This window comes from Mytilus edulis, chromosome 9 (assembly GCF_963676685.1).
Source record: "Mytilus edulis chromosome 9, xbMytEdul2.2, whole genome shotgun sequence".
Taxonomy (NCBI): Eukaryota; Metazoa; Mollusca; class Bivalvia; order Mytilida; family Mytilidae; genus Mytilus; species Mytilus edulis.
In genome coordinates, this window is record NC_092352.1 from 47,835,534 (window position 1) to 48,123,891 (window position 288,358).

Here is a 288,358-nt window from a genome sequence, read left to right on the forward strand (position 1 = left end):
ACAAATATTTTACCCCTGAGCGATAGCGAGGGGTAAAATATCGGCATAAAGGGACAACCCGTGGTAAAATCTAGATATATTCAAGCCCACATGAATTATTTCGATTCTGATAGGACACATACGGCAATTCTTTTGGATCGAAGCGCTCTAGGTGTAGGCAAATATTTGCCGTTCCCATAAATAAACGCACTAATAAACTAGCGTAAAAGAACGGAGCAAACTGCATTAGTGACATGCTTAAACTATTTAAAATAATGTTTTTAGACAGTTTTGGATGAATTTGAATGATAATTTATTTATATGTCTTATATGATGTACAATAAAGGGCTTTTGCCACATTTTAGCATCATTTGTGTTTGTTTCCTTGTGGTGATTTTCGGATTCACAAGCGTGTATTTTCCCGTAAAATGCTTACATTCTAACGTCATTGTTCTATGACGTCGGGTATCTCATTCATAAAAAAGCATAGGACGTGGGAGTACAATCGGAACAGCACTGGCAATAAATTCATATTTTACCACGGGTGTGTACTCAAAGCGTTTGAAGGACGTCATGTTAGAATCTATATTCTATTCTATTCTATAATCCGGAGATACAAACCGGTATGGCTTTCGAATCTTACCTTCAAATTATCATTTCCGGTAAAAACAAATAAGCATGTTTTCTAAACATTTACTGTTTTCACGATTTAGCAGATTTCTTCGAGGTTCATCTACCTTAGAACAGGTGACTTATTTCAATAATCTTCATTATTTGGGGTTCGTATGGATAGTAAACCCGGCAATTGTAACAAACACCTGTGGTCAGAGCGTTCGTTAGTTTCCCAGAATTTGTAATATTTTTGTATGTTGTCTTGTAGTTGTTTATTATTGTATTATATATCTGACGACCTGATCATAACCTTGACATGGCCATTCTAGTAGATACATCAGGCCAGGCACTTGTGTCATAGCGTGTGTCATAGATGTATCTGTATGGGTACCTCATACATGTAGTTACCAATACTGTCTTTTATACAATCGGATGAAGGCCCCGTCCCTTTATATTTGACGGTTCTTATTTAGAGCAGATTTAAAGCTCTCTACACTTGTTGCATGCACAATTGTGTCTTCCACATGGTTCCAGATTTTTTTTGGTTGGAAATACATACCATATTATTGCATTTGATAGAGTTATTAAAGTGTATTTGTTTCTTTTTTATAAATAGTTATAAATAATGTTTCATTAGTTTCTTTTCATCATCTTCTTTGATTTCAAAAAGTCCTCAATGCTAAAGAATACATGTCCTTTCGACAGTGGATACAAAATAATTAAAACAATTTAAAGGACACTGCATGGTTTTCATCAATGAGCAGAACTCATACATGTACCATACAGACAGCTATAATGTATAATGGTTTATATAACATGTATAAGATATTGTTACAGCTACCAACAACATTGTCATCAACAACCAATGGCAATAAATAAAAAAACTCTTGATTTAAAATCCAGACAGACACTTAAAGAAAATAGAAGAGGTTAAATATACTTTTGAGGGCTAAACTTGGCGAGTGGTTTATAAGCGCAACATAAGAACAAACAAAAAAATCGGCTGATGTCATCAAGTAAATACATGTACTACACATTTAAACAACTTACATGTGTACCAACAGATTGATGGAACTGGTTGATGCAACTTGAAATAGTTGACATTTTAAGAATTGTGACTTTGACAAAATGATAGAGTGGGCCATTACATGGAAACAAACCCCTGTCCGTTCAAATAGAAGGGACAACACCACACATCTTTTGTCTTTAAAGTGATTTTTTTGCTGAAGATGGAAATATCATTAATAAACATCCAAAAAAAAATAAAGATCACACTTTTAAAAAGAATATACATTGTAACATACAATGTACATGTACATGTATGTTAAATGGTCTGTAAAAAGCTATCTAAATGAATATACAATATTTTTTTTAAAATATTTTATTTCACATATACTAAATGTACATGTACATGAAAGTGCTGTATATGTGTAATAAAAGCTTAAATTTTCCCCATTTTTATACTTAATTCATGGGCATTATGTTTTTTCGGTCTGTGAATCCGTTGGTTGTCCCTCCGTCCATCTGTACCACATTATGTTAAAGTTTTTGGTTAAAGTTTTTGGTCAAGGTAGTTTTTGATGAAGTTGAAATCCAATCAAGTTGATACTTAGAACACATGTTCCTATGATCATGATGATATGATATTTCTAATTTTAATGCCTTGGAGTTTTGACCCCAATTTCACTGTCCACCATGTCCACTGAACATAAAAATGACAGTGCAAGTGGTGTATCTGTGTACTATGGACTCATTCTTGTTTACACATACTTAAAATTTATATTTAATTATTTGTATTTTGCAGTGTGTCAGAAGCCAGTCAAACAGTTATGTACTATCTGAAAAGCTAGAGGTAACTATACTTCAACAAAAAATGACATTTCTTTTTGATACTTGTATTTTATTTGGGCACAAATACTATACATTTTATATGCATTTCCGGCACAATTTCTGTGCAAAATGTATGCTGAAATATGGAAATTTTAAAATAATTATTCATACAAAAAAGAAGATGTGGTATGATTGCCACAAGAGACCAAATGACACAGAAATTAACAACTATAAGTCACTGTACACCCTTCAACAATGAGCAAAGCCGATCGTATAGTCAGATATTATACATGTACTGAAATATATAATGTTAACAAAAGGCAATTTAAGTTAAATATCTGCTACGTTAGTGTATTAAGCATGTTTTAAGTACAATCTATCTGAAACCAAATGATATCATTACAGTCTGGATACTGTAATACATTTATTTTTGTTTAGAATCTATTCATGTATATATATATATAGCCCAATGAATAAAAAATACAATTTATTTTTCAAATGTTTTTTAATGTAAATAGAAACCTACTTTTTTATATTTAGAAATTTAAAAACACTGAGACAGTGAAAGATTCTCATCATGAAAAATTTAAAGCAGAAGAAAAAGACAAGGTAAGTGAAATTAAAGTCAAATTTTAGATTTGAATAAACAGTCAAAAATTTGTTCTGCATGAACAGCCAATATGATGTTCTGATTTTTGTCTTGCCTGCAGTAAAAGTGGCAGTATACAAGGATTACTATCCGGCTGTGGCAGCACAAATTATTTGTATAAAGCTTCATATTAGAAGGTAGAAGACCTAGATGCTTCTGAAAGGTTTCAATCTTTAAAAACGATATTAGACTATGTGATAGTTGTTGGAAGTTTGATGACTTTTAGACTTTCAACATAAATGAATGATCAGTAAAACAGGTGATAAATTTCAGCATGTGCACTCTTGTTATTTATTAACCAATGTTAATTAACTGTTTAGTGTCTCTTGTGTACAGTAGGTCATTTGTAGCTAGATACAATTTCTTACATGTACAAGACTTGTGCCTTTACAATGTACATAATTGTAATTGACCAACGATAATTTTTGCATTAATGATAGTTATTTACACGAGAGGAGTTTTTGTTATGTGTTATGCATTCATGAAAATTTTCTCATCAGACACACTTACATGAGCCCTCTTTCATGTATATTTCCAAATTTCTTTAATTTTAATGAAAGTATTCTTTTTCATTGCTGTTTTGCTGTTTCAAAAATATATTTTATGCTGAATTTAAAAAAATAAACCCAACATAGCAGCACTTTTTTGTGAAAAATATTATTGATATTGAATAAATACAAAATCACATGCATTTTTCATATTTGTGTCAAAGTGTCATTATAAATATTTTGTCAAAATGCCATCAAAAGTGAGACAAATTAATTTTAGTTAAATAGGTGTTTGGAACCACCTTAATGGTTTATAATTTTTTCTTAGGTAGAAGTTGATAAAGGAAAGGACGATGAAAATACATCTGCTGTTCCAAATACATCATCAAATGAAGAAAAAGTCAGTACTCAGAAAACAGTAAAGTCTACTAGTAGAAAAAAGTTAAATGTCTTATTTTCTGAGGAGGAACAGGATAAATTTGTCAGTCTATTTAATGACGCTCATGCAGAACAATTGGCTCTAATTAAAAAATGTGGAAGTTCAAAAGCAAAGAAAATCATCAATTTTCGAGAGGAAAATGGAGACTTTTCCGAACTGTCAGATGTACTTAAAGTTCTTGGAATGGGAGAAAAGAGTCTTATTGATATATGCCAAACATTTCAAGAGCAGATTGCTGGTGGTCCTGTGATCAAAGATGATAGTGAATTAGACGATGCAGAAGGTCAGACAACGAAAAGGACAACAAGTCATATTCATCCACGATTGTCCCCTGAATTACGTGAGGTACATACCGTATTTATTCTATTTAAAGCCCCCCTTCTAATTAACGCCCCCTACCGAAAATAGTGTGTTCAGAACTTTTGACTTCTAATAAACGCCCCCATTTTGTAGTTAAAAAAATAAAATTGAAACTTAACCATTACAATATTGCAAAGACATCCACCCGGTCACTCAGAAACAAGAAACGAAAAATCAATAACGCCCATTTTTTAATCCACTCCGATAATACAGTGTGTACAAGTTCCAAAAATAGATTTATCAGTTTCACAGTATACTATTTTAAAAGTTCAATGTTGTAAACAGGCATGCATTTCTAAACTAATATTGAATAAATTCATTCGAAAATTTTAACAAATTATTAGATGAGGTCACATTACCGATAAATGCTATTTATAGATTATGGAGACAATAAGAAACACATGTATGTTACTATAGTCTGTTTCAACAAAATTCAGGTAAAGGTCAATGAAGTAAGGTACGAAATTCGTTTCTCTAATTGACGCCCCCTTTCGGAAATTTCATATTCTGCTCACCTGGTTCATTTAAGCCATATAAAATTTAAAAAAAATGTGGTATATAAATATGTGAAACAGTAATATGCTGCTGTTCAAAAGCCATAAATTGATTGAGAGATAACAAATCTGGGTAACAAACTAAAACTGAGAGAAACACATCAACCATTTGTGGAAAATAATGAAAAACAACAGTAACACTGAAACATAACAAAAAACCAATTGACAATGCAACACACAGAAACTAACTGTATAATTGCCAATCCGTATGATCAAATGACATACAAGTTAACAACTATACAGTGTTCTAGCTACAAAGTTTAGACAGGTAACTGTAAGGCAATTAAAAACAATTTTAAAACTATTGCCATAATTTTATGTCTATCAAACCATGTAGTAAACTTAATAAAAAAATCTTATCCTCTGAAACCATATAATGATTTTTGACCAGACCTTGTCTGAGTGTCATAGTCAGATAAATAAATATAATTTAGTCGAACAGATTTTTGGTTCCCAAGCAACCAACATAGATGTTATGTATGGAAAAAGAACATACATGTAAGGGTACACAACAAGTCAATGTCTAAAAAGTTAACCATGTTTATTAAATGTAGGAAATCTGACAATTTTAAAATGCTCAAATTTATAATATTTACTGATTTTCCTCTCTCGGTTTAAACATGCCATTGTATATTTTGTGAAAAAAATGACCAAAAGGACACAGAAATTAACTTTCGATTTCCGTATGGTCTTCAACCATGAGCAAAGCCCATAAATCATATAGTCATACATACATGCATGTTTGTCCTATTTCCTTTTAGAACTTACAGAGTGTAGTGACATTAGATGTATCATTTGAACATGTGACCATTGCCAAGATAAATAGATATCTAGAGGTAGAAGAATGGAGACAGATCGATTTGTTTGATACTTGTGTGCAGAAACTGGATCATGTCGTGTTGTATGAAAGGGTGAGTAGGAAAGGGTTAGATATTTCTGTGAAGTATATGGTTTAACCTACAGTACGCCCAGAGAGTATGTAATCGCGAACTCTAATCACCGATTTCCGAGTGTAGGGGTGTGACACCGCGATTCACGGATTATACTCCCAATTTCCTCCAAAGATTCTCTCCCAACACTGCATGGCTGTTAATTGGTTTATTGCCCATCGGATGTACTGAAAATTAATGACGCGTGACAACATCATCGGATTAGCCAGATTTATTACCTTTGTACATTTAATAGATCTTGATTGCACCTGTGTGCTTTAAAATACGTTATTTAAATGTCCTTTCATTGTCAGATAAAAGTGTGACATTTTTATTTAAAACAAGATAATTATTCTTGTATGTATATGCCCATGTCATTGTCATATGACATACATGTACAACGTACAAACGTATAAAAATACAAATAAAACACTTATTTTGTATTTTCATTATAGTCCGATCAGGTCATAATTTTTGTTTTTTCAACAAAGACGATTTTACCACAATTAGAACCTTTTATGACCTACTCAGTGAGCAATATTCGGTTCATTAATAGTTCAATATTATATAATTAATATCAACTGACTTAAAACAAAATGATGTTTTTACGGTAATATGTCCAATCTAAATTAAACCCAAGAGTTAATTTATCGGATCAACAAGTGAACTCTGTTACTTTCAATTTATTTTGAAATGTAAAATACTATGTTTCACTACAATGTACCTCGGTAGATTATAAAATATTTGAATTTAAAAAAGAAACTGTAAAGTGACAAATAGTTTTGTATGCAATGTGGCAGCCCTATATTCATAAATACTGAGATACATTCGCCGCCCAGACACAACACAATAATCACAACCTTTAAATATTTAATTATATGGAGAAAAAAAATCATGTGTTTTTTATCCGTTATGATCTGTTATTGATCTTTAATTATTTAAAATAAAATTGGATTGGCGCAATCCGTATTTTACTGCTCGTTAAAAGTCCTCGGCGAAATATAAAAAGTAGTATTTCAACAATTATAAAATAAAATATTTAAATGAAATTATATCGTGTTCTACAAGAAAGAAATATGTAAAAAAAAAATGTGGATCAGATTTTTACAATCGGCAAATTTTCACAGAGGAGGATCTCTACCAACGCCCATTAGGAACTGAACAACATGCATCATGTTTTCATCTACCATTAATATATAGTGTTGACTATGGACGTATAAATAATGTCCGGTTGTATGTCCTCTGTTGACTGAGAAACGTAAAATAAAAGGCTGATGTTGGTTAATTCAGAACAGGAATACAATTTAGAATCAGGTTAATTAATTGTAAAAGTACCTTCTAGAGCCTCAATCTTAACGCACACAAATTATGTCTATCATTTCAAAGCAAGTTTAAACCTTGAATGAATTTTCCCACGGTTATCCAGAAAGGTCACCTGAGTTTACTGTTACATGATACTATTTCCCGCCAAATAAAAATCTCGTGGACAAAATTGATGTCACTATTTTAGCATTCAATATTGTCATGATTGTGAGCAAAGTCAAGTTCAAGTTCAACTACGCACTGTTGATCACTGAGATGGGTATCGTCTTTCCACGGCAATTAATTGCTTTAAAAATATTTAAAGATCACTGTTCTAAATACAACACAAAAGTTTACATTCATTTTGCGTAAATGAATATTATGCAACGACGAGTTGATGCAGCTATAGAAGTATTCCTGTTGTAGCTGAAATGTATTATTTATCCCAAAGTAATGCTAACAAATCGTGAAGAGAAAATGCCGTAGACTTATTAAGCATAAGGAATGGTGAAAAGTATTTTCTTTTTTTCTTGCATATACAAGTTTTAAGACACGTAATTTTCTTTCTTTCTCACATTTTATACCTTCAGCGTTAATTTCCGTGTATTTTCACGCAAGTATGTCTCTTTTCGTAAGTTATATAAATTACCGATAGAAAAAAACCCGGTCATAATCAAGTATAGATTTTTTTTTATAAAACAACAACCTTTTGCTTTTTAAAACTTTTATTTTGTAATCGTAAAATGGAAATGGCGTAGACTTATTAGCATAACAGATAGTGAATAATATTTTCTTTTTTAATTGTATAAAAAACTTTGAGACGTGTCACTTTTCTTTAAACTACCCTAATTTATTCAGCGTTAGTCTCCGTTTATTGTTACACAATTATATCTCTTTAAGTAAATTAAATATTTATTTACTGATAAAAAACGGAAGTCAAAATCAAATATAGTTGTTTTTAAAAATTGATTTAAATGTACAGAGTAATTAAAAGAATAAACAACAACGTTTTTATTTTTATTTTAATCTTTCATTTGTTTCAAGCAATCAGATATAAACTGATAATCAATAGACAGGAAATACAATTGTTTAATTACATTAGAAATCTCGCATACATTGACTGTCGCGTGCCGGCATAGATCAGAAGGATTAGGGCAATTAATTACCTGGTGTGACACCGCGTCACTCCAGACTGGGAGAGATGTCGCTAATACAATAAACAAAAGGTAACGGATTTACGCGGAAGTCGGAGGGAATACTCCCAAATTTCTCCGAGAATTTAGTGAGTGATGTCGGAGTTTCCTGGTGTCACACCAGGAAAAAACTCGGTGTATGGAGTTTGGGATGGCTTTCGCGAAAATTGTACTGTACATATAGGTGTATCTTTTTATCCTTTCTTTCTCTGTATTTTAAGCCTGTTCCATAGAATTAAATGTGGGAGGGTATGATGGGCTGTTATTGAGATGGGAACCAGAGCGAGGTTTGACTGTACCTTCCTACTCTTTGATATCCATTTGAGTGGAACAGTCCTTACAAATTGTATGTTAGGGCTATTCCATAAAACTGAATGTTTGAGGGTATGAAAGAATGATAAATTTTTGGACATCATATATGGTTACTGTTTATTTGATGTATGCAAAATTACGAAAAAAAGTTTATTGGATGTGGTTGAAGTGGGACAGAAAAGGGGGGGGAGTTGTAAGTTCCTTTCAACCTGTTGAAATTCATTTTAATGGAACAGACCTTACAAATTGAAAAGGTTAAAATTGAAGAAATTGCGAAATCAGTACAGCAATTTTTCCAAAACAATATGCCTCTCTTGTAACTCACATTTTAATAAAGTTCCAGTAAAAGGCTGTCTTCAACAATGACTTCAACTTGTATCCTATAGAAAGCTATATTGAAAGATCAAGTTTATAAAATAAAAAATCTTATGGGCTTACTTATTATTAGGGTGTTTAATGAATTTGACTATCCATAAGTGTCTGATAATGTCAGCATCTTATAGAAGAAACCCTAATTATCAAACATACAGTTTTTGATTTTTTTTTGTTTGGTCATGTTTTTTTATATATACCTACATCATGTAATAAAAACTCTCACCATGATGTAGACTTTTTGCCCTACGGTTGTGTAAAGCAAACATCAATCAGCCAATCTAATAAAAACTGCAGAAATATGAAACAAGATCTCGATACATTAGTAAATGATACATTTTATTTTATTCAGATTCAAGCAGCCTTAGATGAAATCCCAGAAGGTGATATCTACCTGAAAGAAGATAAACTTTATCGTTATAAAACCCTAAAAGTTGTTCCTATCTTGACTAACTTAAGGATTTTAGAATATGTGATCGTAAATGGCTTAAATGCAAAGAATGGTAGGAATGTCGTACATCTAATGAAACCCAAAACTATGGATAAGATATTCCAGCTTCAGGTGGGAAATGAAAGAATATGTGCAAAACCATTCGTTTTGGACATGTACAGAAGGAAATTAACTGGAAAAAATAAATCGCTAAATGACGTAACTATTTCAAGAGAACATATGGATGAATATTTAGCTAAAAAAGATATTGACAAGGACAAACTGAACAAAAGTTTGCTTCTAGGACTTGCATTTTATAAACTAATTATGGGTCAGCATATTTATACATTATAAAAAAAAAATATTTGATATCACATCAAATGTTGTTACTTTTTTATTCTTGTTTTATACCATAAACATGCAGATGAAAAGTATTTAATGTTAAACATTTTGTTTTTGTCCTACCACTACTGTATGTTACCACTATATAAACCATGCAGATCTATCAAGTTGATAAAGTAATTGATTTGAAGTTAGTGTAAGGCTCATGGTCAACCCAACTTGGCCCTTAACTATTTGATAGATTGGCTCATCAAAGCAGTTTCAATTTATTTTCCTTCATTTTACTGTAACACACCTATCTGAAGTCCATTTATCTATGCAAGAATATACATACAAGAGATAACAGTTTGACAGAAATCTATTCTAAGTTTTTGTCTATCCTCAACTTTTTTCACAGAAAGCTCGACATAGGGTTAGTGATCCAGCAAGGGCTACAGCAGCAGCGTTGGCTAACTTCTTAAAAGCTTTATATTTTAGAAGCTGGAAGCTAAGACCTGGATGCTTTATACTTTGTATAAAGATGCCTTATGTTATGAAGCTTCTGTCTGTCACAAGCCCATTGTTCTTGACCTCATTTTCATGGTTCAGTGACTACTTAAAAAAAAAGTTAAAATGTTTTATAATGATAGTTTTTCTCATATTATGAGTAATTGGATAACTATATTTGGTATTTGCATACCTTGCAAGGTCCTCATGCCCATCAGACAGTTTTCACTTGACCTCGACCTCATATTCATGGATCAGTGAACAAGGTTAAGTTTTGGTGGTCAAGTAATAGGTCTAGTATATTCGATGTATGAAGGGACACTAAGATGTACATGCCCAACTTGCAGGTCTCATCTGACCGTGACCTCATTTTCATGGTTCAGTAGTTATACTTATTTTTCGTATTTTGGTCTGTTTTTCTTATACTGTATGCAAAAGTTCTACTATATTTGGTGTATGGAATTATTTTATGATGAACAGTCTCGCAGGTTTTATTTGACCTAGACCTCATTTTCACAGTCCATTGCTTAGTGTTAAGTTTTTGTGGTTTGGTCTGTTTTTCTTAAACTCTAAGCAATATGTCAACTATATTTGTTGTATGGAATTATTGTAAGCTGTACTTGTCTGCCTGGCATGGTTCATCTGACCTTGACCTCATTTTCATGGTTCATGTGTCAATGAATTTTCTTAGTTACATGTAAGTCTCTTTCTTAGAAACTATAAGCAATAGTTCAACTATATTTGGTTTATTGAATGATTGTAAGGTGTACATGTATTTCTTGTTTGGTTTATATGACCTTGGCCTCATTTTGTTGGATGATGTTAAAATAATGTGATAGATGTAGTAAAGCTTTATATTTAGGACTATCAACATAATATCAATAAATAGTGAAGAAGGTAAGACATTCCAAGCAAGTGCACTCTTGTTATATGATGCTATGATGCAGCTGATAAGTGGCACCCACATTAATCAATACCCTGAGTGAGCCTCCATTGCTCTCTCACTCCTCCGGTATCCATATGTGTGTCAATGTATTTTCATATTCAATTTCCAAGAATCAATGTTAGGAAGCTTTAATTCAGATTTTGACAGATTAAAAATATTTTTTATTCTCTTATGTTTGCCTCCAAATCTATATACACTAAAATATAGTTCCCCATACATTGTACATTCTTTAGCAAAACTTTTTGAAATTTTGGATCCTCAATGCTCTTCAACTTTGTACTTGTTTGGCTTTATAAATATTTTGATATGAGCGTCAATGATGAGTCTTATGTAGACAAAACGCGCGTCTGGCGTACTAAATTATAATCTTGGTACCTTTGATAACTATTTACACCACTGGGTCCATGCCACTGCTGGTGGACGTTCCGTCCCCGCGGGTATCACCAGCCTAGTAGTCAACACTTCGGTGTTGACATAAATATCAATAATGTAGTCATTTTTTTAAATTTCCTGTTTATAATACTTCGAATTTTTAAGAAAAACTAAGGATTTTCTTATCCCAGGCATAGATTGCCTTAGACGTATTTAGCACAACTTTTTGGAATTTTGAATCCTCAATGCTCTTCAACTTTGTACTTGTTTGGCTGTATAAATATTTTGATATGAGCGTCACCGATGAGTCTTATGTAGACGAAACGCGCGTCTGGCGTACTAAATTATAATCCTGGTACCTTTGATAACTATTTGTAACATTTCAAAATTAGATGTGAAAAATATGAGTAATATCATTATTGTTTGTCTTTAGGTTAGTCAATTGAATGCACTTAAACAAAACCATTATGTAATGGACAATTGTCATATTCAACAAGCAATTGAAGACAAAGGCTGAGGTAAAATCGGAAAGATTCCTTCTATATGCTAACTTTAATTGACAAAATTACCTAATATTTGCCTTACATAACGTAACAGACACTTATAACATACACAGTAAACAATACAATACACATATTATACTAGAAGTCTACTTGAACATCATCAACTCAGTCGTCAGTTATTTTTAATTGCATGATTAATAACTTTTTCTTAATTTACCATCGTCCTGAAAATGAAAATCTGCCACTGGATACTAAGCAACCAACAATCAATCAATCAATTAAATTCTCCATAATGAATTATCAAATTATTAAGAAACTTAAGTTCCAACTCCTTTCAGAAATGTTTATCTTAGATAAATGTGATATATCTTTTGGTCCCATTTAGCTCTTTACATTTTCATATATTTTAGTTTAAGTGTACCGGATGAAGGTATATTCAAGAAAGCACTCCAGAGGCATGGAATTTATCATAATATAATATAATAATTTTGTTTTCAATACCTTAATCTTGATCTAAGTAGTATATAAGATATAAGACACAGAAATGAAATAGATTTTTTTATTATTAAACTATAACTTTTGATCGATACAAAAAGTAAAATCACCAAAATACTGAACTGAAATTAAAAAAAAGGAATGTTCCTAATAAAATAGCAATATCAAAAGCACAAACACAATAAACAAACTGATAAAAACTGTCAAAATCCTGACTTGGTACACGATACAACAGCAAGTTATTCTCTGAAGTATGTCGCAATGATGAAATATTTTAAAACTTTTATTAATCCTTAATCAGCAACAAATAAACCTGATCAGGTAAAGCAATCACCTAGTTATAGAAACTAATTGACATAAAAGGAATATTTGACCTCACGAAAAATGATATCACTATGCTCCGAAATTTTAGGACTGCATGTCTATGGTGCTTTAAGAAACTTATATGCACGTGATTGAAAATTTGAATAATCGAAATATTAATGCTTTTCTACCTTATGAATATATTATATTAGATGTATTTGCCAAAACGATTTTGGAATTATTGATCCGCAATGCTCTCCAACTTTGTAATTTATTCAGCATTTTTAACTTTCTAGATTTGAGTGACACTTAATAAGTCATTTGAAGACAAACGCGCGTCTTTTTACAAAATTTCAATATTGGTATCTATGATGAATTAATTTGTACTGACGTGGAATAGCCTTTTTCCTGCATGCTTTTATTTACTATTCATAGAAAGAAACTGCAATAATAACACGCACGATCAGATCTACAAAAGGTGACCATAACCGACTTTGTTGATCTACACCTCAATAACAATTCATGATCAATTGTAGCGTTTTATACAATTATCTTAAAATTCATGATAGAAAAAAGTAAAATATCAAAATTACCCAACTCGGAGGAAAATTCAAAACGGAAAGTCCATATTTGAAAGGCAAAATCAAAAGCTCAAACACATCAAACTATTCTTTAACATATGTCTCAATGATGGAAGATTGAGGATTGATAGTTCTTATTAATCCTCAATCAGCAAAAGATAAACCTGATCAGGTAAAGCAATCAATTGCTGCACGAGTGTCCTTACAATCAACGGTATATTGCATTGCTGGGTCTTCCACGTGCTCCACGAAACCTCTTCCTAAATTATTAACAGCTTTTGTTATCAGTAATCAAAGCCGGGCTTAAAAGTTATTGTGAAACTGCCTATTCTAGAGGTGGCGTGGATCAGATGTGGATACTAAAATATTCCGAAGATCTTTTAGAGTACATACAATCTAAGACACTTTCATCTTGCAATAGTATTAAAACATTTGACATTTCTTCACTTCACACAAGTATTCCCAATTCCAAAATAAAAGCAAATTGAAAGAGTTGGTATTGCTTTGTTTCATAATAAAGAAAGGCGAACGTAGATACACGAGTCTTGTCTTGGGGAGGTACCAATCCTACTTTGCAAAGAATCACTCTGATCGAAACAAAACATTCTCTAAAACTGACATTATCAAGATGCTTGACATATTTGTTACGTTTGGAGGACGCGTTTTTTCAACTGATTGTCCGCATTCCAATGGAAACAAACTGTGCGCTCTTCTTGTAGACCCTTTTCTTTATTATTATGAGGTTGACTTCATAAAGGAACTTCTTAGGAAGAAAAATAATAAGTTAGCTTTACTTTCCGCTATATAGATAATGTTCTCTCACTAAATTATTTAACATTTGGAGACTATGTTGAACGCATCTATCCCATCGAACTAAAGATAAAGGATATAACAGATACAGTGAAGTTTAACTCATATATTGACTTACATCTAGAAATTGACAGTGAGGGTTGGTTGAAAACAGACCTTTACTACAAAAGAGATGATTTCAGCTTCCCAATAGTAAATTTCCATTTCTAAGTAGCATCATTCCAACAGAGCCTGCATACGGATTAGATATCTCCAAATTGATACGCTAGTCCCGTGCTTGTATTTATTATCATGATTTCCTTGATAGAGGTTTGCTGCTCACAAGGACGCTATTAAACCAAGAGTTCCGAATGGTGAAGTTGAAACCATCCCTTCGTAAATTTTACGGACGCCATCACGAGTTGGTTGACCGTTATGGAATAACCGTTTCACAGATGATATCGGACACGTTCCTTATGTCGTAACTGCAATCCCCTTCCCTTTTCATGAATGTTATCCAATCTTAAGTTTGTTCCCTTGGATGGTTGGATGTAAAATATTTTGGAAAAAGTAGTTACAGAGAAGGTGAACATATCGATCTTAGTTGTTACTCGGAACGATTATATCATGCAGGTCATACAGTAACTGATTCAAACCTTATAAAGAACGAAAAATGAAATAAAGGTAAATTAAAAAAATATATCAATACAAACTTAAAGACAAGTTTGGACAAGCAAACAATCAAATGAAGGCAACAGAAGTATACCGGTGTTCAAAAGTCATAAATCGATTGAGAGAAAACGAATCCAGATAACAAACCAAAACCGAGGAAAACACATGAACTATAATAGGAAAACATAAGGAACAACAGGAACACCGAAGTGCAACAAAAACAAGCGTCAACGCACGTAGAAACGAACTATTTGATAACTACTGCTGTGTTCCTGAGTTGGTACAGGGCATTCTAAGAAAAGTGGTAGATTGAACCTGGTCAAACAGTGAAAAACAGAAAATTGTCTATATAAAAAAATGTTGATTATTTTGAGAAACTAAAACTTTCTAAGTCAACGTAAAAAATATGACATTTGTAAGAAAGCTATTTCTTTATTAACTATATCATTTTACATCTGTTAAAATACAGATAACATTTCATTTGACAAAGCCATCATGTTTGAGTTGCATCGTTTTCACATAAAATTATGTGAGTGCACGTTGAAAATTTGTGAAGATATTTATACAGTTCATGATTTTACTTTCTTGTAGAATCATTTGATAACATACACTTCAAATAGTGACTACAATGGATACAGTCTATTTACTCGGAACAAACTCCAGGTCTGCTCTTATGAGTGGTCCTTCTCCGTTGTTACAACCAACTGCAAATAAGAAATGGAAGATGTGTTCTAACAATGAAACCCTTTTAATTTTTCGTAATTCCGATTCAATTGGTTTTTATTCACAAACAAGTAAACTATTTTAACGTTTTACTATTAATTGTAATAAAAGATGCAATATTTTCATAAATGTGTTTGTGCTATTCTTTTTAAATTATGTGATATACCCCATCGAACTTGAAATAAAGGATACAACATATAAAGTTAAGGCTGATCAATATTGTGACTTAATTCTAGAAATTGTCAAAGAGGTTCAGCTGAAAACAAAACGATAAAAGAGATGATAACAGGTTTCCAATTGTGAATTTTCCATTCTATGTAGCAACATTCCTGCAGCAGAGCCTGCATCCGGAGTACATTGTATATATCTCCTTGTTAATACGATATGTGTGTTTCTATTCTGATTTCCTTGACAGGGGGTTGCTGCTCAGAAAGAAGCTTTTAATCCAAGAGTTAGAGTTAGTGAAGTTGAAATGATCCCTTCGTAAATTTACGGACGCAATCACGATTTGGTTGACCATTATGAAATATCTTTTACAGATGACGACGGATATGTTGCCATGTCGTAATTACAATCTCGTCCACTTTCCTCGGAATGTGACCTACCAAATAAAACATATCATCGGGTACTTACACCACGAGTGCCACATGTGGAACATGATCTGCTTGCCTGAGATCACCCGCCGTTTTAAAGTAGACTTTGTATCGCTTAGACTTTGTTTTTTGTTCTTTTGTGTATTATTGTTTGTCTATTTTTCTTTTCATTTATATCCATGGCGGTGTAAATTCATTTTCGACTTATGAGTATCAATGTCCATTCGATATCCTTTGCCTCTCTAATCAACCATATATATAACAGATAATTATCTATAAACACTATACCTATTTGGTCTAAAACACTGATATCAGCCTGACCATCTTGGAATTTTACAGCATAATTAACTATACATTGACTTCCTGGATCTCTATACTGACACATTTGCCCCAGGTCTATGAAATAAAAAAAAACATATTTGAAGAAAAAAGAGAAACACAGTCTTATCATACACTACATTCTGTGCAAAACCATTTAGTAATTTAATCATTTAAAACTCTCATGTAAAACTGCCTTTGTGCTTAAAAAATAAATGTTTAGTGAGCGATAGTCTACTTATATTAAATATCTTTTAAAAATATGAATTGACCAGCTGTTAAATGACCAGTAGCATACATAAAAAAAACTAGTACAGATTTGAACATAATCCATAGCTTGCTTGCTTCATAAACAATCAGGTGTTCCTAAGCTGGTTTGGCGTCCTTTCAGTTTTATTTTTGGATTAATTGCTCTTCAAAATGTGATAATAATTTAGGTTGCGATCAATCAAAACTCCAAACTGCGCATTTTATACATTGTACATCAAATCAAATCTTTGGCAATCATTCCACATCTGCGTATTTTATTATGTTGTACAATCTTGCATTTATATTTCTGTTTTTTTTTTATGTTTTTCATTTATGGCATTGTGAAAATAATGTTTGCTTCTGTATACGAGCAATATAGTTTAAAAGCGCTGGATAAATTCAATAAATCAGATGTCCATTTTAGACTAATAAATAAACAATATTAATGAAATGTAAATAAGTGCTTACCTCCATTCAAGGTAGAAACTTTTGTGATATTAGAACACTTTCGCTCCCTTTTGCATCGCATAGATTTGGTTAGAGCGCCACAAGTTGCACAACTTCTGTATTGTTCGCAAACATCATTACAACCCTGTATAAATAAATAGATAAAAGGAGATGTGTAAATAAATAAAAGGAAAAAGGCATACTTCTATATTGTATATCTATTAAAAAGAGTAGTTTATAGATAACTTCTGAATAATCCAAAAAATTGTTGGTGGCCAGGGTTTTAAGTGATGCGAAAGAGTTGCAATTTTTAAAATTCAGCACTCAAAGACAGATTGTGGCGAAGATAAGAGAGATTACAAGTTTAAACATGTATTTTGTGGTTATTGACACATCAAGGAGTAGGTTAGTAAATTCAAATAAAGACGATAACTAGACCTGTCATTTATTTAAAGTAATATGAAAACCTACCATGCATTCCTCACATGTCGGACCGCCATAACCAGACTGACATTCACAATAACCACAATTACACTGGCCTTTTCTGTTGCAAATGGACTGTAAATTAATAATAGATAAAATAGCAGCGCTTTGAAATCAACAATACTGTATTTATTTGGGTATCATAATAAAGACATGCATATGGATAATAGTCCGAATTTGGGCTTCCAACTGACTGTGCACCACTAATAATGCCTGTACCAAATCAGAAATATGACAGTTGTTATTCATTCGTTTGAAGTGGTTGAACTTTCGAGATTGACATTTGATTAGGGATTTTCCGTTTTGAATTTTCCTCGTAGTATAGTATTTTTGTAATTTGAATTTTTAGTGTAGACAAAAGGCGCGTTCAGTGTTCCATATCAAAAGCCTGATAACTATAATGAGTTTTGGTACTACAAATACCATTAATCAAGCTTGTTGGATAACGCTACAATCAATAAATTGTTTTCTATTTCTTTTTTGCATATGATCTGAAAGCATTTATTCTATTTGAGTTTTGTAATTATGGAGAAAAATATAAACGACTCAATGTCAAATTCTGGACATTTCGAATCCAGAACTTGACAGAGGAAAACCATGTGACAAACTAAAATAACTACACGTGGTTTACTCACTCCGTTTGGTGCTATACATTGGTCATCACTTCTACATTTCTGTGAAGTCATACATTCTGAAAAATTACAATGTCTTAATAATGACTTATTCTTGAGTCGTATCCTTGCCAAGGACCTTGTAATTGGCATGGTTTATTTCGTATATATTTACAAGAAATAAGCTATTTTTCGTCTCAAATTTTACATTAAAACGTGGAAAAAAGCTGAAATACGGTCACTTTAAAATTAACAAAATAATAAAAATAAGTTTAACAAAAAGGAAGAAAAAAAGTTGAAATTAACTTTACAAATTATGTAGCATTAGTTTTTTTACGTTAACTGTACCTGTTCGTTTTTCTATCCGTACTTCAGGTGCTGTATAGTCTTTTGAAAGATATAATACTTCAAAATTGAGGAGGCAGCCATCTTGTCCCACAAAGTAGCAAATTTTCGCATCTTCCTTTCCTGTAACGCCAAAAAATGTCGTTAAGAAAGAAGAATGATGTTATAGCCTAATCAATATTTAGATGAAGAACAGATAAACACGAACCGGTCCTTTGAAATATCGATTACTCGCACGTATATGTGTTTCATGAAACTGTGGCATTCATGTTTATCCTTTCTCCTACAGATCACACGAGGTACCCATCTTGCAGTCTTGTTAATCAAAACTGTGTGTCTGTAAAACGGATTCATTTAAATGATCACATATTAAAATTCACACAAATGCATATAATGATATTCAGGTTAACTTTCTATTTGATTGCAAGTTCTCTGACCAAACTGTCACAACTGTTGTTGGTATATATATACATATACTCTTTGTATCTAAAATTATTAGTTGTGCTTTTTAGAAGTCCCTTTTCGTTTGGTTTTATTATGTTTTATGAACGTCACCCCTTTTTGGATAACCTTGAAGCTAGGTATTTTTGGATAACCGTGAAGCTAGGTATTTTTGGATAACCTTGAAGCTAGGTATTTTTGTTCATACTTTTTCTTTAACTGTTTTGTTTTACCTGATGAATTTTATGGAATGATTCACTAACATAATTGCTTATATAACGTAACAAGTCTAACCTGAAAGTTTTTGTACAATAGAATATTCCGGAAGTTCTCCTTTACAGACTGTACGACACATCGATCTTGGCATAATATGTCCAACCTCAGCTAGACACTCGGCACATTGTTTAAATCGCCGACAACTTGGAACACACGTCTAAAAAATAATAATAGTTTGTGAAATTAACTTGATACATTGATTATAAAGTTATGATTAAATGAAAAGGCACACTACTGCCACTATGGTTCATACCTTAATAGAACATAAGTACATAACTTATTTTTTTGCCACGAGCATCACTGAAGAGACATGTATTGTCGAAATGCGCATCTGGTGCAAGAAAATTGGTACCGTTAATTTTATTAAAATCATTTTGGGAGGAACAAAAATAATCAGATGAACGTATCTCTTTTGATTTACGACTTGGCCATTTATGAAACTTTTATAGGTGAATTTAAGCGTAAACAGAAAATGACCTTGTATTGCCTACACATCCACTTGTTCTAACATGTATTGTCTTGGACTATTATACTAATTATAAGTATAATAGTTGCAGTTATTATACTGCTTAAATTTTACTCACCGGACAATCTTCACAAGTTAAACCACTGTAGCCTCGATTACATCTACACTTCCCACAAATACAGAATCCTTTTTCATTACAAATGCTCTGTTCAAAATAAAAATATAAATTTATACAGGCCCTACATTTCTGTATGAAGAGTACGGTATACCATTCATTATAAATTGTGGATTTTTTTCGTTTCCGTTCCAACATTAATTCTAAGTTATGGACATGCAAAATACTTTGCATGTTTAACGTACTTTTTCATTCCATCAATAATATAGAAGTCATAGGTTTTGTTTAAAAATTCTAAATAATTTAAAAGCAGTCGACATATTTCCTTCGCGAACATACACCTTATCGCTAATCCCAGCTGACCCGGCTGCATGAACTTTTGACGCATACAACGATCCTTTTTCCATTGTGGATATTTTGTTTTATGACGTCAAAAATTTACGGGAACCTGTGTGATATCCAGTAATGGCGGACAAATAGCGATAAGGTGTATTGAATCAATCTATACAATAAACTTACTCCGCCCGTGGCAAGGCACGTAGCATTTGTTGTTGGGCAGCCACAGTTATTACCAGTGTAACCCTCCTTACAGTCACATTCTCCGCATTTACACTCTCCTTGACTGCGTCCTTTAATTGAAATATGATGCAAAAATTGTTATGTCTCAGGAGTGATTATTAACTATGGTATAACATACCAATACACAATTCAATTTATTTGAAACTTATAACTTATATTTTGTACATAACGAACACAACATAAAAGATTTATTATCAATGGGAATGACATTTAACAATGAAATCAATGGGAATAAGATCTTACAATAATATCAATGGAAATCACATCCACCAATAATATCAATGGACATTACGTCCACCAATAATATCAATGGACATTAAGTCTACTAATTATATCAATGGACATTACGTCTACCAATAATATCAATGAACATCACGTCTAACAAAAATATAAATGGACATTACGTCTACTAAAAATATCAATGAACATTACGTCTACCAATAATATCAATGGACATTACGTCTACCAATAATATCAATGGACACTACGTCTACCAATAATATCATTGGACATTACGTCTTCTAATAATATCAATGGACATTACGTCTACCAATAATATCAATGGACATAACGTCTACTAATAATATCAATGGATATTACGTCTTCTAATAATATCAATGGACATTACGTCTACCAATAATATCAATATACATTACGTCTACTAATAATATCAATGGAAATCACATCCATCAATAATATCAATGGACATTATGTCTACCAATAATATCAATGGACATAACGTCTACTAATAATATCAATGGACATTACGTCTACCAATAATATCAATGGACATTACGTCTACCAATAATATCAATGGACATTACGTCTACTTATAAAAGCAATGGACATTACGTCTACCAATAATATCAATGGACATTACGTCTTCTAATAATATCAATGGAAATCACATCCGCCAATGATATCAAAGGACATTATGTCTACCAATAATATCAATGGACATTACGTATACTTATAATATCAATTGACATTACGTCTACTAATAATATCAATGGAAATCACATCCACCAATAATATCAATGGACATTATGTCTACCAATAATATCAATGGACATAACGTCTACCATCTACCAATAATATCAATGGACATTACGTCTACCAATAATATCAATGGACATTACGTCTACCAATAATATCAATGGACATTACGTCTACCAATAATATCAATGGACATTACGTCTACCAATAATATCAATGGACAATACGTCTATTTTAATATATCAATGGACATTACGTCTACCAATAATATCAATGGACATTACGTCTACCAATAATATCAATGGAGATTACATCTTCTAATAATATCAATGAAAATCACATCCACCAATAATATCAATGGACATTATGTCTACCAATAATATCAATGGACATTACGTATACTTATAATATCAATTGACATCACGCCTACCAATAACATCAATGGACATTATGTCTACTAATAATATCAATGGACGTTACGTCTACCAATAATATCAATGGATATTATGTCTACCAATAATATCAATGGACATTACGTATACTTATAATATCAATGAACATCACGCCTACCAATAACATCAATGAACATTACGTCTACTAATAATATCAATGAACGTTACGTCTACCAATAATATCAATGGACATTACGTCTACTAATAATATCAATAGGAATAACATCTCTCAATTATATCAATGGACGTTAGATCTTCTAATTGCATCAATGAAAATCACATCTACAAATGATATAATTGGAAATCACACTCACCATAATATCAATGAAAATAACATCTACTAATGATATCAATTGACATTATCTCTACCAATAATATCAATAGAAATCATATCCACCAATAATATCATTTACTAATAATATCAATTGACATTATATCTACATGTACCAATATTATCAATGGAAATTATATCTACCAATATCATTATTGGACATAACACCTATCAATAATATCAATGGAAATTAAATCTATTAATAATATCAATGGACATCACAATTACCGGCAATATCAATGTAGATTACATCTACTAATATTATAATCAATGGAAATAACATCTACAGAATTTACAAAACTGAATACTAACCGCCGCATAAAAAGCCATTATGTCGTGGACATGTCTGATCAGAACAATCACAAAACTTGCCAAAATACATATTATTCTGAAAACAAAAAATTAAATACTAGTAACTAATCTGTTAAAAACTCAAAATCTGCAAGTCGTATTAATGCCAATATAAATGAAACTACTTCATTCGAATTACTCTGACAACTCAATAATATTACAAAATCCATAGCAAACAATAAATAATAACTGTAAGAAACGAAGGTTATGTTTTAATCAAACAAACAGACTTTTATTTAGCTTAAAACAGTTATCTATAACAACAACTTTGATTCTTCCCTTTTTTCCTTATTCTTTTGGATATACATACCTTCGACAGCGTCGTTTGAGTATCGTGTAGAACTTGATTTTTTTTTATAATTGGTGGTACCTTATAAACGGTCAGGTATTTATTAAGTTCGACTTTCTTGTTATTTTACAATTATAGCCTTTGTATGAGGTCGATACAAGGATATATTGACCTGAAAGAAGTATATTGACTTAGGACGAAGTCCGAGGTCCATATTTGTATCAAAATCTTCATTTGATTTTGTTGGAATTTTATAGATATCATATTGTCTCCTAGACAATAACAACATATTAGTTGTTATTTCATTTTCTTTTTCTTTTTTACATCTTATATATTTGAAGATTTTTATTCTTCAAATAATCGATCTTAGATATTTTTTTAATAAAACTTTTAGCAATATCATGAAATTCATTACATGACGTCACAAAGTATATCGGTTTTTAGATATTCTAAAAATAACCGTGCAATATGCTTTTTGCTGTCCGTTTTCTCTCTACCTTCGAAAATATAGTTTAACATGTGACTATCCCTGAACGAATCAAATTAGTTAAGATATACGAATTAATAATATTACTTTATTTTTTTCAATTAATCTAAATATAACGACTTTAGTGATGTAAAAATATACTTATCGGTTTTTTCAAACAGATAAAAAAAAACTGTAGGAAGTAACATTCTAGAATATATTGGGAAATACTGTGGATTCATTATTAGTCTTTGGATACCAATTTTCGTGGGTGTAAACAAATTGGCAGATAAAGGCAACAGTAGTATGCTGCTGTTGGAAAGTCATAAATCGAAAACCACGAAATCAAATATACACGTGAATGCAAATTTTGCTCTATCCACGAAAATTGATACCAACGAAATTAAACGAATCGACAGTATATTAGGAAATATCATATTATGTTGATATTACCCCTGAAGTGTAATTAAACATTAGTGTGTACCAGAATTTTGACAATTACTTACTGTTAAGAAGGTTTCATACATTTGGAAGATATGTCACATCACCAGATCAAACCACAATGTAGACGGTTGTACACCATTTTTTATACAGTTCTATTATGTCTGTTTGGTTTGCTCACACATTGTTGTCAATATAATGAAATTATATGCGACTGTCATACAAGTGAGAGGTTTAGCTGCCTATAAAACCAGGTTTAATTTACAATTTTCTACATCAGAAAATGCCTGTACCAAGTCAGGAATAACAGTTGTTTTCTATTTGTTTATTGTGTTCACAATTTTGATTTTGGCATTTCATAATGGACTCTCTACTTTGAATTTTTCTTAGAGTTCGGTATTTTTACTTGTTTCTAGTACCCAGCAGCTCAGTTGTAAAAGTATGTGATGTTTTAACATAGGTTTACCTAGAATACTTACACATCTACATAATCCACAAACACACTGTCCTTTACCAGAACAAACTGTATTTGCTCCACCATTTCTACCATTTCTATAAGGACTATATGATATAAAGCGGCGTTAATTAGTACAGAGAAGATTAGGAGAAAGGGTTTTCAGTTTAATAGCTGCATCCGAATGATTTACCAGTTCACTAACGTGTTTCTTCGGTTTTAGTTTGTAACCCGGATTTGTTTTCTCTTAATCAATTTATGACTTTTGTACAACGGTATACTACCGTTGCCTTTATTTAGTGTTAAAATCTCAAACATAGCCAGTAGTCTGATGCTTATGGTTATAGTAAGTCAAGCGATGTTGCTTTAAGATTGATAAATTGATAAATAAAATACAGATATGGGACCAATACAGTTAGGTTGATAGGGGCCATTTTATTATTCAGTCATATTGGTTGATTGTGTGTTACTTGTTAACACAAATTTTGTATGCATGCATAGTTACAATTTTCGTTGAACCTTATGATTAATTTTTTGTTCACTTTACCTCGTTTTTTTATTTGGAAAAATTAAACAATAATCTATAAATATATATGAAATAAGTCTATGTACAAACTAAGACCTGGTGTTCAAATATAAAAAGACTTGACGAGTAAAACAAAATAAAGCTACAGTGTAAAACCTTCATTTTTTATGTCTAAAATCTACATACAATTGTGTTCTTACCTACGACACAAATTCTCAGACTCAGATTCTGAAAATGGACATTCCATGTTGACGTTTAGAATTTCCTCTTCCTCTGGGGGTGGGGCCTCCACAACTGTAGCTTGTATTACACAATTTCCGTCACCAACATTTCGTTTAGTATTATATGAACACTTCTTATCGAACTTGATAAAAAAAATAAGAATGTCACTTGTTAAGATACACTTAAAAAAATATATGCATCATTTTACAATATTTTATCCACCATTTTTGACATAAGAAAGTGTCTGTACCAAGTCAGGAATTTGACAGTTGTTAAACATTCGTTTGGTGTGTTGGAGCAATTTGATTTTTGCATTTGATTAAGGACTTTCCGTTTTGAATTTTCATCGGATTTTGGTATTTTTGTTATTTTACTTTTTATTGCATAACGTTTCAGTTATAAATAATTTACAGTAAAAACTGTTTTTTTTCCCTGGTAATAGCTATCTGAAAATTACCAGTAACTGATAAAAACACATAATGACATTCTTTCCTTATGCAGCTTCATACAATGATACAGAAAATGCATTTTAGTCTTCAACAGTGATTTTGATTATGAACATCATCTAAAAAATCTGAACCTGAAAAACGTTTAAGTAACAAGTTTACAAAGTGTTATTTTCATTTTCTACCAACCGGTAAATAACGCTGCATGTATAGACAGTTAGTCCCGGTACATATTCGTTAATGAAACATGAAACATGAAAACGCCTATTTCTACATATACAATATGTATTCAATGGCGTTGTACATAAATGACATATAAAATACAAAAATACTATACAAAAATACAATATGTATGTACTATACCAAAAATTGAAAATATACACTGTGATACACAAGAAAAAAGTCAGAAAAGTTCAAAATAATTTTCGAAATATAATGTTTTCAACCGACATTTAAAAGTATCCAATAGTTTAAAAGTATCCAATAGTTACAGGGATCTCCATGGCCTGTTTAACGATGGCGCCCCGCCATCGTTCAAATGTCTTGCGCCATCGTCAAATGACTTGCTCCATCGTTAAATTGTCTTCCGCCATCGTTAAATTGTCTCCGCCATCGTTCAAAACTTCATCGTATTTTGTAGCCCGACGCCATTTTTTTTATCAATTATAATCAAATGCATGTAATTGCATAACCTTTAGGCTTTTTATGTTATAATCCAATACAGTTCTAACGCCTGGGGGATATCCGGATTAAGATCGCTAATCACTTGTACCCGAGCTTGTACAGGTAGATCAACAAACCAGACAGGAGAATACTATCTGAGGATAGACGATCCATTTGTCGAATTAATCAAATAAGTTTCAGCAAATGATTATGATAATTTAGATTAAATAAATAAATTAATAATCCAGTTACAAAGAAAACAGTTTAACAAGTCGAACACGTGCTTTATTTTGACTTACGCAATCAGCATCCCCCTTTTTTAAGAAGTACAAAATAAGACGCAAAACAGTAAATATTATTTCATCACAAATAACTCGAGTACTGCTGTAACGATAATTTAGAATGACTTTAAAAGTTAAAAAAAAAATATTTCCCGTAAAGAAATATCGTATCGTAATTCCGAATTCATTTCGTATATTACAATCAAATTGATACATCCGCGTTTCCGGTTTCTATTCAGACTCGAAAGATGAATGTTGCTCAGCATCAATTTGTCAGATAGAGTCATTAAAAACCTTTTCATTTGCTTTACAAATCTCTTTAACCTTTTACATAACCCGTACGAATCGTTTAGGTGTTGCTGCAAATCAGCCATACCGGTAATGGGTTCTGAATTTGACAGTGTCCATGAAAAATAAGCTCCACATCATATGATTTTTAACCCCCATAATAATTACCAAAAATACAAGAAATCTACATGGGGACCTTCATAACAGCTTTTGGTCATTCTCATGGGGGACCATGAAGACTTGGCATTTGAATGGTTAAAAACGGCAATAAATGAACATATTGATCATGTTGATACTTCTAATTCTATAATGAAAAGTCAAATAAATATAATTTAAATAAGCAATGAATTAGCATGTTCACCATTCCTTGTATGGAGGGATAAAATACTTCCGATCGCGCTACACTGTACAGCGTAGACACGGTTTGTAATGGTGAAAGTTCCTCCATGGTTCAATTTTCATCCATGGAGATCCCTGAGTTAATAGGTTCAGGAATTACTTAGAAACTAAAGTTGTGTAGACCTAAGATGGATTTGGCTATTCCAGAAATCCAGAAAAACGCTTCGAAAATACCAAACTAAGAAAGTGTTCTTTGTATTTTTATCAATTTTTAATTTGTTCTAAAGGATACCAAACACTATTCAGAAAAAATACAAAACAAACTATGTGATTCAATGGTGGTGTCGTGCGTAAGTTAATCATAGAAAACCTCAGGATGTGTTACTTACATTTCTGTTGTTGATGAATTTACATTGACAAACATATCTAATATCAACTTTAACTATTTTCTTGGCTTTTCCTATCTTCACCAATATATTGTATCGTCTAAAACCAAAAATGTGAGATTTAACACTTTGTCTTCATTGCCATCAATATGTTCAAGTTAACGCATAAACATAAGAAGATGAGGTATACTAAATATGATGGCCAATGAGACAACTATCTACAATAAACAACCTTGAAGTTGATGAAGGCAGACAAAGTCCACTGTACGGGCTTCAAAAATGAGAAAAAATCATTATATGTAGTTATTTATAAAACTTTTCGCCAGTCACAAAACAATTCAAACGAGAAAACAAATATGATGAAAGCAACCAACGATAACCGCTGAAGTACAGGCTTAGCTATATATAAAATGATAGTACTCAAACGGTCTATGATTAAAGCAAAATTCTTTTTAAGACATTGAATAGTTCCTTATAAAACATGAAATTGGTAATGCTATGCATAACAAAGGAAGGGTTACGAGTCATTTTCAATGCTTCACATGTTTGTTGGTTTTAAACTGCTGTCAACAAAGTGTTAATGTATCATAATCTGATGAACAACACATTTAAAAAATCTCAAAGTTGAAAATTAACTGACAACGACATGGCTGGAAATAAAATGACAAAAAGAAATGCAAAAAAAAAAGAGCTTGTAATACCCATCAGATTTACGAAGTGATCATCAAAAATGTTCAACTTGGATATCTTGGCTTAACAGCTTACTTTTATGCAGCAACCCTCTACCAAGGGAATTATGATAGGAAATACAAGCCCTGAAATATCGTATCAACTGGGAGATAGTAAAAGATACATATTTATCATTTATAATATTTCTAAGTAAAAAATAACTGTTACATACCCTCTTTGTTTATCAATGCAGTTTTTCAGTCTAGTTGTCAGTTCAAACGTCACCTAAAATAGATGTAATATGTCAATGCGTATTGGAAGCTAATAACAATCATAATGAGTCTATTGTAGACGAAACGTGCTTCTGGTGTAAATACAAAATGTAATCCTGGTATTTATGAAGAGTTTATTTACAACCACTAGGTCGATGCCACTGCTGGTAGAGTTTTAATTTCCCGAGGGTATCAACAGCCAAGTAGTCAGCATTTCAGTGCTGACATGAATTATCATTGATATGGTCATATTTATAAATTAACTGTTTAAAAAACATTTGAAATTTTGAAATGCTACGGTTTTTCTACCTCAGGAATAGATTTCATCAAACATTTAATTTTAGCAGAGCATGCCTTCAGGCCACTTCTGAATCCTTTAAATATGTCAGCTGATGTCGCTGATGATGGCAATTGGTTCCAGTTTCTGATGATCCTTGGGAAAAAATATTGGCCGAAGACGTCTGTTGTAGCCCTTTCTTGGTACAAGCGGTTTTTACCAGATGGTCCGGCTATCGTTTGGCGTCAGATATTGGTACTGATCTTTGTTTATTAGATAATGTTGAATTTTGAACAGCATTCATAACCTATTTTGTTTCCTCTGGTCTTGAAGGCTTTCCCATTTTAATGATGTTACCAGTTTTGTTACACAGCCAGGTGTGCGGTCTGTGTGGTTATTGTTTACGAATCTTGATGTTCTTTTCTGTACTTGTTTGATTGCTTTTATTTTAGCCTGTTTTGTAGGGTCCCATACCGTGCAAGCATTTTCAACTGAAGGTCTTAGTATTGTTTAATTTGCTGCTGCTTTAACCGGTTTAGCGAAATCTTTTAGGTTACGTCGTATGAAGCCTAGTGTTTTGTTTCCTTTACCCAATTTCATTGTCAATATGTCTGTCCAAGGTTAGATTATCGCTGAGTGTTACTCCCAGGTATTTGTTTTATTTCTATTCTATATAAACTACAGCCAGACTCTCATTTACGTAATAATTGAACAAACCTTTTCGCCCCTCTTTTGTTTTCTGCAGACAAACTTATTTCCTTTCCTTCTCCTGCAAAATGACAGATTTTGTTAACCACAATAGTTTATCTGCAATGCAATGTTTCAAATAAAGCCCATAAATGTCAATAGTACTACTAAGACTTCTAACAATAAATCATATCATGTGTCAAATTATGATAAAGTGTTGCAAAAGATAAATTCTTTCTCAATTATAACCTGGAAAATTCATTTTTTGTTCAGATTAATTCTAATTTTCGATATAACCCTGAATGTATCATTTCTTAACATTTGTTTATTTGTTTGTTTGTTTTCTTCGTTTCTAAAAATTCACAAAATATCAAAATGTTTACATAACATTGCCTAGCTACCCAAGAGATATTACGTTTCCAAAAAAGTTGAACAAATCAGACCCATGATCTAGACAAGTCATACAAGTGGGTAGCAGTACCTTCATGACAAATAACGGTAAAAAATCTTGCAAAACATGTTAACGGTAACTGTTGGTGCATATCGATAAAATGTACACTTTCTTTCATACGATAATAAAATCGACTGATTATGACGAATCATGTTGATTTGTTTACAAAAATAACGGTAACAATAATTATTTGAGTTCTCTGACGAATATGTTGACGAAACACGGTAACATTTTAACCAATTTGACGCTAACGATTGTCGAAAAGGGTATTCCTACCATCATACAATTGACTTAACAATATATACGTGCTTACCCATTTTTACAGTCTGACTCAATTGTTAACTCTACTGGCTTCTTATTAGATCTCCAACCTCCTACCAGCACATTTTCCTGAGAAAAAAAATTAAGAGATTTTTCTTTGAATGCTTCTTATATTAATAACAGTAAGATTTAATTGTGTTTGATAAAAAGAAATTAAAAAAATCAATATTTTATGTTAGCAACTTTCACCGAACAGCTTATAACAATGAAAGACCAGACAAAAAGTGTTATAAACTCAATCAAACAAACCGACATCGTAATTAAATACAAGTCAATTAACGATAAAAAAAAATTATGACAGGATTGAACCATCGACAACCACTAAAACACAGCATCATTTCCCCCCTTTCAGATAGGCACATACAGACTTGGCGGGGTTACATATGTTTGTGAGTGTTCATTCTATTCTCCCCTTGGAATGAAACTTTAAACGTACCTTCTTTCTTCTTGTGTTTCGTGGCACTAAAACTGTTAAAGGAAACGATACGGATGCATCTGAAACAAGACGATGGTTATCATTTAAGTATCTCTTCCAAGTATTGAAAGTTGCAGAAAAGCCCATTATCTCGTATTTTTGACAATATATATCTGTGGACATTGAACTCCTCTGTTTTAGCAGGATGTACGACAAAGGTACTTATCAGTTCTTTTAGATATTCGAGTGGGTGCCTTACTCTATTAACATCTTATGTCTACACACTTAGGTACCATTGGAGTGCTTTACAGTACGAAAATGTCGTTAAACCAACTGTAATGTACAGCCTAAGCACTTTTTCATATTAAAATTAATTCGCTCAATGTATGTACTTATTAAAAACCCGTCAAATCATACCTTAAAATTACAGCTCAAAACAAAGAGATCGTCTACAAGCCCTTAACGCAATAGTAGTGGTTTAAACAAATATAAAAAAAGAATGAATTCTTAAAACGGTCAGCTAGAGGTGTCAGACCACCAATTACTCCCTCCAATTTAGAACGTATGTAAAAGTAGTCCTACTTTGACACAAAATAGTGCTTTTGATGTCATTGTTTACTAAAACTATTCAACAAATTTGCAGAAATGAAACTTTTGGTGAAAGGGAAATATATTTAGACCATTTTGAGCCAAAATTCACTTGTCTATGAGTTTGCATTAAAAATTCAGGATTAATGCGCTACATAGTACACTAATTTAAGATTTCCAGAAAACCGTGAGTTATTTTGGTAGTACCTGTCTTTTCAAAATCAGAAATTTGTTACAAGACTTTAAACATTGGTTGAAAATTGGCATGTAGGAAGGTGATACATGTACAATTCAGGATATACCTGGTTTCCTTGAAGTTAAACTTAAGGTAAAATATTTAGAGAGCTGTGAAAATTGCAAAATTTGGTTGAACAGATAGGGATTTTTAATTGGTGGTCTGACACCTAGAAAAAAGAAAAATACCAAATGTTTTTGGGGTTCTTTTTTCGTTCTATTTCATTTGCTGACTTTTTTTATAAAGTTCATTTCGAAAGACCGTTATTTTGTAATTTTGAATAAAGAAAGGCACCTCCCAGTCTGATTAAAACAAGGCCTCATGATGCATGCTTGGAAGCAAAAAAATACAATTTAAAAAACTGTAATCGACGGCCGGTGCAGGCTTGTAATTTGTATAAATAATATGTAACGAATACTCCAATACTTACTTTGACGCAGATTGATGGTCGCTTTTGAAATGCTTACTAAGTTTTCTTCAATTTTATTTTTCTGCAAACAAATTTTAAGATAATATAGAGTACCATCAAATCAGTAACAATTCTATCCTTGTTTGCTACAATATCAATTAAATACTATAAAATAAAAACTTGTCTTTCTATAACAAACTAGCATACAATATAATTATTTAATAGTTGAACCCATAAAGATGACGGGATTTCCTATTTTAAGGAGTATATTTTCTGTATAATTAAAAACAAGGAATGATGGTTATTCAGTTCCATTTTATTTGTAAATTCATTTCGATTGCAAAAACTGTCACTATTGGTATACCATTTTCAGTTTGGATAACTATTTGAGAAAACAGAATGATTAAGAAAAACAAGATAGAACATGTATGAATACTAATAAAATAATCTGATATAATTATAGAATAGATATCGCAAATGAAAAGAAACTGCCTAGAAATATCATAAATGAGTGTTTTTAATAAAAATGTTTACGAGCAAATAAAAAAATAAACATTGTATTATGCTTCAATTCAGAATCTTTCCAAATATTCCTATATCAAATTTTACTTTAAAATTTTGTATATTTACCTGCAAATTTGGAGTTTCATTTGTAGTAAACAGCTCTTTCTTTGGACAAGATTTTCGAAACTTTCGAACATTCTGGCATCGTTCCCATTCGCCTCCTTGAAAATCCTATATATGAATTCAAAGTTGTGTGAGTTCATTTATATTGTTTTTGCATGGTAACTATTAATGCTTGGAGGTTTTTCTTTCTTTAGAGAGAAAATAATATGCAAATAATAAAATTGTAAACAATTAAACATACATTATTTTGACAAGACTCTCGTTTGTTATAAAGGTAAGAGATTTATGCATTTAATGCATATACTCTTTTATTCATACTTCTACAATATATGTACCGTTTGTTATTTCACAGGGATATTTTATGCGTGGAACTCCTCTTTAACAATATTTGTTAGATATCATATTTGATGGTCTCGTTTATAACTCGTTTGCCAATTTTTCTCGACTTGATGCGATTTAGTGCTTGTCAATTTGTACAGTTAATTGTCTGTTTTTTTTTAAACAGCTGGTTGACTTTGAGGTATGTGCTTTGCTCATTGTTGAAGGCCACACGGTGACCTCATTCTTAATTTTTGTGTCATTTTGCTCTCTAGTGGAGCGATGTCTCATCTGAAATAATAGCACATTTTTTTTTATATTTTAGAAGTCTTGTGGGTTAGTTTAAATTTTGTGTGCCGTAGGATAAATGTCTCACTAAAGTAATTGCGACAGGTGCCTATCTCATTTACATAAACGTGATGGGATATACTTACTGGGGATGCACACCATGCACATTTAGGGTTTAGTAAGAAGCAATCAGTACAGGAAAGGGCATTGCATTCATTCACATCAGCTTGTACTGAAACAAAACAGGAGGTATTGTTAGAGCTAATGTCCTCGTAGAGTAAGACTTTCGTTGGCTTGCCGTTGCTTTGTTTGTATAAACTGTAAACAATATCAACAGGCATAGTATATATTATATCTAAATTTTATTGAATTTTACAGTTACAATTGTACAATATATAAACAAAGCAAGCAGCGTCTTACTCTACTTGCATTGGGAAATTAGCTCGAACACTCTTTTAATGCTGTTCATCAGATTTTCGTTTTCAAAACAGTTTGAAAAACTAACAGTATTGAAGAAATATAAGAACTATTTTTAAACTTTCTTATTTGCCTTTTCAATAGAAAACCCTTCACCAAAAATGTATATTCAAATGATAACAAGAAAGAGGTTAAAATCAATGAGTTGTTGAAACTATTAAAGTGACATTTGAATATAAAAAAAGTTTAAAGATATCTAAAAAAACAAAACTGAATGATATTCGTCGCTACGCTTCGCTGTTGACATTAATTCTAATATATTTATGAAAACTTTAAAAGTTTTATGAAAAAAAAAACTAATGAATATAGATCTAAGTATTTGAAAAGCTAACGTGGCGTTACATCCAATATAACTTTGATTTTTGTTATCTTGCTATCTTTGAACGAATTATTGAACAAACCACTCAATCAATCAAGAGTTCAAATTATACCAAATATGGCATTTTCCTCTAAACCTTTTAATTTCAAGTTTGATAGTATAAAAAGGTCACAATTAATTCATTTTACAGTATAGAAAATTGTTCATAAGACTTGATAGATGAAGATTTATCAATTCTTTTTCTCCTGCAAAGAATATATTTTATTTGCACCAAGAACCTATGCTAGTACCAAAACCCTGTGACAAATTGTCTTCTTGTATTAGTTCAAGAAAAGGCAAAACTGTTTTTAAAAATAAATGAGAAAAATGAGGGGGATAGGACCTTTATCGGGACTCCGGGAACGGGTGTTTTTAAGCTCGGGATTTCGGGATTGACCCTTTCGTGATCCGGGAATTCTTTTTTCGAATTTCGGGATGTCGAGATTTTAATTTATAAACGTTTTTGTCCTTTGACGTTTTGACTTTTTGTCCTGAGACTTTCTGTCCTACATTCGTATCTTGATATAGTAAACGAAAATCTGTCCAAAAAGTGTTCAATTGAGATAGTACAAAAAATCAGCAGATGAAGAATTCACTGATTTTACAGTTGAAACATTAAATTAAGATGAGGATAGACATTTATAATCTTTAAAAAATTGTATAGGCTTTTCATAAATTATGCTGTTTTCAAGTCCCCTCTTTATTTCATAAATAGCAAGTGTTACATAAATCTTATAATATATATATATATATAGCATGTATGAAATTCAAATTCAGTAGTTTTCTTTTTTAAATAATGTACTTTTGGTTATCAGTGAAATTATATATGTAGGTCTTACCTGAGATTGCAACGGAAATAAACAAAAATATTTGTATAAAACCCATATAACGATACTCCATGATATTGTATTTTCCTGTGTATATTTCCCTGACCTTTGGTCACTATTTTTCTATTTTGACTGATTGTAAATTCTGTTATTTATTTGTTTTGGCACACAAAGTGAAATCAAGAGTAAACATAATTGACACTAAATACTCTACACATATTTGCGTTGACAAAATTGGAAAATCTAAATTTGGTGCTAAAATCAATTTTACTACCTGTTTGTCAAGGTCAAATATTTGAACAAAAGAGAATAAACATACTACGTAATATGTCTGATCATGGAATAGAAATTTTATTGAATTTTATCAAAGTAATATATAAAATTTCAAATAGCATCGATCTATAATCTCAAATTAAAGGGTGAAATGAAAAATCGGGAAAAAATACTCCTTTGTTTTTATTGAACGAAGCCTTTTGTATATATATGCATTGGCAGAAGATGACCCTATTTTCTTTTTTTTGTTTTTGTTTCTGATTATGTATAATTCTTGGTACATCTGCCTGATTTTCAAAAAATTTTCGAAAATGTGCAATATGCCCTAAAATTGAAAAATAATCTGTTATATATTTAGAATGCCGTTAAATGTTTCGAAACTGTATAAAATTTTTTGGGACAAAGTTTTAAAACATAAATCGGAATTAAAGCAGACGTGAAGTATACCGTCGTCATTGAAAACACAAACATTGTAAGGCACATCTACAAGAGAGGCGAAACATACCATGGGACATTGAGAGAAAAAAAAATGTGTAGAAAAACTATCCAAATTAATGTTTTGCTCCATCTTTCACACGCAATAAAACAGCAACAACGATTAGATGTAAATGTAAATATTGAAATTTTAAACATTAATTCTGTGAATGCATAGTTTACAGAAGTCTGATATAACGTTGAAATTTTATATCCAGTTTTATATTGAATTGATTGATAGTAGCTTGATTTTAAACTTTTGTAATGTCATGAATGAGATGAAAACTCAGTGGTTATACGTCAATGCGACAGAAACCCAACGACAAAAATAAGAAAAGGACTTTGAGTGGCTGGTGCCAATACATCAGGTAAAAGTGTTAAGACTAGTTTCGGGCTGAGTTGAAATACTGCTTATAGTTTAGGAGTCCATGTTGTACTAGTTACATACATGCAAAGAAGGCGTCTTTCGTGTAAATGGTCGGCCTAGTTTTTTTTTGTCATGTTCAACACTGACATCATAGATTTTCCACTTTAAATGATAAAGAAGTAAGTATACATATAAATATAAGTATACAGCTTGCATACCTGTTTGCTCTTATGAATTTTTTTTTATAAAGCGTAATACAAACACAAAAATCGGAGGGCATTTAAAACTAAGTTGTCACATTATCATGATAAGCCATAAAGAATATAAAACTGGGGGTTAAGACTCGTATTTGTGCAGTGTCCTCGAAGCTGTGTCAAACTGGAAGTCAAACCCAAAGTGTGACACCTTCTCAAAGACAAAACTATATAACAAAAAAGAAAAGACAAAGCTAAGAAATGATAGTCAAATCTATCTAAGGTCCGGATATTCACCGTCAATAGATCTACATATTATATTTACACGTCACGTTTTTATTGCATGCCGTTGTGTTAAATCTGTTGACACTTAAAAAGACATTTCAGGTAAAATTGTGTATTTTCAGGTTATATCTTCAAATCAGATTTCAATTATGTTGCAGGAAATTGACGGCAAATCATACCAACGAAGCATTATTCCTTTCTGTGATCTCTGTAATGATAATTTACATGTCATTCAAAATCCCGATGTTTAATTTTTGTTCTTAGAAATTTTGAAAATGACGTTGAATCAGTAGACTGTACTTTATCAACATGTAAAGAGTAAACAGTTTTATCATTGTTTACTATTTGATCAATAGTAGAAGAGGATCCAGAGGGATGGGCACCCGGACCCAGCCCGTGTGAAATTTGGTTGAATATAAAGGTAATCAACAGTGGAGGATCCAGAAATTTTCATAAGTGGGGGCCCACTGACTGCCTAAAGGGGGGGGGGGGGCGCTCCAGTCACGCTTCAGTGGTTCCCTATATAAGCAACCAAATGTTTTCCCAAAATGGGGGGCCCGGCCCCCTGCCCCCCCCCTAAATCCGTCTCTGATCAATGAAGCATTTAACTGTAGCGGGATCCATCTTATGGCAACCAATACCCCCCCCCCCCCCCCCCCCCGACCCTTTTTATAAAAAGTTCTGGATTCATCACTAAATAGTATATTGGGACCATTGAGCGGATATCATGTATGTACAACTTGAGGGTCTGAATGGGAGTCCTTCATTTCTGTGTTATATATAGTTTTTTTAGTCCAAATAGTTATAACGTCTTGAAAGGCTATGCTATGATATTTTTTTTGACGCCTTACATCGACAGGAAGGCGTCAAATCAAAAATTAAGAATAGCCTTCCGAGATGTCATAATTATTTTAGTCCGCTTGTCTGGCAAAACAGTCTTGGACGTCAGAGTAATCTCGGACTATACAATTTGGACTAGTTTTTTTATGTCTTTTCTCATAGATTTTTATATTTATTTTGCACATTATTTTCTATTCTTAAAATATTTTGGTCGTTTTGTTTAGGCACCCCGTATTCTCTTTCAATATGACTAATATTATTTTTTTGTTATTTTTCTGTACATTAATCATGCATAACTATTCTGTAAACTCCATCAGGCCATGCAGTATTGTTAAACTTTTTTGTAACTTTATTTTTGGTTGAATAATCGGCCAAAATTACAGAGATTCAATTCGACGATTTATGTTGTTGTATTAAATTGTATGCATTCAGTTAACTTCGTGAAATGAAGTAAAAATATAACAGTGACTCAGTTCATTTATGATTAAAAATTACAATTAAAACAAAACTTAAAGCATACGGACAAAACTTTAAGCATACGGTTAATAAATGCAAAAAAAAAAACTTACGACTCCGCCCCGCCCCTGTCTATTGATCTTTTATTAAGCTTATTTTTTTTGGCTTTTCCGGTAATAGTTTTTTTTTTGTATATATGTGGTTTTTCTCCTCGTAGTTTACACAAATGTGTCATTTTAGTTTTGTAAAAGATAAAGCTGAAAAAATTATCTGACAGAACAGAACAGTAAACAGTGAAATAAATCCAAGGAAAATTTAAAACAATGTTCCACTCCCTTATCAAATGACAAGTCAAAAGCTCAAACGAATAGGGAACTACTGTCATAGTTCTGACTTGGTACAAAAGTTTATGTATGCATGAATAAAATAGTATTATAAATGAAATTGTGTTTCATTATCAAGAGCTTGACATTTTTGGAACACTATAGCGCTGAATTTAAAATCTTCCTCCTTTTCTTTCTCTGAATACGAGAATATTTATTACGACTTTGCTGTATACAAACTATATTTACTTAGAACTAGGGTTAAAGCGATCGATAATAATAATGAAAATTCCAGTTCAATAGAGGTGCAGTATTTGGATTTATAATTTGATAAGTTTCAGCGTAAATCAGGCCGTTGTTTATTTTCTTTTGGACTGTACCATGTCTTAAAGGGGGGGGGGTCTCTGAATGATGGGGCCAGGTCATTTTATAGCATTCAATTGCTCATTGTTCAAGGCGATACAGTGCCCCATGATTGTTTGCAGCATCGTCCTTTAGTATATGGCGGATAATTGCCTCATTGTCAATCATGCATACCACGATTCTTTGTTAACAAATATATTTTTTATCATGTTCAAACTTTTTTTCTCTCTCAACAGAATGAAGACATCTGCATGGCTTATTGTTATCTCCCTTTTGATGTCTATCGTACATGAAGTTATGGCGGGAAGCTGTGTACGGTCGTCTGGTTCGATCAGTGGATGTAAAGATATTGGCGGGAAATGTGAAAATATAGGAGGCGTTTGTTTTCAAGGCTTGGATGAGACTTGTTGCTGCTCAGAAGCATTAGAGGAATGTGAAGCCGGTCAACCTTTAGGAGGAAGATTCGAACCAAGAGAAGACAACCCTAATTACCAAGAACAAAATGAGTTGAACAATAAAAGAGTTGAATTGAAAAAGAAAGAAAGTGAATTGAAAAAGAAAGAAAATGAATTGAACAAGAAAAGAGATGAATTGAACAAAAAAGGAGGAGCAATGAATAATAAAAGAGATGATGTACAGAAGAAAAGAGATAAATTGGAAAAGAAAAGCAATGAAACCAATAAAAAAGATGAACTTTAAAGTAATATAAACAATATTTACAGAGTTTATATGCCTTTCACTTAAATTTCAGGTTATGATGTTCTGATCATGACCAAATTCACTGACTACATGATATAGTTTTAAACATGTTATCATCACACTATATTAAAAGATATTATAATTTTAATTCTTTTTTACGTCTGAGATTTAGTAAACCAAATCACACTTTCTGCTAGTAAATTCGAGCACTCTGTATCTTTTGGTGACTCACGACGTTATTTTAACTACAGTAACTGCTCTACGTAGACTAATTTTTGGCAATACAATAAACTAAAAACAAGAATGTATCCCAAATACACGGATGCCCCATCCGCATTTTCATTTTCTATGTTCAATGGACTGTGAAAATGGGATAAATCTCTAATTTGGCATTAAAATAAGAAAGATCATATCATAGGGAATTACCATGTTTACAAAGTTTCAAGTTGATCGGACTTCAACTTCATCAAAAACTACCTCCAACAAAAACTAACCAAAACTTTAACCTGAAACGGGACGGACGGACGGACGAACGAACAGGCGGGCGGACGCACAGACCAGAAAACATAATGCCCATAAATGGGACATAAAAATATTGCTGACATCAATCAACGACACAAACTGAAATACAGGCTCCTAACTTCGAGCAAACTTTCGAAAAAGAGTAGGCTAATGCCGCTACAAGGCAGCACTCGCACCCGCAAAGTGGAAAGGGATGAATATAAATTGCAAAAACTTGTTCCCAATCCACTATAAATAAATCTGTTTAAACTAACTTCGAGCAGGCACATGCAGACTGTTGCGTAGTTTTTGTGAGCACTCAAGTTCTTTATATTTGTTTTCGTGAAAATAGTCACAGCTATGTGTCTGGGTCGATGAATAGATCAATTTTTCTATTTCAAAAGAAGTAGATATCGAATTTCATGTAAGTTCCATTCTGACAATAGAATTCAGATAACACTTACATAATATTATAAAATATTACAAATACGAATGAACAGCTCCTATAATAGTCGTAACGAAACGATCTAGGACGGTCACAGGCACTTGGAGAATGGACCCCCCCCCCCCCCCCCATTTTCCACATACATGTATATCGTATATATATATATATATATATATATATATATATATATATATATATATATATATATATATATATATATATATATATATATATATTTATTTGTTTAATTTTTTTAAGTTTATATATTCTCCATAATGTTTTAACTTATTCAATATGCTCCTGATCTTATACGATTTTTACATTAACAGAAGTCAATATTATATGATGAAGCCCTATCCTTATTTTTCAACGATAAACGCCTCTCCCCCAGAAAAAAATAGAAACTTGGGAGTCAATTACCAAAAGAGCACATGATCCAAGTCAAACTTAAAAGATGTTTGAAGAATATTTTAATTTATAACTAATTTATATGGGTAGTTGTCAATCAATGAACACTCGTCGTCCTACATTATGTCCACACTTATATTTTGTCAAACTTCTCTCCGACTGCTTATGATGTCTTTACACTAAATCATTTTGAGATGCTCTGGTTGATATAACTGTCTCAGATGACATTGTTGAGCTGTCAGATGAAGTTGAGTTTGAATTAGATTTCATTTACTGCGATTTCTCTTAGATGGCTACTTTATAATTTTGGTCTTTCTGAGAGATGTGTATGTGCGTATTTCAGATTGGATAAATCGAACTCTGCCCGACTGATTATAAAAGTTTGTTATTATAGTTTGCTATAACACAACTATCAATGACTAAGGGAGGGTTAAGCGCCGACAAACATATTGATGTGCCAGCCGTTCGTTGGATGTTGTCTGCCATCTTTTATTGTTTAAAACAAATCCTACGTCATTTTGTCATGACAGGAAACTTTTATAGCTAACCAATATGATATAATATTGTATTGTTTAAGCTCACTGGGGAAAACCGTGACCTGTTGTTGCTATGTCCTTCGGTCTTTAGTGGACAGTGTATCATTGCCAATCAAACCCCTTATCAGACGAGTGACTGGATATGGGAGACTAAACTTTGCTGTGAAATATTTTAATTCAGCAGAATCTTGATAATTGATACTATATTTAATGTTTTCGTCCTGCATATATGCATGAAATATTTGCCAAATGGATATTTATCAAACAACCATCCATAATATAATCCCAAATCAAAGCAACCTGATCTTGTCAAGGGTTGTGTCGTCTGTTGAGGAACACATATACAGAGTTCATCTTTTGATGAACATGTCTTTATAGACAGATACCAGTTTTCAGCAATCGAGTAAGGTTCTCATAGGAACAATATTATAAATAAACTGAACTCGTGTATACATTTTGCCCTTAGAAGCCAGCTGAAGATGGACTCCCGGAGCGTCATTTTCTCGCTGAGTTAAGGATCTATTGGTGACCTTGGGCTGTTGTCTAGACCATTTGGTCGGGTTGCTGATCTTTGACGCACCTGCCGTATCATTCTCTATTCTATTCTAATATCTGACAGCGTAACAAAAAGGTGCATATGTAGGATCATAAGAAACAGATGCACCTTATATAATGGGATTACCTTGAATAAATCTGACGTTTATATAAAAAACAACAATAAAATAATTAATCGCGCTAATTGAGCATGACGCTTCTCGAGGGTAGAACAGAAGATGCAATTGTCTTATACCTCTTCAATTTAATAAGGTTAGACTTTTGCCGACCAAACTGTTACTTACTTAATCAGGATCACCTTTATCGCATGCAGCCAAGGTCATTATGTTTTTATTCCTTTCCAGGGTCACAACTGTGTTTTTTCCAATGGTAAGCAATAAAAAATACAAAATCAACCAATGGTATCTTATCTAATATTATGATAGTCTTGGTAATAAATTTGTTCTTTTCTCTAATCTTTCTCACTCTCTGTTAATTGATTTGAAAGGACTTACATGAACAATGGCTTCGAATGTACCTTGGCCCTGGTCAACTGCTGATAGTAATGCCACGAACAAATACCAAAAAGCGGTAAGCGCACTTTACGAGTATGATGAAAGAAAAAATGGTTTAAATATTTTAGTATGCAACAAAAAATTAAAATGAACAATTTTTATGAACTAAGTATAATATTAATAGGAAACTAAATTGTATAACACTTACAAAACGTATACAAATTTGAAGATAGTATAACAGGGGTTTTCGTCGTTCCTGTTATATTTAGAATTCGGGGGGAAAGTCGTCACTGGATAAAGTCAACAAGTTTAGCTTTACGATGGTTTATGTATAAAACTTCTTCAATAATGCAATACATTAATTACAATAAAAGTTCGGTTTAAAAAGTTCAACGGTAATATTCCGAAAAGACAAAACAAATGGTTATTCCAATATTACTTCCATGTTCCAATAAATGTTCTATACTAAACACAATGAATGTCACTGTAAATGCACGGCGTGGCAACTGTAAATGCACGGCGTCCGTACAGCTTGACCGCTGGTATCCAACTGCTCATTTACATAGAAACAATATAAAATGAATCGCGTAATCTTACGCAATCATAACTATACGTAATAATGAAATTTGTCACGTAATGCTATAAACGAATAACACAATTAAAAACATATATATGATAACAAGAAATGGACAATGCTAGGATTAAATGGATTAACGTCTTAACGTGTAAGTTATAAATTTTGAGAACAATAGTCGCTTGCTTTTTAGATAAAGTTTGAATTGTTACGAAATAAAACAAAGAGGAAATTATCGGTGTCACAAATTCCCTCCGACTGAAATAAAACTCCGTCCCAGAGTCTAATAAAAATATTGTCTTCTTCTTCCACGGGATGGATCATGGTTTACATTTCGTCCTTTGCTTTGAATCGGACTTGACATCGTCGGATTTTGAATTTTGCAGTCACAAGAGTCATTTCTTAAAGCGTTTATTTCCGTTTCTAATTTCCTGCAACTAGTGGTTAAATCTTTTATCTTCTTTTGGTTTGCTAGTTCTGATACGTCCAGGCCTGATATTTTGATGTACAGCGTTCTAATTGTTCTCTCCAATTTATCGTTTTCAAGACTCCGAATTTCTATTTCTCGCGATAGTTCTGTGCTTTTTTGAGATTGTTTTCTGGAGGTTCGATTTTAATGTTATGTTCTCTTGCTTAAGAAAAGTCGATTTCCTGTCTGAGCGATTTTCTGTTTTCTTTCAATTGTTCTTTTATCAAATCAACGACTGATTCAAGTTTTACTTTGTCTTTCAAAATTTGGGTTTGACTCGTTTGAAGTAAATTTACCTGGAAATATAGAATCGAATTTGTCTGTGTTGCCTTACGAATTTCTGCATCGTCCAAAGTGAAGGAAGGAAAAATCTCACAAGTTTTGCCCTGTATAAATGAAGAAAGTCTTTCGAAATCTCTTTTTCTTTGATTTCATTCTGATTTCTGCACATTGTTTATAAAAATGTCCGGGTTGTCCACAGCGTAAACATCTCACTGTTTTAACGAAATTTGAATTGGGGACACGAAGAAAATTCGAACGTTCTGGATAATAACAGTTTTCTACGAAAACAGGCTGATTGTTCATATTGCACTTCTTTCTAAGATAAGATGGAGACCTCGAAGTAAATCTTTGTCTCAATTTGTTATCCATTGTACAGTGGTATAGCGTAGGTATGATCTTGTGTACAGTTTGTCTAATAAGTTTGAAACCAAGCAAACTGACCCGGGTACCTCCAAGAATTCGGGGGGAAAGTCACTGGATAAAGTCAACAAAACTAAGTTTAGCTTTACGATAGTTTATATATAATAACTTCTTCAATTACGCAATACATTAATTACAATAAAAGTTTGGTTTTAAAAGTTCAACGGTAATGTTCCGAAAAGACAAAACAAATGGTTATTCCAATAAATGTTCTATACTAAACACAATGAGTTTCATTGTAAATGCACGGCGTCCGTACAGCTTGGCCGCTGGTATCCAACTGCTCATTTACATAGAAACAATATAAAATGAATTACGTAATCTTACGCAATCATAACTACATGTAATAATGATATTTGTCAAGTAATGCTATAAACGAATAATACAATTAAAAACATATATATGATAACAAGAAATGGACAACCCTAGGAATAAATGGATTAACTTCTTAACGTGTAAGTTCGAAATTTGGAGAACAATAGTCGCTTGCTTTTTAGATAAAGTTTGAATTGTTACGAAATAAAACAAAGAGGAAAATATCGGTGTCACAAATTCCCTCCGACTGAAATAAGACTATGTCCCAGAGTCTAATAAAAATATTGTCTTCTTCTTCCACGGGATGGATCATGGTTTACATTTAGTCCTTTGCTTTGAATCGGCCTTGACATCGTCGGATTTTGAATTTTGCAGTCACAAGAATCATTTCTTAAAGCGTTTATTTCCGTTTCTAATTTCCTGCAACTAGTGGTTAAATCTTTTATCTTCTTTTGGTTTGCTAGTTCTGATACGTCCAGGCCTGATATTTTGATGTACAGCGTTCTAATTGTTCTCTCCAATTTATCGTTTTCAAGATTCCGAATTTCTATTTCTCGCGATAGTTCTGTGCTTTTTTGAAATTGTTTTCTGGAGCTTTGATTTTAATGTTCTGTTCTCTTGCTTAAGAAAAGTCGATTTCCTGTCTGAGCGATTTTCTGTTTTCTTTCAATTGTTCTTTTATCAAATCAACGACTGATTCAAGTTTCACTTTTTCTTTCAAAATTTGGGTTTGACTCGTTTGAAGTAAATTTAACTGGAAATATAGAATCGAATTTGTCTGTGTTGCCTTACGAATTTCTGCATCGTCCAAAGTGAAGAAAGGAAAATTCTCACAAGTTTTACGCTGTATAAATGAAGAAAGTCTTTCGAAATCTCTTTTTCTTTGATTTTATTCTGATTTCTGCACATTGTTTAAAAAATGTCCGGGTTGTCCACTACGGGGCGCCGAATGGGACTCTTGTGATTTTGTACTCGAAATTCAATTTTGTACGGACAAAAGTGAGTTTTGTTCAACAAAAATGAGTTCAGTTTAACAAAATTTGTAGCATACTACAAATTTAAAATTTGTCATGCAAAATTATCTTTCAGTCGACAAAAGTTACTTTTGTCATGACAAAATTCATTTTTGTAATACAGACTTTACTTTTGTTACCTAATTTGTGAGCACCTAATTGGGCGACAAAAGTCAATTTTGTATGCAAATTTGTTTAGTTTGGATTCTGTGAACTAATTTGCATACAAAATTGACTTTTATGAGACAAAATTGACATTTGTGAGACAAAATTGACATTTGCGAGACAAAATTGACTTTTGTGAGACAAAATTGACACTCACAAAATTGAGTTTTGTCTCACAAAATTGACACTCACAAAATTGAGTTTTGTCTCACAAAATTGAGTTTTGTCTCACAAAATTGAGTTTTGTCTCACAAAATTGAGTTTTGTCTCACAAAAGTCAGTTTTGTATGCAAATTTGTTTAGTTTGGATTCTGTGAACTAATTTGCATACAAAATCGACTTTTGTGACACAAAATTGACATCTGTGAAACAAAATTGACAAAATTGAATTTTGTCTCACAAAATTGAATTTTGTCTCACAAAATTGAGTTTTGTCTCACAAATGTCAATTTTGTCTCACAAAAGTCAATTTTGTCTCACAAATGTCAATTTTGTCTCACAAATGTCAATTTTGTCATCACAAAATTGAGTTTTGTCGTCACAAAATTGACTTTTGTGAGACAAAATTAACTTTTGTGAGACAAAATTGACTTTTGTGAGACAAAATTGACTTTTGTGAGACAAAATTGACTTTTGTGAGACAAAATTGACTTTTGTGAGACAAAATTGACTTTTGTGAGACAAAACTCATTTTTGTGAGACAAAACTCAATTTAGTGAGACAAAACTCAATTTTGTGAGACAAAACCCAATTTAGTGAGACAAAATTCAATTTTGTCAATTTTGTCTCACAAAAGTCAATTTTGTATGCAAATTAGTTCACAGAATCCAAACTAAACAAATTTGCATACAAAATTGACTTTTGTCTCACAAAATTTAATTTTGTCTCACACAATTGACTTTTGTGTTTTAATTTACATATCAGGTAACAAAAGTCAAATTTGTATGCAAATAAGTTTATATTTGCATACCTTTTTAACAAAATTGACTTTTGTCATGACAAAAATAAATTTTGTCTACAAAAATGAATTTTGTCATCACAAAAATGAATTTTGTCATCACAAAATTGAAGTTCTCATAAAACAAGTCTGTATCACATAGTTTTGTAATACAAAAATAATTTTGTTATGACAGAATTGAATTTTGTACAAAACCACAAGAGTCCCATTCGGCGCCCCGTATCCACAGCGTAAACATTCACTGTTTTAACGATATTTGAATGGGGACACGAAGAAAATTCGAACGTTCTGGATAATAACCGTTTTCTACGAAAACAGGCTGATTGTTCATATTGCACTTCTTTCTAAGATAAGATGGAGACCTCTAAATAAATCTTTGTCTCAATTTGTAATCCATTGTACAGTGGTAGAGCGTAGGTATGATCTTGTGTACAGTTTGTCTGATAAGTTTGAAACCAAGCAAACTGTCCCGGGTACCTCCAACAATTTATAACAGGGGTTTTCGTCGTTCCTGTTATATTTAGAATTCGGGGGGAAAGTCACTGGATAAAGTCAACAAAAGTAAGTTTAGCTTTACGATGGTTTATATATAATAATTTCTTCAATAACGCAAAACATTAATTACAATAAAAGTTCGGTTTCAAAAGTTCAACGGTAATATTCCGAAAAGAAAAAACAAATGGTTATTCCAATAAATGTTCTATACTAAACACAATGAATGTCATTGCAAATGCACGGCGCCCGTACAGCTTGGCCGCTGGTATACAACTGCTCATTTACATAGAAACAATATAAAATGAATTACGTAATCTTACGCAATCGTAACTCCATGTAATGATGAAATTTGTCACGTAATGCTATAAACGAATAATACAATTAAAAACATATATATGATAACAAGAAATGGACAATGCTAGGAATAAATGGATTAACTTCTTAACGTGTAAGTTAGAAATTTGGAGAACAATAGTCGCTTGCTTTTTAGATAAAGTTTGAATTGTTACGAAATAAAACAAAGAGGAAAATATCGGTGTCACAAATTCCCTCCGACTGAAATAAGACTCTGTCCCAGAGTCTAATAAAAATATTGTCTTCTTCTTCCACGGGATGGATCATGGTTTACATTTCGTCCTTTCTTTGAATCGGCCTTGGCATCGTCGGATTTTGAATTTTGCAGTCACAAGAGTCATTTCTTAAAGCGTTTATTTCCGTTTCTAATTTCCTGCAACTAGTGGTTAAATCTGTTATCTTCTTTTGGTTTGCTAGTTCTGATACGTCCAAGCCTGATATTTTGATGTACAGCGTTCTAATTTTTCTCTCCAATTTATCGTTTTCAAGATTCCGAATTTCTATTTCTCGCAATAGTTCTGTGCTTTTTTGAAATTGTTTTCTGGAGCTTTGCTTTCAATGTTCTGTTCTCTTGCTTAAGAAAATCGATTTCCTGTCTGAGCGATTTTCTGTTTTCTTTCAATTGTTCTTTTATCAAATCAACGACTGATTCAAGTTTCTCTTTTTCTTTCAAAAATTTGGGTTTGACTCGTTTGAAGTAAATTTACCTAGAAATATAGAATCGAATTTGTCCGTGTAGCCTTACAAATTCCTGCATCGTCCAAAGTGAAGAAAGGAAAATTCTCACAAGTTTTACGCTGTATAAATGAAGAAAGTCTTTCGAAATCTCTTTTTCTTTGATTTTATTCTGATTTCTGCACATTGTTTATAAAAATGTCCTGGTTGTCCACAGCGGAAAAATCTCACTGTTTTAACGATATTTGAATTGGGGACACGAAGAAAATCCGAACGTTCTGGATAATAACCGTTTTCTACGAAAAAAAGGCTGAATGTTCATATTGCACTTCTTTCTAAGATAAGATGGAGACCTCTAAATAAATCTTTGTCTCAATTTGTAATCCATTGTACAGTGGTAGAGCGTAGGTATGATCTTGTGTACAGTTTGTCTGATAAGTTTGAAACCAAGCAAACTGTCCCGGGTACCTCCAACAATTTATAACAGGGGTTTTCGTCGTTCCTGTTATATTTAGAATTCGGGGGGAAAGTCACTGGATAAAGTCAACAAAAGTAAGTTTAGCTTTACGATGGTTTATATATAATAATTTCTTCAATAACGCAAAACATTAATTACAATAAAAGTTCGGTTTCAAAAGTTCAACGGTAATATTCCGAAAAGAAAAAACAAATGGTTATTCCAATAAATGTTCTATACTAAACACAATGAATGTCATTGCAAATGCACGGCGCCCGTACAGCTTGGCCGCTGGTATACAACTGCTCATTTACATAGAAACAATATAAAATGAATTACGTAATCTTACGCAATCATAACTCCATGTAATGATGAAATTTGTCACGTAATGCTATAAACGAATAATACAATTAAAAACATATATATGATAACAAGAAATGGACAATGCTAGGAAGAAATGGATTAACTTCTTAACGTGTAAGTTAGAAATTTGGAGAACAATAGTCGCTTGCTTTTTAGATAAAGTTTGAATTGTTACGAAATAAAACAAAGAGGAAAATATCGGTGTCACAAATTCCCTCCGACTGAAATAAGACTCTGTCCCAGAGTCTAATAAAAATATTGTCTTCTTCTTCCACGGGATGGATCATGGTTTACATTTCGTCCTTTCTTTGAATCGGCCTTGGCATCGTCGGATTTTGAATTTTGCAGTCACAAGAGTCATTTCTTAAAGCGTTTATTTCCGTTTCTAATTTCCTGCAACTAGTGGTTAAATCTGTTATCTTCTTTTGGTTTGCTAGTTCTGATACGTCCAAGCCTGATATTTTGATGTACAGCGTTCTAATTGTTCTCTCCAATTATCGTTTTCAAGATTCCGAATTTCTATTTCTCGCGATAGTTCTGTGCTTTTTTGAAATTGTTTTCTGGAGCTTCGATTTTAATGTTCTGTTCTCTTGCTTAAGAAAAATCGATTTCCTGTCTGAGCGATTTTCTGTTTTCTTTCAATTGTTCTTTTATCAAATCAACGACTGATTCGAGTTTCTCTTTTTCTTTCAATTGTTCTTTTATCAAATCAACGACCGATTCAAGTTTCTCTTTTTCTTTCAAAATTTGGGTTTGACTCGTTTGAAGTAAATTTACCTGGAAATATAGAATCGAATTTGTCCGTGTAGCCTTGCGAATTTCTGCATCGTCCAAAGTGAAGAAAGGAAAATTCTCACAAGTTTTACGCTGTATAAATGAAGAAAGTCTTTCGAAATCTCTTTTTCTTTGATTTTATTCTGATTTCTGCACATTGTTTATAAAAATGTCCGGGTTGTCCACAGCGTAAACATTTCACTGTTTTAACGATATTTGAATTGGGGACACGAAGAAAATCCGAACGTTCTGGATAATAACCGTTTTCTACGAAAAAAGGCTGATTGTTCATATTGCACTTCTTTCTAAGATAATATAAGATGGATACCTCGAAGTAAATCTTTGTCTCAATTTGTAATCCATTGTACAGTGGTATGATCTTGTGTACAGTTTGTCTGATAAGTTTGAAACCAAGCAAACTGTCCCGGGTACCTCCAAGAATTCGGGGGGAAAGTCACTGGATAAAGTCAAAAAAACTAAGTTTAGCTTTTCGATGGTTTATATATAATAACTTCTTCAATAACGCAATACATAAATTACAATAAAAGTTTGGTTTTTAAAGTTCAACGGTAATTTTCCGAAAAGACAAAACAAATGGTTATTCCAATGATTGTTCTATACTAAACACAATGAATGTCATTGTAAATGCACGGCGTCCGTACAGCTTGGCCGCTGGTATCCAACTGCTCATTTACATAGAAACAATATAAAATGAATTACGTAATCTTACGCAATCATAACTACATGTAATAATGAAATTTGTCACGTAATGCTATAAACGAATAATACAATTAAAAACATACATATAATAACAAAAAAATGAATGAATGAATGAATAAATATTTTATTTTCAAGAAGCATATACATGCTATGGCAAACGAATATATATACAATATATGACAAACAAAAGACAGCAGAGAACAGTAGTTACAGAGTATACAATAATATTATGATAATATATGTGATCTAATTTTCCAAGCTGCATTTAAATAGTTACATAGTTTTACTGTCAGAGATTTAGAATGAACTTGTAATAAATTATCTAATTTGTGCCGATTTGGCCAAGAACAGTAGAATAAAGGTAAAAATTCAATACGCACAGATCTATACGCTGGACATGATAAAACAAAATGATACTCGTCCTCTATAACGGGCGCACCACGTTTGCGCGCATTTGAGGATTTAAATGTTTTACGTTTGCGCGCAGCTTTTGATTACATTTGCGCGCATTCATTTAACAGGTAAACTCAGGTAAAAATATAAATAAAAATTAAATTTAATTTTAATTGACTATATGTTTTTTTTAATTTTCATAATAAATATGACTATCACTTTTTAATTTTGAAAGTATTTCTTAATTCAAATTATATATTGTTCATATTGAATTCTAAAATAAATTATAAAGTTATCATTATGAACTCCGTAGTATAGCTTTAAAAGACATACATGTAACGTTATTGCAAATATTTCAGAGTGAAAAGTGTTTCAACGAATAGTGATCGTTTTTAAAATTAGTAAAAAATTTAAGTTGGTTAGTAAATTAGACCAAGACACAAACATGGAGTTTCGGCACGTACCGAAATGTAAAGTAATGAATTTATCAATACTTTTACCTTTAAGATTGGCTATCTTTTAGAATTTTAACATTTTTATCTGTATATATTTCTACGATTTAGTGCTTGTGCATAACAAAACGGACTCACCTCGAAATTCCACTTCCAAATCATCGTTGGTGAGCAGGGGACTAAGGGGACTAACGGAATGAGTACTTATACTTGTAAATAATTGAACAAATTATAAATAAATTAAAAACCAATTGTTCAGAGAACAATTGAAAGTCTTTCCACACCAAAGAAATTTGGATAAGAAGGTAGTTTCTTCATACTGATGCGATAAATAATGGTTTAATTATCTTTTTGAGTGATATAAGGGGGATAATATGCTACTTCCGGTGAAATGAATGTCACATCCGGTCTCATATGATAGCTTCTTTCACACTGATTCCACAAATATATAGTTTCTACATACTTTTGTATGTAGAATGGGAGATAATTGGCCACTTCCGGTTTGTTGGAAGTTATTTTTAGTCCAGTAATCTGTTCATGTATCTATATGACAAAATATATGGATTCTGAGTACTTTTATGTGAAAAAATTGCAAACAAAGCTACTTCCGGTTTTCTCAAGGTCACTTCCGGTAGCCATTTTTTAAGGTCATTTGTCTCTTAACCTTTTGTATAAGGTCAAATGATTTTATAATGAACTTAATTGAAGTTATAATCAAATAACCTCATATCAAGACATTTCAGGGGCAACAACTCCTTTAAGATGCCATGTAATAGTATAAGACTAAATGTAGCATATCTTCATTACAGTTAAGCTGACATTTTGCACTTGTTCTTTAACATGTATCTTTCAAAGTGTCGGAGAAAATGCAAAAACAAGCAAAAGTCACAATTGAGAACTTGACCTTGACCTTTGACCTTGACCTCATTTTCTAAGTTAGGACCTAGGGGACTCAAATAAAAACATTCCAGGGTTATACGGTTAACTGTTTATGAGTTATATAAACATACCGACAAATTTATTTTGTAAAGGTAGATAACTCCTATAAAATTTCATCGAATCGCTTCGATCAAAATACGCCAAAAATTCCTGAGGATGTAACGAGCAATGTGTAAAAGAAATTTTGTCGATATCTTTTTTTGTTACGGAGGAGATACACTCTGATTATAAACAGTGAATAGGGAGATAACTCTTACAAAGAAAAAGGTTCGGCTTAGCAGGGTGAAATTTAAAAGCGCATAAACTATACGATACAATATGCAAAATATCTAAGCGACATATTGCGAAACAAATGTTTATCGCAAGAACAAAATTTGGCGGAAGAAAAAAAAAAAAATAATAATAATCAGAACAAAAACAATAAGTCTTTCCACAGAAAAGTGGAAAGACTTAATAAGTAGTATAGTATTTTACCTGAGTTTACCTGTCAAAAAACTGCGCGCAATTGTAATCAAAAACTGCGCGCAAACGTAATGATTTTTGCGCGCAAATGTAATGGTAATGCGCGCAAACGTAATGCACCGTCTAAAACATTTATATTGCAACATATACAAATTCTGTTTTCTCTTTGAGTATTTAGATAACGACCAACTTCAACATTTAATCTAAGTGTGCCGCTACGTAGTTTTGTTAATATAGATACATTACAATGAAAATCTAAGTATTTTTCAAAACCAAATACTAGTTTATATCGTTTATAAATACAAAGTTTGTTACATTCTTCTGAAGCTGTATTCCAGCTTTGTAAAAATTGATCTTTAATACGTGTTTTTATACAATCAAATGATAATTTACTAGTATCTTGTGAAATCCATAAATCATAAAATCCAAGGTTACATAACAATTTCTTTACGTTAGACGCCCAATTAATTTTACCATTATTTGCATCTTCGTACAAAAGTTTATAAACTTCATATACAATATGAGGTTTATTAGTTACAATATGAATCCAATATTTCAGGATTTTATATTTTCTCAAAAAATGCAATGGCAAGTGACCAAGTTTACCATATAAAAAAATTGTAGGGACTTTTTTACCAAGTTTCAAAATAAATCTACAAAATCTATTATATATATAAGCTCTATATCACAAAAAAAGATCAAAGGAAAAATGCACAAAATAGCGATAATTTATAAATATCGTTGATATGTTTGCTGTTAACATTAAAATCTATTTGCTATAGTTTCCACCAAAACGCATTAATAGTGAAAACGTAGTCTATAAGGAGTTGGCTCCAGATTTCGGTCATTATTTGTAAATACTCTTTTTTGGCTGATAGTTTCAAACGATCTAATAGTTTCCCCCAAGAAAAACCCACAACATGAAAAAAGACAGATTCCTTAGAGGTGTTGACTGACGATTTCTGTCATGCTAACTGATTTATATATATTGTATACTGTCAGATGACCTGTTTGCCATTTTAAAAAATGTCTTCCCTTCTATGATAGCTTTCAATTGTGAAATATGGGTAAAACAGTAATTGAGGGCAATAACTCCTATTAAGAGTCGAACTAATCGATTACAGTTGTATGCTAACCGGGAACATCTATTCAGTGGATTAAACCATTTTACGATTCTTAAATTAACCCACTTCAACCCAGTATATAGATTTGTTTATACTTTCTTCATCTTAATATTTGAAAATAGTATAAAAGTGTATAACAAAATCTTTGATTGCAATGACGACTGTACGTTGAATAAAAATTACCCGCTGCATTGCAAATACTATGTTTGATGGAAATGCAATAACGTATTGATATTTCGAACATACTCTTCGTTAACATACATATATATCATAAATTGGAAATTTTACTTTTTAAAATTACTTTTTATACTTGAAAAGAACATTAAGTGTTTAGTAACAGAGAACAGGTATGCAATACAGATAAATATGTTACTACCTATGATAAAGTGATTGCAGAAGAAGTTCTATAATACATAAGATTGCCATGGTAACTAATTTTAAGTTTGGATGCTTCGAGTTGTTTCATTGCACACAGGGGTTGCGTAGGATAGTAAATAACTTGTATTATTTGTGACATTCATTCCGAATAAAACAAAGGAATTTTCTACCTTCTGCTGTGATAGACACTACTTCTACAGAACTACATGTTATAGTCTTGCCAAGAAAATTAGTTCTTTCTCTCTCTGTAGCGTAGCTTGGAACAATCCTGATTTTTGCTGAGTTGCTGTTCCGCTAGATAAAGTAAGATTTTATTACTTTTTTTCCTTGTAATTTTTCGGTTTTCTAATATAGTTTGATCACTATTCTTAAATGGCATTACTTATGTTTCACTCTATCATTTTTTTAATTGTATCAATTCCGTTAAGGGTGTAACTTGAAGTTTAACGATTGAGCTCGTTTTGCATAACCCTTTTTTTGTTTATAGCAGTATGATTTTATAAATTAAATTATAAAATATTTACTCTTCTAAACTTTGAAACGAAAATTGCTGTTTTACCCGTTAAAATGCATATAATTGGTTCAGCCTTTGTTTTCAATCAAATTCTTATTTCTTCTTTGATAAATGTCATGCAGTTTTCATTTATTAATAAACGATTTGTTATTTTGGCTGAAATCTGTTTTATATTTATACGCAAACCATCGAAGGAAAAGATTGCAAATGTGCATTATGCCTGCGATTCTGCTTGAAGGGCATGCTTACGGTGAAAGCAACCCACACATTGCACATAAATCAATTAATTTATATATATACAAAGTTTTGATTCGTGTTTCCAAAAGAACAATATAGCTGGAATGTTCCATATCATTATAAAGTATGTATGTCTTGTACAAAATAATTCCTAAAGAAATTAAATTATTGATTTTTTTTTGGTGTTTAACGTCACTTTAAACACTCTTGGCTATATCGTGGTCTCAAGTTTTGATAAGTTGAAGAAGCTGGAGTGCCCGGAGTGATCCATTTACCTAGTTAGAAAACTGACAATACAAAGTCAATACAAATCCTAAATAGGTTAGTGGGTCTCTCCAGGCACTCAAGCTTCTCCCACCATCCACATATACATATACATAGGCACTTGTTTCTTTCCATGGGAAGATGGACTAAGTCTATCGATTTATATCATACGGATAGTCGAACTTCATTCGAATATACACAAGTGCCGGGCCTGTGCACAGATACCAGACTTATAATTTTGAACAGACTCATCATGTACGCTCGAAACATGAAAGTCAAAATGGCAAAAATAAAGTACCATGTTGAAGAGCATAAGGGACAAAATATTTCGAAAGGTTTTGCAAAGATACCAGGCTTCTCTCCCGCCTTAAATATCAATAAATCTATATATATCTTTATTTTAAGCCTGGAATCCTGACTGACGCAAAGAGGAGGTTCGGCCAGGTTCCCAGGCTACTGTTAAATGAGAAGGCCTTTTATCAAAATATAAAACAATCTTAAAATATATAAATTAGTCTATTTTTGCATGCATTCATATGATTAATTGTTTTCGTCCCTTTGAATACCATCATTTACTATTCTGTAGGTAAATCACGTACAACTCTGGGTTTTGGTATTGAGTATAAGTACGAGTTCGCTTTGAAAATCTTCAAGTCAATCTCATAATTTCCTTATATTAATGTACCTAATCTGAACGTATGTTGCTTAATTGATTCTTTATTTAATTTTCATTTCAACAAAGTTTCCACCATTTTTATTTCGCACGTGTCTGAAAAAAACATAAAAGTGTGATTGTTAATTAACTGTTTAATTACATTTTTCATTTTGTTTACTATTCTAACAATAACATCTGTATTTATTTATAAACATAAGTAAAGGTCGATGAGGTAAAGTTAATACTAAATTTCCTGATATGTTTTATGGTAGCAGACTACCGTTGAGAGCGCGTGCCAGGCTTACGTCGTGTGCTCTACATACATACTTAGGTGATCGACTAATATAATTATTTAGTTTATTTTGATAAGTAATATAGTATCATGTCTGCTGATGCATTACAATGTTTTCGGACAACACAAAGTACTTAATCAAAAGATACAACAATAATCATTGTTGACAGGGATATATACAAGGTTGTGTAAGCATACAATGCTGATATTTGTAACGTACAAAAAAGCAGTATTACTAGAACTAGGCTCTGTCTCGATGAGACTCATGTATACCTTTTCTATCATTTTTGAAAAGGAAAGCAGAATATATAATTCTTCATTTAACATCTTCATCTTTTTAATTCTTAATTACATAGTTTGATATATTTTAAAAACAATTTGCTTGAGTTTGAATTTTGGGCATCTTTTGGGTTTTTAGATTTATCTTAAAAGTAGATCTTAAAAGTAGACTATTTACATTTTTAGTTTGATTTTTGATAAATCTAAACAGACATTAACGCAAGTAACTAAAGGAATGAGGCAGGCGTTTTTGAATTAAAAAAAATCTTGCTTGATAACGAAGCCAATTTAAGCTTAATCTGCTCTATCGAAAAATTAGATAAATAAAAAACATAACATGATATATAAAAAAATGTCAAAAATTACTTAATCAAAAAGGATCAATGTTCTAAGTCGTACACCTTTCTGTTATATATTAAAACGAGTATACTGTGGATCCATTATCATTCGTAGGATAACATTTTCGCGGCTTTCGTGGGTACAGGCGAACCACGAAATTAAAAGTTCAACGGATAACAATTTTTTAGGCTAGTATGCAGACTTTGTCAAACCATGAAATTTAGAAATATCCACGATCATGCAAGTTTTCATTAATCCAAGAAAATTGGTATACTCACGAAAAGAAATAAATTCATAGTATACGCCAAGAATTACAATTCCTCGACCCCCCACAGCCCCACCCCTTTTACACGTTTCTTATACTATGCACATTAGATTTCCAAATTTTTATTATCAGTTTGCGTTTCTTCTTAGAAGTATATGTTAATAGCATTTTCGCTTTTATCTCGTTAGCATAAGTATTTCTTTTATTAACATAATTGACGGATAAATGTGCACAAGGGAACAAATGAATGTCTCGTGATGATGTTTACTTATCATAAATAAAAGCAAACAACAATAAAATAAACAAAGATAAAAGTAAAAAATACGCACTCAAAAATAGAATATTCCCTTTAATGATATAGTGAAATGCTACATATATATCTTTCCTCTGTCATTATGTAATCTAATTTCATGGCTAATTAAAATGATTAGAAACAGCTTTAGTAGATTGAGATATATATAAATAATTGTTTACTTTTCTGCTTTCTCTCTTCTTTGATTTATCCAATTAAATATCATGTCAACTTCTAAGAGGAAGATCCCCCATACATCACGAGGGGCCACCATAGTAATGTATAAATGATTGTCAGTTCTGTGTGAACGTCACATTCCGAGGAAGCAGTCGGAGGGTAAACAAGTAGTGCACACGTTAATAGGTATGTCTTGTGTGGGTTTATGTAGTTTATTTTGGTTCCATCAAAAAATATCAAAAAAGTAAAAATAGAAAATGCAAATTAAAATTAAAATTGAAAAAAAAAATGTGTAGGAGACTTTGTTGTAATAGGAATTTGCAAGTTATTTACTGCGCATGACATGACTACTATAGTGATGCAAATGCACCTGCTTAATTATGATGGAAACAAAACAACAACTTAAAATATGTATTGATATAATTCTAGGCATAAAACTTACCAAAATACATACCATTTTTTGCGATTATAAAATTCGACGATGATATTTAGGTTACTAATATGTCAAACTGAACCTACGATTTTTTTTAAATCAGTGTTTGATCTTTTGTATGCCTGTAAAATACGTTGCGCATGCAGTTTTTATTAATTACTACAGCGGATGATAAGGAGACGTGTCTATACTTGCAATGTCGATATCTTTTCGTTACACATTGTTCCCTACAAACTGAACTTCCACATCTTAGCGTAGTTCTTGAACGCATTGAGTTATTTTTGGGATTCCTAACTCGTACTTTACATTTTACACATCTTATTTAAAACCAGAATAGATTTTTTTTGAAAACCATAACATAATGGTTTTTTGTGCATCACACATTCTTAACATTTTCTAAGGATGTTATTTTTTTTGGTTGATGTAATATGGATAGGTCATACCAATATTATTCATTCATATCATAACAGTTAAAATTCATTGATTTTGCTGTTTTTCTACACTGTCTGCAAATATAAATAATGAAGGATGAACACGAAAAACGTCAAAATGGCAAATAATGTTTAATTTTCCAAAAGTTCCGTTCCCTTTCCTTTAACATTTATCTATTTCATTTGCTACCCCATGATGTTTGCATGTATCAAATACAGGTACTAGTAATATCATCATCAAAATATATGGTCGCCCTTTCTACATTTACCAATTGCGCACCATGATTTGACTTTGGAAATGTTACCTTTAATGCGGGGTTCACACATTGCCGATTATTGCTCCCGTTTGAGATCAGACAGCGATACGACACGAAAAGTGAAAAAGTCGGATTAGTATCCTCAATTATCTGGAATGTCCTATTATTGTCTGAACGCAGTCGTTTTAGTTCGTAACAGATTCCTACTGGTCGGGAAGGGTCCGAATAGTTCGGCAAAGCACCCCGACAGTTAGGTGCGTCCCGTAACATTCGGGGAAACTCAGCCGATTTTGTCTAGTCGGATTACAATCGTGCTTATGTCGTGACAGATTCTGCTGTATCGGATCGAATTCCTAACAATGTTCTGTGTATTCGGGACGGTGTCCTGTGGAACGGGAATGATCTGGAGAAGTCCCGACAATAACAGAATACAATACGACTGAGACCAGACAAAGCCGTTTGCAATGCGATAGAGCGGACCGTGATAGGATTACGTTCCGACAGTACCTGATCATCCCGATTATGCCGACAGTTTTCGAACGGATAACTTCCGTCAGCGTCGGTTCACTGTCTTGTCACTATCTGATCTCTGTCGGATTACATTCGGTAGAATCGGGACGCAGTCGTGACAGACTCGGTCGAATTTTACCTGGCGAAAGATACAAATCGAATTTCCATCCACGATTCACAGGATCTTGATCAGACTTTTGAAAAATTTTAATCGGGAATGGTCCTGTCAAGGACGGCAGTAAAAATCGTGAATGTGTGACCCAAGCTTAATATAAGTGTCCTGTTCTAACACCGAATTTTAACCAGTTTTCAACGTACTGACCTTGACACATTATGCACGATGAATGCTATTGGAGTAAACTTATCTTTGATATCACAGGCGGCTTTTCAATATTGCATTAACTCTATTTTCCCGTATTTTCTGCTGTTTCAAAAGGCGGGTTCTAAAATCTTTTGAAATGGGTTCGGTTAGATTTCACCTGTAAAAGATGTGATCTAGCCTTGTGTTAGTCGATTTATACATGATTTTGAAAACGATCCAAAAAAAGAGAGAATTCAAACCTTTGTTCACTTTTATGGGTCAATTATGTCACCCCCGATGTGTAAGTCTTTCGATCTTACTCTTCTGATACAGGAATTTTTCCGACTCTTCATTTACTTATAAAGAAATTCTATGAATTCCTTGTTACTTAATTAAATGTTTACGTCAAGATTGAAAGTGAAGATTCTTTTATGTGTGACCGTACATTTTAGATCTTAGAATGTTATGCAATATCTCCAACTGTTATGCAATATTCTAACTGTTCCTTTATATTTTCGGTAGAGTCATCATCAATCATTCGTTCATTGATTCAGAAGTTAATACACAAGGAATCTATTTATACATACAATTTCCATAAATAAATAGCTTATTAGACTTTTTTCTTCGTTATTTTAGCATTTGACTTCAATTAGCAGACGAGGAAATTAGCATCACTTTGTATTACCGTCGAACCAAAATCATATAGATTAAGCTTGATCTTATTAATCTTGTTAAGTGATCAGTTAATTACTAGTGACCAGTGAAGTAGATAATATGTTTGAACTGGAATGTATATATTTAATGGTATACAGGTTTATCATATGCAGACATTCTTTCTACTATGATGGTTTACTTAATATGATGCTTAATTTCTACAATAGATAATAAGCAATTGCAGTTGAAGTTCCTTAAACTCCTAAATGTTTGTCTTTGTCAAAAAAAAAATTAACGAGCAAATTTATATATCTCAACTTGTACGATTCGCTCGTGTATGTAACAATGTTTTAGATTTTAACGAGAGAAATTTATGTATTACTGAAAAATTATTACACCAGGGTTTTCGATATCACAAACTAGTCAAAACATTTACTAAATTTTATCATCGGTATAAAGACATCATTCGTAAATAAAGCTCAACATGAAGACTTCTGATACGTTCAGGTGTTTCACATCCAATTTTTTATGGAAATATTCTTTTTAAAGCACAAAGGTGTCAGTATTCACCTCAGAAACTTACAAAACCTCTGAATAGACTTATTAAGAAGGGATATAATTACGATACTGTTGTCAAGTCATTAAAGATTGCATATTTTGGCGTTAATATTGAGTCACTGATAAGGTCTTTGCATCGGAACTAAACACATTTATTCTAAAAACAGTTATTGGCATGACACGGGTTATGTTCTTCTCATATATGTTATGATGGTATGATACTAAACCCCTAACGGGAAGAATTGTGCCTGATGTTCATATGATGAAATCATAATCTTTCAGTCAGTTTAATTGAAGTCTGGAGCTGGCATGTCAGTTAACTGCTAGTAGTCTGTTGTTATTTATGTATTATTGTCATTTTGTTTATTTTCTTTGGTTACATCTTCTGACATCAGACTCGGACTTCTCTTGAACTGAATTTTAATGTGCGTATTGTTATGCGTTTACTTTTCTACATTGATTAGAGGTATAGGGGGAGGGTTGAGATCTCACAAACATGTTTAACCCCGCCGCATTTTTGCGCCTGTCCCAAGTCAGGAGTCTCTGGCCTTTGTTAGTCTTGTATTATTTTAATTTTAGTTTCTTGTGTACAATTTGGAAATTAGTATGGCGTTCATTATCACTGGACTAGTATATATTTGTTTAGGGGCCAGCTGAGGGACGCCTCCGGGTGGGTGAATTTCTCGCTACATTGAAGACCTGTTGGTGACCCTCTGCTGTTGTTTTTTATTTGGTCGGGTTGTTGTCTCTTTGACACATTCCCCATTTCCATTCTCAATTTTATTTTATACTTTACCTTGCTGACAATTTTCTTGCGATCCCTCGTACTGACCAAGTGACCTGGGTCAGTTCAAAAATTGAGAGCAGAAGAAAGAATATTGTTACAAATATTTTCTTTCTACTATGATGGTTTACTTAATATGATGCTTAATTTCTACAATAGATAATAAGCAATTGCAGTTGAAGTTCCTTAAACTCCTAAATGTTTGTCTTTGTCAAAAAAAAATTAACGAGCAAATTTAAAATTACCATTAAACCTGGGCCCATTCCACCAAAAGTACATTATAAAGATAAGACGATTGGTATAATTGCCAATGAGACAACTCTGCACTAAAAGAAGTTGTCAACTAAAGTCACAATACGATCTTCGACCATGATCAAAACCCCATACCACTTAAGGGCCATGACCATATCATAACCGTTAACATTTTAACTTGAAAATGAACATCGACTGGGTTTTGCGCATTTTAATTTTGTTTTCAATCAATCAATTTAGTTCTCCTGTACGGGACTCCGTTTTATACATTAAATTTGTTTTAAATAATAAGGCGAAACGAGTACTACAGCAATAGAACAAACTATACTTATTCATTACAAAAGATGAGTGCAGATTAATCTTGCAATGATATTATTTTTAAACACCAGAATGACAACATCATGAACATGGCGAGACACATTTTATAGTCTTCAACTAGAACCGTATTTGAACATTACAAAAATACACAAGTCATATTTTAAGCAATATGAAATTATTTTGAAGATGAAAAAACCCACAAAACAACAGATGACTCAACCACTTTTGCTATTAATTTCTTTTTAAATGATTTTCATCTTCTAAGAGTAAGAACATCCTATGCATCATGCAATTTGTTGTATTATAATCAGTATTTTGTGCTAGTAATTGTATTTGGATGTTTGCCATAATATAAGGACAAAAAATTAACACCACAACTCAAAATGAAAATGAAGTGCTTTTGGTTCTTTGCGGTAGAAGCGAAACGGAAATCTCCCGTTTACTGAAGATTAATATTTTATAAACGGATAGAATTGTTCAATTTATAAGATCTTATAATATCAAAACAAGCAAACTTTTTGATGGTTTTTATTCATTAAATATTCTAGTTCATTTGTTAACTATTTCAGTCATCTTCGATCTTAACCAACATATCATACAATTTTTTAGAACACTGCTTGTTGACTGAAAGCCGTGCAATTTTTGTGAGATATTGTTTCATCCTAACAGCTGCTCTTACTAAGGTGAACCGGTTTGGACTTTAGTTTAGCATGTTTCTTTGACAAATGGGCAACAATGTTGACCTCTAGATGACTTTTTTGGATAAACTTATGTCTTAGGATGCGTTGTTACATAACTGATGTTTAGCTTACAACTGCCAAAATTTATATATTTTCATACATAAACTTTTCTTGATTTTTTTTTAATAAATCTTGTATAACGTTTCACTTGTGTATCTGACGTGTCTGTTCATTTGAAGAAAACAAGTTTGCATACTTTTGTTATTTAACAATTTTTACTAAGTTGAACCTGACAAAAAAGGTTAGGAACTAGGAATAGTGTACGGGCACATGTGCCTTTAATTATCCGAATACTTAATTAATTATACATCGGTAAAACCTGTAATGCTTAGTGTATCTGCTGAGTGGGATATAGGTATGATAATATCACAAACGACATTAACTGTCTGCATATACAATATAACAAAGTTACAACGAGCTTCTTCTATAGTATAGTACAACACTGTGTCAGATGAAATTAGGTTCATTTTGGATCGAGCGCAAGTCTTTATTTGGTGATCTCGTTTGATAGGATTAATCGTGATTTAAGGCTTGAAAAGCTAAAAATGATCTATGAGGGGTGACACTGGGGTGCTTATTTCCTAAATCCCACTTTTTTGTAATTTCCCCCAACTTTGTACTTTTTTGTTTCTCCTTTTTCCTTTACACCACCTAATCTTAATACCCCCTTTATTTCACATTCTCACTTTTTTACCACTACATCCCCACGCAAAAGCCTTAACCCTTTATTCGGCAAATGGTAGCACAAAGTTACATGTTCTTACGATTTTCAATTTGAAGCAGAATTTTACAAAATCGAAAATCGCAGAGAATTAATACAATCAGATGTTTAAAATAGCGACCCACTATGATCATCGACAATTTCTAATTAGATTCTGTCTGTCCCTCCCAATTTATATTTGCTTGCTAAGTACATTGACTAGTATTGTTTCCTTTGTAATTTTAGCATTTTGTATTCGTTCTGAGTCATTGAAAACTAACAGGTACCCGGTTTTTTGTTGAAGAATTATACCGTATACACTGATTATATTGTTTTTTTGTGACTTACATTCATCGACAGTACACTTTTGTTTTCATAAAGAGTTATTTGGACCCCTGAAAACATGAGCCCATGCAACAAAAGAACCTTGCAATTTATAGCCTGTATTTGGAAATAAAACATTTATTCGTCTTCTTATCTCAAAATGTTTCAATAGAGACCACACTCCTTATTATGCTAGTAGATTCATTTCCTCTTTTTAAAACAATGTGTTATACATTTTATTATTCAAATTTGTGATGTTTTCTTTTAGACTTTATGCACAGGGGCTTGTTACAATTGCCGGGTTTACTATCCATACGAACCCCTAAAAAAACACAAGGGAGGAAGCTCATTTGCGACAATGCTTCAAATTATTGCTGTAAAATTTTTCTAAGACTTTCACTTACTTTGTGACCTGGATAAATCTGTTCCCACTTGAATTATCTCTTCAATGACATATATTTATTACCTTAAGTAACCTCTATAACTATTGTAATCCTTAAAACAAACTCGACATTTCTGAAATAGAACGAATCGAGGCCCTAGATTTGAAAATGAAAGTACTAAAGCGACACCTACCGGAAAATATATTTTCGGCACTCTCGGGTGGTACCATAAATGTTATGTTTTTCGGAAGTCTTCTGTATTTTAGATTTCAATAATGTAAAAATTGGCGGGAATTATTAGGTACACACTGTCTTTCATCTTCATATTGTGGTAAACTCCCGAGAGAGCCAAAAATATATTTTCCGGTAGGTGTCGCTTTTGTACTTTCATTTTCAAATCTAGGGCCTCGATTCGTTCTATTTCAGAAATGTCGAGTTTGTTTTAAGGATTACAATAGTTATAGAGGTTACTTAAGGTAATAAATATATGTCATTGAAGAGATAATTCAAGTGGGAACAGATTTATCCAGGTCACAAAGTAAGTGAAAGTCTTAGAAAAGTTTTACAGCAATAATTTGAAGCATTGTCGCAAATGAGCTTCCTCCCTTGTGTTTTTTTAGGGGTTCGTATGGATAGTAAACCCGGCAATTGTAACAAGCCCCTGTGCTTTATGTGTGCATCTTAATCACTTTTACTTTTTACTTCTATTTTTTGTAAAAAAACATCCAGTTTGTTTCTGTCCATGATTACAAAAAAGTAAAAACCATACATTTTAGTGTACGTTTATTTGTAAAAAGCTCTTCAAAATCTCGATCTCTCGACTTATTTTCATGGGCCCTTGACGTTATATATCGTGGGCGACAGTCAAGATTTTACAAGCGCTCGTGAAAACTTTTGTATTGAACGTAGGTCGTTGAACTTACCACTGTGCTTCTTACTCATGTTACAGTTCAAAGCTCTTCATTATTTCGTAAGATAAATTGAGGTAGTAAAGTTAAACAATCTATCTGTGTGAACACATTACATGGTTTGATGATGACGTATTGAGGAGCCTCTATATCATATCAAGTGAACTGATAGAGTATTATTTTCAGCTACAAATTTCTTTGATGATCTTTTTATCGAAAGTGATAAAATTAATATTTTATAAGCTTTCATGTTTTAAAAAATAATTGAAGAGTGTTAACGTTTCGATTCTTTTAAACTCTTGGCGTGTAGTCTTTAAAGATAAACTATGAATTATCAGATATACACAATGAGTTGCATCTGTTCAAATTATGATGGAGGGTCTCAATGTCTATGTTCAAATTGAAGGTATGGATTGATTTTTAAAACTTTTTTTTTTTCTTCAAGTGTATATTTCCGTTCTGACAATCCTTTCTGCAGATGCTAAAGATGTTTTAAAAATTTCTCTTGGAATTTACTATTTTGTTTTTTGGTTTCATTATTCTGTTTATTGTACAATTATAATTGCAACCATATAGTCGGGTTTTCCTTTCAAATTACAAGCGGAATCGATATCGGTACTTATGACATAATAAGCCACAACTCATCCTGTGAAGGCAGTTTCGATCCCCTCTGTAGATCAGCCTCTTCTGTTACAGGTATGGTTGAGATTTAACTTGAAAAATCCGCTGTGGAAAAATCACATAAAAGTCTATTTTTTTCTCGTTTGACTTGCTTTACATTTGTCATTTTGGGGCATTTTAAAGCTTAATATGCTGTATGGATTTTGTTCATTGTTGAAGGCCTTTAGTTGTCAAATCCAATGTCATTTGGTCTCTTGTGGAGGGTTGTTTCATTGGCTATCATACTTCATCTTCCTATTCTTATTGATACCTTTTTGTCTTGCAAATACTCATTTTGTTATTGTTGTGGCTCTAATGGAAATATGTCTCTTAAACTATGTAGATACGTATAGCATGGTATCCCTTGACCTTGTGAGAGCCGTGGTGGAGTGATTAGTTCATCGGACTACTATCACAAAAGTTCCTGGTTTGATTCCCGGTTCCGGATGAAAATTTCAGACTGAATTTTTGGCCCTCCTTTGACACCTTTTGCGAGTATCGTCTTTAGGAAACGATGATAGTCCGTCGGAAGGGGGACGATAAATGGCTGACCCGTGTTAAGAAAGAGTCATATTTCTTGCACGTAAAATACACCCTTGTAGATTTCGAAAAATAGCTGGCTAATGCCACTACAAGGCAGCACTCGCACTCGCACTCGCAAAGTGGAAAGGGATTAATATAAGTTTCAAAACTTGTTTCGCAATCCACTATACATAAATATGTTTAAACTAAACTAAACGTAACATTTAAGGCGGTTGTCACCAATTGGGCTAGTATACCGAGCGGTGGCTTTTTTTGTCCAGGCGTTGTACATTCGATCCCCGATGGCACATTCTCTTCCTACAAACATAATTGAATTAGAAACATTTTGAAAACTTTTTAAAGAAATAGTTACTACAATATATAATTCTCCACTATGCAACAGGGATCCCAAGATTGCAAACGAGCCAGATCCTGTAGCAAGTTGATTCCGAATCGTAAACTTAAAAAAAAAAGGAATTCGTTTGACTGCATGATAGTTCGTGGCATTTTTTTCCAAATATAAAATTACCTTTAGACCCTCTATCATAATAGCTACTAGGCTATCAACAATGCTGCATAGGGAATCTGAATCCTACTTGTCTATTATAACAATATTTATTTTGTTTTAAAGATGTTAATTCTTTTTATTAATATTAAAAGAGAAATGATGAAAGAGATTTTTTTTATGTCTAAAATAAAACTTTTGGCTGAATATAAAAGCATCAACACTTCCGTAAGCGATTATTTTGTCTTAATCATGCGAGGATTAATACCTTGTCTAAATTAATTGATAGTAATTGAAATATTTATTAACAATGTGGATAGGGAAATATTGAAAGAAATATATTAACGGAAGTTTAAGTGCTTAAAATTGATTAAAGTCATATGCATGGAAAATATGGATTATTTAAGCTTTTTGCGATGCAACTCTCGTTACTGCTTGCGTGAGTTTGTGAGTATTTTAACATAGTTTGCACATTTCATCTTTTTTTATTAAAAAACATCTTCATTAAAAGATAGAGCTGTGAATATAAATATACTTATCGATAGTACATCTTCGTTTATTTTTTGTTCACAACACGTTTTTCTTCTTAAATTTTCAAAATCAAGGTATGTTAAGGTCTAGTGAAACACACATTTTTTTGTGTTTACTTTTAATCTTTAAGTTTATCTAACCAATCATTAAAAAAACAAAATTGAAAACATCTAAAAACGTTCCATACTTTTCCCGTATACCCATGCATATTTATACCCACTTCGGCTATAATTCACTAGGAAAGACAATATATATCTGACATGATTAATAGCAGAATGTTCTAATGGATTTTATTGACAATGCTACGCTTCATTAGTAACGTACACGTATGCCACAGTTCCTCAACGTTTTGCCTTTATATTTAGAGAAAGAGGCTAGGCCCATTTTCTAAAAAAAATGTCGACTCATATCATATATGACATGCGATACAGTTTTAAAATGATTACCTCGGCAATTTAGATATGAAATAAAAATATACTGTTATGTGCTACTTTAAGAGTTGATTGAACGAAAATATCAGATATTTATCAAAAATTTATTAACTATTTTTATGCCCAAAATACGATAGTAGAGGGGCATTATGTTTTCTGGTCTGTACGTCCGTTCGTCCGTTCGTCCCGCTTCAGGTTAACGTTTTTGGTCAAGGTAGTTTTTGATGAAGTTGAAGTCCAATCAACTTGAAACTTAGTACACATGTTCCTTATGATATGATCTTTCTAATTTTTTAATGCCAAATAAGAGTTTTGACCCCAATTTCACGGTCCACTGAACATGGAAAATGATTGTGCGAGTGGGACACATTCTTGTTAAGGTCTTTTTTTAACGTTTTTGTTTCAAAATATTAACACAAGCAGATTTTTTGAAACCTATTTAAAGATCTTCTGTACGTTTGTATGCTATTACTTTGGGTCACAATCCTGTAGTTATTATAAATTTTGATTAAATTTTCCTGGTTTCACCTAAAAAAAAAAACTTGAAAAAACACACCTTTTTTTGCTGTTATATGTCACGTGATATCAGCGGGAAAACCAAGAAATGGATCCACATATCATGCTTGAATTAATTAATGGAAAAATAACATTAGATCAAATCACTTCATCAAATTGGTTTATCTTGTAAATGAGATAAACCATAATATTTATTATGAATTTAGAATGTAATACTAACAGAAGACTGATAACGGGTGAAAAAGCATAAGATTTCTTTCAAACCAATAAATAAACACAAAGAAGTAAGATTGCGGAAAGTAATACTTCATTAATCATTGAGTATTGAATACCTCTTCAAAAGAGATAAAAGAGATAAGTTTATCATTAAGATTGCACATTAAAATGAGTTATTACTCAATCGCTCGACATACGGTATCGATAAAAGTTCGAACATATGTAGTGCATTTTCAAAAGTGCACAAGAACTAGAATAAGGAAGAGTTCAAAGACGGGAGGTAACCCGTTGCTAATGTTTTTGACGACTTGTTAAAGCATTGATGCTATATTTATGAGAAATTAATGCCAAAGACATGATACAAGCCGGTGTAGGAATGGCGCTATGTCTTTATAATCAACGTTCGTCTGCTTTATGGATATCACATAAAGAAAGGTGTTACTTCGCATTTTTGCTTTTTGGGTTAGAGATTAATACATAATAAAGATATACAAAAAATGTAAATAATGGATCACTTATATAATGCTATAACACACCTTTTCTAAATTTCAAAAGATAATTAATATATGGGTTAACACTCTTTAATTCTTCTTGTTTACAAGTTTGTGTTATGTACCTGAATGATTTATGTAAGATCTCATATTTATTATGTCAGTTTGCATATTCTGTATTTCATACAGCATTGAACTATACATAATATACACCAGCTTGTGAGGGTGTTTGCCTTTTTGATATCTTATTTCTTATTCAAATCAAGTGTTTGAACAAAGCCTTTTTGTACTCAGTTATAACTAGACATGAAACGTTTATATCAGCTTGCTGAGTGATACACGTGAGAAAGTTTTGTTTCCGAAAAGCCAACAAAAGTCATATACACAAAAACAGATCGCCACCGTAAAAATAACAAGGGTTTTTATGACTTTCTGGTATTTCCATGTGAAATCTTAAACTATAAGGATGACTAAGACAATTTACAGGCCTCGGTGGCTGAGTCATATAAGTAGTTCTTATACAGCACTGTATCACTAGCCCATCAACACTGTTATATAGTGAGTTTGACAGAACGTAACAGGTTCGTTGGCCGGATTTCAATCTTAATTAACTATTACGATTGGGTTTTTCCCCGTTAAAGAGTTGTGGTTCTCTCTAAGCACAAGACTTCCTCCACCATGATATGTTGTCATGTCGCCACAATATAACAGCTAATCTATCTATGAGGGGGAGGACAGGGGGGTACCCTTCTCCCTTCTCCCACCCCTCTTCTCCTTTCTCCTACCCCCGTTCTCCTTTCTCCCATTAGAATAAGACATCTCCTTTTGAGATATTTTTTCTAGAAATATTAGAAATTTTTTTAAAAGGAGAGATATTTTATTTTTTCTCCTTTCTCCAACTTTTTCTCCTTTCTCCCAGCCTTTCTCTCCTTTCTCCTACCCCCTTTCTCCTTTCTCCCACCCCCTTTCTCCTTTCTCCTACCCCCTTTCTCCCTGTCTCCCTTACCCCTGTCCTCCCCCTCATCTATAATACTAAAATAACGAGGTCCAATTTTCAACCGTCATCGGGTAAAAACGACAAATCAAAGAATTCAACTTTATATATAGCTAATATAGGACAATGGTGTAGATTAAAAATTACACCACTCCAGACCCTTTTGTTTTCCACATAATTAATATTGCCAATAATTAACATGTTCCGGGTCGAATCCGATACCGATACCAATAGTATATTCACCTGTTACCTATTATCTTATCTGTACGTTCCGCATCTGACAGGCGCACCACCAAACGGTGTATTTAGGATTTTGCTATATACACGGGTCATAATCACAGGGCTGACACTACTAAATTCAATCATTGTATTTGTTAGCAGACATCATGTAAAACAGCGAATCAAAGGATTCAACTTTATTTATAACTTATATAGAACAATGCTGTTGATTAAATACTCCATAATATTACCAATAATTAATAAGTTCCAGGTCGACGGGTTAAATCAAACAGAAAGATTTGAAAGTAGAGAAAACTGTGTATCTCATAATCGGCATGACTTTATCAGATGGCAATACCAATACCAAAATAAGGCTTACACATAGTTATATACTTTAATTCAGTCACGGACCCGCGATATCACGGGTGTGTTCTAGTAGTACTGAAAATGTCGCTAAACAGTAACAATCAATATTTAATCAAAACAATTTACAAAATCTTTATCATCTTTTTTATCCAGTTGGACAACACCACTTTTCTTCCTTTTCTTTAATATCCTTCCCTGGAAAGTACACTTAATTGAAGGAATTTGTTTTGAACTCTGAAATATAACTCTAACTCTGAAATGGTCTCCAGTCTTATAAGTATCTTAAAAAAGAAGATATTATAGTGATAGGATAATTCAAATATCATGTAGCAAATTGCCTTTCCATATAACTAAATTGAGACATGGCTTGTTTGAAGTAAGACAAGACACTTGTTTGAAGTAAAACATGACATTTGTTTAAAGTAAAACATGACACTTGTTTAAAGTAAAACATGACACTTGCTGAAAGTAAGACACGACACTTGTTTGAAGTAAAATATGACACTTGTTTAAAGTAAAACATGGCCCTTTTTTCTTTTAAAGTAAAACATGGCCCTTTTTTTTCTAAAAGTAAAACATGGCCCTTTTTTTCTTTTAAAGTAAAACATGGCCCTTGTTTAACGTAGGACAAGACACTTGTTTAAAGTAAAAGTTGTGTTGCTTCTTTTAATCGACGGTGAACCGAACAAACATTTGCAGAGCTACAGAAATGATGTAGACACGTGGTATGCCAAGGACAACACTACAATAACGATGTATAATCACTTAGTTATGTAAGCATTCTCTTTGGAATCCCTTCAAACGTACTGTCAGCAAATTTGGCTGTCTCTGCAAGGGGTTGATGATCATATCAGTGAGTGATGACTTCTTGAACTGACAAGAAAGAAAACAAACCAAGAAAACCACAAGACGAAAAGGTTGCTTATATATGCCATACTCTTATTATGACACTGACGTTATTAAAATATCATAGATAATGATTTAAATTGATAAATTGTTCTGTGTATATTTTTTTAAAACCTGGACTAGAGCTAATCTGTCATTTATGTTAGAGGAAAAAGTACGAAAGTATTGCCAAATTCGAAAATACTAAAAATATTGTAAATTTACCAATTATAATTCCTTAGGTACTCGCAAACCATTGTTGTTGAGTTAGATATAATGAAATGATCCGATTTCACAGTGGCGTTTTAATCATAAAAAACATTGTTACGTAGTTTTATTTTGTTTGTATGCTTTCCTCCCTAAAGATTGATCCATAGAAGAAGAATATGAGTATACTGATGCATAATAAAAGTGTCAAAATTACAAAATAATGTCATCTTTCTTGATATGATCTATATTTTTGAGAGCTTGATCTACTTGTTACGCTGTCATTAAATTCGTTATTTATTGTGCTGAAGATGTTTAACTTAAAATTTTCAAAAACAATGCATATAACAAAACACAACGGTTACATTCATGGGTTACAAAAATGCATGAATCTCCTTTGAATACTACTACAACTGTACAATAGGAAATATAACCTACACTGTAGGATCAATTGTACAGTAGGACACCTTCGACCAACTGCGCTCAGTTCTAACTGTTTGTCAATGAATCACTATACTTACTCAGCCTCGAGATTTATTTCATGACGATAGCTACTGTTAAAGCATAATGATTGTTAACTTTCAGCCACTATCGTATGTTTTAAAGTTTGGCTCTCGAAGAAAAATCGCAAAAACTTAAATCTGCTGCCAAATTACTTTTTTCTTCAAAATGAAGAATGATTTTCAGGTGATAAGATAAAAATGGCGTAAGGTTAATGAAAAAATATGAATACACGCAAGTTATCTGATACGAAATTGATAAGCATGAAGAATTCATTACTTGTAATTTTAAACGTATTTGAATAACGACTTCAATATTCATCTAATCAACTCCTTCTGGGTGTTTCAGGGAAAACATAGTTACAACAAATCAGCAGTAGTGGTGAACTAACTGATTCTGTTTATGATGTAACACCTTATCATCCCAATAGCGTCCATGTAATCAGTGACAATAAAGTCATAAATAATCAACATGCAATTTCAAAACAAATTACTCCCTTTTTTTATTTTGTGATGATCCAATGAACAGAAACTCGACATTTTGAATAACAGCAAGAAACTCGATATTTTGAATAACAGCAAGAAACTCGATATTTTGAATAACAGCAAGAAACTCGATATTTTTAATAAAAGCAATGATACACATGTATCTGTGTGATATTGGTTTGTTTGAAATGTTGTTTCTGTTAAGATAAATAAAAGATAAGTCTTGTGAAAAACTGGCACAGGTGAAGAATGTTTTCTTGAAGCTGCTAACAATACATAGTCAAAACAAACAGAACTCAAGTTGTATGATGACAAGTAACTTACGTACAGCGCATTGTTTTATAAATGTATATACATTGAAGTCTTAAGGTAAACTTGAGGTCATATGTCTACAAGTCCATACGAATATATCATTCTAGAGCATATAATAAAGAATCAAACAGAAAGTCGTCAAACTAATATGAATTAATCAAAAGATCACCGATGTACTTTGGTATTGTCTTAAAGCGCCGGTACACCTTCTTTCTGTAACATTATAAACAAAAAATCTGTATTTCTATTTTTTTCATTTTACTCTGTTTATGTGTGTTGCAAATTCAGGATATTTGTCAAATTTAATTGCAGTAAGATTTCGTTTTACCATTCCTGTTTATTCTATTTAATCGAAAAGATCGTTTAAAGTTTCTTGCTTGCGCCTGTCCCAAAGTCAGGAACCTGTAATTTAGACTAAAGTGATTATTGATTATTACTGTTTTGTATAGTTTGTTCCTGTGTTGTTCTGTTACACAACTGTCCCAAGTTAGGAGAGGGTTGGCTCCTACAAACATGTTTATCAACGCCACATTCTATATGTGCCTGTCCCCGGTCAGGTGCCTGGAGTTTAGTAATTGTCATTGGTTCATGTCTGTCATATTTGCTTTTCGTAAATTGTTAAATTTAAGTCGTTAGTTTTTCCCAATCTAGTTGTTTCCTAGTTTTTATGTTGGGGCTTTTTATAGCCAAATATACAGTATAGGTTGAGTGCCGCATAGTTGCCTGTAATTGCTTGCATATACCTCATTTAAACTTTGGTGGATAGTTATCTCATTGGTCATCATAGCACATCTCCCTATTTCTATAATGTATCATAGTTCACTTTTCCTTGTGGTACAATTTTTTTTTACATTATAGTGGCCTACGTTCATTTACAAACATTTAAAATATAAACAACTGTTTATTTTGAGGTCATGGTATATGAGGATTAAGTCATTTTCAAATGAAACATTTCTTACTTTTCTGTTTCTTAATTCATTTTAAAATCATAAAACACAAATGAATAATGTTATCTTTTTTTTAATTTCAGTACAAAATGCCGACAGCCCAAGGCCTTGCTCCAGAAATCAGGGATTGCGACGATGGGTCCATCATTGTACAATACAAGCCATCCAAAAGTGGGACCCATGAAGTACAGATGTCATACGAGGGGTCTGCAACCGAGGGTAAGTAGTACTCGTCAAAAAAACATTTTCTCAGACTTAGTGGCACTGGGCTGTATTCTGGTAGATACAGCCGATAGTAGTATACCCCTGTTAGAAAGTCAAAAACCGATTAAGAGAAAACAAAAACACTAAAACTGAGAGAAACACATCAAATATAATAGGAAAACAACGAAACAACAGAAACACTCAAGTGCAACATAAAACCGAACGACAATGCAACACATACACAGCAACGAACTATAAGATAACAATTGCCATTTTATTGACTTGGAAGGATTGCTGTCTCTTTGACACATTCCCCGTTTCAATTCTCTATTTTATTGTAAACAAAGAAGTATAACACAAATACTGAATTTTAAGGTAATTAAAAAAGGGAGTGCATTATTTAAACTGAAAAAATCAAATGTTATCTATCAACCAACTGAAAGAGTGAAAATCAACTGTGATTATATGTCAGAAGGGTAAATACCTCGTCGGAATCAGACTAGATATATTATGTAATATATAAATTCTAATTAAAAACAGTTGCAAAACATTGCAAGGACGTAACATGATAAGAATTATAGCATAGAATTTTATAAACCACCTTTTTTAATATAAAAAAAAATGCATACATTATCAAACTGTTTAATCGCAATAGAACTATAATATTCAAATTTTATGAAATATTTTCAGTAAACAGAAATTTTTGGGATATCAGATTGAGTATAAAAGGCGCATCCGTTTTGAAATACTGGTTTTATCTTTACTGAGAATTTATATTTATGAAATGACTCTTTGCTAACCTCTGGGTTAGAACAATTAAACATTATTGTTAATCTCAGCAGTCATTACTACTTCCATCTATACTTAATTTGGGATGACTTAAATCTGATAAAATCACAACTGAGAGTATGAGGTTCTTTCAAATGAAGTAAAAATTAAAGAAAAACATTAGAAGTTCACAATTATGATGGCAGAATACACATACAGTCGTTTCACATTTCCATCATCACTCTAATGCATGCCAAAAAATTTGCAGAAAGTGCTGTTTGAAGTAACTTAAATTATATGCACCAGAATTAAACTAATTACTGATAGCTTGTCTGTTTTAATTAGTGTTGAAATGTTATCTTTAAGAGTACAAATTACTGCTTACCTAATCCATACTTAATTGATTTAATATTTGAAAGGTCACTTTGTAAATATTATAAGCAAAATATAAAAAAACAAGAATGTGTCCAAAGTACACGGATGTCCCACTCAATCATTTTCCATGTTCCTTGGATCGTGAAATAGGGTAAACATCTAATTTGGCTTTAAAATTAGAAAGATCATATCATAAGCAACAAGTGTACTAAGTTTCAAGTTGATTAGACTTCAGCTTCATCAAAAACTACCTTGACCAAAAACCTTCACCTGAAACTCCCACTTTCATTTTCTATGTTAAATGGACCGTGAAATTGGGGTCAAAAGTCTTATTTGGCTTTAAAATTAGAAAGATCATATCATAAGCAACAAGTGTACTAAGTTTCAAGTTGATTGGACTTCAGCTTCATCAAAAACTACCTTGACCAAAAACTTTAACCTGAAACTCCCACTTTCATTATCTATGTTCAATGGACCGTGAAATTGGAGTCAAAAGTCTAATTTGGCTTTAAAATTAGAAAGATCATATCATAAGCAACAAGTGCACTAAGTTTCAAGTTGATTGGACTTCAGCTTTATCAAAAACTACCTTGACCAAAAACTTTAATCTGAAGCGGGACGAACGAACGAACGGACGGACGAACGAACGGAGGGAGCCACATACCAGAAAACATAATGCCCCTCTACTATCGTAGGTGGGGCATACATATGGGTTGTTTATCCTTATATATCAACCAATAAGGATGAATGAACGAAAAAAAAGAGGCTACACCCCAATAAAACAGCAACCAAACGGTATGTAGCGGCTCACAAAGTCTGCAATATTAGTCCTGCGTCTATATAAAAATTCGTATGTTAATCTCTAAATTGCTCTGAGAATAAAAAAGAGTGATGTTCAGATCCTGTTTTCTCTAGTGCTTGGCATAATGAAGAGTTAGTCATTTTTGAGCATGGTACAATTTGGTAATTATCACAGTTCTTTATATATTTTAATGGAAAGACGGAAAGGTTTAAATTGTGATATATTTTTATGTCAGAAAACCCGCATCCTTAGTATAAGGGGGAGGCGGAAATTACCAAAAATCGATAACAATATAATCATACACTCTTATTACATCTTCTTATTTTTATAACAAAACAAAACATAGGGAAAAAATGCAGAGCAACACGAAACCCACCAAAAGATCATAGGTAATCCCAGGTGTCCTGAAGGATTAGCATATCCTGCTCTACATTTGGCAGCCGTTATGTAGATCATCCAAGTACACATTCAGTGATATGGTTGATGGATTCATAGTTTTTTCATGATAGTCGACATTTGCCTGGGAACATTTACATTTACTGTATATTATTACTATAAACGTTTAATTATTTGTCAATATTTGACAAACTAGTTGTTGTCATTTTATTCTTTTGAATACTCGGACATTTTATTGCTATCATAATTTATGCTTGTTATACAAAAACATATTTTTTTCTCTACATAATGGGTGATTTAATTAACAGTTTTTACAACATAAAGATGTTTGTAGTATACTAACAAATTGCGAAGATAACAATTCCATTATAATCAATTTTGAAACGTTCACTACAAAAAGTATTATAAGCACCGTATGCTTGTTTCAAGTACTTTTCAAATATACTTATAAATACATGAAAGCTGCCCTCTTTCTCGTAAATTACACAAAAGTGCAAACAAATGATATCTGAATGCTAAAATATACATTTGTTTTATGTTTAAGTGTTGTAAGTTCTTATATATACGATAAGCCGTTCTTATATATAGATATACGAAGATGTGGTATGAGTGTCAATTAGACAACTCTCTTTCCAAGACAACAATTATATTTCGACAAACTTATTTGTTTTATAATTTCCCGTTTACGTTGAGTAACTAACAAATAACATATGTTCCAACTCCTTCAGTTAACATAAACCTTAGTTGGAAGTCGGCTATTTGTTGTGTGTCACTTTTTGACATTTTGCTGGAAACGTTTCTACGTTGTTAGATTGCGGCATTACTTTCTATATCCTACAAAGAAATCATTTTTATGCCCTAGTTATGGGCATTATGTTTTTCTGGTCTGTTCGTCCGTTCGTTCGTTCGTTTGTCCGTCCGTATGTCCCGTTTCAGGTTAAAGTTTTTGGTCAAGGTAGTTTTGATATAGTTGAAGTGATATCAGCTTGAAACTCAGTACACATGTTCCCTTTGATATGATCTTTCTGATCTTAATGCCAAATTAGAGTTTATATCCCAATTTCACTGTCCACTGAACATAGAAAATGATAGTGCGAGTATGGCATCTGTGTACTTTACACAAATTCTTGTTAAATGCTCTTTTACCTAGAACATCAATATTAAGCAATACGCTTCCCTATCTTCAAACTGCTGAAAGGTTAACGAGTTGGTACATTTTAAGCAACATATAATTTAACAAAAGTTCAAATAATGCTGGTACGAATATCTCAATCTGACATTTTGCAATATTATACTGACAGCGGAATTCATATTTTCAACAAACTATGGAATTCAACTATTATAAACGACGTTTTTCCGTCACTGGTTCACGCACGTACTATTTTCAAATTTCAAAGTCGTTATTCATACAATTGAGCAGTACTTGAGAACAAAGCTATGCTCAACATTAGAAAGATAAGAGGTAACACAGGCATCATTCATCAATATGAAGCATCTTTTGAATCACTGAAAAAAACTCGGATGAGTCAATTTGCAGACATTTTCATATGAAAGTTACGCCTAATTAAACCTAGTTAACTATCTCAGACAATATGGTGCATATTTCTTCTTTGAGAATTCTTCTTTGGAACAACAAATATGCATAGTTAGGAGAACAACACGCCAACCTGTCATATAGAATTACAGAGGCAATGTATTTTCGTATAATTATTCATCTACCTACACTTCCCGTTGATATAAATAAAACGATTACAAGAGTAATAAAGTATCTTAGCACGTATCTCAAAATCTATTAAGTATAATAGGAGATATATACTGGTCGAGGACCAGTTATAGTCTTTTACCAGCTGCCGTCAAATGGCCTTTTGTCTAATAAATGTTGTCATAAAATATCTTTGATATGGTCATATTGATAAATTAACTGTTTACAAACTTTTGAGTTGTTTGAAATATAAAGGGTTTTCTACTATCGGAGGAATATATAAGATAAGCCGTATATGTTAAAACCGTTTGAAATTTTGAGTCCCTCAAATGCTCTTTAACTTCGTCATTTATTTGGTTTTATACAATTTTTCATTTGAGCGTTACTGATGAGTCTTAAATAGACGAAACACAAGTACGATGTACAAACTTACCAGCCTGGTATCTTTGGTGAATTTTTTCAAATGTTTTTTTAACGTTTTTTAGTAGGGTAATTTAAAGTCTGTTCATACAAGCTTACATGTCTTCCAAGGTTCTGCCTCCTTAATAATAATTACATAATGATTAGTGCAAGTACGCAGAAAACAATAAACATGAAAGTAGAACGTTGCCAAGGAAATCAAAACTTGTTGTTACATAATACTACTGGAAGGGTTATTGTTTTCCGTTCATTTCCAACTTAACTATAAAAACAAAACTAGAACAATAGAGATTATATTTTAAAATTGTTTTGGGTAAGTGTTGATGGACCTATAAATGTGTTTCATCATAATTCACTAGAGCTGTTACTTAAATTGTCATGCTTTAACGTTTATCTTAAATATCACATTGTAGTCTTAACTAGCTGTAACTGTTGATTAGTTGAACAATTTCCATAACTTTATCATGTTTATGTCGATAGTCAAGATGACATGATAACATAAATATTTCATGACATCAGCCAAATTGAAAGAAAGTTACAAGAGATTTAGCAATAAGCTTGGCGGATTCTGAGGAAAAGAGAACAACAAGGAACGATTATTAATTTTGAAAAGTGGTTGATATCACAAAAACAAGAATCTAAAAATAAGAAAAAAGTTTCAAAATTTTTCTATTTATCAAATTTCTTGTTGCGAGGATTATGAACTGAATTAAATGGTTTTGCAGCATGTCAATTTATAAAAATAAAAGAATGATGAAGCAATGCGATATATTTTTATATTCGTATGAGTGCAATGGCCGACAAATAGTTGTTCTGTCTTACAGAAAAAATGCTTCCAGCGGTAACAATACTCTAGATTTTTTCTATTTTGAATAATTAAAAGACACCTCTATTTCATGATAACTAGTTTGCAAAGTGTTACTTGCTTCTGGTTTGAAATAAACTATTAAACTTAGTCTTTAGTTTTCTATGTTGTGTTATGTGTACTATTAATTGTCTGTTTGTCTTTTTCATTCTTAGCCATGGCGTTGTCATTTTTTTAAATCTATTTTGACTGTCCCTCTGGTATCTTTCGCCCCTCTTTTGCAAACAATAATTTAAATGTAATTAAAAGTTAATTAACAATATATATATATATATATATATTAGAAGTTCAGATATGCCATACTATACATTTACGGCTACTCTCAGTTTGTCTCCTTTACTTTTAATCTATCAGGAGTATTACTTATCCTTATGTAAAGTCTATACTCATCGGATTTTGTCTAATGCTTAGTCCGTTTCTGTGTATGTTACATTTTAATGTTGTAACGTTGTTCTCCTCTTATATTTAATGCGTTTCCCTCAGTTTTAGTTTGTTACCCCAATTTTGTTTTTTGTCAATAGATTTACGAGTTTTGAACAGCGGTATACTACTGTTGCCTTTACTATACAATTTGGGAAGATAACATGGCATTTCAGTTATTTACATAGTTTTTTTTTATGTAAATGATCAATTAAATCCATCACAAGTAAAGAGTACGATGCGACATGTCGGATAAACATAACCACATGTCAATATATGTTACACTTCAGTGATGTATGGTAAAACACATCTATAGGTACATCATCACATACCCAAAGCATTTATCTGATATGATCCGTTGTGATGCAAAAAATGCACATTTCAGAAAGTGATGGAAATTTTCCCAATAAAGAAAGGTTTGACCTTGTTCTTTCTCTAGGAATGTCTAGAATTACTATATTTTCTTAAATTGATTAAGTATGTAAAAATATAGTTGCCTTCACATTCATATCAAACAGGTTATCATAAATCAGTAATGTTTACATTATCTGAAACTGTTTTACACTTACATTTTTTTAGTTTGAATTCATTAATTTTTTCGAATAACGTTTTAATTATACGTTGTTTCCTTGGTTATACAACAAAAAGACAAAATAATGATGTTTCCTGTGTGAAGCTACTGTTAAAAAGAAAAGCAAGGCTATTTGTGCATGAACTTGCATAATCAGAATATGATCAACAGATGTTATACATGTTTGAAAAAGATCAATCGGTTCTTAGAATGACGTCATAATTAATTAATCAGAAATTATGTAATGTGTTTTTACAAATATCTGTTGGTATAATTCAACACATTTTTCAATAATAAACAAAGGATAAGTACACATGTATGCGATGTTTAAGCAATATAAATCTGTAAATCAGAAAAAAAATCATATGCCCATTTTTAATTTTAAAAAAGATTTTATTGTTATCAAATCTCAAACAACGTATATGCCTGTAACAGGTCAGGAATTTGACAGTTGTTATCCATTTGTTTGATGTGTTTGTGATTTGGAATTTGACATTTGTTTAGGGACTTATCGTTGTGATTTTCCTGGAGTTTGTTATTTTTTAAAAACTTTTTATATGAATTTGACAGGTCTTTTCTATTCGTTTGATGTGGTTGTGCTTTTAATTGTTTGCAAGAAAGGCTGTTTCATAACAATATTGTGAAGTAGAATCTAAACTGAATATTCGTTTTACATTCTATGAAAATAAATGCTTCTTTTTATAAAAAAAATACTTTTCGTTTAGAGATGTATTATTGGCGTAAGACAAACATGCCGAACTCCAAGGAAAATTCTCTTATGAAATGGCGAATTCAAAGCAAAATGCTCAATACAAATTAAAACAACTAGAACTGTCATACTACTGACTTTGTACAGTAAATGTTGAAGGGATGAACAAATGGAAAAAGGACAACATATAAAGCCAATCCTCGACAAAGAATCTGACATATGTAATCGGGAAAACATTCTGTAAATTAAATTGATATAGATTTGTATCAACAAAATTTGAAAAAAGACCAAATTCCATACCAGTACTACCTGTTGGGCGTAAGTAACCATAGTTTAAATAAAAGTTCACCAACAGGTACCCTTAATTACACAGAATCCATGAAAACTTTTCGCCTATAACAATACAAGAATATAGCTGTAATCATACAACTTATCAAAGATACTACTAGGCTTGTAATTTGTTGCCCAACACGCACTTTCATTTATATGTACGTAAGTCTTATCAACGACACTCGGATCAAAACATTTAAAAGTCTAAATCAAATGCAGAATTAAAAAGCATTGTAATAACATGAACGGTACCAATTATTCTGCACCAGATGCGCATTTCGACAATACATGTCTCTTCAGTGATGCTCGTGGCCAAAATATTTGAAATCCAAAGCTTATATAAAAGATGAAGAGCTATAATAAAAATGGTCCAAAAAGTATACCCAAATCCTAAAAGAAATCAGAGCTTTGCATGAGGGAGATACATTCCTTAATTTATAATAATTTCTAACATTTCGTAACAGCAAATTTTAATAACACAAACAAATCCGTATTTTCATGCCAGTACCGAAGTACTGGCTACTGGGCTGGTGATACCCTCGGGGACTAACAGTCCACCAGCAGAGGCATCGACCCAGTGGTAGTTATAACATTAACGGTACCAATTTTTCTGCACCAGATGCGCATTTCGACAATACATGTCTCTTCAGTGTGCTCGTGGCCAAAATATTTGAAATCCAAAGCTTATATAAAAGATGAAGAGCTATAATCCAAAAGGTCCAAAAAGTATACCTAAATCCTAAACGAAATCAGAGCTTTACATGAGGGAGATACATTCCTTAATTTATAATAATTTCTAACATTTCGTAACAGCAAATTTTAATAACACAAACAAATCCGTATTTTCATGCCAGTACCGAAGTACTGGCTACTGGGCTGGTGATACCCTCGGGGACTAACAGTCCACCACCAGAGGCATCGACCCAGTGGTAGTTATAACATTAACGGTACCAATTTTTCTGCACCAGATGCGCATTTCGACAATACATGTCTCTTCAGTGTGCTCGTGGCCAAAATATTTGAAATCCAAAGCTAATATAAAAGATGAAGAGCTATAATCCAAAAGGTCCAAAAAGTATACCTAAATCCTAAACGAAATCAGAGCTTTGCATGAGGGAGATACATTCCTTAATTTATAATAATTTCTAACATTTCGTAACAGCAAATTTTAATAACACAAACAAATCCGTATTTTCATGCCAGTACCGAAGTACTGGCTACTGGGCTGGTGATACCCTCGGGGACTAACAGTCCACCAGCAGAGGCATCGACCCAGTGGTAGTTATAACATTAACGGTACCAATTTTTCTGCACCAGATGCGCATTTCGACAATACATGTCTCTTCAGTGTGCTCGTGGCCAAAATATTTGAAATCCAAAGCTTATATAAAAGATGAAGAGCTATAATCCAAAAGGTCCAAAAAGTATACCTAAATCCTAAACGAAATCAGAGCTTTGCATGAGGGAGATACATTCCTTAATTTATAATAATTTCTAACATTTTGTAACAGCAAATTTTAATAACACAAACAAATCCGTATTTTCATGCCAGAACCGAAGTACTGGCTACTGGGCTGGTGATACCCTCGGGGACTAACAGTCCACCAGCAGACCCAGTAGTAGTTATAACATTAACGGTACCAATTTTTCTGCACCAGATGCGCATTTCGACAATACATGTCTCTTCAGTGATGCTCGTGGCCAAAATATTTGAAAACCAAAGCTTATATAAAAGATGAAGAGCTATAATCCAAAAGGTCCAAAAAATATAGCCAAATCCTAAAAGAAATCAGAGCTTTGCATGAAGGAGTACATTCCTTAATTTATAATAATTTCTAATATTTTGTAACAGCAAATTTTAATAACTCAAAAAAACCCGTATTTTCATGCCAGTACCGAAGTACTGGCTACTGGGCTGGTGATACCCTCGGGGACTAACAGTCCACCAGCAGAGGCATCGACCCAGTGGTAGTTATATCATTAACGGTACTAATTTTCTGCACCATCTGTAAAATGAAAATTCTCAAAATAACGTTTTAAATTATTACTCTAATTATGTTATTAATGCATCTTCTTATACTTTCTTAGGGTCAACAAGAGTTTAACAAACACTTACTTCAAGTAGGACTTTTAAACTCTTAAAAAACTCCTGAAAAGATTCATTAAATTCACATTCACTAGACATTCACTAAGGAAGTTTGTTTAAATTGAGAAATGAAATAAGTCTTTGAACCATTCATGCGATTTTGTTAAGACGACCAACGAGATATCTTTTCAAAATCGCACAAAATGTAATAACCCTTCAGTCTTACAAATTCATTATAATTGGGCTACATTTTTTTCACATTTTGAAAATATCTTATATTTAACTAATGTTTCATAAACTATAGTCAATGAAAGTTTAGCATCTCGACATTAAATGTTCGCTTAAAAGTGAATATAACGAACGCTATAAAAAGTAACAATCATTCCCTTTTAAATTGCTTTACATTAAAATATATCGGTGAACATTCATTTCCAAAAGAAAATATAATAGAATGATTTCAATGCGCCAGAAACGTCTTTCTTCATTTATCTTCACCAGAGACACTCAAACCCGAAGAGTGAACGTAACTGACGCATAAGTATTGCGTTCGCGAGGAGTAAATAAAGGGACATAACAAAGATAAGTTTAAACAGGGTTTTCACGAGGGAGATGGAACCATACTTTTGCATCAATCTAAATCCATTAGCGGAAACCATAAATTCGATATGTTTTATGCGATTATCAAAATTTCTCAGATAATAAATGTTATATTCTATTTATTGACTTATGCTTCCCTTACAATAAACACAACCAGTCATACTGGTAATAATACTTGTAAAGTATACAAACAAACTCCCCACTCCCCATGATAATGCCTGCATTAAGCACTGTCGACAATATTGTTTACGTTAAATTTTTGCTGATGTTTTCCTGAAAATTAGTTCTAATTGAGATATTGACATGGTGATGACTGCTGTACTCCTATTTTGACAATTTTACCTATTATATAGATAAAGGAAGATGTGGTATGAGTGCCAATGAGACAACTCTCCATCCAAATAACAATTTATAAAAGTAACCCATTATATGTCAATGTTCGGCCTTCAACACGGAGCCTTGGCTCGCACCGAACAACAAGCTATAAAGGACCCAAAAATTACTAGTGTAAAACCATTTATGTCTGTTTTGTCACCGCATCGTTGTTAATATAATGGAATTTGATGCGACTGTCAACTAAGTGAGAGGTTTAGCGCTGTAAAACCAGGTTCAATCCACCATTTTCTACATTTGAAATACCTGTACTAAGTCAGGAATATGACAGTTGTTGTCCATTCGATTGATGTGTTTTTTGATTTGATTTTGCCATTTGATTAGGGACTTTCCGTTTTGATTTTCTTCGGAGTTCAGTATTTTTGTAGTTTTACTTTTTAAGTTAAAACATATGAAGCGAATTACGTTCGTTTTTGGTCTAAGTCACGTAAAGCAGCAACTGCAAATACTAGCGGTATGTGTCACATGTGAAAATTTAAAAAACGGAAATAATTGCAGGTAAAACCAAATTTACCACTGCAAGGACTATATGCTTACCTCTCAAGGAGAATACATATCAACCCTGTTTTTCAATTATTATTTTTCTTCCTGTAACTAATTGGTCGATAAATTGCACATTATTAAAGTCATTAAATCAAAGTATCAGTCATAACATCCATAATCTATACGTATAATACCAGTTGCTTATATGTGAATGCACAATGACAGACCTCATTGTTCTTTAAGGTTGACTGTTATTTAAGTTATGTTAACTTATCTGGGATTATATCCTAAGATATTGTAAAAGAATACTCACAATGAATATTCATCAGTCATTTTCTCTCATAAAAAAGTATGCAATCAAACCAAGATTAACACTTATAATTAACACGCTGTTTCTTTTTTGTTGGAATTAACTATAGCGTGTCAACATTATGTCAGGAAGTTTTTCGCCATATGTTATGTTTGTTTCCGCATAATCCAAGCTACAATGATGTCTTCATTCAACTATTTTTTTTTAGCTAGGAAGCCACAATTAGCATTTTTGTTTCAAGTAAAGACGATGCTAAAAATGTTTGACTTTCATCATCATGATCATTGCCTTTTGTTTTTGTAAAATAACGCACATGCAATACTAACAGTTTCCAGAGCAATGAATTATAAAGTCTAGCTTTGATGTGTGAAATTGTTGTTTAGATAGGAAGCTGTTAAATGCATCCACAATCTCTGTTATATTTCAATACCTGCCCCTGTCTGAATTTAACTAGGAAGTTGGTAACGTACTGATGTGTAATAGTCTTGTCTCTTTACAAAGTTTCTTTAGCACATTGATGTCAGACGGTGCTACATGTTTCGATGTTCTACGATCTTCTCAGATTTCAAAATAGCACCACTAGTTTGAGAGGGATTCCTTCAAGTTGAATTGTTTTCTTTTGTTAAGGTTCTTAATGCATATATTCTATTAGTCCTTTGACCTTTCTTGTCGCTTTTATATATTGAAAGAAGATGTGGTATGCTTGCTAATGAGACAACTCTATACAAGAGACAAATTGAAACAGAAATTAACAACTATATCTCATCGATGGTGGTTAAAATCGTCAAAATTACAAAGCTTGTTATTTCTTACGTTAGACTCCTCTGTGCTTCATTAATATTTGATATTTGACCGAGAGGAATTCTCATCTAACTTTTAAAACAATATTTCGTGTAAAAAAATAGATTACAAAATGTTTAAAATTCAAATAGTGATATGATCTTATCTTTGTTATTCAGGAAGTCCATTTTCATGCGTTGTCGACGAAATTGGCGGCGCGTACGTCACCGCCTTTGGTGCTGGTCTCGTTGGTGGCATGAGTGGACAAACGCAAAGTTTTACAATCACAGCCAAAAAAGGAACACTTGGTACGTATTAATTCAAAAGATTCGACTATACTGGTAAATGACAGATATATACGTTTTGTTTTTACAAACCTGACGGACATGCATATGTTTTAAGAAAGATCTAAATATGTGTACAATCTTATAAGCTCTAACCTAAAAATGGTTAAGAGTTTACTCGTTTATTATTTTATATCAATACGCTTTGGTTGAAATCTAATTTATTCTTTCAGTGAAAATATGCTATGCTGATATTATTTTAAAATAATGACTCTATGATAACGTTTTATATATGTTTGTAGGCGACATTGATATCAAAATTGATGGGCCAACAAAAACTGAATATAAAAGACAGGACAGTGGAGATCGGTGTGACGTCAAATTTATGCCAATGACCCCAGGGGCATACAATATTGATATCAAATATAAAGGAAAAGTAATTAAAGGATCACCTTTTGTATCCAAAGTCTCAGGTAAGTCAAGTCGGCCATGATCTGTCTATTTGTATTCATTCTTCTAATGCACATCACACTTTGGATTTTTCAGTGTACACTAATTACCATCTTCTTAGCCAATTTTTAGTAAAAACTTATTATATAATTCTTCTTCTAAATTGATTTGCTTTCTCTCATGTAATGTGATTCGAAATTTAACTATGACGTTAATATTCCATTATTTTCATAAAAAGGCAACCATGTGAAATGACGTCTGACCGAGATAATCAACGCATTTTTTGTTTGATGAAAAATAACTTTTATTCGACTTTATTTGGATTCTGTTGCATTGTTCTCATTTGCAATTACACTTTATCTTATAATTTATAATCTATCTAATTTAGTATACATATCGTCGACATCTTTTTTCTGTATGAAAAGCGTTTTCTGTTCGAATAAAAATGGAGTATAACTTGATGCCGCAATAGATATCTTTATGCAACATTCGTTGAAGTATTAACCGTTTTACAATGCAGGAACAATATATTCAAATATATGAGAGACATTTATTTATATACCGACTGGAATCTTATGATATTTATAAATAGTATTTTCAACATAAAAAAGATTTTTTCTAAATGATAAGAAAAAAAAAACCAGTATGCTATATTACATGAGTAAAAAACTGTCAGCTAAAATCAAATGACTTGTTAACTTTCAGTTCTGTTTATGATCCTGGACGATATCGTATCTCTAAGAATATCATGATCAGAGAGGGTTTGACTGGCACCTTAAAAAAATGAGATTATTAATGAATTATCAGATTTTTTCTGCCATGTAAACATTACGCGTTACAGATACCATCTGTCTATTGACGGAAGAAATGATGTATTAAGATTGATTGATTGTTGTTTGCTTTACGCCGCATTAGCACAAAAAGGCTATATTGCGGCGAGAGCTACTTCGAATATTTTTACAATTCAGGAATTAAAAAAGAGTACAACTAAAATGAACATTTACTCATGAAATTTATAACTTATTATTTTTCATTGCTTATCGCAAGCATTTTAATGTCATGCCATTAAGTATCTATATTGTTTGTATCAAAGCCAAATATGTGGCATACTATTGAAGAAAGGTTCAGTTTCAAATATTCCTGTATAACTCTTAACCGGCTTTTATGTGTTTTTCTGTGATTTGATCACTATTTGTCCTAATTCCAGCTTCAAACTAATCACACTGTCTCCTTAAATGTTTTTCTAATAAGTAGATATACCTACCATTTTAAGTTTTATCAGTTTTTTGATTGGCTATTTATGCGCTCTTTACTAGTCAGCGGCATAACTTTACCTACTGCTCATTATTTTTGCTTCACAATTTGTTGTTTTAAGGAATTTTGTTACAATATAATTAAATAGTTTTATTTGACTATTTTGTTATCAACTATTTCTAAAGATTTCATGTCAATATTTTCCCTACTCATGTCTTATGCCGTTGTATTGACCTGCACCTTTTCATATCTTAATGTTTCTGTTTGATCCACATGTTCCACATGTTTGTTTATGCATTCTTATTCCTATTTTCCTTTGCCAATATATTAGCAATAACCATACCAACAAATGTAACTGTGTCCGAATTAACCAGTATTACAACTTCAAACCATTTCCTATAATTTGATATTGTAATCGATCCTTTTGTTTTCCATCAGTTTGTACAGGTGGTCTTTATCATAATGGTGTACTTCTAAGACCCGGTGAGTTATACTAACATCCACTAAGATCAGGCTGGATGCAAAAATTTGTTTTCCAATTTATCTTCTTTTCCATCTATAACAGAGGCTTAGATATGAAGTATCTCATGCCGAGAATTGATAACTTGAAAATGTAAAGTATCAAAAATTTATTTTCGTATTTTATATGCTATTCTGGTGTTATTACGTATAAGAATAGTGTAATTGAGTTTTCTATCTTAACATGGTGTATAGCTCTTTTTTTTAAACTTTAATTTCAGTTTAATAACAATTTAGCATTGCGCGCGTACTGATTGTTGTCTTGAAGTGAGGTCTTTTATTCCAAGGTAATCTACTGGCCTTTGAGACTATTTATAACAATACGTGGAATAAAGTGTCATTTTTATCATCCTTTGTTTAAATTCTGAATTTACAAATGATTGATAAGCATACTTTATTCTGGAGATATTTTATGTTTTTCATGTTTCAAATGTCCACCATTTGCTACATAAGGAAATGCCTTTAGCAAGTCAGGAATATGACAGTTGTTTTCAATTCGTTTTGTGTATTTGAGCTGTTGATTTTTCCATTTGATAAGGGACTTTCCGTTTTGAATTTTCCTTGGAGTTCGGTATTTTTGTTGTTCTACTTTTTATGTAACATACAAGTTGAGGTTATTTTTTTATATTTGAAATTTTTTCAAATCTATGTGTTCATTTTGTCATTCATAAAGTCTTAGAATTGTGGAAAAAAACCTGTAGTCTATGGTCCACAGATATTCATTTCAAGGGTCTTTGTATTGCGGTAATGCTTTTATCCATCTTACTAGGCACAACTTGTCATCCAGCCTCTGATAGAATAACCATACATAACTTATAATACTCACAACTGTATCGTTATTATTCGATTATGACAATAGTCTTGTGTGGACAAAATACACTTCTGGCGTATTAAAATTTTGAACTTGTTGCCTTTTGTTGGCTGTTGTTCGTGTGATTCTTTGTCAATTGTGTTCTCCAATTTATTTATATTGTAGTCCTGTGTTGTCATTTTGATGTTATATTTCACATGGCCATAAAAGTGCGAGGTTTGGCATGCCACAAAACCAGGTTCAACCCACCATTTTTTCCTTTAAAAATGCCCTGTACCAAGTCAGGAATATGGTCATTGTTATATTATAGTTCGTTTCTGTGTGTATTACATTATAACGTTGTGTCGTTTGTTTTCTCTTATTTTTGAGTGTAAATTCACATTGCGATAAGACGTGTCACGGTACTTGTCTATCCCAAATTCATGTATTTGGTTTTGATGTTATATATACATGTTATATTTGTTATTCTCGTGGGATTTTGTCTATATGTGTTACATTTTAGTGTTATGTCGTTGTTCTCCTCTTATATTTAATGCGTTTCCCTCGGTTTAAGTTTGTTATCCCGATTTTGTTTTTTGTCCATGGATTTATGAGTTTTGAACAGCGGTATACTACTGTTGCCTTTATTAATCCAATATAGTTGATATACTCAGATGAATATTTTATATTTTCATAAATATTGCCTATTTAATCATTTATTTCATTTTATTATCCATTTGAGTTCTACAAATAATCAAAAATAAATGATTCAAAAATCAAATTTTTGAATACCGTCTATTAGTATCTTTGTAAGTCTATTTACGAATTCGGGTACTTAAGTTTTTGCTCAAGTAGTTAATAGTTATCCATTAGGTCTAACAAAAACTTTATTCGCAAGGCAACAAATAAGTTATGGCTTAAGTAAACTAAATAAAAACCCTATATAATAACTATGTTTAAAAAAAAATATGGGGAAACTGTTAGCGTTCTGATACGACTAGTTTAAAAAGGGATATAACATTAGCTGCTTGTATGAAATTTAGATTTTTCATAATTAATTTTGAAAAATTTATGGAACTCAAATGAACTATCTATGCAATATTTACATTTTATTTTCTATATCTTTTCTATAGATATATATTTAAATATATGCGCATGTCGATTTCTTTACTGTGTTTGGTAGGACAGGTTTTTCTTAGTTATGATAACATACAATTTTTAGACTGATTATTAGCGGCGGGGTTTTTTGTTTGTTTTAATGTTCATATCTTATATGACTTTTCAATGTAAAGAATTAAATAATGAATTAAATGAATAATTTTTGAAGAACAAAGTAAAGAATATTCGACTATTTTTCATTTTTTTATTTTGTTGGTGAGACAAGTCAATGTGTCATTTGTAAAACATGTATTCTGATCTGATTTTCTATTTTCGTTTTCAGGTATGATTCATGTAATAATGAGGGGCGTAAAAGGGGAAGGGGTATCTGCACGGAAGAACGCGAAATAAAATTGCCATTTCACGATGAACGAACAATTAAACCCTTTACCACCCTCCACAAAACCAATAGAAATTTCCTTGTGCAAAATATCATACAATCATTCATAACGTAGTTAAATGTAAAACAAATTCTGGCCATTTCTCTTGTATATTTTTCTCTTATAAGAATAGCAAAGTATCGCATTTCGTAGTTTATATTCGATTTTTAGATTGGAAGGTCTTATGATAAGCAACCAACAATCAATCATGTATTTACGAAGATTTCCCTTACTCTTGCAAAATGTTCGCGAAAGCATGAAATACACATATTCAAAGGATGGTCGCATTTCTAACTTCATACATATATAACAGTTACAGCCCTATCAAAGTGAATTAATAATATTTGTTGTAATTTGTTTTATAGGTGAAGGCCGTAAGAGATCACAAATTTCCTTAGGAAATGCTAGTGAATATGCTTTGAATGTGATGGAACCAGATATAGTCGATCTAGTAGGTTCAATTAAAGGTCCAAAGGGAAATTTCGAACCTTGTATCCTGAAGAAATCTAAAGATGGACATTTATGTGAGTATAGCCAGCTTTGCAGATTACAATCTTCAGAATTTAATTCTAAATCTTTATACATATATACTCTAGTGGAATTTAAATGATGTGCTCAAAGTAAATTTTATTTTATCATAAATTTATTAACCTTAACAGAATATTCACATTGTTTACTATACTTGCAAATCATCTGTCTAGTGGAAACGCATTTTATCTTTCTTTGTTTTCCCTCCTTTTTTTAATTCTTCTATTCTGTTATTTTAAGATAGACCCTCACCCTCTTCTACATTCTAAATAATTTACTTAAAGTTTGTCATTGTTGTTTTGTCAGGTATATCATCGTTTTCTCCAAAAGAAGCTGGTGATTATCGTGTCCAGGTCTATAGAGATGAAAAAAACATCAAAGGAAGTCCATTCCCAGTGGCTGTAAAAGATAACGAACTCGCTCATGCAAGCAAGGTCAAGATCAGCGGGGCAATAGAAAAGGCGATAGCAAATGAGTCAAATGTTTTAAACATCGATGTGGCAGATGCAGGCAAGTACACATATGTTGGATCATCTAGTGGGTAAAACTATTCGGTAAAAAAAATCTTATATCATTGGTTTGTTTGTTATATCAAATACTATAACTGACTTGAAATATGATCTTATTGTGTGTATTATTAGAATAACTGACCAAACTTTCGGACATTTTTTACAAAAACTTGTAAAAAATATTTGCACTAAACTGTATGATATGATTGAATTAATCTGTTTTTATAGGATACGGTGGAATCACAGTGGTGATTGAAGGTCCTCACAGGTCAGAAATGGATTACGAAGAAACCGGAAACCGCGCATTCAAGTGCACTTACAGTCCACATGAACCAGGAATATACATCCTCAACGTTAGATTTGCTGACGAACACATTAAAGGTAAAGATGGAAGCCAAAGAAAGTTAAAAAATATGTATTTACCTTGTTTTGATTCTCTCGAAACAAATGTGAGACACAAATACATATGATTTTAGTATTTTGCTGTAACTAATTGTATTATCCAACTTAATCTGTAAAAGGAGATGAAGTTTTAGCATGTTTTTTCCTTCTTTTGAAACTTCCACGGCGTTGTCAGTTTATTTTTGACTTATGAGTTTGATGGTCCGTTTGGTATCTTTTGACTTTCTTTTCGAAGTAATGAATTTTATTGATGTTTATTTTAATTTAGACTTCAAGTTAACATACATTGTTTACTGTCGGGGACCAATTGCCGACATCTGTCATTTTATGCAACCGTATCGTAGATATTGTATACTAATGTTAATTTCCGCACTTATGTGTCTTTATTTGTTAGTTTCAGTACCGTTTGATTCAATTGAGGCTAGAAAATAGCGCGTTTTCATTTTTTTAAACGTTTCATGGAAAGCTACGGTTAATGTAGACTTGCTATGATTCCCTTTCTTTTATTTCTTTCTTACTAATTTATATGTTTACTGATAAGTGCCAGTCTACTGATTGCCCTTGGAGAAAGGCTTCATCCTGCAGATGTCAGTATAATTGTATTCTCCTAGTTATAGCAGTAAAACTGTCAAAGGGGCAAAATTGAAAAAAAACATAATTAGGAAGGGACATGTAGCAAGTTTACGGTTAATGATGCACAAGATGTTAGGAAACTTAACGATTTAAGACAAGAAAATATCTAACTGTTCTACAAAGTTCTATTAAGTACGAATTTCTTTGCTTTGCTACATAAATCATTATTAGCGAAATATTCAAACTTCAAGTAATCTCATCATGTTTAAAAGTATACCAACTATATACATTTTATAAGGAAGTCCATTCTTGTTGAACGTTGGCGGTGAACCCTCTGGTCGTCTCAGAGAAAAAATCGAAAAAGAAATGGTCCAAGCAGAGCCGGTAAAGAAAGGAACTAAATGTGAATTCCTATTGAAAATTCCAGGTAAGAATTTATGAAGTAAAATTCAATAGCTTTAATGATAAAAGTACATAGTATATAGAAATATATTAACAAATATACATAATATTCCACTTAACAATTCATGCTTTGTTGACAGTACTTTTATAATGGTTTCGTATATACTGTATTTTGTATATATTAATCACTATTTCTATAATTTTGCTCAGATTTTTGTATAACTACCGAAGCTGTCTGTAAAGCATATTTAGTGACCAATGAAAATATTTTACTTGATACTGTGGATTCATTATTTTTTGTTTGATACCAATTATCGTGGATTTCGTGGGAACAAGGGAACCACGATTTTAAACGAATTAAAAAAAATCCATAGGGTTGTATGAAGACTTAAGCAAAACCACGAAGTTAAAAATCCACGAAAGTGTAAGTTTTCCTCATTCCACGAAAATTGATATCCACGAATATAAATGAATCCACAAAAAACTATCTCACATGGACCCTTCGAACCACTGTTCTGTAAAAATGCCATACAATAATTTAACAAATCTGCTGGTCATAGTTGATAAGGTACTTTTCCAACAGTGTGGAATTTTAACAAATTATTATATGAAAACGGACAAATAAAAAGCAACACACCATATTTCAATTATTCTTACCTACAAAAAGTGACCTACAAATTTTTGAATTATTTTAACAACATTTGTGCATCTATATCAACATCAACTTATCCACCATATACGGTGGTTTAATTTGATAATATTTCATGTAGACTAACTAATACATTTTAGGAACAAATCCATTCGACATGGAAGCATCAGTAACCGATCCATCTGGAACAACTGAATTGTGTGAAATTATGGATGAAGATGACTTCCACTACAGATTGAACTTCACACCACACAAAGAAGGACTGCATACGCTTAGTATCAAGCACAAAGCTCTTCATATTTCAGGTACTTTTTATTTCAGTCGAGACCATGTTAACTACCACAAATTTGATTTTTGTGTGCAATCTTTTTTAAAATGCAATTTTTAGAAAAAAAACAATTTTTGACTTGAAAATTGATTTAATCTAATTTTCCTTCCTTCTTTCATTTGTTTTAATTGAAACTACTTTTCAATGTTAAGTTACTGACTTAATTCATCATTCTCAGTAATGATAGAGTTGTCCAAAATGCTCTTTGTTTTTTTCTGGTTATTACCTGACAAAAATGTTCTTGATTTGCAGTATGCCAAATAGAATGGAACATCTGAAAACGTGTACAACTTATTCATTATTTTTAAGTTCGGATAAAAATTATAAGATCATTACTTCCGAAAATTCTTTTCTTTCTTATTTGATTTGTATAAATATTTTAAATATAACATTATTTTTGTTTGCAGGCTCTCCATTCCAGTATTCTGTTGGGCAGCTTTCCTCTGGGGGATACCACAAAGTACAAGTAGGCGGACCTGGAGTAGAGAAAGGAGAAGTTAAAAAAGAAAGTAAGTCAAAATTATGGTTTCTTTTGTGTTTTTTTTTATTATGCTGTCTCTATAACCTTTACATCAAATCTCCTTTTATTTACGCGTTTTATTTGATTGTGATAAATAACACGAAGCAAGGAATAGTTTTAGCCTTTATTAAAAATGTTAGCACTCTATGAGAGAGATTGGGAAAATTTCGTTTGTAGATAACGCAATGCTGTGACGCTTCATGTTTTGATTAATGGTTAAACTATAAGCCTGCTTTAACGGATTTATGATTGTTATGAATATCAGAGAATTTAGAAAGAGAATAATCATCAGATTAAAAATAAATACTATTTTTGACATTATAGAGTAAGAATATTACAAACAAATTTGAGCTGAGATGGATTTTGCTTTTATTTTTCGACGCCTCTAAGTCTTATCGCTTTTCACGTGTTTGGTATTTATACATTCTTCTCTTTCAAATATGTGGCGTACGTTGAACCCCTCTGATGAATGTAAAACCAGAAAAGCGCCTCGGACACATACACATTTTTTGATGTACACAGTAAGATGAGAGTGACCACACATAGATAATTTCACAGAATTTGAGATGCAATACTTTGTATCTTTTTAAAGAATTTATAATAGTCATTTAGCATGCAATAAAAAAAAGTGACTTAGTGCTAAATTATATGTATTACCATTCACAGATCACTTTAACATCTACACAAGAGAAGCAGGTGCAGGTCAATTGGCATGTGCTATTGAAGGTCCTTCAACTCCAAAAATGTTTTTGGAGCAGAGACCCAATGGATTTTTAGGTTTATCATATAAAGTTGAAAAACCAGGTACGTCATGTTTGATTTATTGTCTAGTAAATGGTTGAGAGATGTTCAAACATCGGATAAACAAAGATTTTTTTAGAAAAAGAAAAGAAAAGTAACACTTTATCTTTGATTTTTATCACTTTCTCATTGTAAAGTGTGTTATTTTATTGATATCATCATGTTGAGTATATACTAATATTGGTCAGATTAATATTGTTAGTATTAAAAATCATCAGTATTCCAGCTATTAGATTCGTTTTCTCGGACTGACAATTTTTTTTTAATTAATATTTTTGTTTTTTTACCCAACAATCTATTATAATGCACCGTAATTAATTCACTAGTAAACAAACTTTAATCTAATTATCTGAAATAGTCATTTTGGTAAAAAAAAGTTCCCAAAAGAATGAGCAAAAACAATTATTTAGTCATTTTCAATCTTTCAGTCTTTCATCATCACGCTTATGATATGCTGTTATTTCAAAACTAAACTGACAATTCGCTTGCAGTGAATTAAGATCTGTTCAGTTTATGTTCAGACTGTTTAGTAGTTTTGTTTTTCTGGAACACATTTAAAACATAACTAATTGTCTGCAAGGTACTCAATAGTACCGAATTGAAAGGAAGCAAATTTTCTGAACTGTTCTGTTATTAACTGTGTCGATTTGTCTGAAAATTGACTGAAACATTGAACAAGACTCAATAATTCAATGTGCAGTATATTCAGATGTTGATCTAAAATGACAGTTAAAGACCAAAATTCATTTACTAGTACACGCAGCTTGTTCAACAAAGAATCATTTTTCATTATATCAGTAATACTTACTTCATTACACAATAAGATAACAAAGGTAGATCTTAATATTTTCAATTTAAAAGAAGTACTATTTATGTACAAATATTTACAGGTTTAGTCGCCAATAGTGAAAATATACTTGATAAAAAAGGAAATTAATATTCAATTTATTCCCTCAACTAAATGCTTTTTTTTAAAGGAATGTATGGTATACACATTAAATTCAATGACGAGCACATACCAAATTCACCTTACATGGTCAACATAGCTCCAGACAGTGGCTTGGCAAGAACTGTTACCGTCCACGCTTTGAAAGACAGAGGACTCGCGGTATGATGTGAAAAGGTTTAAAAGGAAGAAACCGTAACCAAAATCCATAGAATGTTGTTCCTTTTTAATATTTGTCTTTTATACTAAGTACAATGTATTGACTTCTTCCGTTAACGCTTATTTTGGTCGCCATCTTAGTCTTGCAACTAGGTCCTTCTTTCTAGATTTCATTATTGGACGCAACAAACTTGGTATATTTTACTTAATGGGTTACCTTAAAAAGATAGTTGATAAACATATGATTGAATAAAGAAGCTATATCTTGATCAGTGTTCTTTATTACAGAAAAGTGCAAATTTGAAATTTATTATTAAACTGTATCCATGGCTATAGCCCGATAGTTACTAGTATCAATTCTCATTTGCCCCATTGCTTTTACATCTTAGAGTGAACATTAAATGCCGAATTTAACACTACTGAATCTGCTTTAATTCTAGATCTAGAAATGGACATTTACAATACCTTGTAATAAATGAGCATTTAACTTGTACGTCTGTGTAATTGCATGAACAATGAAACCAAAATAATCATTTATATCATAAATTCAGGTCGACAAGGCATCCACATTTACAGTTTCATACAATGGTGCAAAGGGTCGTTTACACGCATACTTACGAACCCCATCTGGCGGTCATGAGGACTGTTTCGTACAAGAAATGGATGACGGAATATACGCAATTAGATATATTCCAAAGGAAAATGGGGTTCACTATATTGACATAAAACTAGATGATCACCATATTCCTGACAGTCCTTTTGCCGTCATGGTGGGTTCAGCTGCAGCTGATCCAGCTATGGTCTGTGCCAATGGTGAAGGTCTTGAACATGGAAAGACTGGTAAGTAAACATATTTCCTTGGAATAAATAAGTATTGTATATCATAGTTTGATCTGATTGTTGAAGTCAAATCACTTTCACATGTGGTATGTTTTTGAGTCAGTTAAAGTAAATTCAATGTAAGCACCGATACAAACAATGTTTTAGGATTTTTTCTACGGTCACCGTGTTAAATTTTAAGAATAAGTTTATCCAAAGAATCAATGAGTTAACATAGGTCTTATCTTAATTGACGGGTTCTATAAAGAACATCCTTGTAAAATTGAAAGATGAAATGTCCCGATTTTAATAAGCATTCTACACAGGTTTAGCCAAATTTCCCAACCAAATATTTTTATCTATGAAATAATTCAGTAAAATGTTTTGAAACATCTATGGTCACGAAATCACTGACTTGGTATTTTACCAGGTATACATATATAAAACGTCACTACAGACACGGGCATGGCGAACACGTTTTAAAAGGAAGGGATCGAAAGAACATAACCGTTCAAAAAGATCAGGTTTACATACTCAAAGAGCAAATTCAGCATATATTCAGAAATTTGAGACCAGTTTAAAATCATAAGACTTTAGATAGATATAATAATCACAAAATGAAAAATATTCCACGCAAAGATATACTAATAAATTGACAATGTAAGTGAGAAAATTGTCATTTTTAAATAGGTTTAGTATTTTCAGTGTTAGTAACCGTAGATTTACTTTCAGAAAGATGGTCAAAAATACAGAATTATAATATATGTTAAATATTTTACTTAACTACTGAATATCTCAAAAGTGGAAAAATATATATATGTGAAAGTGAAATTGGCTTCCATCGGGCAATGGTTATCTCGCGATAATTGCAAATTCAATTTATCGCCAAAATACCATTTCCTTGCCTCTCAGAAAAAACAGAATTTCTTCAATATATATGCTTAAATTTGTATTTATATCTTAAGATATCGTAAATTTCTACGCTTTTGTATTTTACCAATGCGCTAAAGAATTTAAATACTGAAAAAAATGTAAGAGACAACTTCTTATCAGAATAGTTCAATGATACATGTATATCCATACAGCTATTTAAATATAATAGGTATCATCTCTCTAGAAAAATCATTTGTTTATCTTGACAAGATCATATTTCCTCTATTGCAATGAAAAAACAAAACCATTTGGCCGAATGATAACAATCTATCATAAAGTAAAAAGACAAATAATAGAAGTAAAAACGAATCTTATTAATTCAGCTATCACGATTGAATACGAGAGACCATTTGCATGCATCAATCGATTATGTATCTGTTGTAAACTATAAACTGCAATACTGATTTCAGTGTGCATGAAAAGGTTTTACTGGAATTACCATATTTGGTATGCTGTATAACAAAAGTTTGAGAGGCCAAAACGTTAGAACGTTCTAGAGCATCTAACAGTACAGAGTACTTGAACCGTCAACACTATATTAGGTCAATTTAGGCTGATCAAATTGTAATCAAACTTTAACGTAAAAGTTAGGGCTAGGGGTAGGTTTAGGGACTATTATATTTATATATTTAAATTCAAAATGTAAGCTTTGAGGAGGAGATCACCAATGATGAAAACAATAATGCTTTTAAATTATGATTATTGCATGACTATTTTTTGTATAGCAAAACTTAAAAAACTGTTTCAAATATATTTGTGTCAATGATGACGTCAATATTTAGACTCTTATTCAAATAATGCATGGTGACATGAAATATAGACAGAAACGGGGAAACCAATATGCAGAAGAAATGTAAGTAACTGTTTTTTTTACCGGAAAATCAATGTACTCATGTTACGATGTTGAGTAGCAGCTAGTTTGTACTCATATGCAACAGTTCAATGTGAAAAACGTTGTTTTTTAAGGTTATATTTAAATAACAACAAAATATGTATTTAGTATATGCCTCGTATTAATGAAATGCATAGTTCTTCAAAATATATGTTCAAATAAAAATGTATATAATCTAAAGGTATGGTGTAGTTAGCACCACAACAGTTCTTCATATTCTATTGTATTTGTTCATTCCCTGAAAAGTGTTTAACTATAATATCTTCATCAATTCATAATTACCTTTTGAACCTTGTTTGCAATATAATTTGTCAACATCATTACTGACTTTGTACTGTTCTGTAATATAGGTGCAAAGAACAAATTTACGGTCAGAACGGCTGGAGCAGGATCAGGTTACCTGGCTCTCACTATTGACGGTCCATCCAAGGTAGCCCTAAGCTGTAAAGAAGTGGACGATGGTTATGAGTTCAGCTACACTCCATTTTCTCCAGGAAAATACCTCATTTCTATTAAATATGGAAATATTAATATAGCCGGAAGTCCATATATTACTGAAATCACAGGTAAACTATTTTTGTTATTTCTAAGTAGTATTATTGCATTTAATGTAGATTTTAATCAATTCCTTAAAGAAATGACAACCTAGACTTTTTAGGGAGGGATTGTGATGAATTTACCTCGAAACAATTGTTTTGATATCTTACATAAGCTGAACTATTTATCTTTTAAGTAAACACCAGTGAGAAATATAAGTAGGTGTTTCTGATTGTTTATTTTTTGTCCAGCATGTGACAATTTGTCGAGGGATACAGATATAGCAAACATAAGTTCCATTGTTGTCGGCATTAATGTTTAGTCTGAGCTCAAAGTTATTATAGATATCAATTTATTCGAACTTTTTAAAAATACAATGAAACTGAAAGAAGCTTTTATATATGAGCAGAAGACGTACTTGTTTATCCATTTTTCGTATTTTCATGAGAAACGATAGACATTTTTGCGGTTATCATTCAGATAACTTCTAAAGTTAAAGATGTAGACATAAAACAATTTTGTAATAACATTGAATGTTTTAAAACATAAAAATAAGCTTCTCCACTATTTTAATGATTCTTTGTCAATCACCATCAAAGTTTAAGACTGACATATGTAAAAGGAAGTAGGACACAGGATGCGGTTGAACCGTTTACAATTTGTTTCCTAATGTTCATTTATTGTCAATATGAAAAGATATCAATTTTGGTTTTATATATGAATATATTTTTAGTAGTACACATAACTGTAGTACTTTTACCAAAAACCCTTAAATCATAGATTGAAAAAACATTCTTCAACTTTTGCAGAATATTAAATGAAATAAAAATAAAAGAATAAGCATCGGTCAAGCCAAAGCCCGGAAGACAGTATACCAAAACATAAATGCTCCACGCATGGTCATAATGCAATAGTTGATTGTAATATTAATTAGATTTAAATCTTTATTTTCTTTTGGTGGATCAATGAAAAATCCTTACGAGGAAGAGGGAAAAGAGGAGGGGCAAGGTACGGTACTAGCAATGCACCGGATTTTGGCATACTGTGCAAGTGATGCACTGATATTTTGGAATATTTGATGCAAAAAACACCTTTAACTGATCATAAGCTATTCAGTTTGGCTTTTTTGGTTTGTAAATATGACAGGTTTTTTGCTTAAATCTTCCTCATCAATTATCCATTATTCAATCCTAGTCCGTTGAGGTTTATTTTTAATAGAAAAGGACATTTCGGGCAATTTGCATATTTTACTTCCTCGTATGAGAACTAAATCTGGTGTAGTGGTTTTATGGTTTACATGCTAGGCGCATTGTAGTCAGATAAAGACGTACATAGTCATTCATATATATTCGTCTCCAGACAGATAACTTGATGACTTAAAAACCAAATATCTGTGTACAGACGATTTTGGGGTTGACATTTTTTTGGGGGAAATTTTCCAATGCAACATCAATTATTTATCAATTAAAGATGTTGCCGGATAATTCACATGTACATAAATGAAATTATGTTGATGGATATGCAGAGATGCAAATATGTATTAACATTCTTTGAATAAACCATGTATGTTAAAATCAAGTATATTGAAAAATCATAAGGTCATCGAAAAACAGGTCAGAAAAAAAATTGAGGAAATTGTTTTCGGTGAAAGAAATGGATTTGTTAAAATGATGATGGTATACACAAGGAAATTTAAGTATTGTGTATTTTCAATATAAAACATATTATTGCCAATTATTGTATTTTTCCTCAGCTGCTCCTGGTAAGGTACACAAATTTCTATTGCTGTACAAAATAAAACAATAATTTGAAACTCTGGTTTGACAGAACGGATTGTATCACAAGTAATTGTTTGGAAATGTTCATGTCTTCTCTGAAAAATACGAATATTGCTTTTAATTATTAAAGTTTGCAGTAAAATATTATAATAATTATTTTACCTTGAAATCTCTTCTAAATATGATAAACTGTGTAAAACGTTTTATTTCTTAACAATCAGGAACAAAATTACTTATTAATTGAAATATCGAATTATTTGTGATATTTGATATGTCAAGCCAGGGAACTATCTTTGTTTACGTTCCTACCATTCTATTTTCGAGGTTGTACTGTTCTGAATCCATCAAATACATTCCATCATTCCTCAGAGCTGCACAATCTTTATAATTGACAGGAACCTAAATAAATGGTCATAACTATAACAGCTATAGCTCAATTACAATGGAAACTTTATGAAACAAACTTAATCATATTACATGCATCATGCGAGATATAATAATTATAATTATTGCGCAATATATATGTGGTCAGCAAAAGTCCTTGTCATAAACATTGTCATGTATTGTTCGCTATCTGTCAGCATTTAGTAAACATAATTCTTAGGTGCAAGTAGTTTATTCATAACCTAACAAAGAAATGCGATCACCTTTTGATCCGTTTTAACATTATTCTTTATAACATCTAATAAAGTATGTTACTTGTGTTGCTTATCGCTTCTTTTATACCGCAATTAATGCTTATCTTATTTATTCAAAAAAATAATTACGTTCAAATTTCAATGAATATTATATATATAAAACGTTCTCAGACGTTATTTATAGTAATAAAAGACAGTTAATCCTGGTATCTATGATGAGTTTAATAATAGTATCAGCTTTTCCAATTTCTCTTATGATAAATATCCAATTTGAAAGCTCTTAACAGTCTTGTTTTAGACCAAGCGTTTAATTGCTAGTTTTAGTCAATTTATCTTCCCTTAACTCTTAAAACTGTTGCTTTGTGTTGCTTTGTGTTGCGTGTTTTATTGTTTACCCACCTCCTCTTGTCTTGTTTTGTTGTTTTTACATGTACTTCTGTTTAGAATACACTACTGAATGCAAATAAAGAAAACGGTAATTCCTTTTTTTCAAGTTTATTATAATGCTGTGTTGGGTTCATTTTTTAATTTTTAGACAACCTACCAATTTCACACGAATAAGTCATTAAAAATAGTTTTATTTTCTCTCAAACTTACAGAAGAGTGTATAATGAATAGGGTTTAATCGTTTATTGATTTTTTTATTTAGATTTCTGTTTAGCAAATATATTTTACTAATTTTGTGTACATTCAACTAACATTTACTATCTATTACAAAATCATAACCCTAAACTAGCTTTTAGTTGTATAGTGTATCATTGATTGTTGTTTAGATGATGAAATTTAATAATTATTGACACATTTATAAAAAGTAGGCAAATATCTTAAAATTTTAATTGTCTATCACCTTTTTAACATTAGTGTATTTTTAACATAATAGTTGCAACCCCGATTACCCTACTGATATTCTACACTATATCCAACCCCATTCGTATTGCATATCATAGATTTAAACAGTTCATCATCAAAGCAATTTTCCTTACAATATGAAAAGGGTACTTTACAATAATATCTAAAGTTACTTTAATGCTATTTTTTGGCAAAGACAACTGAAAGCTGCTGAAAATGAAAACACTGTGTATGGGAACACACCGAAACACAGAGATTGGACATTAAAAGTGTTCGCTTTATCTCTTTACATTATTTGTTATTATTCAAATCATTATTATTTTTGCTATTGATTATTGAGTAAATCATAATATTAAGTTATAATTTTTTATTTGTTATTGTCTACAGGTTCTGGACGTAAGGCATCTCCAGTGAATGAACAGAGTACCATGGTGGTTGAAACAGTCGAGAAACAACCAGGTCAAAAATCACTAGCAAGATTCAAAGGTGACGCAGGACGAGTTGTTGTTCGTGGTCCAGGACTCAAAAAGGCAGTTCCTGGCCGTCTACAAAGCTTTACCGTTGATGTAAAGGACGCTGGTAAGGATATGTGTTCTTTCAACAGAATTACAAATCGTTTGTTATTCTGTTTACTTTTTAAAAGATGTTTACGCTCATTTCTTGCGTCTTAAAAGTTCAGTCAACACATAATAATCACACTACAAAGTTTGCACTTACTTTTCTAGAGAAGGTAAATTATACATCTCATCTTGGATTGGGATTTGAAAGACAAATTAAAGCTTTTATTGATTTTCTACAGAAAAGCGGTTATTTCTTCATAGCATTTCAACTTAACGCCGATATTTTTTGTGTGGTATCTTTCTACTTGCACAAATAACGATTGTTTTCAAATCAAACGACCCGCATTCGGTTATTAATATTCCATTAAACTCTGTTTATCAGTTTTTGAAAGTATATCATTGATATATTGCCATCAGCTGGAAATGCATTAATTTTTGAAAGAATAGAGATCATTATTCATTATATGATTGAAAAAAGACCAAACACACACAGCTATACAATAATTTGTAATATGAAATACTTCTCAGTTTTCAAACTATTTATGTGGTGTACTTATATATTTACCTTTGTTAATCCACTACAGATTGAATATAAAATAATTAATGATTTTAAGTGAATTGTACATTATTTTAACAATTAAAAACGGTTTTACATGCCATTTAAAGTTATAAACGTATTTACTTTAGGAGCAGCAATGCTTATGGTTGGAATGATTTCACCAAGTGGAATTGCAGAACCCGAGCTGTTGGTCAAGAAAAACACAAAAACTGAATTCACTGTCAGTTTCAAAGTACAGGAGGTCGGAGACCATACATTAGTTGTAAAATATGGAGATGAAGATATTCCAGGCAGTCCTTTCATTCTTCATGCAGGATAAAACATTTCAAATCTATTTACAAACATTTGTTGCTTTTTCAAAATTTCAAAAAGTTGTAATTATATAGAAATTTACGATATTTATCTTTTACCAATTGACAAAGACAACCGTAAGAATTCAGTGTACTGAAATTGTTTTATGAAATTGTACATAGAAAATCTTTTATATTGGTAACAATTAATTTATTGTATGACTATTTATATTCCTCTCCTTCCCTAGAATAGTCCCTGGTTTGTCATGTTATTAGAAGTTGATAATTTATATATTATATGTAAAATAATAACTAAAGCTAAATTGCATTATATTTTTGTTTATAATGTATCACTTAGTTGATGTTATTAAAATATGTGATATGAATTTTCCACATTTCAATATAAACTTTCCCTTGTGATAGTATGGAAGATATGTTGGCAACTGACTCAGATTTGAGTACAAGGATTGTTGTACCATTAACACGAATAAATGTTTACATCACCATATTATAGTGTTTGTTGAATTAAAAGAGGACTATTATTATAATCTCATAGTTTAGAATACTTTTGTGGGTAGTTTGAAACAAAAAATCTAAGTTTGTTTAGTTTAACTTCACATACCACATCAATGTATTAGTTGGGAAGCAAGCAATTTTAAGCAAATCATTGTTTTTTGATTAGTTAGTAATAGTAGATATTTTCTTACTTCAGACTAACACCAATACGATGGAAGTTAGAGAATTAAGTCATTTGGAAACGTCGCAGTGACACTTGATCATATTTTGTAAAAAACAGAGTTAAACAAGGGACACCTCCTTTTTTATTTGTTTTACTGAAAGCAATAAACACATGATGATGAAAAACCAAAACAATCAACCAGTCTTTAGCATGTTTAGTAAGAGTATTCTTTGTAGCCCTATTGTTTTTAATTTCATATGTTTTGGAGTTTAGTATGACGTCTATTTTCACTGAACTATAAGAAAGAAGATATAGTATAGATTTTTTGTTAAGGGCCTTCAGCTGATGCCCACCTCTGGGTAGAGTGATTTTACCGCTTTGTTAAAGCTTCGTCTGTTATCTGCCCTTTGGTCGGGTTTTTGTCTCTTTGACATATACTCCATTTCCATTCTCAATTTTACGTGTATGACACAAAATAAAAATATATGAGCTGCTTATACAAACATTTTCACGTTTACTGCACATTCATTTGATATTTGTTTTCCATTTTACTTTTCTATTCCCAAGTATTTTCATCAATGAGTTTCATTAATGAGGTTCAATCACTATGAATTACTCCACTCAGTAGAGATCTCATTCCGTACCATACCGTATAGTCGGCCTTCAGGTTGCAGTCTTGTAATTGACTGCTCCATAGGCTTACATGTTAAACAGCTGATCTTTGAAATAAAATAAAATAAAAATGCTACATAGAAAAAAAAATTCATGTTCATATCATGTATGTACTAATGTGAAATTGTGATTTAATCGAAAAAAAAGTGGGTCTTGCCACGAAAAATAAAAAGTTACGTAACCCTAAAGTCAAAACATTATTTTTCTACTTTCTGTTTGCTGTATTTACTTGGCCGCACCACTTCCAGTAAACATGATATCCTTCCACTTTCCTGGGTTGATATCAAAAGATGCAAGATTTTTTAAAAGTCTATATATATGTTTCAATTCAGCATAAACCTATAATCAAACAGAAAAAATTGAGTTCAGAAAAAAATTCAGAAAAAAGGCACTGTTTTGTTTCCCTCCATGTTTTGACATGCACCGGAAACTGGAGTTGTAATACAAGACTGGTACCTTCAAATGTCCCGACATGTACAAATTCAAACGAGAAAACAAGTAACGGCCTAATTCATAACTATACAACTTACCAAAAATATGACCAACATGAACTAACGACACCCTATAAACTACTGACATCTGATTTGGGATAGGAACATCAACATGCGGCGGGGTTCAAAATGTTTGTGTTTACTCAACCCTACCCATATATATTATGGTGTTTAACAAGTCATTAACCCAAAGACAAAACCGTGTTATACTAATAATACTGAAGTAAAAAACTTTAGAAAAAGATGAATGCATGTTGGGTGAATACATTCCAATTTTATATAGTTTGGGTCGCATTAAAAAGTAAAATCACAAAAATACTGAACTTAGAGGAAAATCAATTTGGAAAGTCCATAATCACATGGAAAAATCAAATAACAAAACGCATCAAAAACGAATGGACAAGAACTGTCATATTCCTGACTTGGTACAGACATTCTCAAATGTAGAAAAGGGTGGATTAAACCTGGTTTTATAGCGCTAACCCTCTCACTTCGATGACAGTCTCATCAAATTCCGTTATATTTGAAATGTTCATAGACATTTTCCAAGTCATTTACACGGACATTCATACCGACAACGATTCCTCCACTCACTATGAACTGGACTCCTGATATTGTTTTGTTCGTATTGACTCTTGACGATTGGTAAATTTACACTGAAAAAAAATATTAGGGACCGCATAAGAGTGTCTTAATATACCAAATGAATAACCTTGTAAACTCGGGTTTAATCAGCAGAGGTAAAATACAAACAATTTCATTATACTGTAGTTGGTTTATATAGCTTTTTTTTTTCTTCGGAATCTAAGATTTTTTAAAACTTTATGAGTGGTCATGGATAAACACTTTTCTACATTTTTTTTAGAGACCCCCCTCCCCTCCAAAAAAACCCCCAAACAAACAAAACTGTACAGAATACACTTTTGAAACATCTTTGTAGATCAGAGCGTTGCTGCTTATATTAGGAAATGTGGCGAAGTTGAATTCATTCCTTTCGAATATATTTACGCATGCTATTATGAGTTGGTTGACTGAATTTCAAATACGACAACAGATATGTTCCAATTGTCATAAAAACTATCCTGTCATATTTTCTTCTTAAGTGACGTACCTTTTTTCGAAACAATCTGTTTCACGCACGGAGCAGTATCAGTTATTCTTCCGGAGCACCGGAGATCACGCCAGGTTTTAAGTAGGATTCGTATTGTTAGGTCTTCAGTTTTCTATGATAGGGTTTTGTCCTTTTGTTTGTCTTTTCATCGTATTTGTTTTGCCATGGCAATGTATGTTTGTTTTCTACTAAGAATATTTTTCTGCACTTATGAATTATGACACGAAGACAAGATGAAGTCTTAATGAAACTTTTTATTAACTATTTGAATACAGAAACATTTAAAATATCTATCCATTATAAAGAAAAAGACTATTCATGACATTAACACAAACTACAGTACAGATTTGTTACAAACTGATGTGATATATTTTATCATCAACAATCAACTTTAATGCCATTCAAAAATTCAGGTGTCCAACATTCCCTCTACAAGATTGACTGCTCATTGTCATCCTCATCACTACCTTCAAACTTTGAAACAATTTTCGATTCGTCTTGTTCCAGTGTTGTTGGCGGAGAAGAATCGTTAACTGGACTTGGAGAGTTTACTCCCAATGTGATAGTGTCAAAATCAAACCCTTCAATAGATGCTCTGAAATAAAAGAATATCGTTACAAGTCCTTTTTTTAATTTACAGCTGAAAAGATAATTAAATAGTCTTGAGGCAAACAGATAAAAACATTTGGATGGTTTACGTTGTATATCACTTAACGACACTAGAAATACTACAATATATTAACATCACAAAATTTATGCAATTCTTTAAAAATAAAATTATTATTTTCTTAACATTTGTGTAGTTGTCAGATTTTCTCTATCTATAATGGTTTAAAAAAAAAAAAAAAAATTGGCACTTTCCATACACTCCTTTTTTATTCAAGAACTTCTTTTGATATATTGAGTAACGTTCATGTATTGGTAATTTAAATATGCTCATCATGTTTCTTATCGTATACTCACATTGCTGTTGGATCTAATACAGGCTTACTAATATTATAACAGCCATCGTCCATTATACAGCCACTATCAAAAACATTGCTCATTTTATACGAGCTACAAAAAACAAAGTCGTATGTAAATTAATATATAATCGCAGATCTTGAAAATACAATAGGCTTGATATCTTGCGCGTTGACCTTATTTCCGCTGTTGTAACTAGTTAAAAAATGAATTCTATAGACTATCCATGATGTCTGTAGTCAATAACGTAATCCTCCAATTTTTTATCATATCATGCCGATCATTGGTATTTATATAAGTAAATACATCATTTGGCTACCACGTTGTCAATGCACGAAACTACTAACCTTGTTGTCGGAATGCAACATGTTAACTTCATGCCGTCTATGACGTAAGGAAACTAGAACTAGCAAGGCGACTAACATTTTCTTAACATACTTAAATGAATTTATTGACTTATAGAACATTGTAAGGTTTGACGTATCTCGATCTCTGAACCTGTCTAGAACTAGCCAACTTAGTTGAAATTGATATTAAGAAATTTTTTTTTAATGTATAAGTGAGGTGACAAAGCGACACGAATGACCCAGTCTCAAAAAGTTGAAAAATCTGTAATTTCAATAACACATGTGAACACAAACATGATGGTAGTCTCACATATCAAAAATCAGCTCAAAATGTGAAGACGTTTAGAAAAAAAGTCTGTTTAACTGTGATTTTCAACAATTTTCAAAGTTGTAAATTTTGGCCAAAATTAACGGAGCGGAACAAAACTTAAACTTGATCTGTAACTCATCTTGGTTAACTCACATGCCAAAATTCATCCCAATATCTGAAAGAGTTTATATAAAAAAAAGTCCGTATAACTGTGATTTTCAACAATTTATCAAAGTCCAAAGCCCGTCATTTCAACAAAAATTAGCGGAATGACGGAATGACAGAATGACAGAATTTCGGAATGACGGAATTTCGGAATGATGGAGTTACGGAATTTCGGACTTACGGACAAGGGTAAAAATATATGGCACCGACAACTTCGTTGCGGGGTCATACAAATCAATTCCTACATAGATATTAAGTATTGAAAACAAATTGGTGTCAGTGAATTTGTTAGATTTATATCCCATGGTTTTATAATATATTTTATAGGATATCATGCACTTTTTGAAGGTTTTTGAATTAAGGCCCTGGTTCTGGTTAATCAGGAAAAATGTATATATGAGCAAGTCCAAAAAATTGAATGGCATGGCACTTTTTACGATTCTAAAATACATGTTGCTTATTCCGGAAAGAAGAATTAGTGTTCTCATGGATTCTTTGACTTATGTAAATCGCATTTTCCGCAGTTTAAAACATATCGTTTTATTTGCCACAATGCATGTGTAAATAAATACTACATTATTTAACATACCCCTTTTGTCTGCAATACAACACAATAGCACCCACCAAAATACCAAGTATAGTACAACTTGTACATACTGCTAAGATAATGCTCACTGAAATGAAATTATAAAATAACTTTTATTGTATCATCAGCATCTGTTTTTGTACTTTAAAAACATAAATCTTACTTAAAGCTTAAACTAGTTGATATGGATCTTGTCATGTTCAATATACATCTGAAGCTCTAATATAATAGTTAATTGTGAAAAAATCAACGCGTCAATTGTCACTAAGCTCTAGTACTGGTAAAAATAATTTGCTCAGATTAATCAATTAACTGTTAATAAGATCAACATTTAAAAACTTGAATTGCTTTAAATGACTGCACCTTCAGCTTGTGTGTATATTTCGGGATTTAATATACTGTTCAACAGTCACGAACTACCTAATAACCAAAAAGCTTTGATAGTAATGATTGCTGTTTATTATTTTACGACACGCCATAACGCTCACTAAAATGAAAGCCATTCACTTACACAGTCGGTTCAAAAAACACCTGAAGGTAAAAAAATGTAAAGACTTCTCTGTGTGTTGTATTAAAAAAGATGTACACGAGTTTATAGATTAAAGACATATTAAAAAAAATACTCACAAGTATTATCTTCATCAGATATTGGTAATGGTACTTAAATATAAGAAACAAAGTCATATACAACATACAAAAGAATGAAATTGCTATCACGAAAATAGGAAGAAACCGTTTAAAGTTTTCATAAGAAATTCCGTATAGAAGTTTTCATGAACTTTGTTCAATATCTAATGTCTCTTTTATTTGATAATATGAAATACCTCACACGCCTCTGATGTCACAATGTCGGTCCAATGTAATAAAATGTACCTTGGTAACCCCAAATTGTACCCATTGTTAAATTGCTAAATACATTAATGAATGTTAATTTTCTACCTTTTCTACTTTTTTTGATTTTTGAATCTTTTAAAATGTTATTTTTTTATGTATTTTTTTGTCAATTTATCCATTTGTTATAACCAAATATAAACAACATTTAAAATGTTGGTCACTGTTAAAGTAACTGCTAGATTAAAACACTCCAATGATTTCCAATTGATGTGTAAGAATTGACTCCCATTCATCGGTATAATACTCTCCTCAGCAAAATTCAAATGTTTTAAGAAAAAATCGCCCCGAAAAAACTACTACAGCTCATAAAGGTCTGTCTGCGTTGCCAACACAGGTCTACTTTCATCTTCAGCAATACACAATACAAACAATGTAGACAGGAATAGACTTATTGCCAAAAATCTTTATTATGTTTAACTTGTTTCACTGAATATATTTTACGGTCGGCACCTTTTTTTTTTTACACTTTCTATCTTTTTAAACTTTGTCAAAATCACAGAAAAAGTAAGCCATTGGCATTTCAATTCAATCATATATGTTTGAATCACATAACCACATTGTACTAGTTGCTGATTTTGGCTTTTTGATTTGTGTATCAGTTTTTTTTTATGGTTCACAAAATAGGCAAACATGCAAATTGTCATATAAGAAAATGAATCACCTGATGTTAAGGCCTTATTTGAAGATCTTGTTTTGCTGATAATATTTTCTCTTAAACGTGACTACTAGCTATAGTATATTTGTGTTCCAGTTTTCGAAATTTTTGGCAAAACACTCAAAATGGGTAAAATCATCATTTTAAGAAAAAAAACTCTAATGAGGTGTCGACTGATGAAATTTGCAAAACTATTTACTCGTAGTTTTCGTTATTCTGATTTTTATTTGCTATCTATAGTGTTTATTTGTCTATCATGGGTATTCTGATGAAAAACAAAAAATGCAAATACAGTAAAGTATCCTTCCTTTGACTGCATACCCCAATGTTCTATGTTTAGTCATGTTAGCCATGTTGGTTGGCAGGTGGGGTCCATGGTACACTTCTTTAGACAAAGATACTCAAATGATGAGTATGGATGAGTTTGATTCAAATTGAACAAATGGATTTACAGGAGTTTTTTTTTTAATTGTTTTACGAAGAGCGACGACTTTCTGTGACACACGACAGACGACTGATGCCAAGTGTTGAAAGAAAATGCAGGCGAAGTGAGCTTATAAGGTCGTTATGTTAAAAGAGCAGAGAAAAACTAAGCAAAATAATTCATATTTGTTTTATCATACATACCACAACAGTCATCAATAGAAACAGAGTCCGTTCCTTCTGTAGTCATTCCCTTAGGACATGACATACAGAACGTTTGGCCATCTTGATCTTGATATGTGCCTTTGTTACATGACAGACATTCATTATTTGAAGCGAAATGGCCAATGCTACAAGGCACTGTAATAAAGAAGCAAAGAATTGCAAAGTGGAGTTTTACAATTACATATAAATGCGTGGAAGAAAGAGTATTACAGTTTAGTAACAAGAATGTGTCCTCAGTACACGAATGCCCCACTCGCACTATCATTTTCTATGTTCAGTGGACCGTGAAATTGGGGTAAAATCTCTAATTTGGCATTAAAATTAGAAAGATCATATCATAGGGAACATGTGTACCAAGTTTGAAGTCGATTGGACTTCAACTTCATCAAAAACTACCTTGACCAAAAACTTTAACCTGAAGTGGGACAGACGAACGAACGAACGAACGAACGGACGGACGAACGGACGCACAGACCAGAAAACATAATGCCCCTCTACTATCGTAGGTGGGGCATAAAAATAAGAAGTTAAGAATACGCTCGTATGGTTACATTGTATAATGAAATTTCGAGCCTAGCTGCATTCAGGCATTCTATCCGATATAACAAATAATCAGTACCAATGCAGAACAAACAACAACTATTTTAACACTTATATTAACAATAAGCTTGATTTAAGGGGGAAATAAATAGTGCTGTTTTTTTTCTACAAAAAAACATCTTTGATCGAACTAGTTGTTTAAAGACTGTATAATAAAACTGTTTCTTGTCTGAAAAGAACCATCAACAGATAATGCCTATCGGAATAAATAATTTCGCGATTTTTATCCGTCATAAAATATGGAAATAATAAATGCACGTAATAATTTCTGAATTTAAGGTCATAAACTCATTAGATATCGGGATTGGAATTTTATATTTTTGCGTCTGACACATTTCGTCAGCAAAGACCCAACAGTGACGCTCGAATAAATAAAAAGTTAAAAAAGCCAAATAAAGAACGAAATTGAAGGTCATTGAGGACCGAAAACTCCTAAATGTTTTGACAAATACAACTAAAGGTAATCTATTCCTCAGGTAGGAAAGCCTTATTATTTCAAAAATTCATTAAAAATTTTGTGAACAGTTAATTTATAATTATGACAGTTTCCGCTTGCGATTAAAATTCGTCATTGGCGAAAGCAATATATATATAACAATTTATTTTCAATCATCTTGTTTATTTACTTTTTTCGGTTTCTCGGAGTTAACCTGATCGGACAATACTCGGAATTCACCTTGAACTCGTTAAGATTTTGACAGAAAATCAATAATACGCTGATTACATTTTATAGCTATCTAAAACGAAGGACTAATTAGTAAAGGCGTTGATTGTATTGTTTGACAAAATTTTATGGTTAAATGGCATCCGTCACATGTCACATAAGAATTTATAAACTATTTTGCGACGCACGCGTTTGAAGCAAAATTTTGACGTCTCCTCTCCTTCTTTTAAGGATAGACCAGAAAAGAAAACTATTATTATGACGACAAATTTTCAAAAGCAAGAAAAATCTCTGATTTAAAACTTTATCCTTTGACTTTGATATAGATAATTGATTTCAGTGGGTACTTTAAAGTCGTTTCAGTGACACACGTGTTTCAAGCATAGTTTTACTTCTCAACTTTTTCCTTTACAATGGTCTATGAAGAAATCTATTCAAAAGATTTGGAAGATCTAGGAACATCCTCTTGAATGAGAGTAAACCTTCAGTGTAATTACTACACCTTAAATGAGGGATCAATTTCTAGTGATAAAAACTTTTGTTTTGTTGTAAAAACCACTTCTAAATACAAAAGGGTACATAATGATATTTTGAAGAAACTTTCCGAAAGATCTTTACATCTTTCTGATGTAATATGGTTAAAACATGTCCAAGCATTTTGTTATATTCCGGGAATAATATCTTCTTTACTTTTAAAAGTAAGCGGCCCCCTTCTTTTAAAGTTGTTCAAAATATAATAAATTTTCCCCGTTTTAAGTTAAAAATAAAGTTCTTTTTAAAAGTAAATGTTAAGTGTTACTCGTTACAATAAAGACCTAAGATAAGTCTGACAGAATAATCATAGACAACAATGGGGCAAGCTCATCTTATTTAGGGGGTGGGAAAAATATTTAGGGGGTGGGAAAAAAAGGAAAATTGTAAACAAATAAAACAATAAAGTGGCGAAAAAAATATTGTTTTGGCGAAAGAGGTAGCGTAAACAACTAGAGGCTCTAAAGAGCCTGTGTCGCTCACCGCGGTCTATATGAATATTAAACAAAGGAAGCAGATGGATTCATGACAAAACTGTGATTTGTGATGGTAATGTGTTTGTACATCTTACTTTTCTAAACAGTCTTGCTGCTTACAATTATCTCTATCTGTAATGACTTTGGCCCAGTAGTTTCAGTGGAAGATGTTAATAAAAATTCACAAATTTTATGAAAATTGTTAAAAATTGACTATAATTCAATTAGGGGGTCAATTGACCATTTCGGTGATGTTGACTTATTTGTAAATCTTACTTTGCTGAACATTATTGCTGATTACAGTTTATCTCTATCTATAATAATATTCAAGATAATAACCAAAAACAGCAAAATTTCCTTAAAATTACCGATTCAGGGGCAGCAACCCAACAACGGGTTGTCTGATTCATCTGAAAATTACAGGGCAGACAGATCTTGACCTGATAAACAGTTTTACCCTAGTCAGATTTGCTCTAAATGCTTTGTTTTTTTTAGTTATAAGCCAAAAACTGCATTTTACCCCTATGTTCTTTTTTTTAGCCATTGCGGCCATCTTGATTTGATGGCCAGGTCACCGGACACATTTTTTAAACAAGATACCCCAGAGATGATTGTGGCCAAGTTTGGATTAATTTGGTCCAGTAGTTTCAGAGAAGAAGATTTTTGTAAAAGATAACTAAGTTTTACGAAAAATGGTTAAAAATTGACTATAAAGGGCAGTAACTCCTAAAGGAGTCAATTACTATTTTGGTCTGTTGACTTATTTGTGAATCTTATTTTGCTGAACATTATTGCTGTTTACAGTTTATCTCTATCTATTATAATATTCAAGATAATAACCAAAAACAGCAAAATTTCCTTAAAATTACCGATTCAGGGGCAGCAACCCAACAACGGGTTGTCTGATTCATCTGAAAATGTCAGGGCAGACAGATCTTGACCTGATAAACAATTTTACTCCATGTCAGATTTGCTCTAAATGCTTTAGTTTTTGAGTTATAAGCCAAAAACTGCATTTTACCCCTATGTTCTATTTTTAGCCATGGCGGCCATCTTGGTTTGTTTTTTTAAACTAGATACCCCAATGATGATTGTGGCCAAGTTTGGTTTAATTTGTCACAGTAGTTTCAGAGGAGAAGATTTTTGTAAAAGTTAACGACGATGGACGACGGACGCAAAGTGATGGGAAAAGCTCACTTGGCCCTTCGGACCAGGTGAGCATATAATTGACTCAGGGGAAACCCTGATTATGACCATGTCAACGATAACAGAAATCCTGACTTCTTTGCTGGTGATAATAGACAGAAAATAAAGCGGTATTTCTTTTTGCAAATAGATGTGCTTTATCTGAACAATTTACCAAAACACCTATTTAAAAATAAATTATGAAATATCTAGGGAAAATATTTACCGCAGTATGCAATAACAGGAACTGTGCCAGATGGACAATTTAAACTGATTGCAGATGTAGAACTATTCTCAACAATTTTATATATTATACTATTTTGTTGAAAATCTAACTCAGTTCCGTTTTCCAATGATTTAAGTTCTGTGACGGCGTCTCCAAATCCATAAACACAGGTCTCCAGTCCATCTGAAATTTAAATCATACATTAGTTACATCGAATTTGTTTAAGTAAATTCTTCCTGTCTTGACGTTATTCATTTAAAAATAAGGAAAGGTTTTATGATTGCAAATGAAAAAAAAATCCACCAAAGTTCAAATACAGTGGAGTCAAGCAAATATAGGCAACCGTACAGTCTTCATTATGTTCAATAATGAGATAAATCCATACCGTATAGTCGGCTACAAGTTCTGACATAAAGAATATAAAACGACAAACAATGTTGTGATATCCAATTGTTAGCGGTTAGTATTGATAGTTATAATCTTAACTAAAACAAAAATGTCACCGTTTTTTGAAACTGTTCCAATAATGACATATTATACATTTTGCTATTTACAATACTTACGTGTAGTTGTATCACATGTTAATTTTACTGTAAAACCCACAGAAGAGTTAGTGTCTAGATTCTTTATTGGAATATCGCAATTTATAACTTCATTGCTGGTTATGGTACAGATGTTTGACGTCACACATGTAAGTTGCAGGGCAGCTGACTCAATTATAGCCGTTATGTTGTTTTTGACATCGGCAGTGGATGACGTATCACATCCCTCCATGTCGTAATACGCTGTATGATTGACGTGAATTTTTGTTGATGGAACAATCTCTGAAATTATAATCAGACAGTAACACATTTATATATTGGGAAAATTATGCAAATTTTTTTTTTAGATCGCTGATTATTTAAACATTATACGGAGTCCCCCATTATGTATCATACTTGCATAGATATAACCTTTATCACTGTTGTAATTATACATTACAAATCATTTTGTTTTAATGCATTACCTCCCTTTGTATTTGTAGTATATCTAGTATCATGATCGGACATAACTATTAACCTCATCTTTGAAATGATTATTTTTTTGTGTATAAATGATTTAAACAGCATTCTGATTTAGTCAGATAAAAGTTTTAACAATAGAACCTTAGATACTGCCAATTATAAAATTTTCAAACCATTCGGATATAAGAAATATAGTTCTTCCTTAAACTATCTCTTTGTCAACAAAAGTCTTGATAATACATAAGAAAAATTGCAGGATTTAAAAGAAATGTTCGATATCATAATAGACTTCAATTAAATTTTTAAGATAGGTACCCCGAAACTCCAAAACGTTAGTTTGCTTGACAACCATAGTATTAATCATGTTAATATATTTCGTTTTTTAAATTCTAAAATCCTATCAAAAAGGTCAAATTGCGCATAAGTTCAAAGAATAAGACAATATATGTACCTGTACAGTAAGGTAGTCGACCATACGGGTTATCACTTGTCTGAAAATCCCAATAGTAGTACGTTTCATTTCCACACACATATTTTTCTTTAACATCGTGGTCAAAGTCAAATCCTTCGTCGCAACTAAGTACACAAGTTATTGTGTTGCTGTTATTAACACACGACAAGGATGAGTTACCTGGTTCAACTAACTCTGTACATACTAAAGAAAAGATAGCGAGCAAATAATTTTATCATATACATGTATAGGTATATTAAGATGTGGTATGAGTGTCAATGAGACAACTCTCCATCATAATAACAATATATGCTAAATTTTATGATATATAGCATATATCAGTTCATGATTTCAAAAAACAAAATCATACAATTAAGAATAATTTTTATTTCTCTACTAATATCTTATTTAACTTTTTGTTATTTCTGGTGATTTTATATCCTTAACCCTTCGAATTCTCAACTGGTGCTACATTTTCAGAATATTTTATTTCCTGGATAATGTCTTCAGATTAAAAAGATATGTGCCAACATGATCTACAATATAAAAATGTACTGACAATTGACGCATTTATTACTATTCATTTTTAGAATTTTAATGTCAAATGACCTGGCAGTACCTCGACAAGATTCTAAGCTGCATATTTCAATTTCTGTATCTGATCCTTCACACGGTTTTCCTCCATTATCTGGAAGGGGATCTGCGCATGCCCGCCAACGTTGGGTTGTACCATTACCACAGCTAACGGAACATTCTGTCCAGTTATCCCAGTCCGACCAACTGCCGTCAACTTCAACAAGAAATTTACCATTACAGACAATTTCTTCAAAATTAAAATATCCCTTGATGAAAGATATGCCTCGGAAACATTCGTTAGTATAAACCTTAATCAGGAATTGTCGAATCCAAATATGTTAAATCCAACAACAATAACTGAGGTGTATGACCAAAAACCTATGTATATAAAACCATAGACTCGATGAACAAACATGATAGAAATTAAGTATACACATAATGAAGAAATATATTTAGTGAATATAAAAACCCAGTTTTGTTTGAATTACTAAAATCATATTATGCATTATGAGTTATCCTCTTTTAATTTTTTTTTGGAATACAATAGATTGAGCCCTAATCTAGTGATTTAATTGTCATGGTTATGTCTTTGAAAAGAACCCACCCATTGTAATTTCACATAACTCTCCTGTGTACCCATAATCACATGAACACGCATAACTGTTCACTTCATCTATACAGGTTGCATTATTCTGGCAGACATGTACAGTACAGTCATCAATATTCATATCACAGTTACTGCCAGTAAAACCAATATCACATGCGCAAGTGTATCCTCCAAGTTTGTCAGTACAGCTGCCATTCACACAGGGATTCTTTTGGCAGTCATCATAATCTGTAAAACAATAACCACAAGTTTCATCGAACTGAGTCCGATCAAAGATATCAAAGTGAAAAAGTAAGCGATTAAACTATTTTACACGTACCAATTAAAGAATATGAATGCGTCTTTCTGAAAAACATTTAACAATAATGTCCGAAATGTTTAACTGTAAATAACTCTGCAAATACCTAACCAATTTACCAATGTATGTTTTAACTAAAAAAAGGTTAAACAAAAAACCCCAAGCATTCCTCTCGTCAACTTTTTTTTAGCTGTTGTAAAATACGTTTTGTATTTTATGTTGTCTCTTTTTGAAGAGTTTCTTTTTTGTCAGATATGGTGTCCGAATTATAGACAAACTTTCAGTAGGAGCTAAGTTGTATAACCATTACCCATAACAACACTATATATAGATATATACTTGCCATCACATTTGGAGGGAATATTTATGTACGCATTCATTAGATTGCTATAAACAAACTCATTCCAGTTGACGAATCCGGAAGACACACCTTCACTTTTACATTTCGAATACCTATGTTCATTATCTATATACTCTTGCTGGGAAACTATGCTAAACTGTGAAATGGCTCCTTTGAAGTCATCTCCTGCAAAAATAATATAATGAATGTAAATCTCTATAAATATCTATATTTCATATTAAAAGTCTTACCAATGTAAATTGATAACAATATTTAACGATGTAAGGTCATTAGTTTAGCTAGTATGTAATAATAATGGAGAGACGAAGGATACCAAAGGAATAAAATCGAAAATTAACTTACAACGCAACGGCTAAAAAATAAAAATTCCAACAAATGAACAACAGTAAACTGGAATGGACTCAGGTCTCCGAAAGGATTAGTAGATCCTACTCCTCATATGGCACCTGTTGTATTGCTCATTTAAGCAAACTATTCAACAACGTTAATAAACGCAAATATGATTTCAATAAGACACTGAATGAATGCCATGAGACAACTATCAACCAGTGTCCCATCTGTTTAAGTGTTGAATCAAAAACAATTTTGCCAAAGTATTTCTTTTAACACTAAGTAAATGCTAAAATGATTATTTGATTATTGAGTTCACTGTAATGATGTTTTACAGTCAAAGCCCCGGTCACAACAGATCGTACGATTGTTTGTCGTGGAAGATCTATCAAATAGTTGTCGTGGCACTGCTGTGCAAAATGTGAAAAAAATATTTCGAGTGGTCACATCAGCTACGACATGTCCACGATAATCCCACGATGGGTACACGACAGAAAAAAAATTGTAATTGTACTGTCGTGGGTTTGTCGGAAGTCGGTCGTGCGACAGTCGTACGACAATCGTGAGTTGTTTGGCGCTATGTTTTTAGGTTTTCATGGCATGAGATGCGTGTGTAACTGTTGTGTCACTGTCGTGCGACTGTCGCACAACTGTCGTACAACAGTCGTGGGTCATTCGCGCGTTTGACTCCGAACTACCAGTTTATAAAGAAGACCCGATTTATTGGGTTAGTGATGTGAGGGGAGACTCTCAGCAAAAGTTCTTGAAACATACCAGGCTCCCTCCGGATGAATCCAATAAAATCACCGGTAGATTCCCGCTTCAATTCTTGCATCAGTGTACTATACTGCCCAAACATCAGGCGCAGTTCGATCCATGGCCCAACCCACCAGTGTCGGACTTTCGCTGGTTCCTATGCTGTTTACGGGCTCGAATCAACGCTAACAGGACCATATTTTGCTCTTGTTGGATTCCGTCAAGGCCATTATTTAATAGGACCAAGCGTAATCGTTCTGGTGAAATAACCATCCTCTTTAGTTTAATTTAAACATATTTATTTATAGTGGATTGAGAAACCAGTTTTGCAACTTATATTAATCCCTTTCCACTTTCCTCTTTAAATGGCAGACTTATTGATCCCAAACATTCATTCCTACCGAATTGTATTCTTCTAAATAAAAAGAAAATATGTTGCACGACAACCGTACCACTATCGTACGATAGACAATCAATGTTGAGCGAGGATCGTACGAAATAAGGTACTCGTGAGACAATCGTGCGACTGTATCACGAGTGTCTTGCGACAGTCGTGAGATTGTCTTAAAACCGTAGTGCAAAAGTCATACGATTTTTTTTTATTACACTGGCTTGTGTTGGGACGCACTACAATGTGTTTATCGCCAGACAGTCCCACGACTGTGGTAAGCAATCTCACGACAGCCACAAGACAGTGACACAACAATCGTAGAGCAAAAAAGGTGCATGTCCAATTTTCGTCCCACGACACACGACAGCGGCACAATGCTCAAAATATTGTGCGTCTGTCGTACGACGATTACATATTACCCGCGATTTGACAAAAAATCATGTCGTGGGTTCAATGTGACCAGGGATTTACGTGCATGAAGTTCCTTTGTCGATCATGTTTGATACATAATTTTATTAATACCAAATTTTGATACCAAATAAATAAACTGAATTCAGAATGATAAAAAAAACTTAAATTACTTTAAGGTGGTATGGGATTCTAAATAAAAAATGGTAGAATTTGTTCATACTTTGCCAAAATGTAGTATATAGTGATATGAACAAAAAATATAATAAAAATGATAGGTCACAGGGCATTTTCTCACGCTATAGGTTGTGACAAAACGACAGTTTTTTGTAAAGATTATATAATAAACATCTTTATGTGATTAGATGCTGAACTAAATGATAGCATTGTAAAAGAGTATACGGGAAGATAGCTTTTAATAAATGCTTTGAGAATATCAAAAGAAAAGATAGAATCACCGTGCTTTTTTTCGGCTAGCATATAAAATAGCACAAATTCATGTAGATTCCTTAAAAAAATGCACCATTTCGGAGTTATCTCCTTTTTAGAATGCTAATTTCAAAAACATTAAAAACGAAGCGAAAATAATCTTTGCTTGTAAATATTAATATTATAAGTTAAATCTAATAAATTTATTCATTAGAAGAAAATTCAGATAAGTTATCTACCTAGCCCATCTAATTTTGCTAATTTGAATGAAAAATCATGACCTGACGTTCTCTGTTATTTGCAATCAAAGATGGCGAAAGACACCCATACCACCCTTAAGTAATATATTTAGTAAAAGTCAACTTACGATCTTGATCTTCAGTTTTTACAGGGCAACTAAAGGCTTTTTAAACATATTTTTATTTAAATCTGCTCATTATATCTGACCTACCTCCTAAAGTTATATTCAAGTCCGAATCTTGTGAAAAATTAACGTTGCTTTCATATATTTCATGTAGATCTCCATCAACAAATAATGAACTACAATTGGTGCTTATATGTAATGCAATGTGAAACCACTTTTTTGCCAAATCAAGACCATCAAAAGCATCAGATGAATTTCTGTCAAATAAAAGATTATACACTTATAATACAATGTTAATCAATGTATCAAATAAAAACATGTATTTTCTTTCAAGTTATGTTGTTACTGTTCACCCTAACCGAAAAGGAATAGAATTCACGACGTGAAGATGCGATAAAAAATATGATTCCCTTTATTGTAACATCATATCATTTCCGGTTTTTATGCACGTGTGCATAGCCCAACAATTTAGGTTGTTTGATCAATTTTCATCAGAGTTTTTTTTACTGATACTTTAAACTGTTTAGCTGCATTTAACAAATTCTCGACTACAAAATATTAGATTAACATATATTTTCTTGTAAAAACCAGAAGTGCTGGAATTATACATACGTGTTAATAGTTAAAAATTCAGACGTCAATTCAATGTGGTCAGATGCAGAAGAATCTACAGCAAAGTATGTTCCTTTGCATGAGGTTTGACAATGTATATGAAAAGTCACCACAAATGGTGTTTGAAGTGGAATATCAGTTATTAGCAACTCAGTGTAAGCAGGTTCTGTGCTGTTTGGGAAAACAACATCGTAATCTGAAAAAGTAATTTAACAGGATCGATAAAAAATCAATTGATACGATAAAAAAATTCTTTAACATCTTAACAAAATGTATGCCCCCATAATCGAGCAACTCTTGTTCTATGACTAGTTTTTACTGCACGCTTTGAATCAAATGTGTATACTGGAACATAAACTTATAGCACCAACTTCAATATGTTGGTTGAATAAGTAAATCTGAAACTATTGATTTAAGTTAAGATAAATACATCTCATGATATTAAAACACCTTAAATTCGTATTCAGTTTAATTTGATGTACTAGTATCAAAATGTATTTTGAATTTGTACTGTAACCACTACTATTGTAGAGTTTTGAAATCGGCTTTTGGAAAGTTTCAACAATACATTTAAGCAAGTAAATCCGATATCTTACCAACACAGTTCGACACATTGTAACTTTTCTCCATCAATGTGATGCGATTTCCTGGACATTGTTTACAAACAGTAGAACCATAGTCGCTCTCGTAATAACCAACATCACATTCTACACATGGTGGGATACCAGTCAGAGACCAGGTACCAGGTTCACAGGCATCTGCAATACAACAAATGCTGTAAATTCGTGTTGAAACAAACCTATTTATCTTGTAAGTCTTTTAACGATGCAAACGAAGAAAGTGAATTAGTGTCTGATTATCTAATTTGATTACTTTGATTAAAATTACAAAACGTAAACCAAAAAAAAAAAAAATAATCCAACCTATGCATATAGTGTTTTAATGCATTGGCTAATATTGTTCTCCTTCATTACTAATTTAGTATCATCGCATATTGTATTAGGCGTTCAAACAAATTTAATGTACGTTGGTAAACTTAATTCGTTTTTTTTTAATTGAGCGTTTATGATAATAATCGGCACCATATGAGAAAAGAAACAATTCGGCCAATGAGATGTATCCTTATTAACCTTATGACTACATGCTGTCTCATCTCAACAAAATCAGTTAATAAGACAGACGTTCAATCGATTCAATTTTTGTGATTGCATCTATATATCTTAAAATAAAATATACCTAAAACGTAACCTCACAAATAAAAAAAACTAATATACAAATTAATTTAGAATGTCATTAACGCCTAACCTAACTTCAAAGATTTATTCAGTTAAATCTTACATCAAGACCATGTGCTAAGTTTGTTAAAAGAAATATGACTAAAAGAGAGATGTAAATTGTTCTAACATGTCGTTTCCTTACATATTAAATTATAATATATATTTGGTAATAAAATATTGAAAAAATATGTTTGAAACATGAAAACCAAACTTATGACAAGTGTCTGTTAAAAGTATACAAATTTGCTATGGCATTCATAATTATTCTTCTGTCATTACATATAACAGTACCTTCGCATTCGAATACATCTTTAGCACCAATTCTGGCTGTTGTCTGAGTATATGGACAAGGGATACAGTCATCCTGAGCAGAATGTGGTTGGTATGATCCTCTGGAACATGTACTACAGGTATTTGTACTGCCATCATAAAACGTGCCTTCTGGACATGGTACTTATTAAATATAAAAGGATCATGCTTAAAAGGAAAAAAAAAAGGGAAACACCTGCATGTCTTAAAATACTTCATAATTATATATTATCTCTTTCAAATCAGCTTGAACGGAGTAATTTCTCAATTAGTTCATCTCAAGTCCCTAAGTTGTTTACGGTCAGTGATTAGTTTAATTTATTAAAATATTTAAATTTTAAAACAATAGGATTAATTGCATGATAAAATCGCTGCGATTTGTTTACCGATGTAAACCTTGCACGTATAAAGCATACATGATATTTTTGCGCTATATTGTATTGACCATGAATCTAGCATATTCAGGGAAATCTCAATATTTCAAATTTCAAAGTTCCATAATGAAAAGAATCCATTGATAAGAACTGAAATGAAATCACCGGTATTTGCTCGCCATTTTTTTTATCAATGTGGAAAAAATCTAGATGTGTGTAAAGAAAAGAAATCATGAAGTTGAAATGATTTTTTTCTGTTAATAGAATGATAATGATCATTAAATTTCAAGCAAATTCCGTTAATCCAAAACTGACCTTTTTACAAAATATCTTTTTATTTTATAAATGGAAATGTGCAGATAGTGGTAACATAATCTCCTTGCTGTTTTTCTTAAACAGAATGTAGTTTATTTGATGTTTTGTATTTATATAAAAAAAAAAACGATTACCAAATTTGGAAATTTAATGTGAAATTATAGACATTGAAAAATGAATACCGCATTTGATAATTCACTTACCACAAGCAATGATATTATTGAATACAGGAACAGAATTTGCAGGGCAATCTAGAAGTAATTGATTTGACGTCATTTCAAGAAGATTAGCGTACTGGTCATCGCTGGTGAGAGTAAGGTTGTCCGATTTAAGATCTGCATTGAGGGAGGTAATAAACTCTGTAAAAATCTTCACTTCAGCTTCATATTGCTGTGATGTAAGTGTATCATTTCCAGACTCAAAATAAATTTCTGTGTTGATGATCATGGTATCTGTCGACCTTTTCTTCTGTTTTTGTGGACAAATTACCTGTATTCAGAATGATAAAACATTGTGTATAAACCATAGTTATCTCGGGCATGCACAATAAAAAAAAATATGTGTGGATGTAAACATTAACTTGTTTAGTTCTTAAGTGATACTACGTAATCAATACAACGATATTGCTAACGTTGTAATTTGAATAAAGATACTCACAGGTGTCACATGACGAATATGGTTTGCTTACCGTGCGGAGCACCTGATGATATCCCGCGTTTTGTTTGATAGGAGTTCGTATTTTTTGGTGCTTTGGTTTTCAGAGTTGTACTTCGTGCTTTTTGGTTTCTTAATTTATGTATTCTATCGATAATAGTTTCGTCTAGTCATTATCGTGATATCCGTTTTTGAATTCCAAAATTATAAATTCGGTCATTTTCTGAAATAATTTTAAAGACAAATGATTAACAAATTGTTGATACTAGTAGTCTAAGGTTTAAATCAGAGTTAATTTCACATCACCTATTGCATGATCTCTGATTATCTAATATATATTATCACCGAGTAGGGTATACTCTGAAATCAACCCAATGTTTTTTGCTTCGTGTTGCTCAGTCTTAGATGTTGTTGAGTTTTGTTTGCAATCTTTTGTGAATGCCATGGTGTGGTTATTTTTTCTTCGACTTAGAGTTTGAATGTCTCTTTGGTATCTTTTGCCTCTCTCTCTTCTGCTTTTTGAAAAACTACTCTAACAGAAGAATGAGGGAAAAGAACTGAAGTTGACACTAAATAAGAAATTATGGGGACAATCACGAATTCCTACACGATACGATGTGTTTTAACAACTCACTAGCAACATATTTTCACGGTCTTAGATCCTCAGACACGAAATAATCAATTTGTAAGAATATTTTATCGATTGTTTCCCCCTTCCAATTGTGACATTTTGTGACGTATTTATAAAAAGATACGTTTCCTGTGCCGATGCATGCAATTTTAATTTGCGCCTTTTGGAGTTCACACAAATTTTTTTAATTTATAAATTGATTTGTTTTCTAAATTGATTTATACGATTTTAACATCAATAGATTACAATACTGTAGCAATGATTTGAAAGATCAGTTGGCAAAAGGTAAAATCACAAAAAAAAAAGAACTCCGAGCACAAGCGGAGTTCGAACTCACGACCTCAGTGTTGACTGGCTAGTGATTCCAGTAGGTATGAAAAAGAAGATGTGGATGATTGCCAATGAGACAACTGTCCACAGGAGACCACTATAACACAGACATTAACAACTATAGGTCACCGTACGGCCTTCAACAATAAGCAAAACGGGACTACTCAGACAACTCGGTCACCAAGGCCCCTTTTGTCTTAATCATAAACACTACATAAACAAAGAAATTAATTGATAAAGAAAAAAACAAAAGGGTATAAACACATAGATCACCAGCAAAGACAAGAATGTCTTTTTTACCGTAGCAAAATATCTCAATGACGGGATGTATAAGTACCGAGCCACGTCAAAGAGTTATCACCAAACATTAACTAAACAGTTAAATTAATAATTTACACAGACAAATAAAAGAACACTATTACAGTAATTAAGATGACAAACAACGTCAGTACCTATAATCTATATATATTGTATTATTTGTGAAATTGGTAGGGAATATTCATAAACAATGTTCTGGTATCTTCTGATGAACTTGTTAAAACAGGTTATCTTAGGATTCCGAAAAAGATATTGCAAGGGTTTCATTATGGTTAGAGAGAGAGAGAAAGAGGCATTCACTTTCAACAAAGGCATTGCATTTAACGTTTATACATAAATCTTTTAGAAATATTCAAATCATATTTCCCAAGAATACATTTAGCATAGTTTGTATTTAAAAAAATTGTAAAAATCTGAAGTTTGAAATACAGAAGAATATACGATTTGATCCAATTGATTACAATGAATCGCGATTAGTCATTATTGAAAAGTATTAACACAAATACTATGAAGGAAAAAAATAATACCTTTATGTTTCCAATATTGCATTCAGGACTTCTGCACATTTTCTTTACCATATACGATTTGGAATTTTGAACTGCAGCCATAAAGTTTTCCTTTATCTCTGCCTGAGTTTCGGGATCGTTGCAGTTTCCAGTGAAATAACACTCAGCCGACATTGTAACATATCTACGCGTTGAATTTGCTGTTTCTAGAAAAAATAACAAAACATTGTACATTTTTTAGTTGGTATGTTGTAAGAAAAGAGAGACGAAAGATATCAAAAGGAAATTCAATCTCAAGTAGAAATTTACTGTCAACGCCATTGCTAAAAAAGAATAAAAAAGACGTACATCCAAACAAATGTACACAAACGCCAATAAAGAAAACCAAAGACTGAGCAACACGAACAAAACAAAAAAGAAGGGTGATCTCAGGTGCTCCTTCAAGGTAAGTCAATCCAGCTCTGTCGTATTGTTCATGTAAGCTAAAATCTGATAATGAGTCTTAATCGGTAGGTCACATTCGGGATAAGGGGATGGGATTGTTAATATTACGATGTTAGGAAAATATCCGCTATTATAAGTGAAACAGATATTTACAACGGTCAACCAACTCATGATACTATCCGTATAAAGGGATGATTTCAACTTCAACACTTGAAACTCTTGGTTTGATTGCGTCCTTGTTAGCAGCAAACTTCATTCAAAGCAATCATTCAAGGAAAAACAAGCCCTTGCATATCGTACCAGCTGAATTAATCTCCGTATGAAAGCACTGAATATTGCTACAAAGAAATAGTAAGTACACAGTAATGAAACTAACACTATCACGTTTGGCGTAAGATTTTGTTTTCCATAGACCATTTCATTCTGTTTTTCGCTACATTCGTTCTTCATTATTGTATTCTTATTCTAACAAATCATCCTTCATTTACTTTATCCTTTATTAAATTATATATACGTTAATTGCTTCCCTCGGTTTTCGTTTATAAACTGGATTTGTTTTCTCTCGAATGATTTATGACTTTTGAACACCGGTATAACACTTTTGCCTTCATAAATATACATTTTGTAAACTCATACTTACGATGACAATCAGACAAATTGTTGTGATTCGTCCAAGTTCCATCTTCTATGCAAACCATGAAATTTGGTAACGACTTAAGTACGGAATATCCCTGAGAACACAAGGGGTGACAGAACCGTCCACCAACCCACACGTCACATGCCATGGCTCCATTGTCTGGTGGTACTAGAGCTGGACAACCATTGGATGCTGAAAATTTAAATTTGTTGACAATCTCGTTTTCAGAAACATTAACATTAGTAGATGGATCAACACAAGTTTTCAAGATTATTCTTTTTATTCGGTTCTTACTTTTCCGAATCCACTTCTTCTTATAAATTATCTTACATTCATGTTAAGCATGTATAGTTTTGAACATAAATCAAGGAAAATCAATTTAACATTTGAAAACGATAGACGATATATATAAAAGAGGGACAATCAAAATAATAGAATAAACATAAACTGACTACACAATGGCTTAAAGAGAAATTGACTAACAGACAAACAATAGAACACTCGGCCTTTTAAACTTATTTTTTATCGAGCGTATCTAAAATTTCAATCTGATGATTTATTCCTGCTTGGTACAGGCATTTTTTTTTAATGTAAACAAAAATAGCCTCTATCGAAAAAAGCTGTAATTGCATATTGTGTATCAGTGGTACCAAAAACAGATAGGACACAAGTTTGAGCTTTCTAATAAGCTATGGATTGCTTCGCTCTGTTCTTTTTTAAGGCAATAATTGGGCATGTGGTTGTTGATTTAGTATTGGGAATGTAGTATTTTTTAGATATTGATTGATATAAAATGAATGAACTTTAAGAGTGTGTGTTATACACCATTCTTTTTTAAAATTACTTGTTGAAAATTAAAACAATTATAAATAGACACCACTATTGAGGTTTACCTAGATTGTCAAAAGTTATAAAATACAGATAACGCATTTTTGTAAACATTGTTAAGCAAAACAAATCGTGCATATTGTAGAGTAACAAAGCAAACAAACACGTATTAATAATTGATATTTCAATAATGAACTTATCTGTGAAACATATGCATAATAAAACGAGCATGAGTTTAATAATGACAGTTGATCGGAACTGAAATACACATGGTTAATTTTTCGGCATTTGATGTCTTATCCAGGACGAGAAAAATCTGTGATTCATTATCTCATTTAAGCCAATAGCAGTTGTTGTATCTCAGTCACATTACAATGCAACAAATCAGAATATATACGTGATAAGTAATTAAATCAAGATGACGTGTATATCGACTGAAACTAATAGCTCCGCACCCTGATGCGAAGCAATTATGATTAATTTTAAAGTGAAATCGCACAATTTTGAACTTTAAATGTGATAGACTATTCAAAGGTCCATAGCTAAAAAGATCGTCAAATAACTTGAAAAAAAATAGATTAAAATGGATCTTAATATGTTCAGTTGATTCTTGAAATTAATTGACGCTATAAAGTTTGAAGAACGTGATAGAAATTGGTTACATTACCTTTAATTACCAAAATGTGTCATATACATCATTTACTATATGTGTATTTGTTTAATTGTTTCGATTGCTACATAGTTTGTAATCAAAATTATTAAAACAATAGTCCGGCGACTACAAGCATATTTCAGACGAATTGTGCACATCCTGCTACAATAGATGAATCTTACGTTTACAGAACGGATGGAAATCCATAACCCAATTTGCATAAGGATCACTTCCATTTCTATAGCAGTGAGCGTTATTTGTTCCAACTAATGCCGAGTTATCTTGACACGAAAAAGCACATTCGGATCCTCGCCTAGTTCCTGTACAGTTTAACTTCATATAAGGCAGTGGGTATAACTTAGGACATCTCAGTTCTGTAAAGAACAATATGGAATAAATGTCTCTTGTGTTAATATACAGCATGAAATAATATAGTTAAATATATATGAAAATTACTAAGAAAATATAATTGAATAATATATACAAGTGGTCGGAACTAACAGAGTACCGAAACCATGTTTGTATTATACAAATAAGGTTACGTTTTTTAAGTTCTAGCGCTGAAGAAGTATAATTCAGCGCAGAAAAATTAACAATCCTGCAGAGAAGAAATGAAATCAAGCGTCTGATTGCACAATGAGTGCTGAATATGTAAAATCTTCAGCGCTAATTATGTAAAGTCTATCGATGTAGATGTGTTTTAGTCGTGGGCTGTAAAAATGAACTACATCAGTGAAGATGTAAATTCAAGCGCTAAATTGACAAACGGTTGTTCTAGAAGTAAGTTCCCTATTTATCTGTCACCGCTGAATTTAGAATTTATTTGCAGCGCTAGATTTTACACCTTCAGTTCTTGAATTTTAAAGTGAGCGCTAGAATTTAAATCTTCAGCTGTGGATATTTCATATAAATGACAAAACTTTATATTTTCTTTATCTGCATTGATGATACATTTATGGAGTTATATTCATACTTTTGTAAATTGCTGATATATTCTTGGCCATTCTTTGGATTAGATTTGAAAGAACGTTACTAAACTCCGATAAGATGATTTTCAATATGCAATTATTTTGAGAAATAATAAATTATTATCTTACGTTTTACCACAATGTCAAATAAACACTCCCTTCCTTCATTGCCTGCTAAATCTGATACTGTATACTTGACATTATACGTGTTTACTCCTTGTTCGGAGGTTGGTGGTGGACCTATCACTTGTGTAGGTTCCAATCCCTTGTCCTTGTTGTCTATTACTACTGGTATATCCCAGGAAATATAGGCAGTGTCTTTGTTATCCCCAGGATAAAACATTAAAGTATTAGGGCATTGTTCAAAAGAAGGTGGTTCAACGTCTACAACATGAGAAATAAATAACATATATATAAATTAATGTGTACGAGAGTCTGAAATGGAAAGATAAAAGGCACGATTTGGAAGCTGTGGTTGTTGTGTGTAGTTTTATTTTTAATAAAAGCAGATGTTTTTTTATGCATACATCGGAGGGTACATCTTGCTGAATATTTGATAGATTTAGAACAAAAAGTAAGTTGTTAATATTGATGCATAGTATTAAAAATGTCTGTCTATAAGGAAAACAACAACAATCTTCATTTTCTCTTAACAGTTTCGGTAAACGGACAGAAAGTCACAGGACAAAAAGTCACAAATAATATAATGATAATTGTTAGAATATATAAGAGAAATATCTTGAAATATTTACTTTTTAATACATATATTCATATTAAAGTTTAGGAAATGTGTCATTATACTTGATAAATGAAGATTTATTTAATTTTAATCATGCAAAAGAAAGATTTATTGGCACAATGAAGCCATTAAAGTGCCAAGCCACTTTGACATTATGTTTGTTTTAACAATTATTTGATTTACTAAACATATTTTTTGATAAATTTTCTTTACAAAGTTAGATATTATACAATAGTTCAAGAGAAATACAAAACTATGTTTGTAGAAATAAGCGTTTTTTATTCAATGAAAATAGTCAGAAAAAATGAATTGTGACTTTTTGTCCTGTGACTTTTTGTCCGTGACTTTTTTCTGTGACTTTCTGTCCTACATTCACATTTTCATGGTCTGTTTACGTATTAAGGAATAACGTGTCATTGTTATAGTTGTCAAAAATATATGTTTGCTTTTTAATGACATGAGTCTCTAAAAATTCAAATAAAATTTGTCTTAATTTTTATAAAACAGTTTTAAAAGAATGAATATTGACGTGCAAATATGAAATCAAGCGTTAGAGATGTAAAATGAGTGCTAAATGTGTAAAATCAACAGCGCTAAATCTATTCCCCTTTTTTTATCAATCATATACTTGTTAAATGTCAAGGTTATTTACCAACACAATCAGGATCGTATGCATTCCAAAATCCTGATGCCAGACAAACTTTAGTTCTCCTCTGGTTTGTAGGAATATCGAATCCTGCGTCACACCCAAATGTACATATAGATCTGAAGTAAAAATCTTCTGTGCACGAAAAGCTAAGCTTGCCACGTGGTACAATTTGTAAACACTTCTTTTCTGTAAACATGGAATATTATATATTGATGCAAATTAAAGTTGGTGAAGAATTACATTTATCAAATACTTCTACTAAATAACTTTTGATTTTTATGATAATAGCATTAAATTAACGTAAATTCGTTATTTTTCGAGTTGGTGCTTAGCGGGCTGATATGAAAAGTTTATCACATGCTTCGATTGTTATCACATGCCTATCCGTAACGTTATTGCATGACATTCCGGTGATACTCGGAAAATAGCCATCAAAACTACGTTTTCAGTGAAAAACATTACAAAGTAGTGTGCACAACAATGATTTGGATACTGGAAAGTAAATTGTGTAAAATAATTTAAAAAAAATAGCAAATTAAAAATTAATCGATTTTTTTAAAGTTAAAACATAATTTAGAAAGTTACTTTTAAAAAAAGATGACTTTTTCAAATAGTGTTCATCATGTATATTTAGACAATCTTTTTTTGTCGCATATGATAGAAAGATTTCATATCGAATGTACTTAATTTGGGGTCTAAAAAGATCATAACATGTCATTTTTCCTATCGCATGTATTATCAGCCCTCGGTCAATATCAGCCCTCGAGCCATGCGGCTGATTTTGAACCTAGGGCTGACAATACATGCGATATGAAAAATGCCGTGTTATGATCTAATATTATCATATGCAGTAAATGAGATATTGACTATGGTTTAAAAATCCTTGGACTATTATTCGTTAAATAAAAATGTTGAGCTCGAAAAATGCGTAAATGTTAGATATTAATTTTCAAAATATTCCCAGTATAGAGTGATATCATCTAATCAGGAATTAAATTGAACATCTATTTAAAAAAAACATTGATAGAACGTCAAACCATATCAAACAACAGTGTTTGTTAATCGTACAGAAACACATTGAAAGATTAACAAAAAGGGTGATGAGGAGATTAACCATTTCCTGAGGGTCCTCACAGGGTTCAACGATTTTATTATTTTTTCACTTATTATTTTTATTTCCAGGTTTCTCAATTTTGTTACGTAAAAGAAAATCTAAGTATTGACAGTGAAGGTCGGCTAAAAAAACCTTCCCTAGTTAAACAAAAAAGGGATGATTTCAGCTTCTTGTTGTGAATAAAACGTTTCTATGTAAAAACTCCAAGCAGCGCCTGCATTCAGAGTTTACATAACCCTTTTAATACGATATTTTAGGGTTTGTAGTTCCTATCATGACTTTCCTGATAGAGGATTGCTGCTAATAAGGAAGCTGTTAAACAAAGAGTTCTTAGAGTTGAAGTCGCAGACATTCCTTTTATATTTTACGAACGTTAGTTGGTTGACTGGTATTGAATTTTTTACAGATGATATCGAATTTGTTCCTATTGTCGTGTATACAATAAAGTCACCTTTTCTCCATAAATGTGACCTGCCAATGAGGAACACCACGGGTGACACATGCAGAACAAGATTCTTTAACCCTCCAAAAGCAGCTAGGGGTTCGTGTTGCTCTTAAGTTTTATGTGCTGTGTTTTGTGTACTGTGTTTTGTATATATATATTTTTTTATATCCATGGTGTAGCCGGTTTTATTTGTTTTAGTTATGACTTTGGATGTCTCTTTTGTGTGTTTCGTATTGCAACTCTTTAACAGTCTTGCAAACATAATTAATAGATCATGAAGACTGTAGATCCGTTTATCCTAACTTGAAAATCCAAACAAATCTGCTCTCGTGCAAAGGTCAGCACTTTTTGAAGGAATTTAAAAATACAATTAAGCGCAAGCATCATACACGTAATAACTGTATTGATTTTGATTCATAAAGGATTACTGTTTTATATCTCGAGAGACGATCTCAATTGAAAACAGTTATATTTGTAGTAGGCAACATAATTCTAAACACAAATGATAAGTCCAGTATCATTTAGGTATTTTAGGATTTTCTTATCCCAGGCATAGATTACCTTAGCCGTATTTGGCACAACTTTTTGGAATTTTGGATCCTCAATGCTCTTCAACTTTGTACTTGTTTGGCTTTATAAATATTTTGATATGAGCGTCACTGATGAGTCTTATGTAGACGAAACGCGCGTCTGGCGTACTAAATTATAATCCTGGTACCTTTGATAACTAATTATACTTAAAACAACCGACAAATACTCTGGAAAAATTGCCATCCTTAATACAAATGCAGAAATTTATGATAGGTTTTCAATAAAAACAACTGCTATATTTTTTACGGACTATCTTCTTAAAAATAGACATGTCCGCTATCATATGCTTATTTAAACTATATTATCTATCAAAATTAATGTCAAGTGGAAAGCTGATAACTAAATTATAATCTATTAAATGTTTATTTTTGTTCCAAAATATTATACGAGCTAGATATAGGATTTAATTACATTTATACATGACATATGAATTGAGAACCAGGAAGAACTGCACCTAACGTTTTCCTGTCGATAACTTCCTTATTGAGACTTACTTTCACAATATGGCTGATTTGGGCTTGACCATTCACCTGTTTCTAAACATTCTATTCTTGATGGCGCTCCCTTAAGCGTATGTCCCTGGTAACAGCCATACCAACAGACTGCCCCATAAACCATATCACTGCTCGGATGACAGGTTCTATATCCATCTGGTATGCTGTTCGAACGCACCGGACAACGTATGACTGGACGTTCATATGAAAATTCAGAAAATTTGAATTTTAAAACTTTTTTTAATTTTTAAGTTATCAACAAAGTGTTCATATTTAAAAATAATATCTCTAATTAATAACTTTATTTGTCATGCTTTGCTAATGATTGAAATAATTCTAATTCCCTTGAAAAATTACATTAAGGCATGTCTGATAAATTTTAACTGTAAAATGCCGATGTAATTATAAGTGTTTGGATACATTTCTTTCGTTGCTTTAGGATTTTCCTCTGACAAAATTGAAGACACCATTTGATTTTGCAGCGTATATATCATTAAATATACTCATATTATCATGTTACAGTTAGCGTAGTTATGTAATGCACACATCACAATAACTTGTAAGCAACCATAAGTGTTCTTTGTGTTATTTGATTTTTGTATATATATATGTTTCGATTAAAATAAACGCAAAGCTTTTCTATATACATTTTTCTATGAATACTCTGGATTCATTGATTTTCGTGAATAAAAATTAGATTGATAAAAAAGTGTATATTCGTGAATATTTGATTTCGATGTCTAGTCAAGATTATATTAGAACATTTGAATTCGTGGTCCAACGAAGCAAGCGAAAACTGCTATGCAACGAAAAATAATAAAACCATAGAAGTATACTCTTTGTTTTTTTTTTATTTTTCATTACTGTATAAACTGTTCATAGAGGAGGGGTATGACGACTGCACAATGCTATGCGGCGTTGTCATAAAAATGATAGTATAAAGGGTAGGTTCCAGCCCCAGTTTTGGAGGAAGTAAAGAATCAGATTTACTCTTACATTGTTAGTTTGATTTTTTCTAGGCACTTTATATGATATTTTTTACCTTTTACTTTAATTTTGAAGTTGCAAGTAGCCATATTTCCTGCTCGATCTCGGGCATAATAACCAACTTCAGTGGGTTTACCATCTTGTTCAAAAAATGGACCTCCCGATCTATAAGGGCCATTAATATTGACGCTTTAAAATAAAATAAAAATGATTGTTTGTATTCTATTTTTAACTGTTCACTTAATAATGACGTGAGTATGGATGCAAAAATACGAGAAAGACTGATGCTCGTGAAAATTATAATCATTCGTGTATATTATTTAAGTAACATGTATCGTTTTGAATCGTTTAAATAATGGAGCAGACTTTCTTAATTTAAAGATTTTTGTTATAATCTATAAAAACTGACAACGGACGTTAAGATTATCAAAGCACTGTAGTATAACATGCAGCAAAGTACGGTAATATTTTTTATCTATTAAATCTCATGCATGTTGTTGTCTTGTACTTGGGACACTATCAAAATGTACGCATAAAACAAAAAAATAATTACATTTAATCATGTTAATTGTCAGAACAAATTATGACGACGAGGAGAACTTTTATGCTTTCATTTGAAAATAATTGGAATGAATCAAGTGTGTACAGACTCTTACAGAAAAATAGAAATAATAACTAGATGGCATTTCAGAGGTCTTTAAATTGATGAAACCTGAGTGATTTTCATTGCAAACTTAAACGAACATTTTATATGAAAAAAACGTATATTTTGATTATCCAGCAAATTTGATAAAACCTAATCGGTCCATCTTTGTCATCCATGGCTGTTGGAGACGTCCAATCAACAAAGGTATGGTGCTTAAATGGAAGAGCTGCAACTGTTCTGTCATGTGGACAGTTGTTGATCTGTGGCTTAGTTTTATCCCCTGAAAAGTAATAGAAACATAATTTTACAAAACATCATTGGCTTAACATAAGAGATTTCAATCTTGCTTAATCAGCATCTTTTTTAATTATAACTTCTGTCTCTCTACTATTTGAAAAGCTACATTCTTATAATGCATTTATATATTATCTATAAACATTATTCGTATAAGGATCAGCCCAATAATGTTAGATCTGTTGTTCTTCCGGTATCCGAACGCATGCTACTGAGATATCATGGCACCAAATCGTCTTGCGCTGTGCCTGACGTGATAGACTACTCGACCACTACTAGTCTTTACAAATAATAAAGCTTTTGGAGGGTGTTACCTTTCCTTTCCGTTTTTTTATCTAGCGTCGCAACACAGTACATGATAAATAAGGCATGATGATAAAACTCTTACAGATCAGCTAAATTATCTTTCGCACAGGATCTTCCAAGTTAATGCAGGATGCAATCACATAAATAATTATATTTTAAGTACTTCTGAACCAGTGACAACTTTACATCAGATGTCATCCATCGGATCAGCAGTGATGGTGATTCAAGGCTGAAAACACATTCTGTATACAATTCGTCTAATCATCTGCCCGACAATGTCTTCATGTCATATATACCATGTACTGTATTATATATACACAAGACAGTTAATTGGTGCACGCCCCAGTTTTTTGTTGTTGAGAAATATGGATTTGGGTTTTGGTGTAAAAAAGGTGCGAAATATTATATTAGCGATCTGTGTATTGAATTGACTTTAATCCTCAATTACCAGAACTGTTCCAATTCCATTAGTTAGAATACTAATATAAAATATAACTTAGTTGTGCAGTTGATGAAATCGAGTTTCTTTTAGTCCCCGAGGTTATCTCTAGCTCAGTAGTCAGTACATCGGTACTGACATGATTGAACAAACTTTCCTAAAATTATCCGTTTATAAATTTTGAAATTATCAAGAAACTAAGGTTTCAACTCCCTCAGGCAAAGTTGAAATTAAATTAATTTGGCTATTTATTTTAGGTATTTTTTGTCTCTTCAACGGTTTCGGTACTTATACATCCTCGGATTTCAAATGTTTGGCTTTGAGCGTTCCTGATGAAAGTATATCCAGTAGAGCGCTTCGGAAGCATTAAATTTCTAAACGCGTTGTTTTCCATTATGATGAAATGGGATATCTTTTATCTCATTTTCAAGACTTGATTTTTAAACTTGTGATTATCAAAGTTGCATCTATTGCCAATTATTTGTATTCCTCATCTCAGATATGGCCTTAAACGCAGTCTCTCATCTCATTAACGCATCCATGAATTTTAGGTCACGATGACATATTTTTAGGACCCTCCTGACTTTTAAATACGCATCTTACTGACAACATATTATTTCTCCATGAGTTGTATCTCAGATATTAACTGAACACAAACTTTAATTGGTCACTGATATATGAAATGTAGGCCACGATTACCTTATTTTTATCAGCACCCCTTGGTTATTCAATACTCATCTATTAACAAAATGCCATGAATTATGGATTTTATCTTTGTGACCGACAGATAAAACACTATATCCCTTCATATGATTTTATATGCGCATGTGCAGAAAGTGAAAAGTTGAGGTTTTTTATCTCGGATATATTTTTGCTAAAAGTATAGAATTATAGACATTCAAAAGCAGAATTTTTGCAAACGGATTACTGAAACAGTTTTATTTGGTGTCTTGGTGCTTAATTCGATTGATTTTGAGAGATTTTTGAGTTAGACCAGTAAAATCAACGATACCTCAAATATGAGTAATTCTCAGGAGTTAGGAGAAAGTACTCGGTGTCCAAATGAAACAGTGGTAACAGCGGAAATTCACAATGAGGAGATAGAATCGAGCAATGTGAGTACCAGTATAAATAACTCTTGTAATAACAGTAACATAAGAAAACGCCCAGCTTCTGGAAACTCTGATATATCCGATAATAAACGTTCTAGAAATCAAACACCTGTGAGTAAAGATGAGAAAAGCAAACCAAAACCTAAACCGAAAGCTAAAAGTGAAATGAAAGAGCTAAAAGATATGATGCTAGGACTAACAGATAGTATGAACAATATGTGTATTTCGTTAACTCAACGCATAGACTCATTAGAGAAAAATATGTCAATAGAAATAACACAACTCATTGAAGAAAAGGTAAAAGTAGAAATCGACCAGGTGAGACAAGATTTTAATGATCAATTTAACAACTTTAAAGATCAGATAAAAGGGCTGGAGGCAAAAGTTAGTACTCAAGTCAAATCGTATTCAGATGTGGTAAAACAAAATAACTGTAATGTGATAATCCGTAATCTACAAGAGGACCCTAGAGAGGAGTCGAATACAAGTATTTTGAAAAAAACTGTTATTTCGTTAGTGCGGGATGGTTTAAATCTTAAGGATGTTTTTATTGAAAGTGTTTCTAGAAAGAAAAGTCACAATAGTAAGCCGGGTGTAATTGTTGCAGCTGTAAGCAACAGTGACCAAAAAAGGGAGCTTATGAAAGCAAAGCGTAATTTGAAGAACGTACATAAATTCAAGGATGTGTACATCGAGAATGATATGTCATACTCTGAGAGGAGAAATGAAGCAAACTTCCGCACTCTGATAAGAGCGTTTCAACACGAAAATCAGGCCTTTACTATGAACGGTGGCCGAATTGTGAAGGTACATCATAACAACCAATCGTCAGTGGCAAGTGGTAAGGGCGGAGAAGGCAAACAGAACGAATCCGTCAATGGACGAAATGTACATCAAAATGAAGGAAACAACGGCCAACGACAAGGATACAGCAATCGTGGAAATATTAGAGGAGGTGGACGCGGAAGAGGGCGTGGTAAAAAATTCCAATAGGTTACATGCGGATTTTGGAATGTGAACGGATGGAATTGTGACAGGAACAGTGATAAATTTAAACTTGTGTGTGCATGTTTAAATAATAAAGAGCTGCATATTCTGGGTATCGCAGAAACACATCTGGTTAAGAACAATACAATTAGTGTTGATGGATATACGTGGTTTGGTCATAACCGAATAGGCATTCATATACGCGCAAAGGCCGGCTCTGGCGGAGTAGGATTTTTGGTTCGAAATGATCTGATGGAGCTTTTTAACGTTATAGTTGTGGAAGACTCAATAGACGGTATATGTTGGCTTAAGTTCGAGGATAAGTTAAATTTGGACAATATTTTCTATACCTGTGTAGTTTATTTGCCACCAGAAAATTCAACGCGCGCCGTGAATGTACATGAATTTTTAGAATCGCTAATGTCACAAATGTATACGATTCCAAAGGGTAATCAGTTTTATTTATGTGGAGATTTTAATTCAAGATGTGGTGATTTAAATGACTTTGTTGAAGGTATAGATACCTTGCCAGAGAGACAAGTAGTTGATTATAAAACTAATAAATACGGCAGCATTTTCTGTGAATTTTTAGCGGACATTAACTGTTGTATGTTGAACGGTAGGAATAATAGTCACAATGACTATACCTATGTATCGACAAGAGGATTAAGTGTTGTTGACTATTGTATAGTGCCATACGAAATGTTAAAATCCTTTGATAGGTTTGAAGTCAGGCGCGTTTCTGCGCTTATTGAAGATGTGGACATTATCGGTATTGTAGACCCGACACGGTGTATGCCAGACCATTCTTTACTCAGTTGGTCAATGCACTTGAACATTCATGTTGATGAAAACACCGAGCCAAAAGACAATGCGGCTAGCTTTAAAACCAAATATGACCTTGGGAAAATACCCGACGACTGGTTAAATAGTGAATCATTTATATTGGATATAGATCGTATACTATGTACACTAGAAGAGTCTGAAGCTAATCAGTGTGATATTGACAAAACATATGAAAGCTTTATTAATAGTATCAAGTCGGAAATGTCGGAAAAAATCCCTAATAAGATCATTCAAATTAGCAACGGTTCCAGTAATAAGCATCGGAGAATCAAGAAACCTTGGTGGAGTACAGAATTAACAGACCTTTGGAACGAGGTGTGCAAATCGGAAACTATGTATCTTAAAACCAAAAGTTGTCATTCTAAAAAACAGTTCCGCCATTTATTTTGTCAAAACAGGAAATTATTTGACAAAAATGTACAACAGGCAAAGCGTCGTTATTGGTATAAAATGCAGGATGATTTGACCAGTTCATGTGATAATCCGAAAGAATTTTGGCGTAAAATTGGAAAGATAGGCATTGGTGCAGAAAGGCAACGTAACATACCGATGGAAATAAATTTAGAAGATGGTTCGGTATCAACAGATCCAATTTCAGTTTTGAATAAATGGAAAAATGATTTTTCTTCAATGTTAAATGTAGAAAATTGTATACAGCCTTCTGAAAATGTCGGCTCTAAAGATCAAGATAAATGTGATTATTTATTGGATTGCGAAATTACAAGTGAGGAAATATTTAATGTAATAAAAAAGGCTAAAAATGGGAAGGCGCCCGGTCTTGATGAGCTACCAGTAGAAGTGTTGAAAAACCAAACTGCTTTATCATTTTTAGTTCGTTTGTTTAATGTGTGTTACAATACGGGAAAGGTCCCTGTTCTATGGGCCAAAGGTGTAATTGTACCAGTACCGAAATGTTCGTCGTCTGACCCCAGAGATCCTCTTTCATATCGTGGAATAACTTTAGCTCCAGCTACTTACAAGTTGTACTGTGGTGTTCTTGACTGTCGTTTGCGGGAAAAGTTTGATGCATCGGATATTATCCACGATGAGCAGAATGGTTTCCGAAAAGATCGTAACACCATTGATCACCTTTTGTCTATAACTAGTATAATAGAGTCTAGAAAACTACGTAAACAGTCTACATATGCTGCTTTTATTGACTTTAAAAAGGCATACGATACTATAAATAGAGCATTGTTATTTAGCAAATTAGAGTTACTTGGTGTTAGTTCTAAAATGATAAAGGCATTAAGATCTTTGTATAATAATGTTCAGTCTTGTATTAAGTTGAATGGTATTTTATCTGACTGGTTCCCTGTTAATACTGGTTTGAAACAAGGGTGTATAATTTCACCATTATTGTTTAATTTTTTCATTAATGATTTAATTGATGAAGTCAAAAAGTTAAATGTTGGTATTAGCATAGGTGAAGAAAAAGTGTGTATAATGTTATATGCAGACGATGTAGTTTTCTTAACAGATAGTGAAAGTGAATTACAAATCATTTTGAATACTTTAGAATGTTGGTGTGATAAAAACATGATAAAGGTTAATTTAGAAAAATCAAAAGTTATGCATTTTAGAACACCTTCTGTGCCATGTACTAATTTTCCTTTTGTTTTTAATGGAAAATGTGTTGATAAAGTATCAAATTATACATATTTAGGTTTATTATTAACCGAACATTTGAGTTATGAGGATATGGCAAAAACAGTTGCCAAATCTGCCAGTAGGGCATTAGGGTTACTAATAGCAAAATGTAAAGCTCATGGTGGTTTTCAATATGATGTATTTACAAAATTGTTCAATTCAATTGTATGGTCAGTGATTGACTATGGTGCCTCTATTTGGGGTTCTAAAGAATTTTCATGTATAAACGCTGTTAAACATAAGGCTATGAGATTTTTTATGGGAGTGGGTAGATATACCCCTAACTTAGCACTTTATGGAGATATGGGATGGAAACCATGTATTGTTAAACAATGGTCTTCCATATTTAGGACATGGTCACGATTTAATAAGATGTCTAATTGTAGACTTAATAAGAAAATTTTTCTTTGGAGTAATAATATCAGTTATAATAAAGTAAAAAATTGGAACTGTAGAGTGAATACAAAGTTTAAAGAACTTGATCTTAATCAGTATTGTAATATTGAATGTATTTTGAGCAAGTCTGTTATTAAAGATATTGAAAACAAACTATTTATTATGTACCAAAATAATTGGCATTTAAATTTACTAGCTAATGAAAGCAGTAAATTGCGTACTTACAGGCTATTTAAATCAAAATATTGTACAGAAAAATATTTAAGTATTACTATGCCCGGTAAATATAGAAGTGCATATGCTAAATTTAGAGCAGGTGTTGCTCCGATTAAAATTGAAACTGGCAGATATGAAGGTATAGATGTAAATGAAAGGTTCTGTTTTAATTGTAGAAAGAATGATTTGAATATAATTGAAGATGAAAAACATGTTTTATTAGAATGCCCAGAATATGCAGATTTGCGAACGATATTTTTTAACAGTGTATGTAATATAGAAAGTAGTTTTAGTAATTTAAGTAATGAAGAAAAGTTTTTATTTATGTTTCATGATGATAGAGTTTTACAGCCAAAATCTGCCATGAAGTACTTTTTAAGAGAAAGTGTATTTTATACTCGTAATAAGTGTTTATAATGTTGTTTGTTTTCTTTTGTATAATTGTTTTTAATAGTATGGTGTTTTATGCTAAGATATATTAATATATGTAATAGATGTAATATCAATGTATTTTAATCTGTGTTTTTACAGTCTCTCATAACTCTTTTTAGAGTGGCTCTTTTATAAACTGTTAATATTATATTGTGTTGTATATCAAATGTTTTAAAGAGGTGAGACTCTAATAAATTATTTGTTTGTTTGTTTTTGTTGTTCAAAAACTTCCTTTGACAAAAGATATAAAAATCTTTAAGCAAACAAATGTCAAATTATTCCCCTCAATAAAGGTTGAGAAATCATGGACATTATAATATTTTCATTTCTATTCGGTTTTGGTGAAAATTAAAAATATCAACAAACAGTCATAACAGTATGAATGGAGCTTTGTATGATATTTAACAATGAATTATGCCCAAAACGAGAAGGGTCAACTTGAACTTACTTCCAGTTAAGAGAAATATTGATAATTGTTAAAAGGCTCATGGTGACTTCACGATGGAAGACAACAAAACAATACAAACGTTAAATTTTGGGGTTTTACAATGTATATATTGAAATTAATATTGTATCATGTACATTTACTCCACATCCCTTCATATTTTCATTAGGTAAACGACGAACTTGAATACTTCTTATATACTACAACTAAATATCAGAAAGTTCAGACAGTATAGCAATTCATTCTCATCGTAACAGCTGAGAAATCTTCGACAAAATGTGTTTATTTGTATTTGTTTGCAGTAAAATTGCAAAGAATTAACAATTTCAGAGGTTTGAAAATCACTTTCAGTTACTGAAACATGTTACCTATAAAAACACCTAGAGATCGTTTACGTTGAAAACAAACAAAACAATGGTAAATATATCAAATAGTTATTATAACAAAAAGAATGCAAATTATAAATCATATCCTTCGTTCTGACGACGAGTAGTTGTAAGAACATGTTACCATGTTTTACATTTCTAAAAATAACCTGATCTTGGTATTTCCAAAATATGGGTCATGCATTCTGTGCAAAATAAAACATTGAACATTTATAAATATGTTAAAGTTTATTTTTGACATCTTGAAAAGATAAAAATATTTTGATACAAAAGTAATATATACTTTTCACGTCTTTGATCTTTGGAAATATCTTTTTTTTATCTGTATTTTGACCTCTCTACCTAAAAATTTCTTTGCATGCAGACGTTTAAAAATTGCTGGTTTTATCCAACGCAATAATAGGTTGGAATGTTGTTTTCAATTTAAGGGGGCTCGCGGGTCTAAATCATTTTTTTGGATTTAATATAGGATTTTGCAATATTTTTCTATAAATGAACTTTATCTTATACTTAATAGAAAAATGAAATAAAAAAATGGGGTCACCGTTCATTTACGCTCACAATCTGCCTTCGAAAGAAGCATACATTTTTTTAAATTTCCTTTTTTTCTGTTGAACTAATAAGAGAAATAACGGTAATATCGAAATAAAAAAAGAACTAAATAACAGAAATCGCTCAAATTTTACAATTATTTAGTTTATGTACAGCTTATTCGAAAACAACAATAAAAATATAGGTCACCGATGAGTTAAAAAAGATATTTCAATTTCAATGCCAAAAAATTGCATTTTTGCACCAAAGGGAGATAATTTGGATCTTTTTCAATGATATCTATATTTTAAAATGTCACCTGCGGCCAACACGAATTGATTTTTTTGGAATATTTTTTGTACCATATGATAAAGTAACAACTACGAAAGGTAATAAGTAAAATTTGTAATGAAAAATAAATATTTTTTTTTCTTCTGAAAATCTTATACTCGCGAGCCTCCTTAAACTTGTTTTTATATATATATATATATAACATCGTAAGGTTGATTTTCTAGTCACTTTTTATATATATATATATATACATATATATATTGACTCTTTATTGACTCTTTAAATTCAAAAGTTTATCTAAAAATGAGGGTACTTTTTATACGGGCTTCCAAATACCGTTTCGATCCCTAACATCACCGAAGAGACATTTATTGTCGAAATTCGGATCTGGTGTACTAAAAAAATATTGACATCGTATGTTTGTGGCATAACATCGTGGCCACAAGTAAAATTATTTTTCTGTTTAGTATTACATTTATATTAAGATCCATTTTGTTACATCTTGTGATCAATTTTATTTGGCAATCGCCAATGGCAGTCAGCAGGGTTAAAGAACATCAGTTGTTCGACCTGTTAGTCAAATGCGTTTTGTTTAAATATACTTTTTCACTTTTTTGCTCTTTTGGAAAATGTTGTGTGTGCTGTTTTTAGATCCTTCTACAACGAAATTTGTTTTACATGCACACGTATAAAAATTGCGGTTTTTATCCAACGCAATCATAGGTTTGAACGTAAGTTTTCAATTTAGACTCGTTTATATATATACATATATATACAACTCGTTTAAACATCAACCCAACAATGTTAGATCTGTAAATTTGCTTGAAGCCCAGGTGGTCGTGTGGTCTAGCGGGACGGCTGCCGTGCGGGCAATTTGGTGTCACGATATCTCAGTAGTATGGGTTCGAATCCCGGCGAGGGAAGATCATAAAGTTCGCGAAAGCAAATTTACAGATCTAACATTGTTGGGTTGATGTTTAGACGAGTTGTATATACATTATGTACACAGCCATATGTATCACCATCATTGCTGGTGATCCGATGGATAATTCTGTTGTAGAGTTGTCACTGACTCAGACGTACTTATATATATTCATATATATATATATACAACTCGTCTAAACATCAACCCAACAATGTTAGATCTGTTAATTTGCTTTCGCAAATGTTTTGTTCTTCCCTCGCCGGGATTCGAACCCATGCTAATGAGCTATCGTGACACCAAATCGCCTGCACTGTAGCCGTCCCGCTAGACCACACGACACCTTGGCTTCATAAAAAACGAAGATTTCGGTGGCCGGGTGTTACCTTTCCAGGTCAGTTTTAATCTAGCGTCGTACTACAGTACATGATATATAAGGCATGAAGATGTTATTGTTACAGATCAGCTAAATTATCTATAGTAAAGGATCCTACAAATTAATGTAAGTTACAGTCACAGAAAATAATTATATTTATAAGTACGTCTGAGTCAGTGACATCTCTACAACAGATGTATCCATCGGATCGCCATCAATGATGGTGATACATGGTTGTGTACATAATGTATATACACTCGTCTTAATATCAACCCAACAATGTTAGATCTGTAAATTTGCTTTCCCAAATTTTTTGGTTCTTCCCTCGCCCGGATTCGAACCCATGCTACTGTGATATCGTGACACCAAATCGCCTGCACTGCAGCCGTCCCGCTAGATATATATATATATATATATATGTGTTACGATGTTACGATGTTACGATGTCTACAATATATATATTTTTTTGTAATTATTTTATTTTTGATGATGAAACATGTGAAATTACATAGTACAGTATTCGATACACATTTTAAAAATAAAGTAATACTTGATAAATCAATTAAGTCATATGGATATAATAAGATATATAGATATAAATATTACAAAAAGATTTTGTTAATTAATCAAATAAGTTAAATAAAAGCTGCTTCTAACAAATGCCATTTCTGATCCATTTTTACTTTTTGTACAGGGGTTAAGAAACATACAGAGTATTTTTCTATATTAATCCAATATTTTAAATATTCTACCCCACCACATTTTGTGGGGGATATGTTCTTACATCTACATTTGTATATATAATATTTGAAATACAACAAAATATTGTTAACTATTTTACTGTTGACAAAATCCTCAGACACACCTAAAATGACTTCTTTTGCACTGAAAGGCAGGAGAATGCCATAATTTTTAATCCAATCTATAACGGATAGCCAGAAGTTTTGTGATACATTACATTCCCAAAAAATGTGAAAAATATTTTCTTTAATTTCTGAACAAAAAGTACAAAGTTCAGTTTCTTTTAATTTACATTTCAATAAAAATGAATTACATGGTAGAATCCTATGAACAATCTTAAATTGGAAGTTTTGCAAAAAAGAGTTTCTGGTTATGATGAAGGGCATGGAATAAATAGCATTCCAATCCTCAATCTGCATATTTAAATCTCTATCCCATTTTTCACGGGAAGATAAAGATAACACTTTATTATCCTCCAAAAATAATGTATAGAAAAATTTACAAGATTTTGGTTCCTTTTTAACTTTATCAATAATTTATTTTCAATATTTTCCAGTTTTGAACTACCTTCTAATATACTTTTCCATCTCTTTGGAATCGCACTTAAAATACTATAAAATTCTACAAAATTAGTATTGATATCATACTTTTTTTTAAATTCATCATATGAGAATAATGTATTATTATCTGACATAAGATCATTAATGAAGAATATACTATTTTCAACATATTTGAACCTCAAAATCATCTTGCCATCTATTTTGATGTTTGGATTCAGCCATATGGACTGGGTCAAAATTTCAGTATTGTTTTCAGCTTTAAGCTTATTTTTTAACTTGGAAAAATTTACCAGGATATCATGCCAAAATGGATTAACTTTTTCTGCTAAATAAAGTAAACCTTCCTGACTTAAGTGTAAAATCTTGTCCCCCCCAAATTTTTGTATATAACTAAGTAGCAAGACTTTCCAAGGAGAGTAGTTTTGGGGATCTAATAATTTATACAGCCAAGACATTTTTACACTATAGCAAAAATAATAAATATTGGGCATCTTAAGACCACCATCACAGTGTTCGGACATTATCACTGCCCTTTTCACTTTATCAGGTTTTCCTTTCCATAAAAAGTTAAAAAATATATTCTGAATCTCCCTCAAAACCCCTTCTGGGGGGTTAGGAAGGACAGTCAGAACTTGGACCAAAATGGGAAGTGCTAAAGTCTTAATAACTACAACCCTCCCAATATATGTCAGTTCTCTATAAGCCCAAGTATTGAGTAATGACTTGATACTGTTTATCTTGGCTGTAAAATTACATAGAGTTTTATCCATTTTAGCAAGTTCAAACCATATACCTAGTAGTTTAAACCTCCCAGAATGGTTCCAAACAAGATTTTTTTCTGGCAAAAGTTTTTCCATACTACCCTTTTTTGACCCAATCCATACGGCTTCGGTTTTGTCAACATTACACCTAAGTCCAGCACATTCTGAAAATTTATCAAACAAGTATAAACACTGATTTAGGGATTTTTGGTTACCATCCAGGACTACGGAAGAGTCATCAGCGTATTGACTCAACAGAAATTCAGAGTCATTAATTGTTACACCTGCAACCTCAGGGTCATTTTTAATAGCTGCACTTAGTAATTCTAGCACTAAAATAAATAGGTAAGGAGACAGAGGATCCCCTTGACGGACCCCCCTTTTTAATGAAAAAAATTCTGAAATATAACCATTATTCAACACAGCACTAGAAGCATCACAGTAGCAAGCCTTAATCCAATTTATAAATGTATGGTCAAATCCATAAAACTGCAAAGCCTCATATATGAAAGACCATTCGACTGTGTCGAAAGCTTTTTCAAAATCGACTAAAAGTAAAAGTCCAGGAATGTCGTCTTCTTCCATCTTTTCCATTAGATCATAAATAAATCTAGTACATTCGCCAATATACCTACCTTTAAGAAAACCTTTTTGTGTTTGACTAATTATATTTACCAAGACCTTTTTAAATCTATTTGCTAGACTGGCTGTAGCTATCTTATAGTCTACACACAGCAGTGTGATAGGTCGCCAGTTCTTAAGATAAAACTTTGACTTACCCTCCTTTGGTATACAGGTAATGAGTCCCTGTCTTTGAGTGATAGAGAACTTTCCATACTCTAAAGCCTCATTTAAACATCTTACTAGTGGAAATTTAATATCATTCCAGAAAAATTTATAAAACTCAACAGTGAAGCCATCTATACCAGGTGATTTAGAGTTCTTCATATGTTTAAGAGAAGACAGACATTCCTGTACTGATAAAGGTCCTTCACATGATTTCACCTCTTCCTCAATAGGTTTTGTAATAAAAGGATTGTCATGCTGAAGAAATGTGCTCCTGTGAGTCTCAAGTAACAATGGGTTAGAACTAGTATACAATTTTTTATAAAATTGTTTTTGTTCATTTCTAATAATACATGGATCCGTTATCTCAGATTCGTCCTCCAGAATAAGTTTGGGAATAATTTTTTCTGTATAATGTTTTTTTTCCAAATTACAAAAATAGTTACTTCCCTTTTCCCCCTCTACTTGCCATCTTGCCTTTACTCTTGTAATTATCCCTTTAACATTTTTTTCTCTTATTACTTTTAATTCTAGTTCCAACCCTTCCTTTCTTGTTGTACTGATGGCAAGTTATTCTCTATGAGTTTTTTTATCTAATAATGATATCTTGTATAATAATTCTTTTTCTTTATTATTTTGTTCCTTCTTCCGGAAAGACGAAAATGAGATTGCAGATCCACGAACTTTCAACTTAATCATATCCCACAAAAGCTGATAGCTTATATTAAACTGTTTGTCCTCTGTCTCAATATCAATAGATGGATCAGACTCATATTCTTCAATGACAGTTTTGATATCCCCTTTAACTTTTTCAATAAACTCAGTTTCCTTCAAAAGACAATATATATATTAACTATCATATTCAACATCTGATACACGACAATTTTTTTTTCCACACGTATTTTTTAGAACTATTAAATGTGAAAAATACTAACGTAGACTCAGTAGAGGATAGATGAATAAGCTGATTATCATTACAATAACGTCCACAATCGTCTGCCGTTTTCTTCTCTTCAAAGGTGTTGCTAGTTCTTTAGTAATTGCTAAAGAACCTAATAATGAGAAAAATGATTGTACGTAAATTGATCAAAACTGAATTATATTGTCTATTTCAAACTGTCATAGAAGAAAAAATGTATATGTGAATGCGTATGATTTTGATCGAAGTTGAATTATAAAAACATAATAACTATTTTCAGATATAACTTTCAAAAAACGAAATGGCAATCTTAAGAATTTTAAAGATTTTGTTGATGCTTATTTTAAGCGATGCTATAACTAACTAATAATATAAATATTGGAACACATATATTCTCTGATGATCAAGCAGGCTTATTCTTTTTTTGTGTGTGGATACTATCATAGTTTTATCGAAATCTCACAATAAAGATACATAACATGAAGTTTAGAACATAGTTTGTTTTCCCGTTCAATTTGACTTTTTATTGATTAATGTACATAAATTTAGACTTACAATCTTTATCTTCAACCGTCCATTGTCCTCTTTGACAGAATGCACAGGAAAACTCATTTGTAAATTCGCATTTAACTGTCAATTTTGTACCATGAGGAATATCATCGTTAACGTTTGAATGAGCTGGTTGAACATGAAAATGTTCAGTCAATGCAGATACTGGACACTATAAACATACACATAAAAAAGATGTAATGTAAAGGCAAATACCGGACACAGTTATAAGATATACACATGCAAAATGAACTCCGAAGAAATATACCGGATCCAATATTATAATTGAACACATATGAAAACGTACACTAAAGAAAGATAATGGACACTATCAAACATTTGCACGAAAAAGTTCTGTCAAGGCAGATACTGGACATTATAATCAGTAACATTATAACGTCAAACACGCGACTCTCAACTAGAGTTGATGTGAACCTTGCCATGCAGTCATATGACCTCAAATATGTGGGTTGTTTTTAAATACATATATAAGTAAGCAATGCATGTGGTTGTTAAATTTTATATATCCTTTTTTGTGCTTCTTTGTTAAATGTTTGTTTGTTTTTGTTCTGATTGAGATTGTGACATGCAGATGTTTGTTATATCCCTATTTAGACAATTACCTATTATGTCTGTTTTATTAACTCATCTATATAAATATAAAGGAATGTGATGCGACTGTCCTACTAATACGAGGTTTAGCGCTATAAAAACCGGTTCAATCCACCATTTTCTTCATTTGAAAATGCCTGTACCAAGTCAGGAATATGATAGTTGTTGTCAATTTGTTTGATGTGTTTTATCATTTGATTTTGCCATTTGATTAGGGATTTTCCGTTTTAAATTTTCCTCGGAGTTCAGTATTTTTGTGAGTTTATTAGTTACACATACACATATAAATTTTACTATAAAGAAAGATACGGGACACTCTCCACTGTTAAACATGTATATGAGAATGTTTTGTCAAGGCAGATACCGGATCCTATAACTAAACACGAAAAATGTACTCTTAAAACAGAAAAGGGATACTATTAATATACGCATGAAAATGTTCTTTCAAGAATGATACTGTATACTATAGACACACACATGAACATGTTCTATGAAGCAAATACATGACCCTATAAACATTCACTGATGAGTCTTTTGTAGACGAAACCCGCGTCTGACGCAAATACAAAATGTCAATCCTGGTATATAAGATGTATTTATATGTAAATATAAAGGCTTTTCACCCTCAGGAATATATTACGTAGATTTAGCGAAACGTTTAGATATATTTGGTCATCAATCCTCGCGTGTCATTGATGAGTCTTTTGTAAACGAAAGGAAACGGATTAATATAAGCTAAAAGCTTGTTTCTGGATCCTATTAATTATACACTTGTTTTATTATGTAAAATTTAGCTTGTTTCTCTATTGTCATAAAAATTCATAATATCTAATAAAATTAATAGATTTAGCTAACAAAGTCCTTATATTTCAATAAGGTAACTTTATTTGTTAGTGGAAAATTGTTTAATGTTAATTAGGCTTAAATTAAATATTGTTTGCTTTCCCCTCTCTGTGATTAAAGTAAGATAACTCTGGTCAATTTTCCTAACAGTCAATCATTATGGGAAGATGATATAGTTCTGTTTTTCATTTATAGTCTTTTTCAGAAAAGTTCTAATTGTTTTGGGTAGATCCTACTTACAATTTTACACTCTAGCATTCAACATCAGTTAGAAGCTTCTGGAATAAATTGGTGGCTATGGTGTACTGTTTTGTGTTTGTGCGTATGTGTGTTTGTGTTAGGCGTTATTACACTTCTTTCATGTATTTGTCTTAAGGGATTGAGTAGAGCAGATAAGTTATATCAGCTTTCTGCTTCATTTGAGTTCTGGCATAATGGTATACACCATATCGATCTTAGAAACAAATGACTTTACGAGTAGAAGGACGAATGCTGTTGGACAGTTTGTGATGCATACTATAACTTGAAACATATTTTTGACAGCACAAATAATGTTTTTTCACCGGCATATTGTACCTCAAATTAAAAGTAGGAAAACAGTGTTTTTTTTTAATAATTTTCAGGATATTGCTTTAATAGAGAACAATTTTATGAATACTTGGAAGATGCCTTTTCTGTGACATAGTCACTTGTTTCAGAATATTCTCCCCTATATACCTTAATGGTATATTAAAGTATAATGAAGGAAATTTTATTCTGTAAGGAATGCCTGTGAACTGTGATTTAGAGTAGATTTTCTCATCACTCTAAGAAAGTTAGTGATGATGAAGTCAGATTTGACCTTGCTTATTTTTGACGTATGAACACGGTATGAAAAAAAATATTTATAAGATAACAAAATAATTCTTTATATTGGTATATATTAATTTTAAACATTTCAAAACAAATAAAATAGATTATAGATATACATAAATGTCTTTGATAAACTAATGAAAAAATACGAGTATCTAGTACATTACAGATTTTGTAACGATTTTAAATTCAAGAAAATAACCCTACATGTATAAGATGTAATTATAACCCTGTTCAAGGTAGACAATCAACATATTGACTTTCTGAAATTGAACATAGACTCATAGTTCAAAGGAATATAACTCTTGTATACAAATGACACATCAATCGAATTATTTAGCTGTGAATGTGTGCGCCATCTTCAAGGAAGATTCTAAATTATCAATATAACCATAAGTTGTTGATCTATAGATACTGACGACTAATGAATGCTAACCACAGTAAAGAATATTTGTTTGAAACTTTTTAACACTTACTCCGAAAAATGCTCGACCTACTTGACTTTCAAAGCTCATAATTAACGTGTTTACACACTGATATAATATGGTTGTTAAACATTACAAACCTGTAATCGTAAAAGACACTATACACCTCGTGTGCTTGCATTAACTTATCCAAAAATATATTTATTTCAAGCCTAAATATTTCGACATGTTGTTTACATTTAATAAATTTTAGAGTTCTAATTGTGTCACAAAATCGGTTAAGATTTGACTAAATACCTATTTCCCGATATGGTCAGGTAAATTTGCTATGTAATTGCCTATTTTTATACTTTACTGTACGTGAATTTAATTAATAAAATATGTTTACACTAAAAGAAACGCGTGTACGGCGAAAATAAAAAAGTTCACTCGTGGTATTTATTATATTTTTTTCACAACACGAATAAAGCAAGAAAAAACTGACAAAGAACTCTTTTTATTTTGTTAATTTAATATTAAACATAGTCGATATTCGAATCAAACATTTTAAATAACATTTTAGTTCTTACATCAACGTTAACCATATCAGCTCTATTTCACGTATCAAATATAAGCTAAAAGAACCCGGCAAGGAATTGGTTTTCGTCCCGAATGAAGGCTGCTAATAATATCATTATTGTTTGACGTTTATTTTACTTTGAGTCACTGCACTAACAAACAAATCTCTAATTCACCGGCATTGTAATAGACTCCTTGTTACTTTAATGCAATTTAATTAAGATGATCGACAACGTGCATTATTTGTAAAGTTGATAAGGATTATTTATCCACAAGGCCTTGGTATCTTCAAATGAACTTTTGTTTTAGTCAAACAATACAACAGCTCTATTTGCAGACTTACTTCAAAGTCTTTGAATTATATATTAATTCGGATATCGGTTATCTAATATAACAAAAATTACGAAATTTTATTTGGTGTCTTCATAGATCAGTTTGTTATCCAGGTGCCCTTGTCTTAGACTGTATACAAAGAAAAGTTTGGATTTTTGTTAATACATTTATCAAATAACTTACATGTTTCTCGTTTGCTCCAAACACATTTGTGGAAAACAATGTAACAAGAGCAAACAACAGCTTTACCATCCACATGCTGTATCTAAATGATAGATAATTGTCCTAAAAGTGAATTGAAAAAAATAAGTTAACAAAAGGTTTAACAATCATCGTTTCGAAGCACAGGTTTTGATGGTGTATATCCCTTTGTTCGGTTATATGAAATTGGCAATTATTTGACGAAAATGTAAGTATAACCTATGAATATTGAACTGCGTAAAAACTTATAAAAGTGGATGATGCTTTCTTTATAAAGTATTACTTTCCAATTTTAAAATACTATATTGATGAAGTGCTAATAAGTTTCAAAAAGTAAATTACATTTTTAAATTTAACTTACCCTTAAACACTATAGTACATATTGATCAATTTCCCAAATGAGTACGTCGTCTCGTTAGAGGAAGTCATATGATGCAGGATGCAAATACATAAGTAGATATAATAAGATTTGTATATTTTCCAAATGCACCATTGGTTTGTGTGTATTCGTCAACGGAAAATGGTAAGTTAACATTTTATAAATTAATACTTAAAAACAAAGCCCAATGTGTATAGGATATATCTTTATATGAAAATTATGATTTTTGAAGTAGCATAAAATAAAATTAAAAAAATGAATAAATTGTATGTCTTGTTGAATGTTTTCATAGCGAAAACAAAAACATGCATGTATTTTTCTATCTTTCTGTGTTTTCTTTTTGTAAGCGTTTTGATATTTTGGAATGAACGAGGGAGGACGAATATCTGTTGTATTAACAGTAAAATTTATCTTCTTTTATGTCTTTGACAAGTTATTTTCCTTAACATGTAACAAACTATAAATGCAGACAAAAGCTATAAACGTCTATCGATTTAAAAAAAAAATGAGTATGTATAGAAAAATCTGCACAAAAGGGTATTTCGAAACAAAAATTAACTGAAAGAAAATGATATTTAAAAAGAGAAAACAGAATAAAAAAAAAACTATTGCACAAAAAATCAGACCAAGCCAACAACCAAAATTGAAAATCCTCCAAAATATAGCCTATAAAATCAACATATAGTCGAGATTTGTATTGGGAATGTCGCCTGGGCGCTATCATTGACTTTTTAACAAACTGCAAGTGTTCCACTCTTACGAAAATGAATTGAAATATTTTTTTTGGAGAGGAGATGAGAGGGGGTTGTTGTTGTTAAAACAAGGTTAACATTTTATTTTTAAACTGTGACAGAATAATACTAAAAATTGGTTCAATCTTATACCTTCTACTAAACCAATGGCGTCCTTTGGTTTATCTCGGATTTAATATCGAGAAAATGAGAAAATCAGTTTGATCTGAGGATATGGATTTATCGAAAATAAGTGGCAAATTGGTACAATTTATCTCATTATGAAATATAAATGGCAAGAGTCTAGACAATTTCTGTGCATGTACCCATGAATAACTGTCAACTGCGCTGCAGGTAGAGACTTTTAGGAAATATATTTCATTATCTGAATTTGATCTGCATATCGAATTTTAACGGAATTAGAATTAAAGATATATTGTGGTCAATTGTAAAAGTGCATGTTCCAAAAGCTTCATTATTGGGACCTAATTAAAAGATAAAGATACAAGTTTATTTTTTCCATTTAAAAGGTTTGGAACAAACCCCCTGTATGGTGATTATACCTGTATAGAGGAATAATCCTTCTTCAGAAGGATAAAAATATCCCTCTATAGGGCAGAATTGCATTTCCTAGTTATATTGGCTATAATCTATAGCATTATATGCATCAACATATGCACTTTACTAAACATTGGGATGACCAGTTTTCTGCTTAATTGACAAAACTTGCAATCTAGTATATACCTATCTGAACAACCTGATCAACAACAAAAGGAATAGTTGACCTTTAAATTTCATGTTAAATCTAACAATAGAAATTCTGTTCAGTGAGGCATAAGTGAGTGGAATTTTCCTGATCATCACAGCTTTCAATCATGGTGAACAATAGATTGTATATTTAGTCAGATAAGCAGCAAACTGGGCATGTGCATCTCAAATTAAGTACAACAATTGGTGCATCAACTGTTGCAGGTTACTGCCATAATAAGTAGAAAATGCCATTCTGCCCTATTTTGATTTAAATCCAGTCTAAACAAAAATACCCCTCTATAGAGGGATAATTTTATTCCTCTATAGAAGGATTGTCCCTTTATATAGGTAAAATCACCATATAGAGGGTTTTTTCCCAACCTGTTCAATGTTCTAGTAAATCAAATGTTCCATTTATTGATTTCATTGATTTCCCCTTAAAAGTAGTTTACATTTTCCTTAACACTACGGATAAGGTTCGCTTTAGGCAAATCAAGGCATCGGATTTAAAGCCGTGGTCACACCTTACCGGATATCACGAACGGACGGCTAACGGATTAAAAATAAAGTTTCCCGTTGACAATATTGTTATCCATTTGGGAGTCCGTTGATATACTGACCAAACGGACGCAAAACGATTGCATTACGGACACAAACAGGATATGGAACGTACGAGGAATAGAAACGTAACGGACAGAATGGAGACCGAACGTTTATACACCGGACGAGTACCGCATAAAACAGACACCTAACGGAAGACTACTGGATAAAACAGATAAACCAGATATGCGGAAAAATTAAAGGCGACAATAATTATACATGAAAATCGCATAAATATTCAAACAGTTTCCATGTAACTGGCTTTGGTTTGTTCTTCAAAATGCTGCCAAAGGGTAGGGTCTTGTCTGAATAAGAGCTGCTTGATAGTGAAGACGTTCTCTCACTCTAAGACCAATAATGATTAATATGCATTCATGAAATCTGACATACATGTACCAATAAACGACATTTCTAACTCAATTTTTTTTATTGGCATTTATCTGTTTCATATACGTTCATCATCCGTTTTATCCGTTTTACTTCCGGTAGAGGTCCGTTTCACATCCGTTTATCCGCTATACGTCCGGTAGAAGTCCATTGGTGAATTTATCTACCGGACCCCTAACGGATAAATAATGGGCAAGTAACGGATACAAAACGGATATGTAACGGAAATGAACGACGTCTAACTGATAAGAACGGACGTCTAATGGACATGAACGGACTGAAAAAAAGTTATCCGTTCGGCGTCTGTTCGCACTATCTATAAAGGTGTGACCGGTGCTTTTTTTTTTTTTTTTTTTTTTAGCTCACAATGTATTTTTTAATAGCTCTTTAAATAAATGCTAGGTTACCAAACTCTTCATATAATTACATTCAGTGTACTCACAAAATATAATATTTTGGGTATTTTGACATGATGCAGGTATTTCAGGAACACCTATTTTTATTGATGTTACATAAAAGCTTAAGGTAAAGCCAAAGCATACGATTTAAACTTTTCAGTAACAAAATGGTGCACAAGTTTATATTGAACTAGAACATACCCGTGATAGCACGGGTCCGTGACTGAATTAAAGTATATAACTATGCGCAAGCCTTATTTTAGTATTAGTATTGTCATCTGATAAAGTCATGCCGATTAAAAGATACACAGTTTTTCTCTGCTTTCAAGTCTTTCTTTTTGAACCCGTCGAACTGAAACAATAATATTATTTTTTTGGAAAACAAAAGGTCCTGGAATGGAGTATTTTTTTATCAACAGCGTTGTCCTATATAAGTTATAAATAAAGTTGAATTCTTTGCTTCGCTGTTTTACGTCATGCCCACTAACAAATTGAAAACTGTACCTATACGCCTTATTTTTAGTATTCGTATTGTTATCTTAGAAAGTCTTACTGATTAAAATACTACATATAGGTAACAATTTGACAATTTAGTAGTGTCAACCCTGTGGTTATGACCCGTGTATATAGCATATTAATCCTGAATACAACGTTTGGTGGTGCGCCTGTCAGATGCGGAACGTACAGATAAGGTAATAGGTAACAGGTGAATATACTTTTGGTATCGGTAGCGGACTCGACCCGGAACTTCTTAATTATTGGCAACATTAATTACGTGGAAAACAAAAGGGCCTGATGTGGTGTAATTTTTAATCTACACCTTTGTACTATATTAGTTATATATAAAGTTGAATTCTGTGATTCGTCGTTTTTACGTGATGACGGCTGACAAATTGGACCTCGTAATTTTAGTATTATAGATACATAGACATGAATAAATTTTGGTATGGGATATCATCTTGCCTGTCTTTGTAAGAATCATGCAGGTTCCTGTTGATGGGCAATTCATGACCCCTCTTCAAATGACTTTGTATTTTGTTTATGAAGAAGGTATGGATGAAAAAAGGTTACATCCATTAAATTATTTTTTAACCTTGGTTGCCATGGAAACCATTCTTACAAAATTATGCCGAAATACTCACAAAAGTAGCCTTTGAAATTGAATTATAAGGGATTTTAAAGAACCATTGAAATAATGTTAATCAATACAACCAATAACTTTATTAATAGTATTGACAAACCAAGCCCCAACCTATACAAAAACTTTGATTTTACTAAATAGTTTGTTTCCATAGCAACAATTAAAAAATGTAAAAAAAAATTATAAATAAAAAATTTCAAAAACTTCTAAATTTTTAATCTGTTTATCTCCCAGGTCAAACAATACCATGACATGTCATTGACAAATTTTGAATGACAACATTCTATATTCATAAAATAAAAAGAAAGTTTCTAAAAAAAAAAACAATTAGTCAAAATTGTCGATTTGCACCAAAATTCAGATTACCAAACAGATGAATATTCAAACACTGGCATGTCAGTTAACTGCTAGTAGTCTGTTGTTATTTATGTATTATTGTCATTTTGTTTATTTTCTTTGGTTACATCTTCTGACATCAGACTCGGATTTCTCTTGAACTGAATTTTAATGTGCGTATTGTTATGCGTTTACTTTACTACATTGGTTAGAGGTATAGGGGGAGGGTTGAGATCTTACAAACATGTTTAACCCCGTCGCATTTTTGCGCCTGTCCCAAGTCAGGAACCTCTGGCCTTTGTTAGTCTTGTATTATTTTAATTTTAGTTTCTTGTGTACAATTTGGAAATTAGTATGGCGTTCATTATCACTGGACTAGTATATATTTGTTTAGGGGCCAGCTGAAGGACGCCTCCGGGTGCGGGAATTTCTCGCTACATTGAAGACCTGTTGGTGACCCTCTGCTGTTGTTTTTTATTTGGGCGGGTTGTTGTCTCTTTGACACATTCCCCATTTCCATTCTCAATTTTATTTTCAAAACATTAAAAGCTAAAACTTTCCATTTATTTGTGCAATTCTGACACATTTTTATTAATTTTATACGAGAATATATGATTAATGAAGATATGCGTGAACAAAACTAAAACGCATCACTCTGGGTATGGTGCACCCCCCTTGTTTTGGAAAAAGAACCATTTTTATCAAATTATAAAATTGTTTGAAAAAAAGTGGTATCTTATTATGTTTACTTGTGAACGAACCTTTTTAAGAATTGAAAACATTACTTCTATAGGTGAGGGCAGTATATGTACCCCTCCCCTCAATCTTATATGTAAGATTTCACAGAAGTTTGAAAAATGGCAATACGCATAACTCGTTGTCGTAGCTGAGATTGATGCTATTAGTAAAAAAAAATAATCTTAAACTCCAAAAACATATAAGTCTATGTATAAAAATTAGAAGACTTGTTGTAATAGCCAATGAGACAATCTCCACCAGAGACCAAACGACATAGGAATGAATAACCACAGGTCACCGTACAGCCTTCAACAATGAGCATAACATGATTATCTGTAAAACAAATCTACCTGAACAATTTAAAAAAAAAATTACTCAGGATACTTTCTCTTTCAAAATGGCTATAAAGTGTTTACAGTAATAATTTAACGCAACTCATTGTTGGTTTGAAACAAATTATTGATGCTTAAAGAACTTTAACCCTAGACTTAGATCTGCTACACAAGAATGCACTGAAATGTCTGGTTGGTTTTATTTATCATTGAATTGCTTTTGAAACTCTTTTATATAGGCCGCATTTCTTTCTAACTAAAAATTTGTAAACGTTGTATCGCGTTTGTTGTTGTTTTCTAAACGCTACAAAAGTTGAAATAAATACATCGTTTAATAAGTCCTTACTGACCCTGTTTGAACTTTCAATACTGCATGCACATGTTGTTGGAATACAGACTTTTACAAACGCAGAAACAAATACTTCGTTTAATCAGGTTGAAGTTAGAAACAAATGTAGCGTTTGTTCTAACAAACGACAAACGACAAACTGCAGACGCATTTTTATCGTTTGCATCGTTTGTCAAAGTTTATGTAAACTTTGCAAACATATGTTTGAAAGAAAGGATCAAAACATGTGCGCGCTCAGCCGTTTGCATCGTTTTGTTAGAAAGAAATGCACTCCATATAAAGATTCTAATACAAGTATCATATCAACTTAACATTGTCAAGGTTCTAAGTAAATTATGAACCCTGTCTGACAGACGAAAGAGAGAGAACGAAAACGGAAAATTCAGCATTTTTTCCATTTTTGATGGGGCATAACTTATCAACAGTACAAGTGACACCAATAAAATTCGTCTGATCTGTATTAAATGGTAATAAGCATTGTGTATAACATTGGGTTGTGGCTAACTTAAGTTAAAGAACGGAAACAGAAAAGTCAGCAATTTTTCCATTTGCTACGGTGGGGGCATACACATTCTGCTTGTTCTATTTGAGGAAATATATATCAACGATCTACCTTAAATTGTGCAAGAATTTGTCAATGTTTGCATGGTATATGATGGAAAAGGACAGCTTGTCTTTCAATATTATTTTTAAATAACCAAACTGATTTATAATTTGTATAGTGCAGAGTTATCACATCTTTATAGTTCTCAAAACATATTTCCTTTGTGGACCTTGAGAGAAATTTGCTGGCCCTAACTATTATATCGTGTTTTGATTCTCAAAACCTTAAAACTACCATGAGCAAAGATCATTCATGGAATTTTGCTTAATTCTATCAACTGTTATATTTCCACATTTTTATGCCTCTGCTGTGGCGACGGGGGCAGTAATATTTACCATTGTCCTTCCGTCAGTACGTCCCAAAGTTGGTTTCTGTTCTCTAACTTTAGTTTGCCTCAACCTAATGTTATGAAACTTAATCACATTGCTTATTACTACAAAACACAGACAAAATTTGAATTTTGGTAGTGTCAGTTAAATCGTTCTAGAATTATACCCTTTTACAAATAGAAATATTGCTGAATTTTTCGTTTCCGTTCTCTTGTCTTTACCAAATGTTATCAAAATTATACACAATGCTCAAAAATCACCTAATACAAAAAAGTGACAAAACCAAGTTGAATTTTCTAGAGCCATGCCTCCTTACAAAGGGAAGCAGTTGCTGAATATTTCGTTTCCTTTTTCTTTCTTAAGTTTGCCTAAACCAAGTGTTATGAAACTTTTAAACAATATTTATGACCACAAAACTTAGATAAAGTACAGAATTCGTTAGTTTCACTTTTACCGTTCCTCATGTGTACTATTGTTTGTCTGTTTGTCTTTTTCATTTTTAGCCATGGCGTTGTCAGTTTATTTTAGATTTATGAGTTTGACTATCCCTTTGGTATCTTTAGTCCCTCTTTTTTTTACCGTTCCTCAGTTATGTCCGTTTATAACTTTTATGATATGCAAACGGGAGCATCATATGTGTCCAATTGACTCATTCCACATTTCTTTCAAGCTCTTTTGCATAAGTAAGATTCTTTATATATCAGAATAGAAAAAAAACCGGTTCCGTAGTTCTTCTTCAATTTCAATTTTAAGACAGTTAAATCGACATAGTGACAAATAAATGTAAGCATGGGAGGTAAAAAGTAAATAAAGGCAACAGTAGTATACCGCTGTTCAAAACTCATAAATCCATGGACAAAAAACAAAATCGGGGTAACAAACTAAAACCGAGGGAAACGCATTAAATATAAGAGAACAACGACATAACACCGAAACGTAACACACACAGAAACGGACCAAGCATCAGACAAAACACCACGAGAATAACAAATATAACATGAAAACCAAATACATGAATTTGGGATAGACAAGTACCGTGCCACGTCTTATCTCAATTTATCAAAAATAAGAGAAAACACAAACGACTCAACGTTAAAATGCAACACACACAAAAACGAACAATAATATAACAATGGCCATCTTCCTGACTTGGTACAGGACACTTTTAAAGGGGAATAAAAGTGGTGGGTTGAACCTGGTTTTGTGGCATGTCAAACCTCGCACTTTAATGGCAAAGTTAAATATAACATTGAAATGACAAACATAATATTACAGGACTACAATACAAATTAATAGAACATATTAGACAAAGAAAAACATGATTAATAGTTAACAAAAAGCATCAGGTTTAAAATTCAATACGCCAAAAACGCGCCTTGTCCACACAAGACTTACAAGTGACGCCCAGATATAAAAGACAGCTATAATGTGTACAACATCTGACTCTGCGTAATAGTATACTAGTCAACAAAAGAAACGATACAAGGCAACGTATTTTCCATATATAATGAACTTGGATATACTATACCGAGTTTAAAAACTGTCCCATTGGTCTAATTGTTAGAGTGTTATTTCTTATCAAAACCATTGATTTAAGAAAAAAGAAACGATTTGGTTGCTATCCGTCCTTGTGTCCATCTGGATGTCCGTGTGTCTGTCTGTCTGTCCGGTCATTGCAGCGATCTTACATGTACAAATCTTGTCAGATTTTTAAGAAACTAATACTTTTGGTCAATATAAGCAACATCTCAAACAAGTTATATATTGGTGGCCAATGGCCTTTTTAAAAAACAGTTTTCGCCCTTAAAAATAATAAATTCATGAGGAAAGGCCTCGTTAGCACTCCCACAGGTACAATCCTTGTCGATTTTTTTTACAAAACTTATACACTAGGTTGATATCAACAATATCTCAGATAAGTTCTATAATGATGGACAATGGATTTTTTTAAAAGAGTTATGACCCTTTAAAATATCAAATTTATGGAAAGTGGCCTCGTTAGCAATCTCTAGGGTACAAGTTTTTTATTTTTCATTTTCAGTCTATTTCTAACAGAATATGGACGTAGCTCACCGTTCCAAAGGAACTGTGGGTTTTTGTCATCAATTGGCTTATGTCTCAAACACTAAAGCATTTAAGGCAATTTGATGTAGGTAAAAATGTTCATCTGGTCAAGTTCTGTCAGCCCTAAAATTTTCAGATGAATCTTACAACCTATTGTTGTGTTGCTGCCACTAAATTGGTAATTATAATTAAATTTGTATTATTTTTTTGTAATTCATGAAACATAGCCACTTTGGCTAAAATGGAACATAGGGGTAAAATGCATTTTTTGCTTAAGAAGAGAATATGACAGATACAAAGAACATTTAAATGGAATTGTTAAGCAACTCATTGATATGTATTGAAAAGCACAAATTATCATTGATGAAAGATTCAACCAAAACATTTCAGGTGATTGATTCGGACTCTTGCGAGTCTCTTTGGTTTTTTTTTTACATAGATTGAAATGAAACCTGGACAGAGGCTAATTTTTAAGACAATAAAAAAGCATCTGAAGACATATTTTAATTTCAATTTGCACAAAACAAGTGTGTTTAGGGACGCATCAATACTTCATTCAGTCATCAGCCTTACGGCAGTTTTCTGTTGTTTGTTTGGGTTGTTATCTCTTTGGCAAATTCCCTATTTCTGAAAAAAATCTAATATCTAAAAATGGGGAAGAGGGTACTATTATTGCCCTAATCTTTTGGAAAAATTGCATGCTACAATGCTCAAAATGTTTTCAATCAAATAGTATCTAAATTTTTTGAAAACATTTATAATTTTGAGAAAAAAGGATTTTTTAATTATCAAATTTGTGTCAAAAATACACATATAAATGGAATGTTTTAGCTGTTAATTTCAAAATGTTTGATTTTTCATCTTTTTGGCAATCTAAATATTGATGAAAATTTACAATTTTTTACTGAAATGATTTTTTTAAAGGAAAAATACCACACGACTTTCGTTTTATTCTATGAGTACATAGAATGTTGTCTTTCAAAATTTGTCAGTGACATGTCTTGGTATTGTTGGTCCTGGGAGATAAACAGATTTAAAATTTCGGAGTTTTTGAAATTTTTCATTTTCGAATTTTAACATATTTTTAAATGGTTGCCATGGAAATAAACTATTTTGTAAATTCAAAATTGTAACGTTTTTGAATAGTTTTGTTTAACAATGTAAAAACACTAATTGTTATTATTGATTAACTTGACTTCTATTGGACTTTAAATTCTCTTATTTTAGATTTTCAAAAGGGTCTTTTTTTTACATATTCAGGCAAAAGTCCAAAAAATCTACCAAAGTTCTTATTGTATAGGGCAAAAGAAATTACTTCCGTGACATGTCATGAATCACCCTCTGCATGATTTTTACAAAGACAGATACTTAAACATTAGCGACTCCAACATGAACAACTCATAGCTTTGGAACAATTACTTCGTATTTTACAATGTATGTGTAAATATTTTTCTGATTCTAGTTCCATGTATGCCACTTACGAAGAAAGAAAACTACATAAATATCCTTACAAACATCGTTATATAGACGGTTCTTCTAAATGATCCACTAAATATGTGTCTACACTATTAACATCAAATTAAACAGCAATGAAAACCGTGACCAAAAGTTACTGTGAATTTGTTATACTAGCGCTGGAGTAAATGAGGATGTGGATAATGACAACTTCCAAAGATCTTTAGAGGACATGCAATCTAAGACCCTTTCATCATTCAATAGTATGAATCAATTGATTTTTTAACATTTGAATTAAGTATTCCCCTTTACAACCTAAAGATACATTAAAAGTGTTGGTTCTACTTTGTTGAATAAAAAAATGACCAACGTAGATACAAGTATCTTGTTCTCAAGAGGGATAAAATATACCTTGTAAAATATCTCTCTGATTTAAACTAAACTTCTCTGCAACTGACTTTACAAAGCTGCTTGATGACTTGGTCGACAACATAATTATTACGTTTAGAGGACGTGTTTATGAATTACAATTAACTTTCTTATGGTAAAAGTCTGTTCTCCTCTTTTTGACTTGTTCCTTTTTTCATATGAGTTTGATATCATTTAAAAACTTCTTAGGAACAAAAAAAAGTAGCAGTATCTTTACTTTCTGCTGTACTAGAAAAATCCCAAAACTGGTCTCTAGGTTGAACGCAAGAGTTCCAAGTGATGAAGATACAACCATTCCTTCGTAAATATTATTCTAGTCGTGTTTCTTAATTCAAATGTAATGTGCATGCTAAGAAATTGAATGAAATCTTTACATTGATAATTTGATAAGTTTGTTATGGTATTGGCGTATTAAATTAAAATCCTGGTACCTTTGATAACTATTATGGACGCTATCACGAGTTTGTTGACCGTTATGGAATATCCGTTTCACAGAATACGACCGAAAGATTCCAACTCCATCACAATGAACTTATTTACAGGTGTATACTTGTATGATCAACACGATTGGTGTCACATATGGAGCTGGATCTTCGTACCCTTCTGGAACCCGTGAGATTTACTCTTTTTGTTTGGTAGGGTACGTGTTGCTCAGTCATTAGTTTTCTATGTTGTGTTTTGTGTACTGTTGTTTGTCTATTTGTCTTTCATTTTTGTAGCCAAGGCTGATGAATGTCCTTTTGTAGTTTGTAGGCATGCATGACAAAGATAAGAACCAACTTTAATCCTGTGTAAATTGATTTTATTGTATGTATCCTAAGATTATTGTTCAATATACAAGTTGGCTTCATTATGTAGCTATACAAGTTATATACTTAAAACATATATCAACAACACTATCTTCTTCTAATTTGGAGTTGAATAACAAACGCAAAACATAAGACGTTATGTTTTTGCACATCCTATTTCAATTAATTATCCAAATAAGTTTTTAAATTTACTATCTCTTGAAATCTAATTTTCAATTTTAACACTTGGAGTTGGATAGCAATAGAAATACTTAACACATTTCTTTTGCACATCCTATTTCAATTTAGTATCCAAATTATAAGTTAATATTAACTATCTCTTGAGGTTGGACTTTATTATATCAATGCACAGTGTAACCACTCCTTCGAACCAGAATACACCAAAAAGATTTAATAGTTTGAAACTTAGCCATTTAACACTAAAACTAAAACTATCTAGCATATATTAAACTTTTATTTGGTGTTTACTTCAGTAAATCAAACACTCTTCAGTTGGTAAAGTTTTATTTTTTCAGCTTAATTCCATATTAAGTAAATATACATTTAATGTAGCATTGTCCTAATCTATTGTCTGTTCGATACAATCACTTCAATCTACTCAAACTGCAATAGGGCATCTGTAAAATGTGCAATTTCCTATATCAGAACTAACGATCCAGCGTGAGAGAATTAGTTTGTCAAGAAAACAAAGTTGAAAAATGAATCTTTTTCTAGACTGACTGATAAAATGTGCTATTTTTCTAATACAAAATGGAGCCGTCAAAAGGTCGAAAACTTTGTAAGGAATCAACACCCAATATGTTTCTAAGGGATTAAATATAAATTCAAATGCTTCAACATTTGCTTATCAAACAAAACTAATTTGTCATGGGAATTTAAAATCTAAAAGTACATTTGAGGCTTTTTAAGGGTAGTTGGTAAAATACTGTTTGAATTACAAACGTATATGAATAGTTCATAGTGCATTTCCTGGAATTTGATGCATAACCTAGATTATATGCCCGTATTCAAACCTACATTGGGATCTTTCATTGTCTTGACTTATACAGTTATATATATTTTGTTGAACACTAAAATTGAAGACAAATTCCCCTTCGAGAACCTCGAAAAATTATACGAAACGTATAAAAGTACTCTCACGATGCTTGTTTTATAAAATTCTTAATGGATTCGTAGCAATTCCAACATAAACCTATATGGCTACCTGAATCCATAATACAGAACCTCTAGATACTACAAAAGAGGGACGAAAGATACCAGAGGGACAGTCAAACTCATAAATCGAAAATAATCTGACAACGCCAAGGCTTAAAATGAAAAAGACAAACAAATAAACAATAGTACACATGACACAACATAGAAAACTAACGAATAAGCAACACGAACCCCACCAAAAACTATGAGGGATCTCAGGTGCTCCGGAAGGGTAAGCAGATCCTGCTCCACGTGTTGCTTATGTGAAAACAAATAGTAAATAGTCTAATTTGGTAGGTCATATTCATGAAAGGGAAGGGGATTGTAATTACGACATAAGGAACATATCCGATATCATTTGTGAAACGGTTATTCCATAACGGTCAAACAACTCGTGATGGCGTCAATAAAATTTACGAAGGGATGATTTCAACTTCACCATTTGGAACTCTTGGTTTAATAGCTCCCTTGTGAGCAGCAACCCTCTATCAAGAAAATGCAAGCACGGGAATATCGTATCAACTGGGAGATATATACCCCGTATGCAGGTGCTGCTGGTATGTTGCTACTCAGAAATAGAAAGTTCACGATTGGAAAGCTGAAATCATCTCTTCTGTCGTAAAGTTTTGTTTTCAACCGACTCCCATTGTCAATTTCTAGATGTAAGTCAAGATATGAGGCCGACTTAACTGTATCTGAAGTATCCTTTATCTCTAGATCGATGGGATAGATGCGTTCAACATAGTCACCAAATTTTGAATTATTTAGTGAAATAACATCATCTTTAAAGTATTCTTCATGGTGTTTTACATTGTAAAATGTCTTAAAAACATAATTCAGTGTGTACTGTATGAGAGTGTAATTATCTCATTTAAATGGGATTTTCGGCCCTACAAAAATATAGAATTACAGAAAAATGGGCAAAATGAAAATAAAGAATATTGATTTAATGGGGTGCTAAAATATAAAGAATGATTGTGTAAATATATAGAAGTAGTAAACACATTCTGATTACAGAAATAATCAATCAACAGAATAACGAATTTGTGATATTGCTGCCAGAAACAATATACATGTAGTTCATTTCTTAAAGTAGGCTAAAAGATGATTTGGTAGATGGAAATTACAAAGATAAATACCTGCATGATTCGTCCGTCTTGTGTTTCAAAATATTGAAAGCAACGCTAAAAAACATCATAGTTCCTTATGTACTTTGGCATTATGAGACCTCATAATGGATATATGTTTGTAAGAGACATAAACCATTACAATTTAAAAGAATAATTTATTACACGTAGAAAGTTTTTTTTTAGGGGTATACTTTGATATTTGCAACAACAGTAAAACGCTGGTAGAAGTATTTTATCGTATCGGTAGGAGTTTTATAAAGTATTTATGACATCATGTACACCATATAGGGTTTTATCATAAATGCTTGTAAGTTTAATGCAGGTCTTTTTTTGGTAAGATTTAAGCTGTTTATTGTTTGCAAAAAGTAAATCACAAAAATACTGAACTCCGAGGAAAATTCGAAACGGAAAGTCCTTAACCAAATGGCAAAATCAAATGATAAAACATTTTTTTTGTCCCCCTGGTTTCTCACTGCATCTAGTTTTCTATACTGTGTTTTGTGCCCTTATCTATAGGATGCAATTTGTTAAAACAGCTGTTTCCCAAACAACGTCTCTTTTGTGGAGATATATGATATTCTTACATTTTAAAAGAGGGACGAAAGATACCAAAAGGACAGTCAAACTCATAAATCTAAAACAAACTGACAACACCATGGCTAAAAATAAAAAAGACAAACAGAAAAACATTAGTACACACGACACAACATAGAAAACTAAAGAATAAACAACACGAACCCCACCAAAAACTAGGGGTGATCTCAGGAGCTCCGGAAGGGTAAGCAGATCCTGCTCCACATGTGGCACCCGTCGTGTTGCTTAAGTGATTACAAATCCGGTAAATAGTCTAATTCGGTAGGTCATATTCATGAAAGGGAAGGGGATTGTAGTTACGACGTAAGGAACATATCCGATATCATTTGTGAAACGGTTATTCCATAACGGTCAACCAACTCGTGATGGCGTCCGTAAAATTTACGAAGGGATGATTTCAACTTCACCATTTGGAACTCTTGGTTTAATAGCTTCCTTGTGAGCAGCAAACCTCTATCAAGAAAATCATGATAGGAAATGCAAGCACGGGAATATCGTATCAATTGGGAGATATATACCCCGTATGCAGGTGCTGCTGGAATGTTGCTACTTAGAAATGGAAAGTTCACAATTGGAAAGCTGAAATCATCTCTTTTGTCGTAAAGTTTTGTTTTCAACCGACCCTCATTGTCAATTTCTAGATGTAAGTCAAGATATGAAGCCGACTTAACTGTATCTGTAGTATCCTTTATCTCTAGTTCGATTGGATAGATGCGTTCCACATAGTCACCAAATTTTGAATTGTTTAGTGAAAGAACATCATCTATATAGCGGAAAGTAGAGTTAAAGGATATTGCTAACTTCTTATCTTTCTTCCTAAGAAGTTCCTGCATGAAGTCAGCCTCATAATAATAAAGAAACAAGTCGGCGAGTAGAGGGGCACAGTTTGTTCCCATTGGAATGCCGACAGTCTGTTGAAAAACACGTCCTCCGAACGTAACAAATATGTTGTCAATCAAGAAATCAAGCATCTTGATAATATCAGTTTCAGAGAATTTTTTGTTTGAATCAGAGTGATTCTTTACAAAGTAGGATTTATCCCTCCCTAAGACAAGATACTTGTATCTACGTTGGCCATTCTTTTTTATGAAGCAAAGTAATATCAACTCTTTCAATTTGTCTTTTAGTTTGGAATGTGGAATACTTGTGTACAGGGTAGAAAAGTCAAATGTTTTAATACTGTTACAAGATGAAAGAGAGTTAGATTGTATGTACTCTAAAAGATCTTTTGAATTTTTAAGTATCCACATCTGATTCACGCCACCTCTAGAATGGCGTTATGAAATTAAAAGAATGTCAAAGAAATGATATTAAAAGTTTGTTCCCATTGTTTAGAATTACCAAAATTAATATTCTTTTTATCAAATATTGTATTATTTTATTTGCAATCAGTTATTTTTACCATCTTGAGACAAGTCTTCTAATTAGAATTGAAATATAATGAGAATTAAAATACTTAAACTTTTATTTTTGTGGAATAAGAATGCAGTTATTGATTTATTTTGATGCAAATTATTAACCATCATATGATTTCAGTACTTTTTGTACATCAGGATTGGCTGTTCTTCATAAAACATGCTTACTTTAAGTAAAAAGATATTAAATTTTTGTACGCGTTACCTAAAATGCAATTATTTCTTCATTTTACTGAAAATTATTGACTGCCATTGAATTTTGTACTTTTTATAGTTTAGAATAGTTTTTTTGTTCATAAATTTAAAGGAATGTCAGAGAAATCATACTAAAATTTTGTTCGCATTGTTTAAAATAATCAAAATTATTCTTCTTTTTATCAAAAATGATACTATTTTATTTGAAATCAGTTATTTTTACCATCTTGAGACAAGTCTTCTAATCAGAATTCAGATATAATGAGAATTAAAATACTTAAACTTTTATTTTTGTGGAATAAGAATGTAGTTATTGATTTATTTTGATACAAATTATTAACCGTCATATAATTTCAGTACTTTTTGTACATCAGGATTGGCTGTTCTTCATAGAATAATCTAACTTTCAGGAAAAGGATATAAAAATTTTGTATGCGTTGCCCAAAATGCAAATATTTCTTCATTTTACTGAAAATTATTGACTGCCATTGGATTTTTATACTTTTTATATTTAAGAATAGTTTTTTTTTCATAAATTAAAAGAATATCAGAAAAATCATACTAAAATTTTGTTCGCATTGTTTAAAATAATCAAAATTATTCTTCTTTTTATCAAAAATGATACTATTTTATTTAAAATCAGTTATTTTTACCATCTTGAGACAAGTTTTCTAATCAGAATTCAGATATAATGAGAATTAAAATACTTAAACTTTTATTTTTGTGGAATAAGAATGTAGTTATTGATTTATTTTGATGCATATTATTAACTGTCATATGATTTCAGTACTTTTTGTACATAATGATTGGCTGTTCTTCATAAAATAATCTTACTTTAAGGAAAAAGATATTAAATTTTTGTACGCGTTGCCTAAAATGCAAATATTTCTTCATTTTACAGAAAATTATTGACCGCCATTGGATTTTTGTACTTATTATAGTTGAGAATAGTTTTTTTTCATAAAATTAAAAGAATGGCAGAGAAATCATACTGAAATTTTATTTGCATTGTTAAAAATAACCAAAATTCTTCTTCTTTTTATTAAAAATGATACTATTTTATTTGAAATCAGTTATTTTTACCATCTAGAGACAAGTCTTCTAATAAGAATTGAGATATAGTGAGAATTAAAATACTTAAACTTTTATTTTTGTGGAATAAGAATGTAGTTATTGATTTAGTTTTATACAAATTATTAACCGTCATATGATTTCAGTACTTTTTGTACATCAGGATTGGCTGTTCTTCATAAAATATGCTTACTTTTAGGAAAAAGATATAAAATTTTTGTACGCGTTTCCTAAAACGCAAATATTGTTTCAATTTACTGAAAATTATTGACTGCCATTGGATTTTTATACTTTTTATAGTTGAGAATAGTTTTTTTTTCATAAAATTAAAATAATATCAGAAAAATCATACTAAAATTTTGTTTGCATTGTTTAAAATAATCAAAATTATTCTTCTTTTTATCAAAAATGATACTATTTTATTTAAAATCAGTTATTTTTACCATCTTGAGACAAGTCTTCTAATCAGAATTCAGATATATTGAGAATTAAAATACTTAAATTTTTATTTTTGTGGAATAAGAATGTAGTTATTGATTTATTTTGATGCATATTATTAACTGTCATATGATTTCAGTACTTTTTGTACATCAGGATTGGCTGTTCTTCATAAATTAAACCATTGTGGTGACGTCAGCCTATTCATTTACCGTGGATTCTTTTTCTAGAATCAACGCTTCCTAAATCCGTCGCTGAAATGGACTCACCAGATTATATTCTATTGTTTCCTTTGTGTTCCTAATATCATTAAGTTTGAATTGACGAATTTCCTGATTTCTGTTCACTAATGCAATTATTTTTAAAAACTTACCTTTAATTTTTGTAGTTTCTATATGCCTTCACTGGGAATCGAACCCGTCCATAAGTTTTGTAACTTGTTACTGACATTAACATATCGACGAAACCTCTGGGCTACCAATCGGTTTTAAAAGTCTATTTTATATATATAAATGAATATATGATATACATCGGTACAACGGACACACATGGCTTGTACCTTAATATATACATAATAGGTAATCGTATAGTATGAATTGATAGCCACGAGGTTTCGTAGTTAAGATAAATGATTTAAAGCTAAGGACTTGTCTGTTTAGGTTCGAATCCCTGAATTCTTTTTGTTGTTCCAAATTAGTCTAGATTTCCAGTTTTTTATCTTGTTTTGAATGTTATATACGGAATATTTGAATGGATATTTTGTGTAAAAAAGCGATTTTGGTCGCTTATTATCGGTTAATGGTTAGCTATTCCATATGTTTCAAAGAAAACAAAAATGGATTGCATAATAATGGTCCATTTTTCTTTTATAAATTAATATTATATGATTTCATCTGTTTTACTACATAATTTAACAAATTTTAATTCGCAAATTCCTATGCTAGAAAATCGTCATATGTCTTGAAATTCCGGAAACATACTTATTATATGCACTATATATAATGTTTTTGTCGGGTTGTTGTCCCTTTGACACATTCTCCATTTCCATTAAGATCAATTCAAATAGAAATAAGTTCGAATATGTCTTATTTTGTAAAAACAGATGACATTTTAATGCCTGATGATATGAAGATCTTTAAGGGCAGACGTGTTGTGTTATAATATATTTGTATTTTTTTTAAATATTTAATTGTGATATCGAATTTATTGTAATGGATCGTTTGACACAATATCATGGTTAATTAAACTCACTTACAATACCTTCTAATTAAGAATAGACTTTAATTTTCAAAAGACATTATCACAATAGTTTAAGTGATAGATACAATGGATAAGCGTTGATTCATGAAAAACAAACCATTTGCCCTGCGGGCTCATGGTTTCTTTTTCAAGAATCAACGCTTATCCATTGTATCTACAGTGTATATCACATAATCTTACTTTAAGGAAAAAGATATTAAATTTTTGTACGCGTTTCCTAAAATGCAAATATTTCTTCATTTTACAGAAAATTATTGACCGCCATTGGATTTTTGTACTTATTATAGTTGAGAATAGTTTTTTTTCATAAAATTAAAAGAATGGCAGAGAAATCATACTGAAGTTTTATTCGCATTGTTAAAAATAACCAAAATTCTTCTTCTTTTTATTAAAAATGATACTATTTTATTTGAAATCATTTATTTTTACCATCTAGAGACAAGTCTTCTAATCAGAATTGAGATATAGTGAGAATTAAAATACTTAAACTTTTATTTTTATGGAATAAGAATGTAGTTATTGATTTATTTTGATACAAATTATTAACCGTCATATGATTTCAGTACTTTTTGTACATCAGGATTGGCTGTTCTTCATAAAATATGCCTACTTTTAGGAAAAAGATATAAAATTTTTGTACACGTTTCCTTAAATGCAAATATTGTTTCATTTTACGGAAAATTATTGACCGCCATTGGATTTTTATAGTTGAGAATAGTTTTTTTTTCATAAAATTAAAATAATATCAGAAAAATCATACTAAAATTTTGTTCGCATTGTTTAAAATAATCAAAATTATTCTTCTTTTTATCAAAAATGATACCATTTTGAGACAAGTCTTTCAATCAGAATCGAGATATAATGAGAATTATTCTTTTTATCAAAAATGATACTATTTTATTTGAAATCAGTTATTTTTACCATTTTGAGACAAGTCTTCTAATCAGAATCGAGATATAATGAGAATTAAAATACTTAAACTTTTATTTTTTTGTGGAATAAGAATGTAGTTATTGATTTATTTTGATACAAATTATTAACCGCCATATGTTTTCAGTACTTTTTGTACATCTATGTTTGGCTGTTCTTCATAAAATATGCTTACTTTTAGGAAAAAGATATAAAATTTTTGTACGCGTTTCCTTAAATGAAAATATTGTTTCATTTTACTGAAAATTATTGACCGCCATTGGATTTTTGTACTTTTTATATTTAGGAATATTTTTTTTTCATAAATAAAAAGAATATCAGAAAAATCATACTAAAATTTTGTTCGCATTGTTTAAAATAATCAAAATTATTCTTCTTTTTATTAAAGATGATACTATTTTATTTGAAATCAGTTATTTTACCATCTTGAGACAAGTCTGCTTATTAGAATTCAGATATAATGAGAATTAAAATACTTAAACTTTTATTTTTGTGGAATAAGAATGTAGTTATTGATTTATTTTGATGCATATTATTAACTGTCATATGATTTCAGTACTTTTTGTACATCTGGATTGGCTGTTCTTCATAAAACATGCTAACTTTAAGGAAAAAGATATTAAATTTTTGTACGCGTTACCTAAAATGCAAATATTTCTTCATTTTACTGAAAATTATTGACCGCCATTGGATTTTGTACTTTTTATAGTTTAAAATAGTTTTTTTGTTCATAAAATTAAAGGAATGTCAGAGAAATCATACTAAAGTTTTATTCGCATTGTTTAAAATAACAAAAATTATTCTTCTTTTTATTAAAGATGATACTATTTTATTTGAAATCAGTTATTTTACCATCTTGAGACAAGTCTGCTTATTAGAATTCAGATAGAATGAGAATTAAAATACTTAAACTTTTATTTTTGTGGAATAAGAATGTAGTTATTGATTTATTTTGATGCATATTATTAACTGTCATATGATTTCAGTACTTTTTGTACATCAGGATTGGCTGTTCTTCATAAAATATGCCTACTTTTAGGATAAAGATATAAAATTTTTGTACGCGTTTCCTAAAATGCAAATATTATACTTTTTACTGAAAATTATTGACCGCCATTGGATTTTTATACTTTTTATAGTTGAGAATAGTTTTTTTTTCATAAAATTAAAATAATATCAGAAAAATCATACTAAAATTTTGTTCGCATTGTTTAAAATAATCAAAATTATTCTTCTTTTTATCAAAAATGATACTATTTTATTTGAAATCAGTTATTTTTACCATCTTGAGACAAGTCTTCTAATTAGAATTCAGATATAGTGAGAATTAAAATACTTAAACTTTTATTTTTGTGGAATAAAAATGTAGTTATTGATTTATTTTGATGGATATTATTAACTGTCATATGATTTCAGTACTTTTTGTACATCAGGATTGGCTGTTCTTCATAAAACATGCTTACTTTAAGGAAAAGATATTAAATTTTTGTACGCGTTACCTAAAATGCAAATATTTCTTCATTTTACTGAAAATTATTGACCGCCATTGGATTTTGTACTTTTTATAGTTTAAAATAGTTTTTTTGTTCATAAAATTAAAGGAATGTCAGAGAAATCATACTAAAGTTTTATTCGCATTGTTTAAAATAACCAAAATTATTCTTCTTTTTATTAAAGATGATACTATTTTATTTGAAATCAGTTATTTTACCATCTTGAGACAAGTCTGCTTATTAGAATTGAGATGTAATGAGACTTAAAATACTTAAAATAAATGATTGCATTACTTTTTGTCCGTCAGGATTGGTTGTTCTTCATAAATTATGTTTACTTTAAGGAAAGAGATATTATTTTTTTGTACGTGTTGGCAAAAATGCAAATATTACTTCTCATATTGGAAAATATTGTAATTTCAATTGCAATCAGTTGTTATAAATGATTTTTTATTAAAAAAAAATATAATGTAATGTTTGCATTGTTTAAAATTATTTCTATTTCTTGTTAAAAAATACAGCAGTTATTTTTGTAATTTGTTGTTTTAAATGCTTCGATTGTGACGAGAATATAGAAAGTCCGTGATTATAAGTTTTTTTTTAAGAATTTTATGATGATAAGGATACAAAAATTATAAATATTGAAAAAAAATAGACTTCATTTTTCAATAACTGATTCTTTCATTTTGTTTTTCCTGAGAATGTTTGGAAAATAATGAAATAAAAATCGCGATGTAGACACCGTTTTAGAACTCGCCGGTTTTGAAAATATATAACCTAAATAAAATGAAAAAGACCATTCTTTAATGATGATAATTTAATTTAGGTTTTATCTGTACATTTTTTTTCATTTCAATTCATAAAATTTTGCCAAATAATTAATAAACAAAATGTATCATTGAACGTTCGATTTTCAAGAGTCGCCATTTTAATTAGATTAAACGAAACTAAAATTCCGTAATTTGTATTAGTTTATCATGTGACGTATTAAAGTTCAATCCGTCATCAAGGTCGATCGGTACTATCCGTCTGATCAGTCCGATCAGTCAATTACTTTTACTATAAGTCTGACGGATTGCTGACGTGAGTTTGACGCGAACTGGACTGATCGGTGACTGATCGATGACCGCTGACTGATCGCTAAAATAGTAACGCCTAAGGTTGCAAGTACTGTATCTATGTTTTATCATGGGTGTTCAATACAGCGATAAGATCCCGCACCGGAGGCGTGCTACAGCTGGACCCTTTACAAAAATGTGTATTATTTCATCGATAAAGAACGTCATACTAAACTAAAATTAAAAAACACGCAAGACTTACATAGGCTCCTGACCTGGGACAGGCATCAAAATGCGGTGGAGTTAAACATGTTTTTTTTTATATCTGAACCCTCCCTCTATACCTCTGGTAGATAGCAAAAGAAACTAAACAAAATGACAATGATACATCAATTAACAAAGGACTATTAGCAGTTATCAATATGCCAGAATCAGACCTCAATCAAACTGATTAAAGGATTATGTTTTCATCACATGAGTATTAAGCACAATCCCTCCCATTTAAGGTTTAGTATCATACCATCATGAATAGATGAGAAGACCATAACCCGTACTATGCCAACAACTGGTTTGAGAATAAGTGTGCAAAGACCCTATAGGTGCAACAATATTAAAGCTAAACTATTCCATTATTAATGACAAACCCATCAAACGAATGGATAACAACTGTCATATTCATGACTTGCACTAGTACAGGCATTTTCTTATGTCGAAATTTGGATTAAACCTGGTTAAATAGCTAGCTAAACCACTCCTTTGTATGCCAGCTGCATCAAATTCTATTATATTTACATTGCAGGGGTTCATTCCATTGCTTTTGGTTACGTTTCTTTCGTTATTTGGTTCTATAGAATGTTGGAGGTCCTCACAGTGGGATCAATGTGGCTGTCGTTGGAATGAGTGGCAAGCCTGGAAAACTTGCGATAGCGAATGTAATGGTAAACGAAGTCGAAGTAGAAGTGTATGGCTGTATACTCACGAACCTGGGTGTGTCTTTAGCTACTACACATGCACTGACGATGAAAGTGGAACAGACTACTCGAGATGTAATGCATATTGTAATAATGGCGGAACATCAGATAGCTACTCTTGTAGATGTGTAACAGGATTTTATGGAGATTGCTGCGGACATCGTAAGGATTTTTAGTATTTTATTAAAAACTGGAGTATTTCAATTGATTATTATTATAAGTTAGATATTAGTAATCTTGTATTTAAAAAATCGTAATGAATGATGGCATTTGTTGATCTTGCATTATCCAACTCCGCATGCTGTGATTTAATAGAAGAGATACTTGCAGTATTTAATGCTATCCGTTATTTTAATATGTCGTTAATTGGTACGTTTCCTAACTATTCCCTCAAATTTATTCAATTGTCTTTAAAAGAAAAACCCACAAGGAATGTTCCATGAGTGATTTTGTATTTTGTTAATGGACTTTCCTTTTTATATTCTCCTTTGAGTTTAATAATTTTATCGTTTTGCTTCTTTCCATGAAATGGCATGAATATGAATATATGACTAACAATGAAGGTCAATTGAAAAATGAACTATACGACAAAACAGATGATTTCAATTTTCAAACCGTTACCTAAGATATGAGGCAGACTAAATTTAATCTATTTCATCTTTTATTGTAAGTCCGATGAGATACATGCGTTCCACAGAGTCACAAATTATGTGAATAAGTTCATGAGAGGGCATCATCTATATAGCGTAACGAAGTTATATTGTACGTTTTACTTTATGTTTCAATTTGATATGATTACACAAAAAAAAAAGATTGGTGATTTCTTTTTTCATATGTAGAAAAAAAGAGAAGATGTGGTATGATTGAAATGAAACAACCAAATGACACTAAATTTAACAGCTCTAGGTCACTGTTCGGTCTTCAACAATGAGCAAGCCCATATTGCATAGTCCATGTAGTCAGCTATACTTCATTTATGAATTTTTGTTCACTGTTTCGTTCGAGTATGATTGCTACAATCAAAAGATAAAACTTGGATTACCATTATCTTTGTACATGTACAAGGATAACAAATATTAAAACTTAAAAACGTTTTCAAAAATTTAGTCAATATAAATTGGTGTTTATTGTAGAGGTGAACTGTGGAAATCCTGGATCCATATGGCATGGCAACTTACATGGTAGTACCTTCACCTTTGGTAGATCGGTAAGATATACCTGTGATAGTGGGTACCGGTTGGTGGGCGGATCATCTAGTAGAAGTTGCCAACTGAGTGCACTATGGAGTGGAAGAAAACCACGGTGCGCATGTAAGTAAAGTAAATGCAATTGAAGATTTTAATAGATTTTATTTCAAGATCTAAATTGCATCGATCCAAATAAAGGAGAGGAGAAGATATCAAGGGTGAGTGAGTCTGTGTAAAATGGATTTGTTTTTCTTTCAAAAAATGCATAATTATCTTTTTGTCAGTTTATTGTATTCTTATAATTGGCATTGCGTTTCAGTCTAAATAGCAAATGTAAAATAAACTATAGTCTCATTTATTGCTATCTGTCTAAATTAACCGATAAGGAAAAACATTTGATGTAAATAAAAACTAGACAGTCACCGATTTCCTTAGTATATAGGAAACAAGGAAATTAAAACGTAAAAGTGCAATTAACCATGGAACGATACCTGCTTACTCTCTTTGAATGTGTTTGGGAAAACCAGATACTTTCACAATAATAAAACAAATTCGTTGTTGTGAGGTGTTTTTTGTTTTACAGATTATAGGTCCTGTGGTAGTGGTCCATGTAAGAATGGAGCAAGTTGTACAAATATTCCGGATTATTATCAATGTACATGTACTTATGGTTGGTCTGGCAAAAACTGTGATGTTGGTAAGTACCTATAAAAAAACTAGATAATCTAATTTCTCTGGTTAGAAATAACTCATAACTGTAATACATCTTAATGGGATAACAGCATTTACCAAAATTATAGAACAGTACAACAGAACATTTTTCTAAAAAAAAACATACTAACAAAATCAAGCAAAGAGAAATATCACATGGTTTGAATTACCTTGATACAAATATAAAATGTCAAATGGTTTACCAAGTTTACGTGTGCATATTCATCCTACCCATTCTTCGGACTCAGAAGATATATTGTAAAATCAAAGACCACACAAAATCCAAGACATTCCAGATCAGCTAAATATATATCTGTTCAAGTCATATAAAACTTCAAACTAAAAAAAAAGTGCATATCTTTTATGCCCCATTTATGGGCATTATGTTTTCTGGTCTGTGCATCCGTTTAACCGTCTGTGTGTTCGTTCGTCCGTTCGTCCTGCTTCAGGTTAAGATTTTTGGTCGAGGTAGTTTTTGATGAAGTTGAAGTCCAATCAACTTGAAACTTAGTACACATGTTCCATATGATATGATTTTACTAATTGTAATGCCAAATTAGAGATTTTACCCCAATTTCACGGTCCACTGAACATAGAAAATGAAAGTGCGGATTGTTAATATCTAAATGGCTAGTTGTTATTATAAAACTTAACTCCCTCGCCCTGTTCGTCCGAATTTGAAGTATTTAATCTATAAATTCAATAGGTTATAAACAAAACAAACACAGATATAGGATTAGTTGATTGCAGTTACATATTATCTTCTCTTGTAATACAATATTTTATTTTACTTTATAGTACAGATATTTTCGATTCAAACAACATATATAGATACATGACATATAACATGGTTCCTTTCGCATCGTTTCCTTTTCCTCGGCTAATACCTCCAACGCCTGTACGCACAATAAACCTAGCAGCAACTGTAAATATACCAATGTGACCAACTTCGATTCGACGCAACTGCGAGCACCTTCGAGACTATACATTTAAATGTCAAACTTTATATAGTACCATTAAACCCCACCCGTAGAAACCGCCAAAACTTTCCTCGTGCCTTATAACTTAACATCAAACTTCATTAATAGTACATACTGTTGTAAAACCAGTATCAGAACTGGTTATACTGGTATCCATCTATAAATAATTACTACAAATAGCAAACGGGAAAACCAAAATTTCAAACGAAATAAAATATATTTATTTTTTTCTCAAGAAAATTATATACATTGTCAAAATTGAGAAGACATTTCCTTTTTTTTTAAATGCTTCGCTTCCAGTAAACAATTCAACGACATGTTTTCCGTATGCAGTGAACTCAGCGTGGCTTCCTCGTAAACATCCGGTGATCGTAATGCGCATGGATCTGTCATTAAAATAAACTATACTCTCATTGTACATGTTTTACACGTAATTACTTAGCTGTCATATTTTCAATTGATTACAGACCGAGATAATTTGTTTGACGATTATACGATATGGATGCGTACACAATGATAAAATCGTGTACAGAAGACTAAGTTCATGATATATATATGCATTGGTTCAAGAATTGGATAATCATTATTTTCACTCGTCATTCGTTTCATATGACTTTAATTTGGCCTCATTTAGATTAATTACATTTTGTGCAGTGATTTTATTAGATCATTGGATTTCTTTCTTTTCGTCGATGTACCTTTGATTTTGTATGGGTTTTTTCCAGCATCTTTTACTGCAATATCGCTTTTATTTGGCAACATTTCAATAAGATTTTGGTATATGAAATAAACCGATATTGCGCTTTTAAAACTCATACTCTTAAACCAATTATTTTTTTCATAATGGAACTATCTCTCCGTATACTGTTTTCGTTTTTATGTTCGACATAAATTGTTTATCGTTGGAACTCACATATGTTTTTGATAACCTTCAGTAATACAAATATTTAAGTTATTAGTTGTTAACCCTGATCTGAAGGCAGGAAGTTTATAATGATGTCAAATGTCACAGTCTCGTATTAAATTGTGAAGTCCTTCAAAACCGTTAAATTAAGAAACTTAATTTCGTCGTCAAATAATCACTTCAAGCAACACCAATACGTTGAGTTCTAGTACTCTTGTTACATTTAAGAGGAGTTTCCCTTTCATTTGTTTAAAATAAGCTATTTGGTATGATGGTTTCTTGGCCATACAAACTAAAGATTTGGGTCTTGCTATAAATAAACCTGTTACATGATTTCATCATCCAGTTTTCTTTATAAGGTTGAGAAACAGATAATCTAAATAGGAAAGGTCAGAAAGAAATGATCTTGCCTTGTAAAGACCGAGAGTGGCAATTTAAAAACCTATTTCATGTTACAGTTCCTAGAAAGTATTTGTTTATATAATTAGTGTGAAGAAACCTAGTATATGAAATTGCAAATGCCCTTTTTATTAAAACAAATCATGTACAGTATTTCAAGAACTATATATTTGATTTTATTTTTTTCAGCGCAAGTTAGCTGTGACACCGTTTTTATACAAAGTTACAATTTTTAAGTCATTTTTTGTGTGCATATATCTGTATTAAAGTTTAACCTTATTTATAAAAAAAAACTTCAATTATTCTCAGTAAAATAGGGTTTTAGTTAATATAATTTGTGTGTACAGTTTGTGACATTGTAGATTGCACGATTCGGCAAATCTTTTTTCCAGATATACTGCCACCAGTAATGAAAAATTGTTCTAACGACATATACATTACAACAGCAGCTCTTGAAAATCTAGTGAAATGGCAAATACCTTTATTCACTGATCCACATAATTTTGCGATCAAGGTTACAGCAAACTACCCTTCAAACGAGTTCACATTTCCATGGGGAGATTTTAAAGTTAGCTATACAGCTGTAAAACCAACGAACGGTTTAAGTACAAACTGCTTGTTCAACATCAGTTTGAGGCGTAAGTATGCTTTATAATCTTAAATCCTTTTTTACGACTTCTTATTCAATAATGAATTATAAAAGAATGTGTTTGTCGAAGGAGAGGTGGTGAGGTTGGAATTAATGAACAAATAATTATTCACGTAATTGAGATGAAAAACCAAATAGTTGTTTCCCCCTATACCAATCCTACATCAAAATCATATATATTCAAAATTTTCACCTAATTTTCTTTATCTATCAATGATCGTTGTAAGATATAATAAATTAAACACACAAATTTTGGGAGACAAAGTTCCTAGTGTTAAATAATTTCTTAAAGAGGCACTAGCTGTCAAATTCATGTTTTCCAATTTTAATAAAATTCTTATATTTGATGTATAACAATGTGAAACATTTATCCAAACTATTAAAAGTCTGAAATGTTAAATTAACAGGGCACGGGCATTAAAATACGCTGATTCGTTTTGTGTGTATTTAAGTATAGACGCCATCTAATGAATTATCGAGTTGACCTCTAAAGTCATCCGATGACCGTAAAAGCGATGTAAACATAAATATAGATATAGATAGATGAAGCAAACTCGTGCTGTTAGATTATTCTAAGTCTATTTAATTTTAAATTATCATAATATTATAGATGGAAAATACATGTTTATCATCGTTTTTACCTGTATAAGAACGATTTTTTGTGGATCGAATCAGTCAGTCAAATGATTTACCTTTGTTTCACTTTCAATGTTGACATTCTTTTCCTTCAGATAACATTACACATAAAATTCACGTGTTATCTATTCCAAGCTAAGGGGTTAAATTGAAGTTCACTTAAATACGGATTAAATGAGGTCGAATTATTCACCTGCGAGTGAAGAATTCATAATCAATGTTTTAGCGTATTTTATTAAATCGTACGCCATGTTTTGTTTGTACAGTTCTAAAAACGCTACCGTTGTTGTCCATCTGTTTAATGTGTTTTATAATTCGATTTTGCCATTTGATTAGGGACTTTCCAATTTTGATTTTCCTCGGAGTTCAGTATTTTTGTGATTTTCCTTTTTTATCTTAATGCATACATGTTTACATACGAAATGTACGAAATACAGATGAATATAGGAATATTTTGTATATACTGATAAAAAAAATCCCCAACAATTTAACAACTGCTTAGTATTTCCTACGAATATAGTGTTATCATTTGAAAATAGATGACATTCAATTTTCCTATTACGATATAAGATAAATAGACTATTTATTCGTTTTTTTTGTATTTTAGCAAATCCATGTCCTCAAATCAATGTTCCAGCGAACGGGGCTTTACTATGCAACAACTGGAAGACTGATTATGGCCAGTTTTGTAAATTTTTCTGTAAAGAATCTTACACAGTACCACGTGGTGTAATGATTGATAACTTTTATGTTTGTGGAGCTTCTGGAACGTGGATGCCTTCAAATACAATTCCAAATTGTTCAGGTAATTGTAGTAGAATAAAATCATTTATTGACAATCTTCATATCATCAAAATTCATGAATTTTAAAACTTTGCTGAATTAGTTGGTTGCTTTCAAGTACATATATTTCGTGTATGTTCATGTTGAATTCCATAGAAAACTTAAAAATAAAGAAATGGGAAAAATAAAAGGAGCACGCTTTGTTTACGTAAGTGTTTTAGCATTAAAATATATGTTCATTTAAAAAATGTAAGGTTGGGAAATTTTCATAACTAATAAAACATATTTTGAACTATTCTACATTATTGCGTTTCAATGGATCGTATTTAAAATAACTCTATACTTATTTCAAGAGGATACACACATATAATAATTGTTAATGGTATATTTCAGTCACGGCTACAAATTTACATGCAATTGGAGGATATAGTATTGGTCCGACATATTCAAATTGTACTGATGATGGTAGGGAAATGCAAGAGTCGTACATAGACAAACTCAGCCAATCACATTTTAGACATTTTTGTAAAAAGTTTCAACAGGAATGTATCCCAGAAAATGTGTCAGTGAAGTGTTAAATATTTGGAATTTACATCCTCTTATATATTTTTTACTTTGTTCATAATATCATGTTTAACTATATTATTTTTAAATAGTTCTTCTATGTTTGCCAATTATTTACAAAATTTAAGCACTGTTTTCATGCTGACACTTTAATAGGCAGTACAAAGTTATATTCGAAATACTGAAAATCGTAAACTTCATGAAAAGAACCCTCGAAATATTATATTGGAAGCGCACTACCTGGTAACAGTACATTGTATGAACAATTAAGTTAGTGGCTTCGTCTTTCACGATCAAAAGAGCATTGAAACACTGTTACGTTAAATTAATGGTGTATATGCTTGCTATTTAGGATCCAGGTTCCAATCATTGTGTTTTGGTGATATCAATTTGACGTGACTCTGTACTTATGCATCCCCTCATTGTGTTGTTGTTCTATATTGTTTGTATTCTTATCTTTCATGTTTTGTTAATGTGCTTTGTCTTTATGACTTTGTGTGTTTCTTTGATACATACATTTGTATGACGGGTCTCTGTACTTATACATTACGCAATTGTGTTATTGTTCTCTGATCATTATGTATTCTTGTCTTTCATATTTGCTAAAGCTTTGTCTATATGCCTTTTTGTGTTTCTTTGATACTTTTTTTCAGAAGAAATTAACAATAAGCATAAAGGCAAGCGGCAAGAAGTAAAATGGAAACTTCTAATTTAGATTCTGCAGAGTATATGCCTAGAATAACTACACACTATATTATGTTCATACTTTGAAAGAACAAAATATTTCATTTCTACCTGTATGAAGTTTACATACTGATCAACTGATGTACGTCAAATGCACAATTCTACGTCAGAGTTGAGGTTAACCTAAGCATGTGTCTGACTGGGTAAGAATTCGGTCCCAATTAAAATTTTTCAACCCTTTATGTGTGGATTTAACATAAAAAAAATAAATAACAAATGGATGAGATTGGAAATTTGATTTATGCGTTTTTGTTTGTGTTTGTAATACATATTCTTTTATGATGACTAAAATCATAACACTGTGTTTACTACTGTACCCCTATTTTTGACATATTTACCTATTATAAAACCAGGTTCAATCCACCATTTTCTACATAACAAAACGCCTTTACCAAGTCATGAATATGACAGTTGTTATCCATTCGTTTGAAATGTTTGAGCTTTTAATTTTGCCATCTGATTAGAGACTTTCCGTCTTGAGTTTTCTTCGGAGTTCAGTATTTTTGTGATTTAACTTTTTCTATTCCTTGGCAATCAGGATATTCATATCTTCTATATACTACATCTTTTATTTTGATTAGTTATGAGTAATCTGCTGTATCAAATTATCTTGTTAATCTTGAAATATCAATTGTAAATCTATATAAAAAAAACTAAGCAGAGAACCAGGCTTATAATTGTTTACGCCAGACGAACATGTTGTCTTCAAAAGACTTATCATTAACGCCAAACGACTCAACAATAAAGCCAACAGACTCAAAATAAACGCCAAAACGACTCAACAATAAAGCCAAAAGACTCAACATTAACACCAAACGACTCAACAATAAAGCCAAAAGACTCAACATTAACGCCAAAAGACTCAACATTAACGCCAAAAGACTCAACATTAACGCATAAGGCTCAACATTAACGTCAAAAGACTCAACATTAACGTCAAAAGAATCAACATTAACGCTAATGTCAAAAGTTGAAAGGCAAATGAAGTACAAAGTTGTAGAGCATACATTCTGAAAAGCATTGAAAATTACAGCTTATATAAGCATGAGGACGTGGTATGAGTGCCAATGAGACAACTCTCCATCCAAGTCACAATGTTTAAAAAATAAGAAAATCATTGGACACGGCCTTCAACAAGGAGCGTAGGCTAAAACCGAATAATAAGCTATAAAGGTCCCTAAAATGTAATAAAAATGTAAAACAATCTCAAAGAAGCTGATACATGCTAGGGTAGAAAATACTTTGTGTTATATAAACCCATAGTAGTTAATATACACAAAAAATCCCAATCTTGTTTGCATCATGCTCGACAGCACTGACCATTTTTACACATAAGTTACATTTTTTTTGTACCTCTATACTTCGACAATTTATTCTTCACTTTCGTATATCTTTAGTAACGCTTAAATAGAAATAATATTCGGTCACAACATCATAATAAAAATGTCTTGTGTCCTTGGTTAGTTTGTTGAGTGACCCTTGAACGACATTCCTAATTTGTTTTTCTAATTATTTTTAGTATACTTTACATGTTCACTACTTCATATAAGTTAGGTTTTTTTATTTCAAAGGTCAAAATAAAGTCTTTTAGTATTTTAAAAATCTTGTTTTTATATAGCATCAAATTTTGTCGTTATATATTCAGTAATCTGAATCACAAGGCTTTTAGTGTTAAGCGGTTGTTTTAAATATGGATTAAAAGAAATTAAAATGAAGCTATTTTGATAGTTTACCGAGTATATATTTATGTATGTCATATTAGAGATTAACAAAACATCGTAATAATCGAAAATAACTGGCCAAAATCTTTGTTCTGTTATACTTTCTCTTTTGTCGAGGTATTCGGATGTTATGCAACCCTAGACTCATGCAATGAGTTGTATATAAATGACAGGTTACTAATAAATCGTTTTCTGCACTCACTGATGCGCAATTGGGCAAAAAATATAAAAGAATAAATATACGGAATAAAACGAAAAAAGCCTCTGTACATTACTATCATAAACTAAATAAACAACAGAGGTCAGACTAGGTCAACGCTTAAAATTTTAAATTTAACGAATAATTATCAAAATACCAATAAAAAACCCTTTAAATTGACTTTTCACTTATACATTTTCCTGACTTAAAGAATATACTTGATCTAAAAACTGCAGAAATATTTACTTTATGAAAAAAAATGTCTATGCTGAGAGTAGATTTCAACAGTAATTATTGAGGATTCAGGTTACTGTTTGACTGAAGTCCGATACAAAAGTGGATGATTAGCATAGATCAGTTAAACTATTAAGATTGACATAATATCAAACATACTTCAAACACTTCAAGACTTTTTTTTAAATTATTGCATAATATTTCAGACGAGTGAACTTGATAGAGACTATTAAGGAAGCGACATCACCAAAAAGTACTTATAATTACGACATAACTGCATGATATTGATAACAAATTTGCACTAATGATAGCAGGAAACGAATGCCACATGAAGAGCAGGATTTTCTGACCATGCTACCGACCAGGGTATGAACCCAAATGTTTAGTGGGGTCGTGTTGCACAGTCTTTCATTTTTCTCTATGGTGTGATATGTAGACGATGGTGTTCGTTAGGTTGTATTGGATTTTGAGTTTAACTATCTGTTTGATATCTTTCGTCGCTTACTCTTTGCATAGTAGCAGTCTCGGAATGCTATAATAAAATTGAGAATGGAAATGGGGAATATGTCATAGAGACAATAACCAAAGAGCAAAGACCAAAGAGCAGATAACAACCGAAGTCCAATGTTACGAAAAATCCCACAACTAGAGGTTGGTCTCAACTGACCCCTACATAAAAATGCGTACTAGCTTAGTGAAAATGAACATCATACTAAACTCGAAGACATATAAATGAACTAAAACATACAAGACTAACAAAGGCCAGAGGCTCCTGACTTGGGTCAGGCGCAATAATAAATCATTTGTGATTTGAACAATACATTATTAATTAATCTTAAAAGACTTTAAGACTTTCGAACTGTTGTTAATTGATTGGTTTGTTCAGATTGCATGCCTGTTTATTTGCTCAACATAGTAAAAAAAATGACTGCTTTTATTATAAGTTATTATATTTAGATTATCTAATTTTTTGATGTGGTTATGTTCGGGGTTCTTTCACTGTTGATCTTTGACCGCTTTCTTAGTAATAACTCCTTCATTCACCACTGTACTAAAGGTCATTGAAAAAAACATTTTGTCGTTTACGATTTAATAGCGGTCACATAATTTGATAATAAAAACAAACAAAAAATGCTGGGATTTAATCTTTATTTAAGTTCAAATCTCGTTAAAGATTATGACTTCTGCTACGGTGTCAAGATTTAATCTAGACTAATTCCTTTTTTAATCAGTTTGTATGCAAAGATATGTACAATATCCGCCAATGATATGAGTCTAAGCTACATGAAGAGGGTTTGAGAGAAAAATAGCAATACTATGAAATATAAGTAAATGGTTTATATTTGTATTGTCAACAATCAAATTCAACTTTTCAGCAAACGAAAACAAAATAAAGTTTTCTATAATTTTATAATTAATGAACACATATTGTAAACAATTCAACTACTTCAATAAAAAAATGACATCACTCTTTTAGAGAAACCCTGCTCTATTGGTCATTGACAAGTAAAAGTCCGTTAACGACTGACCGGTTTTGATAATGTTTAAGACCGATGAGATTTTTTAAATTATAGAATAAAGAATGTCGTTTGGTCCCTTGTTATCCAATAAGAGAAGCTAATTCTTAACCGATATGAAATAAATATGTACAATGAACGGAGAATGAGTGTTAGATGGCACTTTGTGATAATAATATTGATATGAGCTTAACATTTTCAAGTTTTGTTTACATACTGGTCCTTAGTGTAAAGTGCATGTACCTGTCCCCATTGACAAAAGACCGTGTCTGTTCATGTTGTATGTGTGTTGTAATTGATGAAGATTGCAATTTCATTATAATCAATCATCAAGTGAAGCACACAATTAATAATGATTGAGTTTTAATATAAAAAAGATGTGGAATGATTGCCTATGAGAGAACTATCCGCAAGAGACCAAATGACACAAAAACTAACAACTGTTGTTCGCCGTACGTATTCAACAATGATCTAGTATATTATATCGTTCATTGGTAAAAAACATTAGTATAGATATAATAACTTAACTCATCATCATGAATTCTCAGGAGATCAATAAATCGAGCATACCTATTCACCTACTATGCATGGAAAATATATATACTCACAATTTTCCAGTATGTCAGTTTGAGGCAGGCCCTCTCTTCCCTTCCTCGTTCACCACAATTTATCTCAGTGGTTGTCGTGAAAGAGATGGTAATTTTTTACCCAAATGGTACCACATTAATATCCCCCTTTTCTGTTTTGTTTTGCCCATTGATGTCCCTTGTGTTGTTGTTTCATGTTACCGACACATAATATTGTCTCTGGATTTCCCTATGCATAATTTTCTTTTTAAATGTGGTGGTTACAAAGTAGTTGTTTCTTGTTTGTAAATCAAAATGTAACTCATGTGCCTAGTATAAAGCACATAATGGATATTATAGAGATACACATGGCAATTATATGTCAAGGCAGATACTGGAAAGTATAAAATATGTACATGAAAAATTTCCTGTCAAGGCAGATACGGGATACTATAAAAACAAACATGTGAAAACTGATACCGGACACTATCATGCATACACACGAAAATTATTTCTCAAGGCAGATACGGGACACATTTTATTACAACAAACACGAGACACTATGAAATTACACATACCATATTCTTTCAGGGCAGATGCAACACACTGTAATTAAAAATACACATACAAATTAAAATCTAATGAAAGATACAGGACACTTATAAACATACACATGAAAATTTTCTATCAAGGTAAATACAAGAAAATAATTAACATACACATTGCAAATATTTTGTTAATATACAAAAATGTAGATACTCAATTGTATTATACAATTGAAAATGTACTGTCAAGGCAGATACGGGGACTCTATAAGGTAACAGACCACCAATTCACTCTCTTCATTTTAGAAATTATTTTAAAGTAGTCCTACTCTGACATAAAATAGTGTTGTTGATGTCATTATTTCATTATTTACTTAAACTAACCAACAAATCTGCAGTAAGGAAACTTTTGGCGAAAAAAATATATTTAGACCATTTTGAGACAAATTTACTCATGAAAATACATTAAATACGTATTTAAGATATACGGTCAACAACTAGAATCTATTATTGAAGACAATCATGTATTATTTAAAATTGATACTTTATCAACAAGGTCTTGTTATCTTCCAGTGAAGTTTTTTTTTTATTATGAACATATATGTCCTCGAAATAATCATTGATCATTCACTTCTGTTCTGACATTGGTGCCATGTATGTGCTTTGAACAATAAAACACGTGTAAGCCTTCAACGCTTCAACTAGTTTTATGCTAAATAAATTTCAAAGTATCTGAAATATATATTTCAGATATTAGTAATCTGATATATAAAATGCAGTATTGTAAATTGCTGTTTAAATGTGTTTGCTTCCCAGGTGACCTTATTTTAGATTTAATTTTTTTTTTAAATCTATGATGTACTTTTAAATGTGTTTTCTCTAAACACATGTACGGTAAAAATTGTAATAAAAAGAGCTGCAATCTTGAACGTCCGCATCATGTATCTAAAGTATAGATATTTGTCCTGAAAGGAAATAAAAAAATTAAGTAAACAAAAGGTAATACAAACAACGTTTCGAGGGGAGAGTCGTATTGGGCTATATCTCTTTGTTATGATATATGCTTTGCAATTATTTAACGAAAATTTAGAGAACACTAATATATATTTCACTGAAAAATGAACTGCGTGAAAATGTAAAATGTACTTTTGATTTTGTTAAAATTGACAGATTCGTAATAAGCACAACTGAAAAATAGAGAGAATCACAGTTTAGTGTTCACACAGGAAGAAAAATTATACACAGAAAGGCTAAAGGAAACAAACGATAGAACAACTTTACGAGAACTTCCACAAGGAAAGTCTTATAGGATATCAGGAAATGGCCGAATCTTAAAGAAAACCACTGAAAATGACCCAATCGTTGGCAATGCAGAAATGAAAACACAACAGGGATCAGTTTAGGACACATTCCGGTCAAAGGAACTGTACATTTAGAACGTTTTTATGTTTGCGGTTTGACCTTAAATAATGATTTACTACGGAAAGTAATTGTTAAAAACATTAATGTGGATATACTAAGCATGTGTGAGACGCACCTGAAAGATAATAATAAAATTGCTGTAGTCGGTTATACATGGAAAGGACATAATAGAAATATAATGCATCGTAATGCGCCGAAAACTTCAGGCCGAGATCGACTACTAATTAAACAATGGATACTTGAGGAATACAAATATGAAACAACAGATATGTATTACGATGGAATACTCTGTGCAAAATTTACGTCAACAAATACAGACTATAGCTTTACCGAATTTGATACTCAACCCCACCGTTTCTCCCTTGATTACAGAACTAATTAATACGGAAATGTTTTTTTAAATTTATTAAATGAATCAAAAATGGTAGAATCGATGTTTAAATAGATAATTTTAATTATATATTAGGAAGAGGAAAATCAGTGGTGGATAACATATGTGTTCCGCATGATGTTCTTGAACAGTTAGTTCTTAGGAAGTTATAACAACGTGCTCAATCGTTGAACAGTCAAATTTGTTTTCGTTGCTTGGAGAACGAAGTAAAGTTCCATATTACTCAGTGTTAATGGCAGAATTGAAAACTACATGTACGTACTCAACAAAATCACCAGTTCTAATGGAAATAAACGCTACAAACTAAAGTCAATGCCTAATGATTTATTTGCGTCGGATTTATCTAAAATTGCACTGCAGTTAATTATAACGCAAATAGAAAGAACAGGGGAAACCTTAACAAACATAGACGAAATATATTCCAAACTTTGCAATGTCATAATCGATGAGATGAATAATAGAGTTCCACGTTAAAGTACACGCACAAATACCCGAAAACGCCTTAAAATATATAAACCTTTTTGGAACGACGAACTTAGATTATTTTGGAATAACATGCATATACTAAGGAAAAACAGTTTTGAAATTCAAAGGAAAAGCTAGCGTTAAATCAAACTACGACTATATTTTAAATCTGCACAAACAATATTCGATCGAAAACTACGAAAATGTGAAAGACAACATCGACAATCGTTCTGTATTGATATACAAAACAATAACTACGAAAAATCCTAAAAAAAATCTGGGAAAAAATTAAAAGGCTAGGACCACGAAAAAACAATTTGATTCCAATGGAGGTATACAATATTGAAGGTGAAATCTTGATTGATGAAAGTAGTGTTCTTGAAAAATGGTAATCCGACTTTGAACATTTGTATAATAATGATAAATCGGAAGAGAATTTTAACAGGGGATTTTATAGGTATGCATCATCTCATAAAACAGTATAAGAGGATATTATATCGGATCCTGTATACAATGACAACGAAGAATTCATTGGTAACATAACACTTGAGGAAATTGTAATTAAAAGTGCGAAAAATGGAAAAATCAACAGGGATGGATCAAATACCGTACGAAGTTTTAAAATTTTTAAATGTCTTTCAAGTGATACGCTCTCCCTTTTTAGTGATTTTTGTCACCAGTTGTATACCGTCAATCTGGAGAAAAGCAGTTATTTTTCCGATATTGCAGGAGACCTTATCGGACAATCGTTTCCCGCTTAATTATCGAGGAATAAGCTTATTGTCTCGTATACTTAAGCTTTGCAGTCCCTTCTTATATAACCGACTTTCGACCTTTCTAGACGAAAATGAGGTTCTTGCTGATGAGCAAAATGGATTCTGTAGGCACCGTTCATTTGAAGATTACTTCTTTTCCCTAAGTAGTGTGATTCGTAACACCCCTTATATGTAATTGCAACATGTGTGGACCAATAGAAAGATTTTGACTTTGTGGACCGAGATATGTTACTTTACAAATTTTACGGACGCCATCACGAGTTGGTTGACCGTTATGGAATAACCGTTTCATAAATGATATCGAACATGTTCCGTATGGCGTAACTACAATACCCTTCTCTTTTCACGAACGTGACCTACCAAATTAGACTATTTACCGGATTTGTAATAACATAAGCAACACGGAAGGTGCCACATGTGGATCAGGATCTGCTTACCCTTCCGGAGCACCTGATAATACCCCCAGTTTTTGGTGAGGTTCGTGTTGCTTAGTCTTTAGTTTTCTATGTTGTGTCTTTTGTACTATTATTTTAAATTGAGAATGGAAATGAGGAATGTGTAAAAGAGACAACAATCCGACAACAGCAGGAGGTCACCAATAGATCGTCAATGCAGCGAAAAACTCCCGCATCCGGAGGCGTCCTTCAGGTTGCTGCTAATTTGTCTATTTGTCTTTTTATTTTGAGCCATGGCGTTGTCAGTTTCTTTCAATTTCTTTTTTTGAGAGTTTGACACTCCTTCTGGTATCTTTCGTCTCTTTTTATAAAGATTGTATTGAAAAATATCGACAGCAAAATGTACAATTCTATCAAAAACTTGTATTCTTTCACAACAGCTAGTATTCGTGTCAACGAGAAGATGTCGGAGTGGGTTGTTTGTAATTCTGGTGTTAAACAAGCAGACAGTTGTTTGTCAACTTTATTTTCAATATTCATTAATGACCTTGTGTAAGAAGTGAACAATTTAGATCTTGGTATAAATATCGACGAAACCAAACAAACTATCTATGTTGTTGTTCGCAGATGACATTGTACTTCTTGCATACAACGAGACGGATATGTTGGATAAACTACATGACTTGTGTAAACGGTGGCGAGTTCTGATAAATACAGATAAATCCAAAGTAGTGCATTTCAGTTCAGGCAGATGACAGCGTTCTTCTTTATAGTTCAAGAGACAATGAATTAGAGGTTACAGGTCAGTAAAAAAATATTGGGAGTACTTTTAAACGAGAAAAAAGTCTTTGCATCAAACGCATAAAATCTCGCAAAAGGTGGTTGACGTGCTCTGGAGTAATTATCTCAAAACTTCACAATCTGAAGAAATTCGGATTCAAGACATTTGAGAAATTGTATAATTTTTTTGTAGTACCAATATTTGATTATAACTCCTCAGTTTGGGAATACAAAGACTTCTCATACATCGATAAAATACAAAACAAAGCAATTGGATATTTTCTTGAAGTACACCAAAACTGGCAATAGATATCGGATGGTTATCTAAAGAACGACGATAGCTCAACAAGATAAGTTACTGAAATAGACTGTTGAAAATGGTTAACTCAAGTGTTTGCAAACGTATTTTCCATTGGGACTATAGCATATGATCTAACAACTGGTGGGCATTAAAACCTACAATGACAAACATTAGGGTTATGAAAATAGGAAGAGTTGTGATATAAATAACGCAAAATCAGCACTTTTTGAACACCACAGTCTTGATTGGTTTACAAACTTAAATAAATATCCAAAATGTAAACATACAAAACTTTCAAAAATAATTTCTCTGCTGAAGCATACGTGAACCTTAACCTTCAACGCAACGAACGGTCGATGTTGGCGCAATTTAGATGCGGAATTATACTTCTTAGAATTGAAACAGGACTGTATAGTGGCAAACCTGAGGACAACAGACCAAAATGTGTAGCGAAAATGAAATTGGAAGTGAAATTCATTTTCATTTTATCTGTGAGCTATTTAATAAATTTCGAAATGATCTTTACTCAACTATACCAGGCAAAGAAACATCTTTATCACTGCCATTCTGTCAACAATTAATACAATTTCTAATTCATTTTCCAAGAAGAACAGCAAAATATATTTTATATGTAATTAATTGAACTACCGGACTTTACTAAGAAATGATTTTTAGATATATATATTTTTTAAGTGACTTATTTTGACTATTTTATTTATTGTGTCTGTTTAGTTCACGCATCATTATAAATATAACGGAATTTGATGAGACTGTTATCAAAGTGAGAGGGTTATCGCAATAAACCAGGTTTAATCCACCATTTTCTACATTTGAAAATGCCTGTACCAAGTCAGGAATATGACAGGTCTTGTCCATTCGGTTTTGATGTGTTTTGTTATTTGATTTTGCCATGTGATTATGGACTTTCCGAATTGATTTTCCTCTAAGTTCAGTATTTTTGTGATTTTACTTTTTATAGGTTCAATGGGCCGGGTGTACAAACCCTGTATTGACATGTATTATTATTATACTGTATATATACACAACGTCACTATAATAAATAAACTCGTATTCGTATTTGTATTTGTAAATTAAATATCACTTAACATTTTTAATATAAAAAAAAATATGAGTGTTAATGAGTTAGAAGTGACAACAATGTTTTAAATTCAACGTATCCTTAAGCACCACAAATCTCTAATAACATATCGATTAATAATCAAAAATGAGGATGTCGTCTTATGCAGGAAGTCATATGATGCAGGATGCAAATACACAAGTAGTTAGCATATTATATATATATATTCCAAATACACCATTGGTTTGATGGTGTTATTCAACGAATAATGGTAAGTTAACATTTTACTACTGAAGATTTCAAAACAAAGCCAAATGTGTATTGGATAGAATGATCTTTTTTCAGATAAGTCATTATATAAAAACTTACGATGTGCGAAGCAACACATATAGAAATAAAAAAGTATATCATAAAGTCTGGTTGAATGATTATTTTTAACGAAAAAAAATCATATTTGTAAACATGTTGACTTCTTAAAACAAATGAAAGGACAAATTCTTGTTGAATGTATTCATTCAAATGAAAATTTGAAATTTAAAAAAAAGTTTTTCCATCACGAAAATAGCAAAGTGTCATGTTTCCACTTATTAAAATAAGGAGATGTATAATTGCCATTGAGACAGTTATCTACCGAAGTTCATCCAAATAGATGTAAACAATTATAGGTCAACCATGCGGCTTTCAACAACGAGAAAATCTATACCGTATTGCCCGCTATAAAAAGGCCCGACATGAAAAATGTGAAACACTCGAAGAAAGGAAACTAATATTGTAATTCATTAATAAACATTGTTTTCTAAACAAAAATCAGATATGATAGACATGAACCAACGACAACCCCTGAACTACATGTATAGACTCTTGACCTGGGTCAGGCACATACAGAGTGTGGCGGGAATAAACATATTTGTTAGTTCAACTGTCACGAATGTTTTTTGAAATTTCTAAATATAATGACAAAATAAAAATGCAAAACAATGGCTTCAAATTAAATTTTTTTTTATTGTTTTTGGAAAATAAAGGTATTATAGAAAAATCTGCACAAAGAGGTAATTTTGTAAGAAAACCAAAAAGTAAAATGAAAAAAAAATGATAAATTTTGTATGAAACAGTGCATTGTTAAAAAACTTCAACTTGTTGGAACCTTTATAAACGAGTTTCTCAAAGGGACAAGTATATATAGATAATAACCTTTTTGATAATATTTTGTAGTCTATTATTTTTGTTAGCAAAGGTTGGATATATTTTCATGTTGGTGTTTTTTTACATACATGTTTATATTTAAATTAAATTTTATAAAAGCTTTAAGCAAACATAAACCGCAATGTACGATCAAAAATGTTCTCACCACAAAGAAAACAGTGTTTGGGGAGATAACTCTTACAATAAAAAAATATTCGACTAAACAGGGTCAGTCTCAAAAGCGCAATAAAGCTGTTCGATATCATATGCAAAAAATCTAAGCGAAATCTTTTGAAACTACAAAACTTGAAATTTAACGGAAGAAGAAAAAAATAATCAGAACAAGCAAAATACATTTCTCTGTTGAAATTTGTGATTTCCGTGAGAATATTTTATAAATATACATCATACCAATGTATGCTTTGTATAGAAAATAATATAGAAACAGAGAATACAGATACTGACTGATTTTTCATCCACCACCTTGAGATGACCGTGAATCGAGTAACTGTCGTCAGTTTTATCCCAGTGACAGTAGGGTCATCCCAGAATAGTGGAAACTCATAATGAATTCTATTCCCTTTAATCAATACAATAGTTAGAATAGAGAACATACAGAAGTGATCTAATAACACGAGCAAAATATTGTTGTGAAAGTAATAGATTCTTAAAAAAATCAGACATAATGAAAACGCGTTTTCGGAACCCTTCAGCAGAAAAAAAACCCAATGTGATGTATCCCATTGCAACGCAAAGATTTAACACCGTGACAGTTATTATTGTACAAATTATTTTGAGATCACTTATATAGCTTACATGTATGATTTGTAGTCGTACTCGGACTCGGATTCGTGTAGTTATTGTAAATCTTTATTTGAGACATAATGCAGCAAACATGAAATGGAAAAATAGCGGTTTAAAAGTCAGTCACCTACTAAAATATGTGATTCTAAAAGGCTCCCGAGTCCAGATTGAAAATATGGTAGGTGGTATCGATAGCGGTACCTTGCTATGTGTACTTCATTGCATGGTAAGATAACATAATGAATTATAAACAAACAAAGAAGTTAGTTTTCTTGTTTGAATTGTTTTACATTTATTATTTCGGGGCCTTTTATAGCTTACTATGCGGTATGTCCTTTGCTCATTGTTGAAGGCTGTACGGTGACCTATAGTTGTTGATAGTTCCTATGTCATTTTGTCTCTTGTGGAGAGTTGTCTCATTGGCAATCATAACACCTTTTTTTTTTATAGGCATACATGATTAAGTGCAATGAAAGTTTAACATGTTTTGAAAATATTCTTCATGGACACAGTAAAACTAAAGCTAAATAAATTTGAAAATAGCAGGTAGTACCAATTGGTGGCCTCCAGCTGGTTTCTACTCTTTGGTCGGGTTATTGTCTTTTTGACACAATACCCACTTCAATTCACAATTTTAGATAAAGTTGCATGCCAACAGATAGAATACTTTTAGAAAGAAAAACTATATGAAAGCTTAGTTTGGACAATTTTATAGCAATTCAAAATAAACAGTTCCTCTTATTTATAAGAATCAGACATTATGTGAATTAAAACATCACATATTCAGTAAAATATGTGTAAAATTGCAATATATGTTTGTAGGAAGTTTCCATGGGGGAGATAATAACTTTTCTTTCAAAAAGTCTTTATTCAAAAGAATAGTATTTTAGTTATCTCCCCTGAAAACTTATCAATAGCATATTGTTATTTCACACATATTTTACTGAATATATAATGTTTTATTTAAAATGATATCTGATTCTTATAAATATAGAATACTTTTAGAATAAAAAACTATATGAAAGCTTAGTTTGAACAATTTAATAGCAATTCCAAATAAACAGTTCCCCTTCAGCATGGAAATGAATATGATATAACTATACAAACTGATAAACAAATTTTGTCACAACATCATTAAAGTGGAGTTAAAGTCTTATAGGATTGTAAGTATGTTTTATGTTATCACCTTGCACTTTCATGACTTGGCTGTGGTTTTCTACAGCAGTTGGTTCAAATTTCTGACCAGTTGAACAATTTGATTTTATAAAACAAATTGCAATTTGGTCAAAATTTTGAATGAGTTGCAATTGGTGGAGAGCAACACTAACAGTCAACTCACTGTAATAAAAAAAAGATATTTCAATATAAAAAACTTTTATTCAGCATGTTGATATCATTAACATTAATTCAAATGTTCTACTAAATCACTGGACTTTCTCATATATAACGTCATATACACGTAGATAAACATAATGATATATTTGAACCTTTCAAGTCTGAGATAAATTAAATTTTGCTTTTGTTCTTATTTTGTCGGTGTTGAATAAGCAGACAAAACTAAAAAGACTTTCAGATGTTCATTCCATGGTGTTTGGCTACGTTTATTTTGTTATTTGGTTCTATAGAGTGCGGAATTACCTCGCAGTTGGATAAATGCAACTGTAAATTTCGGGAGTGGTACTTGTGAAAGCGAATGTAATGGTGAACGCAGACGATCACGACAAGTTAACGTGGATAGAAAGTGTGTCTCCGATTTCAACACATGCGCTACCACTGATATGGGATGGGACTACTCGAGGTGTAACACATTTTGTTACAATGGCGGAACATCGGATAGCTACTCTTGTAGCTGTGTGACAGGATTTTATGGAGACTGCTGCGGATTTCGTAAGAATTTGTCAACATTCTATGTCTGTTTCAAATTTCTTGTTGTTTAAATTTTACAAGTTGATTATGAGTATTTTTTCGGGAGGAGGGGGTTCTTTTATACAAGGTGATAGGAGGTGCCTCTGGAAAATGTCACATTTGAAAGCTTGAAATATGTGAATAGGTCAGGAAAACTGTCAGAAATATTTCTTCGTCTGTCATTTTTCGTTGTGTTCCCGGCTGTGATTTTATCAATCAACTTTCTCTTTTTGACAATTTGAAATTTCATTCTTACATTTCAAACAACATAAAAAACATTATGGGAAAAGGTTACATATTTACTTACGCAATATATGAAAAGGGTATATATTTTAAAATCTATATGAGGTAATATCACCAAAGCGGTAGGCCCTATCAATTAAGTATTGGAGTATATCGCAGAGGTCATCTTCTAATATATATTCTAGAAGGAATCATTACATAGGGTATCAAACTATCCATGTTGTGATCTGGTTGCAGACTTACTTGCAGAATTGCTAGCTTTCGGCTCGATTCAATCATTCAATACTTTGTTACTATAAGCTAAATTGCAACAAAAGAAAAATCGATCCATCCAACCAATCAAATAATCGATCAACCAAAAACTAACTTGATCAATAGACAAATCTAAAAAATAAAAAATCAGGATACCTGTTTGAAGGTTATAAGTTACGTTATTTTGGTTGATAAGTAAATCCTGCTCCACATGCGACATGTAATTACCCATTTGGTGATGCCACATTATATGAAAAGATGACGGAATCGATGTTTTTACCATTTGAACATACCCGTATCTGTGAAGCAGTAACAGATTACTTGTATACAGAAACCCTCTATCAAGGACATCAAGATAGGAAATGCAAGCTTTGGAATTTTGTAATACCTAGGTGATATATACTCCATATGTAGCATTGTTGGAAAGTTGGTACACATTCATGTAAAGTTCACAATTGAACAATTGAAATCATCTCTTTTGTCGTTAAGTTTATTTTTCAACCTACTCTCATTGTCTATCTCGTAATTAAAATCAAGACATGAGTCAGACTAAACTGTATCTATTGTTTCATCTATAACAAGTCCGCTGGGATAGAAGTGTTCCGCATAGTCACCAAACAATGGGATACGTAATTGAGTGGGCTTCATTTATACATAAATTGCGTAGTTATATTGATTTAATTCTTGTTTTAAATTTTTATGATTTCCCCCAAAACAGGATTTTGTAACTTCTGTTATATATATGTACTTCATGCCGTTTATTTCTAGCTTATTTTTAACTTATAAGTTTGAATGTCCCTCTGGTATCTTTTGCCTCTCTTTGATTTAAAAACAATGGCAATTAAAATTCGTGTTATAAATTATAGAGGTAAACTGTGGAGATCCTGGATCTATATCGCATGGAAACGTACATGGTAATACCTACTCGTATGGTAGTACTGTGAGATACACCTGCCATAATGGATACCTTTTGGTGGGCGGATCATCTAGTAGAAGATGCCAACTCGGGGCACGATGGAATGGAAACAAACCACGGTGTGCATGTGAGTGAATTCAAAGTTAATAAAATGATAACCTGAGAATTTTTTACATCCATCACTTCTGATAAAACTGAGCTTATAGTACACATATTTTGCCTTCCAGGTGTAGAAAAGTATATCTTGCAAATGCGTGAGTATTGCAACGTTGCAAGAAGGTCATCGTGATATTTATGCATGATTTTCAACAGTAAATAGATGCATATATTGATTTTTAAGATCCCAATGCCTCGAGTCTACTAAAAGGGAGAACGGTAGTACATGTATGTTAAGTGTAAAATTGTTTTGATTTGAAAATGTAGACTTTGTGTTCAATGTATTGTATTTTTATTATTAACAATATGTTTCAATGTTACACAGTAAAAATAGCTACTGACATATCACGGACGTTATGAAATACGTCCGTAAAACATCCGTATCACGAAAGTTTTACGAAGAAATAATACATCGTCCGTAAAACGGCTTTTCTGTTTTACAGACGTGATAAAATCATTTGTCGACATTAAATTAAATTCTGAATTAAGGGTAAACTGTCCTGCAAATATAGAATGAACTTGTCCTTTGATATTTTGTGTTACTGGTTTGCTGTCTCATAGTTATATTCTCATGCATGATGTATCTATTAAGGTCAATACAAGTAAATGGCATATATGTCGAGCGGTATTGTAAATATTGTACACTCAAGAATATCAGAAAACAATTTGGCATGGCTTTATACCTGTATCTATTTTTGAAATCCAAACACAATAAGACATTTTATTCAATTTGTTTTCTCTCATGAACGTTTTATGTTATTTGACATTTAAACTTTTGGAATATCAAATTAAACCTACATATCAATTTTTTATCCTAAGATGGTATGACATAGACGTGTTGATGGGCAGTCAATCATTGTTATCACTTTAGGGCACATGCAAACTAGTAAAAGTGTCCCTTAAATACTTTTTAACCCTTAGTAACACTGAAAAGGCCTGGCTATTTCAAAAAGGAATTGTATATGATTTTAAGTGTGAACATTTGACATTTTGGCAGATAAAAGTCAAATGTCACACGGCTTCAATTGTATGCGACTCATCATATGTAGGTGTTACATTCAAGTTGTTATTGAGTCAAATATGTCAAAGGATTGACATTTTAAATTGTTACGGACATAAAATTTGAAAACAACAGTATTATTTTACAGTGAAGTCAAAAGTCAAGGTGAAATGAAGATCAAATTGATATATACACACAACACTGTTAAGTGAGAAGGAATTACACAATGTATATTTTATACTTGTGTTCAATACGTTAGTCATACTCCGATTTTTCATTATTATTCAAATGTCCGGAAAATAGACGAAATTTAACAATCTGTATGATAGACTTGTTACGGGTGAATACAGACGCGATAGGAATTTGAAGAAACCAACGTCCGTAAATTATTCATTTCATACGGACACTAATATACATGTGTTAAGGCAAAATAAACGATCATTTAATTGCAATAAATTGATTTTTTTTTTAAAATGACGAAGGACAACATTTGAGGAATAAAACCTATAGCTAGACAATTATAACTTATATCATTATTTGTGTATAGAAAAAGGGATTAACTAAAATACCAACAAAAGTGCACGTATACACAGAACGATGCCCTCTTACTTTCACGTTATTCAAATTTGTTTCGAAATACTATATCTTCTATCAATGATAATCATATTCGTTGTTTTAATATTTTTTTCAGATTATAACTCCTGTTGAAGTGGTCCATGTAGGAATGGAGGAATTTGTACAAATATACCTGATTATTATCAATGTACATGTCTTAATGGTTGGTCTGGTAAAAACTGTAAAATTGGTAAGTACAAAATGTATTATATAGAAAATTAATAAAATTTGATTTCTCTGGTACAATGTAACAAATAATTAATAGCTGTAACGAACAGTTTTTATTCAAAGAAAGATAACAGAATTAACCAAAGGTATTCGACAGTATAACAGGACACGTCAACCCCAAGCAAGCTCAAATACACCCTTCGAACCCGAAACTTTAAGCTTGTTTTTCATAGCTAAAAGATTTTCAAGAATAAAAACTTCTTTATATTTTCATTCTATAAAATGATAGATTATTTTTCTTTTTTCCATGTTGTTCAGAAAATTGTCTCTTAAATTTAGATCCCAAAGGTATTAAAAATAACCACTGGTAATACAAGTCTAAGATAGACATTCATATGATAATGTTCAGCATTTTTCTCTTGCTAATAAACCTAATTTTCAAGTAATAGACCACTTTCGAGATTGTTCTTCACCGGAAAAAAACTCCTCAACTATACGCGCCTTTATGATGTCATTTACCAGATAGAAGTGATCGCCTCTATCCCTACATTATGTATGTTCATCAAGCGTCTTAGTAATTGTCATTGTGCAGGATAAACTAGAAATAACGTTTGTTCTGTTTGTATCACTCACAAGTCCCTAATGAGAGCTGTGCTGAGTGTCAATTATAAGAATTCAATTTGCCGAATAATTCGTATACTAATTTAATATAGCATCATAGTTATTTCAAACCACTCGCTCAACATAGGAATGGAAGTGACAATGCCCCAAAACGCACGAATGATGTTCCCTAAAGCCAAAGTTTTGTTTGACGGAAATGCATCGAACTCGAAAGTTGTTTATTGTCTCGTGTTTTGGTTAATTTTTTTCTTTATTTCATTGGTAGCATACGTTAATGATACATCACAATATTAAGCACTATCCTGCTACACTTGTACATCCTCTTCTCAATAACAGTATTGCAACAGCAAATTCTAAATTAGTAAATAATTTTAGTATGTGTACAAGTATATGTTATTGTCTCTTTTTAAAGTACAATGTATTATCTATCCTGTCACTCAATGTCTCTGCACTATTATACAAGAAACGTGCTATGTTGAATTTTCAAGTTGATTTGGACCCTCGAAATCAACACTAACTAGTGCAATATTCATGGAGAATATAACATGGACGCTTGATTTAATTAGCGATAATATGATTGATATAAACTTCATGTACGCGGATTAAATTTGACAAATCTTTCTTCAAGATATACAGCCACCAGTAATGGAAAATTGTTCAAGCGACAAATACATAAACACATCAGCAATTGAAAATCTAGTTAAATGGCAGATACCAACATTCACCGATCCACATAATTTTGCGATCAAGGTAACAACAAACTACCCTTCAAATGAGTTCACATTTCCATGGGGAGATTTTAAGGTTAGCTATACAGCTATAAAACCAACGAACGGTTTGAGTAAAAACTGCTTGTTCAGCATCAATTTAAGGCGTAAGTATCTTTATCATCTTTGGTATTTTTTTGATGACTTCTTTTTCAATTATGAATTATAAATGAATGCATATGCCGATGGATCTTTGGTGAGTTTAGATTTATCGAAAAAAGAATAATTCAAGTTATTATTCATACTAAATAGTTGTTAGTAAGAATAGATTATACACACAAATTATGCGAGAATTACTCAAAGCTCTTAGTGTTACATGATTTTTTTTAAATCGTATGCAATATTTTGATTGCACAGTTCTAAAAACACTCCCGTTATACACAGGATATACAGATGAATACAGTAAGGTTTTGGAAGAACTGATGAAAAATACAACAATTAAACAGCTGCTGAATATTTCCTCTTAATATTGTGTAATCACTCGAATGATAATTTTAAATTGAGATTCAATTTTCCTTGAACGGTTTAAGATTATTTATTCATTTTTATATTCTAGCAAATCCATGTCCTTCAATTAATGTTCCGTCAAACGGAGCTTTAGTATGCAACAACTGGAGAACTGATTATGGCCAGTTTTGTAGATTTTTATGTAAAGAATCTTACACAGTTCCACGTGGTGTGATGATGGATCACTTTTATGTTTGTGGAGCTTCTGGATCATGGATGCCTTCAAATACAATACCTAATTGTTCAGGTAAAATATAACAATGAGAAGATTTATTGACTATCTTAAGAACATTAAAATCTTTGTTTGTTTCAAACCTTTGCTAAATTAGTTGATTGCATTAAAAATATTCATGTATGTTTATGTTGAATTTTAAAGAAAACTAAAAATTGATATAAAAGGGTCAATCAATAGGAATACGTATTGATTTCGTAGGTGCCTTTTTCACTATCATATATCAAGGTACATGTTAATCTATTAATGTAAAGGTTGAGAAATATATCTTAATAATAAAACATATTCTGAACTATTCTATACATGCTATACTTATGCGTTTCAATATATCTTATTTTAAAGGACATGTTGTATCTTTTTCATGTTTTATTTCAGTGACAACTACACATTTACATGCAGCTGGAGGATATGCTAATGGTCCAACGTATTCAAGTTGTACGGATGATCGAATAGAAATGCAGGAGTATTACATAGATAAACTCAGCCAATCACATTTCAGACAATTTTGTAAAAAGTTTCAATAAGAATGTATTCCTGAAAATGTGTCAGTAAAGTGTTAAACGACGGTTTGGAATATACGTCCTCTTATTTTTTTGACTTTGTTGAAAATTCATATATAATCATGTAATTGTAGTTATTCTATGTTAGCCAATTATTTACAAAATGTAACACCGTTTTCATACTGATACATTGATAAGCAGTTCAACGTTTAATTCGAATTACTGGATATCGTAAACTTCATAAAAGGACCCTTCGAAAAAAAGAAGTTACAATATATCATACTTAACGTTTGTGCATTTTATTTTTTATTTGAGAAAACCCACAATAGTTAATCTAAAGATAAAAAAAGCAAATTTATTTTAGGGTACACATTTACCCCCAAAATGCATACTTTTGAACTAGCACAACAATCCCAGGTAGTACTACAACCATCATTGTATATTTTATGTAAATCGTGTAAAAGCTCATGCGACAGTGTTATTAGTCTCTATCGAAGTTTTGGGTTAGATAATATGAAAATAAGGAGATCTGAAATAAGTGTCACTAAGGCAACTGTTTAACAGTGTTCAGATGAAGTGAATTCAAGAAAACACTGTAAAGTAAGTGTAGAAGCATGCTCGCTAGTTAGATTTCAATCATTTTATAATATTAGTTTGGCAATTAAGATACTCATACATTTTACTTACTGTGGATTCATATGAGGTCGGTTTTTTTGGTATTTGATTTTTCATAATTTTTCGTTGGATACCAATTTCGTGGATTTCATGTTAATTCGGCAATCACGAATTCATATAGAAAACGAATTACATATTGCGTATAGGAAATCATGCAGACTTTGGAAAAAAAACGGAAATTAAATATCCACTAAATTTATATGAAAGTTTTTACCAATCAACGAACATTGGTACCCACGAACATAAATGAATTCACAGTACTAGATACTTTATTATGAACAATAAGGAGTAAGCTTCTGCATCAGATTGTCTTGTAAATTTTGAAATATTACTTGTAAATATATATGAAAAAAACTAAGCAGAAAACCAAGCCTATAGTTCGCCAGACAGGCATTTGTCTAATAAAATGTTGAACGGCCAAATAAAGTATGATGTTGAAGAGCATAAACTTAATTAAGGACCAACATTTCTGAACATTTTTGACAAATGCACGAAGAGTGTGCCAATGAGATAACTCTCTACCCTTTTCAAATCATATAAAAAGTTAACAATCATACTAGGGCAAAATAAGGCCTTCAACACGGAGCATTGGTCCCCCCCCCCCGAACAGCAAGCAAGGACCCCGAAATGACAAAACTGATGTAAAACAATTCAAACGAAGCTTAATATACATGCTTGGGTAGAAAATCCTTTGTTTTAAACAATCTTAAGATATTTGATATACAGGTATGACCCTATCAATAATAATTTATGTCAACACAAAAGGTTTGACTACTAGGCTGTTGGTATCAATGAGGAAAAAGACGTCCACCAGTTGTGGCATTGATCCCCCAGTCATTATAAGTACGAATCGATTAGTATACTGTAACTCTTTATCAAAGTATTACTTTGAGAGCATATAAAACACATTTCCATTTAATGACTTAGTTTCCCTAATACATGTAATCAGTATTCGATAACTAATTGTATGCTATTTAAACAACTCTCGAATATGACATTCATATTCATTTTTTCTTCATCTTATTTACCTCTGTTTCCCGGACAGTTATACAAATTTCTGACTTAGAAAGGTAAAAGGAATACAAAATTGGATAACATAATGAAGATACTATGAAATATGTAGGAACCGAAATTGCCGACGAGAAAACAAACTGAGATTCATCAATAAATTAAAGAAATTTACACATTCAAAATCACGTTTAATAACATCACTAAGGACCGCACCGAACATTCTTACAAATACATCCCTTAATAACTCGACAACACATAGTTTATTTTGTATATATACACTAAAGCTTTAATATGAAGGATATCCGCTCACATTTAATAATTATGCATCGTAAAAAAAGCTGGCGTCCTTGGTTTGTTTAATAAGTGACTCTTGAACGACATTCCTAATTTGTTTTTGATATTACAAATGTATTTATAGTAAACTAAAAATGTTCACTACTTCACATAAGTGAAGTCTTTGGTTTCAAAAGTTCTGATGAAGTCTATTCGTATGTAATATTTATATTACGTCTAAATTGTTTCTTAATATATACAGAAATTTGAATAAAAATGCTTTTAGTGTTAAGCGGTTGTTTTAAATATGGCTTAAGAATGAAAATGAAGCTATTTGGATAGTTTTCTTTAAGTTTTATTTTGAATACTTTTTTTATTTTCGTTTATAATTGAATCCATTCTCATTGTGGCAAACTAATGCTGAGTATATATTTTTTTAACTGGTCAAAAGCGTTGTCCTTTTATACTTTCTGTTTTGGAAGTATTCGGATTTATTGCAATCCTAAAATCATGCAATAAGTTGTTTATTTATGACAGGTTTATAATTGGTCGTTTTCCTGTAATCACAAAAGAGCAACTGTGGATGAATATAAAATACAAAATGGAAATAATACTGAAAACCAACTAATTTTCGCGACCAATTTATTTTCTCGACTTTTGTGAGTAGAAAAATAACGCGAATATAAATCGTCGCGAATATGTCAAAATAGGATTTTCCTTATTTATCTTTATCGAGTAAACTTTAGAATTGAGAAATTTAATGGTCGTGAAATGGGTTAGAAATGGCTAAACGCGAAATAAAGTATCCCCGAAAATATGTTGGTTAGTACATGTATACGGATCGAATTAAAGGAAAACAGTTTTTGAAAATAACTTTCATAAAAGAAAATAGACGACAGAGGTCAGAAAACGTTACGTTGTTGTGCATAGTTAAGCAAAAAATATATACCAATATACATTAGTAAAATGGTTTACAATTTTACAATTTTTCAAAAATTAAAACAACACTAATTCCATGCATTCGATGGGTCTTTTCTGGATCTACAATAACATGTAACGCTTAAAGCCGAATATTTGAAAGCAAAGAATACATGAGAACACAACAGTTAAGGAATGATGTATATGACAAAAGAGGCCATAAACTTAAGCCAAAATCAATGTAAGGTCATCTGTATTTGTGGGAGTTCAAGCCTTTATTTCTGTAAAACGGACAATTCATTTTTTTTTTGCATTAATGTTTGATATTGATCATATCAGTACCAAAGAACTGACCACAATATTAATCAGTTGATGATACTCTTGGTGACTTATAGAACCACCAGCTAATGTATCGACTGTTTTAATAATTATTTTTAAATCTGCCTTAAAAAAAATATCCGGTTAATAGCAATTGTGGAATAACGGTGAGTGATGATATCATTATTATTATCCTTGATTTACCCGTATCTATTTACTTACTATAAGCTTGTTCATATCTCACATTTTTCGTCACAAAGCTCGTACCCTTCCAGAGCACCTGAGATCACCCCAAGTTTTTCGTGGGGTTCGTGTTGCTTAGTCTTAAGTTTTCTATGTTGTTCTGTACTATTGTTTGTCTGTTTGTGTTTTTTATTTTGGCCATGGCGTTGTCAATTTGTTTCAAATCTATGAGTTTGACTGTCCCTCTTGTGTCTTTCGTCCCTCTCTTATAATTTCAAATTCTGTTTTTATGCTTTATGTCAGTGATAGTGAATCAGTAAAAAGGTTGATAAAAACATTAAAATTGACTTTTCACTTTTGCATTTTATAGACTTAAAGATTATTAAATTATGAAAAAAATGTCTAGGATGATAGTAGATTTCAAATGTAATTATCGAGGATTCAGGTTACAGTATGACTGGAGACCGATACATAAGTAGGTGCTTACCATTGATCGGTGAACCTATTAAGAATGACAAGATATCAAACATACTTAAAACACTTAAAAAAAACTTTTTAAAGAATAGCTGACATAAATAAAATTGAGAATATAACTAGGGAGTATGTCAAAGAGATAACAACACAACCAAAGCGCAGATAACAGCAAAAGGCCATTAAGCAACGACAAAAATCTCAAATCCGGATTAGCATCTCAGCTGACTCCTTAATTAAAATGTGTACTAGTTCAGTGAAAAAGGACGTCATACTGCACTCCAAAACATATCCTCTTCCTGTGAAAAAGTATACCTTACCCATCATATAATACAAGCAATGATTTCAAAAAATAAAAAAGAGTTATGATAACTGGTTAACATTAGGCAAATAGAATTTAACCGATAACCAATCCATACATTTAATTTCTAACTTGTCAACCTAAGCGTCGTGTATTCACCTTTTTAAAATTTGTAACACGTTTAGTAGTGACAATAGAAGTGACGATTCTTTAAACGTGAAATAGGTTAAGCGTGAAGTTGGATTAAGATCATAAAAGGCGAAAATAAGTATATGTGAAAAAAAGTTGGTTTACAATAGTAGTTCGATATGTAATTTTGACTGATTTTGTTCTTTTCTCGATTTTGATTTATCACTGAGTGTCGATTTACATGGCTGGTAAAGCACTGCCGATCAGATCAACTCGATGATCCCGATTGTCCAAATTTCCACGACCAAGCGCAACCAAATTCTTGATCGCGCCTGTTTACGACTTCTACCCGACCACCATCCGATTGTTCACGACCTTAACTCGACCATTCACGACTCCTTAATGACTCCATCACGACTCCATCCCGACAACAAAGTGAGTACTTATTCGATAATTCCGTCAATTCACGATCTTTACACGATCTTTATTCGACTAGCTAGCTAGACCAAATCAACTATTCACTATCTCAACCTGATCTCTACCAGACCAGATCGACCTGACCGTATATGGGTCGTAGGGATAATCGAGAATTGGTCGGGTATGCACATTTTAGTATAAAAACGTCCGAATTTTTTATTCCCTGCCACTTCGGAATGGGCATTAAGTGCTACCCTTGTCCGTCCGTACGCACGTATGTCCCAACATGACCCTTTATAATGTTATATATGCTAGCTGGGACATTATTGCGGTCCCGTTGACACATTCTCCGTTTATTTGGTTATATTCAGTAGAAGGTCCGAGTAAAATCATACATTCAAAATATCTACATAGAAATAAAGCAGTTGGATTTGTGGGCAAGGTGGTAGGAGCTCAGAGAGACAGGTTAATAACTGTTACGGAGCTTGTAGAGCGTATAGAAGACGAAGAAAATGGTGTAGACATCACACACAGGCGCCGAGAAATCTAGGTGAGGCAGTGGCTGACACGAAGACCACTGTGTGGGCAGTTTGAGAGACTTGCACTAACTCAATAAAGAAGAACCTAATGCTTATAAAAACTTCCTCATAGTGGACACTGATATAATGGTAGTTTTATTGCTCCTTGTCCGTCCGTACGCACGTATGTCCCAACATGACCTTTTATAATGTTATATATGCTAGCTGGGGCATTATTGGGGTCCCGTTGACACATTCTCCGTTTATTTGGTTATATTCAGTAGAAGGTCCGAGTAAAATCATACATTCAAAATATCTACATAGAAATAAAGCAGTTGGATTTGTGGGCAAGGTGGTAGGAGCTCAGAGAGACAGGTTAATAGCTGTTACGGAGCTTGTAGAGCGTATAGAAGACGAAGAAAATGGTGTAGACATCACACACAGGCGCCGAGAAATCTAGGTGAGGCAGTGGCTGACACGAAGACCACTGTGTGGGCAGTTTGAGAGACTTGCACTAACTCAATAAAGAAGAACCTAATGCTTATAAAAACTTCCTCATAGTAAACACTGATGTAATGGTAGTTTTATTGCTCTTTTTTGGAAATGACACCACAAAATGAGATTTGTCACTGGATTAGTACTTATGTGAGATCGCAATATGCATAAATAAATACCACCCCGATGACCTTGCTTTCTTTCAAATAAAAGCGTACTGTACGTAGAACAACAAATTGTAGACGCATTTGCAGCGAGTGTATTGTTTGTCAAAGTTTATGCAAACTTGCAAAAGTATGATAGAAACAAATGATCAAAACTTGTGCTCGCTGAAAACTTTGTATCGTTACTGTTAGAAAAAAATTCGCACCAAATAAAAAATATTTGTCTTTCGTCTCATTTTTGTGTGAAATTACGTCAAAAAGTTCAAATGAAAAAAAAATGACTTTAAGGTGACCTATGGATGGTATTGATAATTTCTGTGTCATTTGGTGTTCTGCGAAGAGCTGTCTCATTGACAATTGTACCACATTTCTTTTTTATATGCTACAAACATTTCTGGACAAACGGAAAATACGGACAGACACAACAGAAAATAGCCCATTAAACAGGTAAAATATAGTTGTTTCATTGGCACTCACACCACATCTCCCTATATCTATAAAATATAATCTTGATGTTCTTATAAACCAACTTTGAAAGATAACTTATTCATTATCAGTCTAACAATGAATATTATTGCACAATTACTTTAATATTTGAAAATTCCGCCAGCCAAAATTGCAGGATTTTCCTTCCTTTCGGAACATCTGAGATCATCCCAGTTTGAATTTTGTTGGGTTACGTGTTGCTAAGTTTTTAGTTTTCTATGTTATGTGGACTGCTGTTTGTCTTCTCGTCGGTTTTCTTTTTTCGCTATGGCTGTGTCGGTTTGTTTTCGACCTCAGAGTTTGATTGTTCCTTTGGTGTCTGTTGTCTCTCTTTTAAAATGTTACCTCTCCTTGCAAAAGTAAAGACACGTACTGTACATGGAGGAATTTGTGTACATTGAAAATAATGTTGCCAACATATTTTTGCGGAAGCAGAGTTATGAGAGTTAATCAGATCTGCACACACTTTTAGAGAATCGTGAAGCAGTCATGTGTTCTCTTGTATGGCTGAGTAGAGATCGAAGAGTGGTCGAATGTGGTCGCGAAGGTATCGGGTATTGGTCGAGTCGGTCTGAGATAATATAAATATACAAGTCGCAGTGATCTGGAAGCGATCGTACATTAGTCGAGTTAATCTGGAAATGATCGGACATTAGTCGAGCAAAGGTCGACATGATCGAGTACTGATTGGTAAAATTTTTGTTTCCGCCCAAACTCGATCTCTTAACCATCCTTTCTGGATCAATTCGATCGCTACTCGACGAATTCTCGATCTCTTCTCGAGTGACTTGCTTCTCGATCTCTTCTCGAGTGACTTGCTTCTCGATCCTTACTCGAATGTTTTTGACATGTCAAAATCTCTCGGGTAGAAAGTCAGATCAATAACGAGCAAGGTAGACTATCCCGAACACTCTTGTCGATTGAGTCAGACCAGTCTCCCGATCACGTAATTTGTCTTGATCGGGCTTGATCGAGTTGATCTGATCGGTAGTGTGAACCTAGTTTAAAGTATCGACTCAGTCGATCGTGCTCATTTTGAAGCTTATAATATTTCCTCATTCTTTGTTTTTTACTAGGGATGTCAACTCGGTGAAGATTCACTTATCGATTACTCGTTGGATTTACCAAGCGATACTCAATTATTCGCTCGGTAATACATTTACAAGATAGAAACAACAAGTTATACCCATTTTATGTATTGTGGATCGGTGTCTTATAGCATAAAATCCTCAACTTAATTACCTAGGACTATATAATAGTCCAAACTGTTTTTTAAACCATAATTAATAGTACATTTGTAACAGGTACTAACTATGTAAACTGGCAAAAACCTAATCAGGTAAGTTAATTAATATCAATAGAAAAGAATAACCCAAACAACAGTATAAAGGAACCGTAAATGCAACACACTTAATGGTCAACAAAGGGGCGATGCTTAAAACTTACTGATGACTGAAATCTTTTTCTTAGGGTCGATACAGGGTGTAACGAATTCGTTCTTTTATATTTAAAAATATTATTTTTTCATATTTTTCTGGGTAAAGGCGATTTTTCAACTTTTTTGGGAAAAGCAGTCCTGCTGATAAAAATATATGCACTGACGGTACACAGGTGGTGGGAATTACTAGAATAGGCTAAACGTGTAAGCCTTAGACAAGTGATCTAGTTCATAGATTATCTATGTTTTCTGTAATTTAATAGACAGTTAAAGGCAAACATTCGAGCCGTATTTTAATTTTAATTTACTTTTGATCAATATTTAATGTCCCGGGAGGCGCTCTCATTAACAATTTTGTTTTTGTTTAAGCTTAAGAAAGCAACAACATTTTAACAGAAAACCGATTAGTCGAGTATTATTTTGGTATTCAATACTTAGTACTACCGAGCGATACTCGAGTACTCTTACCGTATTTTTTTACCTTTATTTAAATATTTTGAATACTGTAAACTCAGAAATTATTGCGATGTTTTTATATTAGCGAAACAATGCGACAGGGTTATAATCGCCATAATTTAAACTCGCATTTTGAAATTTTTTATATGAATTCAACAGGAGATTTTCAATATCGCAATTATTTAAATCGCATTTTAGTCTAAAATGACAAAATCGCAATAATAAATGCACGCAAAAATTTCTGAATGTACAGAAGTGTGATGAGATCTGCACATCGGTTAACTACTGTTGTCTCGAATTAATGTTGATTATTTATTAACATGGTATGGGATTTTCGTTTAAAAATAATTTATACAATGTAGTTAGGAAAATGGCAGTTGTTATCTTATAGTTCGTTTCTGTGTGTGTTACATTGTCGTTTGTTTTATTGTTGCACATTTCTGTTGTTTCATTGTTAACCTCTTATAGTTGGTGTGTTTCCCTCGGTTTTAGTTTGTAACCCGGATTATTTTTCTCTTTCGAACAGCGGTATACTACTGTTACCTTTATTATTATTATTTTTGTATCCGTTTACTATTCGATTTGATGTCTTATAAACTAAGAAATTTACGCTTAATTGATTATATGCTTACTCTATGCTTTAAGTTGTTTTAGACCAAAAGTTTCATATTCATTTTCTACCTAATTGATAACCTAACCTCGAATGAATTACAAAACTTTGCAAATCACCCTTTGTTAAATAAAATTGTTTTACTGGTTATCAAACAAAAACAAAAACCCCCCAAAAAAAACCAAACAACACAAATGCTTTATTTGCCAATCACAACGCCCAAAATTAGCAGAACAATTACAATATAATTTTCAAACATAATATAAAGTAAATTTAAAATATGTTAAACAAAGTACATAATATGACTGATTCTTTGATTAATATAAAATAGCAAAAGTAAATGAAATAAGAAATTTATGATAATAAAAATATATTATATGACCAATCGTCTGTTACTCTGGACCCTTTTTTGGACAGCACACCTCATAACATACTAATAGAATAATTAAATGTAATAGAAAATAATTTACCTATATATGATCATATAATCATATAATTATATAACTTTATGTGGAGAAATATAATTCTAAATTGTATTCCTGTTTATATTTAAAACCTCTTGTACTTAACTAATTTTTATCAAAATGTTTTTATCTTCATTTCCTATTATCCAAAAAAAGTAGATTTGTTATCAACTTTTGAAATATTTTTATATTTCCTTTATATTTTGCTTAAAAAGGGGTTTCTGACATTACCCGAAGCTTTACATGTTAAAAGAAAATGCATCTCATCTTCTTTTTCCTCATTTAAGAGTTTGCATATTCTATTTTCTCGTTTTATATCAAAGTAACGACCTTTTTCTAAACCAAGGAAAACGAGTATCAGTTCGATAGGACCTTAGGTAGACTTCAATGATGTCTCATGGGTTGCAATCTCATTGACGTTTAATCCCATATCTCCATTCATATACTGTTGGAAATAAACAGATAAAAGTTCAATGTTAATGCAGTCTGAGTTTATCGTTTGACTGCCAAGTGCAGTACACCTATTTGTAACATTTAACCTATTGTTTGTTTTTGCACGCATTATTTCACTATAACATACACGATTTAGCTAGCTATAAAGCAAGGTTTAATCCAGCATTTTCTTTATAAGAATATGCCTGTACCTAGTCAAGAATATGACTGTTGTTATCCATTCGTTTGATGAGTTTGTGCTTTTGATTTGGTCATTTGATTATGGACTTTCCGTTTTGAATTTTCCTCGGAGTTCAGTATTTTTTGTGAGTTTACTTTTTATTGTAGCATATCAAACACTAATTTTGCTGTACACTGCATATTTTAAATTGTCTTTGCTATCTTCAGTTAATAACAGTCAATTGAGATATGTTTTGTCTATGCTTCAGGCTGTTCAGTAGTTGATATCAAATTGTTACAAAACAACAACATACAGAATTGCCGGACAATTTAATTGTTTACTGGGAAAATAGCTAATAACCACTAATTTACAAGAGGAAACTATATGAATAATTGAATAACAAATTACAAATGGTAACACGATGGAACTATTCAAAGTTTAGAATATTTAGTTGATATGAAGACGTACATTTATGTACTTTAGAATTATTGTATTTTTTTCATGACTTTGTATCAATATTATAACTGCTTTAAGACTTGAAGGAGTAGCATGATGACGCCCCATAGTTTTCATAATCGACTTTTTACTACACAGAATATTGAATATTCTGACTGATGGTTTTGGTCACGTATCGTTGCCAAAATAATAGAATTTGATGCGACTGTCATACAAGTGAGAGGTTTAAGGGCATACGATACAGTTTTGAACCCATATTTACAGTTTGCTGACAATTTGCATATAGGCTATTTTTTGCACGATTAAATCAAATATGTAATACAAAATATACCTTCATGTGCTACTTTTTGAGTAAAATGAGGTCAAAATTTTATATATTGCTCAAAATTCGGATTTGAGGACGTATTTTTTCCTTTCTACAGAAATACATAACTTTTTTGTTTTAAAAGATAAACGCAAGCTGTTTTTTTGTTAGATTATTTGTAAATTCTTTTTTATATAAATGTAGTCTAAATTTGTGCAATTTATTTTTTTAAATAACTCATATTTATCAAATGTTCACGAATGTCGAAAAAAAATATTTTTTTTAGCTGTATATTCATCTAAATTGCACTATTTACGTTCTCATGAAAATTTGCACAAATTATCGTCTTACGTAATCAAACAAAATGACATTTAAAAAAAGAGGGGTCCATGAACTCGATTTCAAGTTGAATAAGTTTGAATGATAAAAATCAGTCGAGAACTGAATGTTTACCCGATAAGTCGTAGTTTGACGTTGCGAAAATAACAATTTATGATAGCAACGCCATTACCTCCCCTGTAACTATCGTATGCCCTTAACTAGCTATAAAACCATGTTCAATACATCATTTTATACAAGAGACAATGCCTGTACTACGTCAGGAATATGACAGTTATTATCCATTCGTTTGAAGTGTTTGAGCTTTTGATTTTACCATTTGATTAGTAACTTTCCGTTTTGAAATTCTCTCGGAGTTCAGTATTTATAGATCTTACTTTTTTATAAAAGTTAATGAACAAAAATACTACAATACACATAAGGAAGTTTATTATCCACAGTTTAGCATATATTTGAACTATCTGTGTTTATCTTCAAGTAGTTTGTGAATATTAAAAGAAGATGCGATATGAATGCCAATGAGACAACTCTTCACAAGAGACCAAATGACTAAGACATGAAAAACTGTAGGTCACCGTACAGCCTTCAGTAATCATCAAAACCCATACCGCATATAAGCTATAAAAGACACCGATATGTGAAATGTAAAACAATAAAAAACGAGAAAAACTAACGGCCTATTTATATACACCCAAAAATTAACGAAAAACAAATATGACGACATACACTGCATTAAAGGCTTCTGACTTGGGGCAGGCACATGCATACATTATGTGGCCCGATTAAACATGTTAGCAGGATCATAACTCTCCACATAACAAGTAACTTATTAATTAATGAAACCACTTTCATTCAATTCTATTGAATTGTACTTTTGATTGAGAAACTGTGAGTCGATCATAAAATGGTTTTTAGTGCCTTTTAACCATCATTCTAGTAGTTTTTAATGAGTAGTATTCTCCTTTCCAGCCTTTCCATACGATACCATTGCCAGAATTAAAGTGCTCGCCTCCTAAATATTTCCCATTCAAATGAGATTGCAGACAATCTTTGAACCACCATCCTCCTTCAAACATTTGTGCGCAGCTTGTTTTAAATCTGTCATTATCTTTGTCTTTAGTTGAAAACATCATGTTTTTGTGGTAAAAAAGGTTATTTCCTGAGCAAATAGATAAAGATTGGATTTGATAAATTCAATAAAAACTTTGTCTTACCTCCTATATATTACTAGGAATATTATTTGTTAAAAGCGTCCGCGTGGAGACCATGTATATTCCAAATAAAGTGAGTAGGGAGGCGGGGCTTATTTCAATACACGAATAGAAGTGGAGTTACGACTTTGGCACTATTGATTAATCAAATGTGTTGAAATGTCAGTTTAATATGTAAGGAATGATTGTAATATTTTTTTTCTGTCTATGAAGAAATAACATAAAAAAGAGGTGCACACTGAATAACCCGCGTAGCGGTTATCTATAAAGTGTTCACCACATTTTTATGTCATTTCGAGTAGACAGGGAAAATATTAAGGTCATTTCCTATAATTCAATTCTGAAATCCATTTTAAACCTGAAAAAACCAACAAAAAAACATTGATGACGTCATGGTCACTTGACAAAATTATATCTATGAGCTGATTAACAAAACAACGTCAGCCAATCAGAAGACAAGTTTCATATTGAATTGTTATTGATGACATTAGCTGTTTTTTTATGTCATTTCGAGTAGACAGGGAAAATATTACAGTCATTTCCTATAATTCAATTCTGAAATCCATTTTAAACCTGAATAAACCAACAAAAAAACATTGATGACGTCATGGTCACATGACAAAATTATATCTATGAGCTGATTAACAAAACAACGTCAGCCAATCAGAAGACAAGTTTCATATTGAATTGTTATTGATGACATTAGCTGTTTGTGCAGCCAATGGAAGTAGGTTCTTGAAATTAAACACTTGAACACTTTGATATAAACATAAAAAAATGTGATATGATTGCAACTCTGGGTTAAATTTAACAAATAAAGATAGTTTGTAAGATAAATTCGTTACAAAGTGTTCTTGTGACCCAATACGATATATACGGGGTCAGTAAACTCCATATGGGGTTCGAGCTTCGATCACATGTTATAAAGTTTTTACAAAGCCTTGATTCTAAATTCATATATATTTATGCTTTGTTTCTTTTTATATGTATATTGATGTATGTATATTGACGGTCAACATTAAAAATCTAGCTAAATTTAAAAGCCATTCCGTTCTGAAATTGTTCATGACGTCAATCATAAAATCTATTAAGAAAGTGCTGTAAAAGACTAAAAGAAATCTGCACATTACTCAGACCAAAGATAATGCCATTAATTTAACGCAGTCGCTAAGACTACAAGAACGCTATCGCATCAATCTGCGAAGTTTAAACAATATTCAAATTTAAATGGCATGTTAAAAACCTTGCATAATGAAATTTTAAAATTGCACTGAAAGAATATTATATTCCATTTTCCTAATACATTTTTTACATATGTAATATATAAATTAAGGACTTTAAATTATATATGGACCTACTAGATTACATTGGCACTCGGATTTTGCACTCGATCAATATAATCTCAACAGGTCCAAATGTAACGTATTAATCTCGTCAAAAGTCCAGAATTGATAACTACTCTTGTTTTTACCTAAAATATGCACCAAAAAAAGTATAATATCCACACAAAAAAAGTATCTTGTTTTTTTTTTAAATTTTGACAAGGCTTCTTCCAAAAACCATGAAACACAAAAGATAAAAGCTCTTCTTATCGTTGCTCTTTAGATCGTAATTAAAATTACTGCTCGAGGTTGTCAATATTGATGCATTGGTGCATATGTACTGAATAAAGTACCGAAATATCGTTATGTTCTCAATGTAAAAGGGAATATTGTCGTAAGCACATAAGAAAAAATACGATGAACCACATGGTGGAAAACCAGAGTGTTAAGTTGCAATGATTTTGCTATACCGTATAGCGGGTTATTTTCGCGGGATACACATTTTTACTTATTTTCGCGGATAGAACAAAATCGCAAAAATAAATCCTGCCAATTCAAAACAGCACATGCAAAGTGTTGATAAAAGTTTCGAATCCGCCAATATATTAAGCGCCAAAGTATTTCGTATAACTTATTCAATTAAAATCGCGCAAAAACGTATAAGATGTCTGCATGTTGAGTTATATTTACGAACTATTTCCTTATACCGATGATAAAATTCAGTAAATGTTTTGACTAGTTTGTGATATCGAAAACCCTGATGTAATAATTTTTCAATAATACATAAATTTCTCTCACTACAATCTAATATGTTGTTACATACACGAGAGAATAATACAAGTTGAGATATATAAACACCAGAAGATGGTGACAAGGGAACGTCACCATCTAAAAATGTATAATTAACGATAGGAAATGAAAAATCATACAAACAAAAAAGGGAGGTTCATGGAAGAGCTTACACAAAAGCTCTGCTCTTATACACATCGGTCATAGAAATTACCTTAATAGTTTTAATCAGAATCGAAATAATTGATGCAATCTATTCTTTATTGTAGTTTTAACATAGGTAGGCATTATATTCGTGTTATTTTAGCCCTCACTATCGCTCGGGCAAAAATAATCACGAATATAATGCCTAACCATGTTAAAACTACAACAAAGTATAGGTTGTATCAATTATTTCTTAAATATATTTAAAATTAAAGCTGCATGTAGCTCCTGATGAATTCAGTTAAAGAAAAGCACTGCAAATGTAACAAATTCATATAGACAAGTGCTATAATTGTGATAAATATTAACCTTCATTTTTTTCAACGAATAATAAGGACGGATAATACCAATATAATCTTAAGCCTCGGTCACACCTTACCGGATAGCTCGAACGGACGCCTAACGGATAACCTTTTTTCAATCCGTTCATGTCCGTTAGATGTCCGTTCTTATCCGTTAGACGTCCGTCCATATCCGTTGCATGTCCGTTAAGCGTACGTTTTATCCGTCGGCGTCCGTTCTGTCCGGTGGAAAATTTTGAGCATGTTCAAAACTTTGAACGGACGTCCAACGAATAAAATGTCCGTTGAACGTCCGTTAGGCGTCCGTTTTGTACGGTACTCGTCCGTTTCGTTTCCGTTTTGCATCCGTTACGTGTCCGTTATACATCCGTTGGAGGTCTGGAAGATCAATTCACCAACGAACATTTACCGGACGTTTAACGGATAAAACGGATGTTGAACGGATGAGAAACGGACGTCTACCGGACGTATAACGGATAAAACGGATGATGAACGGATCATAAACGGATAAATGCAAATTGAAAATTTCGCGTCAGAAATGCCAATTATTGGTATGTCAGATTTCTTAAGGTTCATGAATTCTTATTATTCATAATCGATCTTAGAGTATAGGTACGTCTTCACAATCAAGCAGCTCTTATTCAGGCCGGACACTGCCCTTTGGCGGAATTTTGAAGAATAAACCAAAACCAGTTACACAGAAACAATTTGAATATATATGCGATTTACATGTATTAGTATTTTCGCCTTTGATTTTTCCGTATATCTTGTTCATCCGTTTTATCCGGTACGCTTCCGTTAGGTGTGCGTTTTATGCGGTACTCCTCCGTTGGATGTACGTTCGACATCCGTTCTGTCCGGTACGTGTCCGTTTCGCGTACGTTGCATATCCCGTGTGTGTCCGTTATGCATCCGTTACACGTCCGTTTTATTCGGTCAGTACATCAACGGACTCCAAACGGATAACAATTCTGCAACGGACAACTTTTATTTTCATCCGTTAGGCGTCCGTTCGTGCTATCCGGTAAGGTGTGACCGAGGCTTAAAGGTGGTACCTACCACTACAGGGAGATAATTCAGTAAAATCAGCTAAACGTTTTAATGACGTTGGATTGTTAAGGACATATTACGCATCTCATTGATCAAAATTGCTGTAAGTCAAACTGCTATTTGTCCGAAAATGTGTCTGGTTCAAATTTTAGTCAAAAGGTCGAAGTAAATGTTTTGTTAAAATTTTATAAAAATTAAACGAGCCAAATTAATTTTTGTCAAGGTGTTAGGTACCACCTTAAATACAGATTGTGGGATGTCCCTTAAATTGCTGTCTCGTTGACGTTTATCCTAAATCAGCATTTATATACATGTATGATTTTTTTTTAAACAAATGAGATGATATGTAATACCTGCATTTCCACAATAACCTGTGACATTCAAGGTATAATTTGTTGCAGAATCTCCTACACTAAAGTCGGAATATTCTGCAGATGCTGAATTTCCTTCAAAATCTTCAAGGTGGATATAAAGCTTGTAATTTCCGGTCGAAGTGAGAAGATGTATAAGTTCATTTCCTGTTGAAAGAAAAATGACGTTACATTATTCAAAAGGAAGTTAATCGCCTAATTTCTTTCTTACGGTATTAAAAACCGTTAAAGGAGGCGAATGATAACAAAAGAAGATACAAAACCTCATAAGTCGACTAGAAATGACAATTAAAAGGTCAGGAACACAAATGGGCATCTACATAATTTTTTTTTATCAGCTCTGTTAATCACTGCAAATTTGAAGAAAAGCACACACAAATAAAAAACACTGCATCATAAACAATGTAAACTCATTTCAAATCCAATTATTGAGAAAAAAGGATTTTTCATTGAAAAATCAAAGACAGATATGCTTTATGTTTGTTGTTATTTGTTATTCTGGTTTAATCTATGACATTTGTAAAATAAAACTTAACGTTGTAAGTTTAAATAACACTGAAAGTCAACAAATATATTTAACCCCAACTTGTAACATATCCAAATTCTTATAAGTCAAAAGGATGTTCGCTACTATGGTGTTTTACCTTTTTTTCATAAATGCGGAATCCTCTATATTTATCCATGAAGTAGTAATAAGAATTTACCTTGTAACTCTTACTTTTTGTTTTTATAATATTATTACACATAGCTTGAAACGCCACATTTGAAAATCTTATATAATCCTTGTTATTTTTCTATATTTTTTAGAGATGAATAATACCACTGGCAGTGTTAAATGTATGAAAAATCTAGAGAAAGTAATTTCCCGCCAAAAGTTTTACTTGATTATATATCAAGAACAAGAACTCGGACCTTCAATTTGTTCCTGCTTTTTTATTTCTGTTTTTCATATACTATCAATTTATAACACTACAGTTATTTTGGCAACACATGATCAATTTCTGATCTTCAGTGCTCTATAGCTTCGTACTTTATTTGGCCTTTTAAAACTAATTTATTCGAACATCACTCGTAGTGTTTTCTTAGACGAAACGCACGTCTGGTGCAAATACAGAAATTCAATCCTGATATCTATGATGAGTTTATTTCAAAACTTGTTGTTTCGAAACGAGTAGTTGGCATTCTTTAGAGAAATCGAACATGTATTATTAGTGTCTACGTTACAGCATCAATGTGGACAGTATACTAGTACTTGTGTTACAAAAATATATACATAAATAAAGATATTATAGACTGTAGAGAGTAAACAATTTTAGGAACTAGCCAAAACTCATAAATACACTTAGTACAAATATATATAGTAAAAAGTGATGCTAATTCTGCAAAATTGAATCAAAAAGTATTAACTAAAATAAATTTTAAAGAAATTACCCAACCAAAACTCTGATGTCAAATTTCCAAACCCATTTTCATAATCAATCCATTTTCGGTAGAAATCTGTTGCTCCATTCATTCTGCTCTGGAAAACCTTTAAATATCAGAACCGTATAGCAATAAAATATGAAGTAAATTAAATAGAGAATAAATTCACTTCAGAATAAATGATTCTTCCTGCATACGACCTGTCTGTCTAAAGCACATAGAACAGGACAAGATATATAATAGAAATGAACTTACTTTTGATGTTTAATGCACATCATTTTTTATATTATATTATATTCAAGATGTTGATTTTCTTAACGTTTGATAATGCCTGTTTTTTTATATACAATTTGTTGCAAGACATTTCGTTATCATGTTTTAACAGATAATGTGCATAACACCGTCTGCTTGGGAGAGGACGTTTTACGAAGAAAACGCGATATGCAGACTGACACTAGGATGATTGAAATTTTTAGTTTAGCTTAACATATTATAGTTCTCAGTTATTTTAAAAACAGGTATATCTGAAGAAACAAGTATCTGGCGCATGAAAATCGGTATCGTATATTTTTAACACGTTCATTGATTTATTTACCAACCGTTATAGAAATTCAATTGATGCAGATTTTTAATATAAAAAATCTATCAACTATGGACTGAACACACGTTTTGAATTTTGCATTTATCACAACTGCATGTGACCAAGTACTGTTCATTTATATTCTTATACAGACAAACTAACTTATTGTTGTTATTTATCATAAGTGTCATGAAATGATTATTCTCATATAGATTCCGCATAGTTTCCTCGTCTTATTCATATTGGATTTCGATAAGCAGTATTGTTATCCGTTTATAAATTATATTTATTATATAATTGCTTAATCTGCGTTAACTCCCCTAATGTTGAAAAAGCAATCAATAAAAATAGTCTGTTTTTTTGTAAAATACAGCCTTAAAATACGATAAAACACATATTCTAGTACAATGTCCTTATTTCGCTTTGGAAACAAAGCCATATTTTAATTACAATAAACCATTGGCTGCACGTGATTGACGTCACAATTGCAAATACAACGTTAATTTTTTTTAACAACGCCGGAGGTCGAATTCGAGAAACTATATAAAATCATGTTAAAAGTAAGTTTTTCTATATTTTTATTTTCTTTTTATCGTTCAACTATAACGTTTCGGTTCATCAAATCACAATGGGCGACATTTGAATATGTTTTATTGGTCCTCTAGAACTTCTGGACAATGAGCATTAAAGCAAAACATGAAAGAATTATTTCTTAAATTTTCTATATTAATAAGATATGTAATAAATATTAATATATAAATATTAAAAGTCTTACACATGAGTTGAATACTAATCTCGAAATTTGAACATTTCATAAAAGATCTAGACCGATTGTTATCTGCTATTTCAAAATTCAAGATGGAGGAAGACACCGCAGATACATGTACCTCTAATCGAATTGTCGACAAATTCCAAACAAAAAACCCTCAATTGCAAGTGAAGAAACGATGATTGTATGTGTAGATAATTAAACCAATAGAGCAAAAATCGAGATTAAAAGTCAAGCAATACATAATAACCTATGTAAAGTTTCGCTTGTTTTCTTACGAATTTACAGATCCTAAGGATAAAATAGAAATTATAAAAATTATAAATTAAAAACCAATTGTTCAGAGAACAATTGAAGGTCTTTTCACATCAAATTTTTTTTGATAAGAAGCTAGTTTCTCAAGCTGATGCTATACCTAATAGTTTTGATATGCTTTAAAGTGAACTAAATGAGATATTGTGTTACTTCCGGTCTCAAATGATAGCTTATTGCACTCTGATTCCAAAAATATATAGTTTCTTTATACTTGTATGTGTACAACGAGTACTTTTACATGAAAAAATGCATACATGTACATATGAGGTAAAAGCAAAGATCAAAATCTAGAACGTCAAATTAAGCTATGACCTTGAGATCAATTTCAAGGTCATAAACCAAGGACCTTAAATCAAAAGACCATATGTCTGAATCATATTTGATTAATGAGTTATATCACCATACGCATATTTTTTGATACAAGAGGGGAGAAAACCCTTTTACGTTCAACGTACCCTTGCAATCAAAATTTACGTATTAGAATATGACCTTGATCTTTGACCTTGACCTAATTTTCATTTATTTTTACCAAGGACCTCAAATCAAAAGATCCTAGGTCTCTATCACTTATGGTTTACAAGATAGAAATGCCTATCACTTATATCAAACTCTCATATTGCTTCGGTCAAAATAGGACAAATCATGCGAAGGATATAACGAGCAATTTTATAAAATAAATTTGTCGTAATCTTTTACGGTTGCGAAGGAGTAGTGGACACAACGAAAACAGTGTTTGGGGAGATAACTCCTACAAAGAAATGTATTCGGTTACGCAGGGTAAATTTCAAAAGCGCATAAACTGTTCGATATCATAAATTATACCAAATATATTGAAAAGAAGAACAGACATCCCACAGCCATGTCTAACTCCTGTTTTTACCTCAAACCAGATGTTGCTTTGCCCTACACTGCAAGTGAAATTGTTGTAGAAACTTTATATACATACAATATTATGTAAATAAAAGTAGATACAATTATGTAATAACTATATCTTAGTAAAATCCATATCTTCACTACACTTACTGTCCATCCAAATCCTGCAGTATCCATGTCACAATAAACATCAAATATCGCATTTGTTGGATATATTGTGTATACCCCCGATTCACTTCCGATAGGAAGATCACTGCAGTCACGTGGGTGCAATTCTAAAAAAAGTACTTCAAAAAATAAATTTGTTTTCGTTTATTAACTAATTTAATATGTATCGTAGAGTGCACAGAGAATAGATCAACAATGATACTTTGTGATAATAAAATTAATATGAGATTAACATTTTCAATTGTTTAACTTCTTTACATACTGGTCCTTTATGTAACATGTGTAAAGTACCTTTCCTTTTTGATAGAGGACCATGATTGTTTCTGTAGTAAGTGTGATGTAACTGACGAAGATTGCAATTTAGCATTTTCATACTTATCAATTTAATCAGATAGTAAATAATTATTAAGAGTCATTCTCTGTAAGCATCAAAATCATGTGGAAATGACATGTCACAGAATTGGTTCAAAATTTGTAAAAATGATCTAACAGTTGAGATATACTGAAAAATACAACCAGTTTCATGTAAAATTTTGTGGTTGCTATGGTAACGGCTTGAACACTTTTTTGTCAATTTTGGTGAGGAAAAAAGGCTAAAAATGTGCAATTTTAGTTAGATGAATACTGCCTTTAAGAGAATAAAAAAGAAAATTGTGTTTGTTATTATGAATAAGTATGGTTACGAAATATTTGAAAATTGCATTAAAAAAAATATATTATATAAAAGTTATGTCAAGAACCTAGCTCCAAAAAGGGTCAAATTCCATGTGTATTGAAAATCCAATTTTACCCTGTTTTGAAAGCTTCGAAAATTTTCAACCCAGATTTTCTCAATATGGCTAAAATAATTTTTAATTAGTTTAACCATTGCTTAATCAAAATACAAAAAATTGGGAGGGGTATATTTGAAAATTTTGCAAAATTCAATTTTTCAAAAACATGGTTTTTCGAAATTACAGTTTTTGATATTGTTACAAAAAGAATATTGAAATTGACAAGAATGATTTATTTGTCTGCAAATACATAATCTTGATCTCAGAAAAAACAAATGTTATCAAAATTAAATATAACAACTGCTGAACTCTAATATCTCAATTTAAAGCCCCTTTTAGTTACCCCTGTGTAGCAGGAGTAGCTTCCCCTGAATTACTCTTCAGACAAGAAGACACAAACGTTTTTGTTTGTCTACAGAAAATAATTCAAATTGTGGGACCATAACAAATGTATTGCAAAGTACTATAAACACAATAGAATGTGTTTTGTTTACCGCTCGCAGTTTAACCACAAATAAGACTGTAGAAAACATTCCCAGTGCTCTACTGAACTTGTGAAAATGAAATCATTCCATCAATTGGTTATTGTGCTAAATTATTTTGGTTGAAATTTTACAAATTTTACAAATGAATTTTTTGTAATGTTTAACACATTGCCAACAATTGCTCATGCAAAATGCCATTTAATGGAAAAAGGAAAAGGAAAACTCTGTGCCTTGTGTTGAGTGAAATCGGAACACACCCAATATGTAGACAATTAAAAAAAGAGATTGGGTCGAGCAGTAATTGATGTGAACCTGATGACAAGAGAAAATGTTCTGCCAGAAAGAGACATACTTGTGGCATGAAAACAATATCTAATCTTTAACTGTAAGAACTTAGTAAGTAAAAAATATTTTTCCTGAAATTATTGATGTGGGGATTGGGACAAAGAACAGGACTCCAAGCCGAGATCACCATTTATAGCATTATCTACCTGTCTATTAAAAACAGCTTCGTCATGAGTGCATGATACGTCCGTCATATTTTCAAAGAAAAAAGTTCAATTTCTTCTCAATGTCATATTAGCTAATGTATGAAAATCAAAAGTTAGCTTGCATCAATAGGTATAAATAAAGGCAACAGTAGTATACCGCTGTTCAAACTCATAAATCCATGGACAAAAAACAAAATCGTGGTAACAAACTAGAACTGAGGGAAACGCACCAAACATAAGAGGTGAACAACGACACAACACTACAATGTAACACACACAGAAACGGACCAAGCATCAGACAAAATCTCACGAGAATAACAAATATAACATCAAAACCAAATACATGAATATGGGATAGACAAGTACCGTGACACGTCTTATCGCAATGTGAATTTACACTCAAAAATAAGAGAAAACAAACGACGCAACGTTAAAATGTAACACACACAGAAACGAACTATAATATAACAATGGCCATATTCCTGACTTGGTACAGGACATTTTTAAAGGAAAAAATGGTGGGTTGAACCTGGTTTTGTGGCATGCCAAACCTCGCACTTTAATGACAATGTTAAATATAACATTGAAATGACAACATAATATTACAGGACTACAATACAAATAAATAGGAAAACGTGTTAGACAAAGAAACACTCATTAATGGATAACAAAAAGCATCAGGTTTAAAATTCAATTCGCCAAAAACGCGCCTCGTCCACACAAGACTCACCAGTGACGCCCAGATATAAAAGATCGAAAGTGAAAAAAAGTACAAAGTTGTACAGCACTGAAGATCAATAGTTGAAAAAGGTTGTGTCAAATACGGCTATGTTTTTAAGCTTGGGATAAGAACATCCTTATCATTTAGAACAATTAATGCTATTGCAAACAGTAAATTTTATTAAATGAATATAATAGATATACATAATGAAACTGAAGTATTAACTAATTACTGAAAACAAACACGAATACATAATGCAAAGACCAACACAATAGACACACCTGACTCAGTTCAGGCTTCAACGCAATAAATCATAATAATGACGTCATATACGATGGTGAAAAAGCACGAAAATTATGTCATATTTGAATTTATGAAATTTGAAAACGGATCATCAAAAAATGAAAAATTACGTCACATTTGAATGAATAAGATAGAATTAGGATTGATTTAAGATTATATTTGAACTAAATACTGATATTGCATTTAATAACAATGCACATTTTTTAATACTTATAAATAGCAAACTAAGGAAGCAATTAACTATTTATTATAAAGCTATGTCCGGTTTGTTTTGAATCTAACTTCAAACGTAAAATATCGTACTGATTACGTTGAACAAAATCTAATGCGTTGATTAATTTCTTTACCATAACACATAAATATAATAGAAAAGACGTTAACATATTTGACAAAATCCGATGAGAATTACAAATATAACATTAAACATTTAAACTAAATACATGAATTTGGGATAGACAAGTACCGTAACACGTCTTATAGTAATGCGAATTCACACTCAGCAAAACAGTCACAATCGGGAATAAGTCACGTTTGGTAATTAAAAGATTAGACGACATAATGACAAACCGCAATCTACCATGTGGTAAAAATGTCCTTAGCTAGTTTGGTTAAAGACACATCGCTGACCATCAATTCGTGATGGTGTCCATAAAATTTACGGAGTGTCAATTTTAATCTGTCCTCCTCATAACTTTGTTGAAGCAGTTTCTGCGTAAGGAGCACACAATAAACAATTCACCAAAGTTTCATGATATTGAAGAAAGCATTTTTTAGTTTTTGTAAAAAAAAAAACCTAGTAAATCCCCCCTTTTTTTAATAAAACCTTATGACCATGATGACTTGGAAATGTAAATTGTAAAAATTGTAAAATTATAAAGGAAGCTTACATCAATAGATATAAACAATTCACCAAAGTTTCATAAGAATTGCTGAATTTTTGAGATATTGTCTGAAAAGTGGAAAATCCCCCTTTTTAGCTAACATGAGTAAGCTTTTTTCATCACTTTGCGTCCGCCGTCCGTCGCCTGTCGTCGTCAACTTTTTAAAAAATCCTCTCCTCTGAAACTACTTGTCCAAATTTTACCAAACTTTTCCACAATCATCATTGTGGTATCTAGTTTTAAAATGTGACCGGTGACCCGGCCCACCAACCATGATGTGTCCGAGGGAAAATGTGACTGTTTTAGAGTAAACAAAACTTTATATCACCTTCAGGCATTGAAAATAGATAATTTGTTTCATTGTATATAATTTTTTACTTTGTGAACTTAAATTACATATTGTGGAATGATATCTTTTATAAAAATGTGTATATTTTTCAGGAAATGTAATACAGAAACCTACTGAGTCTGTCTTGTTCCTTTTTAACAAGATCTAACACAATATGATGGTAGTGTCACTAGAACAACAATCGAATAAAGATGTTACTGTTTGCTACAACGACCATTCCATTTCTTTTTTCGAGAAACATTGAATGAGGAATGCCAGAACAAAACTCTTAATAACAGTCATCTTCAGCTTGACATGAAAAGAAAGTTGAAGCAGTCAACCTTTATATTGATATATCTAAGAAAACAAATAGCAAATGCCTCTACTAGTGCACCATTTGTTTATCAACATATTACTGATAGACTTGGATTTGAAGGGAGGTAGAGAAAAATGTGATATTCACAAACAAAAAATGGAATTTCCTATTCCAAAATTTAGCAATAAATATTGTTTAGAAACATGTACCAAGAAAACCATAAAATTGTATGAAAGTACTCAATATATTCGATATAGTTTGATAGTGTAAAATATTTGATATGAATAATTAAAAAAAAAATCAACAAATGATAATCCTGTTTTCCAGTCATGCAACAGAACATGATGTGGCTACAGAGCAATATGCAGCATGCAGCATGGGCTTTGCTCATTGTTAAATGCTATATGGTGACTTACAGTTGTTAATTTCTGTTCCCTTTAATTTAGTCTCTTTAAAGAGTTGTCTCATCGATAATCATACCATAGCTTATTTTTAGTTCACCTGGCTCGAAGGGCCAGGTGAGCTTTTGTCATCACTTGGCATCCGTCATCGTCGGCGTTAACTTTTTACATTTTGAACTTCTTCTAGAGAATCACTGAATGAAATGAAACCAAATATAGCATGAATGTTCCTTATGAGGTGCTGACCAAGATTTGTTACTTTGTAGCCGATCCATCATCCAAGATGGCCACCAGCGGGGGACTTAGTTTAACATAGGACCCACTTGGAAATGCATACAAATGTCTTCTTCTAGAGAACCACTGAATGGAATGAAACCAAACAGAGCATGAATGTTACTAATGAGATGCTGACCAAGTGTTGTTACTTTGTCGCCATTCCAACATCCAAGATGGCTGCCAGTGGACGGACTTAGTTTAACATAGGACCTTTTGGGAAATACATACAAATTTCTTCTTTTAGAGAACAACAGATTGAAATGAAACCAAACATAGCATGAATTTTCCGTATGAGATGCTGACCAAAAGTCCAACGTCCAAGATGGCTGCCAGTGGACGGACTTAGTTTAACATAGGACCCTTTGGGAAATGCATACAAAATTGTCTTCTTCTAGAGAACCACTGAATTGAATGAAACCAAACATAGCATAAATGTTCTTTCCTATTGAGGTGCTGGCCAAGTGTTGTTATTTTGTAGCCAAATTTTATCTTTCTTTATATGATTTCAAAAACCCAAGTAGAGTCAGGTGAGCGATACAGGCTTTTGAGAGCCTCTTGTTTTTACTTTTTTGAATTTTGGATCATCAATGCTCTTCAACTTTGTACTTGTTTGGCTTTATAACTATTTTGATATGAGCGTCACTGATGAGTCGTATGTAGACAAAACGCACGTCTGGCGTACAAAATTCCAATCCTGGTATCTTTGATAACTAATTATAATTATCATATAGTGATAACGTTTGTTACAATTAATTCAATCAACAAACTGTCTGACATTTTATCATATAACAAAAAGAACCACCTAACCCCCTTTTCCCAATCAAAAAAATGAACTCAAGTCTTTCTACTTAAGGGGGTTCGCGGGTCTAAATCATTTATATAGGATTTCCCTATATTTTTCTATAAATTAACTTTATCTTATAGTTAATAGAAAAATAAAATAAAAAAGTGGGGTCACCGTTCATTTGCGGTCACAATCTGCCTTCGAAAGAAGCATACATTTGTGTAAAGGTGTTTTTTTTCTGTTGAAGTAATAGGAGAAATATAGGTAATATCGAAATAAAAAAAAGAAATTTTATTACAGAAATCGCTAAAATTTTACAATAATTTACTTTAAGTACAGCTTATATGGAAACTATATTAAAAAGATAGGTCACCGATGAGTTGAAAAAGATATTTTAATTTTAGAGCCAAAAAATGGCATTTTTCCACCAAAGGGAGATAATTTGGAACTTTTTCAATGATGTATACATTTTGAAAGTCATCTGGGGCCAACACGAATTGATTGTTTCGAATGATTTTTGTACCATATGATAAAGTAACAACTACAAAAGGAAATAAGTAAAATTTGTAATGAAAAACAAATGTTTGATTTTTTTCTGAAATTTTTATACCCTCGAGCCTCCTTAAAACTCTAAGATAGTAATACAGTCATATCTAATAAAAAAAAATGTTTTATAGTTTCACATTACATAGATATCCATTATTTATTCTTTGCTTGATTTACTTTTTATCTTATTATAATCAATGCTGTATCAACTTTGTAGAAATTAAAAATATTTCTCTGAATAAAAACTACAATATCTTAATCTTACTATGTTAAGTCAACATGACCAAAATGGTCAAAAGTAAAAACACAAAAATACTGAACTCCGAGGAAAATTCAAAAATGGAAAATTAAAAATCAAAAGGCAAAACCAAAAGTCCAAGCACATCAAACGAATGGATAACAACTGTCATATTCCTGACTTGGTACAGGCATTTTCTAATGTAGAAATTTTTTTATTTTTTTCAATCCACCAATTGACCCCCTAAGGAGTTATTGTCCTTTATAGTCAATTTTTGACAATTTTCATAAAATTTGTAAATTTTTACTAACATTTTCCACTGAAACTACTGGGCCAAGTTCATTATAGATAAGGATAGTTGTAAGCAGCAAGAATGTTCAGTAAAGTAAGATGTACAAAAGCATCACCATCACCAAAACACAATTTTTCCATCTGTTTCTTTTGTTTAATATTCACATAGACCAAGGTGAGCTCTTTAGAGCCTCTAGTTTTGTAAATTCCATCAAGTCAAGTTATCGAAACATAAGTTTGGATAGCAATGGTTTAGTATGGTTATGAAAACAATTGCAACACATACTATGTAAAAAGAAAAGGCAGATAATTAAAAGATTGCAATTCAGTCATTCATTATAAAGTTACCAGTTTCCAACAACTTGCATGCAAAATGTAGATTTCAGTTGTCTTATCAGAGAATATATGAAAAAAGTAAACAGACAAGATCATTCGAAGGATTTGTTTTGTTGTTGTTTTCTTTTTTTGTATAAAAATCATGATATTTATATATAATTTTTCTTTTCCTTGACTACAAGGATTGCAATAATACCATTTATGCCTGAAGTTTTTTTCCTAAAATTAAAAAAAAAAAATTAAAAAATTCAAGTGACCTTTTATCAAACAAAATTTAAAAAAAAATAAAAAATATACCCTCTGAGAGATTTTTGTCAAGAATGCATCAGATGCAATATTGTATAATGATGATCTTCGTTTATGCCAAAAAATCTGGAAAAAAATTTGAAGCCATAAAAAAAGGTTATTTTGTGTTTTTTTGCAAATCTTGATTTTTGGAAAACATCAAATTTTAAATTTCGAAATTTTTACTTTAGATGAAAGAACTTTCCAAACTTTCAAATGTACTTTGAAACACTAATAGATAATAGTTTGATAGCAAAAGAAAAACTGGGGATAGATAAGTCCAGTCTATTACAAAGAAAGCGGTAAAAAAGGGTAAAAATAAAGTTTTCGTTGAACCTTTTTGACGTTTTTCCCCAAAATCAGAGCAACTTGTTTCCATGGCAACCAACACTTCAAATTTTGAAATGATTATTTTTTTGTTGTCAGTGCACCATTACAAACCCATGATATGAAAATAAAGTATATCCATGAGTATGCATTTCTCATTTTCTTTGAAATCCTTTGATGCTTACAGAGTATGACTCTAAAGTTTTATAAGTTGTGTATCAATGATCAAAGGTACTTTCTTCACTATTTTTTTTTAAACTATAATTTGTAATTTAACTTTTGTTGAAAAAAGATATGACAATGCAAATGTTCTAGATAACGCCATTATTTATCACTTCTGACATCATGTGAAACGACAAAATTTTTTTTTTTACTTCGAGCACCGAGGAATATCGTTTACATAAAAAAGTTTGAAAAAAACAAATTTTTGAATATGCTTACCCGAATTTCGGGTTTACATGAAACTACATCCTTAAAAACCTGCCGATTAGCTGCTGGAAAGAGGGAGAAAATTGCGGTTTCACTCCAACATTTAAAAGTCCCGTATGAAACATATTCTTAATTAAAATGTGTTATTTGTAAATGTGCATTGGATTAAATGAAAATTTAAATAATATGCACTCTGAAAAGACTAAAGTAAAGTAAAGTAAAGTGTAATGCAATACCTACTTACCTGTGCTAAATACAGGTGAAATAATGTGCAATGGAACACAATAATAGTCCGGTCCCTTTTGCATACAGGCCTCATTGCGCTTACAATTATTTCCTTGGCATTGACCAGCTAATTGCTGAAATCGAGTCAAACAATTAAGTGAACATCATCATTTCACTTAAAATGGTGATGGGAAAAGGGGGGGGGGGGGGTAGGGGTGAAAAGTACATTTAAAAAAAAGTTGTAATTTTAAGGGCTTCATCACTTCATTAATAAAGAAGTAATTTTGTTTTACTAGCCGTATTATAATTATTTCTGTGTAAGATTTGGAGTATTTTTTTCCTGAAAATCTGCCCTTTACAAATAGAAATGTATACCAGCTATCTAGATTTCCCTGACAGTGGTTCCTAATTTTGCGACACTTGACCTATTGATGTAAAACAACAACCCCTTTCGCAATGTAGCACTCTCATTTTACTTGCGATATCATCCAAATTGTTCGTCAATGATTGACGTATTCTGAAATGAGGAACAAACATCAAATGGCGTATAGCCATTAAATGTCTTATACCTTTTTTTAAATTTTGTTATCAATTTCAAATTTTACTTCAATTATCAGATTTATTAACAAACGGAACTTTCATTGGATATCAATATAGATACATTTTCAACTTTCATAAGGAAGATTTAAATTGTTGATTATAATGCGTGCAATTGTTATTAAAAATCACTATTTAATAATAAAAATGCGCGATTTGACTAAATTGCAATTTAAAAACATTTGTAAAGAACATCACGATTAAATTATGAATGCAAGTTTTATAATTGTAAACCTAATACTTTCGCCTTAACGAATTTATAGAAATATTGAAATAATTTCAAAATTTACAGAGTATATAAATACATTTGAAAGACTGCCTTTCTATCATGTCTATAGACTAAAACATGTTTACATTGAATACTAGTCATTCTATGTTAAAAAAAATCTTTAAATACGATAAATGGTATTCAAATATGACTATATTTTGTTCCAAAAAAGCAATATAAGAAAGGGTATTTAAATGTGCTATATGTTCTAGAATAATTTGCCATAATGTTTTTGACATCTTTTTCGTAATTACCTTTGGAAAGGTTGAGGCCGCAACAAAGCTATTTCCAGTACTTTCGATTATTCCACATTTGCTGTCCCCGGGATCAGCATCATTAATCTGGCAAGTTTTATTCCATGCTATAAAGTTTATAGATTTGCATACCTGCACTCTCGAGCAAAACTGGGCGCAAAATGACCACATCGGCATAGATACCGTAAACAGGACATGACCACTATATATTATATCTTTTTGTTTTGTGATAACAACTATTTCACATAATGTCCAAGCAAAGAAGAAAACTAAAAAAAATGTCAGACAGTACATGTTGTGCCTTCTGATTCACCATGGAAAGTTTCTGCTTTTTTTCGAAACACTTTGTGTGTTCAATTGAGAGTCAATATATAACACTGACAAGATCGACTTGTAAAAAGGTCTCTATTTCTTCTGTTGTCAGGAAACTGAAACTAAATATTAACATGTATACTGCAAAATTCATGAAGAAGTGACATTTTGCAAATCAATTCAACTCAAATTTCGTCAAAGCAGCAATACATAACTAATGCATTTCGGAGATTTAATGTCATTTTTTAAACATCTTGTCTTTTCATACAACTTCTAAAACTTTTACCTTTCAATATTATCTTGCAAACATGTGTAAAGTGTCGTTGGATAGTCCTTTATCTGGAGAGTCTTTCTTTTTAAGTCGATAAGAAATAAAATACAGACTATAGATAATTCAGATTAAAATTTCAAGATGTTATCATAATTTAAAGTTAAAATTCAAAAAGAGAACAATATTTAAAAAAAAGTCAATTACTTCAAGTAAGAAACATGAGATATGTGTAATGTGCTAAATTCAGAGAAAAAAAATCATGAAAATATGAGTCCTCAACTTTTGCCTCGGATTTTGATAAGGTTTGCTTACAAGAACGTAATCACCGTCCTTTTTTTTTTTACCGCAATTCGTCTGAAACAGTATCGACCACTTATTAACTATACATTTATTAGTATTACCAATGTCATTTCAACTGATCGGGCGGAGCTTACGTTTGAATTTGCATAAGGACAGTCTATTTGAAGATGTGCACAGTGTGAATAGGATGATTGCCGTTATAATTATTACTGATTTCTAATCACCTATCAGTGCCATCAAAGGAATTAACAAAAAAATAACTGGACACTTCATTGATGAGTTTATCCTAAAACGCCTATCTATAGATGGAATCGTTTATTATGAGCGAAACGGTTAAACTCCGCCCAGTCAAGTGAAATAAATTGAGTAATAATTTGAAAGCTACAAGTAGCTTTTTGCAATATATATACATGTAAAAGGAAATGCAGATGAATCATTTACATATTAAATTATTTTATGGGTCCAACTTATTTTACCCTCAGATGATTTTGTTTAACTTGCATTGTCGCACTTAATTTAGTATTGTCGTGTTATCATGGAGTTGTCTAGTACATGTATCTGTGATCCCGTTTTATCAAGACGAAATACAATTTGATTTCTATGCCATATATTGAATAATTTCTACTGCTATATGACAAATTTAAATCCTTTTAAAAATGATGCGTCCTGTATTATGTGTATTGAATTTAATATTGGGTCATACGATACCTGTCCTTTAAAATACGTTCATAGTTGACACGGTGTTTTGTCGATAATATTTTCTTGAAACTTCAGGAAAACATAAGGATTGTATCTGGATAAAACATACATAATTTATAACATCAATAAAATACTATTTTGCGACACGGATTTGACCCAACAAAACTCACTTGCAAAAATGCATTCCCTCGAAAAACGAAAAAAATCTCCCTCTTCAATTGACGAAAAAAGAAAAAAATTGACATGAAAATGAATCAAATTATATTGATTGTGATAGGTTAAAAGTCATCTTTAATTATTAAACAGTTGTGCATGTGATCAATGCCTTTCGTTTCGAAATTAAACACTGAATAAAATTACAAATATAAAGCAACATTAATTTGTTTGTTCAGTGTTGGCCAGGAGACTATTGCCAATAAAACATAATTAGTGTGTTTGTCGTGGATTATAATACATGTTAAACGATAAGTCATGTTCTACAATACGCAGACAGTGAATCGTTGTCTGTCTGGTAGATACAGTACATTAAAATTTAAGCACTCACAGTCACACAAATAGATATTGTGTTATTATTTATGAGTTGTTAGTTTAGGCTGCAGCCATGTCTGATATATCTTTCCTTTACCGGGAATCACTGTAGGGATTTTTCATTACTAGCACGAGTTGTACAATCGTACGCCTGACAAGTTATGTTTTAAATTGAATAACGACTACGGCGCATCATGCTTGTTTTCAGATTCTTTTTGTTAAATAGAGACAAAAGATACCGAAGGGATATTTAAGCTCATACGTCGTATATACTAACAATGCATTGGCGAACAAATAACATTCACCTGTATACATAATACAACTTAGACAACTAAAGACGGAGCCAAAGGATTCGACCAAAAACTAGGTGTTGTCTCGAGGGCTCTGGACGTAGATCCTGATTCAAATTAGTAGCTATCAAAGGTACCAGGATTTTAATTTAGTACGCCAGACGCGCGTTTCGTCTACATAAGACTCATCAGTGACGCTCATGTCAAAATATTTATGAAGCCAAACAAGTACAAAGCTGAAGAGCATTGAGGACCCAAAATTCCAAAAAATTATGCCAAATACGGCTAAGGTAATCTTTGCTTGGGATAAGAAAATCCTTAGTTTTTCGAAAAATTCAAACAGGAAATTTATAAAAATGAACACATTATTGATATTCATGTCAACAACAAAGTGTTGACTACTGGGCTGGTGATACCATCGGGGACGAAACATCCACCAGCAGTGGCATTGTTAGACCTGACGTACCGCTGATGTCAGTACAACCCCAATCATAAGTTTAATTCGGTGGATTAAAAGAGGAGGTGGTTTGGGTTTGACAATTGAAACATTAGTGAAATAGATATTTCATTACGGTCAACCAAAATTTGATGGTGTCCGTATTATTTTCAGAGGAATTATTGCACTTTCAAGATTTGAAACTGTTGGTTTTATAATTATTTTTGTGAGCATCGCAAATGTATCAAAAAATTCATGCTATGAAATGCAAGCTTGAGAATATGGTTTCACTGGGTCGATACTTGTGCTGGTAGATTATCAGTACCGAGAATATCATCAACTCAATCGTCAGAACTTCGGTTCTGATATGATTTATAGGCATTTTTGAAATTGTGCGTTTAAAGATTTTGAAATTACTACATGTAAGAAACTAAGGTTTCAACTCCCTCGGGCAAAGTTGTCCTAAACTTGATTTGCTATTTTTGTAGGTCCTTTTGGTCAAATAGCTCCTCAACTGTTTCGACTCTTATACATATTTGTTTTTTGAGTATTTAGCTTTGAGCGTCTTGATGAAGGTAAATGCAGAATACCGCTTCTGAAGCATAAAGTTATTAACGTGTTGTTTTCGTTTGTATACATGATATGTCCAGAAGCTGCTGGAATGTTACATAGAAATGGACAATTCACAAAACGGAAGCTAAAATCATCTCATTTGTTTTAAAATTTGGTTCTTTACTGACTCTCATTGACGATATCAAATTTTGTTTGTCTTTGGTCTTTGTCATGGCATTGTCAGTTTATTTCTAGACTAACGAGTTTAAATGTGTCGTCGGTTACTTTAGCCTGTCTTTTATACAAAAAATTCATACATTGAAACGGAAATCAATTCTGCAACCAGATAGAAAAACAATAATTTAGTATCAATTTCAAAGCACATTTTAATCTTATTATAAAAATAACATTCCACTGAGTTAGTTACATGTATAATGTACTTTAGTCAAAACTTGGTAACAAAACTTCTATTTCATTTCATTAGTTTGTTAATAATTTAACCAAATTATTATGATTTAAGTTGTCACTGCCAAGAATGTGTTATTGAGGCACTAAGTCATCTTTTGATTTTTAATTTGGTTGCATCGAAACCTTTGTCACCAAAGGAAATATAAAAAAGGATACTTTCTTGAAAATTACTTCTATCGATACCATTAATACCACTATCAATCATGTGAAATTGAAAAATAATCTTAAACAAGTACTTGTAAACTCCAATGCTTTTGAATACGAAAATTGTAGCTTATGCTTTAAATTTATTGGTTTGGGAAACCATACAGCATATTTTGTTGATAGTGAACAAAATAATATAACATACGACATTGAATAAACAAGTGTTCAGTATGGTAGACTTGGTGAATTTATTGAGATTAAACGAGCTAAATTATTTAAGTCAAGGTGTTTGGCGCCACCTTAAACCTTTGGCGTATACTTTTACTTATCATATGCACTCCAATAAAACATACACTGGTATGTGTTCCTTTTGTTTCACCGACATATTTCAACTTGTAAAGTTAATATTCTAGCTTTTAAGCCAGGTCTAATCCACCATTTTCAACATAAGAAAACATATGTACCAAGACAGGAATATGAAAATTGTAATCCATTTGTTTGATGTGTTTTAGCGTTTGATTTTGCCGTTTAATTAGAAACTTTCCTTTTTAAATTTTCCTCGGAGTTCAGTAGTTTTGTGATATACTTTTTACATATCAACAAATGCCAGGTTAACTTACAAGTCCGATCTTTGATTGGAAATTCAGAGAACATACGTAAGTTTGTTTTGGTTTAAAAGGACAATTGCAACAGGTGTTTCATACACAATCTTTTTTCATACAATTAAGCATCGGAAAGGATGGTGAATATAGCTTTTTACATGTTTGACATCTATGTCAATACAAGAAGGTCGTTAAAAGTTCAAATAAACAAGATTATGTATAACAACAAAGAGTATGATCTCACCTAGTCTGATAAATGAAATTAATATATTCATCCGATTCACCGAGGTGAAGTGATGATAACATAGAATACCTGAACAATATTTTTTTTTTAATTTGTATCAATGTTAGTGTGTGAATTTCTTAGTTCCCGATCATTTTGAATTGTCAGTTGTGTTTAAATTTTCAAGAGGATGTAAAATTATTTTATTGATAAATTTTGAAACACAAAGCTAGACAGCATTCAAAACATATATTGGTTAGAAAAGTTAGATTTTTGTCGAGCCAGCAACGAAGGTTGCGGAAATGATACATGCATGGAGTAATTTAGCATCCTGTCGTTGTGGAAATTGTCATCATTTAAATTCAGTCTGTGCTTGAATTTTTTTTTTATACATCATCAATTTTGTCATGCTTGCATAGAATTTTATACAACATGGATACAAACGTCTTCTTAGTCAGTATTCATAGTTTTGAAAGTATTTAATAATTTTGTATTTTACCTATGAAACAAAATCCCCGCTATTTCTATTACTGATTATTCTAGATTCTGAGAAACATAAAACGAGTTCTGGTGCGTCGATGGGTTAAGTCATGCAACTGAAGAATGGCTCGACAAGAATATTTGTCAAAAGGTCGCCATGCCATTAGCATGGTTTAATGCCGATCCTCCTGGTCAACTTCAAGATTAAAATTAAGATTTTTTATTTTTTAAGTAAGTAAACATATACATTAATAACACCAGGTTTGCAACATTCGTCAGCATAATAGACTTTGGTTAACACACCTTTGTATTCAAGTCATCGAATCATTGCAAAATATTTTGTTGTTAAAATGTTATAGTAACCAAAAACACGGTTTAACTTTAGGTGTACATGAAATATGATTTGTGTGTTTATTTTTTTAAATTAACAGTTTATACAATTTAGAACTAATCAAACGCTCAGCGTTTTCCCCTCAGATGTAGATTGCCCTAACCGTATTTTTGAGTTTTCAGTGCAACTTAGCAATATTGATATTGATTTGGATAAACCTTGTATAAAATTGAAAATGGAAATGGGGAATGTGTCAAAGAGACAACAACCCGACCATAGAGAAGACAACAGCAGAAGGTCACAAACAGGTCGTCAATGCAACGATAAATTCCCGCACCCAGAGGCGTCCTTCAGCTGGCCCCTAAACAAATATATATACTAGTTCAGTGATAATGCACGCCATACTAAACTCCAAATTGTACACAAGAAACTAAAATTAAAAAAAATACAAGACTAACAAAGGCCAGAGGCTCCTGACTTGGGACAGGCGCAAAATTGCGGCGGGGTTAACCATGTTTATGAGATCTCAACCCTCCCCCTATACCTCTAGCCAATGTAGAAAAAGTAAACGCATAACAATACGCACAATAAAATTCAGTTCAAGAGAAGTCCGAGTCCGATGTCAAAAGATTTAACAAAAGAAAATAAATAAAATGACAATAATACAGAAATAACAACAAACTACTAACAGTTAACTGACATGCCAGCTCCAGACCTCAATTAAACTGATTGAAATATTATGTCCTCATCATATGGATATCAGGCACAATCCCTCCCGTTAAGGGTTTAGTATCATACTATCATAAAATATATGAGAAGAACACAACCCGTGTTATGCCAATAACTGTTTTAAAAAAATAAATGTGTTTAGTTCCGATGCAAAGACCCTATAAGTGAATCAATATTAAAGCCAAATATGCAATCTCTAATGACCTGACAACAGAATCGTAACTATATCCCTTCTTAATAAGTCTGTTTAAAGGTTTTGTAAGCTTTTGAGGTGAATACTGACATTTTTGTGCTTTGTAAAGAATGATAAACAATTTTATATTTTGGTTATCAAACTGAAATTCCAGGATGAAACTATTACTCAGATGCTGTGAAAAAGGACAAAAAACTTGTTTCGAGCAGTTTATATCCGCCTACAATATTTTTTTTTTTAACTCAACCTAATTCGCTGAGAAATTAAACAAAAAGTTTTGCATTTAAATTTTTAACATGTGTGCGATCTGTACTAAAAATATATGTGGAATGGTGATCTCAAGCACGAGTTATACTGGCCTTGCGGTCATAAAACTTTCGAGTCAGTTTTTTGTACTCGTACTCGAAAATCAACCAATCAAATTGCTGGATTTCATGTTTCTAGCATGATTTTTGTGCTCCGAGCACTGAGCAAAGTTTTATGCCTTCAAGGCCAGGTCTAACCCATTATAATGAATAATACCATTTTTAGTGGATAGAAATACGTAAAGTTGTTTAAATATTTCTAAGAGAAAAATATCTTTAGCATAACATTTCCGGTTATATTTGACATTTTAATCCTTCTGTTTGTAATTAAAATTATAAAAGGAAGCTATACAATTAGTAAAAGACTTACAACATTCGTTAATTACCTACAACGTTCGGTATATTAAAACTCTTTAATCGAAGCTGTATTTTTTGGAAAAAACTTTTTGAAAACAAGACAAACTTGCTTGTTTGGAAGTAGTAGCTTTGAAGCATCATACCAATGCGTTGGTTGTGCAAAAAAAAAAGAAAGAAGCGGAAGGTACCAAACAAAGATTGAAAATGTAAAAGCTGAGGCAAAACCAGCAAGTTGTAAACAAAAGTAAAAACAAAACCAAAATAAAACAATAAAAAATAAAAAAAACCTAGAAATTTAGCAACACAAACCCTACAAATTATAGGGAGATATCAGGTGGTCTGGACGGATAAGCAGATGATATTCAACTAATATCATCAAACGTGTTGCTCATGTTAAGTTTAAATTCGGTGATGAGCCTCAGTTGATTCTGAGACAAAAGAAAAGGCTGGTTGTTACGAATACAGAAACATATCAGTTTTCATACGTGACGCAAATATCCCATAGCATTAAAAAAACTCCTGATGTTCTCTGTACAACTTGAAGACATTACGTCGACATTAATACAATGAACCTATTCTTCAACAGTTCCTCGATAAGAAACCAATCTCTATTAAGAAAATCATCATAGGAAAGCATGACTTAGATTATAAAAAAAGCGGGAGATATTTACTTTATATTCAGACGTTGTTTGACATGTTGCTACACTGAAGTTTATAAACAGTAGCCTGAAATCAATTAAAAATGGAATACAAATTTGTTCCCACAACGTTTGTTTATATTTAATTTTTTTTCTTTTCCTCTCTTTTAAGGCAAAAAAGGTAACATTTTAGTTTTACGATATTTTTTTTGTAATTATTAAAGTTACCAATGATTATAGACCCTTACTGCTAGAATCCGTGACACAACAAATACGGAAGCAACGTAAACTTTTAAGAACACATGTATTAACAGATATCATATGATATAAAGTTTTATATAAACTAATAGGTTATCAAAGGAGTAGGTCCAGTAAGACCCCTTTTTGGCCCCAAAATATACACATGATATAGCAGTTTTACAAAATTGTTAAAATGTAAACTTTTAGTTATTTTTTGGACAGTAAAATGCTTCTGCTACATCAAAATGGGCTGTTTTTGACAATACAATGCACATATATCGGGTACTAGCACCATTTAGGCATGCTAAATTACTGAAATCATCATAATTCTAGCATTTTAGTTAAATTTTAGACGGTTTTCGTGAAAAACGAAAGTGGCCGCATTCGTGTTCATCCTTAATATTGAAATGTAAGTTGTATTTTATGATAATACATAACATATATAAAGGTTGAGGATGAACACGGATGCGGCCACTTTTATTTTTGACAAAAACCATCTGAAAAGTGACATTTTTCGGCATATTTGGTAGATTTTTCATATTCCAGCTTGAATCGGTGCGTTTTTTTATGAATAAATGATCAGTTAAAATCTTTCACATAAACTAATTCATTCAAATAAAATAGACACTTTAAAAGTGTTTAAAAAGGGGTCAAAATCTTTCTTCAGATGAACCTGAAATTTGAGTCCAAAATCGGCCCTTACCGGACCTAATCCTTTGCTAATTAATCATGATATAATCTTTTAATAAAGAGCAAAAATAACAAGCTCTACGAAAATTTCTAAACGGACAGTCTCTTCAATTGGCAAAAACCGAAATCTCATCACATCAAATCAATGGATAAAAACTGTCTTATTCTTAATTTTTTGCAAGCATTTCTTTTTGTCGAAAATGGTTGATTAATATAAAGAAAGAGATGTTGTATGGTGGCCAATGAGACAACTCCTCTCACGCAAGAGACAAAACGACAGAGAAATTACCAACTATAGGTCACCGTACGGCCTGCAACAATGAGCAAACCCTATACCAAATATTGAGCTATACAAGTATACAAATGTACACTTTGTACAGATTTTAGAATACTCTAAGTTACTGACAGCTTATTCAAAGCCAATACAATAATATATTGACCATCAATCTAAAACTAAATGTTAATCAGTAACATCCAACCTCCAATGGATTTAGTGTAAAGACGTCAGAAACAGTCTGAAAATAAACATGACCGTGTGCAATGCAAGGATACAGGTTTAGATAGATTGAAGATCTGTGAATTTGCATATGACATAACAATACTGTTAAGTTTGCTTGAAATTGACTGACAAATAAACCCAAAATTGTACCAATAAACAATACTCAAAGACCTAATTACAGTGATGAATTTATAACCTTTTAGAACAATTTGATATAAAGGATCGATAAGTTTCTAAGTAATAAGACACGGAAAACAACATGTACGTAATATGAAATTGCTACAGGTACAACCATACTTCAAAACCAAATCTTTATATTCATGAAATAATTTGGTAAGGTTTAAACAATTTGTGGTAATTTACCATTCTAATATGACGTGCTTCTTTCGCTTTGTAAACAACACCGTGATAACATTTTTGATCTATCTATACTAAACACAGACTCAGAGATATGCATAATAATGTATGTTACAAAAAACTCAAATAGTCCACATGTATCGGAACCTATTTGCAAACATTATACCGATGTTATTGTTTTAAAAATTGCCATAAAAAAAAGGAATACAGAACTTGTAAGTTTTCTTTTTCCAACAAGGGTATCATTTCTATCAAGTTGTGTAACATCCGACATTAAGAATCAGTTCTTTCGAAAACAACTCTCTATTTTAAGGAATATTCTGCACCTATCATGATTTCTTAAACCGATACCAAACCAATTACAACATATGGAATAGCTTGTAATGAAAAACAATGTTTTGTTAAATAATAAAATTGATGAAGATCATGTTGACATTGTTAAATTTTATAAACAGTTTATTCTTGCTTAAAATTGTAAATGAAGTAACAGTACAGTAAACTTTTAAAACTGCATGTGTTAAATTTTAATAACTGTCACTGGAGCAAAACGGGCGTTTATTATGGAAAAGCAGCACATATCAAACGAAATATTGCAGCGTGGTTACGATTCTGTAAAGGAATTATCGTGCTGCAATGCACCGTGACGTACAAAAATTCTTGCAATAAATTAACATGTATTCTGTTGATATGAAAAAAGTTTAAGTCTGCGATGACGATGGGTAGGTTTAAGTTTAACTACCTTGACAGGCTATCCGTCGCATTCTCTTACGCCTTTTAATGCATTTCAAAAAAACTTATATTTACGGGCATTTAATACAATTCGACCAACCAAATTAAAATGAACACAAACATTGTAAAAAAACAAGAATGAAAAAATTCACAATTCTGCATTGTTGCTCTCATATAATTTTATTAACTATATTTAAGTGATAATTTCTAAATAAAAACCTAATCGTCGTATAAAGAAAATATTTCATCTAGGTGCTCTCGTCAAAGTCCGCGTTCATGTTTCACTTCAATACACAATATGAAGTGAAACATGGTTTAAAAAAATCAATTTTAGACTCTTTACGATGTCCGAGTAAACAAATAGAATTTCGAAAAATAGCACTTTTATAATTCTTCCAACACAACAAAAGTAACTATCTTTTTCGCCGATTAAAATTCTTGATATCTATATTAGAACAAAGATTTGTATACTATGCAATTCATTCCTCGAGAAAATAAATTTGATTTATTAACTTAAATCAATAATTGATCAACTTGAACGTTGAAACAGTTACATTAATATATCTTTTCGCACCCTTTTAAGGTTATTAAATCCAAATTACTAAATAAAATTAATTGTATATTTAATTAGAGAACCTAAAAGAATTGCAGGTCTAAATGGAATAAAACATGAATAAACAAAATCTCACAGAAAACTGAGCACATTTTTTAACACCATAATATAACTATCCTATGGATATACTAGTCAGGGACCTGTTTATCGAAGCTCTCTTAGGATTAGGACGTATCCTAATACCAACTTAGAAGATATCGTAGTCCTAACTGGGTTTATCAAACATGTTGCAACTTAGGAAAACCCTAGGAATTGTCCTAACTTTAGGTGTCTTAAGATGGTCTTAGGATGGTCCTTAATTTAGGATATATTTTGGATGGTTATTTTATAAACAAATATGATTGGTATAAGTTCCATTACAGTTTTATGGCGCAGTTAAAGGGGAAAACAAAAGGGGGGGGGTATAAGAAGAAAAATATTTACTTTCTTTTGGTTGTTATCTCTGTTCTTCATTTATATTTCTTAGCATATTGTGACATTTTTTTACATAAATTGTTATTCGCCTTTTGTTTTTGCAAAGTTGTCCATCCTGTTTTATTTTATTCCAAACTACTGTCCATTCTTTTTCAAATTTTATCCAGCCCCCTCCCCAAACCCCCACTAATTTGTGCATGTTATATCCGAAGCCCTCTTTTTAGCACCTTTCGTTGCAGCATTTGACAAGTTACCAAAAAAGCAAAGTTTGACTCTTTTATCAAGTTTTCCAGGAGATTCTGTAGTTTTGCATCAGTACAAATTATAATTTTGCCTCTTGCTCATATACACACGTAATAAAATAGTTTATTTATATGAAAGATGCACGATATTTGCCTTTGAACTTTTAAGTATGAAACCGTGACACTTCGAATTCAACTCACTCTAGCATATAGTGATTTTACCGATTACATATTTAATTTCAACTATTTACAATTCGTTCGTTCAATTTTAATATACAAAGTTATCATATTTTTTGTCATATGTTTTGTTTAATAAAGCTAAAATGTATAATTATAATATAATAGCTATTTATCACCTTTAATTTTAAACCAATAATTATTCTATAAATATTAATCTTTCTTTAAATTATAGCAATTGGTTATTTTTATTTTTTCTTTTTAATTTTTTTTTCTTTTCCGCCAATACTTAGGACAGCGGTTAGGACGTCCTAGCTAAGATAATGCTAAGATAGCTTCGATGTGTATGCTTAGACGTGTCATAAGTCGGTCCTAATTTTATCCTTAGAAATTCTTAGGACCGATCATAGGACAGTTTCGATAAACAGGCCCCAGGTTGAAAGGCTGTATAGTGATCAAAATAATATTTACCTTTAAAATAATTTTTGACAGAATTTTATAAATGTTATAAAAGTAGGATTTATTCCTTTTATCGACAGATTAATTGCTGCCGTAAAATATTATTCTTCGAGACGTCAAACTGAAATATCGGAAAAAGATGAATTTTCGAAATTTAACCATTAGCTTAAAACGAGCATATGGATCCCTCTTTTAAAAAAAGGACGTTTCGCTTGATATTGTATGAAGATAAATCGTTTCAACTTTAATGAAGAAATAACCGAGGTTTATTTTCATCAGTAGCCTGTAATTCAGTGGTTGTCGTTTGTTTATGTGTTACATATTTGTTTTTTGTTCATTTTTTTGAATAAATAAGGCCGTTAGTTTTCTCGTTTGAATTGTTTTACATTTAGTAGGGTGCCCGGTATCGAAAAAGACGTCTAGTTAATGAGTTTAAGTTCACGGATAACACACGGCTATATTTATATGCAAAGTATTGGAAAATCATTATATTTTCCAATCATTAATGTCGTCATAAGCTACCGTGGTCACGTTTTTCAAAAAAAAATTCTTTCTAAGGGTACCTAAAAATAACCTACTCATACAGGCCATCTTCAACACGAAAAATAAAATAATGGCTTTCTGTGTTATTTGTTCAAATGATACTGATCATCTAGCTTAAACATTAAATTTATCATATAACAAAAGCTGAAAAGATTTATATAAGTTAAGTGTAAGTATTTCATGATTTTTGTAAGTCTATTTTTTTTAACTGAATTTGTCACATTTTGAACGAAAGAAAATTTATTGCGTGTAACTTTCACAAGATTTTTATCTGATTTCATCAATAAGACATGGTTCATATATGTGTCAAATATATTTTGTGTAATGTAAATCGGTGAGAAGAGAATAGCAAATTTAAAACACAAATTTAATGATAATTCTGCCTTGATTCAAACACGCCTTTTCTCGTGCCGTTAATCGTTTTGTAGCTTACAATATCAGGTCATCAATTAGGACAATTGTCACTTACTTCATTTCTCTTTTTACTTGTTGTATGGTCGATATAAAATTGAGAATGGGAATGGGGAATGTGCCAAAGAGACAACAACCCGACCATAGAAAAAAACAACAACAGAAGGTCACCAACAGGTCTTCAATGTAGCGAGATATTCCCGCACCCGGAGGCGTCCTTCAGCTGATCCCTGAACAAATATATACTAGTTCAGTGATAATGAACGCCATACTAATTTCCAAATTGTACACAAGAAATTAAAATTAAAATAATACAAGACTAAAAAAGTCCAGAGGCTCCTGACTTGGGACAAGCGCAAAAATGCGGCGGGGTTTAACATGTTTGTGAGATTTCAACCCTCCACTAAACCTCTAGCCAATGTAGAAAAGTAAACGTATGTTTGAATAGTCGAGTTATTTTGAAGATCGTTGTTTTGTTTTAGGAAATATTTTTGTTGTTGGTTTTTATATTTTTAATTATTTTTTTTTAATTGATTTTTTGTTATAATTGTAATATACAAATCAAATCCTTCGGTCACGTTTCAGACCCGGAATATGGCACACAGTCCTGTTAAACTATGCCCATAAAGCCCTAAACAAAGTAGGAATGAAATACGTGTGTTATATGTCAGGGTTCATAATAACTGAATTGCTTATATATATATGCGAGAAATTAGCACACACAAAAGCTTTATCGAGGGTTTGGGAACACGGAAAGATCATGTATATTTTAGTATATTTCAAGCGTCATTTATCTAGCTAGCACTTTCAAGGACCCCAATTCTGCTCTGAAGGATTATTCAGGTTTTAATAATCATTTTAGTCGCACGATGAAGTAGATACTCGCTTGAATTTACATGCTAGATAAAGAGTTCGGTGAAAACAGCATATAGGGTAGGATAATAATAAAGTCACAAGATACAGATGTTCTGATCTTATACGTTCATTACTTCCCCTCTATGCAGCATACGCATGAGCTATGTTTTCAAACAGGTACTATAACTTGCACACAAGATTTTCGCCGCTATATGCCTGTCCACGAAATATATAAAAGTCTCGGGTTTGCCATCTGTAACATTCTACCAGGCGCACATGTTTTAACATGATATGATACAATGTCATCCCTGTTTAGGATCGGTAAGCGCGCTATTTTTTAGTCTTAAAGGAAAACCCAGATGATTTTTCCGATTTGTCAAACCTTTCTTATTGTGAAATCGATGAATCTATGGACGCAGCTTGAGATCTTGTTGTTACGCTGAATGATCTCAAGTCAAAAATCAATATAGATAATTGTGACCTAAACAAATTGAGCGTAATATTGGCTAAAAATGTCTGTTCTATGGTCGGGTTGTGGTCTCTTTAGTACATTCCCCATTTCCATTGTCAATTTTACAATTTTTAATTTCTCCCTTGTCAAACTTCATCCTTGTAAATTTACTTTTAAACAATATGTAATAAGAGCTTCACTCCAGACATAAATTTGATGTCTTCCCATATAGCAAAACTATACGACATTCTCCTCTTAAGTTAGAATGGGAAAAGAAGAATGACTTGTTCCTTTCTATCTCGGAGGTCAGATGTCATATGAATTTCTGAAAGATTAAGTTTGCATATGTTTCGAACAAAATCTATCATGTACAGATTTATGCTCATGTCAGGCAAATGACATTTGTCAAAATGCAAATACTCGTCTGGTTGCAGTTAGAAACATTGATGACTACGAAGATGTAGAAGTATAAGATTTCATTTTTCTGTTTGTATCTTATGAATCATTGCTAGCTATTGAATGAAAATTAAGCAGTTCATAAACTTTTCTAAACAATTAATATAACATCTACTCAATTTTGAAATCGTTGGAAATATAGTAATAATCTATCTAGTGGGGAAAGATATGTAAAAAAAACCTGTCGTATGGTCTCTGACATTGCCGTGTTTGGTGGGCTTAAACCACAGGAGACCATTCAACGTAGTAGGTAATACCAGCTTCGATCATAATTTTCTATTTGCATTTGTCCTTTTTTTGTAAAATACATCTGTGCATAACCCTCTCCCTTTTTTTTATTTTTTTGGAATACTTGTAAACAGCATATATAGCTATAGCTAATTGTTGCTCATTTAGTCATCTGTATATGAAGGATGGGGTGTTTTACCTATTTCTAATAGACGTTTTGTTTTTATAACTTTAACCCCCCTTTTTTCTCCGTTTGCATTAATTTTTACTTCTGTAAAGCAAAGCTATACAAAGCATCTATATATACTCTTTCACAACCAATAACAGACGTTTGGTATTTACCTAGAAATTGACGAACACCTGACTATCAAAAGACGTGAAAAACACATTTAGTTTTCGACAAATTATCAAAGTTTGGATCTAAAAAACATCTTTAGATGTTACTTGTAATGAATTAAATACAAAAATTTCAAATTTAGAATTTGAAATAGGTCAAGGTCACTGTTATTTAACATCTCTTTGAAAATTTCAAATTTGCACCCTATATGCAAAAAAGTCAATCTTAAGTCATTTTTGGGGATAAAAATATGAAATAAGTTTTAAATGTAGATACAAAAGATATATTTCTATAAATTAGTTGTTTTTATTTTGCTCTAAACGCATATATGTAGAAGAAACCAGCTATCTGAAATTGACTGTGCATTTTTCTAAAATTATTGCTTTGACCTTTGACCCAGATTTAGAAAAAAAACGTGACCAAGGCAGACAACGACGACAGCGATATTTCGATGAGGTTTGTTCTCCTGTTTCCAGTGATATAAAATATAGCCATGTGTTATTCCGTTAAGGCAAATCGATACAATTTGTTGATTGTCATTTCGGGGCCTTTTATAGCTGACTATGCGGTATGGGCTTTGCGCATTGTTGAAAGACGTACGGGGACCTATAGTTGTTACTTTTGAGAGCATATGGATCCCTCTTTTAAAAAAAGGACGTTTTGCTTGATATTGTATGAAGATTAATCGTTTTAACTTTAATGAAGAAATAACTGAGGTTTTTTTTCAACAGTAGCCTGTAATTCAGTGGTTGTCGTTTGTTTATGTGTTACATATTTGTTTTTCCTTCATTTTTTTTATATAAATTAGGCCGTTAGTTTTCTCGTTTGAATTGTTTTACATTGTCATTTCGGGGCCTTTTATAGCTGACTATGCAGTATGGGCTTTGCGCATTGTTGAAAGACGTACGGGGACCTATAGTTGTTAATTTATGTGTCATTTTGGTCTCTTGTGGACGGTTGTCTCATTGGCAATCATACCACATCGTCGTTTTTATAAATAAATATACAACAATTTTTTTTTTCTAAAATCAATTTCTATTTACAAAAAAAATAATTATTACCAATGAAATACTTCACAAATGTAAAGTCTTATTCGCTTCTTAAATGTATTTTGATATGACAACAGTTGGATAATCATATTTTAAGTTTATTTAAAATTGAGAATGGAAATGGGGAATATGTTAAAGAGACAACGACCCGAAAAAAGCAGATAACAAAAATCTCTAATAGGATGATGAAAGTTTTAACGACCTTGACTGTCTATACAACCCTCGCACGGTCGATCTCTAAAAGTTGCCAAAATTAAGAATATATATCAAGAGATAGTCTCTACCTAGCTTGAGGGTTTTGAAAAATATCCATTAAGGAATCAATTTGTGGCTTCTGTATATCTATATCAAAATTGAAGATCAATGAAGTATTTTCTCGGATAAAAACAAAAAATACTCAGGGTGCAACATGCGAGAAGAGGTTTCATTTTCCCTTATTTTTTTTTTATTGAAGTGACTAATCTGTTGAGGTTGCATCACGGACATATGTTTTAAATGAACAATTGCAACTGGATGCATTCCTGAAAACCAAATAAAAATATAAATAAAATGACGGGAATTCGTCAATCAGACAGCAATCCAACATAAACACAAGTAAGTTACCTTACATCTAGAATAATTGATTTAAGCATAACCCACATATTGTGTATTGAATTGAAACGCGGACTTCGATGAGAGCACCTGGAAAGAAAGTTTGCAAACGTTCCGACCAATGCAATTAGTTTTAATATGTGACGCGGACTTCGACGAGAGCACCTAGATGAAATATTTATTTTACGACAATTAGTATTTGTTTTTTAGAAATTATCGCTAAAATATAGTTAATAGAATTATATGAGAGCAACAATGCAGAACTGTTCTTTTCCATTCTTGTTTTTTCACAATGGTTTTGTTTATTTCAATTTGGTTGGTCGAATTGTATGCCCGTAAATATAAGTTTTTTGAAATGCATTAAAAGGCGTAAGAGAATGCGGACTAATAGCCTGTCAAGCTAGTTAAACTTAAACCTACCCCATCGTCATCGCAGATTTAAATATTTCTCATATATACAGAATACATGTTAATTTATTGCAAGAATTTTTGTACGTCACGGTGCATGACAGCACGATTATCCCTTTACAGAATCGTATCCACGCTTCAATACTTTCGTTTGATATGAGCTGCTCTTCCATAATTAACGCCCGTTTTGCTCCAGTCACCAGTATTAAAATTTAACACATGCAGTTTTAAAAGTTCACTGGGCTGTAACTTCATTTACAATTTTGAGCAAGACTAAACTGTTTATTAAATTCAACAATGTCAACATTATCTTCATTAATTTTATTATCTAACAAAACATTGTTTTTCAGTACAAGCTATTCCATATATCAATATGCAGCTAGTGAATATATGTTGTTTACCGAAAGTTGCCGAAATTAAGAATATATATCAAGAGATAGTCTCTACCTAGCTTGAGGGTTTTGAAAAATATCCATTAAGGAATCAATTTGTGGCTTCTGTATATCTATATCAAAATTGAAGATCAATGAAGTATTTTCTCGGATAAAAACAAAAATTACTCAGGGTGCAACATGCGAGAAGAGGTTTCATTTTCCCTTATTTTTTTTTTATTGAAGTGACTAATCTGTTGAGGTTGCATCACGGACATATGTTTTAAATGAACAATTGCAACTGGATGCATTCCTGAAAACCCAATAAAAAATATAAATAAAATGACGGGAATTCGTCAATCAGACAGCAATCCAACATAAACACAAGTAAGTTACCTTACATCTAGAATAATTGATTTAAGCATAACCCACATATTGTGTATTGAATTGAAACGCGGACTTCGATGAGAGCACCTGGAATGAAAGTTTGCAAACGTTCCGACCAATGCAATTAGTTTTAATATGTGACGCGGACTTCGACGAAAGCACCTAGATGAAATATTTATTTTTACGACAATTAGTATTTGTTTTTTAGAAATTATCGCTAAAATATAGTTAATAGAATTATATGAGAGCAACAATGCAGAACTGTTCTTTTCCATTCTTGTTTTTTTACAATGGTTTTGTTTATTTCAATTTGGTTGGTCGAATTGTATGCCCGTAAATATAAGTTTTTTTGAAATGCATTAAAAGGCGTAAGAGAATGCGGACTAATAGCCTGTCAAGCTAGTTAAACTTAAACCTACCCCATCGTCATCGCAGATTTAAATATTTCTCATATATACAGAATACATGTTAATTTATTGCAAGAATTTTTGTACGTCACGGTGCATGACAGCACGATTATCCCTTTACAGAATCGTATCCACGCTTCAATACTTTCGTTTGATATGAGCTGCTCTTCCATAATTAACGCCCGTTTTGCTCCAGTCACAAGTATTAAAATTTAACACATGCAGTTTTAAAAGTTCACTGGGCTGTAACTTCATTTACAATTTTGAGCAAGACTAAACTGTTTATTAAATTCAACAATGTCAACATTATCTTCATTAATTTTATTATTTAACAAAACATTGTTTTTCATCACAAGCTATTCCATATATCAATATGCAGCTAGTGAATATATGTTGTTTACCGAAAATAAAAGATACATCGATTTGAATTATGTACACAATGAATAATTTCTGTGAAGTTTCTATTATTGCCATGACATATTTAATTTACGAGTACAATATAGTAAGTAATTGCAAGGGACCGCGCGTTTGTTACATGCCACGAATTTTCATAGCACTTAGCAATTTTTGAAACGCATATGTGAGATAAAGATCTTCTGCATTTCAGCAATTTAAAATTATGTTATACATCTAACTATTTTAATTTCAATAGATTCACAAGTTTTTTTTATTTTTTTGGACCGTACATCTACATTTTAATGTTGTTTTCTTTTAATTTAAAATCATTGTTTGTCACGTGTATTGTTTATTCATTTATTAAAAAAAATGGAAACAACACGTTTAATAATTTATTGCGTCCGACGGGTTTTCTGGATTTACCTTCATCAGGAACGCTCAAAGCCAAACATTTGAAATCCGAAGATGGACAAGTACTGAAAATCATTGAAGAGCTATATATGTCAAAAATGCCTAAAACACAGAGCGAAATTGTTGAGCATGTGACTTTACTAAGAATATACGCATTTGACTCGAGTCGAGAAAGTTTGAAACATAAAACGATAGATACATTGAGGTCGTTTTGCTTGAGTGATTTACCTGTACAAAGCTCGGATCTCATCAATGTTTAAAACGAATTAATGCCGGTTTGAAATAATTTAATGGGGGCGTGGATTATTTGTTTGACGCATCTTACCACCATCTTGATTTAAATTGATTGATCGCAAAGGTATCTATTTGACTGGCGTTAAAATAAATTGATATGAATTGAAATGAATCAACATAATTTTGAATTTGTATCTATCTTTATCAAATAATGATTAATCTTATTTAAATAGCGTTAATGCATTTTTGTCCGTTCAAGTTAAATTCGAGTTACTAGTGTGTGTTATTCAAAGTTCCGAAATATCGAGAGCCTTAATCCATCAATTGGGAAAAAAATGTCAAAAGACAGATGAATTCAGCCTAGGAATATGCCAGGCAATAGGATAATCTAGAGAAAAAAGACTCTTTCTGACTTTCTGAAAAGACTTCTGCTGTGAAGTTGTTCATACAACATTACAATTCCGAAACTGAATGGGTCTTTCACTATCACTGCTACATCAATTTTAATAAACCCAAAGTTTGCAAAACACTTGTCCTACCTCCATCTCCCTGTTGATAAAGCCCAAAACAACATTGCTTGTGTGTGTAAATCACATTACGCAAAGTGCTTGATAAATGAATCATTTAGTGTTGACAATTCTTTTGGAAAAACAACATATGCCCGCACGACAATAAGAAAGTCGTAGTTAAGCATAGGTCTTTTCTGTTCCTTTTGAATTTCGACTAAACATGAAGATCTGGATCTCCTTTCACTTTATTGGATACCCAAACCACATAGGAGTCTTTTCAAACAACGGTATATTTCTGGTCTTGGAAGCACTTAACAAAACATCTATCTTAATTATTTAAATTTATCAGATCAAAGCCGGGCTTCACCATGTTAACAGTTATTGTGAAACTTCCTATCCTAGGTAACATGAATCAGGCCGTGTTCACACTTAATGCTGTGTACAGTAAACGTGTTTACATTTGGTTTAATGTAATGTACACTACTTTCACATTGAATTTGTTCACATCTATACACCTTGTTTAGTTACCTGTATATAAGATTTGTTTACACTTGTAAACTATATATCATTTAAATGTTCATTATGTTGAACCGAATTCAAATTTTCGGACAACTTTTCTAGCAGTAAGGGAACGACCATTTGACTTTAAAAAAATAGGGGGATGGATTTTTCTACAATTTGATTTAAAAAAAATCGGGTCATACAGATGAAAAAAATAAACAAATATTCTGAATTGAAGTTTTGTTAAATATTGAATTGGTACCATCGAAAAAAAATAAATATAAACTTTCGCGCGAGAAAAAAATCATAATCCCCTCCCCCTTTTTTTATTTTAAAGTAAAGTGGTTGTCCCTTTACGAAAGTCATTTTGGATGATTTGCAGTAGTTTAAAGATGTCTCGAATACGCAGTAAAAACGTAGGCTGCATCAGCGTGCTTACAGACGAAGAAAAAGAATTGCAATGTAAAGGATCACTACATTTCTATCTTTTCTGTTTGAAAAAATGTTTCAAATGCTATTTTGCCTTCAAGGAGTATTTGGCAAAGGAGGGGGGTAATGTTTTTTTTTTAATTTCTAATTGTATTTTAACGGATCCTAGATACTACACAAACAAACAATTAACCTCACCCTTTTTCAGTAATGCATTTATGAGTGAAACGTTGTTTGAGTAAAGACCAGTTTTCTCGTTTGAATTGTTTTACATTGTCATTTCGGGGCCTTTTATAGCTATCTATGCGATATTGACTTTTGCTCATTGTTGAAGGCCGTACGGTGACCTATAGTTGTTAATTTCTGTGTCATTTTGGTCTCTTTCTTTTGGTGGACAGTTGTCTCATTGGCAATCATACCACATCTTCTTTTTTATAAAGTAAATACACAGTAAAATTGAAAATGGAAATATGGAGTATGTCAGAGAGACAACAACCCAACAAAAGAGCAGATAACAGCCGAAATACACCGATGAGTCTTCAACACAGCGAGACAACATTGGACTCAAAGATAGTCCTCAGCTTGCCCCTACATAAAAGTGTGTACTAGTGAAGTTACATTGTTGGTACTTCATTCAGGATCTATAGCAAACATATATGGTTACAAATATTAATTATAGTCTTTAATGACAATTTGGGTTCTATTTGCAAACCTCTGTTTATTCTTCAACAAAAAGAATAGCATTCATAACAGAGGATAGATACCAAATAAAAAAAAAAAAATGTCCATATGTAGATTTCCGAACAGATAAAAAAAAACAGGCACATATTAACCGGTGTATTCGTTTGTTACTTTCTCAATATGAAATATAGCTTGTGAGCGGTTTTGCTAGCTATAAAACCAGGTTCAATCAACCATTTTCTTATGCATGTACCAAGTCAGGAATATGACAGTTGTTTTCCATTCGTTTGATGTGTTTGAGCGTTTGATTTTGCCATTTGATTAGTGATTTCGTTTTGAATTTTCCTCGGAGTTCAGTTTTTTTTTTTTTTTTTTTTTTTTTAACTTTTTGGTCATTCTTATATCTTAAATCTTGTAAACTATTGAATATACAGTTTTACTTCATGTGAGATACAAAATATTTTTTTAATTATACCGAAAATCGTAGGGATGAATATTAATGCATATATATATTTTGCCCTTTCTAGGAAAATGTTAAACCCTGGCCTTGCGGCCATAAAACTTTTGAGTCAGTTTATTTTTACTCATTCTCGAAAATCAACTAATCAAAATGCTGGATTTTATGTTTCGAGCATGCTTTTTGTGCTCCAAGCACTGAGCAAAGTTTTATGACTTCAACCCCTGGTGTTGATAACTCAACTAATAACCAAATTTATGTACACAATACCAAATGACAGTTAACTGCACGACTATCGATAATGGATAGCAACATGTTGATTCTTTCGTGCTGGTTTTGTGATATCAAAGATGATCATCAGATCAATATAATTTTAGATATGTTTACCTAATATTTTAGTTTTTTTCACATATGGTTGTAAATACAAATGAGAGGTTTAGCTAGCTATACCTTCAGGTTTAATCAACTATTTTCAACATAAAGCAATACATGCAACTAGTATGACATATAGCAATTGCTTTCCATTCATTTGATTTGTTTGAGCTTTTTATTTTGAAATTTGATAAAATACATTACGTTTAGAATTTTCCTTGGAGTTTAGTACTTTATTTTTTTACTATATTTCTAGAAATGTATGTCAACCTTTAGCTGTTTAAAACAAACGGTTTCCGAAAATAGATATCAATCAGTCAAATATTGTAAAATGAAGTGAAGTATAATATATACAAAAGTGTTGCGTTTTCATTGGCACTCAGTATATATTTATTGAAACGGATTCTAGCTAAAACAACCGATAAATCTTGTTATAAAAACAGTAATCGAAAAAGTAAATGTGAACATGGACAAAGTAATTGTTAATTTCATTTTAGCAAACTCTTTTTGAACAGATGGTAAAAATGTATAATTCAATAATATTAAATAATAAAAATAAAACATCGTTAGCAGCCAAAATTGTATTGGTTTCGAATTAAAAGTTTTCTGTTCTTTGTAGGTCAAATTTAATACCTACCTTTAATTCTATCAAACATATGAAATTCAATAACAATGCATTCATATGTTAAAGGAATCCAATATTATGGCATACATCATCTGCAAGTTCCCATCAAGTGGTATCATTTAGTGTAATTGTATAGATTGAAATATTTGGAAAGCAATTACAACAATCACACAGTGACGTCAATGCCTGAATTGCAATTGTAAATTCATCAACATAAACAATTTAAGACCACAAACATGCAATTATCACTAAAATTGTCCTTCTATACTTCAATGCTAGAAAGTTGAGAATAGCTTCGATCGATACATGAACTACCATAATTTGAAATATAATCATAAGGTGAAGCAGATAAATATTTTTGAAAATTCACATTTATTTATCAGTACAAAACGTAAAAAATGTTCAATGTTTTTTTTGTGGTAACTCATTGAATTAAATTAAGAACAAAAGGTTTAAACAATAGTAACACATATTGAATTTCTATTAGTTCAGAAATACATGTTTTGATAATTCTGTAATATTGTTTTCAAAGCATTTGACACTAGTCCAAATTCGAGACTCTGGACCTGAATGATGATAAACGTTGGTAATAACGTGGATGATGTCGCTGATGTTTTTCTATAATCTATAAACAACTGTAAACAAGTGTTATTTGGAGGTTTGGTTAGCAATACAACAAAAAGAAATCCCCTGTCTTTTGTCTGACATACATGTACATAGTTTATTTTTCGCTTCGTTGGTTGATAAAGCATAACGTTCTATTTTGTCAGTTTGTACATGTTTTATTGACCTTCCTCTTTTTGAATTTACATTTGACTCCAGAACTGTTGTTATTAAAATATTATGTACTTTTTCAAAAACCCTATTATTTTAAAAGAAGATATTTTAAGATCTGGTGTCGTCATATTATTTTATATAATCAAACAAGTCCATAATATATATTGCAACGTTCCGACATCATGTAATTATGACTTATTAAAAATTCCGATAAATATTAAAGCAATTTGATTGGATCTTTTGAATTTTGTTGCATATTTAAAAGTTGTTAAGCATTCAATCTCAACACTTCGGCTACGTTTCAAAATGAAGATGCAAGGTTTCTTATTATTAATTTCTATAATTTGTTTAACAACAATCCTAAGTTACTGTACCGTGCATGCTGAAATTATGAAGAAGAAAACAAGTACCTTTAGAGTGAAAAGTGGAGAAACCATAATGTTGTCATGTGCCACTACAGACATCTATACGAAATCAAGAGCAGCATGTACAACGATGTGTTTATTACACGATAAATGTTGTGTTGCCAGTTTTTCTAAAGAATCATCAATATGTCGTCTTGACATAACTGAAAACTGTTGTGTTGTCACCGAAAATGCCACAGGTTGGACCGTTTTGACAAGAAACCAGTACAGTAAGTGTTTATAACGATAACTGATTATTTATATCATACACCACAGCAACCCTCTCCCTAATATCTCTGTCTGTTTCTAAAGATTCTGTAAGTTGATAATGTATTAGCCAACACAATATGTATATTTCATGTCTATAATACTTTGTCTATCAGCGATACGTACATGTATGCTTAAAGACCAAACAGCCTATTCATTTCTACCAGTGTATTTTCATTAAAATTTTGTGTGAAGGTATTTCATGATTTGAAGAACAAAATATGATGAACAAAATTTGGGGTCACCGACTTAGTTTTGTCGCTATAGCAACCTCAGTTTCGTGTTTTCCCGAATATTAACATAATATTTGCTTGTTATATAAAATCTCAAAAAAATACTTTATATCAAATCTAGAAGCATAATTCTTGTTTCACGTTAAACAGTAGATTTGAATCTATCAAATACAGGTTAAAGAGTTTAAGACTCGTATTGTTTTGATCTTTAAAAATATGATTTATTTCATTCCCGCCAAAAATAAAACGTAAAAATGAAAAACGTTTCCATTATTAAATAATATCTACCAGTGATTTCTTCATAATAATTTCAAGAAGGAAACTGCCATGTGTACTCTTCAAAATAAAGCAAAAAAAGTTTATGTCACCGACCTTTCAAAAAAGTTATGAGTAATTTTCATGTTTTTTTCTCGTTCGTTTTGAAGAAAAGAGTTGTCTTTCTTCAGAACATTGCATCTGACGTCATAGTACAAACTTTCCTTGCTGGCGCACTATTAAAAAAAAATCGCAAATTGGACGTTTGAAACCAACATTAAATTTTCAAGAATAACAACTATATTCACCTGCTTTATTATCCGGTTATACAAGAGATAAAATGCATGTGTCAGTATAAGATCAGTATGATGTTGTTGCCGCACAATATTAACCTTCAGAAACATGCACCATCCGTCGGAATGGAAAATTGTTTGAAACAACCTTTCACGCCGCTTTTGTAAGGAAAGTCTGTTTTTGTCCTCTGCCCCTCATTAACAAAATTATTGAAAATAAAAAAAAAAGAAATGAAAGATGGCACTGGCTAACTACAGAGTATTTGACTATATCAGACTAGATGTGTGTTGGGGTTTTTTTCGTGTCAATTTCAGAGGTTTGCCGTAACAAACTCATTTGCTACTGTTGACAGACGGACATCTTTATACCATTTTATTTTCCTGACTAACATGAACGTATAGAAATTATTCTATCTAGTTTGTGAATTCATTATTTCTGAATATTTATCTTTCGTCCCTCTTTTAAGATATAAGGAAATTAAAATTATAAGTATAATATATGATTTAAAGTTTTTGATTCTAAAACGTTATACATCTATCATAAAATACAATCCCTGGTATTACAACCGCACGTGTTTTGAATAAACGAGACTGTAAATATAAAATACAAAAAGTTTTTAATTCAAAAATTAATTTAAAAATATGTTTTCTGTTGAAAACTACAAAATAAGATTTCTCCAACAGGATAAAATATTATAAATCTAAATTGCTAATTTTGGAAATTAAAACGAAGACAAGGTTGTTGCCGGCATTGAAAATCGAAATTTGTTTTCAATCTTTCCGGTCATAGTTGTAGCTAAATGAAAGGGAAAGATTTTATGTTGGATATTATTCTTGGAACAATTGTTTTCGTCATAAGTTAAATTTACAACAATTAAGTTTTGAACACCGAACATTTTGATTTTAATTCATATTCGAGTATTAATTTTAATAATGTCTTTTGCCTTACAGCTAGTTTCCTAATGCATGTAGGGTAAAACTTTGGTTGGCTTCCTTGCTTTGTTTGTATAAATGTTTATTCAAGCTTTGTAATTAAGATTGACATCTTCATTTACATGTATGTAAACCTGTATATATGATATTTAAATTAAATTGGTCATTATCAAAATATAATTATACAAAATATACAAACAAAGCAAGCAAGCTAACCAAAGAGTTGATCTACATACATCAGGAAATAAGCTGTAAGCTTCAGTCAGATCAGACGAAATGTTTATCGTTTCTTCTTAAGACAATTTGAAATTAAACAAATTACAAACGACCATTACCCTTTGTCATAATTGTATTTTTATTATGAGATTTTGTCAAATAAGCAGTATAAATAAATTTTAACTTCATTGCAAGATCGGACATTATTTTACGAGAATCATCCAGATATCAGTTACATGCATACGTTGCAAGTATGTCAAAACTTATAGGAATAATTTTTTATCGGCCTTATCTTCTGAATACTCATTTGTTTTAAATTTTTGAAAAATTGACATTACAATTAGAAGGATAAAATCATAGGGAACATGTGTACTAAGTTTTAAGTCGACAGGACTTCAACTTCATCAAAAACAACCTTGACCAAAAACTTTAACCTGAAGCGGGATGGACGGACGAACGAACGAACGGACAAACGGACGCACAGACCAGAAAACATAAACTGGATACACAAATAATTATCACCATTCTAATTACCCCGGTAACCTGTACACAATCGGCGCAAATAAAAGACAAAATCTACACAAGTGAAAGAATAAAAACAAATGAAATGCAGATCGGCGCAAATATAAGAGAAACATCTATACGCATGTGAAAGAATAAAAAAAAAAAGAGATGCAGATCGGCGCAAAAAATTCGTGATCAAAATTCATATTTTTATCATTTTTATTAGAACGAAGGTTAAATATAGTGTAGTATCTTTTGTGTCCATTTGTGTTAAATTTACACAAGATATCAGCGCAACGCTTAATTCCTCTTTTCTTGGGAGACGTATTTTTAAGCGTTCACTATGTTGGAATTCGTGAAAAACGCGAAATAGGACGTTATAATTTGACGTTTTTTCATTGCTAGAAACAACGTCATAGAGCTTTTATGTCACTACCAAGTTGCGTTAGTTGATGCGCATAAACAATAGGCTGTTTGGTCTTTAAGTGAACGTCTGGTAGATTTACAATGTAACAGGTGACTGTTGAGCTGACTTATCATTACAAAATAATCAATTGGCAACGAAAGCAAAGTTATAATACATTAACATCAATTTTAAATTTTGTCACGATTTTAAATCTCTTTGTTTTTTTTGGTTTAAAGTTCCAGCGACATGTGCAGGATGTATCAGCTTTGGCAATTCCATGTATTCTATAATTGAAGATTTGACAGAATGGGAGAAAGCGAAAGTAAGTAAAAATAGTATAGGTTTAGAGCATTGACGAGATACTTGAAGGTCATATTTTGCATATCTTTTTGAAATGAATAAGTCAATTTATCTATATCTTCTGATCACCTATTTTTAATGGAGTAATTGATGAACAAGCACATATATAATCATCTTAACAATGCTGAAAGATAATGGGCAACTATATCATAAAATCGCTTATAAGCAGTCGTATTTCCCCGCTTTCCCGAATGTAATGAAACCCATGGTGGTAAGTATACAATACGTTGTTTGTTCTCCGTTACAAATATAGACACATTGGGAATCACATATACATGATATACGAATTAGAAGATATGGTATGATTGCCAATGAGACAGATCTCTATCTAAGTCACAATTTGTAAAAATAAACCAATATAAATGGAAGAACGCCCTTTAACACAAAGCCGTAGCTGTTATCGAACAGCAAGATATAAAGGGCCCCAAACATGACAAGTGTTAAACTATTCAAACAGGAAAACCAACGGTCTAATCTATATAAAAACTAGAAACGAGAAACATGTTTGAACCACATCAACAAACGACAACCATTGAACTTAAGGCTCCTGTGCAGCATGTTTAAACGTTTTAATAACCGCCAACCGTCATCCTACCCTGAAACAATAGTATAGCATATAGAAAGACATATTTTTGAAATGCATAACAATCAAAGTATATTTAAAAACAAATTAAAATGCACTGAACGATATATAATAAATAATCGCAAATAGTATGAAGTTTAAGAAGGGATTTCATACTAGCCACAATCATTATGCAGTAAAAGAATCAAATTGTGAATGAACACATAATGTGTCAAAAAATCAACAGCCATATCAATCAGTCAAACAAGAACAGATGACAACCGAAGAGTCGTCAACACAACGAGAACATCCAGCTCCAAAGGTTACTTCTTTAAATATAGCTTGATATACACTAAGGATTGGTTTTTTTATTCTTAAATATGTATATTTGTTGTTGAAATCTTTAATTGCAAACATACATATATTTACATATGAACTATTACAGTTTCTGAAACATTTAAAAAAATACCAAGTTGTAAATAGCTTTGTTTTTCTGAAGGAAAACTGTAAATGTCTCGGAGGTAGGCTGGTGGAAATGGAAACATCAGAGGAGAATGAGTTTATAAAGAATGGAGTGAGGACACGGACTACTGGAGGTAATATTTTTTTTTATATTTAAGTAAACATAAAGAAACGTATACGGTTGACTGAAATGAAATAGCACACCAACCCAAAAAGAGCTTAAACGTCAGGACCCAATATTTATGTAAAATATAAACAATGTCTATACAACTTCAGTTTAAAGCTTCAAGATTATCATTGTACCTTTTGTCGTCTTCATTAACCCGTTAACCATATGGAAGAAGAGAAACATGTTTTCATACTGTCTCCAACTCACTGTTCGAAATAAAAGACAAGACGACATTGTTCTGTTCTGAAAGGAATATCGTGATATTTAATTGGAACACATATCACAAGTGTTTTGCAGTAGAATTACTATTGATGCCTCGTCCAAGTAACGACTAAATAATACCAAACTAGAGATTAATAAAAAAAATGTGCGGTTTACTTCAGCTGGACAGCAACAGAACGAAACATAAACAAAGACACAAATCGGTGTACACTCATTCAAAATATTTTTGCTTACCGATCCTAATATGCAAATGGAAGAAAGACAATTACAATAACCACTGATTTTCTGAATGAAAAGGGCAGTAACAAATAATAAAACAAAACACTAATTCCATGATGGGAATGGGGTGACAAGTGCATGACCACGATTGTAACTTGTTTAACGGAGTACCATTTTTTTCAACTTGATATTTACAAAAAGTATGGATATCTTAGCGTGGCAGCATATATACGGTAAAATGGACATCATAACGGTCTATAATACTAATTAGTGTTCTCAACGGTTAACCGGTTATTGAAATGTGTATTGAAATCATTAATAATTTTGTTTTATTTAGAAATTATCGTCTTGATAATTAATTTGATAGATCAATTATCCAGTATATTGATTGCTATCGGTAATTCATAAAACATATAATTAATTAGAACTAAGACAACTTGTATGTCAGCTCGGGGCAAGATCTTAAGTAAACCTTGTTAGTATACAAGTTTTTTTAAACTGAAATTTGCTTATCAGTTATTCAATATAGAATGTAAAAGAATAGATCATTTTATTTTAAGTTGGGTTACATGAACATTACAAAAATAAGCTTTGTAGAGCCTTTTGCCGACATATTTCCATTTTTTTTACGATTTCCTTCTCTATTTTATTTTCTTATTTAATATTGCGTATACACCTACATCTGAGTGTGCAACCTCCACATCGTTCAAGCTAGGATTTGGCATATTTTAAACGAAATGCCAACTAAAATATTGAGAAATTCAAATCAACGTGAATGTAATTAATGAACTATGCTTGATGGTTCGAGTTTTCAGTCATTTTCAATTCGACGAGATCGAGATTTTTATTTTTTTTATTTTTTAAACTGAAGTTATTGAAAACGCCATAGTAGTTACTGAATATTGGATTATTAAAAGTCAACCTTCTTAAGGACTCGTCACAGAAAAGCCTTATAATGCCAAAGGAAAAACTTTAATTCATCGTAATATAATAACGTACATTTGAAGGGTGCAACAGATGAGGCCATCAAACACCAAATTAAACTACCGGTTAACCGGTTTATCGGTCAAACGATTATTCGAGTAACCGGTTAGGTAAACTGTATTATCTGACAACACTTATAATAATACTCATAATATTTTTTATAAGTAAATACTTTATTGAATTCACCTAATATTTATATCCAATAGACACTATACAGCTTAGTATAACATTTATACATATATTATACATATTTATAAAAGAATCAAGCGAATTATGACACAAAGACCTATTCAACAAACAAATCCATTAGGATAATTATGTCATTCCACTTTTCCGTAGAAAGACCTATTTGTTTTTTTTCTGATTATTATAAGTTCCTACCACCTTTCCGTAGAAAGACATATTGTTTTTGATCTGATTATTAGGTCTTTCCATTTTTTAGTTGAAAGACCTAGTGTTTTAAATCTGAGAATTATTTTTTCCTTCCGCCAAATTCGCTGTTTTGTTGTTTTTTTTTTTTTAGATATTTGGGTTATGATATTGAACAGTTTGTTCGCTTTTGAAACTGACACTGCGTACAACTTTTTTCCGTGTAAGAGTTATCTCCCCGAAAACTGTTTTCCTTGTTATCGCTAAAACTTCCCAACTGTATAAAATTACGACAAAACTTATTGACCCAATTGTTTGTTATATCCTCAGGATGTGCTAATTAATTTTGACGGAAGCTATCCGGAGACTCCATATGAGAGTTATTTCCCCTTATGCATTTGATATAATTATAAGGCGATGAACTCATGAACCGTAAGGCGTATCAACTTAGAGTTTTTTTTAGGTTCTTGGGTCCAAACTTAAAAAATGAGGTCAAGGTAAAAGGTCAAGGTCGTTATCAAATGGATCATTCGATACACTTTGTCAACGTTATAATTGTCTACGAGTTATTAAGAACAAGGAACATTAACACTAATCCTATTTTAAAATAATATTACATAATGCAATTTTGAGGTTGTTTCGGGGTAGCAACAGGTTTATGTTCAAGTTCATGAACATTACATGAATTAAGCGTTTAACATTATACTCAAGAGTGACATCAAATCATCGATACAAAGTTGTCAGTTTGATATATTTGAAAAGCTTCCAATCAACCAGCTAGTGCTAATCAAAAATAGCGAATGCATTCAACAGCGAACTGATACGATCTGCACTAGACCCCACAAAAATATTTTGTAATGATGGGCAGTATTATAGCCTATTGCAGAATAAATAGTTCCGTTTTTCCGAAACTCATTACGCATATATTATAAAGACTAAAATACAAATATTATAATTTTATTTTCAGCCGAAAGATACTGGATCGGTGGTTATAATTTCAACAATGATAATGACATGGAATGGATCAGTAAACCAAACCAAGAAATGCCATTTAGTGACATGTACGATGGAGAACCCAACCATCCAATGACCAGCCAATGCATGATGATTCGGAGGTTTACTGATTTTCGCTGGCACGATAATCCTTGTAACAACCAGCTTGCATATATATGCGAATTTCAGTACCAATAAAGTTAACAACTTTGAACATGTACTTGTAAATAGAAAATTGCAATTGATGATATCAGTCATGTTTGTACAATGATAGACGAACAAGTGATTCTATTTAAATCAGTTAAACTTATGATATTTGGTAAATTATTTCCTGGCATCTTATTCTGTATATCAAAGCATATGCTATGTATAATTTGTTCATTAATACAATTAATCATCCATTCGTTAAAATGGATGTGTTGTACAAATGAATTCATTCAATTTGTTAACCTTTTGAAGTAACATTGTTATGTATGGTAAGTGTTCAAGAGGTGGGATTTTAATATGACTTTTAAATTTTCTTAGTAAGGAAGGCAGCACTTCTTGTAATACTTTGAATTGTTTAATGGTGACACACTGTTTTGTTTAGCAATTTTGGTTTCATATAACATCTAGACAACATGGATACATGTTTAATTGACGCTATATGATACATATACAAATATCAACATTAGTAAAACCAACTTTAAAAAATTAAAAATTCAGAATATTTTTTTATTATTATATCTAAATTCTTGTTTTTTATTGGCAATATTTTAGAAAATTAATGCAAGTGACGATTAACATTTTGTACACAGCGCTTCGTGCGTCTATGTCCAGTTACCGTCTTTTCCTTTTAAAAAAAAACATAACAAACCACTCCCCCCTGGAAGCCAAGACATAAACTGAATATTATATAAATCATTGTTTTAATAAAATAAATTTCGGTTTCGTTTATTTTATTTATAAATTTGATTGCTCATACATTACTACGTAAAAGGTGGATATAAGACGATTTATGATCGTTAATTCGTCATAATGTCCGCACGAAAATAACAAAAAGGGGATATCTAAATAACCTTAGTGTCTTCACATTGCGCTGGCTCAGCAATTTCTGTTAGGAACTGTTTATCTTAGTTTGTATATATAACTAAAATATATACGTTATTAAAGGACTTGCCTTTCCTTGTCAATATAACGGATGTAATGCGACTGTCATACTGGAGTTGTTTGTCAACTTACTATCGTGTTTTAGTTTTCTTTTAATGTTTTTTTTTAAATATTTCTTTTACAGTTAAGGATATTTTTGTGGTATTATTTCGACAAATGTTTGACGTGGCTATGTTCTTGTACATCTCGTCATTGTGCTATTGTGCAAGAGTAATGTTTTATATTTTGTATTTTTGTCATGTTTGTATTTGTTTTTTGTTTATGTGCTTTGTCTATAATTCAATGATGACTGTTGTACCCCTATTTTGACATTTATGCCTATAATGTCCGTTTGTTTTGTTCACACATCGTTGTCAATATAATGGAATTGTATGCGACTGTCATACAAGTGAGAGGTTTAGATAGTTATTAATCAAAGGTTAATCCACCATTTTCTGCATAAGAAAATGCCCGTACCACGTCAGGAATAAAACAGTAGTTATCTATTCGTTTGATATATATGAGCTTTCGATTTTGCCTTTTATATGGGACTTCTGTTTTGAATTTTCTTCGGAGTCTTTTTTTTAATTTTATTTTTTACTTGCTAACAGTTTGATAATAACATTTCGTAAATATTTTGCAGGTGATCGATATATACATTTTGATTCTTAAAGTAAAATACACAACTCTTACAAAAATGGTCTAATGAGATGAGATCTATACCATAATCCACGTGCAATAAATCACTTCATACGACTGAAATTTTCATGATTAAGATGCCGATTTCAAAGCAGATATATAGTTCGTTAAATATTGATAAAATTTTCTTATAATTTTTAATGATTGTACAAATTGCCCATCACAACTAATCATACATTAATCCTAAGTTGTCAAACGTAATTTGAGTGCATCCAAAATGCTTAAAGGCCGGCAGCTGATGCATTTGTTTGTTTGAATATATCTGTTTATTAAAGATCGCAAGGATGCCATGTGAAAACATTTATTGGGCTTCAAGAGCTACATTAAGTTTGCAATAAAGCCTACAATGCCTCCACTTTTCATAATAGAAAAAAATAAGTGGCGTCATGAGGAGATCATGATGAAAAAGTAAAATCTTGTCCGTATCATGCTCATAAATCTGCTATTGCTTTCAGACTTAATCATATTGCTTTATTTTGTTTTTCTGATAGTTATTGCAAACCTGTTTTGATTAGTATTGGTATGACTTGTAAGCCAGTTTAAAGTTGAAAAGACTTTAATGTACATTCTTGTTTTTGTAAACTATGCCGACGACTCTTAATAAAGATTATTTAGTGAATCATTAATTGTTCTGATATATTTTATCAATTGATCACATACACGTCTTTAAATTTTTGATCTGAGACTGTTTGCCCATTGTTGAGTTGATTGATTAGGAAGGCGTAGCTCATTGTCCTATATTACTATCATTAGATGCATTCAAACGAATCGAATGCAACTGAAGTAATTAAATTAATCGTATTCAGACAACATACGATTAGATTTGCATATATACTGGTATACGCAGATTTGGTATGATTGCCAATGAGACAACTCTCCATCCAATCACAATTTGTAAAAATAAACCATTATATATCAAAGTACGGTCTTCAACACGGAGCCCTGGCTTACACAGACCAGCAAGCTATAAACATGATAAAGGGTCCCACATATAGTTATTGAAAAAAACGTTCAAACGGGAAAACCAACGGGCTAATGTATTGATGAACTACTGATCAAGGTGTAATACCACCAAATTATGGTACGTCACATCCAGTTGTATACGGACGTAGGTCGAAAAAAAATATTCCCTTGAATTTGACAGTTGTAGGTAATTAATCCTACATTTTATTGCAGTAAAACAATTTCTGTATCATAAACATATGTCTTGGGTATTTAAAAACACCATTATTTTTTATTTGGGATTTCTATAGTAAATTTTGTAATCTTGAGGTTACATGGTGACTTAACCTTGTACACAGATAAAATAAGGGGAGAAATTTGATTGGTTAACTTCCAATGATGGTTATTTTCTTTTTCAGGATAAAACTTTACTCATGCCAAGTATTTCTTTATTTGAAACAAAGATAAATTTTGCACATTTTTTTGAAAAGTGCAAATTTAACAAAGACTAATAGGGGGAAATCAATGGTGGTATTACACCTCAATACGTATGCACTTTTCAAAGTTCTATTCATCAAATTTAACACTAAAAGAAAAGATAAAAAGTAAAAATATGCAACGGACATTCAATCAATGAAATAAACAAAACGTACGATTTTCTTAATAAGCCATGTTTATGTACAACACTTATTCCGTCATTTAATAAATGCATGTCTATCTGTCGTATCATTATAAGTTAATGTTGGAACTCTTGGTTCTATTGCTTCCTTGTCAGCAGCAACAACCCTCTATCAACCCCACCCACATACGGAGTATATATCTCCCAATCGATACGATATTCCCGTGCTTGTATTTCCTATCATGAATTTCTTGATAGAGGGTTGCTACTCACAATGGAAGCATTGAACCAAGAGTTGAAATCATCCCTTCGTAAATTTTACGGACACCATCACGAGTTGGTTGACCGTTCATGAATGTGACCTACCGAATAAGACTATTTACCGGATTTGTTATAACATGTGCAAGACGACGGGTGCCACATGTGGAGCAGGATCTGCTTATCCTTCCTAGGCACCTGAAATCATCCCTAGTTTTTGGTGGGGTTCGTGTTGCTAATTATTTAGTTTTATATGTTGTGTCATGTGTACTATTGTTTGTCTGTTTGTCTTTTTCATTTTTAGCCCTAACGTTGTCAGGTTATTTTCGATTTATGAGTTTGACTGTCCCTCTGGTATCTTTCGTCCCTCTTTTAATGTCTTTGTTACTGATTTTTTAAAAGAGTCGGGTTTTACTTCATGATATAAAGAAAATACTATAAAAACCGGGAAATATGATAATCCACATAACAAACACACCGCCATTAACAGAAGCTTTAAACACAAATTTGCCTTGTACAGTGTTTACAGAAACAAAAAAAGTTTTTCAGTTTAATATTGATAATAACTGATTTACATCATACCGTATCTGTCGTATCGCTGGTTGCAGGACAATTATCATTGAAATCTATATTCTGATAGTACACAATAATTACACACGTCAAACAGGACCCTTAAAATATGTACTACTTCTGGTATGTCCTTTCTGACCAGGCCCGAATAAGTGGTGTTACATAAACTTTGACAAAATTAAACGGAAAATACTTTATATTTTCCTGTACAATTAATAGCCCCATATAAATACCCTTAAATCGTAGGAGAACGTTCTTTCAGGCGTCAGCAGTTGTCTTATTGCTAGACAAAACTTCTTTTTTGACTGAAAACTGCAGATTAAAGTTCTACAGTAACCTCACTGTCCTAGCTTAGGGGAGGGCTGGGCTCCGATAAACTAGGTTAACTCTGCCACATTATGTACATGTATGTGCCTGTCCCAAACCAGGAGTCTGTTATTCATTGGTTGTCGTTTGCTGTTCGGGACTTTTTCAACGCTGACTATGTTGTATATGTTTGGTTCATTGTTGAGCCGTACCGTGACCCATAGTTCGTTATAATTTTTACTGTCTTTGCTCTCTTTTGCAGAGTTGTTTCATTAGCAATCATGCCACCTCTTTTAGTTTCATATAATAGACGTATTGTGAATTATTAATGGTCCATTTTGTGTTTTTGTCTTTCGAGGTAAAATTTGATTGAAGACCAATCCCAGAAGAAAAATATAACAGTACTTAAAAAAAAAAAGAAAAGAAATGTCTGTACTCATAATGTGTTCATTTATTGAAATGTGGGATATGACCAAGATATGTAGAGTTATAATAAAAACAAAACAGGCTTTATTCATGCTACAAATGTACGTGAGAAAGTAATGGCAAAAAAAAAAATGGCGAAAGAGGTGTTGAAAAAAGAAATTGACCCGTTGGAAACCAAGATTTTATCAGAATGCCTCCAACAGTAACATATATCACTGATTATCATTTGATTGAATTGACATATGTTGAGTTGGTTAAGAAGATGTTTAGTATATAAACTTGATTGAATAGACTCTCTAGCTTAAAAGTTCCAGTAAGATTTGACATTTTTAGCCTTTTTTATATGCAAATTAGAATAGGAAGCTTATCAACGATTTAAAAAAACTTTGAAACAGTCGTCAGTTTCTAACAAATGTCGACGTCGGCATTCTCATATTATATGTAAAAAAATTGGCGAAGAAAACAGTTTTTTTTTAATAGTTAGCTTAGAGCCATCTTATTTAAAAAGCTTTAGTTGCGCAAGAAGAGGCAGAATGTATTGAGGGAAGATTTGTTATTTATAAGTCGAAGCAAAACTGTCAAAGCCGTGGGAAACTAAAAAAAACAAAAAGCGACAACAAGACAAACCGGTAAATACACTACAAAAACCTAGATTCAGCAGCCATAAACTAATTAAATACATGGGAGATTTCTAGTGTTTGGTAAAAGTAACCTGATGATTCTCCTCTAGTGTCATCCGTTTTTTGGCTCATGTTAAGTACAAATTCGATGAAGAGTCCCATTTGGTTTAGTTTCGATTGAGTAAGTAGGACCATAACGTGTTTGAAACATATCCCTGGCCACATGTAGATATCACATCACAGTTAACCTGTCCTGGTGGTCTCCGGAAAACCTTCTCAGATATTACATCGACTTTAACACAATTGGATTTGATTTAAGCATTGTAAGCAGCAATCCTGTATTATAAATCATCATAGGGAATGCATGCACTGGAATATCAACAAATGGAGGAATAAACTTCATATGCAGGCTGTGCTAAAATGGTCCTACAAAGGAACGGAAAGTGTATAAACCGTGGGCTAAAATTACTTCGAAATTATTTACTTTTCTATATTCTTTTATGTTTTATCTTTATTCAAAAAGGTAATATTTTCAATAATGTCATTGTAATCTCCGTTGATATACATTGTAACACAACACATAGATATTTAAAACTCTAATGCATTATGAACCATTGTATTGTATTTTCAATGTTTCGATTGTAATACTTATGTCCTGAATACAGCTTTTCAAAATTATAACGGGAACGTAAACGTACATGACATAAGCTTATGGATTTTTCATCAAATAATTGCGATTACATCGACTTTAACACAATTAGTTCAATAGATTCATCGAAAGCCGCAACCCTATCACGGATATCGACAAACTCTTACGCTGGAATATCATTATATGCAGGTGGTGCTGAAATGTTGTTATACACAGACACAGGGAACTGTATGCTGAAATCACATTGATATTGAATAGAAATATTGTTTTCACAACGTCCGTTTTTCTGTTTCCTTTTCTATATATAGGCATTTCTTTTTTCTTGAACTGGTAAAATTTTCAAAAATGCCATGGCAATCTCTGTTGATATAAAACAATAGTCTTTCAAGATTATAATGCATTGCTATTGAAGGAATCACATTCATTTTAAGTGTTTCGATTGCAATACTTATCCCTTGAATACAACTTTTCTAGATGATAAAAGGAAACCAAATCAACATCCGTTTAATTGTTCCTAATATCGAATTCGAAAACAGTATTTTTTTTCTTGATGATACAATTCACTGTTGTTCTATTTTGTTTATGCTTTAGTATCGTTTATATTCTATTGTATAAATGCATAAATCAGACCAATGAATTTAGTTCACCCTTTTTGAGTATGAGGTTATATAAAGAAATCCTATTCAAGATTTCTTGTTCATTAAAAGACGGCTGTTTAAACTGCAACACGCAAGATACATTGATGTTCATACTGAAATCATTATGACCATTCGCTGTTTTCTTCTTAGTGCAGCTGCTTATGTAATTACAGTATGCCTGCTATACGCCGTAAACATAAATGCTAATGATTTCGAAGCGTTTCAAACTGAGGGAAGCACAAGAGCTATAAGAAGCTTAAGTACTTCAGATTTTCACTCTAAGTCCCTACTTATATGTGCACAGACATGTTCATCAAATCGGCAGTGCTGTGTTGCACGCTTTTCTAAGGGAACATAAACATGTCGTTTTGATATTTCAGAAAAATGCTGCATTGATACTGAAACCAAAGACGGATGGAGGACTATTCGACGAAAAAACTATCGTAAGTTGAAATTATTTCCTCGATAATGATGATGTCAATTCAACCTGATCAATATAATGGTGGTCTGATTTATAAGATAATAATCATTTATACATTCATTATTTGACTAATGGTAAACATAAAAATAATTGTAATAACCTGTGGAATAAACCTTTTAATTTCAAATGCCATAAAGAATTTTAACTTGTATGAAATTCAAGGTCTTGTGATACAAAAAAACTGAAAGAGTAAACCATTATAAGTTAAAGTACAGTCTCGAACACGGAGCTTTGGCTCAAATTGAACAGCTATTTTTCAAAGCCCCCCCCCCCCCCCCCCCCCGAAAAAAATGTAACATCATAAAAACATGAAAACCAATATATAAAATGTGAAACGAGGAACCTAAATCAACAAAAGACACAAAAGACACCACTGAACATCAGGTTCCTGATTTAGCATGCCAAGTACAAGTGCAAACAAATGCAGGGAGTTGAAACGTTTTAATAGGTACCCACATTCACCCTTACCTAGAACAAAAGTTTAATATCATAAGATAGAAAGACACAATATAAAATTTCAATTTGACAATTTAAAGTCTTTCTTTTCTGTTCAGTGACATGAAGACTCGACTTAAAGGCTGACATAGATCGATTGTATTTGTGTTTTCAGTTCCAATTACCTGTACAGGATGCATTACATTTGGCAATTCCGTGTATTCTATTATCCCAGATTATGAAGAATGGGAGAATGCGAAAGTAAGTTAACCATTTTATTGGTTTAAAACATGCATGGATCGTTACTATTTAAAACAAAAGATAGACTGAATATTCGAAATGAAAGGATAATCACAAATCAATTTAAATGCGTAGTATTAAAATGGACATGTCATTTGTATTAATAAAATCTACAATTTACATGTTTTCTTTCGCTTTTTCGGAACGGAACGAAAAACCTTAACATAAAAATATAGAAAGAAAACACATAATGCTTAGTGTTTTGTTCACCTTCAGTAGTCTAAACTGACCCAAATAGTGATATTTCAATTAACATTACGTCCCAAGGATTTAAGAAACATATATCGCACTGAAAAAAAGGAACCAAAAAATATACATATTTTATTTTTAAAACTTTCTAGTATTCATATATTCAACAGATTTCATTTGTTATCAAATAAACGACTAATTTATCATGTTTATAAGAGTAAACATATCGCGCTTGATACAAGTTTAAAACCAACTTTTTTTTATTAACTAATTTGATACATTGACGAATATAACTACAGTGTAACCTGTCTAATCCGACACACTGGAGAACGAATTAAGCCAAGTATCAGAATACTCAGGTTCTTCTGCAAGAATATGGATATTTTGGGATCATGGTTAAAGAATTAATAATCAGGTGTCGGATAAGGCAGGTCACAATGTACTGAACTAATTGAAGGACTTTTCGCGCGACGCATTTTTCAAAAAAAAAAATACATAGTACCAAATATATTTTGCATTATTATCTGTTGATTGTATCTGACAAAACCTCATTTGTATAGCAAAACATGAAAAGTAGTAGAATGCATGCAAAGGCTGCACTGTCCCTTTATGTTTAATAACGGATACAATTCTGCATGATGAAAGGTATTTTAGGTAACTTACTTATCTTTATGTGGATTTAGAAAAAATGTATATGTCTCGGAGGAAAGCTGTTGGAATTGGAAACTTCAGAGGAAAATGAGTTTATCAAGGATACAGTGAGGACCTTGAATACTAGTGTACTTCTATTCTTAAATACGAATACAAAAATACGTATGATGTATACGTCAGTAAAACAGCACACCATGCATAAAACAACTTAACCGTTAGCTAACAGTTTTCTTACAAAATACATTTATACTACAGAAAAACCAAGAATCTTCAAGACAAGACACCACTTGCATAAGGCAAAAATATACAGAGCAAACTAAAGACACCCACTTACTGTTGGTTTTCTTGAGTTGAGTTTTGAAAAGTAGGAGATACACTGATCTGTTCTAAAAAGAACAAAATTCAAGTTCAATACCATTCACAAGCGTCTTGAATTATGTTATTGTTAATGCCATTAGTTTCCTTAAGTGTTTTATTATCGATATATTAAATCAGTTATAGGAATATAAAAGGATGTGTGAGATAGCTTCTGTGTGACAGCAACTAAACGAAACACGTCTAGACTTGGCAAATGATAGAGCTCAACATTTTGAAGATACTCATCTGGCACTTTCGAATTTTCTATGTCTACGGCTGTTTTTAAATAATTGACATCATGCACTTGCATGTCCCCCGTGGCTTATGTTTATTTTTTAGCCATGACAGCCATCTTGGTTGACAAGCGGGGTCATTGTAAACTTTTTAATACTAAATATCCTAAATATAATTAAAAAAACATATGAAGTTAGATAAAGTTTGTTAAATGCAGCCTAGTAATTTTAGATGTGAAAAGTTATGTAAAAAATTGTATTGAAAGATAACGAACGACGGTCGACCAGTGTCAAGTGATGAAAAAAAATACTTTTCCTGTTGGGTCAAGTGAGCTAACAACAACCAAGAATTCTTAACAAAATTGCACCGTTCTTAAATTAAAAAAAAAACTGTGTAACAACTGAAAATTTTAAATTTCACGAGCGAGATAACTTGATCGGACATAGCAAACAACTACACTGGCGTTTTTTCTTCAACAACAAAAAAAAACCCCATATTATTTATACTTAACTGTACGTACTGACATGTCACAAATGCTTAAATGATCGCAATTCAATTTATTCTGAAGGTCTAAAAGATAACAAAAAACTGGTCACAGAAACTTAACCGATTATTAAAGGAACCATTTAAGTCGAGGTCTAATAAATCCTGCCAGACGGAGATGAACACATTCTAATTATTAAAACCAGCAACACAAACTCTTAACATTAATCAATTATTCAAGGAAATAAGTTCACGGTCACATGAATCGTCATGTAGCCAAAGGATAAATAATATAGAAATGAGGTCAAGGGCAAGGGCAATGGACATATGGCAAATACAAAAAAAAAATCGTTAGATCTGTGTTCCATACTTGTATACGTTGCAGTCAAACCTTCTAATTTTTGACATATGCAGCTTTATACAAATAGTTCAAAACGCTATGAATTCGAATAACTTGGTCTCGCTTGTTTAAAAATATCAATGAGAATTTATAATAGACATACTCAAACTCACATAATCCGATTTCGCGGGTGTCCCTGTTTTCTTATTTCTTACAATATTTTAATTCGGTATACACTTTGTAAGATAAGTGGCGAATCTAGAAGACGTATAGGTTGCACGCCTCCAACCTCACCTTTGATTACCAAAACTATATTGATTCATGTATTTAACGATTTTTTAAAGCAAATATAGTGAAAATATTGTTCGACTCGCTACGTTCGGCGGTATGAAAAAGCTGTTCGAATTACGTCCACTTTAAAATAAACTGAAATCGTCTGTCCGTTAATATTGTCACAATATATTGACCAACGTCAGTGTACGATCATCATAACACAATGGCGACAGTACAGACCTGTTTTTTGTAATAGTAAGGTTAACCATGGACATGATGGAAGTAATATTTGAATATTACTTCCATGGGTTAACAAAGCAATTATTATTGAATTTTGTCGATGACCTGAGACTATTATACTAATTTATACATAGTAGTATAGTTACAATTAGTGATAAGTAAATTTTATTTTTAATGCATGGTAGTTGTAATCCTTTTCTTCCTGTAAGTATAAAAAAGAAGATGTGGTATGATTGCCAATGAGACAACTGCCCACAAGAGACCAAAATGACACAGACATTAACCACTATAGGTCAGCGTACGGCCTTCAACAATGAGCAAAGCCCATACATGAAGTTTACATTCATTTTCTATGTCGATTATTCATGCATATACAATTGTCTTACTATAAACGTTTATTCTTCAGAAGATTTATTTTTAACGATTATAGAAAAATTTACATACATAGAATGATTAGATTACTTATAAAGGTGCCAATCCTATTGTGCGAGAAAATCACATATCAATTGTGTGTTTCGAGTTTTAAGACCGTAAACTCTAATTTCAAGTTTAAACATATTTTCCATAATTCCTACAGAAAACGCATATTTTAGAGCTTTTACCTCAACTTGCGTTATAACCTTCATTTCTATCTATTCTGCTGTTAAAAAATTTGAATGCAAAGTAAAATTTAAATTATTTGTGTTCTATAAGAGTAGTGTTCGCTTATTTTTTATTTGAATTTGAGACTGGTCATATAAATAATTAAGCTGTTGTCCCGTGAAAGAACTTGTTTTCCAACGACCCACACAACTCTTTTTTAACGCTGAAGTTAAATTATCAATTAAAGCGTAATGCGATTATGATTTTTTGTGTGTGACAAAACCGGGTTATGCATTGTTTAGTCTATGACAAAACCAAATTGTAAACATTGACAAAACCGGCCAGTTCCATTTTGACATGATCCATTTCTTTCGTTCCATACTCAGACATACAAGTATTGAGATGCTCATAATGACAAGTTTTGCAATCTCCGTGTAAGTATCTATCTTCCCGTACCTTTCTTTCCGTACAATGTGAACAATTTAACGAGAAATTAAACAATTTCGAGGCAATGTTCACTCAATTCGTCATTTTGACGTTCATTTTTACTTATTTCTCCGTAAACATAGAACGGTTGTAGAAAATATTCCACCTCATAATAGAAAATTGTTGTATATGTATATATATTCTTCTATATCATAAGAAAAATAAGAAAATAAAGAGAAACCTTTCTTTCTTCTGTCTATTTATGTTCCGTCATTTTGCCGGATGTTATTTACCATCGAGTACGAACAATGTTTGCCGGTGTAGTTTAGACACAGTGAAATGTCAAATATTCTATCTTTTCAGTCAAAGGATACTGGATCGGTGGTTATAATTTCAACAATGATAATGACATGGAATGGATCAGTAAACAAAACCAGGTTATTCCATTTAGTGACATGTACCAAGGACAACCCAACAATCAAATGACCGAGCTATGCATGATGATTTGGAGAAGTTTTGATTTTCGCTGGGGTGATCATTCTTGTAACTACCCGATTTCATATATATGTGAATTTCAGTACACATAAATTCAACCGTATCTAACAAGTACAATCGGTCTTGGTTGTATGATGATAGACACACTTGCATTTTTACTTTTTTTTTTATTAACATTTGTGTTCGCTTCAGATATTCTATATATTGAGGATCTGTTTCTGTATTGTTATGAGTAACACCTTATGACTAAAATCAGCAAAGACCCATTTAACAATACTTTCAAATGTTCGGATGATATATTAGCTTTAAATAATGACGACCTTAAATAAAACTAATACAAACAATGAACACGTCCCTTTCCTTGATCTTGATATCTATATCATTAACGGGAGACGTAATACCAACATTTATGATAAAAGATATGATTTGTCTTTTCCTATCGTTAATCATCCATTTTCAAATGGAGACATTTCCTTGTCACAATCTTTTTGTGTTTATATATCTAAATGTTTGAGATTTTACTTTTTTCTTTTAATGCTATGCATCGTTTAATGTTGAAAATGTTTTCTAGTACTTTTGGTAAATAGAAGTTTCATGGAAGATCTTAAACAACATGGATATGTGAATATTTGACGCTATATGATACATGTACAAATATCTAAATTAGTAAAAAAATCTTTTAAGAGTTAAACATCCAGAATCATATTTTATTATATAATAGAAGTCCATTTTGTTTTGGCAATATTTTGAGAATGAACGCAAGTTACGATTTACTATTTTGTACACATTGCTAACTGTGTACATGTCTAGTAACCAAATTTTCGTCTTCCGAACCGTCGATCCAAACATAACGATCCCCTTCTCAAAGTCAAGACATAATTCGAATATCATATAAATCATTGTTCAATAAAATAATTTTCGTGTTTGTGTATTTAATATATAAATTTGATTGCTCATACAACGTAAAAGGTGGGTATCAGACGATTTATAATCGTTTGTTCGTCATAATGTCCACACGAGAATAACAAAAAGGGGATATCTAAATAAACCTAGCGTCCATATATTGTGTTGGCTTATCAATTTTCTGATCGGAACTTGTTATGTTAGTTTTTATATATAACTAAAATCTATACGTTATTACCAGGCATACAGTGAATGTAATGCGACTTTTATACTGGAGTTGTTTGTCAACTTACTATCATGTTTTCTTTTAATGGTCTTTTTAAATATTACTTTAACTTTCGACAAATGTTTGACATGGCTCGGTACTTGTACATACGGTCATTGTGCTATTGTACAAGAGTAATTTATTTGTATTTTTGAATATTTGTCATGTTTGTATCTTATTTTTGCTTATGTACTTTGTTTATATGCCTTTATAATTTAATTTTGGATGTAACGCGTCTTCTGATTGGCTGAAGTTATTTTGTTGTCAGCCCATAGACATAATTTAGTCATATGACCGTGACGTCATCAACGTTTTTTCATGGTTTTCTACGGTTTGAAATGACTGTAATATTTTTTCTGTCTACTCGAAATAACATAAAAAATGGGGTGCACACTGTTAAATAACCCGATACGCGCGTTATTCAGTGTGCACCAAATTTTTTATGTTATTTCTTCAAAGACAGAATAAATATTATAGTCATTCCTTAAGTGAGTTTATTTGGTACATATTTGTTTGTTTTATAGAGATTAGGATTATAATTCAATGTTGGCTGTTGTACCCCTATTATGACATTTATACCTATAATGTCTGTTAGTTTTGTTCACACATTGTTGATCATATAATTGTGTGCGACTGTCATATAGGTGAGATGTTTAGATAGCTTTTAAACTAGGGATAATCCACCACTTTCTTATTAAGAAAATGCCCGTACAGGGTCAACAATATGACAGTTTTTATATATCTGCTTGATATACTTTAGCTATTGATTTTGCAATTTGATATGGGACTTCTTATCTGTATTGAATTTTCTTCAGATTTAAGTATTGTTGTGATTTTACTTTTTACTTTCTTAAAGTTTGATAACCACAAGCAATTACTTGGTATAAATATTTACAGGCGATCGTTAATCACCATTTTTATTCTAAAAGTAAAATACACAACTCTTACAAAAATAGTCTAATGAGATGAGATATATACCATAATCAACGTGCAATTCATCATGCCTCAGACGACTAAAATAATGGTGAATATGTCGATTTCAATGGAGATATATAGCTTGTTAAATATTAATGAAATTTCTTTTAAATCGTTAATGCGGGGTTCACACATTGCCGATTATTGCTCCCGTTTGAGATCAGACAGCGATACGACACGAAAAGTGAAAAAGTCGGATTAGTATCCTCAATTATCTGGAATGTCCTATTATTGTCTGAACGCAGTCGTTTTAGTTCGTAACAGATTCCTACTGGTCGGGAAGGGTCCGAATAGATCGACAAAGCACCCCGACAGTTAGGTGCGTCCCGTAACATTCGGGGAAACTCAGCCGATTTTGTCTAGTCGGATTACAATCGTGCCTATGTCGTGACAGATTCTGCTGTATCGGATCGAATTCCTAACAATGTTCTGTGTATTCGGGACGGTGTCCTGTGGAACGGGAATGATCTGGAGAAGTCCCGACAATAACAGAATACAATACGACTGAGACCAGACAAAGCCGTTTGCAATGCGATAGAGCGGACCGTGATAGGATTACGTTCCGACAGTACCTGATCATCCCGATTATGCCGACAGTTTTCGAACGGATAACTTCCGTCAGCGTCGGTTCACTGTCTTGTCACTATCTGATCTCTGTCGGATTACATTCGGTAGAATCGGGACGCAGTCGTGACAGACTCGGTCGAATTTTACCTGGCGAAAGATACAAATCGAATTTCCATCCCCGATTCACAGGATCTTGATCAGACTTTTGACAAATTTTAATCGGGAATGGTCCTGTCAAGGACGGCAGTAAAAATCGTGAATGTGTGACCCCAGCTTAATGTTTAACTTGCCCATGACATCTAATCATACATTAATTCTAAATTGTAAAAAGTAATTTGAGTGCATTCAAAATGCGTAAAAGCCAGCAGATACATTTGTTTTGTTTTCCAATATAGCTGTTAAGTAAGAATCGTAAGAATGCCGTATGGAGACATTTATTGGGCTTCATCAGCTACATTTGCAATAAATCCTACAATAGCTCCACTTTTCATGAAAGAAAAAAGTAAGTGGTCTAGTGCGGAGATAATTTTGACGAAGTATAATCTTGTCTGTATCATGCTCTTATATCTGTTATATCTACTATACGTAATCATATTACTTTATTTTGTTTTTTAGTAACTTATTGTATGCTTGTTTTTAATATTATTGGTTCACCTTGTAAGCCAGTTAAAACCTGAAAAGATTTTAATGTATGTCCTTGTTTATTATACTATGCCGACGACTCTTAATAAAGATTATTTAGTGAATCATTAATTGTTCTGATATGTTTTCTATCAATGGATCACATACAAGTCATTTATCTTTTGAACAGAGATGTTTAAAACTCTGTTTGCCAATCGTTGTGTTAATGTTTAATAAGAAAGGTGTAGCTCAGTGTCTTATATTACCATCCTTATATGCATTATACGAATTGAATGCAACTGAAGTAATTAGATTAATCGTATTTAGTCAACATACGATAATATTAGCATATAGATATAAGAAGGTGTGGTAAGAGTGCCAATGAGACAACTCTCCATTCAAGTCACAATTTGTAACAGTAAACCAATATTAGTATAAGTCAAAGTAGGGTCATCAACCCGAATCCCTGACTCTCATCGAATTGCAAACTATAACGGGTCCAAAAAGGACTAGTTTAAAACCATTCATTCAGCAAAACCAACGGTCTAATGTCAAACTTCTGTATATCAAATAATGCACGAAATGAATAGATAAATAGTACATAGCTATCAAAGGTACCAGGATTATAATTGTATACGCCAGACGCGCGTTTCGTCTACATAAGACTCATCAGTGACGCTCAGATCAAAATAGTTGTTAAGCCAAACAAGTACAAAGTTGAAGAGCATTGAGTAAAATAGTTTTAAGCAACGAAGAGTCGTTAAATAAAATAAACAAAACATACGATTGTCTTAATAAGCCATGTTTATGTACAACACTTCTCACGTCATTTAATAAATGCATATCGATCTGTCGTACCAGTATGAGTGAGTGTCTTTGTAACATTAGTCGGGTTTTACTGATTTTGTAAAACAAGAGTTAGGTTTTATGTCATGATGTAAAGAAAAAGAATGACAAACACGGAAGTACGGAAATCCACATAACAACCACACCGCCATTAACAGAAGCTTTAAACAAAAAAAAAATAGTAGTTTTTTTTGTACAATGTTTACAGAAATATTCGTATGTCATCGTAACAGAAAGGTTCCGAAATATCTAAACAAAGAAGATTTTTAGTTTAATGTTGAAAATAAATATGTTACCTGATACCTTATTTGTAGTAGCAATGGTTCCAAGGCAGTTATCATTATAATCTACAGTCTGATGATACACAATAATTACACGCATCAAACAGGACCCTTTAAATATGTTCTACTTTCTGGTATGTGCTTTCTGGCCATGCCATAATTAGTGGTGTTACATACAGGAATGGAGTCTATTACACTAAAATGTAATCGATTGAATTACAATCACTTTACTAATAAAATGTAATCGGATACATTCCAATTACACCTTATTTGAAATGTAATCGATTACATTTGATAACTTTTCTTTAAAGTAATCATGATTACTTTTGATTACACATGATAACATTCAATGTTGCAATAAACTTTTTTATCCTCACAAAAAAATGAATGCCGTATGGAGACATTTATTGGGCTTCATCAGCTACATTTGCAATAAATCCTACAATAGCTCCACTTTTCATGAAAGAATTGGTTTAAAATTATTTTAAGAAATATGACAAGACATTTCAGTAGGCAATTTAGTCCAAATAATTATGACGTCTGGCAAGACTATTTTAATTTTTTTCTGGGACGCCTTCCTACTGGCGTCATAATTTTTTGGACTAGAGGCAATTATAATGTAAACTGACTTTATTTTCTGAACAAGCTCATTTCTAGCTGCGGAACCGCAGCTATTAGGTCCTTATGTTATTTTTTTCTATACGGACCAAATAGTCAAAAAATAACATAAGGACCTAAGACCTACGGTTCCGCAGCTAGCTCCTTTCTTGTCGACTTCATAATTATTTCAAACCCCAATGAGACCCACAATGCAGACTTATAGTTTGGTGTCCCCGGTTACCCCCCATTTTAAAATTTATCCTAGATCCGCATTCGAATTTGTTCACTTTTTTGTTCGTTGTTCTAAGAATATATGTCTTTATATGGACAATGAAACCACATTTTTTAAAATTGTATATGATGTTCCCACAAAAATGTCGAAAATGCGTAAATTTCATTTTTTCCCCAGCTTCTCTCATGCGGTAGCGGTACCTTTTTGGTCACTATTTATGTGTTGCGTTTAAATATGAATTGTAACACTTTATAATGACTGAATAGGTAAAACAAATACTTCTTAACAAATAGAAACAAGAAAACTACTTGGAACAGCACCGGGCTATGTATTGGTATTGTATGAATAAAAACTCAGATTGGAACAGCATGGACGATAGTGGTAAGTCCTTCTGAATAGCAAGGAAAGCTTCATATATATATATAGATAACGCATTTTGTTTTTAAAGTCTATCGGGTTTTTCATACATTTTCTGTTCACAAAAGGCTAAATTAACTTTGTGAAAGTTTCAAACAATGTCAAGTGTTTCTTTCGCCAAAAATCTCGTGCGTTTCTGCGAAAAAAAAATCACGCTCAATTTTGTGAATGAAAGGGGATAGCAGATCCTTACGCGTTGCATTCGCGCATGTCATTACTGACCCACTTATTTTTATATCACGGCCAGTCCCCTGATACTGACAATATCAGCGAGTACACATCAAAGGAAATATGTACAAATTACCGATAAACTGCATATGCAGGCGGTCCAGAAATTTTGCTACACATAATTTCAAAGTGTTTAGATCATAGGCTGAAACATCTCGAAATTGAAAAGAAATATTGTTCTCCCAGCATCAACAACGTCCGGTGTTGTGTTGCCTTTTCTATATTATAGGTTTTTTCTTTTATCAAAAGGTACAATTTTCAATAATGGAATAATACTTTTCATTGATATTATACACTACAAAGACATTTAAGACTGCTGTAATGCATAATTATTAAAGGAATCAAATTTTTATTAAATGTCTCATACGCAATACTAATTTACAGCTTTTCTTAATGATCAAACGAAACCAGAATGAAAGCTTATTGATGTTTTCCCACATAATAGAAAGTTTTAACTGAATCGCATTTTTAACATCCGGATTATTGTTGGTGATATTGATATAAGAATTTTTCTTTATGATATAATTCAGTGTTGTACTGGTGATTTATTATGTAGTATTGTGTATATTCTATTGGATAGTTGCATTGAATCAGATCAATGCTTTAACTGTTTATGTTTGTTCACATTTCAGTTTTACAAGACACCCTGTTTACCCTTTTGTTTCTAAAATATATCGCATCCATGAAAGCATGCATCCTTCAACAAACTTGATACGCTGAATATATACTGAAATCATTATGACACTTCGCTGTTTTATGTTTTGTTTAACTGTTTATGTCACTACAACATGCCTGTTATACGCCGTAAACATAAATGCTAAAGATGTCGAATCGTTTCAAACGAAGGGAAGCATGAGAGCTATAAGGAGCGTAAATACCTCAGATTTTTACTCAAAGTCAATACTTGTATGTGCACAGACATGTTTATCACATCGGCAATGCTGTGTTGCAAGCTTTTCTAAGGGAACATCAACATGTCGGTTAGATATATCCGAGAAATGTTGCATTGATACTGAAACCAAAGACGGATGGAGGACTATTCGACGTAATAACTATCGTAAGTTGAAATACTTGCCTTGATAATGATAATGTCAATTAATTCAAATGGTGGTCTGAATTGTAAGATCATAATCATCTAATAACATGAATAATAAGTTATAATTTGGCTAATTGTATTTATAAAAATAATTGTAATAACCTTTTAAATCAAATGCAGTTGACGAATTCAAACTTGTATGAATCTGAAGGTCTGGTGACCAAAAAAATAAATAAAAAACAATTTTACTGATTCATAAAGTAACACTCATCAGAGAATCGAAACTTATATGTATCTTGGATATCGTCAAATCTCTAAATTTCAAAGGAAGTAAAAATTGACTAAAATTCTCTTCTGGAAGAACAAAAAATTTCTAAATAAATGGTTGCGTTTAAAAGTTCTTAACAGACGGAATTAAAGTTGCATATACTGATATGACGACTTGACTTAAAGGTTGATATAAATCGATTCTACCTCTCCAATACGTATAGCCGATATTTCCCCGCTCGAGACATTTAGATGTTGAAATTAAAAACGCATCGCTTTTCTGTATGTAACTGTTTAGCAGTGTGTACAAATCAATCTTATATAATTTTAAACTGTATGTTTATTTGAAATTGATGATGTCTTGTTGATCAGCATGCATGATACATTAACAAGAGAAAAGTAAAATAACAAATATACTGAACATTCTAAACGGAAAGGTACTCATCATATAATGAAATAAAAAGCCAAAAACGCACCAAACTGATAGACATCATCTGTCATATCCCGGATCTGGTACAGGTTATTTCTTGATGTAAACTATGGTGGATTATACCTGGTTTTATAGCCAGCTTAACCTCTCACTTGTATGACAGTCGCATCAAATTCAGTAATTTTGTGAACTAAACAAATAGACATAATACAGAAAAGGTCAAAAATAGGGAAATAACCTACAATTGAGAATGAAATGGAGAATGTGTCAAAGAGACAACAACCCGAACAAAGAGCAGTCAACATTGTGTAAAACATCTGTATTACTAAAAAAAAAAAAAAAAAAATGTGACAAAAGATATTGCTCGACAAAGCACGTAAGTAGAGATAAAAGAAAACAATTACGAAAATTGACAATAACACAATAACACAGTGACAGGATGTATAGGACCGAGAAACACCAAAATAAACACACGGTCAATTACGCTGTGATATATGATTATTGTATTTGTAATACTAGTGCTGTCATATACTGAATATATCTTGATAAAAAAAAAAAACATGCATGGATCGCACAAAATTTTTTTTTTTTTTTATCTAAATTGTAAATCGACATATTTGTGATTTCAGTTTCAATGACCTGTACAGGAAGCGTATCATTTAGCAATACCGTGTATTCTATTATCCCACATTATGAAGAATGGCAGAATGCGAAAGTAAGTTAACCACTTTAATAGTTAAAATATTGATGGAAAAGATAGGTGTAGACCAAGCATGACATGCAGACGGGTAGAAGAATTAAACGCGGCGTTTACTTGCGTGCACTTCATGTAAACGCCGCGTTAACTGTGCGTTCACTTCGAAATTTCAGTAGACATCAAAAGTAAATACGCGTTTAATTCGGCATTTACCTCTGCGTTAACGCAACAATGGCGCGTCTATTTTGTAAAGAGTAAACGCGCGTGTACTTCCGCGCTAACGTGAAAAAGAAAGCACGTCTTCTTTTTTCGTAAACGGTAAACACAAATTTACTGCTTGTAGTAAACGCGATACTGTAGATTGTTATTGTATCCTGGATACACTGACCTTACATTTCAAATGATAAGGTACATCAAAATTAAACGACCAGCTTGTCATTTTCGATTGACATATTGACGATTACAGTTAATGATATCAGAAACATACATATTATATACATGTGTATAGTATGTCTCTGATGATATATTACACAGTCAGGATTCTACTTCGTCAAAATTATCTTCCAATTACGCCAGTTCATTTTTACAATCGTAAAAATAGAAGCCATTGTAGAGATGACGCACTGCCAATTTAGCTCTTGAAAACCGATAAATTTATCCACATAGCACTATTACGATGCTTAAATGGCAGTTGTATTTTAAA

General features: G+C 31.8%; 6 protein-coding genes and 1 long non-coding RNA gene across 15 annotated transcripts; 5 read left to right on the forward strand and 2 right to left on the reverse strand.

Moving 5' to 3' along the window:
• The first annotated feature begins 612 nt into the window (after positions 1 to 612).
• On the forward strand, positions 613 to 9,823 carry LOC139488518 (transcription elongation factor, mitochondrial-like). The gene is made up of 6 exons (XM_071274214.1): positions 613 to 726; positions 2,396 to 2,443; positions 2,962 to 3,030; positions 3,887 to 4,342; positions 5,673 to 5,822; positions 9,372 to 9,823. Exons 1-6 carry the CDS (start codon positions 658 to 660, stop codon positions 9,801 to 9,803), a joined length of 1,224 nt encoding a protein of 407 aa, XP_071130315.1. The 5' UTR covers positions 613 to 657; the 3' UTR covers positions 9,804 to 9,823.
• Positions 9,824 to 15,350: 5,527 nt separating this feature from the next.
• On the reverse strand, positions 15,351 to 35,020 carry LOC139488519 (integrin beta-5-like). 2 transcript variants are annotated; one of them, XM_071274216.1, is made up of 22 exons: positions 34,747 to 35,020; positions 33,219 to 33,304; positions 32,470 to 32,574; positions 31,861 to 31,921; positions 30,629 to 30,687; positions 30,185 to 30,261; positions 29,451 to 29,502; positions 28,417 to 28,469; positions 27,519 to 27,615; positions 25,091 to 25,254; positions 24,390 to 24,471; positions 22,676 to 22,751; positions 20,525 to 20,634; positions 20,009 to 20,095; positions 19,443 to 19,581; positions 18,711 to 18,830; positions 18,387 to 18,442; positions 17,740 to 17,826; positions 17,290 to 17,413; positions 16,543 to 16,650; positions 15,533 to 15,642; positions 15,351 to 15,435 (listed from the first exon to the last, which is right to left on the reverse strand). In XM_071274216.1, exons 1-21 carry the CDS (start codon positions 34,805 to 34,807, stop codon positions 15,578 to 15,580), a joined length of 1,869 nt encoding a protein of 622 aa, XP_071130317.1. In that variant the 5' UTR covers positions 34,808 to 35,020; the 3' UTR covers positions 15,351 to 15,435; positions 15,533 to 15,577. The 2 variants fall into 2 exon arrangements, with proteins under 2 accessions (XP_071130317.1, XP_071130316.1); XM_071274215.1 differs by having other exon boundaries at positions 15,351 to 15,642; positions 34,747 to 35,006.
• Positions 35,021 to 36,342: 1,322 nt separating this feature from the next.
• On the forward strand, positions 36,343 to 39,156 carry LOC139490343 (uncharacterized). Its single transcript, XR_011656293.1, has 2 exons — positions 36,343 to 36,429; positions 38,546 to 39,156. It is a non-coding gene; the product is annotated as an uncharacterized lncRNA (long non-coding RNA).
• Positions 39,157 to 41,915: 2,759 nt separating this feature from the next.
• LOC139489729 (filamin-A-like) lies at positions 41,916 to 104,610 on the forward strand. 6 transcript variants are annotated; one of them, XM_071276481.1, is made up of 17 exons: positions 41,916 to 42,023; positions 73,468 to 73,603; positions 85,775 to 85,903; positions 86,182 to 86,352; positions 90,796 to 90,954; positions 91,265 to 91,468; positions 91,696 to 91,848; positions 92,741 to 92,869; positions 93,634 to 93,798; positions 94,229 to 94,330; positions 95,008 to 95,145; positions 96,120 to 96,250; positions 96,799 to 97,087; positions 99,242 to 99,456; positions 100,385 to 100,436; positions 103,081 to 103,272; positions 103,941 to 104,610. In XM_071276481.1, exons 1-17 carry the CDS (start codon positions 41,955 to 41,957, stop codon positions 104,129 to 104,131), a joined length of 2,625 nt encoding a protein of 874 aa, XP_071132582.1. In that variant the 5' UTR covers positions 41,916 to 41,954; the 3' UTR covers positions 104,132 to 104,610. The 6 variants fall into 6 exon arrangements, with proteins under 6 accessions (XP_071132582.1, XP_071132583.1, XP_071132586.1 ...); XM_071276483.1 differs by lacking the exon at positions 41,916 to 42,023 and adding an exon at positions 53,816 to 54,032; XM_071276484.1 differs by lacking the exon at positions 41,916 to 42,023 and adding an exon at positions 57,055 to 57,229.
• Positions 104,611 to 107,289: 2,679 nt separating this feature from the next.
• LOC139489736 (sushi, von Willebrand factor type A, EGF and pentraxin domain-containing protein 1-like) lies at positions 107,290 to 195,280 on the reverse strand. Of its 3 annotated transcripts, none has more exons than XM_071276494.1 (28): positions 195,193 to 195,280; positions 190,351 to 190,453; positions 149,752 to 149,917; positions 149,213 to 149,329; positions 135,951 to 136,080; positions 135,210 to 135,343; positions 134,168 to 134,359; positions 131,527 to 131,709; positions 130,265 to 130,519; positions 129,350 to 129,541; positions 127,691 to 127,879; positions 126,628 to 126,812; positions 124,371 to 124,656; positions 123,461 to 123,622; positions 122,489 to 122,650; positions 121,893 to 122,088; positions 121,368 to 121,537; positions 118,585 to 118,767; positions 117,941 to 118,171; positions 117,380 to 117,550; positions 116,761 to 116,964; positions 115,869 to 116,129; positions 115,306 to 115,488; positions 111,603 to 111,758; positions 110,054 to 110,086; positions 109,430 to 109,514; positions 108,019 to 108,111; positions 107,290 to 107,650 (listed from the first exon to the last, which is right to left on the reverse strand). In XM_071276494.1, exons 2-28 carry the CDS (start codon positions 190,375 to 190,377, stop codon positions 107,485 to 107,487), a joined length of 4,512 nt encoding a protein of 1,503 aa, XP_071132595.1. In that variant the 5' UTR covers positions 190,378 to 190,453; positions 195,193 to 195,280; the 3' UTR covers positions 107,290 to 107,484. The 3 variants fall into 3 exon arrangements, with proteins under 3 accessions (XP_071132595.1, XP_071132596.1, XP_071132594.1); XM_071276495.1 differs by lacking the exon at positions 195,193 to 195,280 and adding an exon at positions 195,176 to 195,192; XM_071276493.1 differs by lacking the exons at positions 190,351 to 190,453; positions 195,193 to 195,280 and adding exons at positions 153,552 to 153,653; positions 153,931 to 153,974.
• Positions 154,010 to 184,041, forward strand: LOC139489737 (sushi, nidogen and EGF-like domain-containing protein 1). Its single transcript, XM_071276496.1, has 7 exons — positions 154,010 to 154,092; positions 176,978 to 177,311; positions 178,283 to 178,459; positions 178,920 to 179,033; positions 181,723 to 181,968; positions 183,223 to 183,420; positions 183,792 to 184,041. The coding sequence occupies exons 1-7, from the start codon at positions 154,054 to 154,056 to the stop codon at positions 183,974 to 183,976; spliced, it is 1,293 nt and encodes a 430-aa protein (XP_071132597.1). The 5' UTR covers positions 154,010 to 154,053; the 3' UTR covers positions 183,977 to 184,041.
• LOC139489740 (uncharacterized) lies at positions 195,241 to 205,251 on the forward strand. The gene is made up of 7 exons (XM_071276500.1): positions 195,241 to 195,367; positions 198,656 to 198,969; positions 200,349 to 200,525; positions 202,246 to 202,359; positions 203,587 to 203,832; positions 204,282 to 204,479; positions 204,840 to 205,251. Exons 5-7 carry the CDS (start codon positions 203,604 to 203,606, stop codon positions 204,986 to 204,988), a joined length of 576 nt encoding a protein of 191 aa, XP_071132601.1. The 5' UTR covers positions 195,241 to 195,367; positions 198,656 to 198,969; positions 200,349 to 200,525; positions 202,246 to 202,359; positions 203,587 to 203,603; the 3' UTR covers positions 204,989 to 205,251.
• The last annotated feature ends 83,107 nt before the right edge of the window (positions 205,252 to 288,358 follow it).

Coding starts and splice junctions, on each gene's coding strand:
- LOC139488518 (XM_071274214.1), top strand. CDS start 658: ATGTTTTCTAAACATTTACTGTTTTCACGATTTAGCAGATTTCTTCGA. Junction 3,031..3,886: donor AAGCAGAAGAAAAAGACAAG/GTAAGTGAAATT, acceptor ATTTTTTCTTAG/GTAGAAGTTGATAAAGGAAA. Junction 4,343..5,672: donor TGTCCCCTGAATTACGTGAG/GTACATACCGTA, acceptor ATTTCCTTTTAG/AACTTACAGAGTGTAGTGAC.
- LOC139489729 (XM_071276481.1), top strand. CDS start 41,955: ATGGCTTCGAATGTACCTTGGCCCTGGTCAACTGCTGATAGTAATGCC. Junction 95,146..96,119: donor ATATAAAGTTGAAAAACCAG/GTACGTCATGTT, acceptor TTTTTTTTAAAG/GAATGTATGGTATACACATT. Junction 100,437..103,080: donor GGGAAAAGAGGAGGGGCAAG/GTACGGTACTAG, acceptor TATTGTCTACAG/GTTCTGGACGTAAGGCATCT.
- LOC139489736 (XM_071276493.1), bottom strand. CDS start 153,626: ATGTGGATGGTAAAGCTGTTGTTTGCTCTTGTTACATTGTTTTCCACA. Junction 131,710..134,167: donor AAATCAGCCATATTGTGAAA/GTAAGTCTCAAT, acceptor CCATGTTTACAG/AAAAGAAGTGTTTACAAATT. Junction 108,112..109,429: donor TTGTATTGCAGACAAAAGGG/GTATGTTAAATA, acceptor TGTTTTTTGTAG/CTCGTATAAAATGAGCAATG.
- LOC139488519 (XM_071274216.1), bottom strand. CDS start 34,807: ATGGAGTATCGTTATATGGGTTTTATACAAATATTTTTGTTTATTTCC. Junction 33,305..34,746: donor TATTTCCGTTGCAATCTCAG/GTAAGACCTACA, acceptor GTTTTGTTTCAG/TACAAGCTGATGTGAATGAA. Junction 31,922..32,469: donor ATGAAACTCCAAATTTGCAG/GTAAATATACAA, acceptor ATTTGTTTGCAG/AAAAATAAAATTGAAGAAAA.
- LOC139489737 (XM_071276496.1), top strand. CDS start 154,054: ATGCACCATTGGTTTGTGTGTATTCGTCAACGGAAAATG. Junction 177,312..178,282: donor TGGAGATTGCTGCGGACATC/GTAAGGATTTTT, acceptor TGTTTATTGTAG/AGGTGAACTGTGGAAATCCT. Junction 181,969..183,222: donor GTTCAACATCAGTTTGAGGC/GTAAGTATGCTT, acceptor TTTGTATTTTAG/CAAATCCATGTCCTCAAATC.
- LOC139489740 (XM_071276500.1), top strand. CDS start 203,604: ATGGAAAATTGTTCAAGCGACAAATACATAAACACATCAGCAATTGAA. Junction 203,833..204,281: donor GTTCAGCATCAATTTAAGGC/GTAAGTATCTTT, acceptor TTTATATTCTAG/CAAATCCATGTCCTTCAATT. Junction 204,480..204,839: donor TACAATACCTAATTGTTCAG/GTAAAATATAAC, acceptor GTTTTATTTCAG/TGACAACTACACATTTACAT.